Here is a 288,358-nt window from a genome sequence, read left to right as displayed (position 1 = left end):
CCTTTGACTTAGTTCAGTTTTTACAGGCTGATCTATGCATGATAGTGTAGTATTTTTAATTAGTTGAGTCTATATCTGGTGTACTATCAGATACTGTACTATCAGTTGAGATGTGTGTATTCGGTTCTACTGTATGCGTTTGTGTGCTTTCCTTTTCTTTTCTCTTGACTCTGTAATATAAGTAAACTCCATGTGGGCACATTTGATTGTGACACTTAAGGGTTCTCTATACGACATTCAGCAGCAAACAACTATTTGCTATATAAAGATATAGTGGAGTAATGTCTACCTGAGCTTCAGTGTGCTTTGTTAGCGAGTAGGTGACGGCGTTATGAGCAGTACCCGTCGTATGAGCACAGAAGCGTAGCACCCACGCTCCGTTTGCTCTATCTGCACTGTTGCCGTAGTTTGCACTGTTCATACCGTTAGCACCGTTATCTGCCTAGCCACTGGCTCAGCCGTCGCCATGTTGAGAGCCATGCGGAGGCAATCCCTCAATCATATGTATGCTCTGAATTCCGTACAGAGAACCTTTTTAAATAGAAATATTCATTCATTCCCTGCCACCACCTGATGTATGCTGTGTTTCTGTTGAAACAATTCAGCCATGGGCAATAGTCTGAGTTTTTAGTGCCACAGCAATCCCTGGCCTCATGTTTCATTTCACAAAAACGTACTTTAACGAGATCCATGTGGTGAGATATACAGATTTTAAATGCATGAAAAAGAGATATTGGGAGAGAAGTATTTGGGTCTGCGTGTCATCATCATTCACCATCTATATTGTTTGCTCACATAGACGAGTGTGGAAGATACGAAGAAGTAGTCCCTTCCGAAACATCAATACACCAACAAACGAATGGCTGCTCTCTGTACCCTTCTGTCTTTTAATTATATAGGTCTGATGATAAGTTAAAGCAGACTAATACAAACTAACATAGTGTGTTGAAAACCAGGAATCTAATAAATCCTGAGTCTGGTATAAACATAACAATCCAAGCAGACTTTTAAAAAAAAAGAGGTCAAAAAGATTAAGACTAATATTATATAAACTGGTTTACCACAAGCTCAAGTCTTTCAATTCTGGATAAAAACCAACGCTGCTCAAGCGTTTTCCTTGTGAGACAATAAGCATTATTAACAGACTCTGTGTGAGGTTGTCCTCCATGGCAGAAAGATCTGCAGTGTGGACTGCAGTGTCTTGGCAGAGCCCCACGTATTTTGGGAGAAGAAATGAAGAGACAGAAGAGAGGAGCTAAAAGAATCCCTTTTCAAACCGCAGCCAGTTTAATTTTTGACAGGCCTGCTTAATTCCCTTTTAGAGTCCCTTCAAAAGATTTTGTTCTGTGCTGCTCCTTTGTGCCTTTCCAGCAGGGAGTCTTGTGTTTGTGTTTTCCGGGCACACTTCAACCTATTTATGCGAGCTAATTTAAAGTATAAATGAGGCCGCATTTTTTGGTGAGCGCACAAGACAATTGCAAGTGGGAATAGAGTTTGCTGTTTATTTGTTCCACCTATAGTCAGTTCGGCGAGGATGCCGTGTCTCCCGTGGCTCCTTGAGAATGCAGTGCTGCATATAATTACAGAATTCAATGAAATCCATAAGTTGCATTATAGAAAGTGGAATTTGCTGTAACTGTATTACAGTAAACAATCGTGCGCTTTTACCCAAACCTGTCTTAATAAAATACAGTTGCGATCCCTTGAGGTTGGACCAGTTGGACGGTTTTCCGGGCACGTCCAACTGGTAAGAATCCCCGGGGTGAACCCAGAACCGTCGGAGGGATGGTATATATATATACATCGTCTGGCCTGGGAACGTTCCCCAGGAAGAGCTGGAAAACACTGGGGAGGTCTGGGATACCCTGCTAAGCCTGCTGCCCCGCGACCCAGCACAGAATGAGCAGGAAAGAAAATGTCTGGATGTTTGGCGTTTTAGGTTACATGAAGCAAACCAATCCCAGCATCAATCTGCTAATAACGCACATAAAATATGTAGAATACCATCAGAAAAACCCTGACATGAGACACAAGTCAATAAATGAGTCAGTTTACCAGTAAAGCTGACCTTTAAAGCTTGGGAAGGTAACATTGGAGGAACCAGTACCAACTGAAAAACCCAGCCCAGTGTTGCCAAATCTTTTCCAAAGAAAGTAGCTAGCCAACCAACTCCCCATAAAATGGTCATAATGATCTTAAACATATCACAATGAACGTAAACAATGAACATGGCTATTGTTAGCACTCAGCTGTAAAACTAGCAGCTTGTGAAAGTCACAGCTTGTGACACGCAATGAGTGCACAGGCAAAATACAGGCAGGTAGACGGGCAGGTAGACGTGTAGGTAGACGTGTAGGTAGACGTGTAGGTAGACGGGCAGGTTAGACGGGCAGGTAGCTCAGCCAATCATTACAGTCGGGCTGAGTGAAATGATTGAACAGGCTTGTTACAATCTTGCGACATCCACCAGATTTTTCTCTTCTTTTCTTTATTGTCAAAGCATTTGATTTGTTGATTGCTGGTGGAATCTAGAGAGAATTTCAACAAATATAACTAAATGTTCTAAAATCAATGTCCCACCTAAAGATAAACCAAAAGCTATTGACCTTTTTAAATATTAAACTGTAAAATGATTAAAGTCAGTATTAGTCAATCATTATTTTATTGTTTTTTAGTGAGATGTACAAACCGCATGAATAATGACTTTATAGTGATGTTAAGGAAACTCAGAACACTTGGTTAAGGTTAGGGAAAGATGATAGTGGCCTGGGATATATTCAGCAGCATAAATGTTGGTACGTTAATAACAACATGACATTATGGAAACATAAAGCTGGGGAGCATCATCTTTCTTCCAACATGTACTTTTGTATTGCAAGTTAGTTAAACATTAACCAAATTTCCATGAGCCTGGACTGAGTTGTCACAAATAAAAAAAACAGAAGTAGTTTTGATGTGAAAATGTCAGTTAGGTTTATTCTATAGTACAAATATGCATGCTAAACAAACCTGATAAAAATACACATTTGTCATCACAACAATTGAGATTTACTGCCAAAAAACGCCTTACTATGTATCATCACATATCAGAGCCACCGAAGAAACTGATTCATGTCTAAGTAACAGACTTTCCTTCACTGGTAACCTGCAGCTCACATGCAACCCGTTAGTGATAATGACTTCCTCCCTGAGCATGTCGGCGTGTTATCGCACCAACGGTGCGGGCGAGTGGGAAGAGCCTTGGGGTCGTCCATATGGTGCAGGTTTTGCAATGCGAGGCATGCGTTTGTGTTGGCGGCACATTGGCACATACTTATTCTATGGTTTATTCTTTTAACATGTTTATATGCCTCCCTGTATATTTCATTTCCATATTCTGCACCTTTCATCTAACTGACAATGAATAAAAGATGCTTCAGCTGTTCCCTGTGCCACTTAAATCTTCCAATAACGAGCACTACTAATCACATGGTGGATGCATTTCAAGCAAACACCGTCAAGTTAAATTGGATGCAGCTTTTAAATGAAAGACACCCAAACCTACCTGCTGTGGAGAGTGTTTTGGATGGATGCATAGCTGATGTGTGTTTCCTGCGTTCTTTCGTCTCCCCTTTACTTCTTGCTCACTTTGCCGCGCCCTTTTCATTCAGCCACATCACCACTTGAGTCGCTGTCAGTTTCCTCTCCAAAGTATCTAAATACTGCGCATAGCTCCTGCTCTCCGGTGTGAGAGAACCTGCACTCAGCTTATCTTACAAACCCACTCGGGGGGATTGATTAATTCATCACCGCGAGCTGTTTTTAATTACAGTGTCAAATGATCTGTTAATGGACAAAGTGAAATCTATTACATCATTCTATATATAAGTGAGCTTTTCTGTGTCTTGGCCAACAATCCCTGGTCTCCAGCGGCCGAGGTCATACAGGATTACTGATATATGAAACTGCATTCGGAGGCATAAGCAACTCTTAATTAGCTCCTGGCTGCTCACTTATCACCGTCTCAGTCTAATCCTGCAGCAGGGACAGGCTTTGACACCACTTTACAAAAAGGACATTTACTTTAATACCTCGAGTGCCAATCAGAGAGAGAGACATACAATCATAATACCAAACATTAAAGTGATGAAGATTAATGTTATCAAATAAAGGGTTGTTCATTTCTAGTAACAGACATTAGCGAGGGCAGGTGCTCAAGGTATGCAACCTTGACACTGTGGTGGAATAATTGCTGGTGTACTGTATAGCTGCCAGCCTGCGAGGCAAGCTCAAGGCCTCAAGGTTGAAAACTGCTTTCATTACGTTTGGCCCGAAACGATAGCACAGCACATATTATAATGGCATTCTACCTAACGTCAGGTGAATGTTGATATGTGCTGTGTTATCAGTTTCACAGAGACTCTTTGAAAGCTTTTCCTCGGCTTTGTACTCTATTCTGTAAATTAAAATGGAATCGCCAGATCAAGGACAGAGAGTCTCAATTATCTGTCTCTCCACAACATATGTCGAGACAATGTTTTGTTATTCCTCTTTTCTGTTTATCTCTTACTTTTTTCTTTTTTTGACTGATAAATCAGGCGAGGTGGGGCCGACATGACACATTCAATAAGAAAGATTTATGGATGCTATCTGACCCAGAAATGTGAGGAATCCTACAGCAGCTTTGCCTTGAAAACTCCACTCACAGGACCGAGAGTTTCTCTTTCATAAAATATGTCTTTGTGATCACCGGCACGTCAAGCAGCCTTAAAAATATTCAGGAAACCTGCCCGAGTTGTTGACATGAATTATGCTCTTAAACTATCACGGGCACATGCATAAGTAATCTAGACATCGGCTTGTGGTCCCTAAACACTTCTGAAATATTGTTTTATCACAGCGTTGAGACTTGCTGGTCCCACCAGCGTTGAGGTCGAGCTCATAAAATGCTTATTCCAAACCGCGCAAAACACCAAGTTCCACTATAAACACTTAACGCTGCATTGATGTACGGTAATGACTGCGCCAATCCCCTGAGCCAGGCTGCAACATTTATGACAACATATCAACAGAGGATAAGCACACGAGTTAGTGACATGGAAACATGTCATCTGAGGGGCATGGGACGAGTGATTTGTCAAACAACATGCTCTCAGAGAGAAATGCTGCTGCTGAGCTGTCACTCAGAGTGGCTTCTTAATGCTCAAACGGCGGGGGCTCCGGTGATGATCCAATAACCGCCGCTCATTACAATATTACTTTACACCGCACCACCAGAATGAACAACACTGTCCGTGCTGCCGGAGCTCACTTCCACTCTTTTCCTGTTGTATGCCCTCTATCCCTTTTAACAACACTTAACACTCTTTCCACTTAATGTTGCCCATATTCAGCGATCCCCTCCAGGGACACCACATGCATATATGTTGGGGGAGGGGGGGGGGGGGAGAGCGGGCTATTACACAAAAATTCAGGAGTCCACTTTGCCTCCAATCCGTGCACTACTCTCGCTAATTCCTCTAACCACTACTCTCGAAGCGCTTTCGGCATTAACGCCTGATCGGCTGGTGGCGGCGGCTGCAGAGAAGCACCACTTTAGACATGTGCTCTTAATGTAAGCCGCGGGATTAAACACAGCTCTGGGACACAGAATGGGTCATGCATTCGGGGAGGCCTGATTGGCCCAACAGATGGGTTTCAGTGAAAAAGAAAAGTTAAATCAATCCAGTTTGCACACAGATTTTGTAGTTGAGAGTAGGAAAGACAGAGCAGGAGGTTGGGCGATATTAAATAAATGTTCACATTCTTTAATTGATTTACGTATTTGTTGTTGTGTCAGGCTTTTTATTGACCGGAGATAACACAGTTAGCCCTGTTTGAATTCAGTCTGCAGTGAAACACAATAACTGCTATAAAGTCACTATTAATACATATATGAAGTAGACTGTGCCAGTTCAAAATGGCATCTGGGCCAGCATCTCTCTGGTGGCCTGAAGCCAATAGCACACAGTGCACATGTAGCAAGCAACAGCTGTGATCATTAAGTTACCAGTAACAGGGAGCCCTCGGGTCAGTGTACACTTGTCTACATGATGGGGGGGGGGGGGGGATGTTATTACCAGTCCAATGCGCAATTTATTTCTAACGCTGGTTACAAAATATGACAAACTGACCATTTGCTGTTTGTCCAATCATACTTAAACCATAACTAGCAGGTTTGTAAAGCTTTGGATTTCTCGACATGGAAAGGTGACTTTGTGAAGCTCAAAGTGGATGGCTCCAGCTGTCGCCATTTTGGCAGTGATGACCCAGCATAACTCAAAAATGGGGAAAGAGGTTGATCGTTGGTGGAGCTGAGGAGGGCCAGTCTGGCGCAACAGAGCAGACAGCGAGTAAGTGATCTTAGATAGCATCTACCTGCCAGCCTCAAGCTTTGTTGACATGGCCGGGCCGGCCACGCCCGAACGGCGAGGGAGGGGAGGGGGGGCGTACGGATCATGGATCGACAGTAGTCCGTTACACTACTGTTAATTATGGTTCCATTCAGAGTGAAACATACGATAAAGCAGGGTGTAGTGCTGGGCAGCATGACCAAAAATTTGTATCACGGTATTTTTTAAGATTCTGGTGGTTTCACGGTGTATCACGGTATTTATTTTTTTCCTTGACTGTGTTTTTATATAGGTTCGTAGTGGCTCACTCTACTGTCTGGAGTACATAGAGTATGAAAACATTTTAATGTCATCATGTATAAAGGCTTTGATTACTAGAGGGTTTGCTTGGCCCCACAAAATGTTACAATATATGAAGGAATCAGAATGCATGAAACGGTTAACAAATAAAACATTCCAAATTTTAATTTGCATTAATATTAGAAAAGTGGGCGACTGTACGTAGCTCCGCTTCCAGCTTGCTTCGGTGTTGTTCGTGTAATGTTGGGATAGCAGTTTGGCTGAAGTATTTTCTCCTGGGGGGGACATGAAGATGACAACCATCATAGTCCTTGTATTTTAACGAGATGCTTCGAGGAATGAAAACAGATCCTTCTATTTATACTGGAGGACCTGCGCATAATCCTGCATGACAATTTTCTCACTTATTCTAGAAGACGAAACATCTCAGATCAACACCTGAGTGAAGGGATTCAATGGTTCCCTCACTCACAAAGCTCAGAACTAGTTTCATATTTGTAACCATTATTAAAAGAAAAACCTGAGCCCTGACTTTGTTTTTGGTTTCTCTTTAATCAACCCTCCATCGCGTGACTAAAACATTCGTCGCAGTTTCACCACTTTGTTTTTCATCCAGGATTTATTTGGCCTGTGAGTGTGCATGTTAATACTGTCTTACAGCCTGTATGCTAAGTGGATTGTATAAACTTGCTAAGCATAATCTCAGAGGTGTAAGCATATGCACCGCAGCACGCTAACACACACACTCTCACTGCTAACAGATGCTAAACCTTCAGTTGATCCAGGAGCTTATTTACCAATTAGATGGTGTACTTCTTTCTTCTTTTTTTACTGGTTGCACATTAATAAAACTCTTTTTTTCAAAAGAGTGGGCATTACCTTACAATGTGTGTCCATAGAAATGTGTATGTGTATAAGCAAACTTGATTTAAGCAGGTCACAATGACAGTTATCAGAAAGAGGAAGGGAATCAGAGAGAGAAAAGAAGAAACGAGAAAACATGTTGCTCTATACCAATCATTTAGAATCAAATTTTGTCTCAACTTAAATTGATTTTAATGAACTAAAAACAATTGACATTGACCTTGAATGTAGTTGAATGTTTGTAGTTTTTTATTATAAAAAAAGTGTCAACATTTTTTCAATATGTTGGCAGATTTTTACTTTAAACTACACTTGAATTGTCTTTTTAAAAATATGTAAACTTCACTATGCAGAAGTCATGTGATGTTACATCATTTACAAATATGACCAGTGAGGGATCAATCTCCAAAAGGAAGACAAAGAGTTAAAAATGGAAACACAAAATGAACTCCTAGGGGGTTGCCCCATCTAATTTCTTATAGCCGATGTTATCATCTTTGTAAAAAAACAAAAGAAACAAAACTACACGATGCGGTTTAGCGGGATTATGTAACGGACTACTTCTTGACCCGGGTGCAGTAACTTCCTGGAGTCTCTGCATGGTTGCCTAGCAACCTCATGACTACCGGCAGTCACTGCTCTCACAAAAGAAATAGTCTGAAAAACAAACATGATGTAACGTGTTTAGCGGTGGTGTTAAGGCAGATTTTGTTACCTTTGGACAGAGCCAGGCTAGCTGTTTCCCCCTGTTTCCAGTCTTTGTGCTAAGCTAAGCTAACCATCTCCTGGCTGTACCTTTATATTTGCCTCACAGTTATGAGAGCGGCGTTATCAACATTCTCATCTAACATTCTGAAAGGAAGCCGCTGAGCATATTTCCATAAATGATGAACTAAACCTTTAACTTTAACAAAAGCCCATCTTTCCCTGTATAAAGCACTTGCTCACAGCTGTTACGTGGGCGAACAGGTAAAATCCACTAAGCCTCCTTTGTTTCAGCCAAATTTGTGATTTAGGCTGATATATGTGAATCACCCCCAGATTGCTTTAAAGGTTTTAAGACTCACATTAACACACTCGTAAAGACAAATACCTCTGACGAGACTACCTTGTAAAACAAGCCGTCACAGATTCCTGGCATGCTTACTGGTCATCTCTCACAAGTGGAGCTAAGTAGCGATCTGCTATTGACATCCTCCTGCATCCTGAGAGGCTTGACATACATATTGTGCCACGCTCTGTTATGCTGCAGACTGAAATGTGTCACCTAACAGGCAAACACAATATGCAAACAGGGCAGCAGCCCATATATTTGATATATACAGTATATTTATATATTTGATATCTATGATATATATATATATATATATATATATATATATATATGATATACTGTGTATATATAGATATAGATATGATATATTATATATATGATATGATATATCATATATATGAAAAAAATTAATTAATTTTACGCAATATTCATTCTCTCAGTTCCTCTTACCTTCTCTATGCTTCACCGCATTGTTGCAGCATACTGTATTTAAAAAAAAGTAACAGCATGCGAGCATACGTCTGATTTTGTGTTATTGTGGTTATATAAATGTAATTTATGGTGCTGTTAGATTGCTGCTAGACCACCCCGTTTATACAGATCAGTGCGATAGAGTAAACAGTTTTTGACCGCAGTGAAAATGTAGTTTTTGAAAGGCTAAACGCCAGCAAATATGGATTGACGCTGAATATTTTGGACGATAAAATCATAAATTTTGCAATTTGTTACTTATCTCTTATCAACAACTCTTGTCTTTGACTGAGGTAATTACAGAGACGAGATGAGCGTCTCATCACTCACTGTCTGTGTTTAAAGAGAGAGCACGCAATGTTTATGCAAGTTAATAAAAATATTAATTTGAATGCCAGCGTTATGAAAGAAGTTTTTGAACTATTTGGTACAGCTGAAGTTATTACCCAAGTAACCCTAACTCCAGCAAGAAAGAGGATCCTCTATGGTTAGCAAAAATAATGCAAGTGCCGTTATTTGGCGATTCTTTAGTTTTAAACAAAACTGAAAAGGAGAGCCAGAAGACTTGAACCAAGTGATTTGTAAGCTGTGTGATAAACAAGTCGGGACTAAAGATAAAACACCACAAATCTCCACTCCTATCTTAAAACTCACCATCCAACCGTATACAGTCAAGTATGCCACCGACTTTATCCACAAAGAGCCCGACCAACCAAGGTGAGCAATCAACCTTCAATCAATGGGATATTTGCAAAGGCACGTAATCATAAATGTGACAATCAACAGAGGTGAGACTGTACGATGGCAGCTACTACAGGTGTCTCCAGTCCATATATATTTATATCTATTTGTGTCTCTCTCTTCAGCCTTTTTTTTGGACGATCATTTTGTATATCGCTGTTTCTCAAAAAGCAATATCGTCAGTAGGGGTGTTTCAATATCTCCCAACCCTATAACGGGTACAGTGATGTTTAAAGGTGTGTACGTGGTGCAACATGTAGAGTACACAGAAAAGCAAAAGCTCAGGAGTTGCTAATTGATTTTCATAGCACCAGAGAAGAATGGAAGATAATGGCTGCCTGGAAAGGTTAAAAAAAAAAATACAATAAGACAATGTAACACTACAACGTGCACTTAAAAAGGGTCAGTAAAATTGTTAAGTATGCATTATCTGTTGATAAGACAAGAACGTTGATATTAGAGAGTTCTACAACACCCTGGATCACTCTGGTGACACTTTATTCTTTTACATTCAATATCAACGTTTGCATGGCAACTACAGTATTCTTACAGGACCGCAAATGTCTGCCTCGTGAAACAAAGGCGACGCTACTTCCTGCATTGGCACCGAACGTGTGCATTGAACACAGATCAAGAGGTGCAGATTTGTCTAATGTGGACAAACATCTTCATGACACCAGGATGAACACTGGTAGTCTTAAAGTCCTTCCATACAACATTTGGGTTTCTAAAAATAAACATTTTCAATAAGTGTTATTTAAAAAAAATGCACACTTGTGTTTGCATGTGATTGTTACCAGCAAACACAGACACAGACACGCACACATATGACTCAGACACACAGGATGGAAATCTGCAGCTTCAAACACGCAGGCATCTGGCGTGTGAAGACGACATCTTTCTAACACATCTACATCTGCCTCCTTCGCTCTCATCACACAAACATACAGACACAGAAAAACACACAAACACAGGTTGCACCAAAATGCACATACCGGGGACCGATTCACAGCTGTACAAGGACTGTATCAGATGAAGTCGGACATCTGTTGACCAGGGAGCCTGATTCTACATTCAAAATGGTGAATATTGATTTGTCTATTAGTGTCTGCATCTTTCTTTTCCCATCCATGTCACATTCAGTGGTCACTAAGCCCCCTCGCCTTGTCAATGTTGCTGTAGCTTATGCTGCATTTAAGTGAGTTGGGATCAATCTGTCTAACAACGTGACAGCTCAGAGCAGCGGGTTGGAAGAGGTGATGTATTCAAACCCTTAGTAGGGGATGTTTCCTGCAGATTTTTGTTTGTGTGTCTTTAGATTGAATTTCAGGTGAAATTGGGATTTTATGCATTTTACTAATCTGTTTCTCTTCTGTCTTCTCTTTGAATTGTTTTGATTATTCTCTTTACTAAGCTTAAGACATTGTTTGTATGGGCTATATCATTAAGATGCCATAATAATAAAAAACTTGTTCATGAGTAAAAAACAATTTCAACATCATCATAATTGCAAAAATTAATCTAAACGTACCTGCAAAATGTTAGGGGAGATCATGTTCTTGGTTTTAAAAAGTCAACATTGACTTGAGGTACTAGACACAATGCTCTGACTTTATTAATGTTTAACCAAAATCACAGTGTTTCCTTAACCTTAAAGCTGCAGTACATCATTTTTCGGTAACAGCAGAGCAAGCTGAAAAACACTTATCTGAAGTTGTGTATCTGCCCCCTGTAGCAAATGTAAGTCCAACATTCACTCTCCTTTTAGCTCTGGTTTTGTTTCTAATAGTCCGATTCACCGGACGTTGACTGTGGCTATAATCCTGCCATTGAACTGGAATGATGATTGATGGAGCCACACCTTTCTTTAGCGCTGTGGAGAAAGGTCTGGCAATGCCTGACTAGGTTTGCAACAGCTCCTGGGGGAAATATCTGGCTTTTTAGCCACTAAGTACTCCACTGTACCTGCTGCATTTGGAAACAATGCTGATGAGAGCAGTCAAAGTGAACCAGAACAGTAATGTTGTGTGCCAGAAAACCAAAACAATGAGCTGAAAGGAGATAAAACGCTCTATTGAGCTGAGGGGAACTACAGAGCTCGGCAATCTTTCTCTTGGGGTCCTTTGTTACTTGCAAAACCTTTCACATCACATGTCATTTGATCCATGGTAAATACATATTGCAATTTTAATCAAGTCTTTCAGTAGCTTAAACCTGATAAAACAAGAGGATGCAAACCCCAATCTCCGGAGTTAAAGTCATGTGCTTTGTATGGCCAACCATCCACCCAAACCCTCTGCTGGCATCGGACAAAACACTTCCAGAGGAGGCGATACAGACATCAACTACAGCTCCCTCCAAATGTATTGAGCAAAGATAATAAAAACGTAGAATAAAAATGTATTTTATAGTAAACAGGGTTTATAAACGGCATCGCTCTTCTGAATCAAACTGAACTATATCGTCTCATATTGCAGTCTCTTTCAGTCCCCGAGCTTCAAACACAGATGTCAGACGCAACGCACACATAAACATTCAGAAACCGTCATCACCCAAACATGCTCAGAAGTGACAAGACAAGTGGGCGGTGTTTGGAGCCCTGCTGGAGACAGTGTGAAGCCTCCTTACTTCACAGGTTAATGAATTGGCAAAAGCCCCCCGTGTCCTCTGCCAACCAGCAGAGAGTATCAACAATGCGGCCCTGGCATCTGTTTCTCAGCCAGGAGGGCGCATCCCTCTGTCATCCATTTCTGTGTTTTCCCCTTTTCTATTTATTCATCATCCCTTTTTCACGATCTTGTTTTTCTCCGGGAAGAGCGGCGTGTTTCTAATTACCTCAGGGCTATTTATTACGAATGACAACCTCCACATTGCACTGCAGAGGTATTGGGAGTGCAGAAGAAAATGGGGTTTGCCTTCACACAGTGTTCTTCTGTATTGATGAAAAGAGAGATAGAGGGGAGGAAAGCTTTTATCTTTTGACAAAATGCTATGCCGGGGCATGAATATCTGCTTTTATTGTCAGACTCTCTTCTGTGTGAAGAATCTCTTAAAGGGAGTTGGTCTTGCTTGAGAGAGCACAGAGAGAAAGTTTGATCTGCGGCGGTGAATCACCTGGAGAAGATATTCATGATACTAGTGACGTGAGAAAGATTAATTACGCCGTGCGAAGCATCAAACCCAGAGGAAGCATAACATCTACACCACCACAGTACAGCTTCTGCATTTCTATTGCTGCTGGTGCCACAGTTTGTAGGACAAACCATTTACCAACCTAACCTCATAGTAATGCTTTGTGGCAATAGTTGTGGTAATCAGACATCCGGCTGCCTGCCTGGCCAGAAATTCAATAAACATATTCAATCAGCCTGCAATGATGTGCAATATTTACCTCCTGCTGGTTAAGGCATAGCGAGTGCAGCTGTCGACAAGGCTAATATTGCAATCACACAATCAATAGCGCGATGTGATTGCTTTGTCCTGGCTGCTCTGAGAGCATTTTAATGTTTGTTGGTTCTATGTTAAGCAGAGCTGGACCAAAATGTATTTTCAAACTGTTGTTGGTTAGTCTAAATGTGTTTGCAGCAGAGTTCACTGTATTAAAACTCACACAAAGACAGAAATGCTGACAAGAAAAGATAACTGAATTCATTTCCCTGGAAAGACTTTCCGCAAGCATCGGTTTTGCATGTTTTAAAAGGTCAAAGGATGCAGGAGGAAAAAAGTGAAACAAGTCTAATGCTGCATTCACATGGAATCAGGCAGAATGACGACGGCAAACCGGATATTAAGTCAGTAGATGAGAGCAGAACGGTAAAATCCGGCGAGGCCGTCAGATAAGGCTGGGCAATGTATGGATATTACATCAATAATGTGATATGTCTTAGATTTTGGATATTGTAATATCGCTTAAGTGTTGTCTTCTCCTGGTTTTAAAGGCTACATTACAGTAAGGTGACAACATTTTCAGAACATACCAGAGTGTTCTAGCTGTTCTACTATTTGCCTTTACCCATATAGTCATTATATCCACATTACGAGGGATTATTTCTCAACAATCTCATTGTGAATGCATCAAGGGTCAATCATACAATATCATCACAATTCTGATATTGCGGTATCTGGTCAAACAATATCTTATTTGATTTTCTTCATATAACCCAGCCCCACCGGCAGAAAATACCGTCAACGGTAACAGTGAATGCCATTGCTGTCCAAAGGACAGTTCCGGGATGGAATTTACGACTGGATGTTACGTAGCTCCCTCACACGAGGAGACGGTTTATTAAGTTTGCAATGGAATACTAAGAAAAGGTTGCATTTTATAGGTATGCGCATTACTAGAATAATTGGATAACATAATAGACATTCTATTTCATCACCATAACAACAAATATCATCATGCATGTTTCGTTTTGCCACCCTGTCAAACTGTTATGTCCATCTGCAGTCTGCCGTCCGTCTGACTTTATGCAACTGCAGCATGAGTCTGCAGCCATGCTGATGGCTCTGCGGCACTGAACGCTGCCACAGCGGGGATTTGAGCTAAATGCTAACATCAGCATGCTAAGATGTTCAAAATGACAAAGCCAACATACTGATGTTAACCTCTTGAACACTAGCCCTATTTTTAGGCCTCTGCTCGAAAATTGCATACCCATACCAAAGAGAGTCTATTTCTGCAACTACAAGGTCTATTTTAATAATTTAAAATTGTATAATACAGGTAACACTTGTGAGATGTGCTGATATGTGTAAATATTGTGTATATGTTACTGGTTAATAACATATACACATATGGCACAGCTCAAATTGAAAAAGTTTCAGGTTCGCCTGAAAAAAAGCACTTGTGTCTAAAATATTACTTGAAATAATGCTTAAAAATGTCAATGGCATAGCCACAGTCATAGCACAACAGGTTTTACAGTCTCTAAAACAGATTTGACTTCGATTGAGTGAAGCAGGATTCACATGAGAATGTGGTGCAATCTGTGAGGAAGATGTTGAGATATTCCACCGGATAAATGACGCTAATGCCAGTAGGATTCATTCCCTGTTGACCATGAATATCTGTAAAAACAATTCATGGCAGTACTTCCAAAATACTGGACCAACAGACTGACATGCCAAGATCTACCCGCATGGCTTAAAACTACAAACTACCATTTTATTTCTGTTTCACTTTTCCTGAAATGACATCTGGTCCTCACAGCAGCTGAAGCATCATCATTGTTAAACACTATTTGCTCAGATTGCAGTTCAAGCCAATGAAGTTTGGGTTCAACAACTGTAACAAGTTTAACAATCTTTTTTAATATGTAGTACTGTGCATCACATCCAAACATTGCTAGCTCCACTTTTGTCCTGTTTACTTCATCCGAATAATCCTCCTTTCAACAACAAGCAGTGATTTTTAAAAAGCTACCGGTAATGCACAATGCGTCTATTGTCTCTGGGCTCATTGTCTGGTGGTTTGTTTTTCTTGTTTCCTGGCAAAATGTAAGTGACATGACATTTAGATATTTGCAGCTACAAACGAGTTTGATAGCAGAAAAGTTTAAATTATGTAACAATAATGTTAAATATCAGATTTACTGTGGTCACTTGCAATGAAAGAGAAAAAGCTTCTTCCTGGATTCACCAACACTTTACGGGCATATTAGTCCAGAATGCAGCACAAACACAAGCTATGTGGCGATTTGACTAAAGAGTGTGACTGTCGCTTGTTCTGGAATAGAAATGCACTGTTTCTATTCCCCTTATTATGCGATCACTTTTCTCTTTCTTAGCTGAAAAGGACTAGATCTGCTCCTGTTCCATGGCTCTTTCCTCAGATACGAAAGTATCAACTGGGCACTCTTGTCTTAAAAATCTCCTTAAAGCTCACACTGTGGATAAAAACATGGCAACATTTTGAAATGTCAGTCAAGTGCTGCATTTACATGGACTCTAAATCTTTAATTAGCTGATCTAAGGATGAACATCTGTTATGTGAAGACTCCCTCTGATAACTTTATGATCACTTCCATGCTGTCCACTAACTCAAAGACTTGGAGGACATGCCGCTTTCTCTTCCATTGATTGTAGTTGAAGAGTTTGAAGAAGCATATTTTTCTCAGTAAAACCTTTAAATGGGAGGCTTTTCTTAGTTCAGGGGAAATTAACTGGACTCCAGCCCATAAGAGTATAATCTGATTACAGTCTTGCTTCAGTACAAAAACACAGCAGTAAGTTTCCTAATAAAGTGCTTTATGCAAATGCTTATTTTTCAAATCTTTACTCTTGGCGGAGAGTTGAATGTTGTACCTGTTGTTGAGGTACAACATGTTGTTAATGCCACTGTTTCTGTGAAGCAAATAAACAAGCCACCGTTTGAAGCTTTGGGAAATGAGGAATTAGATGAGAAGATTGATGCCACTCTAATGTCTGAAGACTAAAACTGTAGTTACAGCCGAGTAAAGTGTAGCTCAGCGTAGCAGAAAGACTAGCCTAGCTCACTTCAAAGGTTGAAAAATGTGTCTACATGAACCTCTAAAGTTCACAAATTAATATGTTGGCTCTTGTTTATTTAATGCTTGCAGAAACCAAAACGATGTTGATGTTGATAGGTGTATTCGTTGAACCCTTGGACAGAGCCAGGTTAGCTATCCCTGCTTTCACTATTTATGCTAAGCTAAGCTAATCCCCTCTTGGCCCTGGCTTTATCTATCTTATCATCTTACTCTCTCTAGTTGTAAGCGTCTTCTAACTAACTATTCCTTTAACTGATTATTTCATTTAATGGACATGTAAGTATATTCATATAGGTATTATCAACTCAGTAAACTCTGAAGGAACAGCCAAAGACAACAAAGCTTGATATGTAAGTTGACATGTTTTCTTCAAAACACCTCAGCTTTATATAACTGATTTTACTTCAAAGTGTATTAATAGCTCGGAGAGACACACAACATCTGGATGGAGGTATTAGCTGAGCTTCAGGCTGCTAGATCCCTGGTCGAAGTGTATCAGCCACCTCGGAGTCGAGCACCAGGGAGCAGTAAACACACTCAAGCTGAGACCAGAGGGCCGTGTGCGGTGCCTCTCAGTAAAGGCGGGTGGGAGAAGCTGGAGGAGTGACACTCCAGAGGGCGCAAAGGGAGGCTGACAGAGCAAAGAGGGAGTGAAGAAGTATGCGAGGTGAGGCAGAAAATGAAGAACTTAACAGAGGCAGGAAGAGAGAGTCGGGGAGGAAGGCAGAAATATTTAGGGATGAAAGGATGCACATTTAAGAGAGAGGGAGAAGTCTGGGTGATGTGATGAATTTCAGAAACAGCAGAAGAGACACGTAGAGAGGATTGGGAAAAGTAAGAGATGGGAGAGTAAAAGAGAAAAGCAATGAAATGAGTGCAAGAGGAAGAAAAAACAGAAACGCAAGTATGCCACAAAGATCTGTAGCGACATATAGAACGAACAGTCGGAGCTCAATTATCCACATTTCCCGCTGCTTCCCTCTCCGTCTGTGATTGGACAGCAATAATATATCACCTCTCACAGCAAACTAATTAGTGTTTGTTTGGGGCGATCATTTCAAACAAAGTTTAATTTTGCATCATTATTACACAGAACATTCCAAGCTGTTAGTGCATTGTAAACATTTGATTAAAATTAATTGAGCAGTGGGGAGCGCCGTCAGAACACACGGCGGGACAAGAAATCTGATGTTTTGGAAGGATCGTTCTCAAACTCTCACGATTCCACGGAGAAACGATGCCATTACGGGCTAATAATAACAATAATTTAGCTCACTTTCTCAGCTGCCTGCGCTCGGCTCTCTGCTTGATTTTTCTTCAGTGTTTGCAAAGCCCGAGCAAACAAGAGGCTCGCACAAACACAAAGAAAAAACCACACACACGAGTTATATTGAAAAAGGCAGTGGAGAGATCTACTGCGTCTGAGGCTGACGGGGGCCAGATCAATAAAGCTTTTGGATATTTTAAGAAAATGACTGAGGAGGCAAGCAGACAGCCCAGAGCTGTGCCGCGGCTTCAGCGCTGTGCGTATTTAGAGAGCTATTCCTGAGGGGAAGGCAAAGAGCAGCAAAGCTCAAACAGAGCCACAGTGTCATTATTTTTAGTCCTGTTTGCTGTGGGCTCGTTCCAAACGCCCTCTCTCCTCCCCGGGAATAAAGAGCAGCAGCATGAGAAGAGAAATGGAACAGGCCTCGAGGAGAGCGCACACATCATTAAAAAAAAACAGATACAACCATAATTCAGGTTTTTTTGTTGTTTTGTTTTTTTACATTTGTGCTAAGTCGTTATGGTGCAATAGGTGCACGCTGGAAGTAGCTACAACAGGCAAGGAGCTGAAAGTCACGTGTCTGCGTGATCGCGTGGCGCACGTCTGACTAAAACATTTTCCACATCAAACTGCATTATACTTTGTCTCTTTGTGCTGGTGGACTTTTACAGGTCATTGGAGAGGAGGAAAGGTCTGACACTGTGGCGCTGTGCGATTTCAGGGCTCCTTTATCCGAGCTGGTCTGCTCTTCCCTGCGGGGAAGTGTGTCCGAATATACACACATAAATGAATCTGACGGTTTGCGTGTGTTTCTATGTCCCCGTACATGCATGCGTGCGCCGCCAAAGCACCAAAGACGGGAACTCATTCTGGTAGTATTAATACAGAACGCAGCTGAACCAGAGATGACATCTATGATCTATCACACTCAGCCACCTGCTTCCCAAAAAGAAGGCCATTTAAAGGCCACATCTGCTCCGGCGCGCCACCATCCGCCAACCGTAAAACACGGAAGAGCGCCAGAATTCAGCACTCGCAGAATATGTACGATCACACATACAGACTGCTCACACACAAGGGAAGAGCCAAGACCGAATCCGGACAAACCATCCAAAAATGAAATATATAACCAAATTTTTAGCTGCACAGTGCGCCACATGGAGCCAAATGATGCATGTGCAGCTGTCATGTGTTGTAGAAATGGCCGAGGATAACTTCAGAGGTCACCGCGGCTGCACACAATGAGGAACAAAAGCCCTTTGGTCACAGAGCAAAAATGACGTCCAACAAAATCTGACCAACTGCCTGCGTTTGGTTGGCTCACTGTGTGAACTGGGCTGCACCAGTGTGGACAAGAAACGAATGTGCTGTGCCGCTGTGTACCAGCAGGAAATGATGCAAGGCGTGGGCCGGTGAGCAGTCCAGCTGCGACTGACGACCACCAGTCTCACATTTTGGTCGTTTGTGGTTATGTGATGTTAGATGTAAATTGTGTTTTTGCTACTTTTTAATCTAAAAAAGAAAAACTATTTTCAATGAAATTTGATGAAAAGTTGGTAGGAAGAATATTTCAAATATATATATATTTTTTTTTTTCCACATTGTTGGACATTTCTGACATGTTAAACCATTTCCTCGTGTAAAGTTACGATTTCAAAAATCTCCGTTATATTCTCTTTGGCGGCACCTGTGCTTTGGGATGTTACTTCAAAGAGAAAATGTGCATGAGATGAGATGGAATACTACAAACGCAAAGGGCTTTCATCATCAGTGGGTCATAGGCTCAATCACCATCGTGTTACCTCATTTGGAAAAGAGATAGTGACTTAACAGACATTTATGTAAATGATTATTAAAGGAGATTATTACTTTGAATGAATAAACAAAGTCTGTCACATATTGTTGTTAAAGGAATAGTTCAAACAGTTTTGAAAATACATTTATTTGCCTTTTGCCGAGACAAAGATCACTTAGACAGAGAGACTATCACCACCACTCTCATAAAAGTATGAAGCTAAGCCAGTTAGCATTAGCTACCAGCACCTGCTCATAAATGAACTGTAAAGCACAAAAGTGTTAAAGTGACAAACTGCAGTTTAGTAAATGACTGTATTTCACAGAAAGTTTTTGCTTAATAAAAGCAAATGCATAAGCTCCTGTGCAGCCTTTGTGGAGGTACATATTATCTGAGTGATTTAGTTCATCAGGATCACATTTGAAAACTGAGCTGTGTTAATAGGCATGTTGGCATCTTATACTTAACTCTGTCTTGATGGTCAGAATTTTGTACACTGAATGCAACTGGAGGAAAGCCTTACTGTGTCTCTAAGTGTGTGTACAGTGTACAGTGTTAACATGCTCTTAAAGGAAAAACTGACATTGTTAAGACTGTAACAGCAGTCTATCTGAAGTTGTTTTGAGACTTTTACAGTGAACCCACTCACTCTCAGTCACTCCGCCTCGTCTATTAGTCCCTCAGTGAGTGCTATCTTCATGTAAGTGGACAGCGATCGTGATACGAGATGTAAGAAATGTTTCCAGGCGACATAAAGTGCGTTCATAGAGAGCAGCAGCATGCTGTGCCACTCTGAAAAGTTTAAGTGATAAAGATATCTACCAAAGAGGACGACATTGTTATATATGAATATATTACACCCACAACAGATCTACAAAGGCTTCACTGCATTATGGTACTGGAGTTACATTCACTGAAGATATAGATAGAGATATACAGTATATCTTCCCTTTTGCTTCCAGCTAGTCTGCAGTGTCTGAGATTCACAGAGATATTTTACTCAAGTTATTATCGCACATAAAAGGAATTTAACTCCGCATGGTTCGCTGTGCATGCACATGCAAAACAAACACAGTCTATATCGCTATTATAAAAAGGCACTGAGGTATAGAAATATAGACATAATAATAAAAATGAGCAAGACCGTGAGAGAAAATATGTTTTATTTAGTTCTACTGCAAGTTTTGCTCTCCGACTGAGGGACAATAACAATAACAGAAAGGGAAAATAATAAGTCAAATATAAAAGTAGAATACAAAGTTTTCAATTGAACCAATAACTTGTATCTCTGACAGCATTCACGTTTGGTTCTTTAAATCTTCTTAGTCATTTAATAAGCCAGAGGCATTTTGGAGAGGTGGTTTATTTCGCAGTCAGTCTGAAAAACTGTCACTGAGCATATAACTGGATACCTAAGACTTTGAATATGCTGCATACATTTGATCAACTTTACTGGATCACTAATCAACAACTTTTAGATGCTCTGTTCTCTTTTTCTTTTTTCTTTCATCTTCAAACATCTCTATTCGTTCCACACTACAGGCTGTCATTAACAGATGCAGAATGACAATTTTTGGGTGAAGTATTAGTAAGAAAAATAAATTCCAAATGTTGTATTTTTCTTTCTTCTGATTTTAAATATTTAAATATGAGTGCAGAAGTCTGTTTTGTTGAACATTGGTGCAAAATGGAGAATCTAGTTGTCTGATAACAAGGAAAGTCTACAATCAATCGCACAAATTTTACTCTGAACCCTAATATCTTGAGAAAAATAGTGTTTTTATTATTATTAACATAAACAGCAGAGCTTGATCTTTGCATGAATACAATTTGGTATAAATTAAATCAACTATAACTGAAATCAGGAAATGGTATGAGATATGACGTGACCTTGGCCAATTATCTGCGTAATTAGGCAGCAGCCAACGGCTTTTCTATTTGAGGCTTTTTCTTTTTCGGCGTTCGTTACTGCTGAACTGTGTGAGCGTGTGGTGAGATCACTTTCTGACCCTGTTTGTTTAGCATGGGAGGCTGGCTCCGGTTCAGGAGCCACAGAGGAGGCTGCGTGGGCTATTTTAATGAACTCCCTGCTTCAGAGTGATGAATAGGTGTGTCTGAGCTCAGTGTCTGTGCCACCCCTTCACAGGGCTCAACTACCAAGGTGCTCGTAAGCAGAGCCTCCTGCCTCCCACACACATACCTACACGCAGATATCCATGTGTATACAAATAATGAACGCATATGCACATGAAGAGATACCACACAATCAATGCAACAGTATGCTTGGAAACAAATCAAAAACTGAGATTCCTGGCAGATGAGAGATGTTGAAAGATGAAAGGGCAAATAAACGTCACCTTGAACCACATACAGCAACAGAAGACAATTACTGAAGAGAAGACAACCACTGTTCACTGCTGCTTAAAATAGAATTAATTATCGTACACAAAGGGCCTGGAAACATATTTTCCTAATCAACGTGGATGAGTGATTGGATTTTACATGAACATGCTTTTTTCTGTTAAAGTCAGAACAATATTTGTTATTTCACAGGACAAATGTATGGTTGTGGGAAGGACTCTCTTGGATTAAAATCCACCAAACCTATATACATGTATAACTATATTCCTAAATGTGCTCTTCTTCTTCTTACTTTAACTTTTAAAAGTTAAAGTTGCTTATTCAGTCATGAAAATGTGGCATCTTATCTTTTGTCGGTTTCGGTCAGTGATTCAAACAGGTCTGACGTTGTGTCCATTGGTTTAAGAAACGATCGACCAATCAGAGCTTTGTGGGAGGGATTACGAGTGGTGGCGTTTATAGATAGCTGGCTGAATAATGGCGATGTACAGGTTGTTTCAAATCGACTTATAGAAATTACAACTCTTAAATATATATATTTGTTTGATCTTTGAGAAAAACAAAAGTAATCCTTGCCACCTGCTACCACAGCTTCTGTGGAAATTACTTTGGCATCACAACAAAGATGGCTACCAAATAGAAAAGACAGCCAGCCACTGCAATAGTTGCTGAAAGTAGAACAAACAGGGCAGGAAACGTGAGCAGTAAAAGCTCCAAATTTAAGCATATTCAAAATATCAGAAGTGAGTTTGCAAAACCACACAAGTACATGGGTCAAAGACAGACCCGTTTTAATAAACCGTAGCTTCCCTTAAAGAGTATAGACTCACTATAATCACTTAATAGCCAAACATAAATATTATATTTTATAATTATGTTAATAAACAGGCCCTCAGGGTTCCTGTTGTGCTGTATAGTGATGTATAGCGGGAGGAAAAGGCTGAATGTATTAACCTTTATTTATCCATGGTAGACTTGATGTGCAGGTCATCTTATGTTTAGAGATGCTGCATACACCAAAATGCCTGGCAGGAAGGATGAACAAGAGACACAGACTACCATCACTGCAGTCTTTCTTTCTTTTTTTTCTGAACAGATGAAAGAGACAGCTTCTGTAACATATCACAGTTCATTAGCAGTGAGCCAGAACCGATTCATTTTCCTCCCTTTTCAGCTGAGATTTATTCTTCTCCTCACAGTGGTTAGGATGATGTTCTGTCAGATTCTTACAGTCGTGTCAGAGAACATGCTCTTTGGAAAGGACGTGCTCTATCTGTAGACCAGTCTTTCTCTGGCTTCGCTCCCGCACCGGGGAGGGGGAAATGCCTTCACAACCCTCGCTGTGCCGCAAACGTCGAAGTCCATGTCCAACTCTGTAGTCCCAGTGGTGGCAAAGAGGGCCTCTAGGGCAAGACGTGCCATATCTTAATACAGAACCACTGTCTGTCGAGTCTCACAACATTAATTCTGTGGAGGCTTCTCAAACTGTTAACTGTCAAGCTATCAACTCCCTCTCTTCAACCCTCTGTCTCTCCCTCGCTTCTTATAGACCTCATTTGCAGATAACAAGCCATAGAGGGAGAAAAGTGCCCTTTTTAATTATCCAGAGCATTATGAGGTTTGAGTTGTTCCCAAATGCTAATACATAGATCGCAGCTGTGCATATTTGCATAAGGAGGAGTATATTACCCCTCCATTTGGCCTCTGTTGCTGATGGCTTACAGCTGATCTTTGCACACCTCATTTGACGGGACAATAAGAGGCCAAAAAGCTCCGCATGAGAGATCAGTGAGCCAAAATGAACTTCAGAGATCCGATTAGGGAGTAAATGCCAGAACTCACACAGTTAATGGCATAAATGAAAGATGGAATCAAATCAGGAATTCATTTTCTATTAATAAAGGATACTGACAGGGATGATTTTATGGTAGTGAGTCAGACTCATATATCAAAACGTATACCTCATTTACATTATTTCTTTCGCAGATGGGTGCAGTTTCAGGACAATGCACATCACATTGTAGTTTCCAATAGACTTTTATATTGAAATAATCAACATTTGCATCTATTGTGCTCCTTTCTTCTGAGGTAAAGTTCAAACCCTCAGCAACTATGTAGAAGGAGCTTACAGGAATACTTTACCCACAAAAGAAGTCTTGATGGGGGGGGCACCATTTACCTCAATTTGTCAAGACCTTTCTCCATTTCTTATTCTTAAGCAACGTTCTCTTCAAGCATTCAAGGTAACAAAAGGTAAGTAACTGAAATACAAATCGTTATTTCGCTGGTGAAGTATTCCTTTAAACGTACACGAAAACTTTTACAAAAACAGGATGACTATGACAACTGAATCTATTTGCAACAGTACGGTCTTGACATTGAATAAACCTGCTGGGCATGAAGACAGATATTGTGCATGATTCATAAACCCAAAAGACCCAAAGCACTGACTCTACAGGCAACAGCATGATGGACACACAAATACACTCAACGACTTCAGTCTGGCTTGAACTTAAATTTGATGCTTTTCCGAGTCCTATCTTCCTATCTTCCAACCACGCACATGGTAAGATATCAGTAAGGGGTTTCAGGAAATCAACAACATTCACAGTGTCATTAATTACTGCTGCTTTGCAGTATACAGGATCTCAAATCACCCACATGTTCTATATACAGCCTCTAAGGCCCACAGGGGAGACTATGTATTTTATTCTCTTTAATTCTGTATTTTCTTCTTGGCCACGCTTAGCTGCTACTTGGTCAGCGAATGTGGGAGACAGAAATAATTGCCTCTATATTTCCTGAATTGATTTCTTGTACAGTTCTAATACAGTGGTCAAGCTGGCACCCAGGCACCCATGGCAGGCCCCTGTATGGCTTTGTATTTCAGCAGAAAAAAAGCACTCTATTTTATTTTCTACAGCTTGTTATCAAGGTCAAGCATTAGTAATCAAGTAACAGTTAAAATTACACTACATTAACCTAATAATGACATACAAAAACTATTTTATATGATTATATGACATACCAATGACTCCCAACCTGAGGGTCAGGACAGGAAATATGAAAAAACGAAACATCTCTGCTAAATACAATTGTTTATTTTCAAGTCTTTGCTTTATATATTGTGTTCATTCTTTCATATGTTGTGGTTTTTTTAATCTCTTCAGTCCCCTAAATTAATTGAATTTATTGAGTGGAAGTAAAACAAGTTATCCTTAATAATTCTTCCAACATATTAAACTGTAGGCTATATTAAGTTAATAACTTAATAAATCAGATTTACTGCATTTTTTCTCCAATAAATAAACATACACATTGGTAGGCATATTGTATCATGACAGTAACTGAAGAAATTAATGAATTATAGTGGATTTAAGTACTCGAGTCAACACGCGGAATAACTATTAACTATCACGGAACAACGTCATGCCGTCCCCGGGTGTGAACGGCACCACCAAGCTCTTATGTCCAAACCTTCCTCGGTGTAGCCTGACAAGAATTACATGGAGAATGTATCTAATGACACCACAAAGTCCTCCATACTCTGCTGCAGGGTAAACTTCTCTGCTCATTCACTGTAGAGTATAACATAACGAGTCCACTCAACATCTCTGTCCTGCTGCTCTCCCACATTCAAAAAAGTCTAAGCAGTCACGACTATGACAGAAACCTGCAGACAGGCGTCACACACATCACAGGAGGTAAAAGTTCCAAAGTTATTGAATAATCGCTGCTGGAGGATCCACCATGCATTCACATTCAACATGCATAGCCAGACCCAGCATGCTCTTGTTGGTCACACAATATGAAGGGAGTGTTTGATTTTTGTCACGTAGCATGCTGACTGGGTGGTGACCTATGAATCAGTAATAAATGAAGGTAGATGAAACCTTTCTTCAACAGTGCAATGATGCTAATCTTTACCATAACCCACAATGGTAAATGGACTGTACTTGTATAGCACACTCGCCTATCAGACTAACTCATTCACACACCGTAGGCAATTTTGGGGTTGCTCAAGGACACATCGTCATGCGAAAAGTGGAGCCGGGGATCGAACCGCCGATCCTCTAATTGAAGGACGACCCTGCTCTCCACTTACCCACAGTCGCCCAATGGTCCTTTATTTTACTGCATTGACACTGACACTCCAGTAAACAAACACACTATCAACATATATCTTTTCAGTGTTTCCACTCGTTTCTAATGGAATGCATTTTCTCCGACAAAAACTCCAAAAATGATGAGATAATGAAGTAGATCATAAACTCCTGTTTTGCATAAAAGCAAACTCCTCCTGCAGTCTACTCTCTTTAATGGGTAGAGAAGACAGACAGACTCTCTTGTATGATTTTGCAGTTCTTAATGACTTAACTTTTCCTCTTGTTTTAGTCTTCATGTTGTGTTCCCCGTGGTGAATCTTTACTTTAAGCTTCCCTTCTGGTGCAGAAGAGGTAACCGCCACCCCCATACTGAGCTGAACGATGGCGAATACGAGGCCCGGCTCCACAGAAACAAAACAAGGACAGAAGTTAAGAAATAGAAGGAACAGAAATAAAAGAGAAGTGTATGTTGTCCACTTACAGCAGTCTTGACTCCTGCGGCCTGACTATGAACGTTTTCCTTTGGATCTAACCACTTGTCTAACATAATTTTTCCTCTTAGCGGTCCATTGGTGTGAAGACACCCTTTGAACCTTTTAAGAATGCCTTCATGACATCACACTTTCTGCAAAGAAAAACTCACGCCGTCCGTGTGAGAGAGGGAAGAGACGGCATGCTGGATTAGCAGGGGGAGCAAGCAGAGAGTGAGAGTGCATTAGACCTCTGGCGTCAACTGAGGCATCAATTAATGAGCAGCCTGGGAATGTGTCCATCCAGACACACACTCTGCACCGGGGAGCCGCAGGAGGCCAGGCCAGAGCCACAGACAACTGGGGGACATGAATAATTGAGGTGTCTGTTTTAAATGTATAAATGAATAAGAACCTGGGGAAGAGGTGTTAAGAGATGTACAAGCGGGAGAGAGGGAATGGCATCCATTATGTCTCCAATCACGAAGCAGAGAAGTATTCAGTGTAAAGATGCTCTGATACAATTCTTTCCAGAACCAGATTCCGAGACCTGAACTTGCGATACCGAGTACCATTCAGATACCAGTGCGTTAAATACAAAAAATATTTATATTATAGTTGGTAACATTAATATCTTTATACATAGATTTCACCAAAAAACAAATATTAGCCCAATACTCATTTTTACTGAATATAGCTTGAACGCATCATAGTGTAACTCAGTGCAACCTCCGTACGTTAGCTCCGTTTTATAGCCAGTGGGGCTGTGCTGCCAGAGTTATTATGAATCCCACTGCTTGTCCTGGCAAGACCCGCCCTGTGCAGAAATTAAGCTCTATCGGCCAGGCGTCCAAGTTCCTAAGGTACTATAACCTAATTTGTTCAGGTCCTATGCCCTGACCAATGGGCTATCCGGACCCTAACTACTCAATGTCAATGCCGAACCGTTACCAATCGTTTTTGCCTCAACATGGCTTGGCATTGGCACTAATTCTCTGTGTGTTGTACAGCAAAGAAGTGACGATACTCAGTGAAACAGACCTATGAATGGCTAACTCTTTCTAATAAGCATCCACTATACATGCATCAGCTGGAATTAGCGGCCTAGTTGATATCGATGTTAACAAATCAAACACTAATGCTTTATATATCCTCCCTGAAAAACAATGTCTGTACAAGTCGTCAGTGCAGGCAGCTTATTACGACCCATGTTCACATCTATTGTTGGGCGGTGAGCTTTGGTGGCCATAATAATTATGACGGAAGCAAAGGAGGAATTCTAAGTGACTAAGTACTAAGTACAAAGAGCTACAAAGTCTGAGTGGGGAGGAGGTCAAACAAACAGGACATCAGCAGGAGACCGCTATTTGTGTACCATGTGACACCAAATGTCAACGTTGACTCATTTTAACTGCCATTACGTTCTTAACTTACTTCACCTAAGTCACGTAAGAGAAGTACTGACTCACTAATGTTTGTAACAACAGATTGAATAGTTTAAAAAGCGAGATACTCATGAGCATTTTTTAATTTACTAACATTTATAACTGAAGATTAGGTGACTTATCAGAAAGTAAGTAATGACCCTTTATTAATAACTTCCTAATATAAGCAGCTGCAGATTTGAGTGTCATGAGGTTAATGGGTTTCTGACTTTCTAATGCGACATCAAATCTGTTAAATAAATATAAAAAATATATGTTAGGAAGTCATTATTGAATGGATTTAGGTTCAGATGCTCTTCAGCCCTCTTCAAACTGTTTCCCTGAAGAACTAATAGCAGCTACAAATAAAAAGCACTTTGGAGGATAAAGACAAACCACAGAGATTTTTTTACGTTTTTTGGCATATTAATTGGATGCACGATGGTAGAGAGGCACACAGGACATGAGGAGAGCTTTAACCATTAAGCTAACGGGGCGTCCCAAAAGTTTTATTTATTAATGGCTTGTACAATAACTGATCTATATAACATTAGTAAATTCCGTTTTTATGGCATAGCCCCTTAATGTAAAATGATATAACTCTATATCTGTTGGTAGTATTGCTTTTCATTTGTTGCTTGCTTTTTTTCTTCTTTTAATATACACTATTCAGACAATACAGCTACAACATAAAGGTAAGCAAGCGGGCTGTGTGCAATAATGAAAATGAATAAAAGTACCTGTTACTTCATCAATGAGCTGGTGATGTAATAAATACAAAAACACAACACAATGTCGGCAAAATAAGCCTATATTGGAAATATTAGAAATGTGGCTGTTCAGCTCTTTTTCTTCTGAAACGCACTGAAGCGGTGGCGTATCCTGAATGCAACACGGCCGTATCCAGTGGACATCCAGGGTTAGAAAGTGGTACCAGACTAATGTCACTATTCTAAAGTCTGATGACTTCCTGTGGGGCATGTTTAGCTGCACAGACAGCAAATAAATGTTCCTGCTGACTAGCTGCCAAGATTTTCAACAATCTCAGTCACTCAATCAGGGGGAAAGCACCACCTCTGACCAAATTCTAGCTGTCGCTCCTTTTCTTTTCAGCTACTTTCCTTTCTTTGAACTACTTCCCTTTATTTGAGTCACTTCACTTTCAGTGAGAGAGACTTTTAAATATATATTTTGTTTGGTGATGAATCCACAATTGCAATTAGTTCCCTAAATGATTGTTAGGTCCAATACACCGTGGTTTTCTCAGCGTAAGCGAGCAAGTTAAATGTGTGACACTACAGCAGCTGATATTTGTACCAGCCAGTTGTCAGCGGGACACAGTGAGTAAACAAAGCCTCACTGATTGGCAGCCGTTCCGCTCAACAGAATCCAGCAAAGACGGCTCAAATTGGACACAAAAACAACACACTTAGATTTCTATTTCTCCTCCCAGATGGGAGCACCACGCACATTGCTTGTGATTCGTCTCGAGTACCTGAAACTGGGGAGTAAAGAATGATTGAACTGACACAGTTCCCAAAAGGCAACACGCATGCTGGGTGCTCTGGGCTTTAGGGGTGCAAGTGTCGAGATATCATGTCTTGTGATATTATATAGACTGTCAAAAACACTTTACATTTGTAATTGTTTACATGCAATGATTTGTGGCAGACAGTGGCACAGTATGCAGGGAAACTAGTGCTGTGATGTTAGACGTCTCCGGGAAAAGCAGATCCCACTGTTCTGCAAGAAAATCTAACTTTTTTTTTTTTACTAGATTTTATGCACATTGTGAGTTCTTTATAAAACGACAGATTAGATTTGAAAGAAATCCCAATTTATCCCCTGGCTAACAGTATCACAATATATTGAATCTCAACCCCTGCATCATGATACGCATCGTATCGTCAAATTCTTGCCAGCCTACTGGGCCCGCACTGGTTCCTGAAACAGGCAGGCGACCAACAGAATAAACGAGATAAGAGGTATCGGGCTCCTTGGATGTGGGCGGCTTCCTCCGAGCTGCCAGTGCATCACCGCTTCTCCTCTCTCTCTCTCTCTTTCATTTTCTCCTTAATTTTCACCCTCTCTCACACCGAAGTCCAAAGCCCAAGAGAAATTAGTCACCATGCACGCAGTGGGGAGGGAGTTGTGTGTGTGTGTGTGTGTGTGTGTGTGTGTGTGTGTGTGTGTGTGTGTGTGTGTTTGATCGTGGTGCGAGTGTGTTTGAAGGGAAGAGGGAGTGTGAGCAAGATGAAAGAGAACAGACAGAGAGAGAGAGAACAAAATTGTTTTCCATCCTAAGGCATATAATTCTGCTTTATATCTGAAAATTGATGCCGGTCTGAAAAAAGAACATCAATCTCAGCATCAGAAATGTGCTGCAGTAACAGGAAAAAGTCTCGCTGTGCCGTACGGATACAGCAGTGGCCTCAAGAGGAAGGACTGAGAATGATAAGAGAATCTACAAGAGCCTCTATGCTTAAAAGACACGGTCACACAGACTCATACAGGGCTGCACACAAAATGTCCCGTCGCTACAACTGTTAAGTTTTCCTGCTTTCTTTTTTTGCGGTTCTGTTAAACGCGACACTTCTTCCAAGAAGACACTTCCATTACACCCCCAAACTGCTCAAGTACAACACACATTTGAACGCGTCTAAATGACGCCCACGTACGTCCGCTCGTACGCGCAGCTTGGAGAAGCATAAATACATAAATACAGCTACAGCCAAAATACTAAATCCAAATGTTGGCTGCTGGTGAACTTGTATTGCTAATGCAATGTCTGTTTGCTCTGCCAAAGACGTCTTCTAGGGAGTGAAATGCCACAAAAGTTAGCAAGGATTGCTGGTTTTTAACTGTTAATAGAGACACAACAGATGAGTCTGTTGGTCAATAAAGATCATTTTCCAGCTCTGAACTTTGTAGCTAGCAGTAGAGCGCTGACGGCGAATGCTAGTAAGCTGCAACCAGTAGTGGGAATCCCTCAGGTATACTCTTTGTTATTTTAGTCACTTTAATCTCCTGACATTCACAGATGAGTGTGACTGTGATATTCTAACTTTTCATAACATGAATAACATTTAAGTTATCTTCCTTTACAGAGGAGCAATAGAAAGCATCCTGACTTCAAACATTACAAACTGGCATGGGATGTGTACGGCACAGGACAGGAGGGCTCTACAGCCCAGAACATCATTGGTATACCCATCTACTGATCATCAGCGATATTGGTGAGAAGAGGAGCCTGCGAAGAGCTAAAGGGATAAAAAGACTAAAGCCACCCCAGCCACAAGCTGTTCACTCTGCTGCCGTCTGGAAAGAGATACAGAAGCATCAGCTGCAGTGCAAACAGCTTCTTTCCTCCGTGAGACTCCTTAACTCATCCTCCACCCTCCATGTAGAATATACTTGGGTTTTTTGTTTTCTTTCCTATGAAGCAAATTGGGGCTACAATCTGAATTTCTTTGTGCAACCCTGTTGTACAGTGACAAATAAAAAGCCTTGTAACTTTGTGATGTTAGGGTTTGGCTTAGCTGTCAACAGGACCAATATACTGTCGACAAGATCGGATATCTTTAGCTCTAAATGTCACTAACCAGATGTTTTGTCATTATTACCATAAGTTGGGAAAACTACATAGCAGTCATTTTTGAATGTAATGATTAGAATAATGAAAAAGTAGCATAGGGCCAGCCAGCAATGCCTTAAATTTGTCAAATTTTCAAGTACAATACAGATTTGTACATTATAAAAGAGTATTTTCTCACCATATTTTTCATCCGTATGATGTTTTGTATTACCTTCTTATTTCTTCTCATATATTTAGTGTAATTTGGGGAAAATATCTAATAAAATATGAATACTATTATTTGCGTTCTATTTTAATATTATTTTACAGCATTCACTGGGTGTACAGCTTTTATTAACGCACCAAGACCAACTACCACACAACCCTGGCTCAAATTCAGCAAAACTGTATTCACCTAAATTATTACAAAAAGCACAGTTTACAAGAGCACAGTTGAAGCCTGTGCATCCCTCACACACACACACACACACACACACACACACACACACAATACTGAGCTTCATCAGCTCGTCACATTGAAATGTGACTTGACAAATCACACTGGAAAAGAATAATTAAAAGTGAAATGTTCTGTATGTATTTATAGTTCAGTGTGCCCATAATTGACTGATAGAGGAGGCGTGTTTAAACAGATGAAAGAGGAGCATGAACTGCAGCTAGCCTTGAGCTAATTCTATCATGGCGGAGAGATAAAACAAGCATCCACATTTCTGTTTCTCATTCTCATCGTGTACATTAGATCAAGACTCAGACGCTGGCTTCTGCACAATGCATTTAATGACATGGGCACATTTCTTTTGAAGTGTCCTCAGCTCTTCCACTGCTGGGATCTGATGATGGAGAAACCCGACCGGCCTCCCCGTTGGGTCACAGAATCCAACCCACCTTCTATTGTTTGTGTGATGAGAGGCAGAGGAAGGGCCCATCGAAATCATGTTAGCGCGCCACAGGGGTGAACAGTCCAACTTCCAGTATGAAAAAAGAGCATGAACATGAAGCAAATGGTAAGACCTTTGACATTAATTGCCAATTTCTCTGAGTCTAATTTGTTTAATTATAATCACAAAGAGATTGTCATTCTCCTGCTCTCTCGACAAAGAAATAACAAGCGTAGAAAATAACAGGCTCATTCTTAAACCCCTGTAATTGCAATGTTCTACTCAAATTGCAGTCTAATGATTGCACACATGAGGTGGAGCTTGACAACAACACCGGAAAAGAAGTATAGGAAAGGAAAAACATTTGCTAAGGATCCTTAGGCACTGCAGGAGAGGGAGAGAAAATCTGCCAACAGAAAATGAGAGCTCCCTAACTCCAATAGGAACCTGGGTTTAGAAGTAGGCTTCTAAAAATCTGCAATTCCCAGACCTTTTCACCGGGCCAATGGTTAAGGGCTTGGAGAATTGAGTTGCTCGCTGCTGTGCTGGAGAACGAGTTGATGGGAATTATCAAGAGTGAAAGCTGCCAAATGCTGACTACCTCAAGGAAAAGGAACAGCAGTAGATTGATGGAGAGAGAGAGACAGAGAGAGAGAGAAAGGGGGTTGGTTTTTAAAGCCTGAAAACCACCTCCATGGAAGAGTGGATTCCTGAGCTCTGCTGAGGCTCTTCTCCACTCAAACCTCATTGTCTTCAGTGTCCAGAGCACTTGAGGAGTCAGCTGGATAAATTCCCAGGCCGAGGCACGTGACTCCTCCACTGTGCACAGAGTTTGTTCAGGATGGACGGGAACATTTGGGCTGAGGAAATGTGAGTTTGCTTGCAGGAGTCATCACCTTCACGAAAAAAGTAAGCTGGGAATCCAGATGGAAACATTTCAAAAGAAAGAAGAATCATTTCCAAACCATCGTATTGTGATCTAAACCCAAATACACTCCTACGGTTTGTTTACATCAGCGGGTCCCAAGTTGGGGATCAGGATCACAAGGGGGGTCAAAAGACGATGAATAAGATAGGATATTTAAAGAGACATATTTATTTTATATTATTTGTTTTCTCAACACAATAATCTTTAACTCCCCACGATATTATCGTCACGCATAACAACAAATTTAAAGATTCTGTGATTGGATGTCTCTTACTGAAATGCATCTTGGGAGCTGTGGTTAAAGAGTAACTTATCACCCTCTTGTTTTTCTGCCATTGGTTTAACTCCTCACTTTGCTAGAATGATGTAAAGGTGTACTCCCGGACGCTGTGACATCATTCAACAGGGATGCTGGGTGTGGTTAAAGGGGTCAAAAGGCTTGAAACTAAAAAACATAGAGGGCAGCAAAACATGGCTTCTCAGCCTTGGGGTAAAGGTGCTCAACACCAAATTCATAGCGTATCTATTGCCTACACACGGCTCTCAACGGGGCGTTAGCGAACGGTGCTAACGGTGTTAACAGTGAAAACAACGGCAACAGTGCTGACAGAGCTAACAGTGTTTACCTGAAGGGGAACCGGAGGATGGGAGCTACGCTTCCAGGACAACGTTGTTGGTCGTGATGGCGTTATTGTCTATAACCCGCCACATGAGAGCAGTGCGGAGCAGCGAGCTAAACAGCGGGGTAGCTCACATGCACTGAAAGGCAAGCTCGGCTATGTAAACAAAGAACAACAAAGAACAGAGAAGCTTTGTACCGACGGTTCAGCCAAGACAATCTCATGACCATCCAAACGGTCCGTCACCTCGCACTGTCTAAAAGAAAAATGAATGGGACTTTTAATTCTGAAACCAGCGAGGCCCAGTATAGATCTTCCTACTTCAAACTCTATGAAATATTATTATGCAGAGAAATCAAACAAATACACCTTGAATGCATGCATGACATGAGCTGTTTACTTCGAGTTAGCACAACGTGTTTATGTGAACTTTACACGATCGAGCCCTGTAGGATCACTGTCTGAACTCCAGTCATGCACATTGAGCAAAACAGCAGAAGGAACTGATAGAATACAATGACATTACCACACACACACACACACACACACACACACACACACACACACACACACACACACACACAGCGTTAATAGAGCAGTAAGAGATACAGAAGCCTGCACATGCCTGATGTGCCCAAACAAATCATTCACACAAACACTCAGGAAGACACCCACTTTCAAAAACACTGTTGCACTTCGGATGTACACACACACACACACACACACACACACACTCTCATACACGTCCACAAGCAAACATACACAGCAAATCAGCATGAATAAATAAAATGTGGAGTTTTTGCATCACAGCCTAATCTCTGAGAAAAAACGAAAAAAAACAACTAGCCGCATTGACAAGGATCAGCCCGGGCGAGTTTGGGACACTGCTGGCTTCCAGGAAACCAATTTGTTTGTTTATTGTCTTGGTGTTTTGTCCGCGGTTACAGTTCATTGCATCCAGCCCATCTTGGGCATGCTCCTTTAAATGGCATCTATAAAACATGGGATGTCCTCCTCCTCCTCCTCCGTACATGACGGAGCTGCACACGAGCGGAACAATGCTGCATTTCGCTCACTACGGTGGGGCTTTGAATTTCCCTTTAAAAAACACCCGATGGATTCGCCCCAGCAGCTCGAGCTGGCGCTTTGAGAGGTGGAACAAACTGTGCTTTCTAAACACATTAGCCCATGAACGCCGCTGAGCAGCGAATCTCGGGGTGCCGAAATTGGGTGTAATCATGTAGATAGATGGTTGACTTTTTATTGTTCCACTAAGCCAAATCTGCAAAGGCTGGGGGTGAATACGGAGCTTCTGAAATGACGCAACACCCGGGGTTTTATGGTTAACTCGTGGTGCTGCAGTGCTATGTGTGCTATGTAGTGCTATGTTCTCTGTGAGACACATGCACATGTATATGCATCCTGCATGTATAATTGCAGCGATGCCGTCAGTCCCACATGGAGACAGCTGGGAGGGCTGTAGTCTCAACAGGCAATCTTATTAGCCACCACAGAGCTGTGAATACATACATAACTGGAGTGCAAAATAATCTGTATTGTTTTTTCTCATGCCCGCAAACGCGAGTCAGACTCTCATATGATGCCCTATTGATCTGACAGAGTGAGCAGGAAGCTTGCGGAGAACACAAATACTGCCTGGGGTGGCTCCTTAAAACTAGAGACAAGCCTCTTATCCGCGGTGCTCTCTTCCTCTGGAAATCACCTGGTGGCTCATGCATATCAAGTGCTCTCTCCGAGCCTCCGTCTGCGCTGAGCCTTCTGCGGGCGCTGCCGTTTGTTGCAATATCAGTGGGGACGGTGGCTTTTAAGAAGAAAAGCACGACCGACATTGCGGTCTAATCTGTCTAACCTCTGCATTCCTGATGTTTTTTTGCCGAGATGCAGTGCCACCAAAAAACGGCACGAGCAACCGTTTTTTGTTTCACCGCTTGTTCGGGAGCGTGCGTGCCACTAGTGCAGCACGGCGAGGTAATTGTGACGGGATGTTTACAGGTGCAGAAACAAGCTTATTCTTAAGCCTTTAGCTGTCCTGCGTAATTCCCACTTTTTACAACAATCACTGCAGAGAGCACACATCCTGTCCCAAGTTTCCAGGGTTACTATCAAATACAGTGGAACTGTCACAGGGATCCCATCTCCAGTACTCCCAGGGTGGCCTTTGCTCTGCCTGTCAGCAATACCAACCAATAACGCTGCACAATAAAACCCTCCAGAATAACAGTGGGCCGCAGGCAGCTTCAAGGGCTACTGACGGCGATCTATAAAACAATATAATGGGTTGCCTGTCAGTGAGTGTGAAAGGGAAGATCTACACCTCCTTTGACTCTCTGAGGGGACTTCAATTAATCACAGCTAAATTGTATCACCCTGCATTATGACTGTAAGGGTTATTACCGTCCTCATATTCCGCAGGATGAAATAGGATGATAGCACTAATTGAGGGGGTAAACAACAAATAAAGAAAAAAACAACAACAGCTGACCGCACTAGGCTTGTCAAGAGGATCCAGGGCTGATAAAAGAAGGGAGTGAGCAAGGAGATGGACTGAGATAGAAGAAGAAAAAAGTAAGAGAGGAAGTGGAAGGGGAGGGGTTGTAGAAAGAGAACTATTCACAGTGCGTGTAAGCATAATCATAAATATCTACAGTCTGAGTGCAGAGCAGCTGACAGCACACACAAGAGCCAGTTCTCATTGGGGACTCCACCCGTCTCTTCTCAACATAATCCAATAAGATAACAGCATTGTACTTTTCTTAAGTCACCAACAAGCCGCTTATAGCCGGAACTGATTTTTTATTTTTTTTTAATATTAGTATTATGTTGGAGTTGAGGGGGAATCACACGGATGGAGGACACAGCCCACGCTGTGAAGTCTGCTCCAGGTCCCATATCACTGGATAGAGGGCTATACTGTGGGGAGCCATGTTTAGGTTTGGGGGTTACCTTTACCAAGGTACAGGCGATGGAAACGATTAGATATGGAAATATTATGCAGCGTTTTCACATTAGATAGATAGATAGATAGATAGATAGATAGATAGATAGATGGATAGATAATGACAAAAATAGAAAGAGGGATGATTTCATGCCAGTTTTTCACAAGATTATCAATAAATCCAGAAAATTTAGATTCTATATTCTTCTTCTCTAAAGCCATGATCAGATAATAACTTGAGGGCATGCTGATGAGACCACACACACACAGACACACACACATTTGCCTTTCATATATTTCAAAAAAATGAACACATAGAAAAAACCGTTTCCTTTTGTCTTTGTTCAGTCAAAATGAGCAGCCAGATCCCTCTCTGGGGAAACATGATTTCTGTCTAATTTGAGCAGCCAACGCTGGTTTCATGTTGCCACACATATCTCATATTCTCTGAGTGATTTCCCCCCCAGCCTACAGCTACACCTGCACGTCTCCTGAAAGTCATTAGTTTCCAGTAGATCAGCCGGTGTATCTCAAGTTAATAAATATTCATCATAGTGGAAGCGATCAATAGTGGAAGCTATGAGTTTATTCGCAGGTTCGGCTGATTCGCAGTCACACGTGCGCTATTAAGGCTTTTTCAAAAGTCGCAGTATAAAATTGTTTGAAGTCTGTAATTCCATTGCGTAGTAAAAGCTACAAATTACACCAGTTTGACGTACAACATATATGACAGTAACATGTTCAGGGTTTGTCAACCTACCTGTCGTTGTGCTGCAGTCAATTAATCCCCTGAAACGTCCCTTTCATTTATTCTCCATTGTCAACCACAAAAACCAGAGACCTGCTCTTCACAGAAATGCCATTTCCTTGTCGCTTCAAGACGCCCTCGTCGACAACACATAACCTAAAGAACACTGGTTTAATGTCAAAGCTCTCCAGACGCGCACTCCCCGAGTAACAGAAGTCTAAACTGGGGCTGCTGACTACTTGCAGGCGGTGGATTTAAAAGTCTATAAAAGTTGCTGGTCCTCCGACTCTGACTCCAAACTTCTCCTCCGCCAGAGCGCCACGGCAGCTGGACAACACGCCGGACTGTCACTCATAGTTTCTGGATTCAAGCATTTCTTTTAATTATTATTTTTTTTACAATCCTCCCTCCAGGTTGCAGTTGGGTTTTGGCAACGTCTTCGTGCAGTCAGAGAAACGGATTTGAAGTATCCGAGGGATGAGAGAGAGCAGCCGGATTCATCATCAGCGTGAGCGTGGAGGCTGCTGGAGCTGCGCTGGTGTTTTAGCGCCACCCAGTGGAGGTCTGTGGTGGTGACAGGAAGGAGTGCAGACATTCATCTCACCCAGCTTTAGACGATGAGGACCGGATGGTTGTGCCCCCGTTGAAGACAGCAGCACACTATCCACGGCTAAATGTTATTAATGGCTTCACTGTAATTCACAGCATTATTTATGGGCTTTCAAAGTTGATTAACACATTTAATGTGATTAGTTATCAATTTCCTGCTCTTGTATTGAGGAAATGTATTGCAAACAAACCAAAGAAGCCAGTTTATGGTGTGATATGGATTTGGATAAAGTGCTTAAAGTTTGTCAGTGGGTATACAAAATATTAGGGACTGTATCACATTTATTTGGGTGGATGTTGTATTCTATTTTATTTTTAAAGGCACCGACCCACCATTATTCATATACATTTAAATATATATATTTTTTTTGGGATCCTTACCCGAATATATCAAAATAATATATTTATGACAAATATAAAATGGTCAAAATACAACTACTGTTTATTTGTTCTATAAAGAACTGCTAAATAAGTGCTTATTACAGCCACAAAATGAGTGAACTGCAAAGAAGTGACTGCTCTGTGCTGAAGGGATTGTGCACAGCAATATGTTCACACCAAAAACATCAGCATGAGGCAAAACATACCTCAGTGGTGCATATAAAAGTATACTTTTTGGTATAAATATTGTATGTCGTTTGTCTCCCCTAAAATAGTTAGATAACCCTCCCATCAGCAGAAATGAAAATGACAGTAACCTCTCCCTTTATTGACCACCCGTCCTCCCCTAATAATTTGCGTACAGTCCATTGCTCAGAAGAACTTGCGTGTTCTGACATGCATTAGGCTCCTGCCTGCTCGCCATGGTTATCATAATACATCTGTTTTTCTTTGACATTCAACTTCCTCTCTCCTCAAACATTACTGCTGGTGTACAAAGGCTTCCCCCCAGTAACTGCATTATCGTCTCTCCATTTCACATCTCCATGTCTCCTGCGTCTGGCCGTCCGAAAGGCAGGAATGGGTGAATAATCAATACCAACCTTTGAGATCGCCTGTGGAGATGCGAGGCAAGCATTTGGGTTTGGATTTGATTGATTTTGGACACCCTGAGAGAGTGTTATCATCATAAAGCCAAAGCCATCTACCTCATAGACAACTCTGCAAACACACACACACACACACACACGAGCAGAATCAAAGGGCAGAATACACAAATCCCCGGGGACTGAATATGAAAAAATGTCAGGCTATTATCATTGACCAGGCTGAGCTGTTACATTCCAAGCAGATATATAGACCAGAGTATATTTATGTCATTTATTGTATGAATCCCAAAGTCATCAAGTGTCATTCTTCCTCTCCTTCACACACACTCACACACACACACACACACACAGAGGAGATGACCTCATTAATCTTTAGTGCATTGTATAGACCTAACCTGTCAAACCCCTGACACTGTGGTTTGTGACACAGCGCTGCTCATTAAATCATATGACAGGATGAGGTCAGCCGTGAGGTAAGGTGTCTCAAGCTGTGTGAGAGCAGATAAAGCCGGCAGTATTAGCTTCTGTGAGAGAGCTCAACAACAAATGTACACGGCAGCTGAGGTGAGTCATGAGGTAATCCCGGTTAGTGAGCGCATGGCATCAAAATCGAACTAAAAAGAAGAATAAAGTCTGTTTTTTTGTCTCTTTGAGGTCACACAAAGGTGGGGAATGAGGAGCACACATCCGCTGAGTTTGAGGCAGCATGTGATTCGGCATCTCGCACTTAGGTCTCGTGTGTACATAGTTGTTGCTGGATGCATTTGCACTTTTTGTTTCTGTCACAGTAGTATAGAAGACAAATGAAGTGTTGTCTTTTCATTACATATCATTTTTTATAGTTTTGTTTGCATTTTTAATTGATCTATCATAGAGTGTTTTGTTCAGATCAAGGAATTTAAAGTCTTGGTTATGTTGTAACACTTAATCATGTTTTCATTTCCTGTTTGAATGTAAATGTACAATCTAATGTTTTGATTAGCAGGTTTGAACATGAAGCAATTGTTTCAGATATGCATTTATTCAAAGATTTGTTCTATTTTGTTTTTAATCCTATAAACCATCTTTCTTAATGCCTATTTGTGAAGTTTCAGCTAATTAAATGTCCCTTGTATTTCCTGATTAATGCGGGGTCAGGTTGGCTGCTTAGAGCTCCCAATTACCCTTAAGGCACCCAAATGCCAAACAGCGGCCCCGCTCTCGTTACTGTAGGTGGCACCTTGCGTAACACTCATCATGCCGTGCTTGTCATCCTGGGATAACTCTCACTTGACACAGGGAACAACACACACATTGATTGTGGTGGGTTCGGCTTAAAATAACAGCACCCTGCAGGGAGCAGTGCGAGCCCTCTGTCTGAACCCACACTCGCCTTCACTCACGGAAGTGTGTTTGAAGACAGTGGGACGTCTACCAGAAAATTGCAAGAGGAAAAATAGGAGGCATAATGGCCTCAGGAATGGAGCTGGCCATCAATAATGCAGAGGAAGCAGCAGTTAATGCCCCCTTTAATTCAACAGGTCGGCAGACACCGAGACAGTTATTCTTCCTCAGCTGCAGATGCTCGATGAGAGGCAGCTACATCAGGCTTTATGGCTTTGTGTGCGGTTGCACTGCCAGGTCTTTTCCCCGACCTCAATCCCGATTGCAGGGCCATTAATGGGTTTTCATCAGGGGCCCGCCCATAATGGAGTTTCCAACTTCACCATCTTGCTCGGATACCAGTGGGGAGCTGTAGCCACAGAGAAAGAAATAATGCCATCACAAAGTCAGAATGTATGAACCCAATTTAGTCTGAACAGCGAGAGTGCAGACAGCTTTAATGTACAAAAAAAAAAGAGCACAATCACAACAGCCAACGTTACACTGCAAAAATTACCATATAGAAGGTGTATTGTCCTGCAGGTCGTACATTCAAGTTTAACACAAGTGAATGAATCTGCCATCAAGATGAGACAAAAATACTTTTGTCAATTATGTTTTTATGAACATTGTCACCTACTGTATAAGATCATTCTCCATACATGTTAAAACAGATTGGGTCAAATAAAAAGCCAAACTGTAACTAATTCAAAGAAAGGAGGAGCAAGTCACACACTCACAACTCAGATGCAAACTTTGTATTCTCAGCAGTGATGAATGACTATTCAGATCCTTTAAGTAACAGTACCAATGCAATACCAAGAGTCCATTACAAGCATGAGTCCTACATTCAAAATCCTACGTACTAAGTAAAAGTACCATAGTATAATCAGCAAAATGTACTTACTGTAAAGTATCGAAAGTAAAAATATCTCGTTCTGCAAAAAACAAATGGCCCCTGTGAGTGTTAGATGATCACTTATGACATTATTAGATATAATACTGATATAATATCTATCTATCTTTAGTGGTTATTTGCATATTTATTTTTAGTGACAAAAAAAACTTGGCATTAGTAGCATTATTTATGCATTATCAGCTGCTTAGAGGTAGTGTTAGGAAATCACACATGTGATAACTCTTTCATCTTTTCTCGCCAAATGCTATAATATACAAGATTCATTTGAACACATCATGATAGCGTTATAATTTACCTTTTGTCAGTACTGATTTTTACTGAAAGCATTACTTGATCGCCTCATAATGTAACTCAATGAAACCTCCATACATTAGCGGTTAGCTCCGGTGCTGCTAACGTTACGTCAGTGGCGGGCTGTCAGGGCCTGCAAGGCCTTCTCTGCTGGCCTAAACAGAATCACAAAGTTATAGCTATTTTATAATTGAATAATTTTTCTTAAATACACTACTTCTTAAATACATTCCCATTATCTTATTTTCTTACTCAGACAGCGATTTTCTTACTCAGACAGCTACTGTGTTCCTCAGTTGCTCTGCTTCCAGTGCAGCTTGTTTTAAGTCGAGCTTTTATCCAATCAGATTTCACCTCTGAGTCTCTAGGTAAGAAGAGAGACCTCACAAGTGAATCCCTTTGCAGTTTCAGTGAATGGGGACGATATTGTTGATTGTCATATTCTTCAACCAATCAGATCTTTAGTTTGACATGTTGGGCGTATTCTTTGATGTGTCATAGCCTGCTAGCTGGCCTACAAGTACGTGATTGGTCAGTGGGCTAGCCTGACATGTTGGGCGGTGACAATCCCAATATCTGCTGCCTCTGCCAAGCAGACATTTTCAGCCCTCAAACGCATTAAAATGTATTCAAGAAATACAACTGGGGAGGCTCGACTGTCTTCACTGGCGTCCATGAATGGAGAAGGACTTCTTACTGGAATTAAAACGCACGGATGTACTGAACAACCGTGAGATTAAACTCTTTATTAACAAATAAAGGAGGATGCACTTTGTCTTTAAATAGTGAACGTTTGTTTCTACATTTGCAGTAGCTTTAATATGCTTGTTTATATATTATTATTTGTACAACTTGTTTTTATGAAGATTTAGTTTGGTTTTATATGTGAGAGGAACCATTGTTATGTCCAATGTTGCTCTGGGGACATATTTAGCCGGTGCCAGTGTTGGCAATTTGGCGACTTTCTCCCTAAATCTTGCGACTTTCCAAACCCTCATGGCGACTTTTTTTGTCAAAAGCTACTAGTGACAAATCTAGTGACTTGTTCTGGTGTTATCGGAGAATTTTCTGGTGTTTTGACGTTAAAGCACGTACGTTATGCAGCGGGTGCTGCCGTGAGCCCCTCCGCCAACGCCCACAGAAGCCTCGCGCTGCAGTCAGAGCAGAGAGGAGACGCACTCTCGGCAGATGGTGTATCTACAGGTGTTTGCTTCATTTTTACACGAAACAAATAATAACCGTAGCTGTATTCCAACATGTTGTAGCAATATCAGGGATTGGCAAATAGAAAGCATTAATGCCGACATCTCGATCGCATATTTTGTCTGAGTAACGGTCGACAACGCTCGTCATTGGTAACTGTGTAATTACTCTGTGATTCATCCATGTGTGGCACCCTGTACCATTTAATGGCTACAATTATTTGCACAGTTGTTATTGTATTAGTTGTGTCATTACCTTGCCCCCCTCGCTATTGTTTTCTGGTTGTTAGAATTTAAAACGCTTTGTGTGACTTTTAAACTCACCCACTTTCACCTAAAGTAGCTGCAGGGCGATACTCATTTTCGCCAATAGGTGGCAGTAGCGGGTTTTGGTTTGACTGGCGCTGTAATTCTTGTCTAAGATAAGCGAGCTAGACCAGAAAGGACACGAGATCACAGAAGCAGATATTCATCTGACACTCTCTTGTTGTTGTATTCACAGGTGAGAGAAGTACACAGGCGCCATATACATTTATATTAAGTTCGCTCGCTTTTGCGGTGCCATGTTTTGATGTTTATAAAGTGTTTAGTACTGAAACGTAGGGCGGCTAACTAAGGCTAGCATCATTAGCTAAAGGAGGCTATTCGCGCGCTAGCGGTTTAGCGCCATTGTAACGTCAGTAACCTGGCCTGATAATTGTATTGTTCCCATGTAAGGTTATATACAGATAAATGGTGTGTCCTGTAACAGATATAAGCAGTAGTTTGTTAGGCTGTATATTTCAAGTTGTGTGTTCACAATTCATGTAATTCCTGTCTAAGATAAGCGAGCTAAACCAGAAAGGACAGTCATCTGAGACTGTCTTGTTGTATTCACAGCACAATACATTAATCTGGAAAACTGAATGGACATCATCATCATTCAGTGTGTAACATTTGCACCAAATCAACGCAAGATAAAGTGTTTATAAAAACTCTTTCAGAACGTTGACGTAAATTGGCATTACCTATATCGTGGATCCGAAGACAAATGATGGTGGGACCTGATTTTAAAAGGGAGCACAGTTTGAAGACCACGAGATGACCAGCTTTGTAAAGTCAGGTAGGTCCAAAATCACCTACCTTCACTCACCTCATCTGAGGATTAGTAGTCATGCACATATAACCACCTGAACCTGTGTAAAGTTAGTATGTGTTTGTTTGTATGGAGGCGTGGGTTCAAATCTCACTTCTGACTGCCAGTGATTTTAATTCACTGCCGCTGTTATTCTGTAAACTGCCTCTGAACAGCAGATCAACCACTATACTAATTGATTCACAATTTTATGTATATATATAAATATATATATATATATATATATATACACAGTATATGATACCTAAGTTTTTAAATGTACGTATGTAAACATAAATGTATAAATAAACACTAATAAATAAATACATGAAATATACAAATAAATAAATACAGATACAAGGATCTGACTTTTTCCGTCCCTATACCGATAATGAAACCTGGGTTTTGTGTATCGGCCGATACAGAGTACCGATCTGATACCGGTGTTATTAATTAACTGTATGCCTCACTGTGTGGAAGTTCCTATGATCGTTATTTCATGTCTAAGGCAAAATCAGGCTTGACTTAAACATTGCTTTCCTAACTTTGAAAAACAAAATTAGACAAATAAATACATAGATAAAAATGTACTGAATTGTTATTTATTTAAATATTGGTATCAAATACCGGATCTGCATGTCGTCACCGATAGCTGATTCAGCTATTTGAGTCAGTTTTGGACTGATATCAGAAATATGTTTCGTATCGATGCATCTGAATAAATAAATAATATTAACGATAATTAATACTATACAAGCGTTGGCGCTCTGTGCAGCAGCGTGGGCGGGGCTTCGGGTCTCTTCAGACAGTTGATGATGTCGTCAGCGGGTCTTTACAGCCCTCTGCTCACTTCTGCTGCTGGATGCTGGATATATTAACCTTTCTAATGCATTTCCTTGCCATAAAACCTTGAATTGCAGCTGTGTTTGAAAGGTGCTGTGACATTAAATGAACCTTCTTGCCTTAAGTTCTCAAGCCACTTTAGACTCGTACTAAACCAGCAAAATGTTGCAGAAAGTAATGTTCAGGTGTTTTTAATTGAATTATTCTCTTTAGATGACCAACAGACTATAGACACTATATTTGGGCCAACATGTCAAATCAGTTGAGCCAACTTACTGTATATTTTCAGGCTGTTGGGTGCAAATGAGAACTCATCAGTGATTGTCCCTGAATTTATACATCAAAATGTATTTTTTACACATTAAAATATTAAACATGACCGTAGTACAACTTAGAATTTTCAACAACGGTTTACAAGCATGACATAATTAAAACACACATTCAATTCAATTCTTTTTAATTTTTTTTTATTTTATTTTTTTATTTAAATTTTTTTTAAATTTGCCTCAGAGGGTTTTACAATCTGTACACATACGACATCCTCTGTCCCAGAACCCTCGCATCGAAACAGGAAAAACTCCCCCCAAAAACCCCTTTAACGGGGAGAAAAGAGGAAGAAACCTGTGGGAAAGCAACAGAGGAGGGATCCCTCTCCCAGGATGGACAGAAGTGCAATGATGTCGTGTGTACAGAATGAACCCTAGGGGCGTGGGGTTATTTACTGCACGGGTACTTCTACTTTTGGTACTTTAAGTACACCTCGCTGATTATAACATACGTGACTAAGGTTTTGAATGCAGGACTTTTACTCGTCGTGGATTGTTTCATCAGTATGGTATTAGTACTTTTACTGTAGTGAAGGATCTGAATCATTTTTCATCCACTAATTACTTGTAAGTGATCCAAGTTTGGGAACTTACTTGGCAAACATTTAATATACAAACAGTGGTTGCTAACCCTGGCTCCAGATCCTTAATCCGGTCAAGGATCTGGAGCTAGTGTTAGGAACCACTGTTTGTATATTAACTGTTTGCCAAGTAAGGACTGACTGTTTGCCAAGTAAGGACTTACTTGGCAAACAGTTAATGTACAAACAGTGGTTCCGAACCCTGGCTCCAGATCCCTAATCCGGTCAAGGATCTGGAGCTAGTGTTAGGAACCACTGTTTGTATATTAACTGTTTGCCAAGTAAGTCAGTTAATATACAAACAGTGGTTCCTAACCCTGGCTCCAGATCCTTAATCCGGTCAAGGATCTGGAGCCAGGGTAAGAACCACTGTTTGTATATTAACTGTTTGCCAAACTCACTTACAAGTAATTAGTGGAGGAAAAATTATTCAGATCCTTCACTACAGTAAAAGTACTAATACCATACTGATGAAACAATCCACGACGAGTAAAAGTCCTGCATTCAAAACCTTAGTCAATTATGTTATATTCAGCAAGATGTACTTAAAGTACCAAAAGTAGAAGTACCCGTGCAGTAAAATGTACCCCGTCAGTGTTTTACTGTCTGATGTTTTGACAGTAGGCATTAGAAGAGTTTGAACCATTTTTTCTTCTTCTTCTGCATGTTGGTGATGTGGTTCTGAAGATCTTCTTCGGTGGCCTGAAGGATGTACTTCTCGTGCTGCCGAAGATAACGCTCAGCTCCTAACAGATCTTCTGTCTTTTTCTGGGCTGCTTTGATCCTGTTTATCTCCATTGTCTGCTCCACCAGCCGGGCTTTGGACGCCTGGTTTCTTTTGACCATCTGCGTAGCTTCCTCCAATGTTTGAAGAGTAGCTATGTTCTTCAGCTGGGCATGATCGAGGTCCCTGCAGGTTTTTTCCAGGTGTGCCGTGAGGGATGACTGTTCCTGGAAACGGAGACGCTCAGTCTCCAGCAGGTCCTGTGTTTCATTCAGAGCTGCTGCGATCCTGTTTGTCTCCGCTGTCTGTTTGTCCATCCGGGCTTTATAGAAAGTCTTGGCTTGACAGAAAGCCTTGGCATGATAGAGAGACTTCTCCTTTTGCCATTGTAGATGACCATTTTTCAGCTCCTGTTCGGCCTTATCAAGAGCCTCCTTGAGCTTACTGCTGACATCTAACTGTTCAACTGTAGCCTGACGCTCAGTGTCCAGCAGGTCCTGTGTTTCTTTCAGAGCTGCTGTGATCCTGTTCGTCTCCGCTCTCTGTTCGTCCATCTCGGCTTTATAGAAAGCCTGAGCTTTTTCCAGCTTCTGTTTTACTGCTTCCTGCTCTTGTGCTCGAATGGATGCGATGACCTGCACCTGGGAGTGAAAGTGGTCACAGTTCTTTTGCTGGCGTGCTTTGAGGGAGGACTTCTCCTCTTGCCATTGTAGTTGACCATTTTTCAGCTCCTGTTCGGCCTTATGAAGAGCCTCCTTGAGCTGACTGATGACATCTAAGTGTTTATCAACAGTAGCCTGACAGAGGTTCTTCGATACCTCCATCTCCCCCTCGGTGGACTTCGCGGTTTCGTTCTTTTCGTGGAGAACATCTAGAAACTGTTGAAGACAATCTTCATCAATGTCTAGGAGGACTCTGTCCTTTGTTGTTGTTTGGGTGAGCCTCGCCTCGCTGTCCAACAGTTCACATCTTACTTGTTCCTCCAGTGAACTGAGGTAAAAATTCATTGGAGGTTCAACCTCTTTGGAATTTAATTCCATCTTTGAACCAACTTGGTTTCTGGTGTGAAATACTGTACGAAAGTTTTCAATGCAATTGTCAAATGTGTTTCTGAACCAACTTGATAAGTGTTTTGAAAAACTACGGGAGTTTTCAATGCAATTGTCAAGTGTGTATCTGAAAGAATTTGATGAGTGCTTTAAAAAGCTGTACGAAAGTTTTCAATGCAATTGTCAAATGTGTTTCTGAACCAACTTAATAAGTGTTTTGAAAAACTACGGGAGTTTTCAATGCAATTGTCAAGTGTGTATCTGAAAGAATTTGATGAGTGCTTTAAAAAGATCTAAGAAAGTTTTCAATGTAATTGTCGTGTGTATGTTGATGTCCGCTCTCAAATGTGTGAGGGAATGTACAGGGATATATAGACTTCACATCAAAGCCACAGAATTCTAGCCATAGAATCCTGGACATTAAAGGCAGAGAATCTGTGATGTCATCATGAGACCATTCCATCCATGGAGTCCTCGATGGCATCGTTACTATGGATACCAGATTGAATGTTTATCTTTGAATTTATGAAGGTAATGATTTCTCATGATCCTTAAAATATGGCAAAGAAATTAAACTATATATATATATATATATATATATATATATATATATATCCTCTTAAAATACTGATATAAATGATCGTGTAATGTTTTATGTAGTGGGGCAGATAGTAGATTAATCGTGCAAATTATGATACAAGCATGAAATTTGGTGGAGTTGTTCTCCAGAGGTATCTGGTCAAACCGGCCTGATTGGCCATTCAAAAATCCAAGATGGCCGCTAATTGGGCCTCCCGAAAATTTGTATTTCCCCGATTTGAATGATCTTGGTGTCAATTTGTAGGTAATAAAAGATGCTTTAATAATTACCCACAACTATAACACTAGAATAATGAATGTGCTGATGTCATTGGACATTTAGTGGAAAAATTAACAAATATAACTGTCAATTAATAATTCAACTCTTTTATTAAAATCATTTCCTTCAACTATGTTCAAATTGAACATTACAAGAATATATCAAACTGGACAAAACAAACTGTATGGCACTGGACACTTAATTCATCTAACAATAATACATTTGATATTAAAGATGAATGTGTAACTTATAGCACATTCCCAGACTAGTCTAGTCAGTATGGACGGTACAAAAGTTGTAACTCATTCAATAAATGAAAGAACTGTACTTCACATTTTAAACATTGTAAAAGATGCTACATTTTCATATAAGATCTACAATATTATTCTAAACACGAAATCAAAGCAGCTAAATTCACATGTACAACATTATAAGACTAGTTGCTAGGATATATCCGCACCGTTGGAAAGTAGTTGAGATTCTTTATGGAGATTATAACTTTACATAACACATGAAACATTGCTAGACTAGTCAATCTGGACGGAAACTAATTATCTTACAGCACTAGATACTGAACTGATATGAAAATCAACAATTTTGCAGTTGCCATAAAGTGATTATAACCAATTGTAACATGAACATTTTTTTTTTGTTTTTATCGTTTTTCAGTTCTTTAAATGCAATTTTACTTACAATTGCTGAGAACTTGGCCTCAAACTAATATGTAGCACCAAATTTAGGTGCATTAATGTCAATGTCACTGTTCAGGGGGTATCATTCCGATCTGAATGTCTGCAGTAACTCCGCACAAAGGTACGGTCATCGGGCACATTCATCTTCCAACTGCTACTGCTCACATATGCAGCTGCAGAGTGCTGTACATGGAAGTCCCAACTGAAAGCACTTGCACCTCCCATGGCAACTTTTCTTACAGGAACACTTGGCCAGTTCCTGACAGCTGGCTGCGATGGGGGGTAACGTCGACCAACATACCTGCCATTTCTCTCCTTTCTGTGTCCACCCCCAATCAGTAGGACTGCCGATGTCTGGCCTGGAGATAGTTGTCTGGCCCCAGATGATCCCAGCCTGATAAGCAGCACGCTCGAGATGCAAGATGGCGCCACAGATGGCAGCCTCGGTACTGCGCTCTCTCGTACTTTTTCTGTTTTTGTGTGTTTGTCTTGTTTCCAGCTCTCCCTCTCTGATCGCATTCAGTAGAGAGGAACTCTTAAACATCGGTCTATCCACTGGCCAAACTTTTTCGCCACATTTCATAGAACCAGAAAGTTTTTCAGAGATTTTAGTTGGGGGAGCAGCAGCTCTACTCGGAATCTATCGGAGACGCCGACGAGGGAAGCGAGCAGGAGCGCTCGTTAATCTGCGCCGACGGGGACTCGGAACTGCGCTCCCGTCAATTCACCTGGCGAACGTCCGCTCTCTGGCCAACAAGATGGATGAGTTGCTGCTCCTCAACAAACAAAAAAAGGACTTTAGCAGATCCGCCGCCCTGTGCTTCACTGAAACCTGGCTCGGTGACCACATCCCGGACAGCGCACTACATCTGCCGGGCTTCCGACTCCTCCGAGCGGACCGCGTCACGGCGCTGTCGGGGAAAACGAGGGGAGGCGGAATCTGCTTCTACATTAACGAAGGTTGGTGTACAGATGTCACAGTGTCAAAGGAATCATGCAGCCCTCACTTGGAAACACTTTTCATAGACTGCAAACCTTTTTATTCACCACGGGAGTTTTCCTCATTCATCCTGGTCGGTGTTTACATCCCACCTCAGGCCTGTGTGAGTGAGGCTCTCCAACACCTGGCTGAGCAGATCATCAACATGGAGCACAAGCACCCAGACTCCCTGCTCATTGTTCTTGGGGACTTCAACAGAGCAAACCTCAGCAAAGAACTGCCTAAATACAGACAGCATATTAAGTGTAGCACCAGGGACAAAAACACACTGGACCACTGCTACACTGTCATAAAGGATGCATATCGCTCTGTCCCTCGTGCAGCTTTGGGACTCTCTGATCATTGTCTGGTCCATCTTCTCCCGACCTACAGGCAGAAATTAAAATCTGCAAAGCATGTGGTGAAGACTGAGGAGATGGACTAACGAGGCAAAGCTGGAGCTACAGTCCTGCTTTGCCTGCACTGATTGGAGTGTTTTTGAGGCTGCTGCTACAGACCTGGATGGGCTCACTGACACTGACATCATACATCAGTTTTTGTGAGGACATGTGTGCGCTGAAAAAAAAACTTCTGCACATTCAACAACAATAAACCATGGTTTACTGCAAGACTCAGGCAGCTTCGTCGGGCCAAGGGTGAGGCCTACAGAAGTGGGGACAGGATCCTGTACAACCAGGCCAGAAACACATTGACGAGGGAGATCAAGGTAGCTAAGAGGAGCTACACTGATGCCCTGTCCACATTACTCCGTTTTTACTTGGATGCAGATTTGTCAAATAGAAACGATCTCCGTCCACACGGGAGTTTCAGCATCATTCTCGAGTTGATCTGCATCCACACGGCAGCCTTCGAAGGTGGACAGCACGTGACCATTAACGTACACTGGGCATGCACGTGACGGTGTAAACAGGAAGTGGATTGCTTGCTTAGTTAAAAAAAAAAAATACGACAGAGTAATAAAGTAGTCTTTAATAATGAAAGGTTGTATTTGATACTTAAGATCTTCCTCTAAAATCTCCCTCTATAAACTCAAACAGACACAGTTCGTGGAAAGTTTTAGAAGTTTTAATTTTCAGACGTAGTTACAGCGCTGCGGGTCTATCTCTCTCACATCAAATTTACTTTAACATCAACACTTACACGTAAACGTTTACTAGATTATGGGTCCATAAATGTGGTCAACACACGTCTCTCACTCTATTCTGCTCTTGCTTCGTGCATAAAGCTTAGCAGATCGCTAACAGTAGATCCGTGAAATAAAGACCATGGAATCCATAGAAGAGTTTCAAGACTTCAGTGTGAATCTTTCTTATTTGTAAAACTATGGAAACACAATATGAAATATGGCTTTACAAACTGTCCATATACACATACATGAATACAAAACAACAATCCATGATATAGCCAGCATGTAACATGTCCGCCTAGCTAGCTTCTAAGCTCATTTTAACATTACCGCCAATGGAGAAATGCTAACCGCGATTAGCATTTAATACAACACAAATGTTATACTAAACACGTGAATAGAATATATCTACGTACATCTTTTCATACTTCATAAAGACATACTTACAGACTAAGGTCTCTCAAGGCTACCAAACGGAAGAAGTAAAACGTTAGTGCAACGTGTCTTCTCACTAGAATCTAAAAACAACGAGCTGCTCCATAGGGCTGATGCTGGTCACGCTGCTCACTAATCGCTCCAACAGCTGCTTCCTCCACAGAAATGCAGACTTTACTGCACAACAGCTGCTAGCTGTTGTGCTAGCAGCAACGCTTGAAATTAGTTATCCATGTTGAAATGAATTACTGGTCGCCCTGGCTGTTTGTTTTCTTCCGGGTACGGGTCACGTGATAGTGAGTGTGACGAATCAGGGACGGAGACGTCATGGCTGCTAATAACCAATAGCGAACACGGGTGTGGGCTCATTTTTTCTAACACACATCCGTATCCGACCGTCCACACGCAAACGCAACCCCGGAGTTTTCAAATACCTCCAACCTCTGGGGAGTTTTCAGACTCCTCCGTTTAGGGTGCTCCAAAACTCCGGCGTAGTGTGGCCGCTCAGTGTAAACGTAGCAAATATGGAGTAAAAACAGACTAGTATGGATATGGCCTGAAAAGCTGGAGAAAAAGTTTTCAGCCAATGACCCCTCGTCAGTTTGGAGAGGCCTGGAAGTACTCACCAACTACAGGAGACCCCCGCCCCACTGAGGCCAATCACCAACTGGCTGACAACCTGAATGTGTTTTACTGCAGGTTTGATAAGCCTACTCTCACACCCCCCACCTGCCCCATCATCATCAAACAACCATCTACACCCCCTGCCTCCTCCTCATCTCTCCCAACCGACCCCCCCTCCGGCACTGAGGATCTGCGAAGAGGATGTGAGTCGGCTCTTCCACAGACAGAAGATCAGGAAGGCACCAGGCCCAGACGGTGTGTCACCCTCGTGCCTGAACGTCTGTGCTGACCAGCTGGCCCCCATCTTCACACAGATCTTCAACCGATCACTGGAGCTGTGTGAAGTACCCTCATGCTTCAAACGCTCCACGATCATCCCGGTCCCCAAGAAATCCTCCATCACAGGATTAAATGACTACAGGCCCGTCGCCCTGACGTCTGTGGTCATGAAATCCTTTGAGAAACTGGTGTTGACCCACCTGAAGTACATCACAGGGCCCCTGCTGGACCCCCTGCAGTTTGCCTACCGTGCAAACAGGTTGGTGGATGATGCAGTCAACATGGGACTGCACTACATGCTGCAACACCTCGACTCCCCAGGGTCATATGCAAGGGTTCTGTTTGTGGACTTCAGCTCAGCGTTCAACACCATCATCCCAGCAATACTCCAACCCAAACTCTCCCAGCTCACTGTGCCAGCCTCCACCTGTCAGTGGATCACAAACTTCCTGACTGACAGGACGCAGCAGGTGAGGCTGGGAAAAATCACATCCAGCACCCGGACTATCAGCACTGGCGCCCCCCAGGGATGTGTGCTCTCCCCACTGCTCTTCTCCCTCTACACCAACGACTGCACCTCAGAGGACCCATCTGTTAAACTCCTGAAGTTCGCAGACGACACAACGGTCATCGGCCTCATCAGGGACGGTGATGAGTCTGCGTACAGGCGGGAGGTTGAACATCTGGTCCTCTGGTGTGGTCAGAACAACCTGGAGCTTAACAGGCTCAAAACTGTGGAGATGACGGTGGACTTCAGGAGGAGCCCCCCAACACTACCCCCCCCCCCCCCCCCCCTCACCATACTCAACAACACTGTGTCTGCTGTGGAGACCTTCAAGTTTCTGGGATCCACAATATCCCAGGACCTGAAGTGGGCTCCCAACATCAACACCATCCGGAAAAGGGCCCAGCAGAGGTTGTACTTCTTGCGCCAGCTCAGGAAGTTCAACCTACCTCAGGAGCTGCTGATCCTGTTTTACTCAGCCATCATCCAGTCTGTTCTCTGTTCTTCCATCACTGTGTGGTTTGGATCAGCCACCAAACAGGACAGAAACAGACTACAACGGATTGTCAGGTCTGCAGAGAGGATCATTGGTTCCAGCCTGCCCTCCATCCTGGACTTGTTCACCTCCAGAGTCAGGAAACGGGCTGGAAAGATCACTGCAGACCCTTCACACCCTGGACACAAGCTGTTCCAACTCCTCCCCTCTGGTAGGCGCTACAGAGCTCTGTACGCCAAAACCACCAGACACAGGAACAGCTTCTTTCCACTGGCCGTCACTCTCATGAACAATAAATAAGTCATATTGCACTACTACCTCTGTTTGCACTATTGTATCATATATACATATACTTTTTGTTTGGGATATATTTATACTTACATTGTACATAGCTGTTAAATGTCCTTGTTTTTCTTATATTTCTCTTGTTTATTGTATATATTTCATATGTGTGTATGTACGATGAGAGTAATGTGTAACCGGAGTCAAATTCCATGTATGCGCACACATACATGGCCAACAAAGCTGATTCTGATTCTGATTCTTTGCATGTTCTCTCAGGGCTGCCTGAGTTGGTGGAATCGAGTTGTGGGGCCTTCGTTTGTGGGCAAAGAGATCCAGTCTTGCTTCATCCACACCAGTAACTGCGCTTGATCTATCGTACATGAGGACAACAAATCTCTCTAACTGTTGCAGGTCCAGGTCACTTATTGATGTTGGATGCTGGCTGAGATTGGTGATGGTTTCAGAAACTTCATCACAAATGTTCCAAGTCTGCCATGCTGTCTTCTTCCCTTTCCCATGAAATGCAGATGCAATGTGTGATAGGAAATGTGGTTGTGCTAGTACATTTCTACTGTGATTTAGTTTATGTGCCTTACTCACTAACAAAACTACTGTATATATGTGACATATGATTGTAAACTAGGAGAGTGGTAACAGGACCATATGGGTTATCTCTGCCTTTGCTTTGATAAGGGGAAGTAACCAAATGGGGGTTGCAGTTTAAGAATGTTGAGGTGTGAAGATTCCCAGAGATAATCAAAGGTAATAAAGACACATGTCTTCATGTGACAAGGCTCAGAAGAGGAAGGGGATGACTGGAGGGGTCAATGGGGAGCTTGAAACTGCTGATCAATTGTTGTAATGCAGTGGCGGGCCGTGCATTTTATATCTGGGCCTTCACTGCCGTCTTACCACGAAATAACCTCATGATGGCGCCACAGCTACGGTTATTTGTTTCTAGGGGTGTAACATCACGTATTCGTTTTAAACCATTCGGTACGAGGCTTACAAACCGAACAATAATACTAGTGCATTTGGAAAATGCAGAAGCTCAAATTGTGGTAAATATAACGTTTTCGGTGGAGACACCGGTCTGTCTGTCTGTTTAGTTTCCGGGTCAGCGTTTGACCCCGGAAGCAAAACAAAACACAACTGAGGCGCGTATGTTCTGCGAGGCTAAACTAGCTCAGTAAGGAAAACAACAAGCACAAACTCGCGCTACATTCTCCCTGCAGCGTTTAGCTGTTCCCTACTGATTCAAACAGGGCTAAGCAATCGCCACACAATCCCCATTTCTCCAGACCAGAATTCTTGTTTGTAAAAGAAAACAGCCCAAACTGATTCAATTATCCGGACCCTAAACCCACGCAGGACGGGATGCTTCGTAATTAACGGACACTGCATATGGTCAAAATCGATGGAATTAACACAATGACGAGAGCGAACTCGCATATATTCACAACAAAGCATGACAAAACAATCCAGCAACGCACACACTGAAGAGCAAGTGCCATTCAAATATTATTTACATCAGGGAACGATATATCCATAAACGACACGATAGGCAAAATTAACACACTGCAGATGTAAAGAAAACAAAAGCAGTTTCACTTACCAAATGCTGTTCTATTTAAATACAAAGTTCATCCTCCTGTCTGTTTACAAAGAGTTCAATAACGCGGCTGTGCAGTACATCCGTGTGTTTCAGTTCCAGAAAGAGGTCCTTTTCAGTATTTCACTATTCTTCTTAACTTTTTCAATGTGGAGCTCCGTTTCCCTGCGAACTTGTTCGTTGATCTGGAGATCCACTCGGGTCCCTCCAAACGTTTTCAAGATCACCGTAGCTTGTACGTGTCCCGCCGTACTTTGGTGTCGCGTAGCAGCCTTGCTCAGGCAGCTCAGGTTACCAAATCCAGCATGGCTCCATACACCAAGACGTTCAGTTGCAAATAACAGGCATTCCCAGCAATACAATTTGCATCTCTTCTCCGACCCTGTCAGCAAGGAATACCGTTCATAGTTTGCTGACTGAAAGTGGCGCACAAATCCTTTTCCTGGCTGGGTCAGGGCTGCTAGCTGTGGGGTTGGCCGGCCATTTCTTACTATGTCCGGAAATGTCCTTTTTGAGAAAGGCGTTCCCAGTAACTCCGCCACTAAATCAGTTTCTCCTCCTCCTTCCGCCATTTGATGTTAAAAAAACAAAGCTAAGTAAAAAAAAAAACTAAAAATGCCATAATTTCTTCCATATCTTTCCACTTGAACTCTGACTGCTAACAACCTTAGCCAGTGAATGCTAGCAAGCATAAGTTTCACTTTAGTCACGTGCTCGCCCACTGACCAATCACAGCACACTCTGCACCTCGCGGCAGAGCTGCAACTGGACGTAATGCTGACGTAGCTATAGGCCGGCTAGCAGGCGCTGACACGTCAAACAATACGCCCAACATGTCAAACTAAAGATCTGATTGGTTGAAGAATATGACAATCAACAATATCGTCCCCATTCACTTAAACTGCAAAGGGATGCACTTGTGAGTCTGCAGGCCTCGAGCCTCTCTTCTTACAATGCATAAGTAGCATTTTACTGTTGAAGCTGGTTCAGGAAGAGCTTTCAACTACTATATTTAAATTGAGGTAGTCTAATCTAGTGGTTCCCAACCTAGAGGTCAGGCTCCCTCGATGTCCTCTGCAGTGGAGAAGATGTGATGACGTTCCATACAGGCTGCCCTACATGCTAGAAAACTTTCTGCGTGCTGGTGCTTCACCACATGCAGCCGTTTTTTATTTTTTTCTGCCCCTGCACCCCGGACAGCCTGATATCACCTATGATTCAGTGTTGCACTCATTTGTATGCAGGAAAAGAGAGAGAAATGGATGCGTGAAGAATGAAAATGGAAAACTGGAGAAAGAAGTTTAACTGCTGGTTACTTTCTCACCTGCACACAGCCAGTCATGGTGAGATTGTCGGTTTTTGGAAAGTTACAGCTCCTCCTTTCCTGACATCAGAAACGTTTCTGAAGCTTTTGGACCATCTGACAAGCAGTTCTGATGAAGCATGCTGGGGCCTTCAGGGGCCCCAACCAGACAGTGGTTCTTTGTAAGGGGTCACAAGCTAAAGGGGGGGGGGGGGCACCGGTTTAGTATGTAAAAATACATTGTTTTGTATTTGCTTGTCATATGCAGTTTTTTGTAAAATAGTAATCTGAAAAGTAGTAAATATATGTGTCAAATACATTCAATGGGGAGAAATGTTCAAATGTGTGAATTGTTGTGGAGAAAATTTAAATACTCCTGTAAAGTACAAGAACCTCAAAATAGCACTCAAGTACTGCATGTGTTGCATGTCTTGTTAGTACTTGACAATGTATAAGAGTGTCCTGAATGATCTTCCTACTTATATTAATATTCTCTCTTCTTTCCTTGTTTCTGCATGCTTTGTAAACAGTCAATATGGCATAACTTTGTAAATGTAATCTTATATTCTATTTTTAGGTTGATTTTGTAACATCTGCACTGGGACTACAGATGAAAAATATCCTCTTGGCTAACTCTAGCGCAGTTACAGGAATGTTTTATTAATATGCACTGTCCCTAACCACATAAACCATTAAAAATTATAATATTAAACAAGTAAAATTCTTTAGATCAACATTTCAGCACCTCTTGTCTTCCTTAAAGGTGCAAGGTCTGCGATTGGGAGCATTTCGATTGCCTCTCAGCGACTCTCAACATGTTGATGGCAACTTCATTCTCTGCTCGGGTATTATATCTTTACATAGACAACAGTTTGGTGGCCCATTTATTAGATACTTTACCTCCTTTAAAATTGATGTCATATATTCTTAGAATTTAATAACAAAAGATGACATTGTGTGTTTCTTTGATGACCACAGTACCGGTGAGCCAGCGTCACATTCAAAACAAAATATAATTCAAGATGAAAACCTTGTTAAAATGAATATTTTTGCAGTGTAGATCCGACTGCAGTGAAATATGAACTCCGGAGGTGTTCTTTTTCTTTTGCCTTGTTTTTCTCGCCTGATAATCTACTTATCGCATGACTTGCTGACGACCTACCAGAGATCCGGCCATCGTATCGTAGAAACAAATTATCCCATCGTTTCACTGTTTCCCTTGGATTCGGCCTCAGCAGCCTCTGACGGAGAAGCAGAGGGTCATTCATCAGGAGAGAGATTAGATCTTCCTCCACTGCTCCTGCACGTTGAGAGTTCGTCTTTGAGAGGGGGAATAAAAGTAGTTTTTTCATCCATCAAATGCAATAATTTAATTTCCTTTTATCACTCGCCAGCATGTAGAGTTGTTAGCAATAAAACAGCTGTTATTTTTTTTAAAGGGGATAAATGTGAAATAAATGTGTTAACGTTCCTGGTGAGCCATAGAATCACATTGTGCCTGTTATAACAAGCAAGAAGGTCAACTGACATGATGATGGGTTTGTATGAGCCTCTTCTGCTTCATTGTAACCCCCAATGTTTTCAAACTGCTCCTCGTCCTGTAATACTTTAGCTCCATCTTCTGGCAAACACACACAGGTGCAAACATCTGGCTGTCCTGAAAATAAAAATCAGTGCACACAACCACAGTACTGCATTAACGTTAACAGACTGACTGTGGTCTCTTTACTTCCCTTTGTTTCATGTTAGCATAGACAATTCTGTATAGAGAGCTATTACCTTGGTTAAAGTACTAATGCTATGTTTTAAAATACTGCTTAATTAAGTTTGAGTGTTGATAATTTCATCAATAACGCATCAATTTTTTACAAGCTCAAAACATGGTTTTGTATGTATGGTAATAAAAGTAGCACACCGTGAAAATACTCCATAACTCCAAGAAAGTAAAAGTATTATCAAGTACTATTAGCAAAATGCTTAAAGCATCAAAAGTAAAAGTACTTAACGCAGAAAAATGGTGTCTGAGACTTATACTATTATATTTAACTGAAAAGCATTTTACTGGTGTAGTTGGTTTAGTGGTTTGTATACTTTTGGGTGGTTTAATCCGTCCCAAAACATATTTCATAAATTCATCCTAAATGTGTGTAAAATCTTAATCTGGAATGTAAGTACAGCAGTCAAGTAATGCAGCGGAAAAGAAGTAGAAAGTAGAATGAAATGGAAATATTCAAGTAAAGTACAGGTACCTTAGCTTTGTATCTAAGTACTTGAGTAAATGTAGAGTAAAAGTATATAGTAGAATAAGTGCAAATACATCAAAAGTGTTAAGTTCCACTATTATACTGTTACAAAATACATAAGTACACAAACACACAGCAAGCAAAGACACAACTGCTCTGGTCCTGTAATGTGATCTTGTTCTGCTTTTACTAATTCTAAATATAGAATTACAATAAATGAACAAATACATGAATTAGAATTGAGTCCCAATGCAGATGACATGTAGCCCATAGAAACGGTGTCTTTCATAACAAACGTCAGTAAACAAACTGATTCTGTTTGTTAAACGGTAACAAAGACAAGAACACAAATAAAAGAGCAGTGTTGACAGTTGGAATAAGTAGGAATGGGACGAATTCTATTTAGAAAACAATCAATACTTGTGCATATAAATCACATCTCAGCGTCGGTCCTTAATTAAGCTGTCGGCTGAAAGATGAAATGTGACCTCAGATAAAAGTGATTATGTAACACAGGCTGCTCTTAACGTACCATTAGTGCTGCTCCTCTTTCGAAACAAGAACTCTATCTGATGTCACACATGAAATATGGTTACTGGGCCTTTTCTACTAACTAACTAACTACAGTACAAAGGTACAAGTGACTAGTCAGTACTCAAGCTCTGCTACAGTGGCATATAGTGAATGTGAAGATAAAAAGTTCTGAAAGCATGTGTCAGTTCATTATTGTCCTGTTTCTGAGAATCCTCCCAAAACCAGAAACTGTGTTTGAAAGATCTGTCATCGTGTGATCAGTTTGTTTGTCTCCAGGAGAATATTCACTTCTTTAAGAGGGCGCCCTTTATAGATATAAATACTGAATAATATTCCTAAAAGAGGAATATTATGGCAGATCTGTTGTGTTGGATTACATAAAATTGTACCTAATGACGTGGCAAGTGAGTGTAAATATAGTGAAGTAAATTGTACAATGAAATAAAAATTGTATTTGTGTATAGTACTTGAGAAAATGTAAATGAACTGTGGCCCTCCTAATTTATTATTGTTGTAGAAGACGTGATGGTTTATTGTAAGAAAGTGACACTCATGAACCTTTATCAATCTCTTGACAATCAATTACTCAACAAACGATGGACCTGTGTGTTACCCAATGCCTATCCCTTGTGGATGTTCACAACATGAGTTTCTGTCTCTTTTACGTGTTAAAGTGTGTAAATAAAACATGTTGAGTGTCCCTTAACAGCTGTCCAAATGAATGGTCATAATTACGCTACATAGGCTATATCATGGTATGGCTTCCTAAATCCGCTGACTTTCACATGAAAGATATAAGTTATGTTATTACTCGTGAATAAAGCAGCCAATACTTCTTGTAGCTGTTGGGCAATATGTTGGACGTGTGTGTGTGTGATGTGCTCAGGGCTGGCAGCACGTCTCTGTGAAGCCCTGCCTTCTGAGATGAGTTATCTGCCGGATTACAGCCTGCACAGCCAGTGAGAGCTTTCTGTTTGAATGAGGAAAACATCGAGTCTGCCTGCCTGAAAGCTGTCACATGGGGCCGAGGAGAGGGGGGGGGGGAACGCTTCCTGAAATGATCCTCGTCGCTGGCTTTGTATTGTTTTGGGGCTTCTTCTCTCTAACGTAACATCGCGTTTAATTCCCCGTCCGGATCTTTGTTTGCAGTCGGTGCCGATGATGATCAGCAAAGTCAAAAACGCCATGTCCACTCTCGTGGGAGGGATGATGCCGCACGGACACCACCACCACCACAACCATCACTCAGGTGGCGGCCAGACCTGCGGTCCGGACAGCCTGCCGCCGCGCTTCCCCTACGGCCGGCCGGATTTCTTGGACCTCACCCCGGAGCTCCTGCAGTACTCCACCGAGCACGCATCACGGCCGGTGCTCACGTTAAAGAGAGACAGCAGGCTTCACTGGCGGACGGGATACGCAGAGTGAGTGGCGTTCACGGACGAAATGTACCCCCCCCCCCCCGCTCCCCCCCAAAATGTTTTTTTATTATTATCACCAAATATGATGATTTTATTAGTCTCCTGTTGAGTGTCAGGCCTCTGTGTTGCTGCAGCCTCAGCTGCTGAGAGCACTGCAGCAGCCAAATGATGGCCAACATGGCCTTTTGTTGTGGTACAGTTCCTGAGCGGCTGTGAATGATATTTGGAGGAGAGAGAGAGTAACTACAGTCAAAACGCTCCACATCACGACACGGTGACATTTGTGTTCAAAGACATTTGACACGCAGGCTCGTCCTCTAGTCGATTTAAAGAGTTATGCTGGAACTGATACAAAAGTGAAAGCAGGAAATGTCTTCCTACTCATGTCACCAACCAGCCCTTCTGTGTGTTTCCTCACATGATCGTTTTGATGATCAATACCACTTTGAGAGACTGATTCCTGACAGGTTATTTGTGTTTTCCATTCACAGAGAGCCTTTGAGTCTGTGTTTGCGTGTAATAGGCTACTTCAAAAGGAAAACAAAGAAAAAGGGTTTAGTGACCATGACCGTTTGTGTGTGGATGCAGAACTGCTCATGTCTTTGTCTTTACTGCAGGTGCTCTTATACTCTAATACACCTGCAGTGCTCTCACAGGTAGGAACAAAGCAGCGCCATCTCATTCACACTATTGGCCAAGATTTGCTGTTGAGGTGATTCCCTGCTGAGGAAAATAAAATCAACCACTTCCAGACATTCCACTCTCCTAGAGGAGTGGGGGGGGTATGAAGGACTGAATAGATCCAGTCCTATAGTACAGTATATGGGCTACACCACCCCCTGCCTGTCCTGCTGCACCCAGTGTGGAAACAGAAAAAACAGGCTGACTCATGCAGAGATTCTCAAGGGGACGGGGACGAGATTCGTGACGACAAGCGTCTCAGAAGACTGAACGAGGGAGGTCAAATGAGGGTGGCTATAGTGTGGGGGAATGTGCACCGTCATCTGCATTCTGCTGCAAATGACTTCGATGTAAGTCGCCGAGACTGTAATCAGCGGCATTAGCAGTGCTGTTTACAACACAGTGTAATAGGCTGACCTGTTCATGCATCAGCTGTCAGTGCTGGAAAAATCTGAAAAGTCCACATCCGACCCGTCAGTGTTAAATTTACAAAGTGTGAGCGGACAGCACGAACAAAAAACAAACCCATAAATGAATGGAAACATCTGGAAATAAGGGCTCTGTCCTCTCTCCAAAGTGCAGCATTAATGCCAAATTACTGCTGTAATGGGGTTGTAATGGTTGAACACTCGGATGAATATACGGCTGTGTGTTTATTTTGGATTGATTGAAGAAGTTATTTACTTACTCACGCAGCTGATATGGCTCTGATAAGACTACTCGGAGCCATCAAAAGGTGTTAAATGAACTGTGATGTGCGTGGACTGATTGAAACACTGCATCACTGTAGATCAATGTGGCTGAAATAATAAATAAAACAACCTTGCAGAGCAGGATTTATCCATTGGAGCGTCTAACAGCGTCGCGCCTTTTGTCCGGTGCTGTTTACTCCCCTTGAAGAACGATGAAGGCCAAACTGTAGAGGTGGACGCTGTCCAGTTGGAGGCCGCCCTGCTGGCTTTCATTCAGACTCTCTGCAACTTCGCCACTTTGATACCGCTTAGTTAGAGTCATTAATGGTCATGAGAATTCATGCTCATTGATTTTTGGTATGTTTTCACTGGTCCTGATGAACCGTGTGTTGCACAAGATTATGGCAGTGAAAGCTTGGTTGTTGTCTCAGACGTCAGACGACACACACACACACACACATAGGGTCTAATTTCCTTCGTCAGCCTAAAATCTGTCTGCAGTTTAAGCAGCATGCAGGTTTATGCTCGATATAATGATTCTAATTGATGCCATAATGCTGCAGTACAACATCGTATCAGCATCAACACGTGAGTGCACTTAACGGTGAGCCACTCAAAGTTTCCCTTGTCGAATGGCTATTTAATACAATTTAATACAATTTGATACGGAGGCAAGCTTCCAGGCCCCGGCACTGAGATCATGAAAGAGAGTGCGGGGAGACACAGACTCATTGTGGAAATGTTTTCATGGATAGTATCTCTTTCTTCAAGCTAAGATACAAATGGGAACAGATTTAAATAACTCATACGGTATATAGCCTCTGCTGTATGACTCCATATATATTTGATTATCGTCCATGATATGATGACTCTATGTGTTTTTTTTAATAATGCATGAATAAACAGATGTGAGGCGAGCACAACGGTCCAGGAGAAAAAATAATTCCAAGCTCTCCGTGATCCTGAAGAGAATAAGCAGATATTAGAGAACGGATGAGTTCTTCACAGAATCATTTCATGTTGAGATGACTTGTGGTTACATCAGGATTTTCTCATTATTATGGAAAATAGTATTTTAACGAGGTACAAGCTGGTCTTTTCACTTGTATGACGATTGATTCAACATTATTAACTTAGAATATATTTATTCCAAATGCCACGATGTGAAATCCTCTTTGAGAAGAGAAACATTAGAAGACAAAACATTAGAAGAGGGATGATGGTGGCCATGGTTTCAGCTACCCTAACAGACTGTCGGCCTCCAATGGTTTATCCAATAACAGCAAACAAGAGACATAAAGTCTATATTTGGTGCGAAATGTCGGCTTGGCAGAAAGCTTAGATGACAATCTAATTACAAGATAATAACTCTACGTGATATGTTTAATAATGCATGAATAAACAGATGTGAGTCGAGCAGCACAGGAGGAACAAAGCTCTCTGTGATCCTGAAGTGAATAAGCAAATATAAGAGAACGACTTTTAAACACAATCATTTCATGCTGAAAACATTTGGATACATGATTCTCTCATGAGATTGGAAACAGTTCCTGTCAGACTTAGCATTGAATGTGCAGTACCTCTTTTGTTAAAGAGGCTATAATCAGTATTTTTTATAATAGCAATGTGTCAAATGACTTTGTGAAAACAATGTGTAACTTGAAATCTGCAGCTTCCCTTAGCTTTACAGAGTTTACAAAGAACTCATTGTTTAGTTGTCCGACCGCAACTTCACTGTTTTGGTTCACTCTGTGTCCTTTCACTGTACACTACCTCTGCTCAGCACCAAACAGCAGACAAAGGTAGCAAGTAGCTGGTGGACACAGTGGACCATTTAGCAGCTGAAGAGCAAAATGTTTCCCTCAGGAGTTGGTCGGAGAGAACAAACACAGAGCTAAAACAGAGAGAATATTGGACATAAATTCATCGGGTGGCCAGAAACACGAATCAAAATCATGATGATGTTGTTCCGTAACTCTTGGATGTGTAAATAAGCTAACAATTTTGCCATATCAACTTCTAAAAATATGTTGAAGTTGTGTTCATAACTTGTTTCTCCTGCCTCCAAGTAGTCAAAAAGATGTTCTTGTAGGTTTAGGTACATTGCTGATTGCTTTATTTCTTAATTGAGCACAATAGAAGTGATAAGTAAAGGAAAGTAGAGAATAAAAGCCTTTTAAAGCTTTGAGTGAGTTGAGGTAGATAGCTTCAAAGTAATCGTCTCTGATACTTTGAACCGTGTTTTGTTTCACATCTCACATGCTTGAACTGACACTATTCTGTGTCCAGATCCTGGCGTGACGGTGAGACACAGTTTACGAGTTGCCGTACGTTTTAATTACAGAACCTGCATTATGCTCTGAGCAATATTCAAGTTACTCCAGTACCTGTAGTCACTGTACTGGATATTTGTTTCTGTCAGCTCTCGCCTTTCATGTGTCAGTTAAGCATTGCACCATGTGTGTTGCAAAGATGACGAGCCACTTCCTCTCCCTGAAAAGGAATTCAGAATATGACGAGACTAATTCTTTCATGCTACAGATGAAGACTTTGTCCAGACATGCAGTGTTTGTTTAGCTGCTCCCCTCCACCTGATGTAACATAGTTCAGCAGCCCCCGGGGGATTCATCTTTTTCACATTCACTTGGTTAAAGACAGTCCACTCTTTTACTCTGACATGTGCCTGTGGTGTAAGCAAAAGGATCAGATACGCACCCACAGGCCTGACTGCTCAAACAGGTACTCAGAAACTCTACTTTAACCGCTGGCTATGCAAACAGCATCATGAACAAAGACGACATACTAACACACTTCACGGGCACAACAGTTACGCCCATGTTTCAGAAAGTTTAAATGTCTAGTGAGAAATAACCAGGAACACAAAATCTGGAAGGATAATCTCAGAGGAGTTACTGATCTGCCTCTGATCGAACCACACAACTTCCTGTCAGACTTTCCTGAGTTTCAGAGGTTGACGAGAGATCAGGTGATAGTTGGTACATTTCTTAGCCACAGCTCTACATGTTACAACAGAAGTAGTCTTTTTTTTTTCCAGCGAGAGAAAGAGTATCTAATAACAGCACAGACATTCTCATCACATTTATGACGTTAAAATGGTCCGACAGCCGCAATTACAGAATTCACTGGAACTCCCAACTTCCCCTTTTTGAACTGTCCTGACATGATATACTGTTCAGTGGGAGGGTTCAGACATAGTTTTAGCGAACACGACCAAAAACGGTTTTCAGTCACAAGTTGTGAAAACATATGACCGAAACACAGACATGCGAAAGAGTTAAGTCACATTATAGGAAGGCTTGAGCTCCTGGTTTTAGAGTCACATCCTCCCACGCCGCCGACATTATGTCCAATTTTAGATCATTGAGCACATGTGACTGCTTTGACAGAAGGTACTTTGCTGATTCTTTACTGTGGGAGAGGGGAAACGTCATTACACTGCAGAAATGTAGAAAGAAGACATTTATTATGTTGACAAGTGAAGTGATTCATGGTTAAATCAGGATTTTCAACAAGGAAAAACAAGTTTTATTCAACATTATTAACTTTATTAATACAAAAATATGTTTATTTAAAATGACACAATGTGAAATCGTCTTAGAGAAGAGTAACATTACAAGACAGAACGGTGTTTAAAGGTCTTATGGTGGGCCTTTTTAACACACTCTCAGCCTGCAATGGCTGAAGCATTCAATAAGAGCAAATAGAAAACATATTCTACATTTTTTTGTGACATCTTTTGCCCTTGGTGGAAAGTTAAGATGACAATCAGGCGACTCTAAATTCTTCCCTGTCATTGGCCTTAATGCAGGGAGCGAGTGCAGGACACCGTGGTGCCTGTCTCCTGCTTTCATCTGATTAGACAGTGAAAGGGCTTTTTATAATCCAGATCTGGGCAGCAGTTGCCTTTTATTTTTTGCCTCATTTCTGCTGCTCTCGGATATCAGAGCTTCAGGCCAGACATTTTCTGCAGAGATTGTAATCAACTAAACTATTTTGGAAAGCCAGAGGTCAAAGGTCTTATTTTGATGAGATTGTTACTCTGGCTTTCTCTCGTCTCCTTTGTTTGACTGTCCAGTTTTTTTTTCTCTTTCTCCCTCACTGCTCGTCTCATATTTATTTTTGGTCTCTTCCTCTTGATGATCCCAGCAGCAACTGATAAATTACTAATCCGTCCTCTGCAGAAGTTTCCGAGGGAATCTTATTGACAATACTTGAATGAGTAGAATTGCGCAATATAGGCATTATGCCGTATTATCCAGCTAATGGGAGATTTATCTATAATTGAAACTGAAAATGTTACATAATATGCCAGCATGAGCTCCAAACTGCAGCCTAATGTCGCAGCTTAAAGAACCATGCCAATGCATGTTTGTATGTTTTAGTCCATTTACTACAGATTGTAAATACTATACACAGCTCACCATTTTGCATTTTGTTTGTTTTAGACTTTGCATTTTTCCCACTGATCCAGGAAGCCATTACTTTCCATTGACTTCAATAAAGAATGAAAATCAGTCAGTAGATTCTTGAATGTGCTATCTGTAGATGGAGCTGAGAGCGTATCATTGTGTGGTAATGCAGTTAAAGCTGCACTTATCAATCATTTTACATTAACGATTACTAAAACTACTATAAATACCCTCTGGGCTGCCCCCAAGTGGTGAAAATGAATGCAGGTTTATGGTGCAGAATGATGAACAATTGATACTCTATCACTTTAATTCATAATGGATTACACAATTATATTTCAAGAACCTGCTAATTGATTTTCATAATGTACTGAAATGAACAGACCCCAAACGGTTGGAAAAATACATCCGGAAATCTAAAACTGTGTATCATGCACTTACAAATGTACATTATTTGTAGAGCTAGAACATGAAACAACCCTGGTATGGTCAAACTAAGTTGATGAGATTGTTTGAGCATGCACCAGTGGTCTGCACTGGTTCCTCCAGGGAACACTGCTGCAGTATGAACCAGTGCATTACTCTTAAGCTATTATCCTCCCCCAGCTCACAATAAAAACACTTAATCCCTCCTGCAAGTTCCCTCTGGGACATGACAGCATCCTGTTCCACTTTTTTCCTCACTCTTTCTCTCCCCCCACATTTTTCTGATGCTATTATATTTTCATGCGGTTAGAGGTAGCGAACACTATAAATCATCTGACTCCAGGCTCACCTTTCTTTCTCCATCAGGGTGATCAATGCGGGGAAGAGCATGCTGAACGAGGACCAGGCCTCCTGTGAGAAGGTGTTCGTAAAGAAGCCGAGTGGCAAACATCGTAACTCGTCTATGCTGGAGGACAACGGGGTGAGCAAACTCCCCGAACGTCAGCACAAATGCTTAGCTGAAGGCTGGCTGGTCCAGTAAACAATTAGTGATAATGATTTCAATCTGACGTCAGTGTTCTGTAAGTCCTGAAGGTGTGTGCGATTCTTGCTATGTAGCTTCAAACACACTGTAGTCTGAGCAGTATGTTGACATTAAAACGGTGTCATCGCATGCACTGTAGTTACACCCAGTGTGTCTTCGTATCCTGTTTGGTATTGATGGATTCACCTCCAGTCCCTGTGGGACCTCTCATCTTTCCCATGTTTGCTATCATCCAAATGTTTCTGATAAACTCAGTTTTAGTAGTTAGAAAATACACAAAATAAGCACTTTTAGTGTCTTCACCCTCAGGTTGCCACAAACACGATTCCAATTTGATGCTAATGTTGCTACAGTCAACTGATTGCTAATATGTTAGCTGTGTAAATGTCAATGTTTCGATAAAAATCAGTTATTGCAGGTTTAACGTGCCATATCTGGCTGAACATTGAGGTTTGTTTTTTTCTCTCTAAAATCTAGATAGTGCAGTCATTATAATAAAAAAATAAATGTGCACGCGCACACACACACACTACAGGTTTGCCCTGTTGAGCTGGTGTTTCATAGGTGACGGGGTTCCATAGAGCACAGGCCAAACACTAGTTTATCAGAGATTGTAGTCCTGTCATCTTTCTAAACACAATGAATGTTCAGGTCAATATATCTGTTTGAGACCTATTATGCCTGTACACACACACACACACACACACATTCTCGTCCTCCATTTGGTGTAAATTAATTACGTCATCTCTTGTTGCCCCCCCCCCCCCCCCCCCCCACTTGAGTGTAGCATCAGAGCGGTGAGCAGATGCCTCGTGCCTGTTTGTGTGTTAGTTAGTCAGTCAGGCCAACTGTGCCTGTAAATATGTCTTCAAACACAAAGGTGGCAATGCCTCTCCATCGCCCATTGCATCATCGCAGATCAGCAAAAAGCCCTGCGGTGAGATTTGTCCCGTAGTCCCTCCATATCAGAACAGTTTATTCTCACTGTAGGTTAATATTATATTATTGTGTTTTTGCACACTTTCTGTTCAATATTGTTTATGCCATATAGATCATTAAAAGTAGAGCAACAACATTTTGATGTCCTGCCAGCTTTCAAATAATATTATAATCTAGATTTGCTGCAGGGACCTGAACTGGAAGAAGCATATTGCTTAGCATTAAAATGTTACCAGCTGCAGACCCAGAGCCTGTAAACACTCACAAAGCTGTGCCTTCTGCTCAGAGTTGTAATCTCATGGGAGGTTTTTAAATTGTTACCATAGGCATTTTTACTTTTCTTTTTTTTTACAATACAACTACTAGTTTTTACTACATTTATTTTAAATGTTGTTATGCTCATATACATTTTTCAGGATGGTACAGGAATCCCTCTCCACTTTTGGGGCGTGTTTGACGGACATGCAGGTTCTGGAGCCGCCATCATGGCGTCCAAGCTTCTTCACCGCCTCATCAGAGACCGTTTGGGAGAAGTCTGTCACCTGCTGGAGAACCCCACCAGTGCACCTCCTATCTGCCTCGCCAAGAACGGCAGCCCGTACCAGGCGGACGCGAAGAAGGGGGCCGCACAGGAGACAGGGGACCCCGACGCTGTCACAGACGCCTCAGTGCGCTTTCACATGGAGAAGGTTGTCAGTTTGGAGAGCCTGGTGATGGGAGTCATAGAGACCGCCTTCACACAGATGGTGAGCAGATGATCACTAACAAGCTCTGTGAGAGAACAAGGCAACAGTACTTTGCATATTTCAAGCTGCACGAGGTATCTGTCCACATGTTTATCTTCAAACACAAACATTACTGAAGATTTTAATTTAAATTCACAGCAAACACTGCGGGTTCACCATCTTAGCTGTTCTGTTATGATTTGCACCAAAGGGAGAGAGGAGAAAGATCTTATTTTGGCAATCTAACTTCCATTGAAAGCTTTTGCTAGAGACGTGGCTCACGTGATGACAATGTTGGTCTGTTTCTTTGGTCCACGACTTTGGTCCAGGCTGAAATATCTCAACTATTGGATGGATGGCTGTGAAACTCATGTTCCCCTCAGAATGATTTGTGATCATTTTGGTGATCCCTGAACTTTTCATCTAGCACCATCATCAGATTCTACTTTGACTTTGTCCGGTCTCTTTTTATTAACATCTGCAAAGCGAATGACATTCCCATCAGCCTCGGCTGCTCTTTGTGTTTAGCGCTCATTAGAAGTTGTCAGCATGCTAACGTGCTAATCTCAGGTCGTGAACATGGTTATCTTTATACGTGCTAAACACCTGGTTAACATTGTCATTGTAAACATGTTAGTATGCTAATGTTAGCATTTCACTCAAAGCTCTGCCGTACCCAAGGGAGAAGAGCTGCAAGCATGGCTGCAGAGGGATTTTATTTCTTTATGCCTCCACGCTGGCGACAGCCATGGAGGCATAACGTCCGTCCGTCCGTCCAGTCCTTTATTGTGAAGGTGATGTCTCAGGAAAATCTGGAGGGACTTTCTTCGAATTCCACCTAGACTCTAGGATGAACTGATTAGATTTTTGATGTCAAAGGTCAAGGTCACTCAGGTTCCTTACGTTTAAGTAAACCGAATCCGCTCGGCCTCATGCAGTCAGGAAACTAAAAGTGATTCTCTGATGCAGCTACTGTCTGGTTTAGATGATACTGATAATCACCCACAGCCTATGTAATGTATTCACAAAGCCTGCTTGTTTCTCTCCTCTTCATCAGCACTGCTGTTTTGTCTTGAATATAAACATTTATGGAGAAAATAATGAGCCATTCAGGGCGCTGAGAGCTCATTAACCTGAGAGGTTCTTTCTCTTTGTATTTCAGGATGACCTGATTGAAAAGGAGAAAACATCATATGCCATCTCTGGTGGATGCTGTGCCTTAGCTGCCATGTATTTAATGGGGAAACTCTACGTAGCCAATGCTGGAGATAGCAGGTAAGAGAACTGAAAGAAGCTCTTTACTGCAGACCACAGGATCAAATCTGTGTGAATGTGTTCACTCTCCATTGTATTGTGTCTGGAGCTTCATGTGGGAGATCTTCTCAGAGACAGTAGTTTCTTGAGCCCCCTGGGGTTCACTTTGAGTACTGCAGCATCATTTAGCCTTCTCCTACCAACTATCTTTCTTACCAACCTGCTCATGTGAGAAAAAAAAAGGAAAATATAGTATTGTCTTTGTGAACCTTCTCACTTCGGTCCCCCCCTTCTTCTTTCCCTCTACAGGGCCATAATCATACGAAATAATGACGTGATTCCAATGACGAATGAATTCACACCGGAGTCAGAGAGACAGCGGCTACAGTATCTGGTAATCTTCTGTCTTCTACGTTTCAAATACAATTATTTTAAGAACACCCGACAAATAAACTAAATGTATAGAATCTGTTCAAGGGGATTTCATAATCTGGTAAGTACATAACAAGCTGTAAAAGGAGTATAAATATTAACAGTTGATCTTTACAGTCAAATGAGGTTTTACTAACAGAAAAGTTGAGCGTGATAAGCAGCCACCCTAAAGACGAGGGAGGAAATCCTGTCTCACGCAGAAATAATGTGACGTTCATGGGTTTTAGTTCTGAGTCACCGAGTGGGTGGATGATGCTTGCTGCTAAAACAGGGAGCTGTTTCGGTATACAGCATACGGTCCTGCAAGTCTTCTGTTACACATGCAATCTTATAGCTTCTCTTCAGAGGTGTGACAGACATTTACAAGTAAAGCGTTTCATTCTGTAGTTTGACGCGACCTGCCCCATTTTGTGTGTCACTCCAGGGCTTCCTGAGGCCAGAGCTCCTGGGTAATGAGTTCACTCACATTGAGTTCCCTCGTAGGATCCAGCACAGCGAGCTGGGGAAAAAGATGCTCTACAGAGACCACACCATGACTGGCTGGTAAACCCCAAGTTCCTTTTTGATCACACGTCTGACTGTTAATCACTTTACATGAACACTTTACTCTGTACTGGGTTCAAATTGCTTTTTGAAGTTTCAATCCCGAAATATACATTTTACAATGACACAAGAAACAGAGAAAAGAAGCAAAAATAATATTTGAAAAACTACAACCAATGAAAAAAATTACTTGAAGTGTGTAGGATCTGGCGGCATCTAGCAGAGAGGGTGCAGATTGCAACCAACTGAAACTTCTCCCGTGTAGCAAGAGTGTAGAGTGCCAACTATGGTGGTCAGCACGAAAATGTGAAAAAGGCAAACGGGCCTATCTAGAGCCAGTGACTGGTATGTCCGTTCTGGGCTACTGTAGAAACATGGTGGCTGGCTCCGTATGTAGATATAAACGTCTCATTCTAGGTAACGAAAACACAGCGATTTCTTTTTTCAGGTGGTTAAACATACTTATTAATATGATATTTCATTTCTTGCCAATGGATCCCCCTAAATGCTACACACTGTTCCTTTAAACATTACTTATCAAAGTTGCTGCTTGATAATTGTCCAGTGTTTCAGTAACTTACATCTTAGATCTGTTGGTTGTTTTCGTTTTAGGGCTTATAAGACGATTGTTGAAGATGATCTGAAATTCCCCCTGATATATGGAGAGGGTAAAAAGGTAAGAAACAGGGGGAACCCAATGCATGGTGCTCGACGAATTCTCTACAGCTGATACATTTATTGTGTGGTCTTTCAGTCTGTCTGTGCAGATTAATGAAATGATGTGGCATTTTTACATCTGTGTGTTTGTATACAGGCACGCGTCATGGCGACAATCGGAGTGACCCGTGGGCTGGGAGATCATGACCTGAAGGTGTACAACTCCAACATCTACATCAAGCCCTTCCTCTCATGCGTCCCTGAGGTGAGTGCCTCGTCGCTATAGCCACCTCGGAGCCTTTAGCATACATGTGAGCAGCTTTTGGGCCGAGTGGGGTTTACGTTTCTTACTGTATAGTCTTTATGTCCATATTGTGACATAAAGACAGGCGCTCCACATCTAAAATGTTGAGTTATAATTCATCATAAATCTGTTCATACATTATTTAAGTCCATTAGGTTCTGTTTAAAACCAGTGACATCCAGCAGAATTTTAGAGATCTTCTTATAATGACTTATTCTGTTATCAATCCAAGATAAAATATAAAAAAACAGAAATAAGTTAGTGCACACTGAGAAGGTTGTGTCTGTGCAAACAACTCTTTTCACCACAGGCTTCATCAGGCTGGCTCATACTCACTTGTGACTAAATGAATTGGTAAGCCCTGATAAAGTTTCGAGATGATTCTTGAATAAAATGCCTTTTTTTATATTCATCACATAATAATCCCTGACCTGTAGATATCTAAATATATCTTTGCTTTCATGATCAAATTCCTCCTTCAATTTATTGAAGCGTATAATGTGCACAGGGCTGCAGGGCTCAGGAATAGTTACACACACCCTATTTCAGCTTCTTGCCACTCATCACAGCACTTCTTATGTTTGTTTTATGGAGGTAAAAATACTCTCTGCCCTTCTTGATAGACTTTATTTCTCATTTCCTTTTCAAGCACTTCTCAGCTCAGCATTACAGGAATATCATCAGGCCTCTATTTGTTGAACTCATCTAATCCAACTACATCACTCGCTTGTTGTAAATCACTCTAAATAAGTGGTTCAACTTAATATGAAAAAAACATGCCCCATTTCCTGCAAGCATCTTCCAGCATAAACACACAAGAACAAACAGTTATCATGACAGCATGATCAATAGAACTTCATCAATAATATCTCTTATTGTCACAGGTGAAGGTTTATAACTTGGATGAAAACAAACACGGCCCAGACGACGTCTTGGTCATGGGCACAGATGGATTGTGGGACGTAACGACGGACAGGGAAGCGGCAGATGCTGTGTCAGCTTACTTGTCTGGCTGTGACCCCTCTGACCCCATGAGGTATGCCCTGTAATCCATTACATTAGTTTCAGAAAACCTGCGTAAAGCAGTTCTCAGTATGTCCACTCGGTGGTGACAAATACTCAGGTCTCCTGCAAAGTTGCACTTCATGTGAATGTGTAGTGGCTATACAGTAAACATTCTAGCTGGGTGATTTATGAACATGTATGCAGATGTCAGGACATTTTTAAGATTTTATTAATGTACACTATTTCTAGCCTAATATTTGATTTGATTTCAACTGTGTAATATTATATAGAGACATTAAAGTTGTTGACAACTACATCAAAAACCCTTTATAAGGCCTTATATCTGCTTACAATATTTACTATATTTTTATATACTGTTGGGAGGGGGGGGGGATAAAATGTTACCCAACTGACTAAGTCAGAAAGGCACCAAAATCATGTCTTTAGTGACCACAAAAAGCAAGCTTAATTTTGTCTGATATACTCAAGTGATTGAATATGAATCTGTATTTTGTATGTGTGTTTGTGCTCGTCTTAAATTACAGTGCATCTCACTACTGTAATTAGCATTTATTTCTGCCCTCTGTGTGTTACTCAGGTACACTCTGGCAGCCCAGGACCTGCTGATGAGGTCACGAGGCGTGCTGAAAGAGCGCGGCTGGCGGCTACCCAATGAAAGACTGGGCTCAGGCGATGACATCACTGTGTTTGTCATCCCACTGGCGAGGCAGGAGTCAGAGACATGACAAGGTGTCGCAGCGACCGCTGTGACAGGGATGACGCCTTCAGGGTACCTTCCCACGGTCCCTCCAAGCTCCCTAAACCCTCGACCGATGGGGCGGCGGGAGAAAAGAGCACCTTTGTCATAGGGGAGACTCGGATCTGATCAGCACCTTCATCAACCCAGACTGCACCCAGTCCAAGCCGCTTCACTTCAGCCCAACCCAGGATCATATCATTTGGTTGTTCTCAGACATGTAACAAAAGATTTTCGGTGACATTATAAGAGATGTCACCCTCTTCCTCCCAGACCTGCTGTTTGTGACCGTCGCCAGTGCGAATTAAACTCCTCGTAGTATTTTTGTTTCCTGTTATTGTTCATGGCTGGACCGCTCCTCAATCCTTTGAATGGATTGTTCATTTTCATGTCATACCCTGAATGTGACTCCCTTTTGTAAAAAAGAAAAAAGAAAAGCCTCCCTCGGTTTCACAATCATTTTAGGGGATTGCAGCAAAGAATGTGAAGAAACCAAAGAGATGTCATTAAGGCATAAGGTTGGAAATCTGTAAAAAATACAAAACATAAAACATAAACAAACAAACAAAAAATCATTAGATTCATGTCTGTACATTAAAGACACATGTAGGAAGTAAAAACAGTGGAATGGACCTTTTTGTAGCACTGGACTCAAACCGAATGAGTTGGGTCTGTATCGCCGTACTTCCTGTGTTAATGATGAATGAATGACGACACCTTGGCACTTGCAGACTGCTGCACATGCTCTGTGTTAGCCTGTTGGTTTGTGATAACCTTCCTCTTGAATGTGCTTATAAACGATTTGTTTTCTTTTTGTCTTTACATTAAAAAAGGTTCCACTTGTGTTTAGTGAAAAAAGAATATGAAAGAAAAGGATAATTTGTTTAATTGAACTACATGAGAAAGTAATCTGTTTTCAGTAAATGTCTCGGTATAGTAAGATGTGATAAACTTCACACATATGCCTTATTAAGAGATGAAGGGGTTTTTTCCCTTTATTTTGATCCTTTTAGAAGAACATTGTATGACCTGAAATGTAACGTATACCTATTTTTTTTATCATTATTGTTATGTTATTTAGATTAGCCATATATTTTTGAAGACAACATGGTTGTAAGCAGTATCAAAAGTTTTATTTTTATGTTTTCTATCCATTAACTGTGTGTTTAGAGAGATGGTGTGTCCTAGTATATGAGGTAGAGGGATAATGTGTACCAGCTTGGAAATAAATCAGAGTTTTCCCATTTGCTTTGAACTTGTTTATTTCCTCAGTCCATTACTCAGAAGGAAATGAACCTTTGGTGTGTTCAACTAATGAGTCAGAATAGTTCAGAGAGCCTGTCACTGATAATTACAGTTTGACTAAGAAGAAAGTTCAGTTACTAAATATTCACTTTTTCCTATACTGACTTGTGTAATATTCCACTACAACTAAAAGTCTTCCATCCGTAACTTTACTTGAGCAATAAAATATTCCCTGCAAAATCACTCAGAATGGACCCTTCCAGTGTTATGCTATTCTATATTATTTAGTTGATTACTGCGTTAACATGTAAGCAGCATTTTAATGTCTGTGGAGGTGGAACTCATTTTAACTGGTTGGAGAAGTTGAAGGCCTCCATTGTCCACCCACACAGGTGTTTTCACTTGTACCTGATTAGGCTTAATTCCTTTAGGACTGTGTTAGTGTACGTGACAAACAGAACAAGGACTCGCTGAAAGACAACAGCTCCATAGCACTACTCGACATCGAGAGCTCCACAGGTAACCTCTAATGTCATACTAAATGTTCTTTGTTCTCAGTTACAGTTCAATTCAACACAGCAGGGAAAATAGCCAATGCACAATCAATATACATACAGTATACAGCCATATAAAACAGGTATTCTAGGTAAACCAGATAACAATATAAATCTGTGTATCTCTTCAGAATTGATGGATTACAGGTCTGTGAAAAGAGATAAAAGCTCTAATCAACCTCAACCTGATCACCAACATTAACTGACAACACTGTGAGTGTGCAGGGCTTATAATCAATACGTTGATCGGTCGGTGCCTTTGTGTGTAAAATCTTTAATTGTAAAGAAACTAAGAACAATAGCTGAAAATGAATGTAGAGTACAAAAGTAGTTTACAACATTTCCCTCTGAAGGGTTGTGGAGTAGAGGCATACAAGTTAAGTACAAATACTGCAAAATTGTACTGAACTACAACACTTGAATGCATTTAGTACTTTCCACCACTGCTTTTTATTTTCTCAATCAAGAAAAGAAAGACAGACCATAATTCCGTTCAGATTATATTTGAGGTAAATCAAAGACGCACCTCGTAGCCTGCAGCAATTGAGTGTCTGTACAGATATGAAGTGAAGTATTTATTGTCCGAGGGAAACGCTGGTGAGATCCACACCCATCCCTCCTGTTGCACGAGACTTCTTGAACTACGGATGATGTCATCTTTGACCGGGGAGGGGAGGGGGGACCTGAGTGACTCGAGCGCCCGCAGCAGCTCCGTCAAATTAGTTAGAAGTAACCATAACAACACCGGAAGTACGAGCAGTAGCCTACAAAATAACAGTGTCAACTTTAATGTCGCTTCAGGGGACAATGGTGAAAGTAAGCTACGCATATTGGTGTACAAAATAATTAATATAAAATATTTAATATTGACGATATATCATAAATCAACTATGTCACAGCAGTTGATGGAAAACAATGGACAGAATATAAACTATACCAGAATCCAACCAATTGTCCTGTAGGCTTACTTGTCTGCCAAGTTGCTCCAGGTTTTCTGTGATTTGATGTAACACAATTGTATTTAGGAAAATGTACCATGTGAGCACAATATAAGGCCACAAGATGATGCAGTCTAATAATGGAGGACAGAGTTAATATTATACTTTAGTGGTACAAATGTATTAAAATCTATATTTATATTAATTTAAATTATCAAACGTAGAACTTTTGGGGGCCTGGGGCAATTAGTGATCTAACCTTGCACCAAATTCCCTTAGGCAATTTACTAAAAAGAAGAAAAAAACACAAATGTTAATGACTCTAAATATTGTGTGGTCCTATGTTTTTAAAGATTTCAACACTGTTGTATTTTCTAGAGAACTTTATATTATAGAAACAAACTAATATTTCATGTCACATTCCACATTCATATTTAATTATTTGTATGACTGGAGGCTCTGAACTAATCACCTGTGTGAAGACGACGGTGATGAATTCTAACCGTAATGGCCTAGCCCTTTTATTTTGAAGGTCCTAAACGGAACCGGTTGTCAGTTAGCTTCGCCAGCTTGTCGGTGGGAGGATCTTGCTCGCCTGCCCCGTTTCTCAGCACCTTCTCTATATAATAAGCGAATACTGCAGCAAGAAGTGACTGCGTGTGTCTGTGTGTACATGTGTGTGTGTCACGATCGAGACGAAAGCGGGGGATTCATATTCATAAAAACCTCTCATCTGGCTGCTGACAGGTAATTATGAAGCTGTAGTTTGACTTGACTGATTACATGGCTCACTTATTAGGTGAGAGAACAAGGTGGTGGCTTGTCCTTATACTGACATTCGCCTTTCTCCTGTTTAGGTGGTAGTTTAATCCCTGGCTGTAATGAAGTAGACAGTGTAGTTGTGTTTCTGTTACAACTGTTGATGGCCTCATTGTTGGTCGAGTTAAAGTCAACGCAGCAGATCATGTTCTTACAGTCTAACTGCTGCGACCTCAATAAGCACCAGCATGGCACATCTCCTAATGAGCTATTTCTATTCCTGGGAGCGTTTCATTTCCTCATTATTAAGACTCGCGTCTCTTAGAACAATGATTTGCAAACACAACAAGGTAAAATCTGATCACATCAATTTAATCTGATTGCAATAGGAAGGTCACATTCATAACTTCAAATTCACAATAAATTATGACGTATTGTCCTCGTCCTCCTGAATATTTTAGCTGTAATGGCAAATATATATTCTTAAACTCTTGCAGATAGATGTTGACCGCAAAACGAGTGCTAAAACAATTTAGTCAATTATCATTTTAAAATGTAATATTTTTGTGTTTTAATAGATGCTAAGCAATCAATACAACTGGATATGAGCAGGTTGAACTCCACACTTGTGCATTTTGTGTCTGCTAACTGTATTCTTGCTTTATATATGAGAGCTACATCAAACGATTGTTATTATCTATGAGTTTACCGATTATTTTTAAATCATTAATTTGGTCTTTTTGGTCTGTAAAATATCAAAGTAGTGAAAAATGTACATCAAAATTCTCATAGCTTGATTTGTCCAATAGACAAACATTTATTTGCCCTTTATAGAGTACTTTAGAGCTGCGTACAGCAAATCAGCATCACTTTTGATAATTGATTAATTGTTTAAATCATTTTGATTTAAGGCTTCATATTGAGCATCTTTCATAATAATATTTTTATGTTTACTCTGTAACTTCGTTTGCTGCTGCTACAAACAAATCCCCCCCTGATGAATAAAGTATATATCTATCTATGATGGTAAAGTGTGTCTTTGGCTTTGTCATTGCAGGTCAGACAAAACAAACCGTTTTATTATGTCACCTTGTTCTTGTGAAGTTGTCATGGTCATTTTAAACCATTTCCTTTCATTATAGACCAAATGATTATTGGATTAATTAAGAAAATAAACTGCAGATGAATTGCTAATGAACAGAACCGTGAGTTAAATCCTTTGCTGGTCCCTCGTGTGCACACTGACGAGATCTGGTTTGTCTTCTTGTGACCTCAGTTACTGAACAGACGTGAGTCGTGAGGTGCACATCCTCGGCCTCTTGTCTTTCAGTTTGGTCATAACATTTTGGGAAATATCTTTCGGCAAGAAAGCAAATGCATGTATTTACCAAAATATTTGTTGAACATAAAAATCGTATTTAACTTTTAATTTCCTTAATTATCTTTGTAGAGTCAGAGTTTTCTTTCGATGGGTAAAGAGGTTATTGTCCTCAAGGCGCCTTGATGGAGATGTCACACCTGGTTTTATTTTATGGGCTGGCTGACTTTGGGTACATTTGGTCATTTCCACGGGTGTACCAGTAAAGTTCTGGCTCGATGATACTTAAGGAGCTGATGTGCTTGTAACATACGCCCCTAATAATGTAAGAAGCTGTTGTGCAAGAGAGCTCAGCACTCGCATTTCAATTTTATTCACTTGAGTCATGCAGCTCATACTCGGGAATCTCCTCGTGTCCATAAATGCTTGATCCCAAACAGCCTGAAGCTTCCTTTGGAAGAGTTTTTGAGAAGTCACCTGCCATCTGATCCTGCATGTGTTCTGATGTCAGTGCCTCCTGTCAGATAAGATGCTTTTTACACCCAGTTAAAGGTGGTGTAGACAGCTGTTGTCTGCTCTGACTCAGCCACAACCTCAGTTTATGACCTTTGGCCCCTATCTCAGACAGACGGAGGTGAGGCTAATTATTGCGTTACCTTCTTATCTAAAAGTTTCTTTTTTTAAATGCGCCCTGTTTAGCTTGTGCCTCTTAGAGATAATTTAGTAGAAAATGTGTTTTAGTTGGAAAGCCAAAGACGCCAGAGGACATTCCTGTAAAAAGCACGTCCCTGAAGTACTTTAAAAGCCATTTTTTATTTTCTAGTAAAATACATTCTGCCTTCTTCCATATAGATTTAGGCTAGACTTGTAATCTGAGTGAATGCTTTATCTGCCAAACAGTCAAAATCCAGCCTTGGTTTTATTTCTCTGTTAGTTATGAAGTCTTCAATCTACAAGCAGAGTTTGGCTGAGCTCCTTGACAACTCCTGTGTAATGGCAACAACATCAAAAACCCAGGAAATAACTTTTCAGTGTTGCTATCAGCTGATCTGTAACGCCGCGCTTTCTGTGTCAAGTGTATAAAAGAAAGAGGAGTAGCCCTGAGAGGCCTGTTGGATGAGCAAAACAATTCTACACCGACTCATTTCCTGTAATACGTTGTTTACAGGACCTCGGAACAAAAAGGTCGTCATCTCATGAACAACAGGCCTTTTATTGGTTGGATGAGATGATGGTCTGCGTTCAGCATTATTGTTGATTTAAAAGTCATATGAGGATTCACTACCTCACTGGTTTAGGGTCACGCTCTGCTCTGTGCTAACTCTGCTCAGCTTGTTGCATAACTCCTGTTGGCCCCAATAAGCCTCAGGAAACCTCCTTGGGGAAAGAGAGAGGTGGTGTGTTCATTAACCCGGGGCATTGCTCAAATAGTTGTAGGAAGTGATGGCGCTTTGCTTTCCTTTGTGTTTGAGTGGCTCCTCATGTTGTGTTTGGATCAAGTTTAATGTGTGCATTCTACTGTCTCAGACTGTCTACTTTACAGTGGACAGATTCTTCCATTTGGAAGCTGGAACTGGCAAATGTGGCAGGAGTGCTTGATAAATTACTTAAAGGGTCGATAAATGATCAGAATGGTTGGTGGTTGAATTTCTGTTCATTGACTTACACACTTTTTTTTTTTTTTTTTTCTAAAACTTGGTGTTTAATTAGTGTGCTTTTATTTTGTTACCTTTTTGGAGAGAGCTACCGGTTTCCCCCTGTTTACAGTCTCTATGCTAAGCTAACCGGCTGCAGCGGGTAGCTACAATCCAGGAAGTCCAGTTTAAGTAACAGATGTGTGAATTTTCAAAGGCTTTCCAGAGGCCAATACATTACATTACATTACAGTCATTTAGCAGACGCTTTTATCCAAAGCGACTTACAATTCAGATTCTATCACATTTCTACACCGTAGGCACAACTACGGGAGCAGTTGTGCAATACACACTGCAGTGGTTTATAATGCTATGAGACTTTATTTTACACTATTTTATCTTTTACTGAGACGACCGTGAGGTAAACGCTGGCGCACGGCATTAGAACAAGCTTATTTCAAAGGGTCACAAACTGAGAATATTGGAACCACTGCTGGAAGATTGGAGGGAAGTGCGCTGATAACTTGTATAAATAACTCGTATCACTGCATGTGGGTTGCATATTTCTTCTTCAGCTGGTTTTATAACTTATGGAAGAGATAAATGACTTTATTCCAATAAATACATCTTCTAAAAGACCAGTTAACTAAAGTTAAGTATTCTGTGTTATTTAGTTACCTTTCCTCATAGTATGTCTCTGTGGTGTTTTAGCCTGTAAGTAACACTCCTGTTGCTGCTGTCTCAGTTATGGTTGGTCCTAAGTCAACGTCAGAATGATGGAAGACTTTATGAATATGTTCTAGCATACCTCTTTGCTCTGGTTGTGTTGTGTGGAGTCACAGCGACGGGTAAATGAACACGAATGCTGGTTACGTAGAGCCGACAGAATGATGTTGAGCCGTTCCTGCTCGCGTGACACCTTTGCCTCCATTAAGTAGCGTGGAGGTCAAAGGTCACACAGCTGATACTGGTTGCAGATAAGTGGTGCCCTTTCACATGTTGTGACTACATCAGGGTGACATCAGGCTTTGATATGAATGAGGAGCGGCTGAATGCTGGCTGAGACATGATGAACAGGCTCGATGTGGATGACGGATAGAGTGAAATCGGTTCCTGCTGGCAACCACTTAAACTTCCTCATTTGTTGAAGTCATTGGCGCCTAAATCGAGGACATTCGTCATGGACAGTACTGTGACTATGGGCCATTTTCACGCATAATTTATTTTTGCAAATGTGTCTAGGTGTTCCTTCATCGGTTTCCAATATCTCTGCCACAAAGGACGAGCTATCATTGTGCAGAGCCACTGTGTACATGTGCATGTATTTGTGTGAGTAAGCGTGCTTGCGTGTCTCTGGCAGCCCTCTCCGTGTCCCGGCTGTGCCGAGGCCTGTCCAAACACAACTGCAGCCAAAATCTCCTCCTGGGCTATACACAGAACAGGAAGTGGATTGTTGTGTTTCACAGAGTGAGCCTCTGAGGCCTCGGTGCTGCTGCTGTCGCCCACTCGTTTGGTTTTGGAACCTGCCATCTCTGGTCCAATTGACAATCTCTGGAAATCTAAAGGTATTGTGCGGTTTCTCTGGAATCAATAGTCACTAAAGTGGAAGCCGTCTCTGCTCTCATTAAATATTCTGTTTTTCTTGTTGAATATAATCTCATAATAGTTGAGGCATTTGCAACTATAGCGGAAGTCAATGACTCATCTTTGGTCATTATTGTACAGTATATGTTTAGTAGATTCGTTTACTTGTCTTTCAATATGAAACACGTGGAAACGACAGGAGTGAGCACACTACCAGTATTTTAATTCAAATTGAGTAACTGGCATCTTTTGGCCAAACCTGTGCAACTGTAACTCAACACACTGCACCAGAGGCAGTGGGTCTTTGGGCAAAAGGAAGAACATGTGAATAAACCATGACCAGAACTCCCATGAGAAGGAATAAACCCAAGAAGTTAAGGAAACCGTCAAATAAGCAAACGCACCCAATTTTTCCAGTATGGCTACTGGTTGTGCCAGTATCCATGGAAACAGGGCCACTAAGAATTTCTTTCTTGTTTTCACCTTTTAACTAATTTGCAAGTCTTTGTGCTTAGCTAAGCTAACTGGCTGCTGGCAACAACTTCATATTTACTGTACAGACATGAGTTGTATCAAGCTTATTGTTTAATTCTCTGCAAGAAGGCCAATGCGTATTTCCCGTGACTGTATTGTCTGGTTTAATTTTCTTCATGATGTAAATTCAGTTAGATTTGTTTAGTCTTTGCAAATGTTAATAGGTATTGGCTTTAAAATGTCAGACGACTGAGATATTCATTTTGCACAAAAGTGTGTGTGCCCTCGTGAGGAGGATCGCTGTCAAGACTGTCTGGCAGAAAGTGGATGACTTGAGGAGCCAAATGACTGTATGCACAGCTGCTCCCAGGCAGCAGGGCTCCAGCTCGTCCATCAGCTGCACTGCTAACTCATCCCTACGCAGCCTGCACCAACTCAACCAGTCCTCTCATCTGGGCCTAGAGCAGGAATGCTCCTTGGTTCTGTTGGTTTTATTGCATTTGGTGCACAGGAAACCAGCAAAGCTTCACACTTGGCAGGCCTGAAGCGTTGTTATGAAATGAAACCCTGCATCCATCTTTGCTTGACATGGTTTCGGTGGTAAATGCTTGCATGGTATTTATTTTTCGTCTGCAGTTTATACACATGTTCACAACTCCTTTAACCACTATGTAAGCAATTACAGCTCAACACTGGAACATGTGTGCAGCAGGTTTAGCTTTTGGCTCTTTAATGCAAAGTCATTTTGAGAGAATCAGGGTATTATCTACTACCTCCAGAGTATTTCTTAAGAAGCATCTGGAGAGATCGAAAGCAGGACAGTGTTTTTGTCTGCTTCAGGACACCAGTGAGTACTTTACCAGCTGCTCTGATTTCCTGTACGCTTTTCTTTTCCGCACACATTTCAGAGAGAAACAAACGGGGAGGAGCTATCAGGCCTGATGGCACATTCCTTCGTGCCCCAGTTTGTCTCAACAACCCCCCCCCCCCCTCCTCGTGGTGGCTTTGGAGCCACACAGCATGAGCAGATAAAGTTTTGAACAACATCGTGTTCTCGATTCATCTCGTGTTCCTGTGATCTTTAGAAATAATTGAAATATCTGCGTAGAATACACAAATGGGATGACAAAGTGTGACTATGTAGTTTGGCTTGTTCCTAGTGTGACAAGCAACATCTCCCATGATGGCAAAAAAGTTCCTTTTGTAGTACTGCTGATCATTTTGACACACCACCGTTTTTTTTTTTTTTGTATGTCTGTGTATGACAAATTCTCTTAAAAGCTCTCCTCTTGTTTCCAAACAGAGATGGCAGCCATTCGGAAGAAGCTGGTTATTGTCGGGGATGGAGCCTGTGGGAAAACATGTCTCCTCATTGTTTTCAGTAAAGACCAGTTTCCTGAAGTCTACGTTCCGACGGTGTTTGAGAACTACATCGCTGATATCGAGGTTGATGGAAAAAAGGTTTGTACATTTGACACTCGAGTAAAGCAGTCCAGAAGTGGTTGTTTCTGTAGCGTAGAAAGTCTTCCTGCCATAAACCAACACTGTCCTTAGAGTAGTAATATGAGTGACCTAAATGACCTTTTGCTTTATAAAGAGAATCTTGTAAAAGAGGTCATACGTGTGCACTTCATGGCTACATACATGGTATTGCACTACCGAGGCTAAGGCTGCTTGTCCTTTACCATTTGATGATCCGTGTAGAAGACATGGGAATACAGAAACGGCATTGTTGCAGTGCTAACTAGTCCGAGTATTAGTTTGACAAGGGAAAATGCATGATTATACTGTTTTATTCTACCATTGTTTGGCTGCTTAGCTTACATACTTGGACAAAAAGAGGTTGGATTAATACTTTATTGCTTGTATTTATTCAAATCTTGAAGTGCAAGTCCATGAGCACCTTATTAATGTGGAGAAATCCAGAGCTGGAACGACATTTCACTGATCCACTACTATCTATATACTATAAGAGAGGAGTTTACTATAGCGAGCAATCATTTCAGATTTGGGACACTTATTAATCATGGGCTTGTTGAGTCATCACTGAACTGTAATGTGGACACTTAAATGAAATGGTGGAGGGTAAATTAAGTGCATTAAATATTTAAATAGTAGGGCTGCGCAGTATATTTTTGTATCGCTATGTCAACTTGTGCAATAAATAATAAACAAGTGTTTGTTTTCAGGTCAATGCTCAATTTTTTAAGACAAGAATGTTGGAAATTTCTGTTTAAATCAACAAGCAATCTGTTGTATTTTAGCAGTATACTGAAAGCAGCAGAAAGGCAGAACTGAGTAAACTTTATTTGTTTATCACATGTTAGGTTTCCACTATATTCAACAAAGTAGTTGCATATTTTCCTCGTATTGTTCAGCCCTGGTAAATAGTTATTTCAGACACAGTTATGAAACCAACTACATCAAAGTCCTGCTCCCAAGTGTGCGTGATGTCCTGAATCTGACTCACAAGGAGTTGGTCAGCGAGGTTCGAGTCTGAGAAGCAGATGGCTTTGTTTTGTTCTCTTGAGCCGACCACTGCTGCAGGATCACCGCTTGCCAAAACAGGAAATGACTCTACTTCCCAGCTTCCTGTTCAGACGGGGGAACAGGGATGTCTCCTGGCAATCCCTCTCCGCTCGCCGGGACCCTCCTGCCCGATAAACGTCTCATTTCCTGTCCTGGTCGCATTTAAGATGGGGGGGCAAGGAGGGGTTAACTGTTGTGTTCTGGACAGGAAATAAAGAGTTAAGGATCCATGATGGAAATCGGTCTAAGGGGGATGATTTTGGTAAAGAAAAGTGTCTGCCCTTTAAGCTATCCTCCTCTAACTTTCAAGAGCATGGCATAACAAATAACCAATTAAACAACCAGTTGGATTAGGTTTGTGTTCTCAGCCCATAAATTTGACTCCTCCCGCCCCTCAAGGATAAAAACAGTTTCTATTTTGCACCTACGATGGATTGGGCAGCCTCTAAAAATAGCTGGGTTTTTCCCTCTTTTCTTTTCCTCCCCAAAGTCTGCAGCGTACAACAAGTCCAGGGCGAACATAACTCCGGTTGCTCATGCAGCCACCTCCTCCCACCCTCTGCCTCTGCAAACTTCTATTTTGGGACCGTTAACTGATGCTTGGGCTCTCTGTGAGCATACCACAATCCATTGTCATTCAGCAAAGTTACAGTATTTAGTTAGAGTTTTTTTCCCCCTTTTTAACACAACTAAACGTCAACTAAAGAGCGTCTGTTGAAGCCCGTACAGGGACAGAAGGTATCTGGTTTGATGCTTGCTAATCTCCCACTTTCCCTAATTGAATTAATCGGTGGTGTGATGGGAGGCCGTCCCTGAGTTCACTGAGAACGTAACAGACTTGTGAAGCTGATCAGGTCAGAGCTGTAGCGGTGATGAGAAGGAAATATCTAAACAAGAATTCCAGCTGGGGTAAAACATAAAAATGATTTACTTCACGGTATTTAAAGCATTGGCATTTTGGGGGAAAAAATGCTCTGGTGCACCACATGCCTCAAGGTTCATACGTCATACTCCAAATAGTCACGGCTCTTCGAGTATGAGAAAAGAAACTTCATTACTAATGATGTCTTGACTGGTTAAATCTTTGTGTAATCACTCGGAACAGTGAGCAACTTTATTTATTTTTAATGGTTAAAATTGGAGAATTTACAACATGTCGTCATTGAAACAAATCATGTAGAGAATCTAAAACCACCACCATCTACAGTGCATGTATTTTGTTCTTACTATGTTTTTTTTGTGTTATTTCTCTCAGGTGGAGTTAGCCCTGTGGGATACTGCAGGCCAAGAGGACTACGACAGGTTGAGGCCTCTCTCCTACCCCGACACAGATGTCATCCTCATGTGCTTCTCCATCGACAGCCCAGACAGTTTAGGTAAGGAACTGCTGACATGTGTTTTGTATATTCAAACAGGTTAGTCTGAATGGTATTAACCTGGTTGCGACAGAAAGATGACTCGTCTGTCAAAATTATAAGATGCCTGACTTGTTGTTAGCGTGTTTATCCTCACAGAATTGAGGCAGTTCATATGAGCGAAGCAAGCGGTTTGTTAAATGACTTGATGGGAAGTAGCGCAGCTAAAAGCATCTTTGCCTCAGGATGTCTGCAGAGCAATCCATCATGAGAAGTGTTGTGCGCCGTGACTCTGCACTACCTGTCCTTTCTTACAGCCCCCCCCCCCCCCACCCTCTCTCTCACGAGTGCTTCTGCTCACTTCTTGTCTCTCTCTCTCTCTCTCTCTCTCTCTCTCTCTCTCTCCCGGGACAGAAAACATCCCTGAAAAGTGGACGCCTGAGGTGAAGCACTTCTGTCCCAATGTCCCCATCATCCTGGTGGGGAACAAGAAGGACCTGAGGAATGATGAGCACACACGGATAGAGCTGGCCAAGATGAAGCAGGTACTAAAGCCTATAAAGGTCAATGAAGAAAAGAAAAGAAAGAAACTGTGGACTGAGGTAATCAGGGAGAAGTAGGCACTTCAATACTTGAGCACCAAAGGGCTGCTGATGGGTAGAAACCTTTCATTAAGGTTCAGTTTGAAGTCTCTATCTGAATAATTTATGTTCATATTCATGACAAATATTGCTTCACCGGGAGATAAAGGTGACAACAGCACGGCATTAAAAAGGGGCAAGGGGCTGCTTTGTTGACATGTTGCCTCCAGATACTAGTATGTATCAACATAAATAAAGTGCAAACATATGAAAACTATTGATTAGGGAAGACGTTGAGCAATTTTCTAAAATACCAATAGACAGATGGAACATATTTCTTTTTTTTTTTTTTACCTGAGAGTTAACTTCCCTCTGTGACAGCACTCTGAAAAGGCTGTTAGCCTGTCAGTCTTACTATATTATATATAACAGCAGCATATTGGTTTACTGGGTCACAGCATGCCACTGTGGCCCGTTCTGTGTCTGTCTCCAGGTCCACCTCATAATAGCAACATGTCGGCAAAGCTCTCCAGCTCTTTCAAACTCCATCATCAGCTTTTCCTTTCTGTGGCAATCAGGAGCCGTTTGACAAAGAGTAGCACCAAGTCATCAGTTCAAGCGTTTTGGATCGGACGTGGTCGCACACGGACATTGTTGGTCCGACATGTGTAAGCTATGATTTAGCTGGGAGGGTTAGTGAAGTAGTGTGTAGTCGAGTATCTGATCCCAAGTGTTAAACTGATACATTTGTCATCATTTAAAGACACAGGTGCATTAAATTCATCTTATGTGGTTTTATAAGGGCCCGGGCAAACAATATTGGGATGGGCAGGTGGACCGTACATGTTCAGGGCTGCTACAATTTATCAGTGTTTAAATTCCAAAGATATTCAAATTACTGTCATGTATGACAAAAACATCAGCTGAAACCAGAGACTCTTTGGCATTTTTGCTTGAAAAATAACTTGATTATCAAAATAATTTTCTGTTGATTGACTGATTAATTAATCAGTTAATTGTTGCAGCTGTAATCATGATCTCCTCAGCATTGTCAATATTTTTTTTTACTTTTTAAGCAATATGACACATTTACTACTGATCATTTTTGTACATTACCTCACATCAATTTCTGCTCTAACCATGCAGGAGCCAGTGAAGACAGAAGAAGTCAAAGACATGGCCAGCAGAATCAGTGCTTTTGGCTACTTGGAGTGCTCTGCCAAGACCAAGGATGGCGTGCGGGAAGTGTTCGAGATGGCCACTAGAGCGGCACTGCAGGTCCGCAAGCCCAAGAAGAGAGGGGGCTGCCTGCTGTTGTGAGCCGTCCAGACGCCATAAAATCAACTGACCAATAGGAGAAAAAAAGAAAACGCACAAGGACTGACCTTTTTCCAAATTAATCTCGCATTTCACAATAACGGCCAGGCAGTGAATCAAATGCAGACAAACTGAATACAGGAAATGAACTTTGTCTTTACAACAACCGTGCTTAGAAATTTATGTTTCAAGTTCCTTTTTAATTTCCAAAATACATCTTTACACAAGGAATGTTTTCCTACTTGTTTTTTCTTTATATCTGTAATGTAATGAGGCAGTAATAAATGCACATATTTGTATGCAATATTGTTCATCACGAGCTTGAGCAAGCAGCATCCTTCTTCGCGTGTATGAAGTCTTCATGAGTAAAGTCCAGACTGTCCTGTTAGCATCACTTCTGTTTATCAGGGTAGTCCTGCTCTTTTGACCATAAGAGCTAGTGCCTTTTTTCTTTTGTTTGTTTTTTAAGTTTATACTCGTCTATTTCTAATTTATCAGCTAACATTTCAGCTGAGGGTGAGAACAAGCCAATCGAGACGCAAGCCAATATGACTCAACTATGCACAATGTGTGTTGGGTCCAACAGCAGCTGAAACTGAAATGAAGGCCAAAGTCTGGTGAAACCTCCCTTGTTTTGTTCATTGAGGGTGACTCAGTTCAGCCTTTCTGCTACAACTCAAGGAATCCGGTCAGTCACGCCTGGCGTTGGAATCTGTGTGTTGGACCCATTAGCCCAGTCGTGGAAACCATGTCTTATTCGAGCTGTTGGCATTCGCGTGTGGATGTTTCCAGTCGGATGACATTCTTTACATGTTGTTGAGAGGACCTGTGTGTGAGGAGTTTGTTCTTTCCCCGGTGCCTTCTCTGTTGCGATGTGCCTTTTGGTTGTTCTCTCCCAGACCAGACAGACCACCTGCTCCACGCCAACCCGATATTGACCGACAAGGTCAAGAGTGACCTTTCTGACGTGTTTCACAAAGCTTGCTTATTTGAATTGCTCCAAACACAAGAAAAATGTCAGTTTTCTAAAATGTCAGACCTTATAACATAAATAAGATTTCATCCATTAATGCCTCATTATTATCTTGACCGGTAAAGCAGGTTACACTGATTTACATCACATACTTTTGCATCAAGAATGAATCATGGGAACATTCTCTTAAAACATATTTTCTACAACATCTCTGGAAAAACATGTCTGCAGCCATAAAGATTGTCTTTAAGAGTTTAAGAGTTAAGAATGTTTTTTTTTGCTGCCAAAAAAAGTTGGTACAACTGTGGAAAAATGGAAATGGGGTTTATTAGTCTGTCTTCATCCTGATCTATGTTAATCTTAAACTTCACTTCTTGGCGAGAAACATTTGTCTCACAGGCAGAATATCTTCAAGGGTCCACACTGAATATACTTAAAGCAGCTTTTGGAGACACGTCAGAGACCGTCAACTGCTCCTCTCAGAATACTCCATTTTGAACTTGAGCTGAAAATATAACAGCTTGACATACAATGGCTCAGTCTTCATGGCAATCCTTTTCTCCGCCTCTGTTGCTCACTGATGTACTGTACATGTCCCTTGGCTGCATGTTGTGGTCGGTCTACAAGGTCTACAAGGATGTTGAATAATGTAATATATTTTTTTTATTTTGCATGCAACTTCTTACAATGCCGGTAATGGCAACAAACCTAACCAAGTGGCAGGATCTGTATCTGTTATATAAAAGTAATGTCATCTGTAATGCAACTTGCCCTCTGCTGGCCAGGCACATATGCTTTCACTGGGTCGTCCAGTGGAGAAGATACAACTAGTTCTTTCCCCAGCTCAGATGAGGCGTTGCTTTTGATCACACACATGCACCATATTAATGTTACCTCAAATCTTTCTAGGGTGGATCTGGTGTTTTACTCTGGACTTTGTGCATCATTGTGGACGACAACGAGCACACAGACAAGGCGAGAGTAAACAGATCCTTATGCCTAAAAGGTTTATCAATGAAAACATGGGTCTTGAGTTATGCGTTTTCGTAGTTGTGGCATGATGTTCACGGGTCTCAACAAGCTCGATGCCAAGGAATTCTTTGGCATTAAAGGTTGGCAGAGACGGTCAAATAACCTTCGCAGCTGGAGGCAAAGCATGATGATGAAAGCATTCCCTCAGAACAGCAGAGGATCTAGTGTTGAACATTTCACCAAGAGCATGTATAATACTGCAGCTATTGTGTATACAGATAATGTTGCGCTATATCAAAAGTTGTCTTAATGTCGATGCATGCATGAGAAAAAACAATGGGTCTTGAACACACACACACACACACATCAATGGGAACAGCTTCTGCTCTGTGTAACTTATTTATTTCTTTCTCTGGAAGTATTTAAAATGATAACAGATACCAATTTACATAAAGGTTCATTGTTATAATGCTTTGTAATCAACTCGCTGTAGTGACTGTTTGATATGAAGTGAACATTGCTAATAAACTATTTTTGAGACAAGACTGACTCGCCCTCCCTGGTCAATTCTTCTCAAGTATGGTTTACTGTGCAAGATGCCATTAAAAGGTGACAATGAATCAAAAGGTCCTAACATGACAATGTGCCCCACAATATGGTTCAGACATGAGTTTATTTCTTCAGGCATCAACTATCAGGAAGAAGTAGATGAATTGAAAAGAGACCAACTTGTTAAGTGCAAACAGCAGTAAGACAAACGGTGATGTATTCCTGAGAAATTGAATCGTCTGCTACTTATTTTCTCACACAGAACTTTCATGTTAAGTGGCAGCTCTTTTTAAAAAGCCACTGAAGAGAGGAAGAGTCGAGATTTACTGAATCATGATTGTGGCCGAGCACCGATTGTTTGACTGCAGCAAAGTAAGAGAACTGCTCTTTGAAAAGTTGATTAAAAGGATATATTCTTAGACAGAAGGTGCCAATGTTATATTAAAAGCTCAGAATAGATACTTGCTATGCATCTTAATGTACGTGAATGTAGAAATCTTGGACGTCACTACAAATGGTTCTTCATTTTATGCAAGTCGTCTGAGGGAGATGTTAATGCTCATACTGCTGGAGGGCGCTCTCCTCTTCAACAGGATCTATGACAAATGCAAAAAGACACTTTAGTTTATTTCATGTCTGTCTGTTTTACAATTATTACTATTGCAGCTACAGCTAATAATGATATGACAAAGAATCACTTAAAGGCCATCTGTTTGAGTTTAACTGAGGTTATCGCTGTACTGACTGTCGGAATCCATGTTGATTTTCAGGGTTGCCAGTCTTGACACGATATCATCCTCTCCTTCCGCGTCTTCAAAGTCAAATCCAGTGTAACCCTTCTCCCTCACACAATAGCTGATGAACCTGCAGATGGGGAAAAAAAAAAAAAAAAAAAAAATTGTGCAGAAATGGATGAGGAATCCTTGTAGTGCTCAAGAAAGAAAAATTAAATTTGGACATCTAAAACTCCATGGCAACTGGGTAAACTTCCTCTTGCTGAGGAAAATGTGTGATAAGCTCCAGAACAGTTACTAAATAGACCTTGTGAGGAGTTTGTTTAGTCCACTACTGTTTCCATGGCCAAGAATGCACTTTAAACCTCAATAATCACATTGTCCATACAAGGCTCTAAACTCGGTCTGTAAAACTGAAAGAACGCTCCTGTTGTATCGCGTCTGGCCTTACTTCTCCCAGGTGGGGTCCTTGTTGAGGATCACGGGGTTCCCCACAACTATCAACAGGGACCTGGCTCTGGTCAGGGCCACGTTGAATCTCTGCAGTAGATGCGCACATATAAGAAGAGAAAGAGATGAATATATTAAAGATCCTGCTGGTTTCATTATATGAAGAAAGGAACATCTAACACACCTTTTCGTTTGACAGGAATCCAATGTTGAAGTCTTTGTCCATCCTGACGTAGTTGACGCTGCTGCGGACAGTAGAGACCATGATGATCTTCCTCTCTTGACCCTGAAACTCCTCCACGGACCCCACCTGATAGCGTGGAGTGAAACAGCCAAAGAACAAAATGTGATTTCAAATAATATAGTTGTGAATAAACACAATCCTTATTTATTTCCTTTTAACAGATGAACAACGTCTTTTAATGTCCCTGTCTTGATTCTGTGCAGAAGAGATGAGCATCCTTGTATTTCTTTCACCTTATAGACAAAGATGTGTTCAGAGCAGCATTGCTAACCTTGAGCTCTTTGAGATCACTCCATCGCCTCAGAGCTGAGACGGACTTCAGGGCCTTTTGGATTTTCTCGACCTGTAAGAAAAGTAAGCAGGTTACCAATGACGAGTTCAGACCGTTTATCCCCATCTCTAAAAGCACAAATGAACGCGAGGCAGACTCACTTGTTTCCTGTAAGGGGCGATTATGCCAATGTCTTTTGCGGAGAGTTTGGGGAGACCCTTCTTTCCTTGTGTTTCCATCAGCTTGGTGAGGTAGTCGACCAGAACTTCAATCTCGGACACGTTGAAGAAAGAAGGACTGTTGGCCTCTCTCTCGTCTTTTCCCATCACCCCATGGAAGATCAGGGGGAAACCCTGTAGTGATGAGAGCGTGAGCAGCTGTCAGCTATCCATGTTGTCCCCATGTGGTGTACATGATAGTTGGTGGTCTGTGTACTATATTTTAATTATGTCCTGTTTAGTTTTAGTTGTTTAATCTCTGCTCACTTTTGTTTCATGCTCGACTGTCCTCTTCAAATAGCCTTCTTTTTTATCCGACAGAGTTTTCTAGAATTTCATTTTTGCCCCACTTTGTTTCCAAATGAGACTTGTCTTTCAATAACAAGATCAGATTTGTTGCGTTGTCTTCTGTGGCAGTCTAAGGCTGGTTTCTGTATATAATATGGGCTATGACTCTGATAACAATTAAAAGGTACAATTCAGCAAATTAATATTGCACTTCCATAAAGATTGGGGACTTTCAAGAGACAGATTGGCAAATAAAATGGTCAAAATCAGTGAAGGAGAGGATGAAATATCCCGACTTAAAGTCCCTCTAATGGGTCAACCTTTAAAACCCCTGAAAGTTTAAAAAAATGAATAAACTCAATATCCTTGCAGCCACACCTTTTTGGGAAGGTGTTCCCAGTTGCAGTAGGTATCACGCTCCCACTGGTCAGCAAACACCTGCAGTTCATTCTCATAGAAGAGCTCATTGGGGATTTCCAGAATGGCAGCATGAGACCTGAGTAAAGAAAAGAATGAAAAACAAGAACGCTGAAGAGCTTTAATTAAAACTGTAACAAGCAAAATGGAGGTGAAAACTGGAAGACATACCTGTAGTTTCGCAGCAGTTTGGTGACAAAGCGGGTGTCAAAGTGCCCAGAGTCAGTGCTTTTCTGATATAAAGTGTTGTGTTTCATCAGTCTCTCAAGCAGAGAAAGCCCTGAAGAACATCATTGTCACAGCATTACATTTAAACCATTGAATCATGTGGTTAGGAGACCAATAACTACTATCAGAATGTGCTATAGAACACATTAAGACAAGATAAGTCTCACCGAGTCCATACTGCAGTGCAAAAGGTGATCGAAGGATCGGTCCCAGCTGCTTGGGATCTCCTGCCAGCACCAGCTGACCCTTCTCTGCACTGAGCAGACCTGTGACAACAAAGTCCAACCGATCAGGAGAAAGATGCATCACGTTCACCACTGGACAAACTCTCACAAACTCGGACCGGATACATTCGGACCTTTAATCATAAGACCACCTTGACTGAAACTGCGTAATGTGAAAGGACAGGCAGATGTGTTAGAGTTAATGCAGATCTACTGCTAGTCTGCCGTTTGGAGTCTGGAAGCAGTGAAAAGCTTCTCTCGGACGTCTGGACCACGCTTTTCCCAATCTTTATATATTTATGTGATCGGCCAATCCATGCATAGTTTCTGCAGCCACTGTCCAAGTGGTGAAAATGTACAGAGCTATAAATGGTTGTCTTCTACATTCCTACTGTCACTAGACGAATGAACTGTGCTGATTGCGCTGTGTTGGCAGCGATAAAGAAAGCTGTGTGCTTTCAGAGAGGAGGACAGGAGGAGTGCAACAGAAATCTGGATCCAGTTCTGAACAATAAACGAGGAGAAATCTGTTCAACTCTTCCCCGTTACAAGACCTTATTCTAAGCAAGTACACTCTTTCTTTACAGTGGAACAGAAATTATGACATTCATGTCTAGTATCCCCAACAGAAAAAATCATAATAAAAAGAGTCAGATTTGATCAATATTAGACCCACAGTAAGTAGGATATCACCTCATAAATCATGCCTTATGAATGGGAACACGTTTTGTGTACTGTATCAGTGTGTATGCATCTTAAAAATATGCCTCTGTTTTTAACTCTTTCATCAACGTTTCACCAAAAACGAAAGACGTGTTGTAGTTTACTGATAAGTCAGATAATCAGCATTTACCTGCAATAGCAATGACACACTCTGGCTCCACTGCCTGGCCTCCTTCATCCAAAAAGATATGGGTAAAATGGCCGACTGGCATTCCTCCAGACACCAGCCTAAATACAGAAGCACACATTTTTAATCATAATAAGAAGTGTAACAGGAAGTGTAACACAGCTCAAACTAAAAGGATGATGCCAAGGAGCCAACCAGTGCGGGATACTGAATAATTACTGTCGATGGAAGCAACTTACCTGCCGGCTGTGACCATAGTTGTAACTATGATCTTGTATTTCATCAGAATTTCTTTCACTGGAAACACAAAAGCATCTTGTGTCTGGTTCCAGTTGCAATTTTTCTACAAGAGACAAAAGATGAGACAATGTGTTAGGGCTGGGCGGTATACCGGTTGAACCGGTATACTGGTTTTAATTTCCCATAAGATATGAATTTTTCATATTCAGTCATACCGGTGCACAGCCGAAACAACTTCTGTTGCTCTTCAACAGGCAGCAGAATATATTGTTCGCCACTGGTAGCGCTACGGTCGGAGCTAGTTGCCTTAAGTATATTGAGAGGGAACCCTAGTCATGGTTATAACTTTATAATAACAATTAACAACCCACAACTAACGCTCTTTAACAGAGTAAAACACCACGACACAACAGTTTGTGACATAAACAATTTGTAACACTAATAATTGTACATTTATAAAATTTCACCGCCGAACTGCATGCTGGGTAGAGCTCGCTAACAACAGTCTGCTGACAGCTGGGAGAGGCTCTGTCGCTCCAGTAACGTTATATTAAAGAACAGAAAAGAGCGATGCAGGATGAACAAAGACTGAACAACAAAAGGTATTTAGGTCAGACACATATGCAACGCTGATTACCGTGTAATATGTGTGGTATTTGTTATGTTTTGGTACATAGAGGGTGATAAGAAGCTGTACTTGGAGGGACTTAGGACCCAGGGGAATGTAGGTGAAGGAAACAAGGAACAATTCTGTTCTTTACTTGGATACTCGAGACACATCTGAATCAACAAACATCAAGAATCGTTATGATCAAACTGGTAAACTCTGATATTAATCACCGCGATGAGGAAACTCGTTGAAATGCGGGACTACTTGCTTTAGTTACTGAGACACGTAAACTCTTTTTTCAATTTAGGTTTTACTTTGAAAATCAAAATGTTACGGGTCCAACATACATCTTAGTTAATTAGATGATTTGTGTTATAGGACATCCAAAGCTCAAATTTGTTTATGGACAATTCACCAGCAATCAGAGCTGGTTTATGGCCAGTAAGCAGATTATCCTGTGGATGTAGAAAGGTCAGCTGATGCTCACCAGCAGGTTCTTGGGGACGCTTCTTGGGTCTCGGCTGCTGGCGTACACGCGGTAAATCTGAGCAGCATCCGTGTGAACCATCAGTCTCTCACAGAGGAGGTCACATGCACTGTTTGAAGGTGCACAGGTGAGGATGCGGGCTGACGGGTCTGCTCTGCTGACCTGTCGATATAAGCAAAGGAAAATTCATCACTTTTATTACCCACACATTATTTTGATGCTTTGCTGTTTCATGCGGCTGCCTCTTCGTTTAACGATGAAAAGCTACCGACGAGTTTGAAAACATACTTTGTAATATTTTACTGAGATCAACAATCAAATCGAAAAACTGTTTAACACCTTATTATTGCCCCGTTGCAATATAGTGAGAGGCTGTTAATTCATTTTCAGACTGCAGACTAGCAATGTCACACCTTGAACACTTAATACCTGATGCATAGCTTCAACCAGAGTGATCGTCTTTCCAGTTCCAGGAGGTCCAAACACGAGATGAGGGGCGGGCTTTGATGATCCGGCCACAATGCGCTGGACCGCAGCGTGTTGCTCCGGGTTGTTCTCCAGCTGCTGGTTGAACATCCTGGAGAGTAACAATATGAGAATGGATCTTTACACACTGGTGAAACACTTTTAACACTGAAAAACATTCAAAATGTGGAGATGAAGACCGTATTTGTATCCATCTGTATGATGAGATGGTGAGTTTGTTACATTCAAGTCCAAGCAGTTAACAGAGCACTTTGTCTGGTACGTGTACTCAGCCAACATAATCCTCAATATTCTGCCCAAATCAACTCAAGGCAAGTTTATGGCATTTAACCAAAGAACAGCCTGTTCTTACGATATGGTGGATAAGTGCCCAGAGAGAGCTGAGGCGAAGGCTGTTGGGCACACGCGATCATCATACACTCTTATCACTAATGCCAGACAGTTTAATCTCCTTTGCACTACAAGTACACGAGATACAGACTTTAAGGTGGTTTAGTTTTGTGTGTTTGTAGATGATACTACATATTATGTTTTGGTGTTCTGTATGCGTGAACTTTATGTGTATAGGCACCACACCTGAGTTTAGGCATGGAGAGATTAGCCACTGCTGCACCAGACGGAAACAGCACCTCTTCAAGCTGATGCTTTGCCACCAAGTCCACCGCCCGATGTTGCAGCTTCAAGGAGTACCGGTTGATGGTAAACTCAACGTCAAACTTCATATTGCTGATAAAAATCTGCAACAACCTGAAGTGGGTGGAAAATGAGAGGAAGGTGCTTTAATCACCGTCTGAGATGTAGACCAGGTTTCGAACAGACAAGTATCCGTAGTCCAGCTCTTACCTCTTTGAGAAGCCCAGCTTCACACTATCCAGCTCCACTTTGTGAACATATCCGGTGTACACAGTGATCGGCTCCACCGTGTCTCCCGATTTGGACACCCTGAGACAATCTCCCCGTAGTACAGATGGACGATTCTCAGCAACACCAGGAACCTGTTGGAGAATAACAGCTGTGCTTGTTGTTCATGCCAAACACTGAGCTTTCTTCAAATCAGCACGCTTTCAGAGGACAACAACATCAACATCAAAAGAAGCAAAGGTTATGTAAAGCAGTAGATGTGTACTGTGAGGATTCATTTACTCTGAGTATGAGCAGTTTTTTGTTGCTTTGGTCTTGAGTCACGGTCTGATCGTGGAGGTCGTACTTCCGGACGTCCACCTCCATCTGGATCTCTTCCAGGTGTAGCAGGAGGTGAAATCGCTGAGCATACGTCTTCATCTTCAAGGAAGAGTTGAGGAGACCCCTGGGCATACATCACACACACACAAACATTGTGCTGATGAGGGAGTTAAGCCCAGAAAATACTAGATTAGCTGTAAATAATTAGGTCGGTTTCTCACTTTACTGAAGCCAGTTTCTGTCTAGCAGCCGGAGAGAGGTACTTAGAGTCCTCCATCCTTTGTTTAGCCAGTTCCTTTTGGTAATAAGGGTACTTATATTCTCCTAATTTCACTGTCGTCTTTGGAGGGACTCCAGACCTGCAGAGAACAAAACACAAACACATCATGCATGACCAAAATAAAATGTCTGTAACCGTTCTGGGTCCATTTGTTGATCAATTTCAATTACAACTGAAGATAATTGCTTCAACCAGCTCCCAAATCCAATATTTGTACTAAAATCTGTAAGAATGAATTTCCTGCTGCTGGTGAAAACGATCTGTACTCATTCTATTTGGAGAGATTAAGACGATAAGCTGCGTTTATCTGTTACACTCAGTACAACATTAATTCTTAAAGGTGCTCTCGTAAATTCTGTGTTGAGCAACTTTAACCTATGGGACCAACATGACTCTTTTTCTTTCAAAGAGTAACCAACCAATTGAGCATTGCACTCCTATAACATTGTAGGACTCACAACGGACAGTTCAAAAGTTAAGAATCAAATGGTAGAACCAGAGATAACATCTTTTCAATACATTTTTCTTGATCAAAACTTGGTGCTTGGAACTTGCAATGGAACTTGTGGAATTCTTGCGTGTTATGCTCGTAGCTAGCAGCCTCAAGCTGAGATGACAAGCAGGCTCCATGGGTTGAGTAAGCCCACTTCTTTCTAACTCCACAACCACACTTATGTTTTCACTTTCAAACTCGTAGTCTTTAGACCCCAACAATGCTCCATTTAATAGATTTCATGCTGCCCCCTTGGTCCCACAACGTGTCAAATCTGTGGAGTTTCTCTCTAACAATGGATAAAAGTGAGATTCTATTTTGAGTCTTGAACTGGTTTGCGATCCATGTTTTATAACTTACCCCTGAGGAGGTACTCCCTCCACTATCACAGTGTTGACAGGCTTGTATGTGACCACCTGAAATGGTTTGTAAGGAGCCACAGGCCCCAGCTCCACAGCCAGAGGGGTCCTGGCTACTGCTTCCATCTCCCTCACGATGCAAAAGGGCACGGATTCTGGCAGATCTGGGCAGAACTCAAAGTACATCGTGGCAGGGAAATATCCATAGTGGTTCAGCGTGTACCGAACCACAACCTCATAGCTTTCTCCTGTGAGAGAAAGAAGGCGGCAGAGGAGGAGCTGTGAGCGTTAGTTACCTCTCTTCAGTTGTTTTAATTTGATGAAAACAGAGCGGAGGAGCGTTAGCAGTCTCACCGGGACAGAGGAATAGCGGACAAGCCCGGTTCACTCTCCTCTCGTCCTCCAGAGTGAAACAGCGGATCTTGTGCAGAGCAGTGTAGAAGGTGAAGTGTACGCAGTTTGGGCCCGTGTTTAAAATGTGGAACTTGAGGATGAACACCTCCTTCAGACGATCCACAGTGAACTGAACCTTTCCACCGCTCGCCACGGGGTCTGAGGTGATCTCAATGCCCCCCTTGTCAGCGGTCAACTTTTTCCTGTAAGAGAGAGTGTCATGGTCAGGCTGCAGAGATTACAACTGTAACGCCTGTGACTGTAACATGGGTGTAAAAATACTGCTGATTGTAACTTTCCCAGTTCGATTCTGGCTGCGGAGCTATGTACGTCAACACTCCCATCCCCCCCCCCCCTCTTTAGCTTCATGTGTTTGTTGTCAATAGAGTCTGTTCAATATCAGATAAATGCTAAAAAATTACATTTCTTCAACATTTCATCTGGATCCCATTATTTCTCTTCAAGGGTTTTTTATTAAATTTTGATATAAAAGTGAATTGAGGGAAAGAGAGAGGGGGAATGAAAAGCTCCAAAGGGCCCCAGCAGGATCCCCACTGAGGACACAGTTCATGTTTGGTACATTCACCTCTAGTCCACCAATGCACCTCTAGACAGGTCACCAGTCTGTCACAGGACTGACACGTATAAACAGAGTCCGAAACAATTTAGCCTGCGTGTCTTTGGGGAAACCCGCACAGGCTCGTGGAGAACATGCAAACTCTGCACAGAAAAAAACGCCCCGGCTGACTGCCAGGTTTGAACCCAGAAAGCTTTTTTGACAATGCCAACCACTGCACCACCATGTACATCCTTATCATAAACAATACCCGTGACAGGTTCTTAATAACGTTTATGGAGGACCACAGTCCAGGACAGGAGGGCACATCAGCAGGTAATTAAAACTGCCCCAGAACATCTACCGAACATCAGTGATATTGGTGAAATGAGGGGCCTGCGCAGAGCCTTTACTTTATATACTTTGTTCCATTTTACTGCTTGTTTTATTCTATTCCAATTCAAAATATTTGAGTGTTAGTCATATTCTGTGTGTGGCAGGAGGGCGCTTCAACTGCATTTCATTGTGCAATCTTTTGTGACAATAAAGCTGAACCTTGAACCTTGACATTGACATTGAAATGCTGCAGCAATAGAACAAGCCGCTCACACACCTGTTGTCATGCAAGAATGCAAGAATCAGATTTAATGTCAGTGCACATGGAAGAGCTGACAATATAAATCGACTTTGCTTGAACCAACTTGTCAAAATGTCTCACTTGATATATTTTTAAAATGGCCCACACCGACCTGTCCACCTTCAACTTGTGAATGATTTCCGTAGCCAGCTTTTTCTTCGGGGTCAGCACAGGTTTCATCGGCGTTGAGGGGCCAGAGGAGGGTGAAGGTGTCTCATCCATCTTCGGAGAGCCAGAGCCTGGAGTGTTTGGGGCCTGAGGGGCCCGGGGCCTCCTCCATTGGTCACAATACACTCGAGCCTACAGTGGTGATTTAAAAGGAAAAAAAAACATGACGCTTCCTCATTTCTGTCCAGGCTTGTTCCCTCACAGCACAAGGGAAGGAACAGCTCATCCTACCCGAGGTTTGACATTTATGTAGATCTCCCCCTGTTTCATGTGGGCTTTGTTGCATCTCAGTAGAGCACGCAGGACACTGTGGAAGGTGGGGTCTTTTATTCCTTCTCTGTGGACATAAACACACACACAGAGGGAGTGGTATTATCCACAGACACGGCGCAGTCAAACCACTGCATGCGACGCGCGTTAACGTTACCTGCCCTTAAATTCAGAGTTGTAGATGTTCCGAAGTTCTTTCTTGCTGGTGGTGGATATTCTGTCTCCCAGAAATTCAATGAAGTCCAGTCCGGATTCCAGCGAGTCTTTAAGCGACATGATGGCGTGTCTCCTGGCTCAAATGAGGAAGTTCGCCGGCTGCCCAACTATCGCCGTCAATTTCCTCAAGTATCAAATGTAGCTGTTGCTGTGAATGCGCCGCACATTTCCACGTCACGTATTTTGCGCGTGTTGCGCAAGTTATCATCATACGGAAGTTAAACTTTGCCGTTGATTTATTTGTCAGAACCCATTACACGCATGTTGTCATAACACCGCCATTGATTTCTCATTATTATTATTATTTTTTATTATATACAAAATCACTATTTTGAACGACGGCCACGAAGGCTACCGGAAGGGAACGTCTGCAATTGTTTTATATACGGAAAGCGAAAACACCTCAGCGGCAGAACACAATACGGAGTTCAAACTAACAACTTCAGCGCAAAGTCTCGTGTCTTTATTTATCAAAGCTCAGCCGTTGAATTTCCCCACCAGACTATTATGACGAGTATAACACATCCTCAGACATGTCATTGCGGACACTCCCTGGGCTACATGTCAGCAGAGCAGAACGTGTGGAATCGTGTGAAATGGGCGTTTCCATCTGATACAAATGTATTATAATCATTAATACAGATAGCTTTATTAAACGATTCATTATAGCTAATAATGGATAATATTGACGACTGGAAAGCTTGGAAATTTCATGTCAAAAGATAAATAACGTAACGTTAATCTATTGATTTGTATTAATATGTTTTCATGGATTACTTAAAAGTGAGTTATTTGTAAATGTTTTTTGTCCAAAAACCCAAATATTTTTAATTTGCATTATAACGGTGAAAAGCAGTACATTTTCACATAATGAAGTTTGGGACCAGAGAACACTGGGGTTTTTGATTAATCAGAGTTAGGGCTGCAACTGACAATTACTTTAATTATTTTATCATCTAATATTTTCAATCAATCGTTTGGTCTATAATCATCAGAAAAGATCAACATTGTTGCTGTATATAGGGATAGATGTTTATAATATGTCCTAGCTCAATGCTGACACACAGAACCACTAGAATTATATTCTTCATTCTTAGTTATTGACATGTAACATGAAATATAAATACTGTATATTCTTCATTATAATGCAAACCTCAATGAAATTTGAAACACAGCTAATTTTATTTCAATTAATACCGTCTTTTGCCTAAAAAGCAGTCAAATTGAGTCTTAAAAAATAATGAAAACATGTTAGAGTGTAAAGTCCTCCTCAGGTCAATAACTGCCTCAAATTCGCAGAGCCCAGATGAAAACATCTGGTGTCCAGGCTCTCTAAAAGAAACTCCATACATGATGTAAAACACAAGCGATCACCATTGCTTGAAGATCATATTTTTATTTCATGAATAATAAATGTACTTACAGTTTGTATAAAAAAATATAGCAAAAGCTAAAGGCAAACAGCTTTTAGGAGGACACCAATACTGTATCAGCTCAGGGCGGTATAAAGGGATTATCACCAAAAATGTCTCTCAACAACAAGGAGAAGTGAAAGACCTTCAAGGAGGGAAGACAAAATATGGTCAGTGAATGGGAAAAAAATTAAGCTTTGGCTACAACCCTGGATCCAGAGGGATACATACGTCTAAACAGATGAGATCTTCAGATGCATAATTTGGTGCCTTAAAGTGCCGCTCAGTTAATATATCGAATTGCATACAGCATTTGCCCTCTGTTAATAAGAAACTATAGGAGGTATTGGAAGCTCTTGAAGAATATCAGTTATGTTATATAGAGTGTAAATTAGTTGCTACATGAAATTCAAGGGGTTTTGGGAGAATGTGTCCATTTTGAAGCACTGAGGGATCAGAAACTGAGTGTGTGTAACATGTGACTGAGAATTTGAATAGCAGGTAAACAACCAAACTTTCACAGTGTTACTAAAGGCATTATTTGTTTGTTTTTAAAAAAAAGTTATAGGTTTGCAAATGAGCGAGAGTAACATCACTCAACGTCTTTGTAAAATGAAGGCATCTCCTCGTAGTGCATAACGGAAGCTGTCATTCTCTGTTAAACCCCCTCGAACAAATGTCTGTTTTAGCAGGACATACAGCACGTTACGTTGAGTCACACATGTCTGCGCGAGCATCGGCTTCTCCCCGATTTGCGTGTCGTAACCCAATCAGCCTCTTTGTCCTCTAAGCATTCTGCATCTCTTTGCCAATCTTGTAGCTGAGGATCTTGTTCCAGTCGATCTTGGTGCGGGTGACTGGGAGCTGTCTGCGTAAGGCTTTGAACGTGGTGTCCGACATGGTCTGATAGTTCTCACTGATGGCCACCTGAAGGACAATCAAAGACGAGCACGTCAGGCATGAGTAACATTGACTTTTGTGGCAGTGTTTGTAAATATGTGAGCAGTATTCTGGATCTGGCTAACACGCATGTGTTGTGTCTTGTATACTATGTATGGCACAATAATAAAAACGTTTCATTGACATACGGGGGGGGGGGGGGGCAACTCTTGTTTTTCTTAACTCCCACATACCTGGTATTCATTCTCTGCATCCTCAATTATTTTCACAAGCTCTTTTGCAGTCTGGCTCTCATTCTGCCAGAACATACATTTGTGGGTTAATTAAACAACTCAAACACACATCAACATAAATCAAATGTAAAAATACTCAAATAATTCCATTCAATGATTTTCTACTTGATTCTGGATAATCAATACTTACCTTTGTCTGACCATGGTTAAACAAGAACCTTCAGCTTACTTATATCGCTCTTAAATAGAAAAACTATTAATATGTTAACATACTTACAGACACAGTCAGTGATTCCTGTACGTCTTTATGGCTGACCAGTTGCACATTTCCATCCTCGTAATAATGTACCTGGACATGAGGAAAGAGGAGATGCAAACAACAGTGAAACAAAGAGAACTTTACAGCGGAGTTCAAACTACCGTGTTAATTACTCAACATACCTGTATTTTCAAGACTCCGACCACTTGTGCTGTAGATTGCGAGACACTGAACTTCCATTCAGACCGGCAGCAACCGTTCCTGGAAACAGAAAAAGTAAAAGAGTACACTTGAAAAAACGATCCCGAAACACCACAACACACTGCCTCCATGCTGCAGCAACAGAATTGTCTTAGTGAATTTGATTAAAGAGTTTAAAATGAGATCATTGTCCTCTATCAAATTACCAGAAGTTTTTAGGCTCGAATTGATGGCCCTGGATACAAGCGATGATGGTCTGCTGGCCATCAATTGTTTTCCCATAAACCTGAAGCAGATCAAAAACACGATGGGCGGGTGATTCATTGCGTGTATTGCTGACTATGGCCGTGCAGACTAGGAGAGCCTTCTTACGGTGCAAACTCCACTGGGGTAGTGCTCCTTGACGTAGGCCCTCAGGGCAGAATCGCAGGCGTCTCTCCAAGACTTGAGAGCTGACCCGCCGTCGTGGGGCTGCGGGTCGCTGGCTTCCTTTCTCAGGTGGTCAAACTTGAAGGAGATCTTGTTGTGAGGGTCAAAGAAGCGACCGTTCCCCAGGTCTCCATGCTCCGTTATCAGGACCTTCAGGGGACAGACAAACCTGCCTGTTACTCGGGAATCGTCTTTATGACGTAGAATAATGATATTGACATTTTAGTGGGTTCAATGAGATAAAGCAATTCATTTTTTTTTTAAAGAAAAAGCTTGCCTGATCTTCATATCCATCAATCTTTGCAAGAATGAACTGATCCATGTTGTACTGGGCGAAGGCGCTATATCAGAAGAATAACACAACCACAATTTGCACGTACATCCAGAATATCATTTTTTTTTTTTACTACATATAAAAAAAAAAGAAAATTATGAAACTTACTGAGCCGCTCCCTCTCTGAGAAGGTTATCATTGTTGAGCAGTATTCGCACATCTGAAAAAGAGAAGAAGAGCATTAACAAATTGTTTCCATCCACATTAAAACGCAAGTAGTCCTAAAGACGTTACTCACAAACAGTGCTCACCATTGAAGACTTCATTGAACTCCCCTGGGGGAGAGTGCATCACAAAATTAGCTGCAATACGGACCTAGAAGTAAATAAAATATCTTGTCATAAAACTTAAAAGAGGAAACACATTATCACGATATACAGTGTGTAACTCATCGGTTCAGTTCCTCTCTCTTGCTTAAATAAACTGTGGTAGAGCAGACAATCAACAGTCTCCTCTCTTGCCAAAGCTGGTGCATGTTTTTTGGGAATATCCAGCTAATTTATTCTCCTTTGAGATATAGTAGGTTTATGTACAGGAGAAATGGGAAAAACTTGCAATTAGCCACTAGAGCGAAGCAGAGAGCAGTCTGCTATCTTCCTTGGCCACCGGGTTGTTAGCTCTATTTTGGCCACTCCTTAGATGGCAAACAGGGTATGTCGTCCAAGGGCTTTTATTAGCAGCCAGAATGCAAGTGTAAGCATGTGGTGTCAAAGCCGCAGGGTGAAGACATTGGTACTCGTGCGCTTAAATGGTACTACACAGTAAGGGCTGTTTAGTTACAGAGAAGTCGTCGTAACCCTTCATTCGCTTTTTCCTTCACTCATTTGTGACATCCTAATGTCACATTACAGTGAGGCCGTGCCGGTGATGCCGTCTGTCAAGCAGACAGTGTCATGTATTTGCCTCCAGGCTGCAGCTGGCATTGACCTACAATGGGCTGTCCGGCTGAAAGGGCACAACAATGAGTAGCCTAATGTGACCATGCTCCAGAAAAAGTTCCTCCATTCAGAGCCCAGGAATCCCTCCGGGGCTCAGACTCTCCGCCATGCAGCTCAACGATGTGAGCTCATGTCTGATAGAGATACTAGCAGAGGCAAATAGCTAATAAAAGGGTGAAATAGAGGCATTTCAATCCTTTCATTACACTGACTTGTTTACATATGTTTTAAAGGTGCATTGCAGTAATGCTTGACGGTGTAAGCTCCTGTCACACCATCAGCTTTAGGAATGTAAAGCATTACTTTACAACATGTCGCAGCATGAGGCAGGGGGAGCAACACCAAGCCCCAACAACACTGCGTTAAGATGAGTCTGAGTCAAAATGTTGCAGGCATACAAGCGAAACACTAAATACCTGCACACTCGTGTAACATGAGCGACTAACTTCAACTTCGGATGTGATACAGACGAGTATAAGCAGCTACATTGAGCTGTAGTAAACTGGGTGTGGGTGGTGTTACAGTGCCGAGGCACTGCCATTATCCTCACTGTAGATGCAGGAAGTACATCTACTTCCTTCCATTTAGCATCAACGTTAGCTCTTCATTTCCAACTATTCCAAACACGTTAAATCAGACATCAAGCTCAGCCGCGCACATATGTCATGTTTAATCAACAAAGGGGCGGACTCACATACATTAGCTAACTTATATTATGTGTTTGTGCACAGGAACACCATGCAAGTAACAGTTACAATAACTGTCAGATACACTGCCTTAGTTTTAGCCTCGCTAGCTCCACCAACAGACACCTTATACGGTCCGTTTGGCAATCCATGCGACATGGTAAGTGTTTCATAAAGCACTGTTATTGTTCACGGCACATGTTGAGGGTAATATAATAATCACAGTATGAATTTATAAAGCAATACCTTCTCTTCATCGCTGAGCTCTTCGAAATCTGCCATCTTGGCTCAATGAAGCGTTGACAAAGCGACTGTCGATGTTGCCAGGTATGCGTGACTCCTCCCCGCACGAACACGACCCAACCCGGAAGCCTGGCTGTGGTGGCGGAGCTCACTGTCCATGCTGAGTGTTCAATGTTCAATACATACGTTTACTGAAATAGAAACAACTTAGATCAATACATGTTCGAGTGAACGACAGCAAAAAAAAAATCTCCGATATGTTTTTAAATGACTGAATTGTCAACTAAATCAATGTGTTACATAATTATGTAATACATTATTTTTTAAGTGAAGCTCACAATGAATGTGTATTTATATTATCTATATAAATAAATGTATATTGGGTTAAGATACCAAATATTACTTGCACATACAAACTGAAGCTGATAAAATCCCAACCTGGCAACTACGACGCGTTCACGACATGTGGGATGGATGGGACAGACGACTGGTATCGATGTTTGTTTGGTTTTACGACACACACTGTTTTGATATAAATAGCTTATTTGGGAACTTTTAGAAATATGCTATTTACGTAGTTGTTATTGCGTCTTGGATGTTGCGAAACAAGCTATTTACACGATAGGCCTCCGAATTACGATAATTCCAATATGACATGAAAGCGGCATTAGCCCAGCCCATGGAGAAGTTATACGTCACGTGATTTAGTTCAATCTGAGACAGTCTGCTGATGTGTTAGGATGGTTTCGATAGTATCTTCTTATACACAGTATAAATAAATTTGCTGACGCAAATGTTCGCCCTTTTCCTTTTGTATTTGATAACAAATCTATTGACTCGATACAATCATGTATTACAGGTAATCTTGCCAAAAGTAGTCTAGTCATCTTTACATCAGGTCACTCACTCCGTAATGTTATACATCATCTGACGACAACAGCAACTCCTTTCTACACGGACAAATATATAATTTACCTCAATAAACGTTGTCGGATTTATTGATTTGATAAAGAGATACAAAAACGTACATTTAGAAAACATATACAACAGGCACATTGAACTGCAATAACAACAGAATGTAAAGGCCCATGCTTTAGAGTCATTAATCCTCTGAAAACTTAATTTATTGACGTCATCTTTCCTACAATAAGTGCCATGTGGCTGGGACGTTGGAGTCAATGTGCTGGTCAAGAAACATGTGACCAGACACAGGATATGTCAGTGAAGAATGTAATGTGCCACTCAGAGACTATGTTCACATTTATCTAATTTCTCTGTGTAGTCGTCCACACTTACAGCTTCATCAGTGTCTATGCCAACAGTCTCTGTTCGGTCAGTATCAGACCGATTGTCCACAAGACTGACATCTTTTTTAATCTGCTCCTTGGCTGTAAGGACTTGGTGAAAATACTGTGACTGTAAGACTGACTGTCGATGGTTTCTGTCTCAGACCCAAAGGCGTCCACAAGAGGGCCACCTGCATCAAGATTATTGTGATTATCTCCAATATTAGTGTCTGTACATCCATCCTCTGTGTCTCTGTGAATTATACCAGTTCTTGGAAGCAAACTTATCTTCACGTTTTCCATTTTCAGGTGAAATGAAAATGCAGTTTGTCTTCAGCAAACTTTCCGTACGCTCCATATCACCAGAGTCCTCGTCCTTCTTTTGGCCCGGCTCCGTGACTGCATCCTTCACTCCTCTCCAACAGCAGCGCCTTCCTCTCCACCCAGAACTCTTTTCAGACTCTGGGCTCTGTCTCTGTTTTCTAGGCACAGCTTAGCTGTGCAGCTGTGGTTGCCGTGGATCTCGGCCAGCTTCATGTACACCACATACAGAGCCTCGGGGTTAGCTTGGTCATCCAGGGCCGCTGCCAGAGCCAAATGGAAGTAGCCCACTGCGTCAAAAGAATCCTGGGGAGAGTGCACAGAGCAGAGGTCTCCTTTTAATTAAATATATAATCATTTAATCTTATTTGTAGGCTGGATTTTGATTGGTACCATATTCTGTGAAAAGGATACCAGATAAAGGTAAAGGCAACTGTTGCTCTGCCAAAATCTAAAGTCTCTTCTATTAAGACACTGGCTGGCTATTCACTTGTAGCCAGAGGAAACGTTTGTGTCAGTGTGTTATTATTGTGATAAAACAATTGCCAAACTTTGAGGAATGACATCAGTTTTTGACAGGTAAATTCATGATTTCCTTAAAAAGTTTTAAAAAATGAAAATAAAAGTGTATATGTCTTGTTGCGTTGAGAAAATGTATTCAGTCATTCGTTGTTTTCCGCATGTCATTTTACGCCAAGTTGTTAGAGTAAACCTGTTAGGTTTAGGCAAAAAAAACACTTATGGTCCGGAAAAACGTCACCATTGGGCTGAAAATAAGGATGTAAAATAAGTATAAATGTAAACAAGTTAACAGAAGTACAGAAAACACATCACAAACATCTCTTACGAAGCTCAAAATTACTCAGAATTAATTAATTTATTCATAATAATTCATATAATATGTATTAATTATATTTATTTCAGAAACATAATGTATATATTCTGCTTGCTCATGATGCAAACACAGAAATATAGTCGGCTTGTGTACCTTCAGTTTGTGAAGTTTAAGTTAAGTTAAGTTAAGTTATGTTATGTTAAATTAAGTTAAGTTAAGTTTAAGTAAGTAATCTTCTTCACAGCTGAAGAATCCTCTATTTGTTTGAGTTAGTGAATGCTGCATTTGTCAACAATCTTTTTATTCAGCTTCAGCCTCAACAGTTCCTGAAATCATCTTCCAGAACACAAACAGCGTCTGAAAACCAGTTAAAGCACCTTCCTCCACCCTCCACTTACACCTCCACCACCAGCCTACAAACAAACCATCCATCTTAACCTGCTGCCTCCGAAATGACTAACCCACCTCCACCTTCAGTCTCTGTCAGCAACCTGCAGGTGTCGCCTCCACCTGCAGATTCTGTCCAACAGTTTAGGTCAAGCCTCCACCTCTGTCATCTTAATCTCCACCTACAGTCTCTCCCAACAACAATCACCGCTGCCTCCACCTGCAGATCCTCGCAGACACCTGCCGCCTGAACCTTCACCTGTAGCCATCAACCTCGGCCTCCACCTGAAGACGCTGCCAAATGACTCTCCACCTGAAGCCTCCTCCATCAGCCTGCACCACTGCCTCCTCTCCTATTGCCATGTGAAGACCATAGAGGAACAGCAGGGACCAGAGACACACTCGTAAATATTACCTCTCAGATAAGAATCAGAAACAGCTGTGTCATAATAACATGTCTGGGCTGATGAAGTAAAGCTGCCTTTGTGTTTACATTCTGTTTACACCATCTCTTTCTCCTCACAGCTATTTCCACACGTTGACTGACTGTGATGCTGAACTTCATGGACCAGAGAGAGATCTTCTTTCTCCCACTCAACTCAAGGTAGAGTTGATCAGCCATATGTTCAGCAGTGTGAGATATTTGGTATAGTGTCTCAGTGTGTAGCCGTGCTTCATCAATTCATCTGGTTTCTTGGTGATGCGTGTTACTTCAATACAACACGTGTTCTTTGTGGTTTCCTCCAGACCCTGTTGGACTTCACAGACATCCAGATCTACCAGGAGCTGATCGAGAGCCGATGAGGACGATCCCTTCTACCAGTGATGCTCCTTTCTCCTCCACATCATGCACATTCGCCACCGACTCCTGCTGCTCCTCTCCCAAACTGAGAGCGGCCCTCCCTGTCTCAGTTCCACCACTGCCAGATTAGTGGAAGTCTGGAGGATGCAGACATGCTCCACCTGAGACTTTGCCTCACGTTTCCAGCCGTGCTGGCTAAAAAAATATGGCCAGTTAGCTCGCTCTGTTACTGTGTACGTGTAAACCTTTTCACTGTTGCTCAATAAATGCCCATCATTCTCTGCAGTCATCAGATCAGGGCCCAACCCACACCTTTTGTTTAACTGTTATTTGTATATAATCATGACCAGAAGAGTTATACAGCTTTGTTGTGAACTTCTGTCTCCACTGCGCAGTGAATAAAACTCATCTGAACCAGCCACAGAATTGGACCTGAAAGAAACTTTTCTTCTACAGTAGCTAGTGCTGGACAGTTTGGAAAAAGTTATATGAACTTAAATAACTTTATATATGGACTCTGATGACAATGTAAAAGAGAAGGAATATGGAGCTATTTGTGTTTGAATATTGGCTATATTTATTAATTGCTTTATTCAAAGCGATTAGGGGCTGGAATGTGAGAGACATATTTTTTGTTTTGATTACAAATCTAAAATAAATAGATTAGTGTGATCTAAATACATTCCTTTGACTTATGAATGATGTTGAATTCGTGTTCTGAATAATAATTTTTTTTTTGGGAACTATTGTTATTAATCTGATGAGGATCAGCTGTGATAAGAGGAAGGTTTCTTCCTTCGTGTAGAACGGGGGAATACTAACGGGGAAACCATTTAACAGGTTTTAAATTAAAACATTTTTTTAATGTACGGGTAAAAAAACAATACACCATAAAATCCTTCATAAACTGCAGCAGCACATGTTGTCTACATGCTGAAATGTTTGTTTGAAAAACTAAAATACCTTTTAAAGATTCCCATATCAGAACACAAAACAGCAATTGTCCCGGTTGTTGAACTAATTATTAAATGATAATTGTATTCCATGTTGATTATATAGGTTACTATGTGTGTTTGCCTTTTTGTTAGTCTGTCTGTTTTGGAAGTTTATGAGCAGAGTTTAGCTGCAAGCTGCTGGAAGATGCCACAGAATCCTGTTTTATTGTTTACGGTTCATTAGAGTGTCAACTATTTGAAATGTGGTTTAATACCACAAAGAGCTGGTTACACCATTTGGAGCAATGGCTCTCTTTATAAAAAACCACACTGAGTCTGCAGCAGTAATACAGACTGTAAGTGTACGTAGTAGTACTGATAATATAAAGTCGGTTTCTCGTAGAACAGGAAACATCATGCTATCTCAACTAGTGGGCGATGCCCGCGGTTTTTTTTCAGCGTCCGTTTCTGCATAAAGGCTGTGTGACTCGCAGACTGCAGTTAAAACATCCTGTGACACGAGATTTGAGAGATGGCAGGTAAGAGATCACGCTCTAAATGCACTTTACAAGTGACCATAACTTTGCTGTATGTTGGCGTCGATATGAGGGCGATCAGTCAGTCGACTCAAATCTATTCGAGCCCTATTTACTGTAAGTGGTCTGCGCAATGAGGGGTTAGAAATAAGATATTTTACAATTCCTTTGATTAACAATGTCTGTTAAAGGAAAATCTGGATCATTCTGCAGGTTTTTGTGTGTGCCACGTATTAGTTTCACTTTGCTGGCGCTCATGCCCGCCCGATTATGTTGATAAGTCCATATACAACTGTGGCATGTTTTACATGCATTCATAGCCCGCTCAATGTCGTTTCAAGAGTGTGTTCTGGCAAACTGTAAACGCGAGTTTATGGAGCTGAAATGTCCAAAGTAGCCTACACAGGTCAGCCAATAAAAGGGTCAGACGAAAAGTTAAATAGACTTCGGTTCACATTCCGATCACTGACGGTCTAATAATTAATATATGATGAAAATTTTTTCCAAAGTATATTTCAGTCTTCAGCACCTCAAGTGAAGTAAGAAAGCCTTCTTCTTCTCCACACCGTGGGGAGGAAGGGCACAAACCACAGTCAATCTTCCGCAATTACTCACAGTATACTATCGCGAAGTGTTGCATAACTATTTGAACACAAATGTAAATATTAAAAACGTATAGATGTATGGTTACACTGTACAACAAGGTTATAAACACACGCTGCAGTTATGCACCGTGATAATCTCATGCAGGATGTATCATGAATTCCTCTAACTCACTATTAATAAAGGACCAGGTTACTGTGAGTTTATATGATTAGTTAACACTTATTGGATCATCAATGATTCCTAACTCACACTAACTTAATTCACATAATTTGTACTTAGTTTTTTAAAACAATATTATACACTCAGATGCCAGTATAAAACGAACAGTCACGCAATAAATTAAACTTCATCAATGTTATAATGTTTAGTTTTTGTATAATTTTGAGATGATGTATTTTGTGGTGGTGGTGAATTGTATTAGGCTACCTTATAATCACAGGTGTCTCTGTTGTGTTCACCCCATTTATATCAACGAGGATACACTAAATAACATATATCCCTTATGTCTTATTCATGTTAGTATACCTCTGTTTAAATCAAAACTTTTGAGCTGTGTGTTTTCTTTTGCTTCCTATCACCTCTTCTAGGTCAGGAGCTTGCCAATGTGAGGATTAAGTTTGTGGAAAAGGCCAACAAAGTACTGATTAACCAGCTCCTGGACAACCTTTTACAAGATGGTGTCTTGAATGAGGGCGAGAGAGAATCCGTACTTGAGGAGAACCGTACCACAGCAAACAAAGCACGCAGTCTCATTGACATGGTGAGGAAGAAAGGAGACGATGCCAGCAGGAGGATGATCACTCACCTTCATAGCAGAAATATTTTCCTTTACTATGAACTGGGTCTGTCCTCTGATCAACCTGCTCAGCCGGGTAAGCTGACATATTTTAGCTATAGTGAGACCGTCACCCTATTTTCATTCAAACTAATATCATTCTTTGACCCTGTCATGAATAGAGGTGTATTACAGAGAAAGAAGAACACCGTTTTAAATGTTTTGCTGTTCACAGCTGCAGAGCCAGAGACGGAGCAGCAATGGTCAACCACAGTCATCCGTACCAGCGAGGCTTTCTGGAGGGAGAAACTGAATGATAGAGATGTGAGTCCTTCATAAAAGCCATATCATTAAATAGGTTCCTGTACATCTTAGTGTACTTGACCTTGTTAGAAAGGTGTTGTTTCACAAGTGGGAAAAATAGTTCTCTTAAGAAAGTCTACAATATTTACAGACAAATTTGAAATGATACATACATTTGTTATACTTCTGTTTTTCAGATTTACCCAGCGGCCAAACCTTCCATGAGCAATCGTGTGGCCCTGCTCATCACGAATATAAAGTTTACTGATGAGACATTAAACAGAAATGGAGCTGAGAAGGATGAGGCGAACATGGAGAAACTGCTCACAGCTCTGGGATACGAGGTGGTGAAACACACAAACCTCACAGGAAAGGTACTGTTATAAAAAGGGAAATAAAATATATTTTTTTGTGTCTGGTTGATTTAGTGATACTGATGTTTGTCTTTTTGTGTTGTCACAGGCAATAGATGATGCTCTAAATGAGTTCTCTAAACATCCCAAACTCAAAGAGACAGACAGTGTGTTGGTGGTTATCATGTCACACGGGAAACCAGAAGCTGTCCTCGGTGTCGACTGGAAAAAGGAGATATCTGATAATGAAAGAGATGAGTTCCCCATCAACAACATTTACAATCACTTGGGCCCACAGAAATGTCCAGCGCTGCTGAACAAACCCAAGATCATCATGATCCAGGCCTGCAGAGGAGGTGACTCTATTCTCACAGAGAGAACAAACATTAATATACATTAATGTAGGAGTCTGCTTATGTCTCCTTTGTTGTCTAAGTGCACTGTATTCAAAATATGCCACATGTGTTTCAGAGGAAGAAGGATCAGTGCTTGTTAGAGACGGTGCAAACGCAGCTTTCGTCTCTGATAATGCTGATGAAGAAAACATGGAGGATGATGGTTTGCGATCTGTACACAAAGAAAAAGACTTAATTTCTTTTCTTTCCTGCACCCCAGGTCAGTTCATTTAAATATTATTAGATTATTCTACACCTCATAACACATTGAAGATGAATATCAATCTTCAATGTGTTATGAGGTGTAGAATAATCTAATCTGCATTGAAATCAGCTAAGAATAGTTACTTTATGTAATAAAAACAAAACATATGACCTGTTTCTGTATGCTTTTCCTCCAGATACTGTCTCATATAGACATCCGGTTCATGGGTCTCTTTTCATCCAGTATATTGCTGAGGTGTTTAACACCCTCGCACATAAGTACGACATTGAGGAACTTTTCAGAAAAGTAAGTGGAAAGTAATATCAGTTGGTGAGGCAACAACACCACATAGAGAGCAGCAATGATGATGCTCTTGTTTCATTCGTCTCATGCTTAATTTCATACAATGTTTCTTTCAACCACACAGGTCATGCTACGCTTTGAAGAATTTCCCCATCAAAACATAAGACAGATGCCGACCAAAGACAGATGCACTCTGACAAAGCGCTTCTACTTCTTTCCAGGCCTCTGAGGCAGGATTCACTTCTGTTTAATAACACAGACTTGTAGCCACATTTTAAATGATGTGTGCAATTGAGATACTACTTTGTGAAAACTTATTAATGATTTACTGAATGGGCCTATCGGTCACAGGCCTGGGGACCGAAGGACAGAGAAAAGAGATGCAAAATAGTTTCAAAGAGATGTAAAATGACTTCAAAGAAACAACAAGGAGACGCAAATAGACAATAGAAAATACAAAGATACGTCTGCATCGTTCACAGTTGATTTGTGTCTCTTTTAGTCTTGGTGTTTTGACCTTTTGTTTGTAGCGGGGGGGGGGGGGGGGGGGGGGCTTGTCTGTGTCCAGGGGCCCTTTGTGTCATAATCCATCCATGATACAACTAATATGATCAAATACAATTACATTTTTTTATATATAAATAACAGTATGTAAGCCTTTGAATTAATGGAGCATTTTCATCAACTTGTATTCAACAGGTTGCTTCATGGACGTTATATAACTATTTAACAGCATATTGAATGTTTGCCTGCACCAGGCTTCCAGTTCTTCCACCACATTTTAAAACACACCTGCCTGGAAATGTATGAAATCCATTTTTTATTCTCTATATGGCCAAGGCAACATAAAATAAAATGTAAAATGTAATAATTGTGTTTTCTTTGGGAACTATTGTTATTAATCTGATGAGGATCAGCTGTGATAAGAGGAAGGGGTGGGACTGAGTCTCTGTTCTTTTCCTACTTGTAGAACGGGGCATCTGCACAGTCTTTGACCTCACGTTAGACTTATTATGTGTTTGTTAAGTTTGTTGAAAGTGAAAAGAAACTGATCAAATGACGGCAATGGAATCAACGTCTGCAGAGTTATCATTTGGACTGTTTAAGGTGTGAGTCGAGAAACGGAGCCCCGTAACGTGGCCCAGTATGTCAGAAGAACAAAGAACAGGCCACCACATGGACTATACTAACCTTTACACAATTTAAGATGACACTCAATGAATTCAAAGATGCTCATGTTGCTGTCCAAAGGCTTCTACCTGCTGAAATAAAGGAAAATGAGACAATGGACTGGTATTAACCCCAAATGGATCCCAGCCTAGATCAAGGTGTCCTGAAAGTCGCGGGAAGGATTAACAGATGCCAGTAAACGCTAAGAATCCCATAAACTTACCCAAAAAGTTTACGAATGCAGCCTGAAGTAGGAGAGCAAAAAATGGCAGATCTTCCACAGGACTGTGTGATGCCAGATTTTCCACCTTTCACTTCAGTTGGAATGGACTATTTTGGACCTTTTGAGATAAGGCGAGGTCAGACCAATGTAAAACGGTGGCGTGTGATCTTTACATTCCTTACTAGCCGTGCAATCCATCTTGAGGTGGCTAGTTTGGAAACTCCTGCATCAATGCAATACACAGATTTCTATGTCGCACCGGTACCGTAAAAACCATCAGATCAGATCACGGTACACATTTTGTTGGTGCACAAAAGGAGCTGGAACGCTCATTAAAATAACTAAATCATGACAAAATCCAAAGACATCTACTCCAAGAAGGAATAGAGTGGATATTCAACCCGGCAGCAGGTGCTCACCACGGAGGCATATGGGAGACTAATTAAGTCACTAAAGAAAGTTCTGTGATCTGTGGTAAAAGAACAAGTTCTGGATGATGAGGCCTTGTGAGGTGGAAGCTATAATGAATGATAGACCCATCACAACAATAACAAATGACTTGAATGATGTGGAACCTTTAACACCTAATAATTTGCTTCTACTTAAAACCAACCCTGTCATGCCTTCCGGAACGTTCAAGAAAGAGGACCTGGACTAGAAGGAGATGGAGACAGGTACAATATCTGGCTGACCTTTTCTGATCACAGACGGAAATACGACTGTGCATTTCTGTTTTTCCGTTTTTGGCTTAAAACGAAAAACCCATGGCATTTCTGTGTTTTCAGACTATCAAAACGTACACGGACCGATCAGTTGTTTGTGTTCACAAGAGTTCACATAAGTCAGACATAAGTTAGAAATGTTAGTAGTCAATAATAAACGGCGTTGAGTTTTTCAATTTCGCATGAGCCATCAATAAAAGCCTGTCAGTCAACCAGAATAATATTTAATACTTTATTAATAAAGAATTCTGTAACACATTATATGAAAGTCATATACTATATACATACTCCCTGAATGTGTCGTCCAGAGTGGAGGAAAGATAAATGATGCTTAGTGTTTATTAAAAATTAACCAAACGTCTCTATATTTTTCAATTGTCATTATTTATTGCTTCATGAACTACACATGCTCACTCTTCCATGACATGAAAATAACAAGTAAATACATAATGTGTACAACTAGGTTGCAAATTAACCCTAAACATCAAATATCCAATTAAATAACCTGCAATAAATAGATCTATATCAATAACATTGATAATTAACAAAGACACAGGTAAATATAACTAAATATTTTGGTGTAAATACACGTATACTGCCATCTACTGGTAGAAATGGTGAACACATTTATACTTCAGTCTATGCTCTGCGTTCACTCAAGCAATAGCACAATCAGTGGTGTATAAAGTACCCAAAAGCCATACTTGAGTAAAAGTAAAGATACCTTACTGGAAAACTACTCCAGTAAAAGTAAAAGTCACCTATTAGAATACTACTTGAGTAAAAGTCTTAAAGTATCTGATATTTATTGTACTTAAGTATCAAAAGTAATTTTCTGATATTAAATGTACTTAAGTATTGAAAGTAAAAGTACAAGTAAATGCTGTTAATAAAAAAGCAAAGGGTCAGAATTATGAAGTTTATTCTTTTAAGTGCTGTGGAACCATGAACAAGGAGCTGTGTTGACAATAATTGGGTTGGCTGTGATCCATCCAGGAGCAACAATGTTCAACATAATATATTGTACATAAGTATACTTTTGCAGCTACTATGAACTTATCATCACAATTCTCCGAAAAGCAATATGACACTATGAAGGAGTTGTAACAGTGCGTTTATAAGTATGCTCATTCCGACTAGAGGATGTAGAGGGCAAATGCATAATATTGTGTTCAGCAAAAAATATCCACTTGATGCATCAGGTCAGTGTTGTGAGAAAGGACACCTGCCTTGTAAACTCATATGGGCCTGATTTGAACACAATAGGCAAAGGTTTTGCTCAAGCTGAATCTGCAATTGGGCGACTGCTACCATCATAACTCCATCTGATCATCCACAAAATGACTCAAATATCAAAACATGATCAATACTAAAGCAGCACCGAAAGTAACAACCCAGTCATTACTTGAAACTGAAAAATGTCCTGTTCATCTTCAAAAGAAGTTAGTTTTCAAAATTGCGAGAATTCCGTCTCGCTCTTCTTGGACTGAAGACTAGTCCTGCGATGCTAAATAGCCTTTCACAGGCCGCTGAGGCAGGTAGAGGTGTGTTCAGCTTCACAGACAGCTTGCGCACAGCTGGGAAGGATTTCCCTAATGCTAACCTTAATGCTAACCCTAATGCTAACACTAATGCTAACCCTGATGCTGCGCTCTCGCGGCTCCTGTCAATCCCATGGTGTGGTGGCTAGCTATAGCTAACGTTAGCCAACTAGTGCTGCACAACTGTCAACACTTCCTCAGCTCACTAACTCGCTAGCGATCCACTGGTGTTGGTCTTCGTCACCACCGTCGTTTGTTGCGGGAGTAGCAGGTGCTTCCATTTCTGCTTCCATCATGAAATCAGTCATCGTAGAGTGGAATTCTACTCATGTAGTCGCTCGCTAGCTATAGCATATAGCATCACTGGGAATCAAAACACCGCGGCTTTGAGGGCACTTGTTTGCAATTGCGCATTAACGTGATTAACCAATGATTTAACTTGCAAGCTAGGACCACTGATTCACCAAACCTGCTTGCTTGCAGTCTCTGTTCCACCACAGTCCCCGACTTTGGTCTCATGATTCATTTTGTTTCTAAAGATAGATTTGATTTTGTAGCGAGTAACGAAGGTTTCAGGGGAAATGTATCGGAGTAAAAGTATCAGTTTTCTTTGCAAAATGTAGTGAAGTAAAAGTAAAAGTCAACAGAAATATAAGTAGTAAAGTAAAGTACAGATATCCAAAAAAACGACTTAAGTACAGTAACGAAGTATTTCTACTTCGTTACTGTACACCACTGAGCACAATACGGTGGAAAATTAAATATCAGTGCAAACAGCAACAACTGTGTGAACACAAAAATGACTGATTAAACTTACGAACTGTATTACATCAAACAATGCACCGTTTCATCGAAAACTTGATTGTTGCTGTGTACATGGATACATTTATATTAAAGCGCATGTAGTCACGTAGTATGTTGCTAACACACTCCCATCAGCCCACATTTATCTATTTACATGTATTTATTTCCCTCTATTGTTAACCTGGTATGTGCTTTTTGCGTCATAGACAAACACTTCTCTTGCATTCGCTCCTTGTATTACCTTGACTTTTATTTTGACATGTTCTTACTTCCGTAATACCTGTCGTGTTTTGCGTCTCTCTTCAAAAAAACAAAACAAAAGAGAGATTTGCAAAAAAACAAATCGGCTCGTTATTTGACTTTGGTTCTCTCGTATTTTTTCGATTAAACGATACAACAAACTATCAAAACGTACACGGACCCGGTCTATTTTACAAGTAACCAGTAGGGGGAAATTCAATGTACAATAATAGCCGTGGCCGCAGAAGAAGAAGAACAGGCAGCTACCAAGAAGAAGAAGAAGAAGAAGAAGAAAGAGCGGTTTTGTGAGAAGCTAGTGAAATTGCTAGGACCTGTGCGTAGCCTCGAGAGTCTGTAAACAGAGATTCACACTGAAGGTAGGCAAATAGTTGCTCTGCTGTCTGCAACACAGCGACATGCGCAGTGATATAGTTTACCTCCGTGTAGTCGGCCATGTAAATCCAACGCTACCCGTTTGCTTTTACGATAACCAGATAGCTATGCTAACGCTAAGTAGCTAGCCAACAGCCAACGCTGACCTGGCTGCGTGTAGATGCAACGTAATCACATCCACTGTAAACACACCAAGGTGTAAAGGTGAAGCGATGTTAATCTACTTACAAAAAATACATACATCCACCCAGCTGGCTGCTCTTATTGGATATTTTCTCACTAACCGGTGTCGTAGCGTATGGCCGCAGAGAACAGCATCCCCTCGTGGGGACCCGCTCAGTTAAGGCTTAAACCACCACACAGTGAGCATATGTCAGAGGAAAAATACTCTTTAAAATGTGACAGAGTGTCGCCTACGCGTCGGTAAAACTATTTAGATGTACAGATATCAAGAATTAAGGTTACAGTTTCGGCTGAGATGTCCCCTCTTACTCAAACCAGCTGAGACTTACATGAATGACATTCACTGCAGTTGCCAAAAATACGACCTGATGACCGCATTTGATTGCTATGAGTTGACCGGGTTGGGCACGTGATGACAATACTTAACGGTTGTGTTTTGGTTTGGGCTGCTTACAGATAGTGTTGTGATGCTATTGCTCGAGGTCGTGTCACAAAGTGTCTGTAATCCAGGAATACAAAGTTACAAACGTTAGTAATTGGTTTGATGGATTAATTAGCAATGCTGGGTTTAATTTAGACCATTACACGATAACGTTAAACTTTTTAAATGACATCTATACGCGTACATGTAGCATTGCTGTGTTCATGAATGTTAGTTCTTGTTTTTTTTATTTGAAAATAAGATTATTGTTTGGAATTTTGTTATGAATACTAATTTAAGGTTGTCCAAAAACTTTATTCACGACTTTAAATGAACATGACTCGATCACTCTTCTTCCTATCAGACAGTCAATCAATGTCGTATCAAGCTACTACCAACATCTCAAAGCACTATTGACACTTTAATAACATACTTGGTTTAACATACTACTTGTTTGTTTGTCATATTTTACTGTAAATCTTCATATTTTCTGGTTTTAAATTGTCTTTTACTATTGCTTATATGTTTATGGTCACGCACCCATCACCAAGCCAAGTTCCTTGCATGTGTAACATACTTGGCAATAAACGGTTTCTGTTTCTGATTGGAGCATTTCAGGTGATTTATTTCTTAATCTGTGTTACATTGCTATGACTTCTCTCTCCCTTTCAGACGCTCGGGGTTTTTTAAATTATGTGGACACAGAATCCGGTTCAAGGTTCAAATTAAGGTATGTAAAGGGTTGCTCCCTTAAAAACATTATGCAAATTAACTCCAACCATGAATGTAATGTAACACAAATGCAGTTTTGTAATGTATGTATTTTGGGACTTAAAAACCCTTTTTTCTTTTGCTGAAATCATTTTATACTCCGGCTTGTTGGCCGTTTAAAGATATAAACTGATCTTGAAGACATTTAAAATCATTTGTTTCATTGAAGAAGAAAAACAAAAACATTTGTACTTTGGCATTTTCGAGATGATCGTAAATCACAATTTCATTTCATCAATGCGATTTTCCTCAAGATGTTTGTACCAATTCCAGAGAAGAGGATAATTTGAACAAAATCTGTATTTCCATTTGTAGGAAACGCTGTTCGAGCGGTTGTCTGCGCTGCTAATTAGTGAAACCTTACAGACCCAATGGGGCAACGTTGGGATGAGCAATGTTGCCCCAAACTTAAAGGCAGAATGATTTTTCCGAAAACGCAATGTATAGACTCGCACAAAAATGATCCCTCTCAGTCATCACTTATGACGAAGAGTGTGGCGGTGTCTGTATCTGCAGAGACCCCCCCCCCCCCCCCCCCCCTGCCTGCATTTCCTCTTGTCTGTTAATTTCGTTGTGTTCGGCACATTTCTGGCCGTCAACCTCTCTAAAAACGTAGCGACCGGGTGCCAGATCATCAACACGCATCCAGAGGAAGCTATGAAAATGGTGGACACGGTGCCAAAACAACGCAAACACAGCGAGGCCGAACGCCGCGTGGAGCCAAAGCTCGTTCACACCAGAAGTGAATCTGGTGTTGGCGCTCACTGCCGGCGAGCACCGTAACCCTCGTTGAGCATGTTGTTAACAAACGCAACCAACAAAGCCTATTCATTGTGATTTAAATCGGCGTAACAATTTATTGCCACGAGTCCATTTTAAAGTAAGTGGAGGCAGAGTTCATCACACTGTACAGTTGCCACTCTGTGGGTATCTGTGCCATTTTGCTCCACTTTCTCTCACGACTGCGGTTTAACGGTGCGCTTTTCGTTTTGCGTGAAATGTGTTTCCACCATCGACTTAAAGCCATCCACTGTTACGACACCCACGGTGTCTTTACGTGGCTTTTTTTAAGCAAATGGAAGTGTGTTCTCTTTGGTTCAACATTTAAAGAGTCGGGGTGTATTTTATATAATGTCATTGTTAGATGTATGCTATACTGGGACAAATCATGTAGCTAATATACATGTTGGCACAGTCTCTACCACCTGAGACATTTCCACGCATCTCTAGCCAGAAAGCATCTTTTACGCTCCGTTTTTACGCCATTATTTCAGTCTGGGAGCCCAGAGAAGGCGGGAGGAAAAAAAAAAGCCTGTTGAGAGCTCAACAAGTGCACATTTATCCGATCAGGTGTAGGAACGACTCATGAAACAAGTCACAATGAGTGAAGTCAAATTGTGAAAGGTTAGACAAAGCGTTCGCATTCTTGCAAATCGCCAGTCCGTTGCGTCACTGAATTTGCGCAGCCGATTCACATTTGTTTGTGTTGCTCTGCTCGCCATTAATGCCGCCGTCCTTGTGCCGTAATTCAAGGCGAGCTCTCTCGTACGTAAAGGTCCAGTGAAGCGTTAAATCTAATAATGTCCTGCTGTGCATGGACCAAAGAAAAGTTGCACCCATTCATAAACTGCTTTTGGAAGAATTTGCGATTTAACTGGCACGATTTTGTTTCAAAATTTGCAGCATTTTGAACATTTATTTTCCACAGCATTTCCATTGTCTGATGTGATTTTTTTGATTTTCAACTTTTGCACTGCTGAAACTTTTCATCCCTCCCAAGAATTTTTATCTCTTCTCTTAACTCACTGACATGTTGCAGGATTTTGGACGGCAATTTAAAGACACGGATTAGCGAACAAACCAAACTTTTTCAAGCATTTGAGACGCACGAAGGAAAGAAAGAAGTTAAACCCCCTTTTCAACCAAGTCATGTCTCGCCGAAGAAGCCGCAGCCCGTCGCCGGGGCAGTTTTCACGCAACTGCAGCAGTAGTGACCCTAGAGATTTGGAGAGACGGATTTTCGTCGGGAATTTGCCGACCTCCGACATGGAGAAGAAGGATTTGGAAGAGCTGTTCAGCACTTATGGGAAGATAATCGGTCAGTAAAACACCATACAAGCAATAAATCTAATTCATGACATACTTTTACTCATGTCTGGTAGCATCAAGCGTCGTGTTTTTTCATGAAATGCAAGCATGTCAAATTCCAAAGGATGTCCTTACTGCTAACTTTTGAAAGTGGGTAGGTATTCACAATGATCTGTACCACTTTAAATGTCCCTCTTCCAGGCGTGTCCATGTTTCGTGGGTTCGGATTTGTACAATTTGAAGGTGTTGCGGAAGCGGAAGCTGCAAAGTCTGCCCAAAAGGGTCGCATATATAAAGGTTATAAAATAGGTAAGCCTTAACTGCAGTGGGTGTGATTGTCTGGCTACAGAGGACCGCTTTATGTTGGTGTACAGAGAGCAACTAAAGAAGTTAATGAAAGGCCAAGTTGTTGTTTTTGTGTGTGTGTGTGTGTGTGTGAAAACCTTCAATGAGTGGGCATGGTGTTTTTAAAGTGTTTATCCTGAAGAGAATCGTGAATATAAAATGCCAGCAAAGTAGCAATTAAAGTTTACAATTCCAGATTTATTTCTGAATTAAAAGGTTTTAAATGTAAGATAGAGATTAATAGTGATCGGCTAAAATGGATTTTCCTTTTTAACGCCATTTTAGTGATGCGATACGTTGCATCCAGTAAACATAATGCCCGTAACAATGATGATGCAAGTTGAGCACTATTCTTTCCCACAACTAACCTCAGTGTTGGTTCTGCGTGAGGGCGCTCCGATCAGGACTGTGGAAGCAGCATCTGCCGATACCGACCGCCGGGTTTATTTGAAGCCTTCTATTTATTGTTACATGATTTACTCAACCATTCTTAACCACATTGTGTATTAAAATGAAGAGATGTGTCATGCAACGTGTGCACACTAAGCCTCTTTTTACACAGAGACCCTGTAATTCTGCTGTAAAGACGCCTCTTAATGGCCCATTTGGGATTTTAGACTGCATGCCAGCTCGACGTGTAGCACTAAAGCATCCCGTGCGTGTCGTCCCTTTATGTCGGCCGGCCTTTTATACACCGACATCGATGCGGTTCTGTTGCCGGCAGCGGCAACGATGCAGACGGTTTTCTACAGAACAGTGAGGCGTGTAAAAGGGGCTTCAAGTAGCAACTCACAACTCTGGTGAAGACATTTTAGTCACGTGTAAATGAATTGTCCCGCAAGTTTTGCGTCATCTGATCGGCTTCCATATTGAAGTGGTCTGAACGAATTTTGGCAGATCTGCGGCTATTGATCGGAGCAACCTTAGTTTGATTTGATCTACAGCTCAACATTTAATAAATAAATAAAATATATATTTAGCCACGCAGAGTTTTCTACCTCCAATCTTTCTTTCTGTGACATGTTACATTATTGGCATACAAAGCAAATAAACAAAGGCATTATTAACTTCTGGCAACGCCTGAATCTCTGAAATCTCTTGTTTTATTTGCCAAACTGACAATTTTCTACAACATAGATTTTAATGCGTCACTCAAGTCGAGCACTTGCGTTTTTGGTTATTTCAAAATTTCAAGTTGAAAAAAGAATCTAATTTACACGTTGAAGCTTTGCTAGGGCCGAGCTCATCTTAAGTGCACAAAAGAACTCCAACAGATTTGGAAACTCGATTTGCTGCATTTTGACTCTCGTCCAGTTTGGATTTTCAAGCTCGTATTTTGGAGCTCAATTTCATTTGGATCGTGGACGTGTTGACGCGGCCACTCCGTTCTGCGTGAAAAGCAACTGATTAACATGTCACTGTTGTGTTCAACGTTTGGATTGATTTATTTTCAGATGTAAATATGGCAGTGGAGCGACGGCAAGCTAAACCTCAATCCCAGCAGAGCCCTCCACGAAGGTAAAGTAACGCGCAATTGGTGTGAAGAACTACAGTCACCTCTGAGGTGCCGGTAAAACAAAACAAACCAAAGCGTATAACATTTTCCTCAACTGTCATTCCCACCAGTGGTGAAGTCCGCCCAATGAAGATGGGTTTGTGACGGTTCATGCAACAAATATTTCACCCTAAATTACAATTTCCAGATATGTTGAAATAAAGAGAATAGTCGTAGGAAAGTGTCTTTGTCTCTAATGCTCGTGTTCATAGTGTGGCTTTGCACTGCAGTTCACCTTTATAGGTAGATTGTGCAACTTTCCCGCTGAATGAAACGTAGTGCGAGTCCCACCCGGCCTCATATCTCTTTAGCAGGTTCATGTCCCACAACAAGACCTTTAACTAATTAGCTTTGTAAAGGAAAACTGACACAACGGGCACAACACATTGAAGTATATTTCAGGCAGGTTTGGGGATGGGGTCGGGCATTCACACCCATAAGATCCCAGACCAGGGCAAACGATGTGTATGATGCTTATTCTAATATGACCCCGTTGCATATTGACGACATAAACTGTTGTGATGCACAGAACTCGCAAGGAAAATGTGGTGAAAGGAATTTATTGGTTTGTTGCATTTTTCTTTTAATTTGAAACCTTTCGTGCCTCACTTTTGAGTTGAGTGTCATGGAAGTTATTTAAACTCTCCTATAAATGTTGGAAGAAGTGAAGACAAATTGAGGGTTTAGCATCAACAGGCCCAGCCTATCTAACCCTAAAGGTAACCTCCATTTCTAAACACCAAGGGTTCAAAGGGCTCTAACCACTGCCTCCTGGAGACACCTCGGTCACTTTGCCTTTTTAGTCAAAATATTTTTGCTGTGTAGAAAATTTTCTACCCAATTCAGAATATTTTCCTTCTAGAAATGCATTGAATTACAAAAAAAAACAAAATGTTCTATTAGTTCTGTTTTTATAACCAGAGACCTGCAGCGTGGGAATGTGGCTTACCGGAGAACAAAACGCAAATCATCGCAAGCAAATGCTAAATGCGCAAAATACACACCGCCTGTTTCAAAAAGGTTAAATAGCCGTGGTACGCGTGTATCTGAAGAGCTGGGTTCATGGTCGGGGGAACCTCAAATGGTCGACAAATCAATCGTGTTGCGAACACGGATCACTGGACATTTTCAAAACCTCGCCGTCGACGCGTCTCGGGAACCACCTCCTGGATTGAATGCGTGCTCGGTCCCCTTTACGAGTCACGGACAGAAGTTTGTAGTGTTTCATAGGCAGACTGAACTCTAACCGTCCTTGCACTAACTGATACCTTTTCTCTCAGGGCCACCACCACGTATGGCAGCTACGCGGATGGCAAAGAGCCCCGGCCTCGCTCACGCTCACCCGCTTATGTGCGCGAGCCTCGGGAGAGCCGTGACGGGAGGGAGTCTCGGGAGAGCCGTGACGGGAGGGAGTCTCGGGAGAGCCGTGACGGGAGGGAGTCTCGGGAGAGCCGTGACGGGAGGGAGTCCGCTAGAGAGTCGAGGCCGGCCGGCCACTCTCGTGACCACGACTACCGGTACCGGAGCACAGAGACCAGAGACAAAGACCCCAGGGAGCCTGCATTCAGGTGACCACTCGGCTCATTCGTCGGAAGTTCAGCATTAAGTTGTTGTATTTTTTTTGTCTGAACCTGAAATGTTTCCATGCAGCAGCAGAGACGACTATGACCGGTTCTACCGCAGTGCCAGTGGTGCAGAAGACTATTACCGGAGGAAGGATGAGCCCTACAGGGACCCTTACAGAGATCCCTGGAACGGACGCCGGGAGCCAGAGGGTACGTGTACTCCAGTGTATATATCTAATGTCTTGTTTAATTGCTCTTAGTTGATGAGCGCACGTGACCACCTTAGAATAAGTTTGTGTTTATTTGTGATAAGTTGGATTTTCCTGATTTTGTATGGAATTTAAAAACGTGACCAGTATTTTATCTGACATCCATCCCACAGGTTGTTTTTTTGTCGCTCTGGATATCATTTTTACTGCATTTTGCTAACACGTCTTTTAACAACTGCAATATTTATAATATTAAGCAATACGAATTGATGTCAGAGTAGCACCAGACTGAGGCCGTTTTGCTTTAAAGACGATTTAGAGCCGTGTTCAACTTGTGAAACTTTAACTGACATTTCCCTGTCCAGCCCCCTCCACCCTCACTTCAGCAGTAGATGATCGCGCTCGACCAGAAGAGCGCCGCCGCAATGAATTGTATCGACAGTACTACGAGGAGCTGCAGCGGCGCTACGACACCGACCGCCCCGTCGACTGCTCCGTGATCGTCGTCAACAAGGCGCAGAAGTATGTCCACTCTCTTGTTCTGTACCGAAAATGAAAAACCTGAAACGTCTTTGTAAATGTTCCACCAGTACATGGCGTGTTTTTATTTCATATGGCTCCTGTGTGTGTGTGTGTGTGTGTGTGTGTGTCTGTTTGTGTGCCTGTGTGTCTGTACTATTGCTTCACAAACAACTGTAGGGAGTATGCGGAGACGGTCGGACGGAAGGTTCGTGATTTGGGCATGGTGGTGGATCTGATCTTCCTCAACACAGAAGTGTCACTAACTCAGGCGCTCGAGGATGTAGGCAGGGCCCGCACTCCCTTTGCCATCATCATTACCCAGCAGCACCAGGTCCACCGGTCCTGCACCGTCAACATCTTGTTCGGCACGCCACAAGGTAACGCAAGGCGACAGCGGGCACATGTTGTTTGGTCGGTGGGGTCAATTTTATTCCCTCCTAAAGCAAAGAGCGCAGTGTTTGACGTGTCTTTTGTTGTTTTGTTTACACGTAGAGCATCGGAACATGCCGATGCAGGATGCCATGATGCTGGTTGCCCACAATTATGACACCTACAAAGTTGAAAACCGTGAAAAAGAACGCGAGGAGATTGCCAGAAAGGCTGCCAAGATGGCGGACGACGTGCTACTCAGGGAGCCTGACAGAGAGGGCCACCCCATTTCTGTGCTCACCTCCATCACACTGCTGTCTGAAAACAGGTACCCGGTCTGAAATGTTGTTTCGTGAACAAGTCTTCAATGAGCAATTGAAAATTGGCGCAGTGGAGAATGTAACATTTTGTTTTCTGTGATGCCTCAATTACAGTTTTCAGTTTGTCAGCCTTTGAATCTCACACATTATATAAAATCTCACCTTCTTCTAATTTCTTTTGTTTTCCCTTCGTGGTTGCCGGGTAGATTTGTAACCCCAGATGAAATGGATGGTCTCATTGCCTACCTGAAGGACAAAAGAGCTCGACTGCTACGAAGCGCTGCAGACCCTCTCACCGGTAGGAGGAACACGTTTTAAAGTCTCATTTTAAAGGACTGGTTCAACAGTCCACTTACTCTCTCTGATTGGTGAAACCTCAAGAACTTCAGCTAAATTTCACAATGTATTTTTATACAGAATGAAAACTCTACATTGCCATTGTTAGTTTATTTATATATTTTTTTATCTCTGCCACTATGGAGAAGAGGAACAATTACAGCAACCAATAACGTATTTAATGTGTTAACTGCCTTAAAACATGTGCTGAGATAGTTTAGTCTTGTTTTTCAAAACAAGTTCTTTGTCCGTTAAATGTTATAGTCTGCAGAACTGCACATTCTAACTGAACCTTTCACATCACAGCTGGAGTCCATGGAGCAGCTCCCGCAGCAGTACACCATGACGTTTCAACCTCCGCTGCAGGACTGCCTCCTCCATCCCACTCTGCTCCATCCCACTCTGCTCCATCCCACTCTGCTCTATCCCACTCTGCTCTATCCCACTCTGCTCTATCCCACTCTGCTCTATCCCACTCTGCTCTATCCCACTCTGCCCTATCCCACTCTGCCCTATCCCACTCTGCTCTATCCCACTCTGCCCTATCCCACTCTGCCCTATCCCACTCTGCCCTATCCCACTCTGCCCTATCCCACTCTACTCTCACGCCTCCACAGTCCAGCCACCTCGGCCTATCGGCTGCTTCGAGCGCCTCGGCGAACCCCAGCCACCAGCAGGAGCTGCAAGCTAAGATCCTCAGCCTGTTCAACAGCGGCAGCGGGGTCCCGGCAGGCGCAGGAGGCCCGCCCTCCATCTCCCAGACGAAGGCGTACGGCTCCCTTGGCCCACCCCCTTCCCAGAACCAGCCCCGCCCCACCATGACGGGCCCCCCTGCGGGTGGAACCCTGGGTTATGGCACCCCACCGGGACGCATGCAGGTCACACCAGGTGGTCAAAGACTCCCCTCGTCGGCTTCAGGTATCAACTTTGACAACCCGAGTGTACAGAAAGCGCTGGACACCCTCATTCAGAGCGGACCGTCTCTCAACCACCTGGTGAGCCCCGCCGCCGCTCAGCAGCCCCCCCCCAGCATGGGCCAGGTCCCGCCGATGTCCATGTACCCCCGACATTACTGATGCAACAACTTCTCCTAATGCGAGTTCCCCTCTCCCTGTGACACAAGTAGACACCACATCAATTCTCTGTGCAGTGAATGTACCAGCTGTGTAATATAGGTAGGTTGGATGTTTTGTAAAAGCTTTTAATCTTTTTTTTTTTTTTTTTTTTTTTTTATTCCAAGTATTGTGTTCAGTTGATTAAATGGTTATTAAATTTGGTTTGATGACTTGTCCGGACTAACCGTCTGTATTTTCGATTATTAGCCAGAAGTTAATTATTCATTCGTTCTTCTTACGTGTGAGGTAAACTGAGGTAAAGTTGCATGTGTGAAGTACGGTGTGTTTTGGTTTATGATGGATTCCTTTGTTCTTTTCCAAACATGATTGTGTTTTATAGTTTTGCACATAGTGTCTTTTTAATTTGTAACATTTTCATTGTCAAAACAAGACATGATTAAAAACTCCAGACACAATTGCTGTAATAAAATGGTATTGGTTTATTGCATTTTGTGCTGACAAATCTATAAAATGGAACGGGTATCGCCAGAAGCCATAGATATATAAGCATTTGAAATGTAAGATAAAACTACTTTTTCTTCTTTTTTTTTAAATGTACCATGAAACACAATAGAGAATAATACGTTCTTTTTTTAAACTTTATAATATTTAGCTTACACTGACACAAAAAAAACACCTCCACACTAACTGTATTTGATTTATTTACATGTAGCCCCCTCCCACCCCCGCCCCCAGCAGTTACAAGTGCACATGTACACACATACACACTCCCACAAAACTTAAAGGAACACACTACGGCTTTACCATAAGACTAGGTACAGTATCAAGGAAGAGTAATGAACAGTTTGGAATGAAAAAAGCATTTTCATATTACTGAAATTTGATACAGGTGTGTCTTTGTGTGTATGCTGTATATATATCATCTACATCCATTACATTGTCAGGCATTCATACGAAATGTTTCCCACAACTCCGGCGAATTAGACTCAAACCTGGACAGTGACGGGATTACTCTGGAGGGAAGAACTCATTAAATGAAGTTCTGTACTTTTCAAAAGCAATTAAGTAGGAATGTGTTTATTCCCGAGAGTTGAATGAGAAGATCGATAACGTTGCCGGTAGCCGGCTAACTTAGCTTAGCACAAAGACTGGAAATGGGTGGAAACAGCTAGCCTGGCTTTGTCCAAAGATGAGATCTGATACCAGCACATCTAAAGCTCAATAACTAACACGCTTATTTAAGTCACACAAAAGTCCAAATGTAAAAAGGATAAATTGCCGTGAACACATTTTATTTAAATTTTGGCACAAATGTCTACTTGCGCTCAAGGCAGAACTCATTCAAATTTGGGGGTCAAAGGTCAAAGTGACCTCACAAAATGTTTTTGGCCGTATCTCAAGAATTCATATTTTCATTATGACAATTTCACACAAATGTCTAATAGGATCAAATGAAGTGACTGCAACAAAAATAGTTACACTTTGTTTTTGTTTGTCCAAACAAACCGGAGACGAGATGTTAATTAATGAGCGTGAGAGATGCTGATTGGTCGACTTTATCGTTGGACAGGCCGACTGTTTCCCAGCTTTCGGTCTTTGTGCCAACTCTCGCCGAGTAAGCGAATAAGTGCATCAAGTTTTTTACCACATTTGTAATTATTATACTTCAATACACACTAAATATAACCAGTTATTTAGTAAAAAAGTAGGTAAATGTAGTTTTGGACAGGCTGCCCCCAAAGTGTGGTTTTGCAGGTACCTCCTCCACCACTTTGGCACTTTCAGAGTCTCATCCAATTGAAACAACCTGTTAACTGAAAACTGTCACATTTTATTTTGAAGGAAAGAAAACAGTGTTTACTCGTCTGCGTCTAATTCACCGGAGCACACATTTGCACACCATCATGTATGTAGTTAACTGAAATATATACTTTGGTAATCAGTTTATCTGCAGATAATATTTGACACAATGAGAAGACCTTGTCAACAAATCTACCATAAAAAATAGAATCTCGTACTATAATAATAATAATATTCATCTTGAATACATTGGCCAGTCCTAAGGAAAGAGGAAAAAAAAGAGTCATACGACTAGAAAGAAAATGTTTCTAACTGATATAAACAAAAATACTTTTATACCACAAACACCCAATATATTTTCAATACACCTTGTTCAGGGTAATTGCATGCATGCACTGAGATACACAACATGTCTGGGACCTGGCTCTGCTTGCACTGCATGGACAGCCACTTGAGTTCTTCTCTTAAACTCCCAGAGAGGTCGACTGTCTGACACCTCCAACGTCAGGCACGTCTGTCTGATGCCTCTGTGAAGATATACTGAAGGATGCGATCTTATCTCAGCTACAGACTGCGGGGGTTTTTGGGCCCTCTCTGCCATAATCTGGGGCTGGTTTTGTGTTTTCTCTGTTGGTGTCTTAACAGGACAGCCTCCTCAACCCGGTAACAGATGTGTTTCAGAGCCCTTAATATCCATTTAAGGACGGAGACTGAGTAATGATCACCGGCAAGTTTGTCTCATGCTACAGTTGTGCAGGCGAAGTTTCTGATCTACATCGTGGATCAGGTGTGGGGAGAGGGGGCGTGCTGGTTTCTAAGTAGACTATCTTGTGTCGTCCAAACAGAGCCAGTGCCAGAATTGGAAGCGCGAGTTTTATATTCTTTGATCATTTTTCAGAATTATACTGCAATCACATTTAAAATACAGAGCTGGGGTGGATTTAGTGGCTGGGATGGGGGAGGCCAGGGATTTGCGGGCAGATGGGGGGAGGAGCGCGGGAAGGGGGGGGGGGGGGGGGGGGGGGGGGGGGTTGGGGTGGGGGTGGAGGAGGGATTCTGGGAAGGCTCACCTCACAGATTGAGTGACAAGCACTATAAATTTAACAGTTAATATTCTTCTTTTTTTTTTTTTTTTTTGGCAAGAGAAAGGAAAGAATGTGATGCATGCTAAAATGTCCAAGAAAATGCTGAAACGCTAAGATGTAAACATAATCAGCAGGTAGGTTTCTGCATTAGTGCAGTTCATAACTGCTGCAGGACGGTGGGAGTTAATCTGATCTTTTAGTCTGAGCTGTCAGACCGCCACGACTGGGCTGTAATACACTCGTGTGCCACCAGAGGTCACTGTGGGATAGAGTCTGTTCAGAGCGGGCTGGCTCTTGTTCGACGCCCCCACTCCTGCAGACTGATCCCGTCACAGAGAACCCCCCTCAGTGTAAAGTGCTTTGCTGTCTCAGCCACATTTGGGATGAACACTGTCGATCTTTGTCTGTAAGACCTGGTGACAAACATTCTGATGAAATAAGCGACACCTCCAGTTTGTTTAAAGAAAACAAATAAGTGTGACCAAATGAAAAATAACCAATGTGAGAACAATATTGCACATAATCTTACAAAACTCTAAGACTTTGTCCACAGTGATAGAACAGTGTACAACGAAAGACAACACTAGTCAGTTACAGTGTCTCTGACTTAAGTGATATATATTTACAAAGGTGAAATGACCAGTTCTAAGGCCCATCCATTCGCTAACTCAAAATCTATTAAGACTATTTGAGCAAGGTTGAAATATAACAAGTAACAATATAGTGAACTCATACTTTATTTATTTTTATTTTTTTGCAAAAGACTTGTTTTCAAGGTCTAGCCATGTCGCAAACACTCCAGAGTTCTCAAATGTGTAACTGGATGAGAACATTTGACAACCTTTTACCCGACTCTGGCCCTTAAACATGTAAGTCATCACTATAGAAACCACTAAAACAAATATTGCCACATAGTACCATGCAAACAGCAATTATAAAACATTTATAATTCCATAAATAAACTCATTTTCCAAGAAACATCAGATATCTTTTCTTTCGAATCAATTTAAAAGGCTCAGTTGATGCAGGCAATGTTGTGGAGACAATCCCAAAATAGCCGTGTTCTTCGGAAAAACGTATGTGAGCGTTAAACGACCCCTTTGTCAGAGTTAATTAAGTGTGGCAAGCATATTAAAGAAAATCTTCATGACTCGGCACCCTAAAATCTTTGAAAACTAGGAGTGGCTGCTTCTTAAAGTGTCACAGGTGTCGAAGGTAGGTGTGTTCAAAATTTTGCAAGAAGTAACGTTTAGAAGATAAATATATATTCATCATTTTAACATATTTTGGTGATTCCTGTAAATTTCTCGGAAGTAAATGAATAATCTGTTCCATTAAAATGGGTTCACTTTACTTATGGGATTAAAGATGGGGAATAATCAGGAGAGCTTTTCTTTTTAAAAGAGAATAAAAAGGTGGAGGATTTACCCTCGGTTGTAATATTGCATCAAGGTCTTCAGAATAGTTTTCTAATAAAACAGAAAGCTAACCCTGTCCAGAGCTCTCAGGCCAAATGTTTACAGGTACCACTGATATGTATGTCTATACCCTTTTTCACTTGATCTTTAATGTTGCTTTAGTCATCTCTATTTACAGTACAAATAAATCTATTGATACTAGCAGCATTCACAACATATGGTCCGACATTCAGGCAACACTAAAAACATTTAATACTGTTTGTAAATACTTCTAGAAACTAATTTCTTTTGCTTCCCTATATTGTATATACTGTTTATATATACGTATTTATTTATATTCATATTTCTACTACAAGTGCAAATGACCAAAAACGGTTTCTTCAAGAAAAGAAACTGAAATAACGTAAAGTGACAGCTGTCCTTGGTCAAAGTGAGATGATTCTGGATTTTTTTTTTTAAAGACTTACGAAATCTACATATACAAAATATATGTGTAAAAAAATAAATAACATGATCACATGAGTCCGGATTTCAACTATTGCACATTCCTTCCAAGATGCACTTTTTGAACCTAAATATGATTTGCTCACCAGTCATTCAGTCAAGGACATGTGTGGCTCAAATCTCAGCCAATCTAGAGGATATAAAATCTCACGGGAGAGTCTACTGCATAGAGTTCAGTCTTATGGACAGCGTGGGTTTCCTAGCTACAGAAGCCTTCGTCCTCTCTATTTATTCAGACTTGACCCGGTAAAAAATCAATCGTCAAGATGTTCAGAATCTCACCTCGCTAACAGCTGATACGCTTCAAATCTGAGCGTCTGAACATCCGCCCTTTAATCATCATCTACAGGGTGACTTTCAGACTACAGTGTCATTACCGTACGAGTTTCACGTAGACACCTCCAATTTTACTTTTCACACTTTGTTCTCTCGAATCCAATCAATAGAATTTTTATTCACTATTTCTCTTTGAAAAATACTTTGATATGGCACATTTAATGTATCTAAATTAGGCAAAAAAAACAACAACAACAATATATATTTGAGTGACAATCAAAATGACATAAAACTATTTCATCAATATGTGTAACTCTGGTCTATAAACATAAATACCTATTTCTTCTCTAGATGAAAAAATAACATTTTGTATTTTTTGTGTGTAATTGAATGAATTCATTAAAAGTTCACTTGTTGCACAGTGGCGGACAGTGCAGGTGCAGTGCTTGTCGAGGTTACAATGACAGTTACCATAGTGACAGGAGCCTATGCCATCCAATAAATAAATAAATAAATAGATACATACATACATTTTTAAAACAGCGTTTTTGATCTGTCCCTCTCAGCGAAGGAGCGTTTTTCTCTCCACTAGAAGCTTTTTAGTATGTCACAAAAATACTACACTCATACTGAACAACGCGTCAGAGCTTGTACATTATTTACAGAGATCCACACGAGGGTTGAGGGGTGCTGGCAATGATAATCTCCTCGGGGTGTTTGTGCCGTCTCCCCACCGTTACACCAGCCTTCTGGTAGGAGACGCACAATTCACAGTTTTAATTACGTGTCAATCTCTACAAACTAAGCTAGCCTTGTTGTATTTCTTCTTTTTTTTTTTTTGGCACTAACAGTGGCCACGGGGATGAACAGCCACTAAGAAATGAGTTGATAGGAGGACAGGTAGAAAGACGGTGATGGCGGTAACGGAACGAGTATAAACACACACAGGTATAAGGACGCCATGCTAACGAGTGATCGGGTTAAAGATGGCGCTTGCAGCTTTGATCCACGTGCCTTTTCAGTCTTCTTTAAATACCAATGTGAATTTCACAGTTCATGCTTCGCGACTACTCTCCTTCCAGCTGGTGGTCCTGACCGTGGGTAGCAGTGTCTTTTTGCCTTGAGAGATTAATCACATCGAAGACAACAGGCTGGTGCGCTGTGGGAGGTGTCCGATCCCCACGAGGGAGCTAAACAGACAATCCTACACCCAGCTCACGTCAGCTGGCAGAAACCGCTGCTATGCCAACACTCGTATTTGGAAAAAAAAAAACAACATCAATAAGAATCGGCAGAGATTTAAACAAAGACGGACACAAACATGCATGTGCACTCACACCTCACACCCAACACCACCACCTCCTCCTTACCGAGTCACGCAGACTCAACGCCAGTTACTACAGCAGATTACAGACAGTGTCTTTAGGAACAAATCTAGGCAGCATCTAAATGAGTCTACAGCCGGCAATAGTTATAGTAGCTTACTGGACTGGAGTGAAGGGTGTAGTAGCTGAGCATGTGACTCTGCTCGTCGGTCTGCTGGGGATGGAGCGGAGGGAGAGGTGCTGAAGCTGAGCTATCGGTTGGGTGTGAGAGGACTATCTTACAGAAATAAACGGTAAGAGCGACAGAACGAAGCAGCGTCGATGAGAGTGGGAGCAAAAGGTGGGGGGGGGGGGGTGATAGTGGGGTGGGGGGGGCTGCTCTTTCAGGAGTAGATAGTGATGACCTCGCGGCCGCCTCCGCGGACCAGGAGGACCCGGTTGAGACCGTCAGTGAGGACCTCGAGGAACTCCATGTCTTGGAGAGAAGTGTTAAAGAAACTAGAAGAAGCACGTAAGACATAAAAATAAACTGCAAGTCAACAAAACGAAGAATCAATAGTGTGGCGTTTTGGCGAAACTCATTCACTTTCTTGCTTAAGAGTTCGATGAGAAGACGTCATGACTGTACGATAACTATGAAGTTAGAGCCAGGAGACAGTTAGCTTAGCTTAGCATTAAGACTGTCAACAGGAAAACAAACTCTTTATCCAAAAGTAACAAAATATTAAAGCTCACTATTATCATGTTAAACCGTGTTTTTTTAATCCGTACTAACAACCAAAGTCGTGGTTTTACTGGAGGTAAATGTGCCAAAACTATTTGAAGTCTCTCTGGCTGTAGCCTTCTACTGATCGGACAGATGTGCGTTGGATTGATCTTCTCATCTGTCGGCAAGAAAGCGTGTTGGGAAAAACGTCAAACTATTGCTTTAAGACGTTCTGTTTGCATTTACCTGTAGAAGATGAATAAATATTGATTAGCCCAGCGGTAAATTGCTAACAATACCAGATAAACTCTTAATATATTCTCCCACCGACAGGACATCATATTAAAATGATTAAAAAGACTGCTACAAAATGAGGACAGTCAGGAAAATATTTCATAATTAGTTTTATAGAATCAACAACTGATATCAAAAAGCTTTGCAAGGGGCTGAAAGAGTAATTAAAAAGAATCAAACTCAAACATTACCTGCAAATGTTACTGAAAAGGTTCATCTTCTGCTTGCAATGGCACTGTCTGCTTATGAATCATAATTAGTTATTTGCCTCCTTGCCATCTCGCACAAATTTTCTGATAACAAATCACAGTGCCAAGTCAATTAACTTACCGTTTATTGCTCAAAATACAAAATGTAATCTTATTCCTGGAGTAGGAAAGTGCCTCGAGGCTTAAACTGATTTTGTGTCTGTAGAGCTCTACTTAAAGTTTGTGTTTTTCACACCACCTGAATGTCAATTCATTTATTTCATTCATACTTACGTAGGTCAGTGATTCAACGGCACATGGACTGGGTGTTGTGTTAGACCATCCCTTCTGTTCTTGTAAGTCCTGAGGACAGCTTTCAGATAAAAACATCCCGCTGCATTTTAAGCCTCTAGCTTTGTCCGGAGATACCTGCTCAGTGTCGGAGGTTTCTGGATCTGCCAGTGTGGCATCGTGATATTTGAGAGTTAGGAGGCTTTCACTTCAGCGACCCCAGGCCCCGATCAGAGTACACTTGACCCCAAAGTCTAGTTCGTAGATCGACTTCAAAAGGTGGTCTCGATTACGGTTCACATCAGGTGTGAAAAGAAGAACTGTATCATTGATAAATAAACATGTAAGTGGACTGCTATTTAACGCAGCTAGCAGTCAGCGAGTAGTTTTGAAAGGGCAGGTCGTTTTCAACGAAAGGCGGTTATCAGAGGTTTGATATTGTCTCCAAAATATAAACTATTGTAAGCATAACGCAAAGGTTGACTTGTATGGGCTTGGGATCTTGTTATTGGGTAGCGTTTTTCTACACGGTAGCGACAACATTAACAAATGTCACGTAGATGACGCAAGTGTACTCTGGTATGGAACAACGGGACTAAAGTGAAAGCTGAGCGGCGGGGTACAAATCAATCGTACCTAATATGGAAATGGGACAGAAACAATAGTCAGGGTACGAGTGACTCTACAGAGTCGAAGCTTACCACTTGTGTTATGAGAGCAGTGCATTCTGTCTCTAACATACCGGCGTTAAGAACTCCTCTCAGTAAGCCTACTTCTGTCCCGCTGAAGGATACAGTTCTCGTCACCTGTCCGGTTCCTGGGTGGCCCGGGCATGTTGAGGAGGACCAGCTTGGCCTCGGAGGACTTTTTGATGATGACTTCATTCAGCCGGAGCGCTGTGTGCATACGTCGCACGTTGGACTGGTTCCTGAGTGAAGACAAGGCCGCAGAAAATGAGGTCGAACTGTTTCAGAGTATTGTTACGAAGCATTTTGTGACACTAAGCTGGTCGAGGTGGAAGATGCTCATTCACACGCAACACACATCTTGGTCACTATGGGATGTAAATGAACTGAATGAGGTTCATAAGGACTTAAATACTTACAGGTTCTCCCACTCGCTGCAGCATGGCAAGAAGAGAAACACACACAATCATCACTACTAAGCTGTGAACGTATTATTTAGTGTTCCTACTCCTTTAACAGCACTCAGGCAGACCTTTTTTGGTGCGACATTGAACAGATACAAAAAGACTCGAAGGTTCTTTTTGTCAGGAACAAGAAGGCAATTCACCTTTACGACAGGTAAAAGGCTCAATGAGCATTTCAAAGCACTCACGGCTTCATGTTGAAGAAGTCTTTGATGCCCTCTGGTGTGGCTGCACCAGGCGGCTTGGCTGGTTCGCCGTCACACTTCTCAGTCCAGGTCATCTGGACCTGCTCCCCGGGGCTCTTAGCCCCCTCTGTGGGGGTCAGCGGGGTGGCCGGGGTGGCGGGGCTGGCTGGGGTGGTGCTGTCGTGGATGAGCTGGACCTGGGCGGGGGGGGACACAGGGGAAGAGGCCGACTTTGACTATGAGACGAGAGGAAGAGAGGACGGATGTGGATTCACACGTACATTACAGACGGAAGGTTGAAAGTGTCACGGTTGAGGTGGAAATGTAGGAATGCAGGTCAAAGTCACAGAGAGCCACAAGTGTTTGAGAGAGGGGGGGAGGGAGAGAAGTGAGATTAGGGAGCCTTACATTGCTCAGTCTGCATTTTATGAAGCTTCTTTTGCAGTAACATGGGCTGTGATTGAGGCAGGACAAAAGTGAATCGCTATCACATTACCTTGAAATCAGTTCAACAACCAAGCCCGGGCTGAATGTACCTTCTACTACCATTCTGTAGTACTGCTGTACCCTCTTCAGTTCATCTCCCAACATGTCTAACTATTCTTTAAATCATGTAAAGTTGTAGTATTTCTCTTACACCAAACTTCTACTTATAGTTTTCCTTTACTTTGTGTTTTGTTCTTCTACGTTATCCAGTTTTTGTTTGTCATGAAATCCCCCGGGTGGCTGGTTTTATCCCATCGCTCCCTTTGTTCCCTTCTTGCTCTGTGTTAAATCACCAACACGTGAGCACAAACTTTACACTTCGAACTGATCCCGGCCGTGCTCTACCTCTTCCTCAGGCTTCTCCTCCTTGCTGGCTTCCGGCGGGTCCTCGGTCACACTCAGCTGGGTGGTCACAGCGGCCGGGTTCTTACGGCGGATCGACCCGCGGGATGAATCGGTGATGCTCTGGATCTGTGAAGACACAGATGAAGCCAAACGAGGAGGGAGAGAGATATGAGAGGAGATTCAGAAATGTGTTTTTTTACATTTATTTATTTGATATCACCGCAATGACGTATAAAATAAAAGTTAAGTAAAAGTGAGACTTCTTCCTTTGCACTTATCAAATTGACTGACGTGGAGAACCAGGCAATCTTAAAGTTCAACAAAGAACTCGGAGGAGCTAATAATAGTACAACACTGAGATCAATATCTTTTGTTTTCCACATCTGTCAAAACGCCAACATGCTGTGATTCACAAAAGCAAAGCGGTTGCTGCTGTAGTCAACACGGACAGAGAGGGGAAATATGGTGTCCCACTGCTCCGGTTTAACCGTCGATATGCTTTTGTCCAGAGGGGTTTATGTGTCACGTCCGGTCAAATCATGTCAGCCATGCCAAGTCGGCCCGTCAAGTCTTGTCAAGTCTCTGTGTGCATCTTTGAGCGCATTTCAAAAACAACAAAACTTTCCTACCTCTCTCTCACGCTCATTCTTGGTCATTTTGATCTGTTTCAGCATCTGCGACCGTTGTTCCATCACCAGGGTCTTCTCGTAGGTGTAGGCTGAGATGTCACTGTCATGCTGAGATGAAAGAAATGGACGTTACATTTTCTTTCACTATTCCTGTTTCATACTCATTCACCAGTAGTTGTCTCTCTGTCCCTGCTGAATCCTGGATCAGATGTGCTTTGAACACAAGCATCAACTAGCCAACCGACGAGTCGACCGACCACGTCTCAAAGCTAATGTGTTTATGTCTGTTATTATTGGCCGCACCAGAAGGCAGGGTGAAAACCTGTCTTTACAGAGGAGGAGCGAGACGGGATGCATCGTACAAATGGGGATAACAGAGCACACTTTCAGGCAATCTTTCCTCGAAGGCATTGATTGTGTTGGGCTTGGTTGGTTGTACGCACAAAAAATGACAAAATAATTGTGTGAAAACTGGAGAAAAAGTGTCGAGTAAAGTGAGTGTGAATGTCTTAATGTTGATTTGTTGGACACATTCCCAATTCCAACGTCTGTAAGATGAGGGAGGGGGGGTGCGACGTTTTTCAGATTCTCGTTTGACCATCCAACTAGCACTTTGGTTTTACCGATGGCTTAACACACTAGTTCATGCTGAACCTCGCAACAGTGCAGTTTCCAGGGCAGTAATGCTTCCGCATCGCTGGGTTCTCTTATTATGTAACCAGCTGAGCTCCACTGAGATATAGATGTACTTATTTTTCAGTGGTTACAGAAATGTAAAAAGTCAGTCTAGTCTTGAGAAAACTCACCATTTCTACAACTTCCACCATGGCTTCAATACGGAGATGATAGAGGAATGTGGTCAGGTCTTTTTTCATCTGGATGCTGTTGTCGTCCAACTGGGCCACAGTGAAGATGCGCATCTTGCACTTCCTCCAAACCTGAGCAGCAGAAACAACCCTGCTGACATACTCGTACAGAATTGTTCTGTGACTCCTTTATGTTGCTTTTTTTATCATTAGTAAATCTTGTTTTATATGATTTGATTTGGCAAATTAGAACATGAAACCTCGCCACACAATACTACAGAAACTATTTCTGAGCCGCATCTCAGAGTATTAAAACTGCAAACTGTAAGAATTTAGACCATGCTTTGCTTGTTTGTACTATACTTGAAATATGTACTTTGTTTTGTAATATTAACTGACGGCACGGTACCTTGTGCTGGCGGAGAAGGAAGGGCAGCAGCATCAGCATGCCTCCATCATGGACGATCCACCATACGTCAATGTGACCCTCAGTGAAGCGCTCTCCGTTGGACGGGAAGGCCGAGATGTTCTTCGGGACGAGCATAGCCAGGTCAGCGGCGGTGGTTTCTCTGACCAACTCTGCAGAACGGACACATACAGAGAGCCAAAGTATTAGCGATACTACTTCTGTTATTGTTACAGTTATTTGATTATGATGACTATTCACATTTTTAAGGTGTGTTGGATTTTGTTTTGCATGGCTTTCTTGTAGTTAATTTGCTGTGCTTGACCTCAATGGGAAGCTTTGACATCAGCTACTCTTTTTATTAGAGAGATTTTCATTTCACCTCCACCCTCAAACAGAGAGGCTAATAGCTGGATGAGCTGCATCGGCAGAGCCAACGCTTTGACAGGATGGGTTTATTGGTTTATTTGCTTTCCCAATGACCCACCAACAAAGTTCCTCCAGGCCTGGTGCTCGTCTCCCTGCCTCCAGTTGCGTGGCCAGGACACCAGCACAGCGTTATGTTTCAGGCCTCCTAGCCCACTGGCCTGGAGGAGGTGGGAGGTGGCGTCGCGCAGGTTCGAGGACACGGTCACCTGACAGAAGCCCTTCACCTTCTCAGTCTCCATCAGTTTACGCAGCGCCTAGAAAGACGAGACAGAGAATAAATGTTACCACGGTTCAGAGAACAGGTAACAGCCAGAGGCTAGCTTAGTGTTAGCCTCTGGCTCGCAGGGTTGTTTTGCCCGAGAAACTCACCAATAAAACATCCGAGAACCAAACCATTGTAAATGATCCAGTATTTAAAGACACCTGCCTTTTGCACTTTTGACTTTGATGTGATACTCACAGAACTATTTATATATATATATATATATATATATATATATATATATATATATATATATATAAAAAGAAAGTTGTGAATAGATTTTTGTATGACATGAGTTTAGATTCCAGGTCCAGTGAGGACTGCAGGTAAGTCGCAATGGAAAATAAAATCAAGTAATTAAAAAACATAAATATTAGTACTGGGCAAAAATTACAATTTTTTATCGCGATTAATCGCATGATTTTCTGCGATTAACCGCGATTAACCACATTGTTATGCGCAAAATTCAATAATGAATTCAAAAGTAGTGTATTGCGCACTTTTATTTTGAAAGTACTGCTATATGAACAAAAGTGCAAAAACATTTGGTTTGTAAACACTTTAAACACATCAGGTGCTTTTTAACAGCAGTATTCCCTTTACACAGCAGCAGTTAAAATATTTCTTGTAAATCTCAACTTAAACATTATTGTAATCAAATCAAATATAAAACCAAAGCTATTTGCCACTGCCAGGGCATTAACGCGTTATCTAGTTTGTTATAGAAAAACAAGTTACCCTCAGAGTCCAGGGCCACGATCATAACATTATAACAGGCAACAGCAAGTTAACATTTATAAATCTGTTTTCTTTTTTTTTCTGAACAGGTACCAGCAGAAACATTTTTCTTTTATCAGGGTTAGGGTTAGACAGTCTATGTTCAGTAGCAGGTGTGTTAGAGTAAGGTGAAGTGGTCGAGCACAAACAAAAGTACACAGCTGGGATTCACTGTGCAGGGGACTTTTTAGTCTGTGAAGTCCAAAGAAAACACTTTCAGTGATGCAGGTTGGGTAGTTACACAATGACTAAATGAACTGCATTCATCCATTCCTCCCACCCCAAATGCTCTCATTGGTTGAGACGAGTGATGACGCCCAACCCAAGCCAATACTGATCAACATCCCGCCCCTCCTGTGACCCATGGTTTGTCTGTCCGTGTATTCAGAGCCAGTGAGCAACGGACTTTCAAAATAATAATAATAATAATAAATAAAAAACTGCATTACATAACTGCGTTAATTAATTATTGGGTTAACGCGATAATAACGCGTTAACTTGCCCAGCCCTAATAAATACCAATATATATATACACACATTTGTACAAACACTTAACAGAACACAGGTATCCATGTTTGACACATTTTAGTCATAAGTATGTCTATTTTCAAGTATGTCTTTTTGGCAGCTGTCGAGGCATAGTTTGCTTATCTGTGATCAAATTTAATAAAATACATTTTCTTCCACAGAAGAACAGATTTTGAAAGTGCTTCCGTCTTAAGATTTTAAAGAGTTTTAGGGCTCCCTACCTGCTCTGCACGCTGGGTCTGTTCGTGGTTCTCCAGGAAGGTTCCCACTAGAGCTGTTCCAACAATGGTCAGACCTTTGCCTGCCTTGAGCTGGTTGGTCAGAGAGAGCAGACGAGGCTGTTCCACGTTTTGCTCTGCATCTGTACTAACTAGCGTCAACAACTGGGGCCTGCAGAGAGGGGAGAGAAAGTGAAAACACCAGGCAGAAAAAAGTCGAGGGAAAGAAATGCAGAAAAGGGAGAGCAACGAAGAATCAAATAGATGCGTGGGGAAAGAAATGGCAGGGTGGGACAAGTATAAGTCCTAGTTGGCAAGGAGAGACAGAGAAAAACAGCATGGAAGGTTGATGCGTTAATATGAGTTCACAAACACTTCTCAATGTTTGACAGCTTTGATGAGGAGAGTCACATTAACGGAGAGACTCGTTCATTTCTATGTTAATTAGAACCAGGATAAAACATCACAATGTGTGACTTTGTGTTGGTGCGTTATACCTCCAGTTCTTGGTGTGCGGTGGACCTTCTTCCAGCCGCATGAGAGCGTAACGTGCCGCGCTCAGAGACAGACCTCGTATCCCATCTCCCCACTCTTTCTCCGCACTGTGACACAAACAAGCGCCAATCAATATTCCTCAATCAGAACATGAACAAAAGTTCAGCAGCTTCGTTCTAAATATAAAACCTGACAGTGATACAGTCGACTTCTAGACGACAGTTTGACATAATGCAGTGTGATTAAGGATTAGGCACCACTGTTAAATGTCAAGTTAACATGATGTCACTCACCACAGGGAATTATAGCGCTTAAATACTCAGTGTGCATTGCTTGGTACAACTCCATCATAAGCATGGATGGATTACTGAGAGGGCACAGGCCACTATTTTAAGACAGAATCATCATCTCACGCTTTCTTTGCTGGCCTCCTATGTGCACTTGTGTTTAGTATAATATATGGTTCAGTGAGGATCTACTGTGGCAGAAAGCTTTAGACACGAGTCCGACAGCCACTCTATCTCCAGTGTGAACTAAATACTGAAGTTCAGGTGCCGTTTCTGAACCAACGGCAGCACCTTACAGGTCTGCTTCACCTGGAAAATGTCATTGAAATAGACGCAAAGTAATTACAGACAACACAGCTACTGTATAGTTTTTAAATATTTACATACATCGTTTGTAATTACTTTGTGTCTCTTTGAGTCTGGGGGATTTGCTCCGATATAGGAGGGGTGAGGGGGCGTTTCACGTGCCCAGTTGTCTAATAATCCACCCATAATGATAAGGAGGAGATTATGTGTAACACATGGTATTTACATGTTTCCTACAGTATAATAAGTGTTTTGCGAGGACATCAGCACTCTCACATGAGGAACAGGAGCCAAAACAAACAGAAGTACTAAAACCCAAAACACCAATTTCCCTTTAAACCCCTAAACAAAAAAATATTGATGGTGTGGATTTAGAAGCTCTCAAAATACAGCACACAGACTCAGACTCACACTCACACACACACACACACACACACACACACACACACACACACACACACACACACACACACACACACACACACACACACACACAAGCTAAACCCAAAGGCAGCCAGCGAATCCAATCTCTCCTGGGGTTGTGCTCCACTCACCCTGCGAACTCGATATACTTGTAGATAGAGCCAGCAATAACCATGGCGACGATGGCGTAGTACCAGGAGCAGATGAACATGAGAGTGAGACACAAGCTCATCCCCAGGAAGGACAGAGCCCTGTGGAGAGACACAGAGAGTGAGGTAGAGGCCCAGAGAGACACATGTAGAATTAACTTAATATACAACGGACCAGTGGTAGAACTTGAAGCGGGGTCTCCAGTTTGGAGTTCTCAGTAGCGTCTGCAGAGCACAGGCCAAGTTCACAAACATGTAGCACATCAGGAAAAACCTGCAGGACACACACACAGACACTCAGTTTAAAAACAAAGCCCTTCTTATGTCCTTTGACATAATCGAGTGATTTCACCCTGATTGCAGTCCAAGAAGTGTGTTGTCTTAATATCCGTCACATTCGCTGGTATTTATATGTATTAGTAGAGCAGAAAAGCGTTTTGCCCTTTGTGTGATGAGCTAAATCTTGAGCCCATAAAATTTAGCATTTGCATCGTTTAAGGAATAGCGGCGGACTTCCTGCTCTGAAGTCTCCCACTGTTGGTTCTTCAGAAACGGCAGTTAATTAGAGAGTTCAGTGCTCACATGGAGAGGATGGGAGCTACCGCATCCAGGGAAGCAATGAGGATGCCGCTCTCGCAGATACAAGCTGTCAGCAGGAGGGACCATGTGGGTTCTCCGTTGGCCTTTGCATGGCCGAAGATCTGTGGAGACAACACAGATACATTAACTGTCTGCTAGGTGTGCTGTTTGTCCCAGTATGTAAAATCATTGGAAAAGGCAAGGAAAATGATGACGTTGTAAATACGTAGACAGACTGACCCGGAGGGCGGGCACGATGCCGTCCTTGGCGATGGCTTGCATGAGACGAGGCGCTCCTGTCAGACTCTGCAGCCCCGCCCCGCAGGTGGAGAAGAAGGAGCCAATCACGATCACCCATGGTGACGGCCAAGCCAACGTGCCAATCACCAAATTCCCGTGGACTCCCTCTCCGAACCTTAAGGAGATGGGGAAAGGTTGTTTGCACTATTAATAGCAAGCATAGTATGGAAAGAATCATCAGTTGTTTACAGGGTTTGTCTGTCTCAGCTAACAAAGGATTGACTTACTTGTCCCTGAGGACCACACCCTCGATGCAGGCACCAAACAGAATCACACTGGACATGTCTAAGCAGTTATGCATCAGGAAAGTAAAAGTATTTCACAGACGGGTGTCATTAATGCTCTTTAGATGAGACCTGTTTAGTGACGGACGGGACTTGATTAATAAAGACATCATCAACCTTTCCCTTTGAAGATGCACTGAATAATCTGATAAACCAATAAACTGTGTTTGCTGAGAAAAGACAATCAATCGATTTTGTTTAGGATAATATCTCAGAGATCAATGCCAATGTAACTAATATCCTTCTGCTTTATTAACTTGTGATTGCATGGGCAGCCCACTGATGCGATTAGACGTCCTAATCAAATTTGTTTGGACTCCAAGCTGATTACTCCGAGATACATGGAGGACAATCAAGATGGCTGCTTCGGAGTTAGAGGCCTGTTTGTTGAAGTACAGCCAAATGACGTGTCACACGGCTCTTTTTTATGCTCAAGAATCTTTAGTGTTACATTATTGTGCATCTTTTACTTCTGCTTCATCATTTTACAGCAGAAGACATTTTATATAAAATAAAACATGAACATGTTGGAGAACTCAAATGTATTTGATAGAATCTGAATTGTAAGTCGCTTTGGATAAAAGCGTCTGCTAAATGACTGTAATGTAATGTGATGTCATTTGAGTGAAAAACAAACTAGCTGATATTGGACTGACTCAGTAGCAATGCCACCATGAATTAAGAAAAAGAGAGTCAACGTCATCTCCCATGAACGATACAGGCCTACTTCAGAAAAACGATGCAATGGCCCCAATCAAAATCAGACTGGTATTGTCGCAGTAATGACCTTTCACAAATCAAAATGTTGACCTTTAATTATGGCGCTCCCTGCACGCTAATCAGTGTGTTTTTGTTACAGTGGAGCAAAGCGACCACAGTGCGTCGTCGCTTCAAGTCCCGTCAACATCGGACCAGTGGTGTGTGACGTATCATCGCTGAGCTTAAAATACTATTTGAGTGGATATCTGGCTGGAATACTTCTATTACTTTTAGATGTCTAGTATTCCTACTGTAACTGCGGCACATGTTTCATATTGCCCATACTGTATATATATAGTGTATTTATACCTCTTACTGTTTATTCCACATTCTATTTATTCTGTATTCTGCATTTCAGTGTCTCAGTATTTATACATTGTGCAATGACAATAAAGTTGAAAATAATCTAAACAAGGTCATAATTAGGATTTGTGTAACATTAACAATCCTGTAAAGTATATTTGACTTGTAATGTCTTCTCTGGGATACAATATTTGATATATGGCATCATTTTAAATATCAAAATTGTATGGAAAACTAAAATATTTTTGAAATTGGTCTGTGCAGCGACCCTTGCTATCCTGTAGGGGGCAGTAGTGGGAGGATACAGACAAAGGAGGTGGTGGTGATGGCTGCAATGGTTCCAATGGGGATGGACTTCTGGGCATCCTTCAGGTCTCCAGAGCGGTTGGAGCCAGCCATGATCCCTGAACACATAGTCGAGAAGCAAACATTAACAAGATCAAGGAGATTCACACACGTACAAACACAGGGCGAGTTGGCAGAAGCAGAATATCAATAATCCAGATCTTCACCTGTCACAGAAGGGAAGTAGATGCCGACCAGCAACGTAAAGAAGCTGGCGATGTCGGCCAACACGTAGCGGTTTGCGTTGGTCAGAGGGTCGTCCGGGTCCTCCACTGAGTCCATGTTATTTCTGGCAATCAGATCCCCTTTCTCATAGTAGATCGGAAACATGTTCTCTGGACGGGCGAGAGGGTCGTGGAGAAGAATTGAGTGGAGAGAATCTAAGACCACCTGAATTACTTAAGGTATGCAGTTAAAAGTGATTTATACTTTTACATCGTTACTTTGATGCTCTGTATTTGTTTTACAATAAACACAAACAAAATGCATTCCAGGAGTTATTTCGTAGGGATTTTAAGCAACACTAGGCTCCAAAAGGCCTGGACTTAAAATCAAGTCGAAGTATGGTCGTCTCCCACCTAAACCTGCTGTGGTGCTCCAACTGTGACTTTTAAGAGCTAGCCCCAAAAACAAATACACGGTAATCAGATCACTGGTATAAACCACCGTTTGATTGATTACATTGCTGTCATAAAGCAGCGTCTTCTAAACATACAGTGCCTATAAAAAGCACTGAATCAAAGAGGATTTAATGTGACTTTTTTACACTAATCAACAGAAAAAATATGTTTATGGAAAAACACATTACATACTAACAATTACAAATAAAAACAAAGTATTCACCCCCTTTAATAGGTGACAGGTGAAGCCATTTGGTTGTAGAAGTCTCTGACTAGCTGCCATTAAAGGGTTTTTGTTAAAACATTCATAGAGGGTGAATTATTTTTATAGACATATTAACAAGGCTTTGATTTTTTTAAACGTGGATCCTTAACACGGGGCTTACTGTTAGCCCTGTGATAACGAAGAGAGAGAGAGAAACGAGGTTAAGCTAGCTCTGGGCTTTCCATAGCCTCGGGTTTCTGGTCGCCCACGGCTGACAAACGTAAGCGCTGCTGCAGTCAGGGTCCCTTACTTCATCATTTTCCACATTTCCAGGAAAGACTTTCAGACTCTGATATTTATTTCTATATCACAGACATTCAAAAAAATCTATTCTAATCCAATTTAGCAAGTTCAGTGAATCTATTATTTATCAGTGACAGCCTTCCTTAATGATTTAATTATTCCTTATTTATGCTTAATGCCCCTTATTGTTTTTCCTATTTGACTACAGATGTTTGTACAACAGAAAATCACTCAGAAATACAAAGCTCACAGCTTTAACCTGCTTTAAGACATCTGTTCCACAATATTTCAGTTTAACAAAACCCTTTTCCTTTTTGTGTTTGTGTGGACATGCAGATCCAAACTGGATAAACCAACCTGCCAGGATTCCACTGGTGATCCCTGGGATGCCCTGTATCTTGGTCACATTGTTGGATGTGAAGTACCTGTCGCAGGTAGCATTGAGTAAAGGTGAGTCACAGAACATGCGCCACAGCTGGGTGGTGACGGTCCCGTTAGCTGTCTCAACGGTCTTGGCACACACATCGAAGTTCTTCGAAACCAACGTGCGGTTGCCCAAGAGACACACACTGGAGAGAGGAAAAGCACAAAATTTGTTTTTGACGTCTTGCATAATACAAATAATAATATAAAGCATTAATACAAATAACAACATAAGCAATAATTATAATAGAAACATTTTATAAAAACAATAATCATTATTATAAGAATTTGAATATTTATAACATCAGAATAATAACAATAATAACACATTTAATTACAAAATGCCAAATTTGAAAATCAAAGAATCTCATTTGTTTGAAATTTCAAAGACAACACTAACAACACTATTCTCACCAGGAAGCACTGATTTAGTGATTTTTGACGTCCAGACGTCCGAGCTAAAATGTGTTAAAGTGTGTTGAAAAGTAGACGTCTAGGTTACATGTAACTGTTGATTCATCAGCATCTTAACAACTATACTTCAGTGTGTAGCAGATTTAGCTCCAACTTAACCTACAAGTCTAAAGGTCTTGGAGCTGGTCAGTATGAACTGTAGTGTTATTGGCACACGGGGGAAATAAAGCTGAAGGAACAGAAACGTGTCAAAGCAAGTGGAGTATTTCAATGAAAACAAAACAAATACTTTGTTCATTTAAGAGCTTTCAAATCAACTCAGATGGCTATGTAGCATCCAGTCAATGTAGTGACATGTTGCTACACACCTAGCGCGTGTTGTGTGCTTGTGTTTATACATTAGGTGTGTTTCTCCGCCTGGATGGGGGGGGGGGGGGGGGGGTCATGGTTATGTTTTGAAGGCTAAGCTTGTATTCTTTTGGACCGTCTTGGTCGTCACTGCTTACGGGAAATCCGGAGCATCGATGCCGGTCTTGATGACGCCGGCGTAGACGGCCAGGATGGAGAGAATGACACAGGCCAGAAACACCAGGGCCAGCTTGTTGACGTACTTCACGCCGACAAACACCACCGTGGCCATGGAGGTCAACAGGATGGTCCCGTACACGCGCATGTTGTTCAGCAGGGCGGCCTCTGCCTCGGCGCCCTCCAGGCCCTCCAGGGGAAAGATTGCCGCCTGGGGCACTATGTAGATCTGAAGCAGAAGGTTGTGTTATTATTGTTTTTTGTATATATATATCCAGGGATATCACACCGGCAACTTTTCTCATAAAACTTCCATACAATCTCATTGTTGCTCAAGGGCATCATGGTGGTAGATGTTCAGGGAGTGTTACTCATCCACTTTCCCTCCTCACTTTTCTACCAGCCTGTCTGGGGATTTAAACTCGCAGTTCACTGTTTACTGCTGAATTTAATAAATTTCACCCTCGGTAAAAAAAAAGAAAAGAAAGAAAGGATAGCCGAAACATAATAAAAGAGAGGTGAGAAAGGCTTGAGGTGAGTGAGGAGGACAACTCTGTGACGTGTGAAAACATGTGACGCTCACATTAACAGTCCTTGACTGGAGCTTGAAGCCTAAAACTGCTCTGCTATTTTAATTCAGCTTAATTAAAGAACTCAAGCGTGGTATTAATATTCAAAATGAACGGCCTTTATTACACTTTTACTACGGGTCAATCCAAGAATAGTACCATCATATATAAAAATGGTAAACCCCTAATTAGCCCGTCAGTATCTGTCATCAGCTTTAGATGATTCATGCCGAAGCGCTTACATAACCATGGGAATGTCTCTTTTTTTTTTTTTCAAGTAATCATTTGGTTTCCACCCAAAACAGTTGAATCACCATAAAGAGGAAATCAAATTGAGAAGTACAGGCAGGGAGTCGTGGTTCATTTTGGCCATTTGGCTGAAGAAAGTGATCTGGTGCTAAGAGCAGCATTATCACTAGGCAAACAAATCTCCTGCTTCGCTGTGAACTGTTCGTGCTTCCTAAAATAGCAGCATCAGTTTGTGTTCTTGGCTTGGGTGGAAGGATGAAACGTATTCAAATCAGCCCTCTCCAGATCCGCTCCTTACAATTCTGCAGGGATTGTTATTTTACAATGGAAACTAAGCCAGCTTTGACCCAGAAGACAGAATTAACCTCCGGGCATGATCAAACTCTGCATATCCATTAGAGGCAACCAGAAGGAGAATAATGGAAGAATACAAAAATAAAAAACACACTCCGGTAGGTTGATAACAGTGGACCAAAGTGATGAGAGCTGTTTCAAGGAATTGCCAGTGTCTTGATCGCTCGCTAATGCAGTATTTGCATAATTACCCAACAGAGGGGGACTGCAGTGGAAGGAGTGTAGAATAAAAGGCAGAGGAGGAGGAGGAGGAGGAGGAGGAGGAATGAAGATCGAGATGAAAGATCCCTGCATTTCGTCAACTGATGAGAATTCACGTTGAAGAACACTCAGCTTGAGAAAAAAATAGCTTCAAAGCGCTTTGAGGAGGAAAATAAACTGAAGGAGAGCTGTGTTTTTCAAAGGCATGAGTGATGCACTGCTAGGTGTCATTTTTATTGGGAGCACAAGTCTTTTTTTTCCACATTTGCCAATTCTCCATTATTTTTTACTTTTAATGCACTGACGTGTCACCAGTCCACAGCAATCAAGCTGCACTGCATTCTGCTGACAGGGGTACAGTGACATCAAACATTCTTCCTGGATTATATTCCACTCATTTAGACTTTGATTAAAAACCTTTTAAATACACAGTGAAGCAAAAAAATACATTTTCCAAGTTCTAATCCTGTCTTTTTAAAAAAAAATATGTCAAAAAAAATTGGAACATTTTTGGTCAAAGTGTTTAAATTGTACATATCTTAAACATATATTTCTATGATTGTCATGACAATAGTTAAAGGAAAAGCTCGCCATTTTGGTAAGTCCTACTTTTAGTCAAGTCATGCTGGTTAGCTTAGCTTAGCATAAAGACTGGAAACAGGAAGAAACAGATAGCTTAGCTCTGTCTAAAGCTCATTAATTACCACGTAATATGTTGATTGTTTAACCCATGTCTGAATTTTTGAAGCTACTAACTGGCGGCTGGCTGTTGCTTCATACTGAACGCACGGACATGAGATTGGTCTTAATCTTCACATCTAACTTGGCAAGAAAGTGTATGTCAAACTATTCATTTAATCGAATTGCTCCGAGAAACTGCTTCTGCTATACGACTGCTATGCAAAAATGGTCTTTCAGTCGGATTAGTCTAAGACATTTTAATATCAAAGATACCTTTTTTAGAAAAGAGAAAGAAAGTGTTCCCATATTCTCAGTAGACATCAGTGGTTGGTTTCCTGAATGCCTCTTTGCTGCTGCTTGTGTTTTGGCTCCTCGCCTCATATAATTGAACCATTTCCAATATTGGCACACGTTTTGGGCCGGAGCAACATGGAACCAAATCTTTCATGTATCACCAACATAATTGAATCTAAGGGTTTATATTCAATCATGGCAATTCTGAACTCAGTGCTCAATCATATCACCTTCCTCTCTCTAGCGCTAGCTTTTGTGAGTGTTCACTATGGCAAAATTGTCAAAAGTATGATGTTGCAGAGTTTACTGCTGGGAAGGAAAAGCTGTGCTTTGAGTGGTCATCCCCCACTAACCTCGCAAAGTGATCCCATTATTTTCCCTTTCACTCATTGCGGTCTGGCAACACTGCATGAATTGACTTGAAATGGATGTCGTTTCAAGTAGGTTGCACAAAAGAGTGTTCTCCGTCTCTCACGTCGACATGAACCCACTTACTGGGCCGTCAGTGGTCTTTGCTTCAAATTTCTGGTCTGAGAAAACATGGCAGCTGTTCCCAGAATAAATCTGAGGTTTGCATTACTGTCTAACAAACATTCATATGACTTGGATTTATATTTGATTAATGTTTATACTTTAGCCCTCAATTTCAACTTGCACTATTTTATGTCTTAGATTCAGCTTTTACTTTCCTTTTAGATTTTCTTCTTTTTTTAAACATATTTACTGAGCATTGTTGAAAAAAGACAGAGATCCAAGATTATCATTGCCAACTGTAACTGTTGTGCATTTGATAATAAAGAGCATGAAACTTGAAATCTTGTTGCTAGCGTTGAGCTAGTTCTGCTTTGTGTTTGTTTTCACCGGGTTAGTATGGCAGCTTTTAATATGGAGGAGTTTGTGGCTAATCCTTCTCTCACTCAGTTCGTGATTTGTGGGAGATAGCAATGTATTATATCCCTGTTTCGAGTCCACTTTCAAAAGGGGAACTCAAAGCAGTTATTCTTAATAGTTTGTGTAGTAAGGGTGTCCGGTAGAGTCTCCTGGCTTAGAGGCCGCGGCAGTGGCAGCGGTATCTCCGGGTGACGGGAGCTCTGATCCTCCAGGGTGGAAGGCGACCAAGCAGCAGCCGGTTAGTTTCACACCGGCTGTGCAGAGCGGTAGGGCGGAAGCGAAGCCGCACACTTTGCCCCAGTTTGATCCCTTTTCTGAGGAGTCAACTCCTGGTTCTATGTTTGATGCTCGGTTAAAGGTGTGCCTTGCTCGTCTTCAATTAAAAAGGAAGAGCAAGAGTTTGAGCTCCGGAGGGAGTTAGAGTTAGAGACCGCTTTTAGGATCTTATCTACAATGCCTTATTTGAATAGTTGTTAAGAAAGTACTTTTTAGACACACTCTTCCAAGTGACATCTCAACTGTTGTCACTCACCTCTCGCCACAAAACCACTGAGTCCACTGGTGGGCTCACGCTGCAAATATTGTGACTGGCACAAAAAATGTAATCCTTAAAAATGTAAATGATAAAGCAGGTGAGGACTGTAACAGAAAAACAGAGAGGATATTTCTCACCAAAAGGAGCTCAATGGCCCCCAGGATGTACATGGCTCCAGCGTAGGTGGTCCCCAGATAGAAACAGATCCCCACTGCTCCCCCAAACTCAGGGCCCAGCGAACGGGATATCATGTAGTAGGCACCTCCAGCTGCACACACACACAACAGTGTTAACAGAAAATGTTTGTATGTAAATAAATGAAATGCAATGAATAGAGATGCACCGATACTGATATTGGATATCTGTTCGATTCTGACTCAAATATCTGGATCTATTATCGGATGCCACTATTTCAATAAATAACAATTCACAACATTTCCATCTATGTATATGGATTTGTTACATTTTGTCATACAAAGTCAAGAAATCACTGTTTAAAGCTACTACAAGGGACTTTAATTTTGTGTTGATTTTGTCAGTCCCTGTGAACAAAAGTGGTCGTGAATCCGAGCACCAGAGTCCCTGAGGAAAACCTCTAATTTCACTTCGGCAGGGTCCGACAGTCTGCTCCGCTCAGTACTGGTTCTAATTCTCTTGTGCCTCCCTTCCCTCCGGGGGGGCCAGTAATACGGGCTTCGCCTCCAGCAGCGTGGGGTCGGTGTCTCCCAGCCATGTATTCAACCCAAAGTATTCAATTTATAATAAAGAAAAGTAGGAAATTGCCAAGTTTGTGAAACTATAACAGGTTAATGTTTGCAATTTTTATTTAAAAAGTTATTAATTGATTGTCACACCAGGAATTGATCATATTTTTAAAGACTTAGTTTTTATGTAATTGTAAAGCTGTGCTCTCAAATAGTCGTCATTTTGGTTCTGCCATTTCTGTCATCATTGTGTTTTTACCACAGTGCTTCTATTTCCTAACAGTGTGCAAATAAAGTAACCAAGCATAAATAAATAGAGCTTAATCAGCACTTTGCAGCAGCATAAAGGCTGGTACCAGTTATAACAGACACAGTTATAATTGGTGTACAGTTCCACACATTTCCACAAGCCTGTAATTTGCTGACCCCTGCTGTATGCACTCCGACTGGTAAGACGCAGGCCATCATTACTGTGTAAACTCACATTATAAAATATAGTTATACTGCATAATGTGTCTGCATACAGATACAAATACTACATACCTTCAGTTTTACGTTTCAAGCATTTGGCTGACGTTGTATTTTGTGTAAATTACATTGTGTGACGACAAGTTAAAGTGCACAAGACCCCAGACTAAAGCTTTCAATGTTTTTGGGGATATCAAGCTGCGCTGGGCGTAATGCGCCAAAAGCAATCAGTGAAAAAGAAGATTTTAGAAGCGGACAGGCTCAAACAGGGATGACTGTGTGGTGCCAGCGTCTGCTCACCCACCTGGCACTACTCCATTGGTAGCGATGGCACTCATCGAGATGGCAGTCAGCATGGTCTGCACAGAGAGGGAGGGGGAACGACAGAGGAGCAGAAAGAAGAACATTACATCATATTCAGCAAATTCTGCCTATTCTGTGAAGAGCTGATTCCTGAGTTTCTCATCCTCTACTCCTTTAAAAAGTAGAATTTGTTGTTTTCTTTAATAAACTGTTAATTAAACCCAATTGTACTGAATGACAAATAATTGGTTTTCATCTGCAGTTGTAACAAAGTTCATGATCAATATATCTCAACAAAACTTCGGGTCAACAGCAATGATACTCAACTGACGAGCCACAGAAGGTGCCAGGCGGCCCGCCGACCCTTTTTAAATTATTAACAATGAAAATGAATTCATTGGGAGTTTTTGTACTCTTAATGCTAGAGTGCATAAAAAAAGCATCAAAACAGACTAATGGAGCTGGTTTATAAAAATCCCCCAAATGTTCTTAAATGAATTCACAACTAAAATGCAGTTGAAGTTATTAAATGAGGTAAAATATCTGATTCATCTGTCATATAAGTGCTAAAGGAAGGAAAAGTCAAGATCAACAACAATCTATCCAATAGTTGTTGAGATATTTCAGTCAATGGGCCGAGTTACACTGTTTCAATTTTATGTCATCCCTCATTTAGTATAAATCACTTCCGCTTTTCTGTCAGACAACAACTTTCAGAAGTGAAATCATACTTTCATTTCCTCCCAGTGATGCCCATGATATCAGCGTCAGGCCTGTGGTATATAACAGCAACATCACCTGTGAGATTACGTAAGGACAACACCAATTTACGGCAATGCAGAAGCTGACCGGTTGTTGATTAGATAAACAATAATGCCACCAGGCCTGTCAACAACTGTCAGAGCACATTCAGACAGCCAGTGACAACTCTAATGTAACTCTGGTGCTGAGAGAAAAACAACGGCAGAAATGTAAGGGCATGCTCGGATGGAGTTCTGCAGAGGAAGGGAGAGAGAGAGAGAGAGAGAGAGAGAGAGAGAGAGAGAGAAATGCAGGCAGCGAGTGGAAGAATGGGCCAGAAAAATAACAAATGACAAAGTGAGAAAGAGAGAGGGTAGTGTGTGTGTGTGTGTGTGTGTGTGTGTGTGTGTGTGTGTGTGACAGAACAAAGACAGCGTTAAGATTTCATCATTCTTTTTTCAAACGCTATTGTTGAATTTCTGAGTGTCTTTTTACATTTTCTGCACATGAAAGAGAGCGACGGAGACATAAAGAGAAGCATGAGGAGACGTGAGGGCAGGCTGCTTAAATCAGTGCCATCTCTCCACTGCTGTAATACTTTTCCATTTTTATTGCTATTGCAGTTTTTGTTTTAGTCATAGTTTCAATGTTTCAAAATATGCCCTTTTACAGTCTAAGATATCTTCACACAGCTGTTACTGCTTCACTTTATCAAAGCTGACCCACTTTGTGAAAGCTTTCACATTTGCAAAAAACTGTTGATGTACATATTCAGTATGAGATGGGTCTTTACCTCTTTGTAACATATGTTACAGCAGCACATCAGTGGTACAGAAAACAACCTGGCTAATCCAAATGTCAACAATGACAGCCATCTACTCCGTTATCTACAGAAACTGACTGCACAATAGGGAAAAATTGACCAAACTACTTTTGATCTGACGGATTATGAATCAGAGCCCGACAGATGCATCAAATGATTTGAGCTAATCACAGGAATATAGTTATCGGTATATGCGTCAGCTGATAAGTAACGAGCAATCGCAGCACAGAAATAAGTCTGAGTTTGAATGTTTATTATAGTTAAAGATCCCCTCCAGACATATAATAAAACATTAAAAAAAAATTTCAGCTTGGAATAATACTTTATGTCTGATATGTCTATATGATAAGTAGCCTGTTCAAAATTCTGTTAAATCTTCATATTGGACCAATGATTGACTTCCAGACTAGTTTTCATTGGTACATGTCTTCAACTGAGATTGAAGGTGATCACAGAGAAACATACCTGAGCGCACGATGGGGGACCTTTAAGTATCTTACAGAGTTTTAGCTGTGACCAGCAGCTCTATAGCTCACAGTTTCTCCATCCTTTGGCGGCCACAGTTTTCGCACTCGGAGGCTGAAATTTGGCATGGAGTTCAGTGTTTAGGTGTTTGTGTTCATTGACGAAAAAAGGTTGTGTGGCAGCGAGAGGACTATAACACAAAGGGGCAAAACTGCTTCTGTGTCAATGCATGCATGCCTGCGGTCGCAGCTATAGCTGAATGTGGGCTTGTTTAGTGGTAAAGAACTGCATTTCCATTTATTTGGGGCTCATTTTTTAGCTCAACTTTAATACATTTTTGTTATGAATGTTGTTTAAAGTTGTTTTAGACAGATTTTGTTTCCAGTAAAGGTAAGGTTATAAATTGACATTTAGTCAATTTATAACTTTAAAAGACACATGCCAGTATAGATGTTAATTGCAATTCTTTAATACCCCAAAATGTTGATGTAAAACCAGATATTGTCTGACAAATTGTTTTAGTTTTTTAAACTCTGAAATATCAATATCAGTATATAAAAACAAACAAAAAAAAAAAAACAATAATAATAATATGACTCCAGTATGAATTCAATGTTGTAATGGGTTTTACTTTTGATATCCTCTTTGCGAAATGCTTTACTTTCGGAAAATGCTTCACCCATAAATGTGATTACAAAGTATAAAAAACAACATTGAATAGTATTTTTTTCATTCATTATCACTCAGAAGTCATTGTAGTTTTCCTGCCCTGCAGTCCCTGAAGATGAAGACACAACATTGGTAACTTGGACCAGCAATAAAGAGTGAGACTTATAATGGAAGAAAGGCCTGGCGAGTCCCAGCCGGTTATGTTATACTATCATTACGTCCGTCTCTGTGAAGACTGTAATGTGGTTAGTGTCACCTGAGGGCCCGGTGGACTGACGATCAGGAGTGAAGAATGAGTGGGACTGGGCTCTGTTTCTCTCTCTAATCTAGTCGTAATGAGGCCACCAGCTCTTCTCACACCACAGCAGATAAGACAGTAATTGTTTAAGTGTTTTATCTGATGTGGGCAGCAGCCACGCAGAGGTAGTCCGTCGCATACTGAGTCTCTGAATCACCGCACAACTGGACAGGACAGCCACCAACAGAATGATATGATTTAGACGGACTAGTACAGTCAAACATGGCTGATGTACATTAGAGGTGATACTTGACATTTCAGTAATGGTAAGGGTAAAAGGCAATAAGATAAGAAAGGAGTCGCTAAAGTAAACGTTCAAACAAGGTTATGTGATTTTTACATTTTTCCTCATCATACCCTGCTGGGTGTAGGACTCATCACCTCCAACCTGCTTTCAATGTCTTCTGCAATGAGCATCAGCTGGTGAGGATGCAGACTTTTCACCCAGGACACGCTTCAGTCTAATAGCACAGTATCATTTATGAAGCCATCGAGTGCACATTGTAGGTCTTTTCACAGGCTTCTCATTTCAAAACGAGTCAACCAATGATCATGTAGCTAACGATAATTACCTAGCTAGATAGCTACAGCTGGTAAAGTATGCTAGTGCATTCGATTTATAGGAATCTACTCATACAATGTAAGTATTTTGGGGAACATTTGTGTAGCTCGATATATGAAATTGGTTCCCAATGTAGAGTAAATTGGTGTTTGGCCTTCATGCCTTCCTATTGAACAGGAGGTCTGAAATGTGAGGATGCGCTCCTTATTTAAGATAGCTATTCATGTGCGGGATTTTGTTTGCAAATGTTAAAAGTCCGCAAGACATTAATATGGTCCAGACATAACAAGCTACAGACAGGATACAGGAACTCGATCAAGCATTTAGTCTCTGCAGAGATCGGTTATTTCACTTCTATCCGCTGGTTAATTCCTGATGGTCTGTCATGTTCGTGACATGCAGATAGCAGATGATTTATTTAGTTTTTATGAAATCCTATTTGGTCAGCTTCCTTTTACTTTTAAAAGTGCCCTACTTTTATATCACACAACTCCTCTGGGCGTCACTGCAGACAGGGTTATTTAACAAATGATATCAATCAGCTGCTGTCACAAACACTGAGCATCACTCTGACGGTCCCGCACCGTTTGCACTGATCTCAGACGCTCACACAGGAAAATGAATCTGATCTGAAGTGTAAAAGAACTTGACATGTAGATGAACTATCTCAAATTCAAAACTAATATTTTTCCTCTTTTTATCTTGTATATTTCACCTGGTCACATGATTGATGGCCAAAGAGCCCAACTACTTTACCTGATGACCTCATGTGTGAATCAGCACCTGATTGGTGGACTGCTCTGGAGGCAGCAGTGCTCTGTTGTAGTAGGCAGGTTGTGCTGCATCCTTTTCCCCACTGACCCAGAGCCCGTTTTATCGTCCCACTCTCAGGCTGTGCAGGGCCTAAAACTCTGACGTTAGAGACTTTCTTTAATAGAGTATACGCCGTACTCGTCTGGTTCACTAAAACCATCTTTCTCTATGAAGCCTGGAGTCAGCAACTGTACCTCCAAAGTCGCCATGCACCCACACGCCCTCTGGCCTCTAAGCGTGCCCGTAGACGGCGTCAGATTATACCGCCTCTCCATCTGTCTTGTTCATATGGTTACATATCTGTTAAAAAGGACGATATCCTTCCAAGGCAGTGTGAATGCTGGTGAAGCTAGAATTATTGCTAAGCCGCCATGATTACGTCTGAGCCTGAGGAATGCATTTGGCGAAGGAACTAATTTAAATTTTTAAGAAAGGTCTGCTGATATAGCCGTGACGCTGACAGCAAAGGACACTTAAAGTCTGTTTCTTCCCAGAGCTACAGTCAAACTCTGATTTGGCCTTTAGTCGACCTCGGACTTCAGCAGCAATTAGTTTTGACAGGAATGGAGTTTCCACACTGCCCTGAGAGCGTGCTTCATTAGCATGCTTCATTATACAAATGCAGAAGTTTTGTCAAGTACAACTTCATCAATTCACATACAAAGGTACAGTAGAAGTCTATTTCCAGTGTGCTGTTCATCACTTGAAGTGTACCTGTGGATGGTATACTGCAGAAGGCAAAAGTGTCAGGTGAAGGAGAAGAAGGTGTTTTTTTTACTTTCAGACTGACATCGGGGGGGAAGGAGACAGAGCACAAGAGGACGAGATGCAGCTGCTTGAGCGAGGCGGAGGAGAGAGGTGGCGAAGCAGCACAAAAATTGGATGGTAGGTGAAAAGAGAGGCAGAGGAAGCAGACGGGAGGGGAGGGGGGGGGGGGGGGGGAGAGGAAATAATGAGACAGTAAAATAAAAAAAAGGGTTAGAGAAATTGAGATGAGAGTGAAAAATGAAAGGGATGAAGGAAGAAAAGCATCCTTAGCATTTAAATGAGTCACGACAGAGGGCAGACCACCCTTCCCCTCGCAGCATTTGGATTCAAGACCTGGAAGTAATGAGGAAGGCGAAACAACAGATGACTCTCCATCTAGAATATTAAACCTCATTTTATCTTGGTGACAAGCCTGCATTCATTATCTGGGCAATAAATACACACATGCAGCGCTATGTTTGAATGTATCAGCTTAGAGAACATCGTCTGCGGTCATACACTGGCTATTAAAATGGTTGTGTGTATAATTTCATAGTTAATGGTTTGTAATGTGTCAATGCTGTTACATCCTTCATATAATGACGACTCCCACAATGATCGTTAATGTTCCGTCACAATGTTGCGCGACGGAGAAATAACGGTGTAAGTGTTCGACAGTTGCAAATACGTGTCGCTGTGATTGATCATCTAATGAAAAGTGCTCCGTCACTGATATCCCATCACGCATTCATGTGAATAAAACATGGGCTGTATTTCATCAAGCTTTACAGCATGCCTTATCCCTTCCCACTTCAAGTCCTGTGGATTTCACCAAAAGGTGGGGATGGCTGCGTACATGTATGTACACACAGACACACACACACACACACACACACACACTCCTGCGATGTGTTGCTGGCAACCCCTGGAGGGCTGGGTGGTTATGTGTTATGTAAGGAGCTCAGGAGGAGAGAGGTGGGGGTTTCTCACACACCGTTCACGCTCAGGCTTATCGCCCCGGGGCTCTGCAATGAGCTCGGTGTGACTGATAAGAAAAAATGTGTGTGTGTGTGTGTGTGTATGTGAAGGATAGAAATGGTGAGAAAAAAATGAAGAGGGGAACCAAATGTACGTTTAATGGATTAAATATCCCTCAGTATGTGACATGTAAAGAAATGTCTGTGTGTGTGTGTGTGAGTAAGCATGAGACGTTTTCGCATAGAATCTGCGTTTCAAACTGAGTCTGAGCTTTTGATCTTGGAGTATTTTTTTACAATTTGACGCTATGTTTAGTATAAAAGAGACTTCCATGGAATATCTTTTCCTGTTTTAGAAAATAGATGTATCAACAATTACACTGGGATAAAATTAGTGTTCGCACATTCACCAACGAAACACGATTTTAAATATGATATACGATACCTAATTAGCAGCCATTTTACAGTTTTTAATATCCATGGAAATGATGAACATATTTCTTTGAAAAATGGTTCCGTTTTCAAATGAGTACAACAATTAAATAAAACCAGTCAAAGAAAAAAGATACTGCTTTCCCTCAGTACGCCATTTCAAAGCCCTCTCTTCACTGTCACAGAGAAACATGATTGGGAAGCATATTGCCTGTGTGTCTGTGCAGGCAACTTTGCTATGGTTGGGATTTGAGGGGGTTGTTCTATAAATACACTCTGTGCTAGAGGAGAATCTAGGCTGCACAAACACACAGACATGCCAACATACAGTCCTGCCACATCGCACGCCGCAAACAGAACGACACACAGCGCTGACAGCTGATACACAGCACAGTGTGATTAAACCGCCTTGTACGAGAACTTAAGAAGGGTTTTGTTGCAGTATATATTAAATAGCTGACATAGGATGTTGTAAAATGCATTCACCTGCTTCCTCCTGAATAGACGTTGGGCATTCAGTGAGGAGGCACATTATATGTTCCCTGACAATAAAATGCATCAAACAAGTCAAACACAATCAGAGTGGAACAGCCACTCAGATCACTGACAGCAGCGCCGTCGATCCTGTGGGACTGTGTTTTGTAATTTGCGTCCCATGGCCACGACTGGGTGTCTGTCCAACACCAAAGTCACTCTGACACATGACACCCTCTGACATTAATGGGAACCAGGGAACATCACAGTGTGTCATAATCCATTTTGTTCTTTTTACAGATCGAATGTGCGGCGTCTTTACAACTGAAGCGACGAAAGAGGGGCACCTTCCTTCTTTCTGCCTACCACAATGGCAACCTTGTTAAGTACAACACAATTGAAAATAGTCTTCATAGCTACTGTCATGGGACTGCAGTTCCAGCATCATTAAACTCCCCCAATGGGCAGTATGATCGAAGACTAAAATAAGATACAACTTCCTCCCATAAACTGCTGCCTTAACAAGGATTTGCTGGGTTTGAAGCAGAGTCAATATTTCCACTTTAGCAAAGAAAGATAGTTATTCTTTCTCTCTTATGTTATTGTGTGTGTCAAGAGGCAACACTGCTACTCACAGGTTGGTCCACATGTCAGGCAGTGATAAGGGACATTATGTATAACTATATTTGTATAATTACTGGTAGAAAACAGCATTCCTTCGTTGCCATGAAGACGGGCTCTGAAGTCTATAGCGAGTTGATCCCACATACACCATTCTGCTGCTGTAAATACTCACTCGCAGCTGGATATAGGCTGCAACAAATGCACCATTTACTCCTGTTCAGTAGCATTGGCTGAAAACTATAATACCCAGGTTTAAGAAATTACTCAGACTTTTCTTAAAAAAAGAAAAAAAAGAATACATCATCAGGGCCAATTCTTCTAGATTTAGGTCTTCAGTGGAAGTGGGAAGGTAACAGTGAATATAAAGTCTAACTAATCTAACAAAGGCTTTGCAGAGCCCAAATTGACTTTCCCTACTGAGGAGACCAACATTATTCAGAGACTTTGTCCCTCCCTGCAGTTGTCTGCAGGACAGCTTCAGCTTCAGACAGGAAGATGATGGTCAAACTAAAAGTACTGTAAACTTTGTGCTATGGTGTTTAGATGGGGGAGGAGAGGATTATGGCCCTGATATGGACCACATTTCATGATATAGCTAATTTTCCTGTTAAAGAACTGAGGAACCATTTACGTATAAAATAACCAGATGTTTTTGGCGAATCCAGTGAATACCTGACAAATCAAGGTACTTCATCATATTCAAGCAAAAGTCATATAAAAAGGCTGCATTGGCCTAAACCACTCACAGATACAGTATTAAAGTGATAGCCGTTTTATAAATAGTAAACAAAATTTCCCTTGAGAGACAAATTGATATTATCTGATGTTATAATAGTGAACATCTGGTATCGTTTCGTACTGCACAGCTCATTAGACACCCGTACACTATCTGCTGCCACGGCTGCGCTAATATGCTGCTCTTCAGTTTAAGGTCACTTGTTAATGAGACTTTTATGTGCTGCAACAGAGGGCTAAAATAAAAGCAGGCAACACACTCACCGTGGTACAGCACATGAAGACGATGATGAAGGTCCCGACGACACCTCCGATTCCCACCAACCAGGTCATCCTGAGGAACAGGATCACTCCGAAGATGTTCTGGATGCACGGCATGTAGACACCCATCAGAGTGCCGAGCTGGGGGGCCTGAAGGAGGGACGAGGGCAGAAGTTATTGTTTATAAAATGCCAAATAAGGTTAATTTATAAGCTTTATTTGCAACATGATTGATCAGTGGTCATATCCCCAGACATGACTCGTCAGTCGGCCTGCAGTGACACAGTTTTTTATGTAAGTTTGATGAAGATTAAATTCCAGTAATTGAAATTTAGAATCTCAGACTACAGACGGTGAATGTGAAAACTGTCTGTTGCGTATTTGCTAAAAGCCTGACCCACCAGATTTGCAGGACTCACCGAATGACTCCTGCTTCACTTTGGGCGTCAGTAAGAATCAATGAAAGTCAACACACCAGCCGTGCATGCTGGGAATCACAGTGTGCACATTTGCTATAGTTACCATGTCTATTTGTTTTTCTTCTCTCCGAAGGTCACATGCAAAGAAAACACACTACAGATGGTCATTCTGTCATTAAAGCAAAACACATATTTGACTTAACCGTGTAGGACTTCACAGATTGCTTTCAAAGACCCAATTTGTAATCGTAATAGTCCCCTTTTCTGTTCGTAAACATGGTGGCATATGTTTGTGGGCGGAGCATATAGGACACGTTAGTTAACCCTGGCTAGCAAGTTTTGTTGGCTTGTTTTTTTCTTACAATGGCTTTGAGTTTCTCTCAAAATGTACAGTCACTAACCAGGACGATGAGTGTTACTGGTTGTTAACGCCGCTGATAGTCTGTTTTGCGATGGGAAAAGCAGACTGGAGCTCCGTAGAGGGCGGCTGGCTAGTTGGTTAGTTAGCTAGCTTGTCCATCTCTAGAGCGGGCAAGTTAGCTAGCTAGTTTCCGTCTCTCCTGGCGAGGTCGTCTCCTAGCAGTGAGGAGTGAGGCAGAGAGGTTGCAGAGGAAGAGCCCATAAGAGGTCCATCTCTCAATCTCTCCAACAGTTTAGCCTCTTAGCAACATTTTCTCTCCGACTCTGAAACACTTGGCCAATATTAAAGCTCGCTAGAGCCTTGAATCACAGTTTATCTTAAAGATATGCAATATCGATTCTAGCACTAAACAACACAGCAAGATGACATTTTGTATGACGTTTGCGCTATACTCTAAGGTGATTTGTGTTTGCCTTAGTCTTTATTTTGTTGATATAATCAAGACGTCAGCTGTAAAAGGGTCTGTATGGTGCTTTGAGTTGCGATCGCTGCTGTTGCCACATTAGTCTCATAAGTCATTAGTCTCACATTAGTTCATTTTTATTTATTGCATACACAATTTCCATTAAATCAATATTACCGGACTCTTTCTTTTACTCTTCCATGTTACGGTTGCAGCTTAACATGCATTTTAAACTCTAATGATTGCTAGTTATTTAAGCATGTCAAAGCTTTCACATGTTAGTTGCCGCTTTTTCAATTTAAGGATTTTCCCCACTGCTTTCTGTAAATCCTTTGTTGATTTCCAGAACAATAATTACTTTGAGACCAGGAAACAAAGAAAACTTTGAGATCAGGAGGCAGCAGGGGACCAATCCGTTCATTGGATGGATGGATTATTATTTTATTTCTTTACAGTCTCCTTTATTGCAGTGGATTTCTTCTGGTTGGTTTTGCTGCAGTGCTGTCCCTGGTGTGGATCAGTGGACAAAGAGAGAGCTGCTCTGTACAGTACGTCCTTATACGGCACAAGAATCAGTTTCAAGGCTGCTCCATTGAAAGCAATTACTGACACATGGAGACTGAAGGTGTATGTTGTTGCACGTCAGATTGATTAATGAGAGGTTTCTTTTCCTGATGGTTTTTGGGATGTTCTTGATGTGTGTGTGTGTGTATGTTTGTATGAAGCCATTTGTTTGTGTATTAATGTCCTGTGTGTGCGTGTATGTGTATGTGTGTGTGTGTGTGTGTTTGTGTGTGCCTGCACCAACGTAATGGCATGTATTAAATCTGAAGGACACATCGGATGACCCTGTACATAATAGAAAAATATTCATTTCCTGCTCAAGGACAGCCCGGCCAATGAAGGGTAATTATAGTGATAGCCAGCCATGACCCATTTTACCAAGTGAGAGTGCAGACCTTAACTGTCACATCATTACATCGCGGATAACATGGACAAACCTTTTCTGCTGCATCTCTACACTTAAATACAGACAAACAGGATGAATGGAGGGATGATTAGCTGTGGTTTATGTCAGTAAAGATGTTTTTGTTACGCAGGAATTTGTCACAAAATATGTGCACATTCCTCAGATTGGAAGCAAACTGAAGCTGGGGGATAATCATTCATCTCACATGAGCAGTATCAGCAAAATAGGGATTACAAGCTCTATTAGACCACAAACACTTGAGAGCTTAACGAATCTGTTTGTTTTTGTTCTGTCTCCAAATACTATTTTTTTAGATTCAAAATGAACTACTAAATAATATGTGTTAAGATTGTTTTAGTTGTGTCTTTACATGAATATAATATAATCCCAAAAGTAGACATACATTTCAGAAAAATGGGTTTGTTATAAAACTCTATCCCTCAGTCAAATAATGCTTTACCAAATCAGAACATATAGTTATTGATGCAAAACATCCAAAAACAGACCCAGCCAGTCCAATCCTATCACAGAGCCAGAAGTGTGAGTAACAACAACAGCAGCAGTTTATGATTACAAATGCAGATGAGTACAAGAAAGTAGTAGTATGTGTTTTTCTCCCTGAGTGGGTGAAGTGAGGATGATGATAACCACTATAATAGGAAAAGCTGTCACACTTTTTGCAAGAGAAACGTTAAGAAAATGTAATGATGTTATCTTGGCAAACATTCATTGAAAATAATTATGGTATACACTCTATTAAAAGTTACGCTGTGGAGTTTTTGACCACTGCAGCGCTATGGAGAAATGGCTGTGTCCAAAATCACTCCCTTTTTACTATACTAGCGTGTTTTAAATGTTTAAATGTTTATTTGAGTGTCCAAACAGCACATAAATATTCTCTGCTAACGATTTTGTGTTTTGTGCAGTTGTGTTGTGTTTTTTCCTTACCTAAAAAAAGACGAATATTTCATTATCATTTTTTTAAAACATCTGTCAACATCAACCTCAAAGTCCAGTATCGGTCGGGCTGTAATTCCAAAATGCATCATGAAATATTGATGTCCTTTGGAAAGTACATTGAACACTGATTGGTTGTCAGTGATGGTCCCTAATATATTTCTTCAAAAGTGGTTATTACATTTGTTGTAACAAGATGAAGGATTTACACACAAATAAAACCTGCACTGGGAAGAGACAGCAGATGTGAATTTATAATCCAGACTTTTAATCAAATCATCCTGACAAGTGGCTGACATCAAATGAATAATGTGTCTGATGCTCCACAGTATGCGATTTGTTTGGAGAGGCTCGCTTCCAAGCATAAATAATATACTGTTTGCAGAGAGAGAGCAAGAGCAGGAGAGAGAAGCAGAGAGAGCAAGTCCAAACAGGTCTTGCAAATGTAATTAACTTCTAATTTCCTTGAGATAAACAACAGAGCAAGAACTCACACTCAAAACTGTAATTAGCTGGCTTATCACGCTGCAAACCCTTGATCTGGATGTGAAGAGACGCAAATGGCTTATAAACATGTTGAATCCTATCCTATCACATATCCTATCATGTGTCAGATCAGATCAGATCCTAATATCTCACATCATATGTGTTATGTGCACATATTCTTCATCACGTAGTTGTATCACCTCATATGTGACGTTACATTAACATAGTGTGACATGTCGTCAGTGGTGGAAGAAGTACTCCGATCTTTTGCTTCAGTAAAAGTAACAATACCACAGTGTAAAAATACTCAGTTACAAGTAAAAGTCCTTCATTTCATATTTCACTTCAGTAAAAGTACAAAGGTATTGCATCAAAATATACTTTAAGTTATAAAAGTAAAAAGTACTCATGCAGAATGGCTCGTTCAGCACAATGTAATATCATCACTGATTGTATATGTAATGACTTTATATGTGTGCAGCTTAATCTATAGTGATATATATGATTGTATTTGTTGATAGTATTCTGTACTAATGATCTGAATTTGTAAAGTAACTAGAAACTACATTCAGCAAATACATGTAATGAGTAAAAAGAACAATATTTCCGGAGTATGTATAAAGCAGCAGAAAATGGAAATACTCAGGTGAAGTACCTCAAAACTGTACTCAACATATAGTGCTTGTACTTAAATGTATTTAGCCACTTTCCACCTTTGCATACACATATATGCACTACTGTAGTTTATATAATCCTTATGTTAGCATTTAAATAAGATCGGCACCGTTAAACTACTCGAGACATTTTTCTTGAAATTATTTCCACATTCTCAAACCACTGTTGTTAATGACGAGTAGTGGAAACTGTCGAGCGCTATAAGCACAGTGTACTGTGGTAATGAAGGTGCCCTGTCCGTTTACATTCAGTGTCCCCTGTATGCATGTTCTCTGTATGCGTGCACAAGGTCAAACACAACGGGGACTCACACAGAAAGACATTCCTTCAGAGCGCTTCTAAAGGTCAAAAACTCCACAGGGAAGCTTGAACAAGAAACGGGGACACAGCCGATATGTTCTGTAGAAGTGTGAATGCTTGTAATTTTATGTTAACCCCATTGGTATTGTTGCACTTTACTTTTTTAATATGGTATTACCATTTTATGTCTATAATTTATTTTATTTTTTTTTTACGATGCTTTACTGCAAAAAACAATAAAGACATGAACTGAAGTGTTCTGTGTTGCTATCGTTTTGTAGGTTCTATTCAGCTACATATTTTTTGCATTTGTCACGTGTCAATAGTTCCTCCTCCGTAGAGCTTACAATCTTGCCCTCTTATACAACTAAATCCTTGCAGCAGGGAATCTCTCAACCTTCAGCCTCATTGTGCTTTAATCAAAGATGCACATCAAGGCCTCCACAGGTGCTGGAGGGAGCAGCGGAGAGACAACCTCGTTCATCTCTGTCGCCTCCCCCACTATATGATAATGATTCGCACAGTTTGAGTGTTGTCTGAGCTAATGCAAATCAGATCGTGACTCACTGTGATTGTGCCCTTCAGTGTGAGGCGGAGAGGATTTTTCATCACCTGCTTGTCGAGGGTTTTAATAAAGTTTTCTTTATGAATGCAAAAACCTGAAATGGGTTCTATTTGAAACTACACAAGTATTATGTAAGCAAAGTACATTAAGCAGCATCGTTTTGCTTAATTTACCACGTGAAGAGGCTGTTTAGGCTACTGGTCAGATGAAACAGTCCAGTGTCGCTGTGTTTCAATTAATCTATGGTTAAATTGTAAAATGAAACAAAACCAGTCAGATCTGCTGGGTTTCGAACTTTAAGGATAAAATAACAGAAAACATGGATCATTTCCAAACTCGCTGCTAAATCTTTTCACCTCTAAATTCCTTTTCTCTTCATGACTCTCTCTAGCACAGCTGTAATTAAAGGACTGAATTTCCATCGACAGGTTCTTCTGGGACTTGGTGTGTAACGTACATTAGCAGTCAGGTGTTGCAGACAGAAAGGTAAGCCTGCCATCAGCACTTTGTTGTTAGACTAAAACTGCTGCTGCTGCAGAAAGTGGTGCGAGGTCAGTTTGTAATAACGGGTAGGTTATTAGAGAAAAACCTGTGAGCATTTACAACAGCAGACACAACACTCTGAAGAGGTCGACGGCTCTGAAGTCCTTTCAAGGTGGGTGATTGTAATTTAAAAGGATCTCTAAAACTACAATGACAAACAGCCTCTTTTATTGGGAAAATAATTCACAGTATTCACTTCAAACAGATCAAAACAGAGACAAATATGTCTCAGAGATAGTCGCAGCCAACGATAATAACTTCCAGGAATGTTGATTTTATCAGAAATAGATAAGAAAGAAAAAAGTATGGCTTTGTAAACTCAAAACGGCACATTGAGGTTAGACTGAGGGATCCAAAAAAGATAACATCTTGGCAGAATAGTTTGTCAGAAAAGTTTTTACAGTGCAGTGAAAGAATTAAGTGAGATATTCTTATCCTAATGTTTTTCATTAATATCTGCAAAAAATACTTCATAATCTGTCCTAAAAAGGTGTGTAAAACTATTCAGTATTAGAACACAAAGGTTTATGTCTCACAACACTCCACAGGAGAGTAACATCAGCAAAAGTAGGCAATAACCCTCTCCAGACTGCTAAATGTCATTTTCCCCGCCTGCTCTCCCACACAATGGAGAACCATAATCAAGCAGACCTCGTACGTTGGCCCGCTGCATGAGAGTCTGCGGCAGCTGAGTGATAAATTATAATCCTCGTTCAACAAAAGGCGGGCTTTGAAAAACAGTGCGTGTCTGCTAGAAATCCTGGGTGTTACATAAGATGTACAGACACAGATAATAGATAACGAGCGGGCTTACACCGAGTCTGAGAACCTGAACATGATGGAAAACCTCTGTGGGTTTGGTAAACAGCCACCGAAACAAAACAAAAATCTGGTGAACTAATGGATGCTTCTAATGACTTTATATTGACAAATAGCCTGGAACAGATGACACAATTGTGCACGCATTGAATCAATGACACTGTTGGGAGAAAAAGGCTGGACGTTTATTGATTGCAGTCCTGACCAGCGACACACACACACACACACACACACACACACACACACACACACACGCACACGCACACACACACACACACACACAGAATGAGTGTCTGTTTAATGGGCTGGGAGCCAGCAGAGGGATGATTTCCCTGGAGATCGGGCCACCGTGAGCAAAGGCAACACTGACTGCTGCAGAGCCACAGGTAGGCCAGCGTGGCACCACTGAACTAGGAATGAACAGCTGCCCACCGACCCCCTGGGAAGCGAAGTGAACCCACTGAATGGATGGCTCAGGTGTGTTAGACGCACAACAGGACCTTTCAATACATCTGCCGGGGCACCTACTTCAGATTCCCTGCCTCCTGCTGCCCTACCACTTACAACTAGCTCTCACCAGGCTGGACCTCGCTCTCTCTCTGCCTCTCTACATCTATCACAAGCACTTTGTTCACACGATCCACCGAGCCCTGAAGCCCACTGAAGCAATAATCAAACACCGTGTCATTGCTTTTAAAATAAATGCTCTGTGTGCTTCTTCATTTTGACGCTGCCTTCATCAGTAAAACAACAGCACTCATTATCTCTTTAAACATTAAAAACAAAAAACAGTTCAAGCGTTACTGGTATGCAACCTCTTTCAGTTGTGGGAGTAATTACTGTCCTCTCAAAGAAGCAAATGTGGCGCTGTTGTAATGTGGCAGAACCTATTAGGAAGGAGGTTGTGGTGGATGGTTGGGTCGACGAAGCATGTGAGTGTGATATGAGGGGAGGTTATTGTTAGATTTTTGTTATGGCAAATAAGATAAAGGTAAGGGCTCAGCCTCATTTATACTTCTGCATTAAAGGGTTATATACCATATATATATAAGTAATTATATATAGTTATATAAGTATTGCTTTATACAATATATGTGCATGGAAACCACGGTGTAGTTAAGTCTAGGGAAGATCCTGGTTACAGTATATATATATATATATACTGTATATGGTTAGCCAACTAAAACACAAGAAAGCTTGTGGTTATGGTTTCACTAAAACACAATAGTTAATTGCGGGTCATTGACGGGATGCAAACTCCAGTCTCCTGCATGAATGCCAGACGGACCACACACATCCACCACCCAACCGCTACATTAAGTGTGCGCTGCTTCCTGTGATAGCTATGAACATAAAAGGTGCAAAATCAAGACACAAAATTCTGCAACATTGCTTTCTTTTAACATTTACAGCAATAGTTTTCTAACTTTAACCAATTAGTTTTAGTAAACCTAACTTAACCACAGAGGTGGCAGATCAGAAAACACTACGAGTCGTATTTGGAACAACACAACCAACCTGTACTGTAGTTTGGTTGTGTTGCATGTACTGAATTAATTAATATGTCTTTCCTACTCTTCCCTCCATCTTCTTCGTACCCCCTACAGCCTTGTTTCAACCCTCCTATGGACATCTCCTGAATTGCTGAGGCCAGCAAAGGTAGCCCCTTCTCTCTAGAATTTAAGAGGATGGAGAAGACAAGAGTTGAAAAGGGAAGGTGAAAGCAGCTTCACATCCTTGGCTAGCTGCAGGGGATAGAAAAAGAAAAAAGGGGAAGAGGAGTAGGGGGAGGAATGTGGGGAGACATGCATTCGACAAGAGTTACAGGAGAGAGGAGAGGAAAAGTCCAGGCCCTCGGGCTCTGGGATACCCTGCCAACCTGCTTAGGCTGCAAAACCAGCGTCATCATTTAAATCACTTCTTACAGCATTTCTTTATGTTCGCCAGCAGGACCAGAATCTGCTGCACGTAGAGCCGAATAAATCTGTGGTCAAATGTTTATTAATTCCTAATCAGAGCTGCATATTTCCGATCCAACTTTTTCACTCTTAATATAATACTGATACCTGGGCTTTGCATGTCTGCCAATACCGAGTGATGATTCGATATTAATAAGCTGTATGCCTCACTGTGTGGAAGTGACTGTGATTTATGTGTAAGGCAACATCAGAACTTTACTTAAACATTGCTAAAATAGTAAATCGTACACCAGCAATTTTGTAGAAAATCTTCAAAATAAACAGAAATTACAAATCAAATCAACGAATTGGTCAAAACTTCAAACAGGAATTAAAATTCCAGTATATAATGTGTATAGTATATATGGAATTGAATTAAATAGATTGGCCCACGATACCCAAGCCAGCTAATTGAGACAGTATTAACTGGATATCCAATATCGGTATATCCCTGTTTCTATGCAGGCCAGCTGAGGCTGCTGTAGCACCACATCATCGAATTCAACGTCATGAATTATTTGTCCTTATTTTCAACTGTAGATCAAATGAATTCCACCGATACGTTATCAATGCATATGATAGTTCATTTGTTAGATGTTACACATTGGTGTTGGATTTTTCTGACAGATTGGGCAAGAACTTAAGAGAGAGTGACGGCATCTAGGAGGAAAGACAAAGGAGAGGAGACAACAGGAAAGGAAGGCAGAGGATAGGTAGGTAGGGTTGAGGAGAGGAGGAGGAGGAAACAAAAGGAAAGGAATAAACAGGAGGGGAGGGAATTGGAGAAGAGGAAGCAAGAGAGTTGGGGAGGAAGAGGAGGAAGAAAGGAGAGAGGAGAGCATGCACACTAGTTGTGTTACTGTGGAGGCATGAAGTGGAGCGTTGGAGGGAGAGGGGGAGGCTAATGACAGGGAGGGAGACAGACTGGGAGCTTGTAACGCCATCTCCACGCTCTGCTGGCCAAACAGGAGCTGATAGGGCAAATGTGTTTCTGCTCAGGTGTGCTGAATTATTAAATAGACAGCAAGAGGAGAGGCCAGGGAACATCAGCCTCCCTGACCGGCTGTGGATGAACCAGTCACTTAGCGGTCAATGTGTGTGTGTGTGTGTGTGTGTGTGTGGGTGTGTGTGTGTGCGTGCGAGCATGTATGTGTAAAAGCATTATCCATCTGACACCGACTGCTGTAGCTAAACGTGCTCTGTGGTGCTGAAGGCTCACCACCATGAAATAGCGGTTACATGTGTTACTAGAATATTCTAGGTTAAAAGACTCCACACAGCCTCATGTGTTTCCACCAGTGGTGAAGCCTCTACTTAGCCGCACTATCACCTTCAAGACTAAAAGTCTCCTTATCCACTAATGCACATGTGCTTCTGAACAGTAGGTACACGCTGAAAATCAGGTCATCAGTAACCTGGCTCGGATAAGAGCAGGACACTTGAGTTGAAAATAGATTCTGCACTGTAAAAACTCGCCCACAAATAAGCAAAATAATGTTGAATCTCGAGGAATTTGAAAGTATCAAAAGAAGACATCTGCCAAATAATACCTTAAAACTAACAATTCAAATTCAGGATAAAAGTTCCGAAAGACAAATTATTTGTTCTTTAATTCAGCTCAATCAAGTTTGACAATTTAATGCAAATGATGCTTGACTCAAATCTTTTAAATTGAATTTAAGAACCTGAAATAAGATATAATGACATTCTTTAATAGTCCGTGGTTAGTTGATTAATCCATGAGTTGGACAGAAAAATAACAAATAATGAATACTATTAACAATTATAATAAATAATAATTTACTTTTCAAGCAGAAAATTCGAGAATTTTCCAGCTCCTCCGTGAGATGATTTGTTGCTTTTCTGCATGACTGTGAATTGAATATCTTTAGTTCAGTTAATAAAAGAAAAATTATGAAAATAATAACTGCAACCCTACACAGTAGAACAAAAACTGTGCTTAGCTCATTAGCCTGGTGTCTTAACTCAATGGACAAAATGTAAGGTGTGAAATCTCCGTTGAGCTCCGCTGTGAACTGAAGTGTATATGCTGCTGTAATGTGTAACATCCTACAGGGGGGTGACGATGGGAATACTGATACGATGCACCGGTCTAATGAGGGAGGGAGAGAGAGAGATAAGAGCAGGGGTCATAAAACACCGAGAAGGGAGACAACATTTATGTGAAGGAACATTATGCTGTAAAAAAAAGAAAGAAAAGAAAAAGGGACAGAGAGCGTATCGAATAATGTTCCTGTAATTCTTGGCATGAGCACTCGTCTAGAAAATAACATGAATAAAAGTAGCTTTGAATAGGTTCATGATTTGTATTGTATTGAATTTGGTTCATACACAAGACTTTATAGAGCAAATACTAAAGGCCAAGTACGAAATCTTGTCATTTCATAAAGACATTTAAAGTTCAGCACTGATGTCACGGTGATGACTAAATCAGGCTATTTATCATCTGAAGTTGCAAGAATTAGAGGTCTCATGTCCAGATGAGATTTAGAGAAGCTACTTTGCATCTCCAGCCAGATGTACAACTGAAAAAGGTTTCTTGTCCTCCCATAAAAATCACGAGACAACAGCAACATATTGTGGAAGACGCTGCAAGATTTCCACTTTCTATAAGGCGACTGAACGTATTTCTCCTGTTGATAAATCTTCCTCACTAGCTTCCATTTAGTTATGGATCATACTTTAAAAAGTGCTGCTCTCTTCACATATCACTACGAATCAGGAGCAAAATAAAGTTCTGATAATTAAGAACATAAGTAGGAACCCTCTGAAACAAACACGAGTCATTTAGCTACCGTCCCGCAACTTCTTTATCTATTTTTTTTTTTACATTTGAGAAACTTAAATGTAACTGCACTGAAACTGTACATCGTATATTATTTTTTGTACTATGTGCTGTTTGTGTTTTATTTGACTTCATCTTATTCTAAAAGATTTAATTGTCCAATTCACTGTGTTCCTTAACCTGCCTTTACTACCCACTTGGGTAGGGCAGCGCTACAAGCTGTAAAACTGACCTAAACTGTCCCTGCCATATTGTTTCCTTGTCAAGCTGATGTACTGCGTTTGCCTATTTGTTCATCCAGCAGCTTCAGAGCAACATTAGCATTCATTTGGAGTATTTGGCCACCTGTTGAGTATAAGTCCACAATTCACTCTTTTGGTCTCTAGGGAAATATCTGGTTCTTTACTCTGCTAAATGCTCCAATATGTCCACAGGCTAGTTGCAAATTCTGTGTGTCTGCTGTTTGGTGCTTTGCAGAAACAGCAGAGAGGGGGTTTTAGGAGTTTTTGATGAGAGCGGTAACAGTGACCCAAAACAGTGAAGTTGCAGACCAGGGTTGGGGTTAGGGTTAACCCTGTGTTTGAAAGATGCAAATCAAATAAACTTGCCTTGTTGTGTTAGGTTTCAAAAGGAAGAGAGTGAGGAAAAGAGAAAATTGCCAGCAGATTAGCTGTGACTGGTTTCCATTTGAACCTGTGTGACTTTCGGGACTGCTCACTCATGTCACACGCCAACCAAATCTCCAATCTGGGCTTTTACACTGCGACAAAGAAAGGCCGCTGCCTCCATCTCCCTCGCTCACAACTCCCTAACTCGAGGGACCGATGGTGAAGGAGATGGAGAGAGGGGACGAGGGAGAGGGAAGGCGAGAAAGAGAGAGAGAGAGAGAGAGAGAGAGAGAGAGGGAGAGAGAGAGGGCTGTGTGAGCGATAAAACGCCACAGGCTGCCTTAATGAAAAGCCTCTCATGGCGATGGAGAGATTGCCTGTGGAATAGGCTGCTGATTGGAGAAGCAGCAGCTTGGTGTAGCGTGCAGACTAATTAAAGTATTGAAGGGTTTGGGGTGACAGGGGGAAGATTAGACCTGCTCCCAGGGTTAGCCGAGCTGAGGGGAACCAGACAAATTCACCTTACATCTGGGACAACTGGGATAATGGGGGAATATACCGACAAACAGTGAAGACTTTGTGAACCGATGCAACTCCCATGTGGACACTGTTGTTTTCTAAAGCTGCTGCCTGCTATATTTGTATGATCAGGACGGATGGTAGTTTTAAAACCTGTTTCAAAGGTTAGGTCACCCAAATTACAATCTTATTATAAACAGTCTTTTCATGAGGACTAGTTCTTCTATAGAAAGTAGTTCCAGTGAGGTCTGTGGATTATCTTGATGAACTGAGAAAAGAGTGTTTCTGGAAGAGAGAGGTTGACGTTTTTAAATGAAATTAACAGCCATACAGCGTGCGGCTCATGTGTGTGTCATCATGGCAAAATGTGTTCCTAGAGACGCCTACTGTTCTGAACTACCGCAGAAGGGCTTTTGATTACTTGATATGTCTGTCTGTGGACCGATTTTGTCAACGCGGTAGCGTTACAACCATGCAACATGCAGTCATGAAACTTTACAGGTGTGTTGTTGAGACCAAAATGAAGGCTGAGTTCGAAGACGGGAGCGGTCCGAACGACACCAGACGTAGGGGGTTGGAAGTGATGAAAGATGCCACCAAAACGGTCACACTCTCGAGCCCTGAATCAAATTTTATGGAAATCAATCCAATTATTGTGGAGACATTTCACTCAAAGCCACATATGTCAACCTGTTGGTGGCGCTGTGCAAAAAGTTGGAGGATCACCGAAGTCAGGGGGCTTTATCCTCTGGGGACCATGACTGTCTGCACAAAATGTCCAAATTGATCCATCAAATAGTCGATGAGATATTTTAGTCTGGACTAAAGCGGTTAACGAGAGCAGCTACTCAGGTCATGTGATAACTACTAAACAATCTCACTGCTAATGAGAAAGCCAGCCGCTGATGAGATGTGGCGGAAATCTCTGCAACAATTAAGTGGAATGTGGGATGAAAACTATTCTCCATTTCTATGCACTTTAGCAGTCTGTTTGTTCATGCTGTTTTTATCACTATACTTTGTGAAAGAAAGACACACATGCAGAAATCAATACCGTCATGAGGTCGATTGTACCTAGAAAGCTCATCTCCGTTGTCGGTTTGAAATGTGTTTCCTCTGAGGATCGACTGTATATCTACGGGACTCATCTGGATTCACAGCGGGTAAACCAGACAGTATATCAGATAGGTACACTGGCATTCGAGGTCATCTTCAGTAATTTGCTTCACGGTGAGAACAAATAAGAAAAACCTCGCTCACGAGGAAAAGAATGGAAAACTGACCGACACACGTGAGGAGAAAAGCACAAATATCAGGCTGATTGGGCACCTGGGAAGACAGACTGGGTCAAAGGTCATAGAAAAGCTGTCACTGCTGTGGCCACTCAATGTCTAAACTTCATGTGTTTCACCTCACATGTGGTTACAGTCTCATGATAAAGCCTGCCTCCTCTGGGACGACGTCTTTCATTATTTGCATTATCGTCATCATTATCAGCATCTCTTCTCATCTCAGCATTGCAATGTCACATCTCGCCTTGCTGCTAAAACCACCATTTCCCACAGGATTAATAATGTAGCTGCCTGCCTGTCATTCAAGTGCTGAGAAGTAAACTCCTTTCTGCTGGCATCTCAACACCCAACAGCAGAAAATACCAGGGGATGATGTGGAAGGAACTCATTAGTGAGTGGCATTTAAGATGCAATCCAGTAACACGAACAGGGGATTTATAAAATCAACAGAGAATGATTGACAGCTTCTAAACTGGTGGAGTTTTTCCTTTCTCTCCAGTGACTGTGTTAGCCAAACAACCATAAACTCTGCTCTGAGGGATTAATGATGTAACGGATATTACAAATCTATATTTGGTGACACTTAATGACCATCTCCTGGCAACAGGCACAAGAACCCCTTAGGTGAACAAGTTGTCCAGGGTGCGCAGTAAACAATATTATAGCAAATGTACATCCACAGCAAAGAGATGTGAGGTGCCTTGCAGAAGTATTCACACCCCTTTTCCCTATTTTGTTGCATTACAACCTGGAATTAAAATAGATTTTTTTGGGGGGGGATTTACTGTGATGGACCGACACAAAATAGTCAAAATTGGTAAAGTGAAATGAAAAACTTCGCTACGAAAGCCCCTAAATAGGATCTGGTGCTACAATTATCTTCAGAAGTCACATAATTATTTAAATAAAGTTATCCTGTGTGCAATCTAAGTTTCACATGATCTAACGGATTAATGTTACAAAATGTAACATTAATCAGAGACCAAAGACAACCCTGAAGCTCCACAGGGGAGATTAGAGGATCTGTATATAGGACCACTTTAGGAGGGTGGCTTTATGGAGGAGTGGCCAGAAAGAAAAAAAAAAGACATTGCTTGAAGAAGAAAAAATAAGAAAACTTGTTTGGAGTCTCCGCCATGCATGTTTTTACACTAGATGGCACACATTGCCTGATAGAAAACACTACACCTGTTCTTATTTAACTCATTGATCTCAGAAAACCCATTAGTGCTTTTCTTATTACTGCAGCACACTTTTAAGCTCATCTCTTGCAGTTCTTATTGATTTCCAGTAGAAATACAAGGATTTATTAGAAGGAGCAGGCCATTTTCACCTGACGTTTATCCAGATTGTTCATCCTCATGTATCAGGTATCGTTGTGTTTGCTGCTATAGAAGACAAAGATCAGCATAGTTTACAGTACATTTGGTCCTCCTCTGGTCAGCTCAGAATAGGATTTGCAAGATAAATATTGATAATGTATATTCATTGAAAAAAACGTGAAGTGGCTTTGCCAGAGTTTTGTATTTCTATAGGTATTTGAAAGTTAAAACTTAAATCCCTTGACGTTTTTGTAAAATAAAACAAAAAAATCCCCCATTTTTCAGAACAGAGATTCATTTTTCAAGTATCCAATCATTCCTGTGAGTTACCGATTTTAGGATTGAAATTACAATTACAATAAAAACCCATTACTACAGCTCAATGTAAGATACTATATTACATTGACAGCTCTCTGTGGTAGTTCTTGTGGCTAGACGATCACTTCACTGCTGTTTCTATTTTGTTTTGTTTTGTATTAATATTTTTAGTCTTTATTTTTGTTGTGTATTGGTGTCGTTTAAGCAACTGGATGCCCAAATTTCCTTTGGGATGAATAAAGTTATCTATCCATCTATCAAACTGTTATCTCCACAACATAGGATGAGGGCTGCCGCGATTATTTGGAGTAATCGATGACGCTGATGCTGAAAATGCCTCAAAATCAATATTTTAAATCGACGCACGTTTTGGTTTTCTTTAAAATATGTTTTTTTGTCCTTGCAGCTGCTACATACGTCCATAAAGCTGAAAAGTTGTCCATCTGCTACCTCGGAAATTCCACTGAATGCGTGTTTAAAGGGAAACTTTGCAGGTCTTCTTCCATGCTGCAGCACACATAGATCCACCCTGCTCACCCGCTCAGAACACACGCACCGACAAAGTCCAATCATTACGTTAGGGGGCCCAATTAAGAAGGATTTGATTCATTGTCAGAACAAAAATATCAAAAATGTTTTTGAAGATTATTACCAACCCTGCAAGCATACATGTATGTACTGTCTCGTATTGTATGTATTCGTGGATTTTGTCAAATACCTTGACGGGTTTCTTGCGCGATGACTCAGCCTCGTTGTTCTCGGCCTCCTCGTGCTCCTTGCTACCTTGGGGCAGGTTGGAGTAGTTGGCCAGGCTGCTGAGAAGAGACGACACCATGGGGCTGGTGTCCATCTCCTCCTGCAGAGAGAGACACACACACACACACACACACACACACACACACACACACACACACACACACACACACACACACGCACACACGAGGGCTGGAGTCAGTGTTTTCATCAGGCTTTTGAAGGAAATGCAATGCATCTCAGCCACTGTAACATTTATTCATTCTTACCTGTATTGATATTAAGTGTTCTTAAGTGTTACTATTTCAGGTACTGTGCTACACTGATTTTGCAAATTCAAACCCATCTGGAAAAAAAGTGCTGACACAATAAATAGTTTACCTTCTGATTTCTTTTACTTTTTTCATGTTTAATCAAAAAATCCCAGTGAGAGCACAATGTCAATTTGAGCAGAGCTGTGGCAAATTGCCCCGCTGAAGTTCTTTCCTGTAGCAGTGGGATATTTGCTCCAACATGCCCTTCACTCAGTAATTACCCTCATTAATAGATGTCAGAGCCCCTATTTAATCACTGAATTATGAGACAGAGAGTGGAACCTGCTTCTTATGATCAGGCCTGATTGTGTGTGTTAACAAATCAACGTGTGTGTGTGTGTGTGTGTGTAGAACAGTGGACTGTACCTCAAACAAGGCCATGTTCTTGCCGTCATACTGCTGGCTCTTCTCTGCGGCAGCATCACTGCTGTTGATGAAGGGGCTGCTCTCCTTGGGAATACTGTCACCTGGAAGCAGAAATACACACACACACACACATACACACCACTTTTAGACTGGACTGAAATAGAGAAAACCAGCAGAGCGCCTAATGCACAAACCAGACATGAGCTTCTTCGTGTCAAAATAACACTTTCAACTCATTGTCGAAGCAAAGAAATACACACGGACAGAAAGCTCCAACTGGAGGAGGTCTGCCAGGAGAGGAGGGGAGGCTTTTTGTCTCCACAAAGCGCCCACAGTCAGGAAAGCAGAGGAACAGAACCATAACTAATGGAGTGTGCATTCACAATATGTGCAGCGCTATATATTCCATATGGCCAGAGGAAGAACACAAACTGGAACATCTCAATCAGTTCTTCGCGACACTGACAAACAACTAGATCACAAGTTTGAACACTAACGCAGAGAAATGACAAGAAATGTCTTTTCACCCTAGAAAACACAGAACAGTGGAAACAGTGTGATGTTATTTCGGTGACCGCTTGCTGCAGGCGTCATGACTCCATCCAGAAACATCCGTCCCACAAGTTCACAGTATCAGGCACGAGGCACATCTCCAAAACAAACGAGATGGGAAGGACTGCCTCTGACTCCTGGGAGAGAACATTGACAAGCTCATTGATTTCCAATTGAGGTTTGAAAATTGACCACAAACGTCTCACAGGGTGACTGCTCCACTACTACTAATAGGAGCAAGTAAAGCAGTTTATTGTGAAGAAGCCACAGGAATTCACAAGTAGTCCTCGCTTTATTAGTTAAGGTTGATAGATGTTGGGCCATAGAACTATTGGACCTTTTAAACAGGTATTTGTTTAGCTTAACTAATGAGTTAGGACTTCAGGTGTTTCTTGTTATATACATCATTTAGGTAAGAAACATATTTGCCTGTGCTGCTGATAGAATTACAACCGCATAATTGTGGTTCTACATTAGACACCTGTAGAAAAATATCTCAAGGTTGAATCTCTACAGAACAGTTTCTTTTTTGTTTTGCCACATATTGAAGGGTCGGTGGTTCTGAAACAAATATGAAGGACATTTACAGCATATTGAACCACGAATGGGCTTCATTCATTAATTCCCTGTGTTACTAAATAAACTTAACTGCCAAAGTGATGAAAATATAGGAAATTGTATTTCAACAACTAGCTTACTAGCATGACCCAAATTAACCAAATGATCTTTCACAGCTCCGATGCATAGCAGAAACAGGAATTGTGGTGGGTAACAACGCTAATAACCGGTATTTAACAAAGCTATGATATTTACCTCCATAGTAAGCTTACGTGCACATAACTAATTAGTAACCGTACCTCACCGTACAGCGCATGATGGTGGTTCAGTGCAATAACACTGATTACTAACAAACCCATCAGGATTTAGACCCAATTGAAAGCTTACAACAGACCGTTTTCACCTAAATTGGTAGTGAACTACTTCTCCATCTCATGTCCAACACACAGACCATTTATTACTCACTTTCTTGTCCGCACACAATCAACAGCCAGACATTCAAGTGCCAAAGTCAAACCATTAAGATTCGTTCTCTCTGTGTACCGTGTCACCTTGGCTGCACATGATTGGTGGAGCAAACGTCGATCAATAAAATAACCAATCAGAGACACAGAGACATAAAACCGCGCTGCCTTCAGATACCGTGTCCTTTTTAACACCAATTATGGCTCTGGGCAGGTAGAGGAATGTGGGCGCTAATAGGAGAGCCACAGCGTCATGGGGGACATGGACGCTGGGCTCGATTGTCAGCGGGTGCATTTGATTATTGTGGAGACAACATGGAGCAGGTTGAAGAGAAGCTATATAAAATGTCAGGAAAAAGTGAGGGTCTTCAGTATTTAGTTTTGTCCAAACAGCAGTTCAGAACCTGCAGATACTATAATATAATAGTTACTATAATATGAAACAACAAATCATCATCACATACGCATACCTGGAAATTATACATATTCAGATTTGCAAACTCTGCCTAAATGCATTCATATGGTCTTATTCATTAAGTGTTTAACACGTGTAGATGTTCTCAGTAGCACGTGCATAAAACGAAGTTGTGATTCATCAGACGTACGTGTCTTTCAAAATGGCTGGTTTACCTGTTCAAGACGATATCAGATGATGTGGAAATGGCAGTAAAAATGGTCAGAAACGTTCATTTATGTACAAATTCACTCTTCCCATAATTTATAGCTAAGGCCTATTGTGAATTGGGACGCGATGATTTGTCATTTTTGGATGCGACGATGCACCAAGACAGAGATGGAGAACAATGGTTCAACGTCTGCAGACGTCTGTGTTGATTGTAGACCTGTGTTTGGTTATTCTACACCTCACTGTTGTGTGCATTAAGCTTTAATAAGTCTTCGTACTTGAACTGCTTCCCGACCAGACGTTTGCTCGACTTGAAAATAATTGAATTCAGAATCCCTTTGTTCCCCAAGTACAATGAAGGTCTTGGTGGCAAAAGGCAGCACAAAGTAAGCTGTCTTATTTGCACCGTCCCCTTCGAGCGTCTCTTGAGGGAGACAGCAGATTGCTCTCCCTCTGGCTCTCCGTCCCGTCTTGGACCGAGCACACCAAGACCGAGTTATTTATAGCCGGGTTGCTGCAGCCATGTGCCATGACGTCGGGGCACCGCTAACAGCCGGCGCGCTGTTCTATGGAGACACAGCGATAGGGCCACTCAGACGGGGACACTGAGACAAGGGGGGGGGGGGCGTGTACAGAGACACAAGCACGAAAAGAGCACGAAGACAGAAGCTGGCAGAGGAGAGGTTGATACAAAGACATGGAGAGCAAGAGAATGAGGGTGCGGATGAGAAGATGGAAAGAGACACAGATAGATGGGGCGAGAGCGAATAGTGACAGGGAGAGAGATATGGGCTCAGACAGACAAAGACGAGGCGGCCAGACCTGAAATGGGAACCCGCAGAGGGAGAGAGGGAAGAGAGAGGCACACTGTAAAATGTAAAAGCTTCTGCAGCACTTAAGGTTGAGCTCACTTTGACCTGCAGGTTAAAACGTACACAGGCGGTAAAAGGGAAGCTCCTGCAGAGGGTTTTCAGAACACACGTATTATTTAGTTGCTTGTTTAAAACTATTTTTACCTCTTCAGACCATGTGAGGATCGTACGCCTCTACGATAGTGCTACATGCATTCAGTGGGAATTAGTATCAGGCTTGCTGTGCAGGGGAGAGGTGATAAACGTCCATGAGCACAGAGGGAGGTGTACAGTATGCGATAATGTATACGCCTTTAAACACACACGACACTGAAACCACTCGCTAGAGGCTGCTTCGTTACTATATTTATCCCCTCGTCCTACTTCAAAGCACTTCATCAGGTTTACATCAACTTAATGCAGTGCAGTACTACGTCGATAACTTGGAATATTGCTCGACAGTAGATAACGGATTCACATACGGTACATCTAGCTCTTCCAAGATGGGGGGGGGGGGGGGGGGGGTTTGGGCAGTTGGTCGCAGAAAACGAGCAATTTCAAGGTGTAACCTCTTAAGAATTGTAGACATTTTAAAGACTAAATGATAAATGAATGCATTTATCAAGCAATTCACAGATGAATCCATAATGTTATTGTTTGTGCAGCCTGACATGTATGCAGTCCACCTTAGTACAAATGAGCAATCATGACACTGGATCGCAGGATACATGAGCTTTGAATGTTCCTCATACCAACTCTGTTTCCGTTACTATGCACTGTACGACTGGAATAAACAAATACAATTTCACTGATATTTTTTGCATTTGTGATTGTTTAACAAAGCGAGGTTGTGTGTGATGATTGTTTCATGAGACCAACTTGTCTTGTGTGTTGTCTTCTTAAATCTCTGTAAGAAAAGAGATCTCAATAAGGAATACAGTTGAACTAACTAACTAAGGAACAAATACAGATACCTTTGCATCAAGTAATTTATCATTTACATCAAATGGTTATATCATTAAATCTGAGGTGGTGGTGGGAGTTGTGACTGCAAAATATGTTGGCATGAATCAGCAGACTAACAGTAAAATGTGACCGGTTAAAATGGCCGTGTTGTACACCTGCATGGATCTGATTGGACGTTACTAGTCAGCTGATAGTCAAACAGCTGACGGATGTGGTGAAGCTTCAGTGAAACAGCTGACACTGAACTTCAACTACGCTCCGCTATCATATTAGTCAGATTTGTAAAACAACACTTGGAGTGAATAGTGTTTCAAGGATCACACAGACACTGTTGTACATCTGAAGGGCTAATGCCCAGAGACAACTTCTCTATCCCATCACTTATCTCGCCACGGCCCATTTCTCCTCACCGGCTAATAATTAAAACTCCACCATCAAAGGAATGATAGATAACCCCCGTTTTGGAAAAATGACAGTGCCGAAAAGAGTTTTGCTCGGACCGCATCGCCCAAGCAGCTTATCCTCCTTCAATCTGATGGGATCCGTCCAACAATGGCTCTCGCTATCAAAGCTTCTCCCTATCTATGGTCAACATCCAGAGCTTTACCGCTCACTGAGCATGCCATCGTCTTCCAAATCCTCGGCAAAACAAAAACACACTTCTCTCATCCTCTTGGACTTTTTACAGTTTGTTGTGAATATGCTGAAACTCATACTCGATGCACTTTATAACCTCGTTGATCAAATGAAAGGATGTGCTCTACTACATGGCTTTGTTTATAGTACCTGTGCACACTGGATTTTATACTCAAAGTGAATTGCAAAGAGGCCTTGTTTGTAGCGTGGGAGGGAAAATGCATGTCGATCATTATTTTCAATGCCGTCACTGTGACGTTCAGCGCAGTCGTACGAGCTACAGCAGCACACACTGCGCTGATTGCATGACAGAAAAGACCAACCAGCATTGACAGTTATTCTATTGAATTAATTTGAACACTTTTGATAATCGATTGATCATTTTTCAGGAAAAGAAAGCCAAACGTTTTGTGGCTCAAGGCTGCAATCTATAGATCTGACCTCGGGCTCATGGAAATATTGATGGGCAATTGGGCATCTTTCACCATTATGACACCGTATTGACTAAATGTTTAATTGATTACTCGCCAAATAGCCAACAAACAATTATTTTCATTATGGATAAACCTATTGAATTTCTTCTAGATAAATTGTTTGGTTAATAAAATGTCGGAAAACAGTAAAAGGTGCCATCTTCAAATATTTAGTTCTATCCGGTGACCGACACTCAAACGTCATACGATATTTACCATCACATTAGACAAAGTGAGTGGTTGGAAATACACAAACACAAATATACAGTATATATATTGATTTACATGATAGGTTCAGATGAATTTTCTGTCAATTAATTGTTTCAGCTCTAATCAATAAAAAAACAGAGGTTATGATGGCTGCTTATTTAGTGCAACTTTGAATTCCCTTAGTTATGCGACTACTCTTCTATCGTCAGAGTGACTTCAGAGGGAGGATTGGAAAACGAAATTCAATATATAAATGTGATAAATATATTTAAAGAATATAGTTGCTATTGTTTAGATTCTGGTGTAATTAATAGCCTCATAGTCAGGTGTATTTGCAGCATTTAATGCTTTTTGTTACCATGCACAATATGAAATATTTAATATATTTAGTCATTTGGTGTGAAAACATTTGCAAGAATTATATTTCATAAATGGGTAAAACACTTCAGTATGGTCCTACATTGTGCTTGATGTGTCATCCCACAAGTCTATTTCTCACATGTTCTGTATTCCACATAAATGATCTGCTTTCTATTATCTGTGAGTTTGAGCTACAACCAGGAGTCACGACACTTCCAGTGTCTGAGAGTAAATATAACTTCTACTACAAATGAGTGGAGGTCCGGTCCGCTGCTCCCACTTGGACAATTCACAGTTTTCCAGCAGATCTTTGAACAGAGCCACCGAGGATTAGCTGGTGAGAGCTATACGACTTTGTTTTATTGATCCGCCTTGTGCGACGGTTTGGGTGGCGACAGGCACAGTTATATTGCTCTCTCTCTCTTTGCACTTACAGACTGTTGTGCTCTGTGTCGCGCTGCCATACTGCTCTTTCCCTCAGCGAACGAACTTCAAGGGGAAAAGCCATAGCGCTAGATGTTGATTCTTGAGGGGGACCACTTGTTGATTTGGCGTGTGTGTGTTTATAGCTACATGTGATGGTGCATATGCTTGGCCCAGACCTTGCTGACGGTGTTGTGCAGCAGCAGAAAAACAAACGTGGCCTTATTCTGGGCAGAGACGGCTGGATTTCAGCCATTTCATGTACAAATAGGGACAAATTAAATATAACTGAAAAAAATTTGTCTTTTTATACACATCCAAAATGTATTCACAGCTACTTCATGTATGAAAGTAAATATAGACGATCCTCTTGGCTGCTAGTCAGACTCACAGTGGAGTAAACAGTGAGTACATGTGCTTGCAGAGACATTCATTTGTATCCAGAGAGAAATGCTTCATCTGGTGGAAGAGTGAGGAATTTAAATGGAATTGGTGGGCTGGAAACAAACAATTAAGAAAAGACAGAGTTGGATTTTCTGGCTGCGTTCCCCGCCATTGTTCCTTGGTGCATCGCCAAATCCGAGCAGGTCATGAGTTCATTTACTGATTCTCTCGTCTCCTCCGAACGTCACCACAGTAACACATTAATTCATGTCTGGCAATCAATAGCAGAGGTGTCTCTCCCCCCCCCCCCCCCCCCCTCTCTCTCTGCTGATAGCACGGGGATGTTGGGTGGAGTCAGGTGAAGGATTAAGGTCAGTTTAATCTAAATTCCAGACAAATCAGGATTGACGGTGATTTAATATGTACCCAAACATATCCATGTGCAATTCTGCCTAAAATTGACCTACATGTAACAGCTTTCCGTTACAAGACTTTATATTATAAAAATAAATGTATGACGTAACAATATAGGGCTGGGCGATATATGCTTAAAATCTAATAATAAGATTTACCAAATTTAAACTGATAAATCAACTTTCTGTTCTCCTCATTTTAATTGTGAATATATTGTCTCACTGCTCTTTAATATTTAATATGTATTCAGTCTTCATGCTACATCTGTAGTAGATGTTCATAATTTATCCAAGTTTTAAAGTAACATCTGTTCATGTATTTCTGCTGCTGTGGTAAAACTCATCATATCTTATTTTAAACAGTCGACGTGTGCAGCTTTTTCTTAACTATTCAATTATTGTTCAACACATTTTCACAAAATGGGTTAAACATGCTCATCAGACATTCCAGAAGCCCAAGATAACGTCTTCAAATATTTTGTTTTGTCCAACCAAGAGTCGGATTCTCAAAAATATCAAATGTACAATGATACAAAAATAAATAAAAGAGTTTTTTGTGCATTTTTGCTTGATAAGTGACTAAAACAAATAATTGATGATCAAAAGAGTTGCTGCTGAATTGTAGTTTAGTTTACTTTTGAATCACAATTTTCTCCGATTTCTTCCTGGACTACAAACATTTGTCAAATGATGACAAGATGTGATCATAACATTACGGTTCAATAAAGGTCAAAGATGATAAATGATCATAAAACAAATAATTATATTATTGCCCAGCCATAGACCTATAAATTAGTTTAACCTTTCCAATTGATTGAAACCAAGTGCACTGCCTCCATCATCAAAGTCAGACAAATTGTTTAACAATACCACTTTAGCCAGGTTTATGTCACAAGCATTGATCATGTCCTCCATCAGCTGTAGACGTCTATTTATAACGAGGTAGAAGAAGTGAGAAAGTACCTGCTTTTAAAAATACTGCCTTTACAAGAGATTTACACGCTTTCAAAAGCACAAACATAATGTGGAGAGGAAAATATAGCAACAGCATATGGTTACATGCCCACATCTGCCCCCACACACTGTCATAAATAGATATTCTCTCACTCTCTCTCTCTCCTTCCTATCATGGCTCCAGCACCACATCAGAGACACAACAGCCTTGTATAACGGGATCTCATGCTCTGTATTTTCTCTCTCGTTCTCCCACTCTACCCAATCTCACTCTCTTTATTCTTCTCCTCTGCAGCTCTCATATGATGTGTTTTTATGGTTATATTTATGTGGGGGACACATAAAAAAATGCCCTTTTTCCCCCTCGCTGGTGCTGCAGGACAGGACCGGCGCCCTGATCAGTATTCAGGCTGGTGCTTTAGCTCGATATGAATTTTAATGCAGCCTTGCTTCACAGTGTACGACTTTGAGACAGTCCCTTCTCTTCAGCCCCTCGACGTCTGCAGGAGGATGCCCGTGCACGCACATGAGAGTGCATAGCAAGCTCTTAGCATGTTGACCGGGCCTCCACACATGTCACGGTCTGATGATGAATGTGTAGGTTTGGACCAATTTCCCCTCGCTGCCACTGCCTCGCCTCTAGCTGTGCACGTCAGGATTAATTTTTGTTTAATGGCAGGCCCCTGCTACGTCTTCCCAGCAGCACACTCTCTATCTGGCATCAGGCGTTGGAGGTAATTGTGCACAGGAGGAGACTGACAGGCAAATAAAACTAAGCCATCCCTCCCCTCTTTATTTGTCTATCTGTGCAACAACCGGCTGACCGGAGGAATATCGTGAAGACACGCAGACGTCGCTGGATGGGGACAACTGCCAGACTACGAAAAGACGCAGAGAAAAGGCAGATTGAGAATTGTATTCACTGTAAATCATAAGGACCCTTTCTTTCATGAGGTCTTATCGTTCTATGACAGAATTCAATTTATTCCCCTGCTTCTGTTTTCACATTATCACGGAATACCGTCCAATAAACTTGAGCGCTAATATTTGATAGATAAGAATCTTTTTTCCATTTGACACGAAAACACAGATTACAAAACATATTAGTGTCCATGTTAAAGAGTCTTGAATTTCTATACATCAGATAAGAAGGAATAGAGAGCCGGCAGGCATATAGACAGTCTCTGCTAGACTGTAAAAAAATCATTTTAGATAATAGAACTGCCCTTAAAGATAAACTTTTATCTGTTGCACCAAGGGGCGTAATTTCCACTTTTCAGAATCATACATTTACTTTACAGTTCGTTTCTTTCTCTAAATCATTTACAAACATCTTTCTTTTTCTGTCCATCTGCCAACATCGAGACGAGAGGCGCTCTAAACGTTCATATGCTCATCGAGGTCTTTATTACGGAATTAAATTAAAAGAAGTTATTATTTAGAGATAATTCTCCTTAACAAATGCTAGATCTGATCATCACTCAAGGATAATACAGTCAGTGGTCTTTGTTGCAAATATGGACATTTAACATTGTTTGTTAAGTTCAAAGGTTCATTGTTGACTTTGGAAACAGTTTTTTAAAAATATTATAAGTTATAAATGCTTACAGGGTTAGTACATTGATAATGCAGCAATTTACAGTTGGGACACAACTAACAATTATTTTCATTATTGATTGATCTGTCAATTATTCCCTCAATTAATTGATGAGTTGTCACAGTGTTCCAGAGTCAAATATGACGTCTTCAAATATCTTTTCCAAAACCAAAAAAAACATACAAAAGCAGCAAATCCCCACATTGTAAAAGCTGGAACGGGAAAATGTTTGGCTTTTATAATGATGAATTGATTACCAAAATAGTTTCGATCGTCTGATCGATTCAGCTCTACTTTACAGAGCTTCTGAAACCAAACCGAAGCTCTCGTGCTGCATTCAGAGAAAACAACCAAAGAACACACATAATTACTCTCCTCTCAAAGCTCCTATGTCTCCATTTCACACTCAAACGTACTTACACGCTGGCACATCAACGTTTAAACTGTTAAAACCAAAATGAGTCTCCGCAGACATACCTTGGCAAGTTCGCCTGTCCACAAAGCCTTTCAGCAAGTTTACTGGGAAAAGCAAAAGTGCAAGGCAGCCAGGAGGCCGCCTGGTATGTGCTGCAGCGAATGGCTAGCCATGTAAAGCCAGTAACACTGAGCCCCGGTGGAGCCTGGCTATCAGCCTCCCTCAGGTGGTGGGCTGGCTATGGGAGAACACCCTGTGTCATGTCAGTCAGCTGCATGCCTCCTGCATGCATGGAGACTGCCTGTGGGAGTTAGTGTAGCTCGCTGCCTATACTGCTGCCGTAATTGGTGAGCCATGGAGCCTAACAGGGCTGGAGGGATAAAGGGAGGAGATGAAAAAAAATAAAATAAAGAATCGCGTGGGTGGAGGTGAGGGAGTGCGAGCGGTGGGGAGGGAAAAGGATTGAGTGGGAAGAGAGGTAAGACCGGGTAGGATTATACACTGGTGAGGTAATTGGTAGAGGAGCAAAGGTGTCCCACACCTGCTATCTTTTACTTTTTCAAGAACAGCGTATAGCCAGAAGAAAGACACAGGGGCAAGAAGCAGGGGGGGACAGGGAGAGGGAGCGAGGTGACGGGATGGGAGAAACGATAGCAGCTGGGGGATTGACATATTTCCACGAGGTCGTGGATTAAAAATTCACCCCAACTTATCACATGCCAGGAAACCAATTTAACTCGGAAACATAATTTCCTTCGCGGGGCTCCGGTGCCAGGTCCGGACGAGGAGCCAAGCGCTATCACACTTTTATTACATTTGGCACATTTTTTTGGACAAGAGGCTCCTGTAAGAGGGTTCAGCAGTGTGTGACAGGACGACGACAGAGGTATCATGTTTGGGTCAGAATTTGAGAGAGAGAGAGAGAGAGGATGTTGGGCGATCCAATTGCCTGCAGCAACATCTTATACTAGATGGCAGGGAGGGTTGATGCGATCCATAGGTCTGATGGTATAGGTGACAGGGCTATCATCTCGACAGGTCTGCAGCTTTCTGGCTGTGATGGAATGCCGGGGGTGTGATTCGAGGTGCAAATTAACACTTGAGTGTCTTCTCTGCTGACCGACCCCCTCCCCCAGGCTGTGGCCCTGTTCTCCATCCTTCCACACCTCGACTTCAACAAGTCAGAGAGAAAGCAATCTAGCCAAAGCCCAGAGGACAACAGTCATCCTCTCCTCTCTCAGAACCTTTCCCCATTTAGTTAATTCTCGCGTCTCCTCCTCTAAGGTGTGATACCACATCCTCGTGGTCCGTTGCCTCCCACGCGTCTCTCCTCTTTCTCCTTCCCACTTCTTTCCTTTCCGCCCTTATTCTCACCCCTGGAGTCCTTTACCCTCCAGAAAAACAACTAAGTCAGGCAGTCTGGCAGGCAGGCAGGCAGGCAGGCAGGCAGGCAGGGCCGTGGACACAGAAAACCAATCTAACACACCGAGTTGAATCGTCGCTCAACTAAGCGATCAAATTAAATGAACTCATGTGTGAAATGATGACAAAAACAAGATCAAATGAAAGGAAACTTGTTAATTATAATGACAAATAAATTAGCAAAAAAAAAAAACCAATCACTCTTTTTTCCCCATTCTCACATTGTCTTAACCGAACAAAAAATGTCACATTTCAGTAACTTGGGCATTGAAGGAATTCCTTATTATATATTCAAGTGCATCTAGTTCAGGTGAGAGGAAGTTGTAATATCTGAGATTTCTTAAAAGGGGCATAACACGAGATTAGGAGCATTTTAAATTGCCTCCAAATGGCTCTCACCGTAAAGAAGGCTGAGCCGCTAGTGAACAGCTATCAGTTCTAACGATGCTAACAGCTTTTACCGGAGGGGGAACCGGAGGGTGGGTGCTACACTTCTGCAAAGACGCCGTTGGTCAGGACGGCGTTATCGACTTCAACCGCCGAATGAGAGCAGTGCAGAGCAGCGTCTGTGAGGTAGCCAGTGGGGCACGCTCACATGCACAAAAAGCACACCCTTACACAACAAAGTAAGGAGAAGTTCGGACAACAACGAACACAGAGAGAGAGAGAGTGACTTCCTCCTCTGCTCAGGTAGACATTACTCCACTATATCTTTACACAGCAAATAGTTGTCTGCTGCTTCTCCAATGCTCTGAATCCCGTATATTGCACCTTTAAAAGCAGCACAATGTTAATTTGTCAGGTCAACGCTGTTTGTTTATGCATAACATAATCACCGAGCTGGCTGATTAATCGAATGCAAATCCGCCGAACAGCATGAGATTGTTGTATGTGTTGACTGGACCCACTTCTGGTTCACAGGTCGGCTCGCCTACTGGGAAAACTTCCACAACCCCAGATGGTTTGTGTGCCTCCGCTGGCCTGGTAAAGCCTTTCCAACTGCCCAAACAAAATGAAAGCAAACAGCACTCGGGCACACAGTTATTGTACCGCAGACGTCTCTCACAGTAGCTCTTTAGAATAGTTTTGTAAGGTGTTTGACCGACGGCTGCCGCCGGAGCTAAAACATCCTTAAATATCTCTGCGACACGCCACAACTACTTCGGTCCTGACCTGTCTGCCAAGTGTGCAGCATCATACATACCACTTCATGTGAAGAGACAGAAAGAGAGAGAGAGTTATTATGTAACGTGGCCAAAAATAACTTCAGTGAAACAGATCACCATCATCTCTGAAAGTCGAGGGCAGGCTGGCATGGTGGGGCGAAAGGCTGGGGGGGGGGGGGGGGGGGAATACATCTACATCCTAATTTGCAAAGGAACTAACAGCATACATTCAGATGATTTGCAAGGCAACAACATAAGCGAGCAGAGTGGTTCATAAAACTCACACAACCAAATGAATCTCAGGCCCGTTCAGGCGTGTGATGAGGAACAGTTTCAACAAGGACCATCACAGTATGTATCACATTTACTTGTGGGCGACAGATGTTTTTTTTTATTACTTTACATATGTTACTTCTTTTTTTTTAAGTTGCCAAGAAGATTGTCTATCATCCATTGAGTTTGTATGTTAAATATGTTTCCTGTCATGTTGTCATGAATGAATGCATGTGTTTGTAGTGTAAAGGTCCTGGATCAGGGAAAACAAAGCAGTAAAGTTACGAAGGGTAAAACCAAAACATCGCAAAATCGCTCAGAGCGACGGGAACTTCCGAATGGAGTGATAATTCCCTGTGGGTTTGTCACTACATGTGACGCCTTTCATACTACGCCCATGGTTATATATAAAAATATTGATTAGCGCTGCAGCGTTATGCTCAACTACTACGTGTGAGGCTGCATCAGCACCAAAGACTTGACATTTTAAAGGAAATAAAAAGCGAGGGAGCAGGAGGGAGTGAGGGATCACCCGTAATGAGGAGAGTTTATAGCCTATCAACTTCAATGGGCAAAAGTAATGGAGTCAGGAAAGACAGACTGCAGACTGAAGCACTGCAGCAAGCGGGCAGAGAGACCGACACAAACAGGCAGACGGAGGCGCGCACCAAAAGATTAGAGCCTTGTTCTCCAATCTGGCCCGGGCAGATAAGACTACAGCGTTCTGGGATTTATCAGGTGCCTCCGTAGAGGTGCATTACCTGGACAGCTGAGCGCAGTCCAAGTCATTTACTGATAGTGTACAGTATACTTGCCTCAGTGTGTGTGTGTGCATCTCAGCTTCTAACACTTTTATTTGTGAGTGCGTTTGCGTTTGTTTGTGTGTGTGTGCGTGTGAGCGCTCTGCCCAGAGACCCACCGCAAGGCCGAGGCTCATCTTGTCAAAGCCCGGCAGATCTTAGCGGATATTTCTGGTCTCTGGCAGATAAATAAATAATGGAACACTGGTTTGGATTTAGACAGAGATGGAAGCTTTAAGAGCTGAGCTTTTCACAGCTGTGCCCTGAGAGAGAGAGAGAGAAAACATGGCACGACCACGCAAACATACATTAGGGCACACACGCTCATCCAGAGGGGCTGCCTCTTTAAAGTGCACACCTTGAATCATTCCATGGTATTATGTCAATGCTAAATATGGCTCTCTCTTTTTTTTTATTCTCATGTGTGCTAGTCATCTGCATTTTATGAAATATTAATGCAGCCCAAAAAAACACTTTTTAAAAAAAAACTCCCTCTCTTTGGATGCATTCTGTAGAAAATGTACAGAGGAAAGAGAGGGGGGGGGGGACAAATGAAACAGGAAGTTATATCCAGTGAGCTGGGGGAGTTTATCTCCACTCTGCTGTCTCTTTTGGGAGAGGAAGTTGTAAGAGCAGGCCTCTAGGCAGAGGAGGGAAGTGAAGGGGCTGTTTGAAAAATCATCCGCTTCTCCTCTTATTCACCTCCTTTTTCTCTCTCGGTTACCCTCTGTAGACTACTGCCTGGCTGGTAGGAAGCGCTGTTCACTTGAATAGATTTGCTGTGTGTGTGTGTGTGTGTGTGTGTGTGTGTGTGTGTGTGCGTCCTGGTGGGCCCACAGACTCAAAGACTGTGGCTTTTGTCTGCCTTTGATTACTCCTATGAATTATGCATCCTGCACCTCTCTGCTTGTGTGTCCATGTGTCTTTGAGTGTGTGTGTGTGTGTGTGTGCGTGTGTGTGGAACCGAGCCAGAGACTGCAGTGTTTAGTGACAGTGACTGATACTGCGTTGTCCTTCTCAGACTCTCCCTCACAAGCACACACACACACACACACATATAATCATGCATACTCACGCAGACACACACTAACACATTGTTACACGCGTGGAAACTCAGTTAGTGTGACTGATATTTGTCCTTGTCTCCTCGTTACGCTCTCATCTCTCATTGGCCGTCAGAGATCTGAGCCAGAACTTCTGAACACTGTGAAGGTCAGAAAAGCTGTAATTAAGTCAAAGGGTGTAGCGCGAGTCTGTGGTACATTCTGTTACAGGGACGTTTCATTGTTTTAAAAGAGAGAGGGGATATTGATAGCCAGACATGGACTGTTCAGTCTACAGATCCTGCGGTCGGAAATAATCTCGGTGAGCTGCCAGCTTGTCAGACAGAAACGGAGCATCAAATTTAACTGCTCAAAAAAAAACTGCAAACCAAAACAAAGCACTCAATTAAGGTTTTATCCATCCACAACATGATTTGGTGTGTGTGTGTGTGTGTGTGTGTGATGCTTGTTTCTGTTCTCAGACCAGTTTGTGTTAAGGACCTTTTTTTTTTAACAATATGGTTACATTATAGTGAGAGTTGTTGCATTCTGTTGCGGTGCTTTGTTTACTTAGCCGACCATATGTGCCTTTTATTGCATGTGAGCGTGCACCACTGGCTAACTCACGGCCGCCACTCTGCACGGCAACAGTGTTGTCGAAGCCACCTACCCTCCGGTTCCCCTTCAGGTACACACTGTTGGCTCTGCCAGCGCTGTTGCCGAGGTTTGCACTGTTAAAGCTGTTACCACCGCTAGCTGCGAGCCGCCGCCATGTTGAGAGCCGTAGGATATGCTCTCAAGTCCTCCTTTCAAAAGTCAGCAACATGTTAAGTTCGCAAATGTTAGCTAACATTTAGTGTAACATCCCTGTGTACTGAAAGAATGTGTTATTTCATCATCATGCAAAACACAAACCTCCTCTACGCTCCATCAGCACTGTAAGATCATTAATTAAAACCTGTGTCACACAATGAAGAGCGCTACTAATTGCCATTAGTAGTTGTTCTAAGGGGAGAGCGCAAACAACAAGCAAGTCCCAGAGATTGTCTTTCATTCATGGGTTTCTCCTGGACCACATCAGACCAGGTAAAAACCAAATAGAGTGCAACACTGCGGCACTTTTAAAAAGCAAACTTGTGCTGAATAAAACAGTTATATCACAACATCCATCCATCATGCACGTCTCATATCGCTTCTCTCAGGCCCAGAGGAGTCCTTCTCTGCTGAACAGCAAATTAGGGAGAGTCTGGAACCACCCCACATTCATGGCCAAGGAAATCCCTCAAGACTGCGTGTGCTGTGCATATAGACGAATGGAGAAGGCTGGGTGTTTTGAAATATGCAGCGGTTTACGCCGAAGCTGAACAATCATGCTTCTTACTGACAAGATAGCAGGTGATGCATTCAGCCATCTGTTGTTTGTCCTCATTGTCATCTGACTCTCTGCCTTCCTTTTCTAGAGTATGTCTGTGGCCATGGAGGGATATTCAGCGAGGAGAGATGGGGGAAAAAGTACAAAAAAAAAGGGGAAAGGATTATTGGGGATAAAGAAAAAAAAAAGAGAGATCGAAAGGTTGGAGGAGTGACTGATGCGTTGTTACATTTGTGGAGGACGGATTCGAGCTTAGCGGGGGAAGCCAGTACAGAGGTAGAAATTGAGGAAGAGATCAACAAAAGGGAATCCATTGGTTTTCAGCTGCTATCTGGAGCCATCCATCTCAGACACAATGCACCACATTTACACTGAATAAAAGATACAGTGCTTAAGATATAGAGCCGCGAGGCATCCCAGCAGCTCAGCAGGGGCACAGCACACACAATGCTACGCTGTTATGGGTTTGAGCATCCTCCCTGCACCTGTCCCCGCTCTCACCGTCTCCCATGGCTCACATTTTCCAGTCTCAACAGGAAGGAGAACAGGGTATAGATAAGCAACTTGAAACTTTTTTTGGTACAATTTCTGCACGTATCGCAATGTTAACCTAGATTTAAAACATTTCCGGTAGACTTTTTTTTTGCGAGAGATCAAATTGGTTTTTGAGCTTAATTTACCGTATGACAGCAGTAACAACACAAACAAGAAAACCTACGAAACACACAATTCCTCAGTATTTACAAACACACAGGCCGAAGTAAATGAAGCACAAGCAGGGCCACATATGTGGTTACCACAAGCACTGAGGCGGAAGAGATTCAGAGAGCTCGGTGAACACACCTTTCCTGCTGATTCTGCCATTGAAATGCTGCTCCGCACGGTTACAGAAATCATTTGATAAACGCTGAGCTGGGGACGAGACAAGTTGAATCCTGTGAGGGTTAAATGTTACATAACTTAAAAACTCTATTTGTGATGTATTTGAGCCTTTCATGCGTGCAGGAGCAGACCATCTGTATCTACGCTATTTGGTCTCTTGAAAGAAAGAAAATAACGTCTGCTAGTTTCGCACTCAACACAAACAGAAGGTTTAGTTTCATTATAACTGAATTATGGTTGTACTGTCTTTTAACTTAAAGGTTAAAAACTGTACAGCTTGCCTTCGCACACCTGCCAGCTTAATGTGACCTGTGTATGCTGGTTCCTGTGCCGGGTATGTCTGTGCTGTTTACTTTCTCATAACATCACCACAGAGTCATCTTGTCCATTTTCTGTTCTCTTATTACTGATCAGGTCGACCTTTAGATTCTTCTTTGGTTGCTTTTATGGCTCCTCCAGGTGTAATGATACAGTAAGTACGCTGAGTTGTTCAAAACATCAACAACACAGTTAAGCCTGTAAGTTCAGTCTTCACCTTGGAAACAGTCATTTAAAAGAATAATCTCTAGGCCCAGTCACTAGTTTCTCCAGAGCTTTCAACTGCATTCAAGTCTTTATCAGCAGAGGGAATTCGTTCAGGTTGCTGAAAGCTTCTGAAGAGGCTACTTGACCTCCAGTTAATTTTATTAAAGGGTAAGCTTTCCAATTGCTTGTAATAACAACGCAATAATAACAATATTATGAAAACAATTTGACAATGTGAAAGGGTTCACTCATAGTGGTGAACTTAAAAGAATTATGACCCGATTCTGCAGCTTACCTGGGCTTTACAGCAAGTTTCAGCTCATTGTTCAGCTGGTCGACCCGACTCTCTTTACGTCAGAGACTGTATGGCAGAAGTGGACATAGTCGTCGTGATGTCATCCATTGGTTTGTGGCCTGCAGCTTTGAAGCCTTGAGTTCGACATTTTGGTATCGGCAGCTTGGTTTATGGCTGTAGGCATTTCGTTTTTTTGCAACCAGTGAATGGAAGTTACCATATTTGGACTGTGGAGTGACGCCGTGGTACAGACCTGTCAATCACAAGGTAGCCACACCCTAAAGCTTACACTGATTTATGGTACATTTTACTCTAAATGGGGCCATAATTTACTAAATCAACATCTTGCTTTATTGACTTAGACTTGAAACTAGCGGTTGAGACCATAAACTCACATTGTTTACTGAAGTAATAAATCAAGTGAGAAGTCATAGACTTTTATACAGTCAGACTTCTATTTGCAACGAGAGGAGTCGTCCCCCGGTGGCCATTAGAAAGAATGCAAGTTTAAGGTACTTCCGCATTGCCTTCACTTTTCAGAACTGGAGGATGTCGCCTGGTTTTGGTTCACTCTCACCGCTCTCAAAGCATCGTTTTTAGCTGCATCTGATTTCAGAGAAAATGTCTAAAAGCACCAAACAGCACACAGACACAGTTAGCAACTCGCTGGTGAACACAGCGGAACATTTACCGGCTGAACAGACAGATACAAGAGAGTGAATATTGGATTTACTACATTCATTCGGTGGCCAGAAACAGACTCCAAATTAATAATAATGTTGCTCCGCAACTGCTGGATGTGTAAATAATAACAACATATCAACTTGTAAGGTGATATGTCAGTGTTGTGTTCACAACTAGTTCCCGCTGCATCAAAGTGGCCAAGAAATCAGTTTTGGCAGGTTTTAATTTCCCGACTGGTGCATGTGTCCCTACATAAAAAAACACAGCAGCATCACATACAGTATTTTATTAAACTCAAAAATAGCTAAAATACAGACTCAAATGTGTCTCCTTCCAGTTAAATACAAGAACCATTTTACTGCACAAGTTAAAGACCACGTCGCCCTCCCTTACAGCCTCCACACACACACAACCAGTCCAGAACTGAACAGAGCAGAACATCACCGTACATCAAAGTACCTCAAGACCTTCATACTAATTGAAGGCAACAGAAAACTAAACAATGTACAGCTTGATCTTCAGGTGACATTGCTGTTGATGTTAGATTGAAATGTAAAGATACAAAAGGCCAAAACAAGAAAAGACAAAAACAGGCCCGAAGTCGTTTCTTCTCGGCTGCCAGAGTGACTGATGTTCCTCCGGCTGCAGCAGCAGCATCAACACGAAGCAGCCAGCGGGCTGCTAATCTCTCCCTGTCCTCCCTGGTTGTGTGTATTGTCTAGTGTTTGACAAGCCACCTCTGCCAGCCTCCAGCCTCCAGCCTCAGGACTGGCACAGTCGCCCGTGAGCCTCCCTCAAAGGGACTGAATGGACTCCAACCAAGAGGCAGTTAACCAGGCCGCCATTTTGGATAGTCCTTGTCGTTTCTGGGAGTCGCTGACAGGCCAGTTACTCTACCAACAATCAACGTTTTTACATGGCCAATTATGACACAGCTTGACTGAAGCTGATAGCAGACAGGAGGAGGAAGCTTTCGAGATGTTATCAATGCAGCTTTTTGTCACCAACTTACTGGTTGGTGGTGGGATTTTCCTGGTAAAAACATAAACGTTGATTACTGGAATGAGCCTGTCGTTCAGTATTTCATTGGGACTGTTTTGGAGGTAGCACAGCACGCTCAGTAAATGCCCTAAAATGAAGAGGAGCTGTGAGTGAGCTTGAAATGAGTCGGGTCTGCTCATAACGATCGTAATGTTTAATTAGGGAACCTTGGCTGTGATTTCGGTGTTGTGGTTGTCAGTCATGTCTCCATTTTGCCACATTCTCCCCCATCTGTAAGGCGGTGGGCTTGTGTGATGAATTTAGCTTGTCAGTGATTTGTCGTAACTGCAGAGTTCTTTCGCATCCCTCTGCTGCGTGCCTTATGAATACTGAGCATCCAACTGTGTGTGTGTGTGTGTGTGTGTGTGTGTGTGTGTGTGTGTGCACGCGTCTGGGGTTGTATTTTGAGTGCTGAGTGTTTCACAAACTGTACTGATATGAGTGTGTGAGTGTGTTGAGAGCAGAGTTTCTGCCTCTGTGTGTGTCCTTGAGTTGGATTGTGCATGCATGCGAGTGCTTGCGTGTGGATTAAGTTAGGTGGTGACTGATGAAATGTCCATGCTTGGCTATCCACAGCACATCTTCTTAGCCTGTCTGAGTGACGGGAGGGCGACACACTCCAGCTGAATAAAACATGAATTCAGACACGCTGTCAGCAGACGCAAGCCTCCGCCGGATGATGAGACGGTTGTGCGTGAGACAAGAACAGCTCCTTCATAAGTTTACATTGACATATTTATCATTCATGAGTTTGTGCTAAACAGAAAAGAAAAGTTGCAAACCAGTTTTCAATGTAACAATGATACTTTGGATTCTATACAGAATAGCTAATGAAACTAATTTTGAGTTTGTGCATCTAATAAGGCAGACTGGGAAAGGGAGTGAACATAGGTTTATGAACATCAAGGCTCACTTAATTCAATTCTTTCCGCAACCGCATCGCCTCAGGGACGAGAAATGCATTCGCAGCCAAACAAAAGAATATGTAAACCCTTTATTAGACATAGAAGATCTCGTCCGCCAGAGGTAAACATCTTGCACAGCTGAGTCATTTATGACTAACGTGTGGAATGCAATGTTCTGTCTCTCAGCCTCGCTCAGCTTAACCTTGTCACATCCATGAGACAACATCATCTCTCCGATGTGTTTCTGAGTCTAACGTCCTATGTTCCCTCTTCTTTAATTCTCCTCCCGCCTCCCTGCGTCCTCACCCCTATAGCCTAGTTTTCTTTCTCACGTTCCTCATGTCATTCTCCTCATCCCCCTGTCCAGCTTTCTGGCTCCCATAAACAGCTGTTGGCCTCTCTGTCGGTGGATTCTCACTGAGCCTTGGCAGATGTGCTGCTGGTGTTAAGTACACTCCTTGTAAGTACACTCCAGCTTCACTTAAGTACACATCTGACATCTGAAGCCTTGAAAGTGCAGGTTGACCGGGCCAACTGATTACTGTAAGGGCACTGACACCAGATCAGACTGGCTGCTCAACAAAAACAAGTTGCATGCATTAACCGAGCTATCAAGCATTGTTCTAACTTGAATCGAAAAGACAATGGGCAACATGAAATATTTTGTTATCAAATTGTTGGGGATGGAAGATATTTTGTGTAATCTCATATTTAATTTTAGCATAATTAAAGAATGGTTTAAGGATAAACCTGGTATTGCAGTATTCTTTATCTGTCTCACTGTCAACAAATCCTATTAAAAAAAAGATGAAAACCAACAATGTATTTGTGCATCTCTCGATACTTTCCAACTTCCCCTCCCTGTCCGAGCCCATTCGCTACTGAAAATGTAAATCTATTCAAACAAACATCCTCTAAACTAAAAAAAGACAAAAAAAAAAATAATAATCTCAATAGTTGGCAACTTACTTTTCCATCGATTGATTTATCTATTAATTGCTCTCAATAAATGATATTAATACACGCGTATAAAATATGATATAGTGCAGAATCTCTTCTGTTGAATGACCTCAGCGCACTGAACATTTAACCTCAGCAGCTTTTTAAACTGCGACATTAGACCTCTCCGCGGAGGACAGGAGCCCTCTTTTGATATGAACGTGTGTGTGTGTGTGATGCTCCTTGCGTTCTCCCCTGGCTTTGAAGATGGATGCCGGTGAAATGCTAATTACCCCGGGCCACGAGGCCGAACGCGTGTCCAGTTCAAAGGCTGGGCCGGGTGCAGTCGAACCTCAAAGCGCCGGGGTGAATCTGTTCCGCTCCGAAGCTCTTCGACTACCAAAGGCGGATGCCTCGGCGGAGACACCCTTTCTACTCCTTTCACCGCCTCCAGAGTGTGTGGGTATGAGTGTGTGTGTGTGTGTGTGTGTGTGGGGGGGGGGGCTCTGTATGCATATGCTTACTGTCTGTACATGGTGTTCTTTTTTTAAAGCAGTATCTCTAACAAATCAGAAAGAAAACATCCAGCAGGAAATCTGGGAAGTGAACTGTAAAAGGTTTTTGTTTTTTTTTGTTCCCTCCCGAATCTCTTCCTAAAGTGTCGTCTTACTTGTTGTTTCGGAGAAATCCCTCTGGTTTTCAGCTTGCGACGTGTGCACAACTGGAATAAATAGCAATGAATTGATGCTGCATTGCGCTGCAGTGACTGTTTGTGTGTGTGTATGTTGGGGGAGGTAACGGTGTATGACAAGTAAATAGAGGTCACTTCCTGAAGAAGGATAACAGAGGAGAAGGACACAAGCAACACACTACACACACACACACACACACACACACCAACTCTGCCTCCTCAGGTGATTTATGAAACATGTCGGCTTTGCAAGTGTTTGCATTTGAGGGGGGTTTTGATGTATCACCCTTGAATGCCCAGTGCCAACAAGTTACTGCTCGACACATTTTGACTCTTGACAAAACGCTTGTGTGTGTGTGTGTGTGTGTGTGTTGACTACATAGCATAAGGGCGTGTAGTAGGGGACTCTCATCATTAGATGCAGCTCGCCGTGTCATCAATCATTTCCAGAGAATAATTGCACCAGTTTGCTGCTACTGACAGTTTACTGTCTAACTATTTAGGAAAGTCACAAACACACAACACACACACACACACACACACACACACACACACACACACACACACACACACACACACACACACACACACACACACACACACACACACACACACACACACACACACACACACACACACACACACACACGCATGTCTGCGGAAAGGACACGCCCGCAACCAAAAAGACACACAAGTTAAACTTTAAAGTGTGGTAGAAAAGACTTGACTGGGCTATTTTTGGCTGTCCCAGTTTTGGAGTCTGTGACTGAAGCAATAAGTGAACAAGACATCATTTCTCGTTTCATCCGCGAGCTTCGTCCCATCCAGCAGACAGGCTCTGTCTTCAACAGAGCTCTGAATGAATATTTCATCGTTCTACATTTTTTAGGTACCTGTGTCAAACGACCACTCTCTAATTAAAAAGAAATGAACCAACATGTCATCTTTACTTTCCAAACTGGAAAGGTACATTGTGTGACACTCGAAGGTTTTCTGTTTTGTAACTGCAGGAGCTTGGCAACAGCAGGAGGCCTGCGTATTTTATTTATCTACAAGCCCCTTTACACTCTGCTGCATCTGACCAAGACAGAGTCAAGTCAGGTCAAGCCGAGTAAATTACTCCCATCTGTCCGTCACTTTGACTATCAGAGGAAACATGCTACAGGTCGCCATGAAACTATATCCAAGTTAATGTGGTAAGAACAAGGTTAGGGAAAAGGATGATAGAGGATAAAGTAAACAGCCTGTTTTAGCTAGGGGGACACAAGTGTCTTTATCTGCCTCTTCATCACTGGATGAAGGCCTGCTCGGACGGGAAACTGTCATCTTCCTCTTGTTACGGACCTAATGAAGGTTAAAAGCTATGGCCACTCTGGAGGGCCAAAGGAACAGGGCTGGCCCCGTCTGCTGGTTTATCCTTTCCATCTGTCCAGCAACTTTTGTTGAGAGAACTCATCTGCAGAATAGAGCCTACTTGGCCTACTAGACGATTGGATGATTAAATATTCCAGATTCTTATGGTTGTTCCACAGCCAAAAACTGCTGCGCAGCCCCATCTAACCTCTAAAGATTATTTTTATTTTCAGTTCTTGGGCTGAGCTTTGAGACAAGACAGCTGCTTCCCCCAAATCAGAAGTGCCAGCTTCAACAAGGAGCTGGTGGGCTGAATCAGAATGAGGGCTGCAGGTAAACGAGTGTGAAGGCTTGCTTCGTCTTGGACGGCCACTTAACAAGGAATAGAGTAAGGTAAAAGCGAGATGCAGCTGAAGTTACTGTACGTGAGACACGAAGGTAACAGGGAAGGTGGTGGTTGACCTCTGTATGCCGGTGCTGCCTGGACTGTTCAGCCCCTTCCTCTTATTCATGATCTCTCAGGCAGCTGTCAGTCCAGATGGTTAGGGCAATGACAGAATCCTGATCTATGGGTGACTCATGGGAGGCTGTTCACGGTCTCTTTTACGGGCTTTGTTGCCAGCCTTCTCCTTGAACGCTATCACGGCGGTACTAAGCGTCGTGGAGAGAAGAGGTGTTCCACCGCTGCGGTGTACGGGAGCACAACAGTTCTTCGCTCGTCACCGTCGTTGGCGGAGATTCAACGGGCTCAAGGCCAGAGATTAATCAGATGCACTAAAGACAGAAGAGAAGGGAAGTGAGGAGGACGGAGCAGCTGTTGCCATGACATTTTAAAGACGTTGATAGATCACTGATTTGAGTTTTGTGATATAGCACTGTATATTTCAATGGTGACTTTAAAAAATGAAAAGGTAAGACAGCCGCACAGCATTTAGTCACCATTGCGGGGTACCCTCTCCAATCCCTACTACGTCTGCGGAATGTGTCAGAGCGCTTTTTCACCTGGTCTTTTCCTCTCTTCCTGCCCTCGTCACTCTCTCCCCATCCTCCCCCTGCCGCTAGCTGAGCGGGAGGGCTGGAGGACGACTGCACACCCTCTGCATGGCAAACAGTTGAAGGAGAGGGAGGAGGTGAGATGCAGCACTGATGTGAGTGATTCTATTAAAGGGCGTTGACACTGGCATTAGAGGCTATTGACACGGCCACAGGTATTAATAACATAATGAGGGTGTTAGACTGTCACAGTGTGCTTGGTTAACACGGTGTGTGTGTGTGTGTGTGTGTGTGTGGATTTGTGTGTGTGTGTGTGTGCTCCCAAAAGCTCTGTCCTGTGCAAGACTCGGTGAAGACGCCCCGAACAGATATGGTGCAAGAAATGCAGAAGTAAAGGAGAGAACTGATGTTGTTTAGTGATAATGGATGAGAGGTAGAGGGTGTTCACCAGAAAAGAAAAAATGTCTCTGTTCTTATCAGACCTCACAGCTGTTAGCTGAGCTACAGTAAGATCACTGTTACAGAGTATCACCATCAGTCTTTACGTACAAATAAATGTCAATATTAGCTTTAAAACTGAAATCTATGACTGATCTTTTTTAATACACCATTGATGTGGAGACAGTATCAGGACACCATTTCACTAACTGATATATTCACATTTGTTGGTCATCCACATTTTTACTGCAAAACGATTAGTCGATCAACTGAAAATTTGCCTGCAATCATTTGGATGATCACTTAACAAGCAGCAGCCTGAATATGGGCCAGAAGGGTGTTTGTTACCTTCTTTGGAAAGCATCCCATTGAATGCTCACTCAACCTCGACAAACTATACGTTGTTTGGAAACACAACGGTGAAATTAAACGAGATCCATTGTGCATTAAAACAGAACAGCAACATGAAAAATAAAATAAACTACTTAAATGAAATATTTGTCTTTTTTACCAGGTTTGTGCCTTCAGTGACACTTAAAGTCTGACTTTGTGATAAAACTTTAAAGAAACGGAAGAAAGGGGTGCTTCGTAAGGTTAATCATGTAAATCAGTTTTAAGTAAAAATGGTAAAAGATCCTTTTCTGTTTATATTTGCTGGCTTTCTAATCCCACTGAAATAGTAAACTAAATATCTTTGGGATTTGGACTGTTGGTCAGAGAAAACAAGCTATTTAAATATATTAACTGAAGGTCTCTGAAATTGTCGTGGTTATTATTGTTGCCGATAAACCAAAACAATGGTTTTATAGAACAAATGAATCGATTATTGAGAAAATAATCTGCAGATAAATCTGTAATGACTAACTGCTAGTCGCAGCCCCTAAACACAATGAAACAATTTATAAAATGCAACGCTACAAACTATGTCTCGTTTGTTGTTTTCAACAAGCTCGTATTTCAAATATAGGGATTAAAGCTCTCACATGACTAGTTTAAAGGTTACAGTGACAGATCGTGGATCTATTTTATGTGTGCATTGCTTGGTAAAGCCACAGAGTTAGAACAGATGACTGACTGACTTGTGCTGTGTGCTTTTGACGCAGTCTGAGCTGGCGAGGGAAATCACGGTAATCCTCGTCTCCAAAATTGCATGCAATCTGTGAGCTCTCAGCAGAAATTGATGCACAATACACCGTCACAGAAATGAGGCCCTAATACTTCAAGTACAGAAAACTGTAAACACTTAAGTTCGTGAATAAACACGAAGTTACTCTCACATCTTTCATTCGATAATAATTTCAAGCATAAAAGGGAATGTTTTGGAAATGAACATTGCAGCAATGACTGCACCACAGTGTCTTGATGTGGCTGCGTGCTCTCATTCAACGGCTCGGCTGCACACAAGGAACACTCTCTAAGACTGCACGCTGTTTGCTGAACAAACAGAAGTGGAATAACAGTACGGCCTTTTTGGACGAGAGCCTCTGCACGACGCGACTGTCGCGTCGGTGCAGATTGGGTGTACGTGTGCAAGATTTCCTTTCATCTGCCTCACCATCACCTCCTACCATGTTCACCGTGCGCCTCGTCAACTCTCAACCTTCGCTCCCTCCGTGCTGCAATATTGAATCATCGTTGCTTTAAAAAAAAATAAAGATCCACATCTAGAAATCAGTTCCTCTCCTTTTCATGACTCCTCTGCCTCGTTTCCGGTTTGCTGCCGTCCCTCCTCAGTCACTCCTATCGGTTCCCTCTCCTGATCTTCTGGCTCCTCCCTCCTCTTCCTCATTCCTTTATCTTCAGCATCCTCCTCTCTCCTCCTCTTTTTGCCTCCCTCTCCATCTCTCTTTTGTATCTTTCTTCTCTCCCTCTCTCTCCCTGTCTTTCTCTCTCCTCCTTCACTAGCTGGGGAGCCAGTGTGACTGCAGTGTGACCTACTTAGCTGTGCTGCTGCTGCTGACTGGCATGGTTGGGAGTTTGCATAGAGATGTAGGCACCAGAGAGGCTCCCGTGATGGGCACTGCCAACAGAAACTCTCTAAGCACCAAGAGACACAGAAAAATAAATAGTTGTCCAACTGCTCACCCTGCATCTGTCCGTCTCCTGACCTGGCTGTGGTTACAAAATTGCATATCAACCATTCTCGATGTTATTTTCAGAGAAATTATTGCATATAAGAAAAAGAAAAATACTGAGTCTGAAATACCTAGAATGCTTCATTGCAGGTGAATTTGATTCTTCATTCGTGTCTATTTTGGAGATGTTTTCCTGTGTAATTCACAACTCATTATATGTCGCCTGGTTTCCTAATAAGGTAAGTCATTTACTGAAATGAGATTGTTTCATTTCGTTTCACATATTGTTAGATTCTGAAAATGGCAATCTGCTAGACCCATTTGTACGTCCATCTGTAGGTAGCGATTGTCATCGTCTGTTCAATCAGCCTGGCTATCACTGCTAATGCTAACTGCAAATGTCCTTTTTCTATTCCAAACAAAGCCTCGGTGCTGACAAACTCTTGATAATGAGGAAAAGAAGGTATATTTGAAACTGGGTGCTTGGGACTGAAAATGTAAAAGTTGTCATAAAGTGAGTATGAGCTGAATCAACTTTTACAGCTCTGAAGATCTCGCCCATGCTTGTCACTATTATTTGTTGTTATTTTTTCATGAATGTAGATAATGTAGCTAATTAAGAAGCTCACCAACCACCTAACTTCCTTAACAAATTAAGGATGTGGGCGGGCTTATCTTTAACTTGTTAATGGTTTTGGACTAAAATCCTTTACATTACGGTTATTTTCTCTGGCCTGCTTGAAGAACCAGATCAATGATGTCCCAGTATTCGGACCTTATTTTTTAGTAACTTTCTGGAACAAACTGTTTGGCATCAAATATTTGACCAAATATTTTGGCCAATTTTTGACCCATGCCTGTTTGTTTCTCTCAGTTCGCACAAACCACAGCAGGAAGTGAGGGTTCATCGGGAAAAGGAAAAACAAATGACTATTCAAATGTTCTCCCAGTAGGATGTATCTCCTTTATCGCTCCAGATATATAAGCATATGTAAACACCTGTTAAACCCACAGGGAGATTAATGAATAACGCTCTATAAACACAAACACACTGCGCGATTCTGCCTTATTACCCAAATCATTCTGGGGAACCCAGGTGCTGTATATAAAGGACAAAGGAGACGTGGCTGAGCTGTGTTGCTGCACTGTACCTGCACTTGTCGGTCACGGTCCAACGTGTATCAACAATCGAGAGTTGATAGAGCCAGAGTAAACTGCAGACAGATTGTGTAAGACTGCTTATGTATGTGGTGACACATACAGCTCCCGTGTGATAGGCGAGGGTGCGTTTTCCCGCAATTTCCTCTGTTTGCTTTTTGGCAGGATTGTGTGACCTACTCCAGATGTTGTGCTAATGAGCTGGGAGATTAGTGCCACCTTGTCATATTATGTACATTAATTCAAGGAACAAACCTCTTTTTTTTGTTTGCTTTTCCTCCCTGTAACCACACAGAATTTGTATGATGTCATCTCTCTCCCTTTTCTTAATTTTTGAAAACCATATTCATATTTTTTTTTCCCCATTTCTGCCTTCCCTCCCTCTGTAAATGGTTCACCTCTACGCACAGTCCTGTGTAGCCCAATATAGTCGAAGGGAACAATACTTAAGACGATCCAATTATACGTCGACATGGCCAAGTCATCGGAGACGTTTCATGAAGACAGCCGCAGATCGTTCCTCCATTATGCTGCATTTTAATGATGCGCTGTTCTGCGGACACCGACATGTGCATTAGAGGAGTAGAAGGCACTTGCATGATTGCACTGAGCAGGGTGGAGGAGGATGGGAATGAGTGCATTTCATTTCACAAATCTGCACGAGTGTTTGTGTGAGAAAGAGAAGAATTTACATGTTCTTGTGCATGTTTTTATCAGATAAATCAATATGGACTTGCTACTGTTCTCCACTGCTATAGGTGCATGTGGATGTACACAAACATTAGTCATTGTGTGCAGCTATTTAATATGAACAGAGCTATAAGCAGATATCACGGAGTGGAAATGCACTTTTACGTGAGAGCCATGTAGTCACGCCTCAGTGCCTTCAGCTCAGGCTTTACTCCCTACATGCATGGTTTCCTCCTGCAGGACTGACTGTCACTATGCATCTATATACCCATTACGCAAGACCCCGCACAGAGCTCTTGTTTTCATGTGCCTGATTAAAGACAGTCTAATTAGCACGATACCTCTCTGGAAAAACAAGGTTCAAAATGATGGAAGCAGTGACACATACGCTAGTTCGAACACATAATAAAGGGTGTATGTATGGCAGGTACCTCTGGCTACACAATTTTGTTATCCTTACTCAGAGAGGAAAGGAAGCCCTCTGACTCTAATGAAGCTCTGGTTAGGTTCTGTCAAACACCTCTGTAATTTGTCAATAAGGCCATGATGGACTGTGCTGCAGCCGAGGAGGTCCAGGGACACGCCAGAGACTCCTGGCTCCTGATGAATCATTAGCTTGGGGCGTGATTGGCTCTGTGGGAGCGGTGTTTGCACACAAACAGAGCGCTCTAGTCAGCGTTAGTGGGGATATGTTGATGGTGAAGCACAATGTGGCTCCTATTTCCCCATAAGGACTCAGAGTTGGGACACACTAAATGAGGATGAGGACAGTGTACGCCATGATTGCAGTCAGGCTATATGAATTGCCATAAGGGAGGCTGATATTACAGGTAGTAGAGCGAACATGGCAGTAGTCCTCTATGAAACAGTGGAGGTAAATCAGTCGCTGTGGCGAGGCATTTCAGGACAAAGGAAGGTTGGCGAGGGAGAGGCAAGAGTGAGAATTGATCAAAAACGGCAGGTGAAAAGGAATGCAAAGTCATGTTGCTATAGCAACTAGCCATGCAGAGAGTCTCGCTCTCTCTCTCTCTCATCTCACAAAGATGAGCAGAGCCGCTGCTTGACCATCTGAGCAGCTTCCGTATGCTCTCGGTGGACAGATAACACGTCATGTATACTGTCCATCTGACTGTGTCATTTCACATTTACTCATGAGAGTTGGGGGGGGCGGGGGGGAGCACTTTAATCTCGCTACAGTGTTTTTCTTGTTGCCAAAGCCAGAGAGAGCAATCCAATCCAGGATGGATCACATGCTAACCTTCCCATTTGTATGCATGAGACAGTGTTGCTGCCTATATCATTTCTAGAGGCTAGTGCCTGCGTTGTTGAATAATGGAGCCAGGAAGACTGCTGGTTGCTACAGCAGCAGTGGTGCTCAGGAAAATATCTTCACTGCGTCAATATGTGATGATATGTGTGACAGTTAATGCTAACACTGATACTAATAATAATTGTTTGTTCTTAGGATAAAAGAGGCAAGAGCCTTTCTTTTTTTAGTATATGAGCCTTGAAAGATGTTGGTGCCTTCCACAAGTCAAACATTTAGATTTAGTAACCCTGGAGGCTGCAGAAATGTTTGTGTAACAATTTTGTTTGATGCCATCTGTGTCCATATTTATGAGTTGAAAGAGGAGCAGCCGCATAAGCAGTGAGGCTGCAGTAATGACCGAGGCTGTGGGCCTCCTAATGAACAAGTATATGTTCACAGAGTCGACACTTAGCTGACGGTCACCACAGCATGAACGTGTTAATCTATAGCCTCCTGCACCAAAACCCCTAATATGAACATAATGGCCTCATTCAGTCAGCTATGGTTTGGCCCCCCATGTACCATTAGGCCTGTCAGGCATTCAGACCCAAACCATATCAAGCACAGATGATTATTCCCTGTTGCTTCCTGCTTTGAAACAGAGGATGACAGCTGCCAAAGAGGCAAAAAAAAGCCATGGGCATGCTTTTTTTTTAAACTCTTTTTCTTTATCTCTGTCTGGGGAGTAAACTCAGGAGGGGGAAGTCACTAACTCACAACAAATACCCTTCACTTCCCTCCGTGTGATCAGAAGATACTTCAATCAATTCAAATCAAATATGCTCTAATTTAAAAAGCTCAGATGAAGTTCAAAGATCGTGAAAAAACAGCTGCCTGCTGCATAAAAAAAACGACGCTGTGCACGGACCAGAGCGTGCCGAGTTAACACCAACCTGTTCTTATTACCGAGGTAATGGACTAAGCTGACCTGGCAGCCATCTTGTTTAGAGACATCTGCTGAGGAATCCTTTGATGTGCCCGAGCAGTGATGGCAGCCCCCCCCACCCATCCCGTGCGCCCCACTGTGTCTTTCTTCCTGCACATTGTGCCTCCCAAATATCAAAGGCTCCTTTCGCTCCCTCCCTCTGCACCATCAACCTAATGAAATTAACTGAATGTGTGACGAGCTGCAGCGGTCGCATCCTGGAGGAGTCCGAACAATGCTCGGGACACGGGGATGAGAAGGTTAGAGGAAGAGGGAAGACGGTTAGAACGAGTGGTGAAAAAGGGAAGAAGAAGAGTTTGTTCATTGCACCAATCTCACAATCAGCACAATCATTAGCAACTCAAAAGATCTAAAACTACCATTACTGTTAGTCGACTGGGCAGCAGAGGGATCTTGAGGCTAGGCCCAGATATGAGAAAGAGCTGCTGAGTCGAGGTCCTGGGCTGCGCTCAGCTAAAAAAGAAAGTACCGGTCTGATGACCAATCTGGGGAGGCAGCTGCGTAGTCGGAGGATGAGAGGATTAGAACGTGTCGGCCTTAATAATCTAGACATCCTGGACGAAGATGACAGGGTTGGAAAGGAAGAAGACGATAGATAGCAAATGAGGAGGGATCAGCAGAGTGTAAGTAGAGGTCCAAGGATTACGGGATGGAGGTCACGGAAAGCTCTCGCTCTCACAGACGGGAGCATACATGTAGAAATCTCTTTCTTAGAGACGTACATGAGACTTCACTTGACAGCCCTGGAAAAATGAAAATATTATAAAATGTGAAGCACCGCTGGTGATGGATTTCTGTTTTAAGCATTCATAGAATATATGAGGCTTGAAAGATCATGAATTATAAGGCAAAATAGGAGAACATAAGGGCTTCTATTTTAAGAAGCTGAGGGCTTTTATGTCCCTTAGCAGAAGCCTAAAGCTGCATTATTGAATAACAAAGACCATAAGACCAGAATAAATGCATTCATTAGGGGAGTCACAGTGGTGGAAAGCGTCACTACCATCACTCGAATGGGAGCAGAGTGAACATGTATTAGAAAAGACAGCATCCATTCAAATCAGTCTCGGAGAACAGATGAGAGTATAGCTGGAACTCTAAATCAAGTCAGAAGAATGATCCGAAAAACCATCTTCCGATTATAACTAATGCTCACCTCAGTGAGTTTGTTTGGATTAAACACATTTCTACATGGATTTTCATCAACATTTCAGCTACAGTACAAGAAGTTCTTGGGACTTTTTGGGGTCATGTGACAGAGTGTCAAAACACATTTTGTTGAAGCAACCACAGTGGATTTTCTTTGGTGGCTTGGGGGCGGGAGAACAAGCTGCAAACACAACATTGGCATTTTATCATCATCCTGTAGAGATGTTATGACAAACGTGTTAGCAGCAAACAGCTGCCAAGTGACACGTCCAGCAGAAACGAGTTGTGAACGCAGCGACATTAGCATTCATTTTGAGACGTCCACCTGGTCAAAGAAAAGAAGAATATTTTGTTGTTTTCATTTTTATTTCTTATGTCCACCAAGGTAAACATCTGGCTCTCTAGCTGCCAAAAGCTCCACTGTGTTCACCAGCTACATGCTAACTTTGTCTGACAGCTGTTTGATGCTGGGCAGGTGGCCTAGAGACAGCTTTAAGAGCATTTTTTGCGGGCGGCTGCAGCTGAAAACCAGGTTGATGAGCCGTCAGAGTGAACCTGAACAGTAAAGTAGTGGGCTGTTAAACCAGAACAATGAGCTGACAGATGATAAGCTATGTAGAGCTGAAGGACACTACAGAGTCAGGTGATGAATCTCTCGAGGCTCACCACTAGTGAGCAGAGAGTGAGCCCTTTTACATCACGCATACACAGTCATTGGACCCATTGTTAGGATTTGGTGGCATCTCGCAGCGTAGTTACAGATGGAACCAACCCAATACCCCTCCGCTCACTCCTCCCTTTCCAAGACTGCGGTAACGTGAGCCAGCGAGAGTAAAACCATGGTAACGGAGTTTGCCTTGCTCAGAGGCCATCCCGACCATAATAACTTTACTCTGCTTCAAGAGCAACGGAAGTCCGATGGTGTCTGGCGGTGCAGTGGTTTTGTGCACTCTGCGGTTCACGCTAACGCACTGAAGTGTGTCGGAGAACTACGGTGGCCTTCAGGTTATGTAGTAATGCAAATGTCTCTCAATAGAGCCAGTGTTTGGTTTGTCCACTCTGGGCTACAGGAGAAACATGTCAGTGATACACAGCAGACTCCGTGAAGAGGACCTACTTCCTATGTAAATATGAATGGCTTATTCTAAGATAACTAAAACACAAGGTGGTTATACACTGATGAAAACACATAAATATATATATTCCATATCTGCTAAAAGATCTGCCTACATGCTACATACTGGCCCTTTAACATAAAACATTGATTAGGTTATTACTTTAACAAAACATTACCTCCATACAAAACATCAACTGACAGCCTTAAGTGTCAATTGTTAACGCAAATCAGGGGCAAAAATGTGAAAAATAGTCAAATTTGATCTTTTCAAGTACCTAAAATTGAATATAATTTCTGAAAATAGGGAATCACTAGAGACACAATATCCTCTAATCCTGCTTGCTGAACATAAAACATTAAACGCTGAGAGCGCCTTGAGAAATCTTCTGTATTTACGCTGCAGCACACACCACACCAATCCCGGAGCTCTGCAGTTAAGTTGCTCCATTTCCTGTGTGACAATAGCTAAATGGGTTCCTATTGAGGGCCGAGATGGGACACGGGGCAAGTGGCACGGCTCTCCGCCGCCTGTGGAGCGGCCCGGCTGACAGATGGTTTATTTCCATTTGCTGAGGATGCTGATAGGCTCTCTGGGCCGTGGCAAAATGGGAAATACTATTCATACAGGCATATCAGCCCCAGACACTCGGCTGAGTAATGCAGACATGTCAACTAAGCTGTCGTCAAAGAGAAAGAGAGACCGATAGACAGGGAGGGACACAGAGAGAGGCGACGAGCCAAAGGCCACACTATACTCAGGGGAACAGTGCATGAAATTCATAGCTAGATACATAAATATTTGATTGTGAGATTATACTTTACATCTATATGTCCACTTAGCTGGGCTGTGTTTAAGTGGTGGGCGGCTGAAAGGCAATGATTGAATCAGATAATGAGTGCTTGCTGTGGGGCGGGCGAGTGGCATTTGATTGCTTTCTGCGAGAGAGACGAATTATGTAAAATGTTTAGAGATGCACCTGAAATATGAATGTAAGTGGTTATAGGTATCGTCAATTATTAAATGAGCTGGAATGATATGTATCGGGCTGAAATATTTGTGTTGGTCCATGTGTGCTGCTGCTCCCATGACAAGACATAGAGCAGCGTGAGTGTGTGTGTGTGTGTGTGTGTTAAATTCAGGCAATAATCATGAAGGCTATTAGCTGATAAAAGCAGTATCAATCACAGCCTGTCTACCTCTGCACGTCTCTTCTATCTTCTCTGTCATGTCTGTTTGATCCCGAACAAAAGACACCATCAAATGGCATTATGACATAAAGAAGGCCACAGCTGTAAAGACATCAAAGAGCTCTATAGGCTAGGAGAAGTAATCTGGCGTCACACACCAAAGTCGTGGCTCCGTATGGTCAGAAACACCGGTGAAACACCGGTTAAACACACTCTGGTTTAAGGGAAAAAAACACTTTACCGTTTGGCAAGACTGGCAGTTGCCTGGGGCCCCCAACTATAAGGGCCAAAAACAGCTCTCAATTTATTTGTTGACGTTTAGATATGAAAAATAATGAATTATGTTACTATTCTAACTGATTGTACCCCAACATAACTTCCAAAAGGTCCCCGCAGCACTTAAGAAATATGTATACTGTATACTACTTACTGTGTACTTCTACATTGTAGTACTACAATTCCTTGGCAGACACATTACTGGTTATGTTGCAGATTTCACTCACAACATATAACAATAAATATATGCATTATTATTCATTCAACCTTCCAGCTATTATATTCTATTAGAACTATGAAGCCACACATTGATCAGAGTACATGTAAGTACATTGTGCTGATGATGCCTTTCTTTATTTGAAGTAACAATTTGAACGCAGAACTTCACTATACAGCATTAATAGTTTTACTTTTAGACCAATAGTTAATAGATTAACTTCAGGAAAAAAGTTTTAGGTAGGTCTACTTCTTCTACCACTGCCAATAAAAACGTTCCCAGTCAGAGGGAGGGTGAAGAGTAAAGCCAGAAGGCGTGTGCCTGGGGCCCCCAAATCTCTAAATCTGGCCCTGGAAAACAAATGTGGTTACTTGCATTAAATTGGCGGAGTGTTTTGCTGGCGGTAACTTTACTAGTGTTATGAGTTAGTATTACTCCAGGGGTTACAAACACCAGTAAAATACAATCTGGTTGTATTATCAACTCGGGAGTTCTTCTTCTTTTCTTAAGTCATATTGACAGTGTCCACTCAAATTGATCCCATTCATGACATAGTCCAATATATGGCCCAGTCTCAATTGCTATTCTTCTTTGCTCTCCTCCTCACAGCCATTGACCTTACCTCGTCTCCCACATCTTGTGACTCTCCATTCTGAAGGGACATGTCAATGTTCCTGACAGCAGAAACATTGGAGAGGAGCCCACTCGTATGACCTCACCCTGTACCACACACATTCTCATGGTACACTCCCTCCGGCAATTTCTCTTCAAAAGTCAAACACACCAGATTACTTATCCCCTTGTCCTTATCTTTTCAGTCTCGGTCACCTACAAACACCTGCAATAACACAAAATGACTTGGCTTTTACTGTGTGCTTGTTTATTTAAAGTGTATTAATATTGTGTTGCGTGTCCAAATTGCACCAAATGCACCATGGCACTCCCTTGGGTCCCCAGCAATACATCCGCCAAGTGTTTTTTGAGACGTGGAAAGGACATACCCACATAGATACATACCCACATACATACCCACATAGATACATACAGCGGTTCCTTGCTTTATCTTAGCTGTTGCCAGTTTGTTATGGCAAACGAGGGAATAAAGTGTCCCCTTTCTACAATGAATGACTATTTTCCCAAACAGCTCAACTGATAGCCCCATCATTGAATATGTTCAATTATAGTGTTGCTCTTTGTGTTCCTGACATAATGGCCCTGATCCAGTAACGTCCTTGTACATGTATCTGACACTTAAAGCAATGTATGAAGGGGAGGCAGGATAAAGGGGTATGTTACCTGCTAACAAAACAGTATTTGACTACATATAGAATCTATATTATAGATGAACACTGGGATTCACCCGTTTCATTATATTTACGAATCATCAATAATTTCATTGTTTGGCACGATAATAAAGAACATAATGGTTCCTCTTGAGAAAGCCGGCCTCAAATCACCCTGTGGATGTTTGAAATGAAGTTAGAAACAAGCCGAGGCTCCCCATTATAAGCCTTGGAAAGAGACGTTTCATTATGCCAAACCATTTCCACTAAAAAACCTTAATATCCTCTAATGACGCTCTGGGTACCCTAATGGACAGGAACTAACAGGAAAACTGGAAAGACGGGAACCGCTAAAACTTCATCACCAGTTCTGGCTATTTCATCTTTAAAGACAAAATTTCAAACGGGCCATTGGTTTGTAATGGGGTCAATCATGCAAATGAGGAGATTTATACTCAATGTCGGCCTTTATAGGACGGTGGCATCTGGGCAGCAGATTGTGGCAATGAACAAATGAGAGGCACTGTGTCTTTAACAAATCAGTGGAAACATCCCGATCACATACCCGATACTCCTAGAGGTGGTAAAGGTACAGCCACCACAATATAAACAGCATCATCACGTTTTCTTATCAATTAATAGATTCGTTGACAGAAAATGATTTCCCAAAATTTCAATTATCAGATTATTGTAGAATTTGTCTTAATTTAGGGATATACTGCTTTTCTCCGTTTTTGTATAGTTTTTAGTTGAATATTTATATATTAAATATTGAATATCGAGTTTTGGACTGTTGGTCGGACAAAATTAAACATTATAAAATGTGGGACTTTCAGACCCTGTGATGGGCATTTAAAAAAAACTAAAATATTTATTTAGTATCTCATTGTCGAAATGAGTAATTGATTAACTCTCTTTTTTTTTATTAATTAAAATATAATCGTATGTTGCAGCCCCAATGCTGTACCTCCCACCCCTTGCTTAGCTTGTTAGCATTAAAAGTCCATAAACTCTGTGCACTTTAAAAGATATATTTAAGTGTGGACATGACCAACACCGGATACTTTCTTCACTGATGAAGAAAAACTAGTTTCAATGTCTGAATCTAAGATGAAGGGAGGAGAAAATCAGTTGAATTTGCCGTTATTTCTTCCTCCTCCAACGTGTCCCTGCGTTTCTCTGTGCTCCCTCTGCTTTTAAGAGTTGCCTCATTACTTTCACTTGTTCATTCCACTGCGTCAGTAATTTATCAGGGGTAACGTTTTCACCATCAAAGCTGTAGCATTTGCATGATCTGAACATCAATATGTGCACTGAAGTTCTTATGCAAACGCATGATGTTGGTGCCGTGCCCATCTGCCTCATTAGCAATTCCAGTCCATCCCAAACATTATGTGTGTGTGTGTGTGTGTGTGTATAGCGAGTCCACTGCTGGCCAGAATTAGTGTCCTGGCGATGAACCAGACTGTGAGGGATTGATCCCTCTCTGTGCCCCTCCCTCGCACCCCTACACTGCCCAATTACAAGACTGTGTGTTTGAATTTCGTCCAGGCGCTGTTTCTCGGTTCTACAGAAACCTCCACCGCTGGCCTCGCGGTCGCCTTGCAGTCCCTCTGCCCACTCATACCCTCCAATTAAGCCGCTTTCTAGTTTAAAGACACAGCAATCCCACAATGCCATGCTGTACAACAGAGGATCCTCCCACCCACCCACACACACACACACACACACTGGGGTTTCAACAGCTGAAAATGTATGTCCACGTCGCACAACCCCACACACACAATAACTGACTTCAACACCAACGGGTTTTCTTCTACAGGTCCACCTGTTTTTATTTGTTGTGCCAATATTAGCATGCACATACATTAAAAGAGATCACGCGCTTATGTATGAGAGTCACAGTACACACACACACACATGCTCAGGGCCAAGTACACACATGACGGCAAAGCGCATACTGCATAACAACTACCATCAAGATGAAAGAAGAAGAAAAAACTGTTTTTCAGTTGGCTGGTGGTTACCTAGGCAATTAAAGATGGAGCTGAGAGGATTGTTTAGCCTTCCTCGGAGAGACGGAGACGGAGAGAGTGCCGAGGTAGCATGTGAGCTTGAAAAGAAGGCAACGTGACTTCTCTCTTCGCTTTGCGAAATGCAAATGATTTATCCACCAGGGAAAGTCCCCAACTTAAATACCTTAAATACATGCCATGAATCTACCACATCAGTGATTCACCTGCAGAAACAAATGAACGGCAGAAGAGAAGCAGCCCTGCTGTATCGTGTTTGTCATGTTTAACCTCAGTAGAAAGGGTTCATATTTAGCAAATATATGGAACTTTTCCAACAGAACAGACTGTAACCATGGTAATCCACATCACTTACTTGGTTATTTTTCTCTCCTGAGCCAATGGAAAACAGCTTGATATAATGGGATGTAACCAGGCTCTGACACACACACACACACACACACACACACACACACACACACACACACACACACACACACACACACACACACACACACACACACACACACACACACACACACACACACACACACAAACGTAGTAACAAAGGTTCTTTAACTCTTATTTTCTCTCAAGTGACAGACCATAAAGTCTTTGTGTACAGAGTTGATGCGACTGATTGTCGTGTTACACAGCCGAGCGGGTATCACGGTTCTGAGGCCGGTCTCAACCGCACACCAGCTAAATCAACACAAATAGGTATATGAGTGAGAGCAAATCAATACGGGGCTTTTCATTATGGTTCCATCTCCCGGTACAGGTGGGTTCACAGCAATGTCAGATAAAGTGGAAATTGGAAGACTCATCAAGGACTTCGGTCTCTTCAATAACGAGCCGCAGGAAGGCGAGGATGTGTCACCGGTGCGGAGTGTGAGCCGTCAGCTCCACTGGACTGGTTTTGATTTACTTTATCTGCTGTGTGCAGATTCACACACGGAGCTGCACCTGAACCGAACGGATTCCTCTTGATAAGAAGCTGCAAGCATTCAGCGACAGCTCACATCTTTAAGATAAAGTGTTGAATTGTCAGTTTATAGTGCTGTAACGTATGCAATGCATTCGAAAGAGTTGTGTTTTGATGTTGTAATCTACTTTAGCTGTTTTGAGCTGCATGTTGACGATTATATTTCTGCCTCCTCTTTCATGGATTTATGAGTACTAGAAGGGTAATGGGTGAACTTGGAGAAAAAGGCCTAAAAGTACTTAAACTTGACGCCAAAGGCTTCTGTTTAACACTGATATTATTGTGACCCATTGGCTCCGCAATAACAACTAGCTGCACTAAAATGATGAAACACAATATCAACAAACAAAATGGTACAAAAACAACATGGCAAATAACGAGCCCAGGTTTAAAGACTGATGAAGGTCGTCAGTTGTAGATAGAGTAGCTACACCGTGGTCCGAGAAAATACTTGTGCTACTATACTTACATGTGCAGCTGCTGTCTGTTGGCACATTACTCTCAATACTTTAAAATACCTTGCCTTTGTTTATGGGCCATGCTATGAGCAATAATACATTGAGGGTGTCCTGTAATATAATGAAGATGGACTACAATGAACTAGAAAGTAAATTGTTCTTTAATTATTCAGGTATTCAATTATGTGTTGATGATACAAGATCATTTAAGAGCTTCTTTTCTTTCTGCTATTTTCTTTGAAGATTATATACGTACTTTTACAATTATATGTAAACCCACTGCACCAGAACACTATTACAACTGGTTTGTTTGTAAAGTCATCTGCTGTTTTTACCATTTGCTTATTCCTTTGCTTATTCTCTTTTTCACTGTAAAAGGATATTACATACAGTACATGTATTTTCTATTATTAATGAATATATTCTTTATCAAAATTGTCATGTTTCATACTATATAACTGTCTTGTATTCATTATTCTGCCTTTATGAATACAGTCTCACTCTATTCTTATGTGTTGAAACTGTTGAAACAGTTTGACCTGTGTGGTTGTCTCATACAGTAATGATGCAGAAACAACCACGGAGTTCCAGTACATTGTTCTAAAAGAGAGAGATGACGTTGGTTCCTGTGTTCAGCTTGGTTGAGCTTCTTCTGGCATGATTCATCACTTTCTTTCCCTTCCACTGACCTCCATAAAACCAGCCATCTATTTCTCTCCGAGACCATCCATCCATTTGAAATCTTTTACCTCAGAAACCCTTTAGCGGCCATATGCTTCCACCGCTGGTTTTATAGCTGTGCACAGAACTAACGTAATCAACGTATTTATGTGTTCCAGATGAAAGGCAGTGATTCTGCTTTCGTCTTTGAGTCTAAAATGCAATTAAACTACATTTTTATAAATGACATTGTGCATAAAATACTTAAAAAAGGAAAACATGTAGTAAGACAGAAAGCGTATGACTAATGGTGGTCTCTTGAACATGTGTGTTTTTGTGTGTGCATGAGGCCCCTGCTTTTCATCAGAACAGTGTGAGTCAAGCTTTGGGGAAGCAGAGCCCTTCACTGCTGATTATACACTCTCCTGCTTTTTAATTGACAAAACAAATGAATGAATACCCGTCTATTATGTATGGACACCCACTTCTGATGGTAACCATACTCTAATTAGCAAGAAAACCAATTAATCTGCCCCATCGTTACGTAAGCCATTGTATCCATGTTTCATTCATATCTACCTTTATTCAATTCAATTAAGTATATGTAATTAGAATCTACATTTGGACTTCAGGAGCCATTTGTACACTGGCGGTTGGTACACTGATGAAAAATAGCTCTGACTCATAAGCAGGTGGTTCTTGTGGCCATGGTATCGGGCTAGAAATAGAGCAAAAAAATGTAGCTAGAATAGCTAGAGCATCTAATACAGGAAAAACTGTAATGCAGTGGACATCATTGTCCTGCTACACCATTAAACTGGGTTGATTTTGAGAATGACATTTTATTATTTTTTAACAATAATAAAAACTAAATTATGTTGCTAAAATATGAATATGATGGGCATAACTGTGAGTAAATTTCATATAACCAAATACCAAATGAAATAAAAACATCAAATAAATTACAATTAAATGTATAAAATAAGAGCGGTGGGGGTTGTAACAATGCCTTTAAACGCACACATTAATCTTAGAAAGATGCATTTTACGCATATATGTACATTATTACTAACACACTATGATTCAGACAATTTTCTGGTTGACACAGCAATAACATTATTGAACTTGACCTACACAGTGCTGTACTGCAGGCTACAACAGGCCTATGTGTCTGGCTACTCATGTGGAGATGATACACTTTAGCGCTAAGCTACTGAAAATGCATTTTTTTTGTGTGCAGCCAGAGAGCTACCTTCCCAAGTAACAAGTGCCTGTGGTTCTGTATTAGCCAACAATCTCTCTCACTTACAGTGCATTTCTGCTCTCTCTCTCTCCATTCACAGTGGATAAGTCGCAGAGCGGGTAGACAGAGAATAATGACGTTGAGCATGCACAACAACTGCCTCCCTAGGAGAGGGCCCCGGGGAGCATTTTGCTGTATTATGCAGTCAGCCCTAACTAAAACATCATTACAACCATATTCACAGCCTTGACCAAGAGTACAGGCTGTCTGGAGAGAGGGGATGGATGGATGGATGAAAGGATGGGTGGAGGGATGGATGGATGGATGAAGGGATGAGTGAATGGATGGAGGAGTGGATGGATGGATGAGTGGATGGATGGATGGATGGATGAGTGAATGGATGTAGGAGTGGATGGATGGATGGATGAGTGAATGGATGTAGGAGTGGATGGATGGATGGTTGGATGGATGTATGAGTGGATGGATGGATAGTTGGATAGAGGGATGAGTGGATGGATGGATGGTTGGATAGATGGGTGGATGGATGGATGGAGGGAGGGAGGGATGGATGAGTGGATGAATGATTGAATGGGTGAATGGGTGGATGAATTGATGGATGGAGGGCTGCGACTAATAAGTATTTTCATTATCAAATAATCTGCTGGCTATATTCTCAATTTCATCTGTAAATCATTTGGTCTATAAAATGTCTGAAATCAGTGAACAATGATCGTTATCATTTCCCACCGCCCAATGAGATGTATTCAAATTGCTTGTTGTTTTTCAAGTTGCTCGTTGTTTATTTGACCAGCAATACAAAACCCCAAAACATTCTGTTAAATGTCATATAAAACAAATGAAAACACACATAATTTACCCGATGAGAGGTTGGAACTAGACTAAATGACTAAAACAATAGTTACAGATTATGTTTTTATGGTTGCATCTCTAGATGGATGGATGGATTGGTTATTCTGTAGATGGAATGACGCCATGGTTTATTAATGTAATGAACACAAACTTCTGCAAATTCAGTTTGGTTCGACATCATGCACTTCACATATGTTAACATTCATTGCATTTACCTGCAGGCCATTGCCTTCATGTTTCTTACTCCGGTACGAAATCCAGTCCTAAATACATAAACGAGCAATGTAAAGCTCCCAATGGGGCTTAAACACGACTACTGACACTGATTAAACACAAATCTAACAGTAAGCGAAGGGAAAGTTATTAAACAGTGGGACAAAGAAACAAAATCTGGCCACGATCAGTCAAGCCTTTTGTATTTACGGTAATAATCTATTTTTTTAAATTAAATTTGTATACTATGTATGGTTGGGATCTTGTCAGCAATAGCCATTCCATGTGTTAATATTGTTAGTGGCGGAGTCCTCCATTCCCGTGTCGTATTCAAATTGCTTTCAAACACACGAGGGATTCACAGGAAATGAGGTGTGTATGTAATCCAGATTTACCGCTTGTAATTTCATCTCACTGATATCGGCCTCACTGTTCACCCTTCTAACGCCGTAGCACAGCTGTGTAAAGTAGCTGCTAATGCAAACCGGACATTTCCTACTGTTGCTGCTTCACATTAAAAGTGGTCAACTGGCGAAACACAGGTGCCTTTTTATTGTGAAACAATCACAGGAAACGCAATGTATTCGTTACATTTAACGTGATCTTTAATCTAAAGAGGTGTCTATAAAATAAGGATTTGGGCTTTTTTCTTTTGTCCGTTTGGAATATTCTAGCGATCAGCCACAGTAAGCTGCTAGAGGAGGAGCTGCAGGTGGACGATGTTCTCTGCTGTTAGAAAACTACTCGTTCCAGGTGCAGCATGGAATTAAATTGCGGTTGCCCTTCTTGACCGACTTCTTTATCTAAGTTTGTTTGGCTGCACTTCAGTTGCTTGTGTATTGTATTTCTGACAAGCCGTAGGTGTGCTCGCTGTACTGATAACCAGCACTTGCTATTACCACAGTAACATTAGGTGTCGCCAAATAAATCAGGAATTAATTTTTACGAATTACAACTTTTATTTTTCATTGCAACTTTAATGTCTCCTCACTTACTGTATATAAGTACTTTAGTCTCACTACCCTTTACAGTTAATATTTACGTTTCTATTTACATATAGTAATATGCATTTTTGTTTGCGTATAGCAGATGTTGATCGTTTTTAAGTTATCTGTACTATACATTTGTTCTTGTACTTATACTACTGTGACAGTTCCCTTTCTCTGCATGGGATCAATAAAACGTAATCTGATCCAACAGAGGCAATAATCTTTGAAATGTTTTCTAAATAAGACTCCAGACGGGGCGACCGTGGCTCACTGGTGTGGCTCACTGGTGTGGCTCACTGGGCGACCGTGGCTCACTGGCTTAAGAGGGTTGTCTGGTAACCGCAGGGTCAACGGTTCGATCCTCGACTGGGACGTGTCACGTGTCGTAGTGTCCCTGAGCAAGACGCTGAACCCCCGGCTCCCCGGGCGCCTGTCATTGGCAGCCCACTGCTCCCTATATACAGGGATGGGTCAAATGCAAAAGTCAAATTTCGTGTATATGAAAATAAAAAGGGTTTCTAGACTGTGATCTATCAGCAGCTCGGCTGACCTGCTGAGCTAGAGGCCGTCCAGGCAGAACTCATGAGCAATACTTAATTATGCACATGTTATGAAAAACTACTCACTCATTAAACTGGAACGAATAAACTGAACTGACACGGTAATGAGCAACTGAATACATAAATGAAAAACTGCAGACAGCGACAAACATTTGGAGAAGTAGCATGAAATCACTTCAGCTTGCTAACAAGAACCCAGAACAGCTCCTCTTAATGCTGCGTTATGAACAATGAGTGCTCCGACTGTCCGGGCAAACGCTGTTGACACTGTAGCTCATTGCAACGACGACAGGATCAAAATCTACACGATTCAGAAGATGTAGCAAATTTGTTACAATATGAAAATGTAAAAAAAATGCTACTCTCCACATTTAAACACCAAAAGAAAGAGAGAACCTATGACTCTCTCATCACAATGTGACCTAAAAAAAAAATGAGCCGCAACATCCATCATTCTAGACCTGTCAAGGAAACAACTCTTCACTTTAGGTGTCCATCATCCTGCATCACAACACCTTTCAGACAGTAACAGCTTCCCGGTTTGTGCTTGTAAGAAACAAGACATCAAAACCCCGTCTGTGCAGCAAATGGTTCACGAAAACTTCGCCTTCCCTTCAACTCGTGATTGCAACCCACGTCCTTGCACCGCTGGCTAATCTGCAGATAATTAACAATATGGTGGGCGAACAACATGACAACAATATGTAAATCTGGCCTTGACTCAACATGCATCCGCTTCTTGCCTTACAACCTTTTTTGAAATTTATCTGAGAATTATACCTTTCATCTTTGCATGCTCGTAAAAAAAAAATAAAAAAATAAAAAAAAGGTGCGCAGTGCGAAAACACCCCTCTACAAACACGCACAAACATCTCCACCCTGAATGCTGTGTGTAACTCTCTGCTTTCCTCTCCCGGGCTGTGACCCAGCCGTGTAATGAAGGCTATAAATCAGCACCTTGGACAGCGCTAGGCAGCCCTCAGCTCCTGGATGTACACACTACTGGAGTCAGGCGCGGGAGTGAGTGGGGGGAGCCGCTTTTCAGCACCGGGGGAGAGCGGACAGCGACAGCCTCTGACATTCCTACTGTAAAGAGGCGAGAAGCCTGCACACTACTGATGACTAGTTATTCAGGTTGTTGCACAGCTAGCTTACCAGGCCTGCGATTCAGATGAAAGGGATGAGGGGGATGGATGTGTGTGTGTGTGTGTGTGTGAATGAGGTCCTATCCTGAGAGATGCTGCTACTGCAGAGTGACAAAAAGAGAGAGGTAGGGAGAGAGTGACAAGAGGAACAGAGAGACGTGTTGGAAGCGGGAGGAGGTGGTGGTGGTGGTGGTGGTGGTGAGCACTTATCCGCCTCTCTTGAGGGTCCCAACACGGCCTTTTGCACGTTACATGCAAAGGTTACATCTATGGAAAAGATAAAAAGTGACAGCGTGACGAATGAAAGAGTCATCGACATAAAGGAGGACGAGAGGCGATGAGCTACGACCACACACACACCTGTCTCACACACGATAGCGTGTGTCTCAGTATGCACACGCATGGATGCACACACGTATATGTAAATGGGGACGGTAAGTTCGACAGCACTAACAGGTAGAAGCTCATACAGAGACGGTATTCTACGTAATCTTGTTAGCTTAATGCTTCCTCATGCTCCGTTGTGTGGCTTTATGTCATGCTCGGTAACCTGCCCTTGATGGTTTCAATTCGTCGTAGTTATAATCGGGGTCATGCTTCAACCCTGTTGCCGACCTCTTACAACCGATGTCCGTGCTCTTAGCGCTCCATTGTAATCCCCCCCCCCCCCCCCCCCAAACACACACACACACACACACAAAAAAAAGAAAAAGAGATGCCCGCATTAAGTTAAATATTCATGTTCCCAGCACTGGTCTATTTTTATCATTAAGCCCTCACAGGTAGGAGAAGCAGCATAGTGACTGTTCTCTCATCCGCAACCTGTCTCTCCAGTGCATCCCTGAGAGTCCTGACAACAGCAAGGAGATTTGTACCATAGCGCAGAACAGGAGACATGAAAGAGAGAGAAAAGCTGAGACGAATGTAGAGAGCACAGGGAAGAAAACGAGGGCAGTGAACGAGAGAGCTTGGCCTTGAGAGAGAGTGAGAGTGAGAGAGAAAGAGAGAGAGAGAGAGAGAGAGAGATGTGTGTAGAGCAACAACAATCCTCAACATATAGCAGAGAGGAAAATAAAATACTGCTGGTGTGCAGCTCCTGAAGAATTATCCTCGGTTCAAAGGAGCTGATGGGTTTTAGAAAGGTTGCCAAATCAAACATATATGTGGGACTTTAACGGCATTCATGACTTCATGAATATTGTTCCAAAAATGTGCAGTGCCTCTCCCTTGCACTTAAAAGAACAGGTTCAATTTCCGTCTGGGCCTGAGAAGGTATGCACTCTCTGGTGAACAGCCGGTATACTGTAAGAGCACTCCCGACACAGCTCTGCACAAACCAGCAACCCACAGGTTTTCTCCAGAAAGCCTGCAGAGACCGGGCTGATGATGGCGATTGGATGGAGGGCTGATTTTGACAGCTGGGGGCGATGGGATTAACAGCAATGGTGGCTCGGTATCTGTAATTCTGAGTGGCTGTGTGTGCATGCTAGTGTGTGTGTGTGTGTGTGTGTGTGTGTGTGTGAGAGCATGCACATGCCCATACTGCCTGTCCACCGAGTGCCATATGTGGTGGGAACATTTATGTTTGCCGGGAAGAAGAAATGAACCATCGGACGGCTGCGCAGGAAAACGTTCCGTATTGTGCGGGCACGTATGCATATTTGATTGTATGTCTCTGTTTGTGTGTGCGTGTATTAGTGTGTGTGTCTGTGTGTGTGTGTGTGTGCTGGGCAAAGCTGTAATGCCTTTACACTAACCATCCACCGTATGGAGTGAGCCCATTACTATTCTTGTCACAACAGCCTTGCAGTAGGAGCAGCAGCAGAGGAAGCAAGCAGGCAGACCACTGTACAGTGCTATAACACTCACACGCACACACACACACACACATACACATACACACACACACACACTTCCCCTTCCAATGACTTGCTCACTCCCATCAGTGTAAACCCAAATTGTGCACAGTGTGTGTGCTTTACGAGGCATTTCATGTGCTACATTTATTTATTCTCCCTCTGTGCGTGGGCAGATGTACAGTATCTATGTGCCTTGCGTTGCCATATGAATGCCCCTGTTTCTGCATATCTGCTCATATGTGCGCGTGACTGCGTGACACATCCCATCACTCACCCTGGCTTTGCGCTCCCCCGTCTCCCTCCTCTGTGTCGGTCAGGTTGTTAAGCATCCCGGCTCCTCTACGGTACTCTTCTTCTACTGCGGAGCGGTGTCACCGATCGAGCTCTCGGCGGCTCTCCCTGCCCACTGTGATACGGCCGCAGAAATCGCGGGGAAGCAGCGTAGAAAATATGCCAGCCGGATCCTCCTCGCTCCGCGCTGCCCGTAGGATGCACGAAGAGAGGCAGCAGAAGAGAGAGAAGGATTTTTTTTTTTTCTCCCTCTGTAGATCCTCCTCTTGACGTCTCTTCTTCGCTGGCTTGTAAGCGTGACTCTCTCTCTCTCTCTCTGTTGCTGCCCCCCCTTCTCTCTCTGTTGCTCTCTCTCGCTACATGAGGAGGATGAGGATGAGGAGGAGGGAAGAGGGAAGCTGCAGGAGTTTGGTGATGATGGAACGCCTCAAAGCTGCACACTTGCTCTCTCCCTCCTTCCCTCTTTTCCTTCTCTAGGTCTCTTTTTTCTTTCCTTTTTCACTCCTGATCTCGATCTCTCCCACTCACAGATACAGAAAAACACTCACTCTCCCCTGGTCAGAGAATGATGCTCAGTCACTGTAGCTGCCAAAGTGATTGCACATTCAAGCAGTAGTGTGATTACTTCTATATCTATCTCTGCCCTCCCTCTCTTCATCGCGGCTGTCAGACACAGAGGTGATTGGGGAAGTGCTTGATGTTGTTAAAGAGAGAGCCGGCGTTAGCCTCGCCGCTCTTTCTGTCCACACAGGTGCATTATGCATCGGCTTTTTCTCCTGTCAGCTTTGTAATAAGCCGCCGCGCTCTCTCCCTACTTTAATGTCAGATGCAAATAGAGCCTCTGTTTCCTTCAAGGGGTGAACGAGCACTATCGACATCATCTGTATGCAGTTATGATATATAACATGGAGAGCCATGTACTCAGACACACTTCTAAAAGACACGCCGTATCAGCAATACGGCCATCAGTTTGGTTTTGTATATGCACAAGTGCAAAACAGAGCATGAGTCTTTATCTTTTTACATTTGTCTTTTAATCCGCCCTTTAGAGTGTAAAGATGTTTCGTTTGCAACCGAGCTGCTGTATGGCGTCGGCACAGCATTGAAGCCTCACTGTCAATTAGGCCGGTCTCATATTGATGCACGCAGATTCATTTTGATCTGGTACACTGTGTACCGTGTGGAGTGTGGAGACGCCCTGCGTGCGTGTGATTCTATGTGTGTCCCGGCGGTTGTGATCCCACACCAGAGATATGAAAGCAATTAATCTTGGTTTTAGTCATGGTAGCGCTGATGCACAGAATAGATTCCCACAAAAAGAGAAGGAGGAAAAATATAACCGATGTCTCAAACAAAACTGGTTTTGTCAAGGTACAATTACCTTGACAGAGAAGAACCAATACCTTGACGCTTGGCGATACGTTTCTCTGCTGAGCTGTGTGCACAGATACATTTCTCTCTCTTCGTTCATTAGTACTCACATCAGAGCCAGCAGTTTGTTTGTAACAACAACAGACAAGCACAAATTAAATTATCCACGAGGGACGAGCCTTTACATTCAGTTGAGTTGTGTCCTGAATAGTCTGCTTATCACTGCCTGATGTTCATTATACTCAGCGTAGTTTCAAGCAAGCAATCTGATTGGTCCGATGTGCATGAGCATGACATGACATCATGCTCATAAATTCTCCTGGTTCACCGGCTACACGGGGAAACAGATTTCTTTCTTGTTTTTTTTTATAGGTAAACAACTTTGAATTACAGTGAAATGTTAATTATTTACAACTGCATGGATGTGAATGTGCCTCACACACTGAGCTCTCATGGTAATGTACCCACAATCCAGGTAATGAGCATTGCAAACTAGCTTTGGGTATAAATGCTGTGGTGTGTGGTACGTTTCCCTAAAATTACATTTTGTTCCCAATTTGGACCTGGCATTCCCAGTTTGAATTGGCAACATGGTTGGCTCATATATTTAGGTTTATGCACAAGAGGTCTATTGACATTGTTTCTCTTGAAATTAATGTACCTAGAATTTTTCTATATTTGTTTTCGAAAAAGTGTGGGCCTGTGCTTTTTTTCGGCAGCCAAGTTCACATCGTCCATATTCCAGATAACTGTACAACTCACAATGCCACTCAGTCTGTGTTAAACTTGATGAACAAATGATGAAAAAGCTATTTAATCTGACAACAACTGAGCAAAACCGACCCATGACTGCTGACACACGCCTTTTTTTAAATCAGGTGATCTATTCAAGCTTTCAATGCACAGGTCACTCCACTGGTCTGCCTCAGGTGCTGCTGCGACACTACAACACCGCATCACAGCTGCCGCTGCCTGCATTTAATCAGCCTACATCCATTACAGCATCCAACTGTAGACTCAAATGTCCCCCAAAAGAGTGGTGGAGTGAGGTTAGCATCATTACCAATCTCTCTCTCTCTCTCTCTCTCTCGCTCTCTTTGAGCAGGTTTAGCCTGAATGTCACAGCCTGGACACCCAAATCAACTGTGCAGACTCTGAACTCACATATTGAAGCAGCTGTTCTATGTGAGCCGGCTGAACGAAATGAAAAAACATATTTTTCCTCACATCCAAACCAGCTGACGTTAGCTAACACACTGCCAAATCACTGCAATATTTTGATTAAGGGGGTCGGCAAGGAGCCAACTGCAAATTTGTGTAATTCTTACATTGTTGAGCAATGTAATGTTTTGTTTGACAACACAGACCTTGAAATAGGGCTCCTTTATAACGTAGTGCGCGAATTAGGATTTTCTAAATGAATAATACTTGAAGGGCTGATGCATACCGCCCATGTAACTAAATAAATCCTCTGCTGATTCACTTACGATGCCATCATATAATGCCGGAGCGTTGTATGAAACTATCTTTTATGTGATGAGTTGTTGAAATGGTCCCCGTGCTGAGCTTTATGGAGGAGAAGAAGGGAGAGGACGGGGACAAGGTGGTCGATGTATCACCTAAATAGAACAAGGGACAGGTGAGAGCGTGTACCCATCAGGCAGATGGTGTGGCAACGACATGCATTCAATTCGCAACGTCTGCTCACCATTTCGAGAAAGTGGTGTATTGCATTCATCTGCCAGTCACCACCGCCTTTACACCAGTCGGCTGGATTTTCAAGAAACAGCCAATACAAAACCGTGACAGAGTACATTATGGTATCTGAAATAGAGCAAGGGTTTGGACCCAAAATGGGATGATTTGACATCAAAATAGCTTTGTCTTTGCGCCATTCATGTCTTCATATGTTGGGTAACGAGAATACATCGTGCTTTCAAGGCAATGACAAAGAGGGATGTACGAGGAGGACGGCGGACAAGCATCGAGTGCACTGGAGCAGAGGGACCTGTTGGCACAGCAGCTGTTTTCCAATAGACAGCAAGAACAAACAGAAGGCCCGCCTCTCAAAACCAAAGGAAATGCACTGATAAGACTGGATGGAGTTATAACAGAGAACACTTATAAAAGTCGATGTTAGAATGCATTCTTATGGTGCGTTCACACCAAACACGAATGTGAACGCAGCATTAGATATAATGTTTGAGAAAGTTATAAAAAAAGTTACTTCAAGCTACAGCAGTTAAAACTTCGACACGCAACGTGATTTGAAATGTTTTCCATCCTGGGATTTACAAACAGAAACATATTTAATCAAGTAGAGGTGAGGTGGCTGGCTTAAAGAGTGCTTCAAATAAAATAACATTTAACTATATTATCCAAAGAAGGAAATTCATTGGGCAGAAGTACAAGGCGATGTTATTATGCTGTACAGTGCGGCGAGAGTGGTCTGTTTCAAGTGGCTCACCGGGTAGAGAGGGTCGTCCGAACCGCAAGGTCGGCGGTTCGATCCTTGGCTGCTGTGTCCTGTGTTGAAGTGTCCCTGAGCAAGACACTGAACCCCTAACTGCTCCCCGGGCACCTGTAATGGGCAGCCCACTGCTCCCTATATACAGGGACGGGGCAGAGACCAGTTTCCCCTTCTGGGATGAATATAGTATAATAAAAATAAAATGAAAAAGTCATATACATTCCTTATTTGGCTCAATCCAAGCCATCAGAGTATAATGAATACCATTCGAATTGTTCTGTGGGCACTATTCTGTGCATGCACTTCTGACTCACTCAGGCATCTGCAGCCTTGCTGACAACTTAACAGTGTCTTGTCTACAAACAGAGCCCTGTTATTGGATTAGCACAAACCCTTACACCACTCAGACACTGCCAAAAGCAACTCTTCTACAGGATGGGAGGTTGAGGCAGTGAAGACTGCAACCATAGGAGATGCATGTCATTTTACAATGATACTAAAATTGGGACCTTTCTCCCGAGTGCCTGTGTTTTTGAGAGAAAGCGTAAAAATAAATGCACATGAGCCTAGGGGCGTTGTCAAAAGCCAGAGTCGATGAAAAAAATATATATAATCTGGTGTAGATACTACAAGGTTGTGGGTTTTGGCAGCGTGTGACCGATAAGATGAGGAGACACAGACGGAAAGAGAGCCTGTCAGAGGGACAAATAAGAGAATATTGTACATGAAGTACATGAAGTTGTACATGTTATCTGTGCCTGATTACATGCGTGTGAGCCGGCATTCATGTGTCAACATAGTTGTGTGCAATTTCATCTGCGTGTTGCGTTTTCCTCGGAGGACTACTTCTACTACCAATTAATCACCGATGAGAGAACAATTTTCAAAAGGTTTTGTCGAAACAGAAAGGCTACATTTACATTTTCAAGGGGTTCGATTGCAGGCTTATTTAAATGTCATGAACTCGGAGCCGGAACGGGGAAATCTTTGTTGAGTAATGTTTTACTAAATGGAACCATGCTAAGGTCATATTGACCCGGTCCGCTCTCCTCGAGAGCCTACTAATGAAGCAGGACAACGTACACACTCCAAATACTTTTAATGATGACAGGCCATGGTTAAAAAGATATTCAATTACGGGCCTGAGCAGGGCTTGCTGACCTCTCGTGACCTGGGGATGGGAGAGAGATGAAGGAAGGGTGCTGACCTTCAAGAGAAAACGGATGTGAGCTCGGTTATAAAACGAAGACAAGATGCAAAGCTCACGTAGGATTTTGGGCAAAAACTGTAAGTTCTCCATCTGACTCAGTGAATCAATGAGAAGGAATCAGTGTGCGATGGTGCAACGCATCTGAGATGATGCTAAAATAGACAGTACCGTCCACTAAATCTTAAACCGTGTAATAAAGTAATGCAGGAATGAGTCTTAAAACCCCCAAATGATCATTAGCATTTTTGTCTCAAAGACGATGTTCTTTATGCATGTTATTTTGTTTGTTAGATGGCCAAAATGAGGACTGTGGTTAACACAAGAAATTTCAAAGTTTTGTTCTACGACATAATATATGTCAGTAAATACCCCTCTCATGATTTTTTAAGCTTTTACGCATCTTAAAAAAAGGGGGTGGCTAACAAGTGGTTAAATGAGACTACAAAACGTCATCACGCCGACTCGTCTTGTTGTGTTTACTCGTGCTCATTGGACCGCTGTGTAGTTCGTTAATAGTCTAACATTAGCGTTTTACTTCTGCTGATTACATTCCCGCTTCAAAAATCCTAAAAGTGGTGTCCATTTCTGAAGACTATCTTGCTGAACAAAATGTGTAACATTGTTTTCTGCATTAATCCAATGGAAACATCCCATTGGCTTTTTGTCGAGGGAACCAGTGCAATACTAACTTCCGGGCTTACAAGAACTACAAAACTTCCTAGCACCCTTATATAGAGTACAGCACAAGCTGAAGCTAAATAAACACAGGATATTGATGGAAACTGATACCACTCTGTCTGTACGTTAAATTTGAAGCTAATGCTAGCCGCCGGTTAGCTTAGCTTAGCATAAAGACTCGAAATGAGGAGAAACAGCTAGCCTGGCTCCGTTCAAAACTAACTCTAAATCTCACTAGCTAACACAGTATATGTCGTGTAATAGTCTCAAAATGTCATGTTGTGTCTTACGTGCCAAATATCTTTTCCAAAAAATATTTCCTGAAGTCTCCACTGGATCCTGGTGACAAGTCCAAACTTTGCTCCCTTGTTAGACAGAGAATACCTTTGCATGAACAATTATTTTCTAGTGATTTTGTTACTGTTTTTCCTCAATGTGTCCAGTGTTAGCCATGTCAAAGACACATTTCCAATGCCTTGTGATGAACAATACAGTTTTTTACTGATTGTTATGATAACACATCATGTACACATACATACACATCATGCAAGGATGCTTACAGGATGTAAGTGGAAATGCAAAGGTCCAAACTTGGCTTTACAGTTATTAATTACAGGAATCTCTTAATAAATCCCAAGATCTTATACATTTTGGAGCAGGTCCAGGTTGTTTTTCAGGACCAAACTGTGACATATAGAGGTTATGTTACAGCGGTACTCAAGGAGCCTGGGTTGTTAAAGGATGAGATAGATGAAGAGGACAACCACTTCCAACCTACAGTATCAGTAGCAGAGACTCGTCTCCTCGTGTGTTGCGGATTCTTGGACCGCTGCCAGATCATTATGGTCTGTCTGAGCACCTCCAAACGTTGACAAGGGCATGCAGCATTTTACAGCCTCCAGCAGCCACAGAAAAACTAAAGCCCTGGCCTGCACACAGAGTTAAACTTCAACAGGACAACAAACGATACAAAGACAAGACTAAAGATGAACTAAAATCCTCAGGAAGTTTAAAGAAGGTGGTTATTTGCGACTGATCTAAGTGTAAGGCGAAAGGAGCGTCAGAAAAGCTTTGAAATGAAACGGCATCTTTAATATTCTGTCTGAATTCCCTCAGTGTCTGGAATCAAAAATATGTTGAGTGAGAGGAGGCACTTCCACTTAAATAATGCAACACACCGGATTTCTTGATCTGTCAAAAAAAAAAGTCACAGTCAGAAAAAGGCTCAGTCAGCATTAGACACATCTAAGCCACCAATTTGATCCCAAAAATGTCGACGTTCACAACAGGTTGTGTTCCCTTCACACAAACACAGCACTGGGTTAACTTAGACACTTAAAGAATCCTGCTACATGTGTAGCTTCTATATCATCTGCTCAAAATATCCCTCGTAAGTCAAATCTTTATTCTGCTGCGATGCATCTAATTGAAGCTGCATTGTGATAAATAATGTATTTTGGTTTCCTGTCTCAGCCATATCGGGGATGAAATATGCAAACATGAAAATGACTTCCACAAACATAAAGGGAGGCTGATGTGCAAGACAGTGTTATTGCAGAGCGCATGGTGAAACAATTTGAGAATGCAGTTTGTTAGCACAATACCCAAGCACTGCTGTTGATGAGTTCAGCTCGATTGTATCTCCCATGTGTCTTATTCTCTCTTCCTCTCAACTGTAGATGTGATCAGGCTCTGCTCAAAGAACTGCCTAATATCCTCCTACGGCAAGCCTGAGGACAAACGCATACATGCACGCATGCACACATGCTAAAGGATACAGTTGTTGGTTTATTTTTATGAAATTGTGTTGGGATGGGCTCAAGACAATGACATGGCAACTATATGAATGTAGCCCCGGTCTCCTGAGGGGTAATTTACAGCAGGCTGTGGACAATAATGGATGTTATTCGGGAGAGGCCGGGTGGATTCCATCTACTGCTGTCCATCAGTTAACCTGACGCTGCTAAATTAAATAAGTTTACACCCAGTGTGTTCATTCTCTTTATTGAATCGACCCGCTTTTCTGAAATTTGTCCTTCAGAAGACTAATCTAATCACATAGCTTCGTCCGTTGGGAAAGGCTGATTTTTGCAATATGAACGAACGTTCTCTGGCCGTCATTAACAAACGTGAGTGGGAAACGTGATGGAGGGACGAAGGGAAAAAGAGAGAGGGGTAGAAATCAAGTCAGCACAATTGCGTAAAACTTTCTAAAAGCTCAAAATCTGTCCCCAGACCTGGTTAGCCCGGGCTGATTGGATACTGTTACAACAACATAAGATATTGTTCATCGGAGCAGAGAGTCTACTGCATGTGTTTGGTGTCAGAGATTTGTTAAGTGTTAAAACCTGCACGGCTGGCAGAACCTCTCGGCCCTCAGAGGGGCTGTTGAGTAATTAGTCTGAGAATAGCCGGGGCAGTCCTGGGAAACGAGCCCCCTCCACTGACGGGGCTTTGATTCCGAGACAGGCATCTGAAGATGTGAGGCAGATTCTTGTAGCCTCTTCAGTAAAGAGCGAGGAGATCAAAGTGGTCTGGCCCTGTTCCGACGCAGCAGAGCCGGGCTTTTGTTTGCTCTAAACATGTTTTATCTGATGAGGCCTGCTGGCCAATCGCAGAGCGTTGTCTTCCCAATCGCCTAATCTTTCCACAGCAGCTGCTGCCTCTCAGAAAAAAAACAAATACTGAGGTCATGTACTCTCACTACATGCTGAGTGTGTTAAAAGGTAGTGTATATGTGTACTGTAGGCATAGACAGATGTGTTCATGTATATGTCGAGGGCAGTTACATTTAATACCAAAGAAATCAGACGAAAGTAAAAGCAGCACAAAGCTGCAGGCAATTAGAACTTGTTATATAAGGGACAGAGTCGGCTGCAGTGCTGATAGTGATAGACTTATGGCAAAACCGTAGTAGTGCTACTGTATAGTATTTGTGTTCAATCAGTCATTTGGTGCATTAGTCAGAGAAAACACTGTTACGCTCCTACAGTATCCCCATATCGTTTGAATGTCCCACAATACATTCCTGGAGATAATTTGGTGAAATGACCTTCGCAATCAAAGCCAATATTGTGATCATGAAGACATAAAAGTTAGCAGCCGCAGACCAATCAATCAACGAGTGTCGACTCGAGGTGAAGGAATGTTCCCATCTCTCATTTAACTTGAAATTTGGCTCGTTTAGAGTGTTTTTCATTTCCAAAGTGGTTTCATTCAATCACTCTAATATCCTTATGCAGAAGAGACGTTAATTACAAAAGTGAAATCATTACATTTGTTGAAATTCATTATATTATCATATTATATACCGTATTTTCCGCACTATAAAGCGCACCGGAGGCGCACCTTCAATGAATGGCCTATTTTAGAACTGTTTTTATATATAGGGCGCACCGGATTATAAGGCGCATAGAATAGAATAGCGTCGTAAGCGTGTCTCTTGAAAGGTGCCATTTTGGGGTCTTTATACACACAAGTGGTGTTGGACTAGGAGTAAGCACAGTACCGGTGTTTACCGCGGTGCGGCTTTGTAGTTTACCAGTCGTACTGAAACATTTTGACAGAGCGCCGTGTACAACCAGTATGGATCAACCAATTAACCAATTGATCCATATATAAGGCGCTCCGGATTACAAGGCGCACTGTCGTTTTTTGAGAAAATTAAAGGCTTTTAAGTGCGCCTTATAGTGCGGAAAATACGGTACATTAATGGGACACTTTGACATTTTTAAACCCGGACCCTATTTGCCCATGTTTTTGTGATTAAGTGACTAATGGGGACACCTACTTTGTCAAAATGAGCTAAATATTGAGCCATGACATCGAAAATCTTTTTGATAAACACTAAGCTACGTTTTCTGTACTCCCACAAAACAAACTCTCTCTCACGTTTCAACCATTGTTTTCCAGCAACAAATCACCTCTCGTAAAACTTCAGGACGAGACTTCTACAGACAGATCGGATCAAGTAAAAAGGTAAGAAAACCATAATGTTGTCAGACACTTATCATAACAATCTGACCCTGTCAGCAGCAAAAATAAGCCCTTTTAGTGAACTTACATTGACTGTGAGGAATTGCACCCAGGGCTTACATTGCAGCCCGTTTAGCAGCTGCTGGCTGCAGCGTTATCGCTCAATACTGGACCAATTTAATAAAAAATGAAAATGGTGTCCCCATTAGTCACTTGGTAACATAAAGGTCGAAATATGACGGTTTCCTTTTAAAAATCAAATATGATTTAATAGGTTAAAATCTACATCAAGTCTACAGGATGGTGAACATATTTATTTAGGTTTTACACTGGAACGTTCAATACTTGGTAGTAATTTGTTATGCTAATTATTTTTGATAAACTTAAATTAGTAAAAGAGTATCACGGATGCTGTATTTGAAAAACAAGGTCTCTGTTCTTTGCTTACAACATAATGCATTTCACAAAACTGCATGTGTTGGAGAACTGTTGTGTAGCTAACTATCGTAGAAAGATCACTCATCATCATCAATTATTGCAAATACATATCTAATGCTGTAAACGTTGGCCCATAAGCAACAATAAATCGTGCTACAGAAATGCCATATTGCAGTATGTGACTGCTAGTAATTTAGAAACAGCGTCAACGTTACATCGTTTGTTCACCAGAGAGCTCTGATTATTCAGGTGCAGAGTCCCGCTCACTGCTTCAGTCACAATAACAATAAAAAAAGGATTCATCATCAAAAATGTCTGTGTTATACTGTATGGTTACTATATGGTATTTAAGAGTTTATAAAGTCTGGTGATGATATATCGATACGAGTATCAGCCTCAAAACTCCAGTATTGGTCGGACTACAATGTATTGTGTCGTCATTGTCATCGTGTGCAACACACAGTATCGTGATCGTGTAGTCTCGTATTGTTGGCTATCTTCCTTGATCTTACAGCGTAAGTGTGTAGCTTATCTGAGTGTGTGTGTGTGTGTGTGTGTGTGTGTGTGTGTTTGTGAGGGGAGGGAGACTCTGACATCTTCCCACATTAAAAAGGTGAACCTGACAGAGCTATTGAGCTGTGGCGGCAGGCAGTCCAGGCTGAAATGTTAGATAAAGACGTAGCAGGAAGAAAAGCACCAGCGTGATGCACCTTGTACGAGAAAGAAAGAAAGAAGACTCACACTGGTGGATGAGATGCACTGAGAGGGGAGAGATATGTTTCAAGTGCCTTTGGATTGAGTGTTGCAACGTGCGAGTCTATGTGTGCACAGCAGGTGTGTGTGTGTGTGTGTGTGTGACCATTCCTATACTGCTTCCCATACATCCACCAGCGCTGCATTAATTCACCCTTTTTTCTAATTTTTCCATTTACGCCACTGAGAGGAGGAAGGAGGGAAGATATGACCCAGTTTTATTTCCTCCAAAGAAAACAGACGGAGCGACAGAGGGGAAAAAAATGAAGTGAGAGAAGAAGAGGAGCGGGGAGCATCGCCCTGAATGAGAACAGAAAGTAATGAGGGCTCATTTCCATACATGGACCTACATCTCCTGGCTCGCTCGCAATGATCACCACCCCACTTCGGTCAAACCAGAACAATATCAAGGCAAGCTCCTCTGAAAACGGTTTGCACACAAGACTCACAGGGCAGGATTTACTGAGGCCTTTACGTCTGGTTTTCATGTTGCTCCTTACACGCTATTCCAAACAAATAGTGAAGAAAATATTATCATTAAACACAATGTCTGAAAACATGGACAAATAGGAGAACGATGCTGTGGTTTCTGATCATCAATGATGTGAAATCACGAGAGACGAACGAAACAATTTGATTTTGTTCAGACACATAGGAGTGAGTGTTAGATTGAATTAACCAGTACTAACTTCCATATCAACACCACCTCCACCTGCTGGACTCTCTCTCTCCGTCTCTCTTTTGCTCCGTCTCCAAATCTCATTTAGTTTCTCTCTCAACATTAATTCATTTTAATATGCTTAAATCTCTCTCTCTCTCTCTCTCTCTCTCTCTCTCTCTCTCTCTCTCTCTCTCTCTCTCTCTCTCTCTCTCTCTCTCTCTCTCTCTCTCTCTCTCTCTCTCTCTCTCTCTCTCTCTCTCTCTCTCTCTCTCATGTTTACCTGGAACACAGTGATGTACAAATATAGATATGTACACACTTGACCTGAATTGGTGACCATCTATACCAGTAAACCTAATAATACAAGAGTACACATGTATAAATTTTATAATAAGGAGCACTCCAACATCCCTCAAACAGTGCACCGATGAGCCGGTACATGATGTACTGTAGGCAGCTCCTTCCTTGGAGCAACATACGGGCTGCTCATGTAAGCTGCTTTAGAGCACAGAACATCTGTTTACGTCAGAAAGGAGACACTTGACTGAGATGGAAAGGGGGCGATTTATCCAGTGTAACACAAATCAATGTTTGGTTCAGGCTTCACAGAAACATGATCAGAGGGATTATCTTAGTAAGGAGCTGGCAGCCATATTTAGTAAATTGTGTTGAAATGAAATGCAGTGGATGTTTAGTTAAAAATAACAAAGTTTGGGTTTTTTTCTGTTTGAATTTGGTTCTGTTGTATAACATTTAACAATATTCCGCCTGCAGTACTAAAGCAAGAAGGTTGTACAGGGTTACTGTGAAAATGTGTGGGCTGTGAGGTTTTTATAGACGTTCTACTGCTGCTGACGCTAATTTTGTACACACACCTACAAACACAGAACCTGTCTTGAGCAGAGAGCCTTTTCTTGGCTGTGGCTTTAATGTTCTAATTTTATGGTCCTGATGCTTAGTATTGTGAGATGGACTGAGACAGATAGTCTAAATAAAACAAGAAGAGTCCAGTTAGTCTATTGAATCCCTTTAATGCTTATTAGTCACCATTTGTTTTTAAGTGGGGTCTGTCTTCATATAGTAAACATTGGTCAGAAATGTTAAATATACACAGATAAAAGATGAATTACTTCCAATGTACTTTGGCAGAGATAGTCAAACAGGTGTGACTTAATAATAACTGTGTTCCATTTAGGTGTGCCAGGGCCAGGTCCCTGCTAATGTGCATGCTGGCCTACTGGCACACCTAAATGGAATGAAGCCAGAGGCCTAAACGTTATGCGTTACACCTGCGTTTCTCCATCTTAAACAAGTCAAATGTCTGCAATGAAAATGCTCGATTAGGGGAGTTTCTAAAGAACAGCCTAATTTAGTTACTAAATCCTGAACATGGGACTTGTCAACTTAATGCAATGACGTAGAAGTGTACTCCAGGGTGTGTAAGTACATTTTGAGCTTTCAACCAGCCTGAAATGAAAAAATTTTAACTCCAATTTTATTGACAGATTGTTTTTCTATAATTTAGGGATGGTGGGAACATGGATATATCAATATATTGATATTAATATTGATTAAAATAAAATTAACTGTCATGTGAAGCTGCTAATTATTCAAAAAATTCTAGGGAATTAACACCCAATTCTGCAGCTTTTTTCTTCTTTTAGTTTATGGTTTGATCTGTTCACATCAATGTTTGTTTTCTTTGATGAACAGCCTTTATCTGCATTGTGCATCCCTACTGTGTACGCTACCTGCCCAGGTTGTTTTAGTTTGTCTTTGGTAATAATAATAATCTAAACAAAATGATGGGTGAGTCCACCATAAATAAAAGACACATTTTCATCATGGGAGTTGTTTTTGTATCAGAAAATTTATATTTAGTTGAAGAACACAACATCAAAAAGTGCAACAAACGGAATATATAACTGCAAGGCTATCCAACCGTGCATATTTAATGGCCAGGTGTGATCTCTGCTTGGTTTGTAACGCACTATTTCTCATAAAAGGGCCACAGGATATGAGGTCCAGACGTGGCGTGCCATCGTTTATCTGCTTCGCTCCTGTGCAGCGGTACAAATTTATGAGGCATGCACAAACAGGTCAGCGATTATGAGACCAGAACTACGTAAAAAAGTGGCAAATGCAACAAAATACAATTGAACCTCTTTTATTGTGAGCAAAACTAAAACATGCAACAATTCTAAAAAATACGTAATAGATGAAATAACGCCTCACTCGTGTTTTTAAAAGGTCTTACTTAGTATTGTTCATATCTGAGAAACCTTTTCTTTTTTTTCACCTCATTACTGCTCTCACATTAAGCAATCTGATTTAATTTTATGCCACATTGACCTTTGTTTCTATTTTTGTCTGTTCTGCAACAGTGTACCTATAGGCTAGCCCCTCGCTAAGCTGACATTTCCACCACAAATACTACACACTGCACTCAGGAGGGGGAGGGGCACTCAGACATCGATGGGGTAGTTAGTAGAGTACACCATGTTGTGCATTTAAGCCAGTTACAAACTCACAAGCAATTTGATTTTATTTTCCACCAGACCTTTATGACCAGTGTGGCCACGTCTCCACATGATGTTGATTACTCGACTGGTACTCAGCCACTGTTCCGGCTGCTTCCAGTAAATCATGTGCAGCCGAATGGCTGGTGAATGGCTCAACACTGGGTACAGCATTGACGGACAGCAAATACTTAACGTCCCCCAACAACCCTTCTCCGTGGGACAGAAATTGGGTGTCGACACGAGTAAAGCCAACACTGTTTAGTGTCTGTGTTAGTGCGACATTGTCCCAAAATAAACACATCAATGTGAGACTGAAATATCCCTTTGAATTGTGTTACTTTTATATCTTTCTCAATGTGAATTCAAGTACAGAGCAAGTTGAGCAAGTATATCAAAGAGCAGGGCAGGTGACATTCGGTAAGCTTTCTTTTCCTTTAATATCACATTTATATTCCCCGTTCCTATTATTTTGGGCTAATTTACTTTGTGTTTTTCTTATTTATACACCACGATGCAAGGGAGAATTATTACACAATGAAAAGATCCCCTACAAGATAGAAGGTGTGTCTGTTCACGGCTGATATTTTTAGCTGCTTTGGTCTCCAGTTTTCAGCCAAAGCATTTGAACCACTGAGCCACAGTTGCAGAAACAAAGCGTATGTCTGCATGTGGCTGTTTTTTGTGGTTTCTGTGTTTTCCACTTGGACGATATCTCAGGATGACAGGAAATCAAATGCTCCTTATTTGCACATGGATGTTTTGTCATTTATTCTTTCTGTTGGAAAAAAACGAGCATCGATGATGATTTGTACTTTTTTTTTGTGGTCAAAATCAAACAGCCAATTGGCAAGACATGGCTGATCAATAAGGAAAGAGTAATGCACTCTATTTGAAGCTCACCACAATACCTTGTGGGATTCCTTCGTCATTTGTCCTTTGGTGGCTTTTCCATCACACCCAGCGCTTAATGTGGCTCAATATTTTTATAATTACAATGCATCAAATGACAATGTGAAAACCATTTGACGATATAAAAGGGGTCAATTGAATCCGAAGTTCTCCTCAGCTTTACTGATATAGAGTTGCAGCTCATCGTTTAGTTGTTCGGGAGCAACTTATAACTGTTTTGGTTCACTTTCACCGCTCTCAAAGCATCCTTTTTGGTCGCAGCAGGCAGCTGTTTTAATAGAAAAGTTCTACAAATCCATTGTACACTATAGCTGCTCAGCACCAAACAGCAGACAGACTCAGTCAACAACTAGCTGGTGAACATAGTGGAGCCATTAGCTGCTTAAGAGACAGATATTTCCCTTCAGAGTTGGTTGAGACCAAAACAGAGCTAAAATAGTAAATGTTGGACCTATGTTCATCGGGTGGACACAAACACGACTCAAAATAAATGATAATGCTGCTCTGTAACTGCTGGAGGTGTAGATAAGCAAGCTTTCACCGTATCAATGTAAAAGGTGACGACATGTCAATGTCCAGAAACAGTTTTCAGCTGCCGAAAGATCAAGATTTCTTTCTCATAATTGTGTCCATTCTGATTTCGGGTCATGTGACTTCCCACTGGTCAAATATCAAATAACAAATATCCTGGCAAGCAGCACGAGCCCCCAACTAAACATATATTTGACATAAATCCAGGCAAATGAAAGTAAACACAGAAAGTGGTCCCCTGGATTTGCTATTGTTGTTGAATGTACAGGGATCTACTAAGTGCCACGATAACAAAAAACAAGACCCAGGTTGAAAAAAGCTGAAATGGCCCTTGAAGGCTTTTTGCAAAAGGACATATTGTGTAAGATCACAGAGGTTCATTATCTCTTGGCCGAGTACAATGTTTTAACTGTTTTAACTGTAAATCAAGTGAAAGACTTCGGAACAAGGCTGAGCTTTATAATCTATTAATAAATACACTCATGGATTCCCTGGTAGTCGCAGTGTAGCAGCTGCTGCTTACGTCTGAAAGTCACTGGGCAAGAAGTAAAATGACTCAACCTCCACAGGGGTCACACGTTGTTGAGCTGTGGAACAACATGCAGTACAGCCACAGACCAGCAGGCGGCACTAGCTGGTCCCACGGAGGTAAATTGTCTCGTCTTCTCTATAATTAACTGGCGATGGGAGTGGCCCGCATCACTGCAGGGACAATCTGATTGGATCAATTGACACCTCTGGCTTGTGATAGGTGATAATGTCCTATTCTGAGTGGATAATGCAGAGGTAATCTGCCCTGTGGAGATCCTCATCGCTGCCGAGCCCCCACCCAACCCCAACTCTGTTAACAACAGATAATAAGATTACAGCTCGGCCTGTGGCTGATAGAATTAAGACTATATCAGGGCGGTAGATCATTTAGAGCTATAGAGTCACACATTGACAGTGCGTTGCCTTACCTTCTCTGTAATGGACATGGATCCTGGATCGTGACATTGTGTCATTCAACCTCTATCATTAAAGACTGAAACGTGTTTTTCACGATACTGTGTAATATAAGTGTACTGGGATGAAACTCATTAATACTGGTGTTGATATTGACATTTCTTACCAAATTTATGAAAATCTGCATTTCCTGGCTGAAAATGGCTCAAAACACCGTCTACTGTTTTAAAACAGCCATAATCTTAAAAGGCCAATTTAAAGATAGAGTGCCAGTTTGGGACTAATCTACATTATAAAATAAGAGAAAGTTAACGCCCTCCCTCCTCACAGCGTCTACCTTGTCTAACTAGAGACCAAAAACGTACCAGGCTGTAAACATGTTCATTTCGGCTGTAAAGTTGGGTATTTCAACATGGCGGTCTATGGAGATTGACTCGCTTTTGGAGCCAGCCTCAAGTGGCTATTTGAGGAACTGCAGCTTCTGGCACTTCTCCGTTAACTTCATTTTTCAGCACCAGAATTTGCCCCCTGGGCTGAACATGCACAATGGGGTTTTGTTAAGTTTTCTGTAGCCACAAAAACTTAGTCAATACAGTTGCTACGTAAGCAGCAGCCACACACACACACACACACACACACACACACACACACACACACACACACACACACACACACACACACACACACACACACACACACACACACACACACACACACACACACACACACACACACACACACAGAAGTGAAACTACAGTCAGACACTGAAGAAATCCCAGCAAGCCTTTATTGCATCCACAAATAAAAGAAAAAAACGGCAGCAGCATGTTGTTGATATAGTGCTGCTCAAGTTTTAACGGGTGCAGTGAAGACTTAGTCAGCTTGAAGTGATAGAATGTCTTCTGAATCCAAATGCTATAATCTTATATGCCCACTGGTGCAGGAAACGGAGAGGCACTAAATTCCCGTGTGGTGATTGGCTCTGGCATCTTGGGAAGAGCCTCACTGTCACAAACACACACACTCATTGGACATCCAGAACGAAGGAGTTTCTCTGGTTCTACTCCTCCGACTTTGAAATTTAGAGTGAACATTACCAGATAAAAAAAAGAAAAGAAAAGAAAGGCAGTGCTGTATCTGGGGAAGCTATCATCTGCCTGATGAAGCTTGTTTTGCTGGCTGGCTTGCCAACTTAACTGGCCGTGTTCAAAGCTGGCACATGTGTCTTTACTTTCTAATTTACACCGGCTGACATCACAAGAACAGCTAAGAATTGAAATTAGACTCTTCTCATGTATTTCATTGATTGTATCTTCTACATGCATCCACTGATAGTATAAACACAAGTTTTATCTTGATCTATTTTTAGATCTAGGGACTTTTCTATGCCCAAAGGTAAGATCAGTATTCATTTTACACATCAAAGTCTGTTTATAGGTCTCGGGGAATACTACTGCAGATGTGGAAAAAGTTATATACAGCCTTTTGTGGCACAACAGAGAGCTGTGAAGTCTGATAAATCTACTCAAGTGATGTCACTTGGGTCAGCGTTGTTTGGGGCTGAAAACTACAAATGTGAAAATGGAAAAATCAATGTGGAGTCAGAAAGCAGTGAGCTTACCAGACCTCTGTAGCTCCTCAAGCGTCACCAGGACACAGCAGCCGCTGCTAGCGTAACGCCGACAACACTAATGTGTCGTTCTGGATGGCAAATACAAAGAAATGATGTATTTTGTCTTTTAATTTGGAGGACTCGTTATCATCCTTGGCCACAGCTTGTTGAGAATATGAGTCAAACAATATTGCCTGCTGTGAACTTATTTGGTTATTGGTTTCAACTTCTCAGTTTTTAGGAAACTGAAGCCGCGGACACAGAAATCTTCAGTAAGCGCACATCACCTATTATCCAGAATGACTGGAGGCAAACGACAAGCTTTACTTTGGTGAGTCAAAACAGTTTGATGCGGCTGCTATAAACCTTTGTGGAGCAGTGACATGAGGTACGTAGTGAAAGTACAGCGTCTACTGGCTCAATTTGAGGATTTCTTCAGACGATTTTCAGTCCATCTATATTTACACATAAAAAATGTTGGATTTCAGTGAAATCTTGATGAAAGTAAGGCCGTGTGCCACGGAGAAGGAAATTATTTTTATTTAAAAAACAATAACCAAGGTGCAGATTGACAATTAGTTTTCTTAAAATTGCGAGACAATTACATTTTCCTCTACATTTTGGCCATTTTCTACTGCACTTGCTTAAATAATAGATTAAAAAAAACCTGGCACATGAATCTCAGTATTGTTTATCATGGTGCGTATTAGGGTCAGATCCAGATTAAAACTTTTCCCGACTGTTTAATTACAAACACAGCTTTTGGCTTTCTTGGCTGCTGTCTTTCTGAGAATGACAACATGAATAATTGATCCCTCCTCAGTTATCCTAGGAGGTTGATGTATCAACAAAATTTCACAACAAATGCAATATTTAGGGAGGATGAATGTTTCATGAGAGGAGGTGAATATAATGTAATGCTAATGTCAATATTACGGCATTCTGTCTTACATGCTGCCTCGCTTTGCTTGTTAGCACTTACTCTGTCACACTGCATTATCTACGTGTGTGTGTGTGTGTGTGTGTGTGTGTGTGTGTGTGTGTGTGTAATTTGTCAAAATAGCACCGTGAATAGCTGCTACATTTCAAAGGGTTCGGTAGGTAAAAGGGAGAGGTCAAGACAAGACGGACAGAAAGACCAAAAAGACTTTTCTACAGCTTCTAGGAATTTATAAATTCCAAATCCTCTCATTTGAGAAGTTGTTAATAACGCTGTTGGACTGTTTTTGTCTAAATTGCTGATAATAAAGTGCACAACAGGAATACATATTTGTAGTCTTATTTGTTAGAAGACAATATGTTTTTGAGCTACTAAACGTTGGACTACAAAAGCTCCAGTAATCTGAGGATTATACTACCTGAGGATTACACATGAATTGAAGAAAACTGATATACAGTAAGTCTCACAGTGAGTGCCAGCATTTCCTGCCTCTAGCCAGCTTCTCCCAGAGTCCCATGCAGCTCACACAGGCTTGAAGAAGCCTCAAGGAGAGAGGGCAGCATCTCCAAACAAACTTGAAGTGAGGTGGAGCGAAAGTGACACAGTGAGGTCAACCTGCACCCTGCGGCGTCACCTGTTCCCACCTGACACACGCAAACTGGTACAACCTCAGAAACCAGCTGCTGACTCAGCAGTGAGGGGAGGTGGGGGGTTCGACGGAGCGGGCCGAGGTGACAGAATGAGTGACTGAGCCAAACGGAGAGGAGGTAAGTTAACGTGAAGTGTGTTGGGTAGAAAGGACATTGAGGACGGGGGGAGACTGAGAAAAGGGGGCAAGACAGAGAAGTGGAGGGTAGCAGCTCAATGACGGATGCTAAAGAGAAGTGGTAGCACTTTATGTGCAGGGCTGTCTAGTTGTTTTGGTGCACAGTGCAGCAGTCATAGACATTCATAAAAACCCCTGCATGCTCATGACAGGTCTCATGTCAGTCTGTAGCACACCTCTTCAAATAAAGTGTTACCAGAGAAGTTAATGTCAAGTGGACACGATAGGGTGACAGAGGCTGAGGGAGCAGAGGAAGAAAAAAAGAAAAGAGCATCAAGGAAAAGAAGATGATGTAACCTAGTAAGTGTTAAGAGGCAAAACCACATCAGCCACAAGAGCCTTTACCTTGTTGTGTTAGCGTCTGTCACATATAGGAGGGTGTTTGTACCAAGAATCATGCAAAGGTGTGATGTAATTAAAAACGTAAGCTAAAAATTAAGCTCAGGGGTAACTTTGTTGGCGAGTGGAGCCTCCTGGGCAGACCTTCTTCTCAGACGGTGTACTGATCCTGCCTCCTTTGCAGACCCGAATTCTAAGCTTCTTCCCAACTCCGACCCTCGACAGTGAATCCACCTTTTTTGAGTTAGTATAAAACAATATATGTACAGTCACTTCGAGTTCTGGTCCCAGTCTATAGCATTTTTCTACCCTGTAAAGCAAATAAAAAAATCTGCAAAATAATCTATGCCGTTGCCTTGTAGTCCACACCCACAAAGCATGAATGGGTCCAACAAACAGCGACCGTTCAGCCAGGAGAGCGCAGTCCAAGTCATTGTTGATGTTTTTGTCACGTAACTTGTGTCGTATGCACGTAACGAGCGTAATTTGACACCTGTTGTCTAGCTGTATTCACAGCAGAGGAACAAGTCTATCAAGTTTATCTTTGACCATTTACTTATGTGTATATTTGTGTGTTTATGTGTTCGAATCGAGGGGCGACGAGCTATTCTGTCTATTTAGAAATAAAAGTCTTTCCCACTTTTAAATTGCATACAGGATTTCCTGCTGTAGCTGTAGCTGCCTCCCTAGATAGACGTTCCAACAAGTCTGGTTAAGAACCACCATCTCAGCCATCGCTGACGGTGGGGACGCTCAGGGAGACGCTTCCGGTCAAGCAAATAAAATGCAGGCCAGTATGTGACCGGGGAAGACATGAAAACAAGAATGACTAAAGAACTACGATGAATTCTGGATGACCACCACATTATTTAACATGGCTTAAGCATGTATGCTGTGCAGCCATAGGAGAGATGGATGGATCCTGGCACGATCTGGCAGAGATATGAGGGTGTTACGTAAAAAAATGAGAGGGCATCAAAATAAAAAATATTAAATTTATTTTTATGAATATGAAGAATGACAATATTATTCTACTATATCCACTTATCCCTCCTCTGTTGCTCTCCCTGAGGATTCTTCCTTTTTTTTCTCCCCGTTAAAGGTTTTTTTGGGGGGGGGGGGGGTTCGATGTGAGGGTCCCGGGACAGAGGATGTGTAGAGATTGTAGCCCTCTGAGGCAAATTAGTGATTTGTGATTTTGGGCTATACAAAATAAATATAATTGAAGTGAATCTTTATTGTTTTCTTATTTTTTCTCAATGGCTTACAAAAGCATCATGATTTGCAGAGCAGATATTTGTCCTGTAGCAGACAGAAAATATGCAATTTAGTAGATGTTGGATTTTGAGAGTTTCATATGGTGCTCACACTTTGTGCACGTCTTTCCTCTCCAAAGCAATTACTTTTTTCTGAAACTATAATAATATAGTATTGATATGTTTTGTCACATCACGAAATGTAAGGAACCATATAAAAGAGAAAATAGTGCAAACTAGTTTGCAGGTGGGCAGATCAATGGACATTTTTGTCAATCAATGTTATTTAGTTGGAGGCACAATAGATCAAGGGTCGTGTCAGCCTCTTTTTAGGGTGGTAGTTCACTTGTTCACAAGAGAATATATGTTGTAATTCAAGACCAATAAAGACCAAGGTGACTATTCAGCATCTTCTATCAATCTTAGCCTCAGATTTGCAAGATGCTGCCATTTTCTGATTAAAAAGCAAACACTACTTTTCTCTGTTTAGTAATCCCAGCTCTTTATCGGCTCAGTGTGCACGATATCATACACCTCCATTAGTCTTTAGTGCACGTAGCATCCAACTGAATACATTCACAAAGTAGAGAAAAACAAGATGACAACAGGTCGTGTTCTGCAGAGGCTCAGAAATAGCACAAAAAAGTCTGCCAGAGATTGTTTGGAGCTCTTGTGGACGTGCACTACCTCAAGATGATGTCAGCTCGTGGCTCTTATGAAATATTAACTTTGCTACCTTGAGGGGAAATGGGCTTAAATGAGAAATAAAGAAAGGTGTTACAATAGCCTGGAACTCTGCAGAGAGAAAGTGTTTTCTGAGACTATAACCAGCAGTAATGAGCAGGGGGCTGTTTATTTGACGAGGGAGAGGGATAGAGGGAACTCATTGGAAATGAAATGGCATCGTGCCCTAGCATTGCTTTTATGTAAAAATGTCCTGAAGGACTATCACTGGGGCTGCATGAATCCAGGATTTCAGGAATTTCCCTCCGTTTCCTCACTAAAATAAACGAAATAGTTTTAATTCTAAAGAAATATTACAAAATAAAATGTCAGTTTTGCTGTACTAACATTTTGCATATATGTCCTGTCAATTAACTTTGGTCAAATTTAACCGAAGTTAGCTTGATCAACTTGAAGATGAATGGACAATCTGTGTTGTTTGTATGATGGTAAATAGCCTGCATGTGGGAATACAGCATCCTGCACAAAAACAAGTGACTCTCTGAACTCTAATTATATACAGAAGAAGTGAGTTCATTAGTCCCCGAGTAAACAAGAGGAGGAGAGGGGGAGACATAAGGACATGCATGCCCTCGTTTGAAGGAGCCACCTCAACAAAGGAAAATATTATCATATATTATTATTATTTTGACACCCCATTTTGTTTCCCTAGCTTCAAGGCTCTAAAGCTCAGCTAGTCCAAACACACCCTGGACCCATCAACGTGATATTGATGTTCTCATCCGACTGTGAATACAGCAAATAAACATATTTCACAAACTGTACGATTTTTTCCTCCTTTGGTTTTGTAGCCTGTGCACGACTCACGAGAAGAGAGCCAAACAAGGACCATTTGTTTGTGCCCTTGCAATTCCCTGTTGGAAACCTGGTTATTGTTCTTCAAAAAAGAGAGAAAAAAAAGAGTCAGTAAAGCCAACAGTCCTGCTTGAGGGCACAGCATGTTTTAGAGAGAGAGAGGCTCTATTGCTGTTACAAAAAACAGAAAACCACCTTTTATCAAATGATGCATCTCAACCTCTTCATTTTCTTGTCTTTAGAATATTGTCATTCAGTGGTCAATGTGTGTGTTTATTATAGCAGTGAAGTGCTTTCCCATCATGTCTAAGCCTACACACCCGTGCACCTTCTACAACTCTCCTCTTTGAATGGGGGATGAACAACTACAATGAATTCAGACAAAGAAGTTTGAGCATTTTGTTTTTTATCTACATGTTGAACTACCAAGTATGAATCATCATCTCCAAATGATACTAAACCTAAACATATAGCTTTTCATAAAACCCAAAATGAATAAGTTTATAAACTAAAAACTCATATCATGAGGGTTTTTTTTTTCATACAGTTGGGATTAAGTCTGTACAAATTCACGGCTGGAGGTAATTGTAAACGTCATGTCAACATGGCAGGATTTCACTGTAAACAAAGAAACCGTGTGACTGATGTGTGTTCTGTGGACGTCAGCCACGCTGTTACACTACAGCTCAGCGGTCCATGAAGGCGCTCTGAAGAGATGTGTAGTGAGTATTCACAGGGGACTGGGAACACTAATATGAATGATTGAAAGACATAAGTAAGAGGAGAGGAGAGCAGGGGGGGGGGGGTAGGTTAGTGGAGTGGTGAAGAAACAGGAGTGGGGATAAAACAGGAGATGGAGGGATGTTAAGAGAGAGAAGGTCGGGGGGGGGGGGGGGGGGGGCTCGGAGGTACCAGGAGTAGGAGAAAGGGTAGAAAATGAGGGATGTAATCCATGATCCAGATGGAGGGAGGCTTGCTGCTGCGAGCAGCAGGGGATTGGGGCTCTCAGTTAATGTGACGGACATGCTGGGTAAAAATAGCCCGGGGAAGCAGGGCAGGAGTCCTCTATGATGAATAATACACAGAGGAGGAGTGGGGTACTGGTTCACTTAGATAATAATTTAATTAATTACAGGAAGTCTGCTTTCTCATTACCAATCTAGTCTCTAAAATGACAGGGACAGTTGATGCCGGGTCTTTTTTTTTTGTAAACACTTGTTTTCATTTTTTTTAAAAAGTCAATATTTGAGGGTTGAGGATGAGTCAAAAACATGCCACAACTCTTGTGAGACCAGAGAACAGCGAGCGTTACAAAACCATTTGGGTCTTAGAGGAGTGAGAGGAGAAACGTGGGGCTTTTATCCCCACTGTATCCACAGAGACACAGGGTTTGCAGTAAGCTCTTTCTTTCTATCAAATATTTACACAGGGGAGAAATGCATTGTATAACACAGATCCCCCCAGATCTGTCTAAGACACTTTGTACTGTGCATCAGAACAGGTTGATTTTGTTCTATAAGTTCAACAGGGGGCACCCACATTAGTTCAATTTTCTGTCAATGAAAAGCTTTCAGTGGCTCTGTGTGCATTACCAAACAATAACCAAGCGGTCATAATACAGACATCAATGTTCCAGACGAAAAAATATAAACAAAGACAGCGTCAGTCTGTTAGCTACACAAACCTGAACAACACACCATTTCTAGTCTTGTTCTTGAGTTATTTGAACAAAGATAACACTGCAGGGTTTCCAGCAGTATGCCTGGTGGCCCGCCGGGCCTAAATTGACCCCCCCTCTGGGTCAAAGCAGAGGGGGGGTCACTTCCGCCATAAAACTCAGGCCCGGGGTTAAACCTCCTACAACCTTTGCTCAATGAATGGATGTGTCTGGTCACACTCCACCCACTTCATCGCAGAGCAGAAAATATCACTCCAGCAACATGGGAAACCTAATCCATGTCAATTTCAACAATGACAGTGTGTTTCAGCCAGAGCTCCTTATTGAATGCTAGCAGCAGCAGCAGCAGCAGCAGCTGCTGCGGCGCATTGTTTGAGTTTTACTTGTGAAAAATTGATTGCCACGAGCATTATGTTGCTGAATGAGTTTGTTTACCCTGCTCAGTTTACAAAAAATGATGGGGGAGATGTTGCAGCCACTCAGTTCTAAACTAATCACCCTGTCTGTTGATAAGACAACAAAACAATGAGTTTGTCTCAGTGAAGAAAGGTAGAGAAATCATGCTGCCTGTTTGACTCTTTCACAAATTAACCATAATGCCTTGCTAATTGCCAATATAGCTTTTACAACCATAATGCATCTATGAAAATAGCACACAGTAATCGTAATGTTTTTAATAAAACTATTGTGTTTGTATGTTGGTCTCTTGTGGTGCTTTTGAGTGAATGGGTCTTTGAATGCATCTTCTTGACTGAGACTATGAGAAAGAAGAGAAAGAATCTATTTATGGTTAAGTTGGCTGCTTTAATCCGCACCCGGTCATTGCTAAATCATCATATTCTTCTTCTTCTTCCTTATTCCTAATTATTTTCGGGAACATTTTGTGGCGTATAGACTTCAAAGACTTGGATAAAATCTTTTCTGCAGGTCTATAGTATGTACGTGTGTGTGTGTGTGTGTGTGTGTGTGTGTGTGTGTGTGTGTGTGTGTGTGTGTGTGTGTGTGTGTGTGTGTGTGTCCTAGTGTACAGTATACACACGTGAGTAAGGGGGAAGGGAAAGTGTGTGGTGAAGGATGTGGAAGTGCAGATCTACAACCAGAGGCTAAAAATGGACTAAAAGTGCTTGCCATCCTCTTTTCCTGCTGGAAGTGAAACCGACATTCAAATATTTAAATGACAATGCTGGTGTGACATTGAACCCTTTTAGCAGATTTATCAACTCAAGTAGAAAGAATGACAGGATCCAAAGTGAAAAGTTGAAACCCGTGAATAAAAGGGGGAGAGAGAGAGAGAGAGAGATAGAAGAGTGTTTGCTTTGAAATTTAAAAAGCTATTTATTTGAAGTTCTGTTTAGTGGAGCATGCCCAGCACAGAAAAACATCATTACACAAATTTATGAAGCTTGTTTATCAAATCGCAAAAGGCTCCCAGACGATGCCGTGAAGCTCTGCAGTTGCTTTTGTGGGCACAGCGGGAAGTGGCTTCAAAATACTTCGTTGTTTTTTTTTCCTAAATGGGTGTTTGGGTTTATTCGTGACTTAACAAAAACCTACATGACGTACCCTAACCATGAAATATCTGTTTTCAATCTGATCTTTCTGTCTGCTTTGTGATCACTCAGAGAGGCATGTAGGGGAGGGAGAACAGATGTTTGGTGAAGGAAGCCCATTCAGCCGTGTGCAACAAAATAAAAGATATTGTCAATATCTTGCAGTATAGTAAAGCATAATGTTGGTGTTACTAAATTGTATTTTTCTCATTGTAAAAGAGAGAACAAAACCAACAATGGGTTAGTCCGTTAATACTTTGATACCATGTCCTGTATGTGCCAGTCGGTCCTGAGTCCTTTTAGTAAATAAACTACGTAACTTCCTAAAACAGCTGGGCACCGTAGCTTTCACCAAGTAACCAAACAGGAGTAAATGATGCCTTTGTTGCGGACTATTTTCAGCTGTGGATTAAAACACATTTGGTGCGCAACAGAGTATCTATGGTGTACTGTATATGCGCAGTTCACACTGAATAAACTACCATGCCCATGTTCATGGTAATGATGGAACATGTTACCCAGTGTCACAGTGTGGACCAGAGGCACAGAGGAAAAAAGATTGGATTTAGTCTTCTAACGTTATTAATTGATAGAAAAAGAGAAACATGGAATATCACCAGCCTTATCCTCTACTTTGTTGGGTTTCCCAGTACAGCTCTTGAATATCATACATTCATACAGCAAAGGGTTTGCAGGGTTTAATGCATCATATCATGTATGGTGCGGTGGTTAGCACTCACACAGCAAGAGTTCCTTCTGTGTGTTTGCACATTCTGCCCGTGTCTGCTTCCTCCCACAGTCCAAAAAATACATGCATGTTAGATTAATTGGCGACTCTAAATTGCCTGTAAGCGTAAATGCGAGCATCAATGTGTCTCCATGTGTCAGCCCTGTGATTAACTGGCGACCAGAGTTCCCCCCGCGCCTCTCGCAGAATGTCATCTGGGAACGCCTCCAGCCACGGCGCGACCCTCTGGGGATAACGGATAATGGGATGGATAATGTTAAAGAGCAGAAGTCAATCTGTGATCAATATTGGACAAGCCAATTCAAATGACATTTAAGTGAGCCGCATCAGTGTCCCTAAATTGGAGGAATAGTATTTGGAGTTGAACTTTCAGGTGGGTGAAGAAGCTTCAGAAACCAAGCTTCTACAGCTCTGAGGGTTCGGCTTCTGCATCTGGAATCACTCCGGTGAATACATCAAATCACAACATGTAGCGATGGCGTGTCTCCCCCATCTGTTCATTGTCGAAGTAAACATCTCTTCTTTTCACACAGCAGCCCAGGTACACACACACATTCAAAAAACATCACAGACACTCACTCTCTTTTTTTTTTTTTGCCCTAAAATGGATGGTGAATAACATTGTGATACACCATGTTCTATCCAACACGGCAACATCTACAGAGAAGTTCCTCTTTTCTTCAAGTTTTAAAATCGATGGGCACGCCTCACTGTACCTCATCTCGTCTCAGCATGACCCTCTGTGGCAAAAAAAGCTGTCATATTTTATTACTTAAACACTAAACACGAGCCACCGCTGTCTCCGAAAGGTGACGATAAACATACAAAATCCCGAGGCCTCACATCAGTGAAAACATTATATTGACAAATATGTAACAGCCAACTGTATTTCTGCTGCTTTCATTCATATGCAGCCTGACCTTGAACAAAGACTGGACAAGAAGAAAAACAAAACACTTTCACAGAGCCAATGATGAGTGCTACCCTGAAACTAACACATGCTCTGTTTACGTCCGCCAGTCCCGACATTGTACTTGGCGGCACAAACATCTGTCGGGATGAAGGGAACCGTCGGTTAATCTGGCACTCGGTGAGAGATGTTGACGCCGGTGGCTTCGGGTGCCAGCCGCTGGGTCCCAAAACAAGGGATCGCCAGCGCGGTGTAAAAGCCAGCAAAAAGGAGTGATTGTAGCGCCATATTAGCTGACCCCAGATGTGTACTGAACATCAAATCCTCTGCAGTAATTCCCCCCGTTGCTCCAAATACCGATTGAGGGCTGCCGGTTGCCATGGCAACGGCACTCCTGTCCAATATGTAGCAAGCAGTGGGTCTGCCGTCCTTCCCTCTGTACCGCTCCTTCCCTCTCTTTTTCCTTTCTCTCGCCGTCTCGTCCCCCTCGCTGTGTTGTATCTTTGTGTGTCGCATGTGTAAATACCACAGCATGGATTTGCTGCAATGTTTGCTTTTTTTTGTTTTGTGCCCGTTGAACGATTGGCCTCATGCTGAGAGCCTGTATTTATGGGCCGTGTCTTTAATGTAGTGTAGGTAGGGGGTGAGGGAGACACCAGTGAGTCCTGCTGGCTCTGATCCTGTTTGATGTGAGCCGACAAGATGAAACGTTAGCGTTTGACTTTCAATCCGAATTTGCGAGACTAGATTCGTGAGTAATCTGTCCACAGCCCTTTACACCAAGTAGGATCGGCTTTTATTCTGGGCAGCAATGTGGGTTCAGCTTCACTTTTGGTATAAAATACTCACTGATGATTATTGGAAATGTTTATGGATCATTGACCAAATACGATCCGACTGCATTTACACACAGAATGTTTGTGGTTTTGCACTAATGATGATTTGTTCCACTATTTCTATCTCTTAGGACGATCCTCCTTTATATATATATATATATATATATATATATATATATATATATATATATTACATTATATTATGTATTTGTGTTGGTGCCTTCTCGAATCAATCCACCACACATCACTGCTCAGTCCCACATTCACCAGACTGCCCTTTTCCACTTGGCTGCTCATGTGCCAGACTGCGGTGCCCACTGCCAGAGCTCTGCCCTCTTCCAGTCCACTACCCCTCCTCAGCCTGACGCAGCCTTCACCAGGCATGCTGCTCTCACCTCGCCTGGCTGACAGTCCACTCTGTGATAAAGCTGCTCACAAGAAAAGGTCGGCTACAGCCAAATGGAAATGATAGAGGCACCTGTTAGTCTTTGTTGGTTGTCACAATAGCAAAATTGTGACTTCGGTACAACACCCTGCCTAAATATCTCGATACTGATACTGAAATGATGCCACGGCAATAATCTAAAAACGTCACGAAAAGCTGTGGAATAATAGATGACAGTACATGGAACTTTAAATAATTGTTTCTATTAATTAAAAATGTATTAATTTAAAAATGTACATAAGCAGTAATCCTGTCCCCTTTACGTGAGTTTAAGTGATAACTTCATTATTGCAAGATATCACATTAAACAGCGTTTAAAAATAATTTCTTCTTTTTGGTAAAACAGCTGCTGATACAGACACCCCAGCAGGGTATTGCGATACCTTTCTAGTATCGGTATATCGTGCAGCACTAGTTCGTTGTAAAAGTCTTATACCCATCAGTCTGCTTCAGATGCATCATGATATAGAGACTATTTGAACAACAACCTGTTCTTGTTCATGATGTTGGTTAAGATTTAGCTGATTTGTGTCCAGGCCTATTGCAATTTTCCACGATTATACAGTATGACTGAATAAGTCTTGTAATTAGATGCTAAGCACTTCATGTTTACAGATGCACAGTAACCGGAGAAAATACTTTTAATATATTTAATATATTATATTTTAAATAGGTTGTCACAGAGCATGATGAGGACTCAAACGCAGACAGTCAGGTGTAGTGAAAAAGGTTTTAATGATAACCAAAAACAAACAGGGAATCCAGGGACAAGACAAAAGACGAGGGGGAAAATCCGGCAGGAAAAGGCAGAACAGGCAGACTGGAAAACCGGGAACAGGACGAGCAAAACGGGCGGGTAGGTCGGAAAACAAACAATGACCTGGCAGTGGGTGTGTGTGCGGCAGGGGTTTAAATGGTGAAGGAGGCAGAGTGAGCAGGTGAGAGTAATGAGCTGAGTGTGACTGGCAGGTGCACTGAATGAACTGATTAGGTGAGTGAGGAGCTACAGAAAGAAACAAAGACACAGAACACACAGGGCAAAGCCTGATCGTGACATAGGTGCACTCTTTGATTTCTAAAAGGTGTCATTTTACACATGCCTGTAATGCCCCCTCTCCTACGCCCTCACATGCATCGGGGGTGAAAAGCGGCTCACACTTCCTGTGCATTGTTACCATGTGCAGACAATATCAGCCGGATTACTGTGATACTGAAGAAAACGTCTGATGATTAGGAGGCAATATCTAAAGTTAGGAGTGCCTTTTCCCCTGAAATGAATAACAACGGTAACATGAGCAATGCTTATATTTTTCATACTACATTTGATTGAACATCAGCCTTAGGTCATGCTTAAACACAACAGCACTGGACAGATGTTTCAAAAGCTCCTGCTTAGATCACCCGGGCCACTGGGAATATCTGGCCAAGAAAACAGAGCCATGTCTTAATCTGCTTTCACAGCTAAGCATATTTAGCCAACAGGATTACAAGCATGACCATCACAGCGCGCACGTGTCAGCGGAGAAGATCAAATCAATGTTTGGCAAATGCATAAGCCGCTTATACATTCACAAGGGGGAAGCACAAACCAAATTATTTTGAGGTGTGAGGACTAGTGTCCGAGTCGGACGAACACACTTTTCAGAGATTTTAACAGCTCACTAATTAGCGCGGCTTATTGTTCTTTCATTAATTAACTTTGCGTTTGTTCAGGGGTGATAAACACAGCCCGAAGAAGGGCGCTGGTGGAAGGTCTGAGGCATGAAATCTACGGTACTGTAACTGTACAGTGGGGCACCAAATAATGATGCGAGTACTAATTGCAACATGCAATAATCTTGAGCAGCAGCTGAGGGCACAAAATTAGGAGGCGGTAAGGAAAAGATAATGAACCTAAGGACTGACAAAAACACTTTTCTTCTGGTGGATAAATACCATCTTTAATAATGAAAATTTAAAAAAGCATTATCTGATATAAAGTTGCAACCTCAAATAAAACAAATGTGCCCATTTTAATCTTCCACTTTAAAAGCTTGACATTACTCCACTAGCTCTACACAGACACAATCACTAAATATCAGACTTGCTCTCAGAGGGTGACGTTGGAGCCGGGATCCTACTCACAGGATGAGAGTAGGCTAGTTTGTGTACTGCTGCTCGATGACTGAGATACAGATACCTCAGTAGTGAGATGAATCACTCTGTAATTCTCCCACATGGCAGTCGTTGCCAAGGAGAAGCCAAATCAGACCGGCGAAAGTCAGAGGCAGAAGGAACTCCACTGAATCGGGCTCTAACGAAATCTTCAAGAGCCCTCGTGAAGTCATTTTCGTCTTTTGACCGGTTTAAATATCGAGGGAACAACGCTTATTAAATTCATCTTTTACATGCACCACTCCGCTCAGTCCCACTCGGAGCACGCAGAAAGCTTCGTCTGCAAAAGAAAGAGAAATAAACATCTATTTTAAATGGTTTCCTTGACTACACGGCATCCTAGGCACATCCATTTATAGCACACTGTGACGTGGACGCTGGTTTCCTTCTCTGAATAATGGGTGAGAGAAGCAGAGAGGGAGAGAATGTGAACACCTCGCTACAGGGATTTCTTTTTTTATTGTATTGTCCTCTGCCAAAGTCTCCCACAGGAACGAGGAAACAAAATGTTTGCCCGCTATTGGGATTCAACTGTCCGATCCATAACACGGGGCTGTGTAGGAGATGAGGACTGACAAGACCTTTAGCCGTGAAGAAGGAGAGGGTTTGTGTTGAGCTCGCTGAGGCGTCGGGGTGCAAAGCCATCAATGGCGACACAGCTCGAGTGGCAGAAACCCACGGTACCGATTCTGTGTTGACCTGCCTCAGGGACACCTGGTATGAGGAAGAGCAAGTGGCTTTCCTTTCAGCGCGGCAGGGAAAGAGATAAACACACTCACCTCACACATCTGACTCAATAGAAAGCAGATTGGGGGGTTCAATTGCTTCTGATTCAATTCAATTAGAGGTGTACACAAAGAGCCGGGACAATTGCACTCGGACAATCTGAGCCTAATACCGAAGGACAAGCCTCCGCGCACTTCAACGCCTCGTCACTACTTTCTCACTTGAAGAGAGAGAAAAAAGAAAAAGAAAGAAGAAGCAATTTTCCACTGATACACACCTACACAGACGGTGAATAGTCGCACTATAAAGAGAGAGTGAGGGATATGGAGAGGCAGGGGAGAGAGGTAATAAAACGAGAGCGGTGAAGGGAACGGTTAAAGCTGAAATAATGGCTTCATTAGATGTTTACACAGCAAGTGAGGCAGACGAAATGCCATAAATGAGTGGCAATGAACATAAAATGCAACAGTCGTCGCTTCCTGAAGGATGCGTCCGGTGCTCTAACATGAATCGGTGTGCGTTTTTCTGCCGAGACGTCTTCTGTCATAAGAGCAGGTTAACAAGAGAGGCTTTGTTTTGTACAATTCTAGACCGATGGGCCCTCAAACACCATTAAGGACCCAATGGGAGATTTGCAGGCAGCTATACGCGACATTGCCTATCCATTACATCAGCTTCCTTCGCTGGAGACAAAATCAATTTAAATTAAAACCCAACACCTGCCAAGACAGGCCCCCACTTCTGGGCTGAGAGACGGGCGGAAATAGCGAACGACTGCTTCAACATAAGCTGCTGACAAGCACGCGGGTATTCATTTGACCGAGAAGTTAGAAGCAGATGAGCACTTGGACCTGCTGCACGGCGGAACAGCTTCCACGATTCATTGATCAAAGCTTACATAATCCATTTCCTCATGGCTGACCTTTTGAGGTCTGTCTTGAATTCTTTTTTTTTTTTTAAATCACGTCATTTTTCATTGGTTTTGACTCAAGTCAGTAAACGCACACACCATCCATAGAGGTAACAAGAGAGGGGGGGCTTTTATTTTCTGACTTGATCTGATTTTTAGAAGAAACGTGAGCACTAGGAAGGAACAGACAAAAGACAAGCGTATGACGTGTGTTCTGAATGTGTGTTTGACATGCGATGGACACAGTGGGCTTCACACTCTTATTTGTTGACTTTGAACTTCCAAAGTCATTTTTTCTTGATAATTTTCAAGCATGTAAAGTCAAAAAGATTCCTTGAAAAACTCGAGTAACACTGCTTCTTAACTTGGGCCAAACTTTTTCCGGGTTTGAAGACAAACTATAACTGTGAGCCTCTTTAATGTATCCTCCTTGGCGACTGGCTGAAAGATACCCAAGTGTAACCCAGAAGACAGAATTATCAATTTCAATTTCAGACTCTGAACTTCTACCCAAAACTACTTATCGACTGGGCTTTTAATCACAGTAATTGCATCACTCCAAAATGAATTGTACTGTTATTATTTTGAATTGTGGACCATTGTAGTGTACAATTATCTGAGAGGGAGTGACACATGCCCCGAATAAGTTCTAAGACTGCATGCACACACAAGAGACAACATTATCCAACCCTCCAAAAAAACTCAAAAAAACACAGCTTTACTCTGCAACCTTGGATTGCAGTTCCACCAGAAAACACGAGTGATGTCATATTTTACTTTGAGAATTTTAAACTTCAACAAGACGGCATGTCTGAATAATTCACGAGAAGAAACAGGACAACAACACTTAGTGTACAGCAGCACAATCCTACTGTGTCGTCTACAATAGTGAACAACAACTCTTCGTTATTAGTCTCCACTTGGCTTGTTGAGCTTTTCAGTCAGCGCACATAACATGTCACATATGTCAGCTGGTATGAGTGGGTAACCCGTGCAAACTGTGACGGGCCATTATACGGTCTTCGGGGAAGACAAGCCCTGACCTATGGTCGTGGGCGGCCATGTTGTCATGCTGCTCATGTCAAGTGCACAGGAATCCCCCCAATCTCCTCCCACACACACACACACACACACACACACACACACACACACACACACACACACACACACACACACACACACACACACACACACACACACACACACACACACACACGTGAGCAGATACAGACACACATTCAGTACACTTGCTGCCCACAGAAGCATGCACACACAGATACGACAAACTATTGTTCACTGATGCAAATACACACACACACACAGACAACCAACCCCCCAATCATGCAATCCCTTTCATTAATAAACTATGCCTGTGCCTGGAGAGGAGTTCGAGCATGAAAGACAAAAGCATTACATAACGCATGCATGGAATTCTAAATCACAGGCTCGGCTTTGGGTTTTTTACAAGTGGGAGTGTTATCCTTAAATAGCTCGGATTATAACGAGGGATTTGCCTCATCCAGTCCTGCATGCCTGTGTGGCAGAGATGGGCAAATGTGCCGCTGACCGCCTTAAGAACGTGACAAATAAACTGATTCTAGATCAGAATAAACATCATGAGCCTGTTTCTTGTCTGTTCTTAAAGGTACGGCGTGCAGCATTTACAGGGGATCTATTGGCAGAAATAGAATATTAATAAGTTTGTTTTCTTTGGTGTGTATTAACCTGAAATTAGGATTCGTTGCGTTTTTGTTACACACGAGGCGGATCGTCTTCGCGGAGCCAGCCGCCATTTTTCTACAGTAGCCCAGAACAGACAAACCAAACACTGGCCCCAGATAGGACCCTTTGCATTTCCGCATCGTTGTTCCTCCACACGCTTGGCAGTCGGGAGAAGTTTCAGTTGGTTTCAATATGCAGCCTCACCACTAGATGTCGCCAAATTGTACACACTGACCCTTTATAGGATAGGGCTGGCAATATGGTATATGTAGATGCTTGCGAAGCCAAAGCCTAATATAACTTATTCCTCTGTGCAATAGACCTCCATTATATCAGTGAGCTACACTGCTGCACCGTCTGACATGTCCGTTGATTATGATGAATGAACACAACCACTGTAGTTTATTCGGAACTGATCCCAAATACACCGTCCTGCTGCTGTAAATAATCCCCAGAGCACCAAATGTGTATTAATCCACGGCTGGAAATAATCCTCAACAAATACACTATTTATTCCTGTTTGACTTTGACGGTTTACTGAATTTACATTTCCTCCTGTGTGGTTTTGTATGGACTTTAAAAGACTAATCAATACAGGAAATGCTTACACCGAAATTCAGTGCATGAGTGTAGTCAATGATACAGTACTTAATAATCACTACTATACAACATTATGTGTCTCTAATATATTATACATTCACTGCTTGTCTTGATCAGTAGATTTGCACACCGCACTTTCAAATCCTGGTTGTAAGTTTATTTTGTTATGGAACAAGTAATTCAGTGACACAAACTTGGTGGAAAACAGTTAAATGTTTTTCTTAAAAACAACAAATCCTCTTAATAAGCCCAAGAAGGTATTAGGTATTACATAATGTTGACTTGGTATAAAAAAGAATGGACAGGAAAAGTAGGTTGACTTTTATGGTATTTGTTTGTTTTATGTGTGTAGAAGGTATTGTACTGTAGTTGTAATATGTTTCGCAAATAAACGTATTAACTACAGAGCATCTAGCAACGCCAGATGCCGAGACGCCAAATCGGGCCAGGGACGTTTAGTGGGGGGGCAATGTTCTCCTAACCCCCCCTTAGTCGGACCACGCCCATCTTCAAGATCTCAACGTCGCGTCTGTAAAGTTTCATTACTGTATCTTGCACGGCCCCAAAGTCTGTCCACAGACAGACAGACAGAAATGTAAACACCTGGCAAAGTACTCAAAACCGCCTCTGTGGTAGTTCCCACAGAAGCAGGTGTCTCCAGGACCACATCTTGCCATGATGACACACACAGACTCCCAAGGTGAAAACGATACCAGAGTTGCCATCACGGTTGGTAAAGAAAAGACACATGAAGACCTGTTGCAGCATCATCTGAAGGTTTTTCACAGATTTTCTGAGTAGAGACATATGAAATAACACAGAGGCACTGAAAGATGTGAGATCATTATACTGCGAGCATGATACTGAAATCCTTTTGTTATTTTGTTGGTATATCCAGCTGAGAATACATGATACTGGAGAAGAATCCCTCATCAAATGTATGTTCAATCAGTGCTGACAGATGGGGAACGACAGAGAGCGGAGCTGGATTGATGCTTTGAGAGTCCCCTCCTACAGTGCGGTGCCCCACGCCTGGTAGTCTATTCAGGTGTGATAGATGACACAAACAGAGAATCTTACAAAGTCTTTGTCCGCTCAAGATCTAAGAAGTGTCTTTATCCCGCCAGAACAGAGCAATCCATTATATGAAAACTGAAGAGGTGGTTGCCTTGCAACTGTTTGAGAAGCACGGGGCTTCTGAAGGCTGTGGTGTGTGCATATAGAAATCTGCAAGTCTTCCTAGCAAGAATGAGGGCAAAGGATTGGGTTTGTGGCTTTTATTTCAAATCTTGCGCAGCTTTTTGATATGGAAATGGTTGAGGTTACTGTTCCGCTCATTCTCCAGGCTTTGTCTCTCGCTCTCGATAAGCCTTGAGAGAGAGTACGAAAGTGAAAGAGATGGGAAATTGGGGCTAAAACAAGAGAATAGAAAGTAGAAAGTGTGTGTGAGTGTGTGAGGAAGAGAGAGTGAGGGAGAGAGGGAGAGAGAGAGAGACCTCGTTTGCCAAGGCTGTTGTGTCTCCAATGTGGTGGTGGAGCCACTGCAATGCACCAAAACCAAGGGGAGAGAGGGTGTAAGAGTGAGGGGGTGGGTAGAGACAGAGAGAGAAGAAAAGATAGAGAGGAGAGGAAAGAGAGGGAGTCAAAAATACAGAGAGGGGGGTAACAGCAAAAGGCAAAAAGAGACTTTATCAAGAGGGAGAAAGAGAACAAGAAAGATGGCAGAGAGGCGGATGGGAGAGTGTGTGTGTGTGTGTGTGTGTGTGTGTGTGTGTGTGTGTGTGTGTGTGTGAGAGGCACAACAAAACCTACTTGACATCCATCTAGCTTTAGCTCACGCTGCTCACAATTGGGGGGCGGGTGGGGGAGGGGGAGGTGGTAATGGCTAAAATCCAAGATGTCAGTTTTTCACTTTCACCTTTTCTTTTTATTCACAAAGACAATCCTGATCCCTGCCGCTGTGAGCAACACACATCTGCACGCGTCTTTGACTGCACTCACAAAATGCGGGCAGAGCAGACCTACCTATCATCCTCTCTCCACACACCATTAACAAAGCAAGCCAACCAAACACCCATTCACACACTGGTGATTTTTGCCATCCATTCAGCGAGCCAGACAGGCAAAGTGGCCCCGAGCTCAATGAACATACCACGAGCAGAAAGAAAAAGAGGGAGGGAGGGGGTGAGAGAGAGAGAAAGAGAGAGGTGCGGGCTAGAAAAGACAGAGTATTTGGATGCAGGTGAAATTCGTAGCTAAAAGTGATTGAGGGTGGGCGTTAAACACACATCAAGTGGACAAATGATAAAGATATGTCAGGCATGCACCAGGCAGAGCTGTCTGCGGCGGCTTACCTGGCCGACAACAAGCACATGGTGCGGAAACAAATGACTGCGGAGACAGAGGATCATAATGTGCATTCTTCAAATACTCCACGTTTAAAGCAACTCCGAAAGCACTCAGCTTTTTGGCAGGCAGATGAGGGGAAGGTCACAGTGACATGAAAAGGGAAGGTGAGAAAGAGTGCAAGCGACAGGGAGGGAAAGAAAGGGAAAGGATTAATGGGCTGGCATGACTCAATCCACTCTGATTCCCAAAGAGGATCGTGGCCATGTGTCTAAATAAACTTGGTGCACTGGAGATGAATAGATGAGTGGAAGGCAGGGCAGAATAAGCATCGTAATGATTATTTAAAAAGCACTAGTGAAAACGGAAAACGACAATATGAAGTCATTAGGAACAAAATGAATAAACAGATCAAATAAGGCGCCTGTGAGATATGACAAAGAGTTTACCTCTGGGGTCTGAGGAGGACCAGATGGTAGAATGAAGGTTAGGGGACCATTATAAGAAACTAATCAGCAGCTATTTAGAGAACAATCTCTTTAGTGTTTCAGTCACTTTTCAAGCAAAATGGCAAAAGATGTCAGCTTCTTAAAATGTGATTTGCTGCTTCTGTGTGTGTATATATCACTCTGAATGTATTGTGTTTGTGTTACGGACGGTTGATCGGACAAAACAAAGAGTCTCAGCGTGTCATCTTGGCATATACGAGAAGTGGCAATCGCTATTTTTCACTACTTTTTGATAATTTGGTCAATAAAATGTCAGAAAATTCAAAAAAAAAGTCTTGTTTGTTTTTTTAACCGACAGTCAAAACCCCGAAGGTATCCACTTTATTGGTATAGTAGACTAAGAAAACAAGAACATATTGACATTTAAGATGTTTAAGTTATGTTTTGGTGCATTTTTGCATTTAAAAACTGATGACCAAAATTGTTGCTGACTCTGATTAATCAACTGATGGTTTCAGCTCTAACACCACGCATGGTCTGCCTGTTGACCAGTGATTCGCTACGTGCCCCTTTCAGTCGGCCATGATGGTGGAAACAGTGATTGTGTGTGCTGCATCTATTTCTTTGAGATCTGTTCTCAGCTTCTAAACAGTTTTGCACTCACAGCTTTAATCCAACTTGTCACTTTGTACTGTAACTCCGCTCACCTTGAATTACACGTCTCACCATCTTGCATTAATGCATCATTGAGGACAACCTGGCCCGTCTTCAAAACGCTCTTGGAAATATCATAATTACAGTACAAGCTGAGCACACATGAACAACCCACCAAAGTGGTGAACACATGAGGGACGGCAAAGCTTCTTCGTTGCTGAGATTTGACATTTATGGAGTGTATAGACAATTAATGGTAAATGCGATCAAATATTATAATTGGCATATTTATCATTCATGTGTCTTTCATTGCTTTGGCATCCTACACAGTTTGATGTTATGGGTTTATATTGCCACGAGCTGACACATATGAAGGCTGTATGTTATTTAAAACAGCCACCATAGCACCAGATGTTATCCTCCGTCCACTTTACTCTGGTGACACAAAATCAAGAAGCCTGGTGCTGCTGCAATCTAAAAGAAAAGCATTATTTTCACCCAAAAGCCGAAGGCATGTCAAGTCACATTAACATCTTTCTAACTCAGATGTTGAAGTTTACAGCGCATTTGAAGGCAGCAGACACTGTGGGCCAAGTAACAGAACAAAAGTGCTTCATCGGAAAACAAAAGTAAAAGCTTGCTAGACGTCATTGATGCTGAAAGGTTTTATAAGAACTGAGGTTCCTTAAAAAAGAAAACAGATAAATATAAAGTTTTCAAAGGCTCACAGTAGTTGATTCACACCATGAAACCCCCACTAACTTCCTAAACTTTAACCAGAAGTTAAAAATCTAGTATGCAATGTATCTGTCAATTAGTTTTGGAGGGATACTGAAATTAACAATTACCGTATTTTCCGCACTATAAGGCGCACTTAAAAGCCTTTAATTTTCTCAAAAAACGACAGTGCGCCTTGTAATCCGGAGCGCCTTATATATGGATCAATTGGTTAATTGGTTGATCCATACTGGTTGTACACGGCGCTCTGTCAAAATGTTTCAGTACGACTGGTAAACTACAAAGCCGCACCGCGGTAAACACCGGTACTGTGCTTACTCCTAGTCCAACACCACTTGTGTGTATAAAGACCCCAAAATGGCACCTTTCAAGAGACACGCTTACGACGCTATTCTATTCTATGCGCCTTATAATCCGGTGCGCCCTATATATAAAAACAGTTCTAAAATAGGCCATTCATTGAAGGTGCGCCTTATAATCCGGTGCGCTTTATAGTGCGGAAAATACGGTAAATAGGTCAAAAAATATTGTTTTGATAGAAAAAAAACATCTTACGGGTGCACTTTCACTAACTTACAAGTAAAATTAAAAGCATTGTGAATCATAAAATTACTGTTAAGAGAAACTATTATATATATATATATATATATATATATATATATGATGGCTAAAAGCTAAAGGTGAGCAGAGCAGAGCTACATTGGATTAAGTCCACTGGCAGAAGAAAGCTCTCCAGAATACCATCCACCAACTGTGTTTATCCATCTATACAAGTGTATTCTGGACTTAAAGTAAACAATGTATGCAATGTTATATGTGTGCAATTCCACATTTTTTTTAACCATTATTAGTATCATCATTGTATCTGTAACAACATGCATGCTAATGATATTTTTTTGTATTCCGTGAAGCCTAATTTGAATAAAATGAACACATGAATAAATAAAAGCCCACTATAACAAACACTATATAATAATGTCTTGCTTAAGTAGATTACTGAAATCAAACTCAGAACTTAAAGTGATTAAATTAATTGGAGACGCAGCAGAAGACGTATGAAGCTCATTAGTGTTTTGCAACCATAGTGTGCAATACAACCTACTTCTTTAATATGAAAATGTTCAATAATTATGAAAGTTGTGCACGGCAGCAAACGTCAGATTCTGATGTTGAGTGGAGTCAAATGTGTCTGCATCAATGTACTGCAAATAAAGAAATATATTCTATGTACTGCAGCGGACTATTAGACACTAAACTATTTAACATTTTCATTTAGAGGTGTTTTTGATATCATCGTTTAAACAAAGGACTTCCCGTACTGCGGAACCCACGATGAATCAACATCGTAGTCAAACACAACAGTGTTGGACCAACAACACCAAAACGTGCCAGTTCAAGTTTAGGTGAGGCAACACAAGCCAGATGTACACTATAGATCAAATAGGATAGGCCTTGATCCCCGTAGGTACATTTAGCTTGAAATCATTTATTCCTACGTCAGACAAAACAATAGCGATGTGATCGTCATCGTGATACAATTTGACTGAAGGTGAATAAATGTTAATACTGAATCATTGTCGAGCCCAACTATAGAAGGAAGAATAACTTCATTATATTTATGTTATATTAAACCATTCTAAAAAAATACAGAGTGAAATGATTAAAGTAGCAGCCGTACTGTCTACTTTTGCTGCTGTAACTACTTTGCCTATAAGAGGCGCATGTTAACATGACCAGAACTGCAGGTCTGAATCTGAACATACTCCCAATGTCAAGTACTATTCCAAATACTATTAACAAATACAACCTGAAACTAGTTAATCTATTTAGAGTACCAGGCTAGGTATTGCTGTGTGGTCATAAAGGCATACAACTGATTTTTGAAAGATATTAATTGCTAAGATCTCCTTTTCTGTACATAATCGACGTATGTACTCTAAGACAATTACAAGTAATCGGAAATCCTCTTGAGCCGGATCTGCTCTGTAGTCACCCTCTTGACATTGCGCCACAGCAGTGGCATGCATGGTAATGGTGATGGAGAGTGTAACCCCAACTGAGCGCGACGAGCTGACAGAACCTGTGGACTGTGGAGAGACCTGGGCGGCGGAACGAGTCCAGTGAGGCACATACACACACACACACACACACACACATGGGGCCGAGGCCCATCCGTCTGTCTGCTGCACTATGGCACCTTGCCTGCTCACCAGCCAGCCAAAAACAGGACTGAAACTCACAACACAAAACTCAAATTGAAGGCACATACTTAAAATGAATTTAGCTGGTGGCACAACTCTTATATCATATAATCTTCCTTTACAGTTCGCCTTTTCAAAAGCAAATCTGTGCTCCCACCTCAGCCCCAAATTGTTTCCCAGCCAGAGAGAGAGAGAGCGAGAGAGCGAGAGAGCGAGAGAGAGCAAGAGCGAGCAGTGGTCCTGGGGGACAGGAAGGCCTGCTGTAATTCCTGAATACCAGCCCAGGCCCATGGGGATCCATGACCTGCATCTCTGGACCTCTGCTCTCTGCCTCCATCGCCTCAGTAGATGGAGCATGTTCTGCTCTCAAAAACAGACCGAAATAACACACACACACACACACACCAACACTACATCTCTTACATTTAGGTTTCATTTAGTATCTCCCTAAATATAGCTAATATAAGCAGATTTTTTGGTGTGAAATATTAGGACAAACTTTGCTACACAACAGTGTTTAGTTCAGCTGTTAAATGTGAGCAGAATAGTCCTGAGGGACTTCACTGCCCACAGTATCCGGACGGTGTTGAGCTGAGTAAAGGCGGATCCCACGGCACTAATAAATATATTGAGAATGATGAAACTAACTGCAACGCCGTGATATGCCGACTGTGACACATGCAAAAGCCAAAACGTACAATAAAGACAAGTCACTGAGAGGCGATGGGAAAAGGAGGAGGGATTATTTTATTTTAGTTACCAATTTGTTTTGACTAAGACTAAAAACACAGCAAATATTCACATTTTATTTGCTGGAGCTGGCGACATTTTTGCTTATGAAACTTGTCGACTGACTAATCAATTAAAGCGACTAATTGTTTCAGCTCTAGATATAATGCTAAACATGCAATATGCAGGACATAGTTACTCTGTAAAACAATGCCAGGAAACACCCGCACCCCTTTTACTGTAGGAATGAAACAGAGAATACACACGAAATGCACCTTGAGAACATTTCTGTAAAAGACCTGTGAAGGCATTCACGGCCGTTTCTCACAGAATGCTGTAAAGCAGCCTGACGGGCCGATTGGATGTGGGATGTTAATGCTACTGGCACTGTGAGAACGCAGACACGATAGAAATCTCCAGTGTAAAGGTTTGACGATCAGGCCGTGTGCGCCTGCACAACGAGCTGGATCTGTGGACCTGCGATGGATGCGTCATCATCCGAGTTGCGTGGTCGAGGAGAAGTGCTCTACCTCTCCCTGCCGAGGTTTCCTCTCCTCCTCTCTCTCCCCCCCCCCCCCCTCCTTCGTCCCATGTTAGTATCACTGAGGTCTGCCCTGCAGCCTGCCTGCATGTGAGGAGGATTTTGTCACTTTCTATCAATTGGTCCCAATCCCCCACCGTGCACACACACACACACACACACACACACACACACACACACACACACACACACACACACACACACACACACACACACACACACACACACACACACACACACACACACACACACACACACACACACACACACACACACCTCCCCCCCGTTTCCAGACACAGTTACATAACGGCACGAGGATTTCTGGGCTAAGGGAGGTTTACTCCCCCTCTTGAGCTGTTACCTTTTTCTCTCTCTTACTTCTTATTCCTCCTATCCTCACACACACACACAAGATCACACCCACACACACACACACACACTCTGAGCTCACTTGCCATATGCTTAACACGCACCTTTGGTCACACACACACACAACAGAGACTGTTGCGTAATTCGCTGGGTTCCTGATCCCCTTTCTGGTAGCAGGTCTTTCTACCCCACGGTTCTGACTGAAGGGAATATACTGAGCTGCTGGCCGTGTTGATTAGGACACGACTACCCCCTGTTGTCTCAGCGGAGAAACACACTCGTCTGGGTCACTGCAGAGCAATTCATTTGTCACATTCAGCCTTCCAATTCACATGTACTTCAACACATTCTGCACGTTCAAGAAGCAGCTGTTAAAACAACATATGTCTGTTGTATATTATCATATCATATGTTAAAAGGATTTCTCAAGCGCGCTACAGAACCCACACACACATACACACATTAGTCAAAACATTAAGCTGGCTGCCCTCTGCTGTCTGGTCAATGTCACCACACCTCCCTGTGTCGTGCCGAAGACGCCTCTAATCACTTGATTCAATTTAACAGATAATTAGACAGGGACTGGACGTACATAGGTAATGGTGTATGAGTTGTATTGATCCACACTTTATTGCTGGTCCCCTCTTTGGCAGAAAAAAAAAAAGGAATAACAGGGTGAATGATGGCGGAGAAGCCGTGGCATTTAATGGCTCGCTAGATTACAAATCAATGGCTCGTCTGAGGGAGATTTTAAGTCAATAAATGGCATCACAGCAGGACAGATGGGCAAAAAGACAAAGAAAGGTTTCAGTGGAAGGTTCAAGAGGTTTACTGGATCCAGAGAAAAGAATGTCATTTAAACAGTTCAGATTTACAGGTGTATTTTTCTGGCAGGTAATGTAAAAGAAACCAAGTTGATTTTTATCTTTTTGATTTAAATCACCTTTTAAAAATGTAGAGCTTTAATTATTGTTTTTTCAAGATGTTCTTTTAATTGTGTCAACAAAAAAGTATCTTATCTTCTGCCATTTCATTTTCATTGTGCATTGCATTGTCGTGTCACAAAGTGCAGTATATACACACATACCTAGATACACTCAGTGTTGTATTGGGACACAGGTGTTAGTCAACAACAGGATACTAGCGAAAATGAGAAACCAGGTGCTCTGAAAACAAGCCAATTGCCTCCAAATCCCCCTCCGCCTATCAGCCCAGCTTTGATAATGTGGTTGGGAAGGATTCAAGACAAGAGCGTGGCACTATGAATCTCAAGCAGGGCCATGCTGAGCACAAAGAGCACCTTAAAGTCTCCAAGATGACCTAAGGTAAAGCAATCTTCATCATTTAAATCCCATTAAACGGCTACGAACCCCGAGGTTTTGACGTATTACCTTTTACCATTAGGTCTACTCTTTTGCACACGGGAGGTACGCTTGTTCCTCTATGTGCACAAAACAACAGGAGGCAGACTAAATATCATAACACTTCATAATAAAGGACTTTGCACGAACAACCACTGCAGACACGGTTACAAAAGGTGGCTCATGTTAGACTGAATGCCAAACTAATTAGCATTAATTGTCATTTGGAAAGAAAAGCTTTTTGATGTGTGTATTTTCAAAGCTACAGCTAACAAGAGTCCAAATAACCAGGACCTATCACAGGTGTGTTATGCGTGTGTGTAGGGGGGGTTTGCCAAACAAACTGTACCGACAAACTGGTAAACTGGTCTCGAGTTAACACTAATAAACAAGGATCTTGTAGCAGGGTTTGTCACTTCCGTTTCCATGCGACGTTGACATTATCTTTGTAGCCTCCATACATTTCAAAGACGAGAGGAATTTTGCTTTTATCCAAACAAAACCTCCCGTCTCAAACCTAATCTCTTTTCTGTGTGAACAGATGGCCAACATCAACAAATGCAATGTTTTAGTACCACATTTCTCCCTTCATGACAAGAAAAGCTGTGATTACACGAGGCTTTCCGGGTGTTGATAAATAATCCATAAAAATCCTAATCAGGTGTCCACACTCTTCCCAGCGGTGACTATAAACAGCCGCCCCACTATATTAATCCTACAATAGGAGTCATCCACAACGGCCCTTTGTGACTCAATATCTGTGTTCACCGTCCGACCGCACCTCTATATCAAAGAGGTTCTCTATTATTTACACGGCCTTCATTACAGCACGGGGGCAGAAATGCCTGAATAAACACACAAACAATCCTCTGTCTGGCCGGCCGACAGCCCATTATCATGGGAGCACAATCGCTGGCAGCCGCTGCTGGATACGGATTTCAGCCGACTTACTGATGACAACAATATGTGGAGAATAGTCCCTCACAAATACCGCGTTTAATCCGGATTTATTAATATTAGCTAAAAAGTAAGACATGGATATTTATGACCGCTTTTTTTAAGATCTGCATCTTGAGTAGGACCCAGTGGGCTTAATTTAACTAGGAAGTCATATTGGGACTAGAACATTTTTTACAAGTGCGACATAGAACGTCAGTGTTTGGTTTTGTTGACAATAGAAAAATAAATGACAGAAGATCTCCAGCTTTAGCCTTTAATAACGGTCCGCTCTGGGTTTGGTGTTGAAAGGCCAGCATACACAAGGTGATACCACAGCAAACACATAGTAATACATTGTTTAAATTAGAGTGAGAGGACGGGCACTGGGAATCGCACACTCCTGTTAATGCTCTAAATCCATTTGTTACCTCCACGTACACACACACACACACACACACACACACACACACACACATTTAGTATACATTTTAGAAATTGACCTATAGTAAGTGCAAGACACAAATGCACACATTCATTTTCCGCCCCAAACTAAATCTGCTCATGAGCTTATTAGGTGGTGCTGCTGTGGTTGTTGTCGCTGTGCTCCCACGCTGTGTCATTGTCTGCTGGACCGCATTCGCTTGCAAGGAAACAGAACATCCTGACACGGATCCTGAACCTCAGCCAAGTCGGCCTCTCTGCTCGTGAACCAAACCTCCGGGGACAAACTGGGTAAGGGTTATTAACCGAGCCCTTCTGCTTCTGCTAGTTACTGTTGATACATGAATAACACTACACCACGAGTACATATATACACACACACACACACTCAGGCTCTTACACGAATTTAGAAACTGTTGGAGCAGTCGCAGCTTGACTGAAAACCGCGGGAGTCGAGGCATGCAAGGAGTGCATCCATAATAGATGGAGTTATAAAAAAAGAGACTACCTTAATTCACCTAAAAGAGTTCAGACATATGGAGGTGTGCTCACGCATGTATTTAATACAGTAGTTACAGTGAGAATCCAAAGGGTTTGAGCAGCATACACTCTTATCTTAAAGCTGCTCTAATCAATATTTTTGTATTACAAATGGATTTAAAACACTGTTTAATGTGTGACCCACATATCGTTATCAGGTGACTCCGCTTCACAGTACTTTTTAACCATCTTTCAGCTAATTGTGTTGGTTTTCCAGCACACAACTGTGATCCGCTTTGTTTGAGTTAGCTCCTATAGCTGGTGAACACAGCTGAGCTTTTAGCAGCTGAACCGCCTGATATTTCCCTCAGGAGATGATGGCGACCAAACAGAGCTAGAGGTAAATCAAACCAGGTGGATCCACAACTCATAATGAATGTTTACACTTACACTCACCATATTAACTTTAGAAACGTGATAATATGCGATATGTCAAAGCACACAGTCTCTGTCAGACACATACTATGACTAGGTTGGGTTTACAGCTCGCTGTGCTCAATCCAAGTGGTAAAAAAAGCCAACGACTGCAGGTTTAAATGATAAATATGTTTGGGATTATAAGATTTCTGAATGACATGGAATTTGCAACGCCTCACTATTTTGCCAACTGCCACACCCAGCCCCTTGTGAACCCAATATGAAGCCCGTCCCACTGAGCCCGACCGATCTAACCGAGATATATCCCGCTACACCACCGCAAGGTCAAGGGCAGAGAGGCCACTTGGCAGCCAGATGAGGATCTTCTTCCTCGCTGCTGTCAGTCATCATCAACCACATTGGCTGGCTGAGCACACACCTCCCTCTGGATCAATAGAAACAGGATCACGGGTCCAGGCCGAGGGGGAAGGATTTAGAGATTGCTCTGGTACCGCCAGTTAAGATAAGAACTGGACTGAATGGGGGGGGGGGGGGGGGGCATAATTACAGAGATATTCAGACTTTAACATGTTCGCAGTCTTATTCCACACACCGCTGCAAGTATGAATTATGTTTACACCAGACGTCGGTGTCAGCTGAACTAACTCACACCGATACTGCTATATCCATCATTAGGCACTATAGAACGGCAAAGATAAGTCAATTAATCGCTAGTCAATCAACAACAAAATATGATTTTGATAAAAGGATCAATCATTTGAGTCATTTTAGATAAAATGCCAAATATTCTCTGGTTTCAGTTTCTCAAATGTCAAGATTTTTGTGTCTCTTTGTCTTTTTATGACTGAATGTATTTGCATTTAATCACATAAAATGAGTTATTTTAATATGTCACCTTTAGTTCTTGTGAACATTTTACAAACAAAACAATTCGTAAAGAAAGTAACAACAGATGAATCCATAATGAAAATGACTGTTATACTCTATATCTTCATCTATATAGATCATCTTTTTGTTCTATTACAAAAAGCAGGAGAGAAAATACCGCAGCACACGCAGCAGGAGATTGATTTCATGACGGCACTCTCTTGATCTGAAGCGTTTCCTCTTTGGACCACTGTGACACAACTCTGCTGAAACTCTGTCACTATGGCAACCGGCAGAGTGGATGCAGAGACGGCGGTCTCCACAAGGCTGCAGCTCAGCAGGAACACACAGCATACTGTACACGAGGGGAAGTCCTTCAGCAGAGTGTTCCCCATCTCTCAAGGGGAACATGAGGAGATGGTGAGGTCTGTTCCTACAGCCATCGTTTACGTCCAGAGGAATAATTGATACACGCTGGGGCTTTCAAGTGGAGAAAAGCTGAGGAGGCGTATGTTATGTTATGTTCACCTACAAGGCATGTTTTGAACCGGCAAGGCTTTCTGTAGCAATGAAGGGGAGTGCTGGACTGGTAATTAAAAGCTTTCATTAATAGTAGGAAGGACATCTGTCAGCACTGCTTAACGTTGGCCCAGCAAGAAGGACAAGACAAGGGGATGACATATATCCAGTGAGAGGGGCAAGTATATACCATGAAGCTATAACGGTAGTCATATAAATCCAGAAAAGACCTGTTCTGATCAAATATGGAACTGTTTGCCTTCAGAGCAAAGCACAGAAACTAAGGAGCAGCCAATCTAGAGCTGCAATAAGTATTCATGGGAATCTAGGGAGCCGGACCAATTCATCTGAAATGTCATTAATGTGGCAGCCTTCATAAGTTAAAACTGCACAAATGCATTGATTCAGTTGCAGCTAAATCTGTATTTGCACTTGAGTGGAACTGAATGATTGCACTTTTTCTACTGCTAATCATTGGTAATGGTAATGGCTTCCATTTGTTTTTGGCCTGATGGGAATTTCTGCCATTCTACCATTAGTTCTGCACTGCTGCATTCAATTCAGCGAATGACTGACAGGCCAGTGATTAATTCACTCTGGTGAGTTGGCCACAGGATGGCACAACAATGGCTCTGGTTCCCAGTGGACGGGGTTGGGATTACTAACTTAACTGTAGAGATGAAGGCTGTGTTTTTATTCTCCCTTCGAATCAAATGCATTCTTATGGTGAGCACAGGAATAGTCCTGTGTGCACTAACCCGGGACACAGTTCAGACAGATAACACACTCTGCAAGCCACCCCCTGTGCAATCGAGTAGTCTCCCTGCCCACACGCAGTGGTTGCAAGTGGCATGTGAAAGCATGTGGAGAGGGTGAAATCATGACTGCTTCAATTTAGGAAAGTATACATGCATCCTATGAATCAGGTGGCGAGATGAAGAGCATTGTGGGCTACTGTCTGACTACTGAGGGGTAAGGAAAATAACCCTTGATGCCCTTCAAAGTGACCACTGATGATGTGTGCAGTAAAAATAAACACATGTTTGAATGTACAACAATTAACATAATATTTGAAATCACATAAAAACAAACCCTCGTTTTGTTTATAGACACCAAACAGTAACAATGCAAATATTGTATAGGGGGGGAAGGCAAAACGTGAGCCCTTTGCAGCGCCTCTGTTGTTGGCCGTGACAGTGCCCTTTGTGAACATTACAGATTCAAGTCACACACACACACACACACATCTGTACACAGACAATGTGGTGTCACCGTTCAGGAGTCAGGCATCATGACTGCTAGCATGCAGCTTATAGCTAACAAACGGCGTTGGGCTGAATGAAGACGGCTTAAGTGTCTCCCTACCTTTCAGCACCACCACCACCTCGGTACCGGCTGCATCCTCCCCCTCCGCTCCGCCTCTGCTGGTCGGGGGCTCGTCTCCCTCAAACAGCTGGTTCACCTCCCCCTGGATGTCTGAGGGGCGCCGGGCGCCGGCGCTCTTGCAGACGGTGAATCTCTGGCTCATGGTTGTCGCCGGTGAGACCAGCGACGGGTCCTCTTGCCACGGTGACTGGGTGATGGACAAAGGCAGCAGGGAAAAGCGCTCTCTTCTCTCGTTGCTGCAGGTCCACCTTCACCGTCTGATAAGTTTTCCTCAGACTGCAAGGAGCGAACAGCCGCTCTTTGTCGGGTAATTGACGTTAGATGTGTGATACCGACTGGACCGTCTCATCAACCGGTGGCTGGTGCTGCCGCTGCTCCTGGGTCCTAGAGCCGACGGGTTTCTGGCGCCGCTTTGAGGAAAACGTAAACACACAAAAATCACACTTTGTTATACTTAAGCTACACCGTAGCATATACAGTAATCAAAATAAAGCTCCACCTTTACCCGCACAAGTGATGTAGCTACATAATGCAACAGTAATAATAACCTAGTAATATGATTGAAATAGCCACTCTGACTCTACATACTTCTGCATATATTTTTTTTGTAAACATCTGAATACTTCTTCCACCTCTGACAACCAGACAGGACCCTCCCACCCCATAAATCTGAGGGCACTATTCTTATGTTGTGTCAGCTGTTTTATGCTAATTTAATTAAACATCAGTCGGGCCCAATGGCTGATTTTGCCCCAGTGCCACCAGGTTAATCAAGTCCTAGTTTCAGTGGTTTGCATCAAAGGTAGTGTGGTGTTAAGCTTTGAACATGAAGGAGTTGGCCGATCACTGAAAAGAAACAATCCGACTTGATTCATTTCATTTCACTTTGATTCATTTATTCTATTTGAATTGCTGGAAAAATCTGAGCTGAGGGAGTGTTGCTCTTTCACATTCCCCATCCAAACAAGGCTCTTCCAAACAGACACTTTGATTTGTCAGAAAAGGAAAAGTTCATTAACATTAACAATGACTCTGCTCTATCCAAGTGTCCCAGTAAACCATGACAGTGAGCCGGCAGCTTGCAACAGCTGGACCCAAAAACCCTAAATTGGTCATTCATTATTGTTTTTCTTACTGTGGCATGTACACATGTCCTCCTGATGGTAAAGCCTAATTTTGTTTGGTCCAGAATCAAACCAGCTCCCGTCACAAGCAAGCATCTCACCGGGAAACATGACGTGATATGTCTGAAGCACATAACAGTTTTTGAATAATTATCATTTAGCCAGATTTAGTTTTGTCTTTCTTACAGTGATGCAAAATTACACAGTAGATTCAGACAATGAAAAGACATTGTTCTTATTTCTGTCAACCGTGTACAGATTTAGTTATGAAGGGGTTCAACTCTGTAACATTATTTTATTGTGGATGAACATCAAATATAAGACCATGGGGAAGGGCATACCCTGATTTAAATTCATTGTATAGCTGTTTAGCAAAACATAATGTATTCCAATGTCACAGATCTGCAATAACTCTTTCACAAAGCTTATTAGAATCTTTTTTTTCTTGCTGTGTCATAGTGACGTGAATCCTATTCAAGGGTGTAATGAAGGCTGTGTTTGTGATTTCCAATTGTATTACTCAATATTAAAAGTGTTTCCATTATTTTGACTCCATGTATGTCAGTGATCCCATACATGGGGATTGACAGGTTCATATTAACTGAAGTGTGTACATGGCCGCTTGTCATATAGCAGGCAGTCCTCAAGTGTAGCATTAACAACTTTATTAGCCTTACCGTGTCAGTAAATTGTGTTAGTGAGCCAGCTTGCACAGTAACATTGCTCTAAAACTGCAACTAAATAGGGAACTGAACCAGGACTTCATAGGATGATGCCAGCGGAACCGCCTCCAGATTAACTCTGGTAAAACCAAAGAGCTGGTGGTGGACTTCCGCCGTGGGTAAACGCTCTCCTCCGGTACCAGTCAACATCCAGGGAACGGACATTGAGATTGTGAGATCTTATAAGTACCTGGGTGTTCAGTTGAACAATAAACTGGACTGGACTAACCACATACACGCACTCTATAAAAAGGGTCAGAGCAGACTCTATCTGCTGAGGAGACTGAGGTCTTTTGGAGTGCAGGGAGCACTCCTGAGGACCTTCTTTGACTCCGTGGTGGCATCAGCCATTTTTTATGGAGTGGTCTGCTGGGGCAGCAGCATCTCGACAGCCGACTAGAAGAGACTGAACAAACTCGTCAAGAAGGCCAGCAGTGTGCTGGGGTGTCCACTGGATACAGTGGAGGTGGTGGGAGACAGGAGGATGATGGCTAAGCTATCATCCCTGATGAACAACACCTCTCACCCCATGCGGGATGCCCTGGCAGCTCTGTGCAGCTCCTTCAGCCACCGGCTGATTCACCCCCGGTGTGTGAAGGAGAGGTACCGCAGGTCCTTCCTTCCTGCCGCTGTCAGGCTGCAGCTGTGCTCCCAGTAGACCACACAACAAACACTAACAACACTATAAAAATCGGTACAATAATTACACTGCGCAATAAAAAAAATACTCTGTCTGTATATATAATATTTTTATTTCATTTTATTTTATTTTTAGTTATATTTAGTTATTGTGGATTTTTGTACTTGTTTTTTTATTTACTTAGTTGATATTCTTTACTGTTTATTACTTATTTATAATACTTGCTGCTTTTGTTTCTTTTTTCTTTTTTTACCATGTACCTTGTGTGCACTGTCCACTTTGCTGCTGTGATCCTGTAAATTTCCCCACTGCGGGACTAATAAAGGATTATCTTATCTTATCTTATCTTAATAAGAGATCCCACTAACCAGCACTGTGCCATGCCTTTGAGCTAATATTACACCTGTACTTTCAGGTTGTCAAGAACTATTTAATTGCAATCCGATCACTCAAAACACATTTTAAATCAAAGTGTAAAGGGTTAAACTCTTTTTAACTTTAATTTTGATTCATCATTAAACACAAGTCTTGATCCAAAACACTTTAGCACAAATACAAATAACCACACATCGGCGAGTTCATTTGTAGACACATCTCATATTATTTGATGTGAATCAGAGAAACATTTGTTATTTTCACCACAACTGGGAAGTCTAAAAATGTGTTTCAGATCCATGAGCAGGCTGAGTTTAAATATGTCTTTATAAAACTCTCTGTCTGTATTGCACAAGTCTGTCACACTTTACTAATCATTTATTCATTAAAAATGGAAAAGAAAAGGGACAAAAGAAATCAATGTTACAATGAATAAACCTTATTCATTAGTATATCCGGTATTATTGATGATGCTGAATTGTCTAAAAGAGAGAATATACTGTCTTTGCTGTAAAAAGCATCATAGAGTAAAAACCTAAATCAAGGAAAAAGGGGTTTGAGGGTGTATTAACAGAAAATCAAGCTGTAATAATTCCCTTCAAAATGAAAAAAAGTCAGACCAATTTTGCTGAGTCCACTGGAGGGTAGCGTCGGGGAAAGAATAAAAAGTCTCTGTGAGACACTTGAGTTGCAAAGTATATGTGTTTTTGATTCTTTCAAAGATCAAGGATAATAATCTTGACGCATCGTCATCATCTTCAACTGACAGGCAGTTTTTATAATCTGTGAATGGAGCAAAAAAGAAAATAAGAAAAAGTACTGACAACATCAATAAAACCATATTATATTGAATTCTCTAATGTACATGGCAATTTATAACAACCCCACAATACATTTTTATAAATCCATGAATTGCATATTACATATGGCACTGCAGAGAATACTATTAATAATAATATTTATGATAATAATAATAATAATTATTATAATAATAGGTTTGTATCACAATCATGGTTTAGCGCCACACTCCCTCTCTTTTCAAATACTGACTGCAAAGACATCAAAGTACTCTTTCTTCATGTCTCACCGTGATCAGAGTCAAAGACCTGTGGTTTGGACCAGCCGAGACAATCTGCCTGTGACTCAAACTCCTTCAGCTCAGCATCAGTGACATTCTGTCTCCTACCTGTTAAAGAGGGGACACATTGGAGGGGAAAGCCTCGTCTACACCAGTAACATCTCACTCAGTGCGTGTTTAAAGTGCATGCTATTAAAGGCCTGTTAGAGATGAAAACGAAATACAGTAATATTAGTGAGCAATACTTTCAGGATGTTAAGGTCTGTTTGTCAGTGGGTTCACCACTTCCAGACTGAAATATCTCAACTACTATCAGATGGATTGCCTTCCAGTTTTGTACAGACATTCATGTTCTCCTCTCGGTGAATTGTAATAACTCGGCAATCCCTTCATTTCTCCTCTAGAGCCTTCATCAGATTTCTCCTATTATTTGGTTCATTACCAAATACTACATTCCAATCAGTCTGAGATATGCATGTGCTTAGTGCTAAGTAGCACCTAAGATGGTGAACATGGGAAACATTATACAAGCTTAACATCAGCATGTTAGCATGCTGGCATTAGCATTTAGCTCAGCTGTTCTGTCACAATTTAGTCTTATTCCTATCGGCTAGCTTAATATTACTGTATATCCCCATAGTTGGAAATATGATCACATATTTTCATATTTTATCCCTCTGTTCTCCTTACTGAAGAGAAATAAAATGCCTTCATCGTCCTTTACAACGAAGCAGTCAGGACAGCCACTCTGCAGCAGCACATCTGGTTGACCCTTTGGAGTATCTGTTGGAAAAATGTGGATATTAATAAAACATGAAATGAGTTAAGGTAAAACTATAACATCCAAATCATATTCACACGATATCTGTATCAAAATGTAAAAAATACAAATACAAGATTTTTAAAAATGATAAAAGAAATTACTTTCGAGAATATAACAAGATTGAGAAATATCACAAAAACGTGTGCAACATATCTATTTCAGTGTCCTACAAATCATTTCAAAGCCTATCAGAGGGTTCAAACGTATTTGCACTATGAATTATTATTATTATTGTATTATTATTATTATTATTATTATTATTATTATCATTAGTAGTAGTAGTAGTAGTAGTGGTAGTAGTAGTGGTAGTAGTAGTAGTAGTAGTAGTAGTAGTAGTAGTAGTAGTAGTGGTCTGCACTGTAAAAAATTAACATAGTGAGAAGACGCAGAGACAAAGACACAATTTAACAAAACTCTTACTGTTGATGTTGACATCAAACAAGGTGTTGTTCTCATACAAATAATCGTCTGAATCGGTATCGCAATATCCATGACTGCAAAGAATTTATTAAATATATAACAACTGAAAATACAACTTTACAGGACACGGTGATGTGTGTACAAATACTCAACAAGGTGAAAGATTGCTCACATTTTATACTTAAATTCAGCAGTGTAGATGTCCGCCGTGTCTTTGGAGGTAACGTTCACTTCAATACTTGACCAAAGAACAGAACTCATTATCGTTGAAACCCAACAATTTTGCGAGGAAATGGCGATGAAGTACCAACTCCCACGCAACTGAAATAACAAAAGAAGGGACTCTTGTTAATTTATTAATTATTAATAGTTAATTTGTAAATGTTCACGTTGGGTTCAGTTGACTATCATTTAATAAAGCAGTTTGGAAAATACAAAGTTGGTAATAAATGTGGAACTTACATCTGGAGCTTTGTCCACTGGCTTGAGCAGCTTCTCACAGGCCAGCGACGCAGCCTGGCACACTGAGGTGAGACTCAGCACAACAACAGCAGCGACACACAAAGTCTTCATGGTGGCTCTGACACCTGTTTGTCTCTCTGAGGTCGGTCTTATGGAGAGACCTGAGATATCACTGACCAATTATTTTTGTGCCTCATCTGCTCACCCCTGCCCTAGTGAGTACCACCCCCAACTGACCGGAATGTTAGCATTTTCAGTAAGCCTTCATGTTTACTTATCAAACTGGCATGGAAACACTGCCGTTACCAAACTGGGGAAAAGGGACCGGGGGTCTGTGAGGGTTGGGGTTTCATGTTTTTCAGTTCTATGACAGTATGGTGCGTGTGCACCAACACTTTCAGGATCAATTCTTTGACATTTTGTCAAACACGACCAACAGTGTGTCCCAAATCCATGCTACACACTGAGATTTTGATGCTGGCTCACATGTACTAACATGCAATAAAAGCATGCACAGCCGGCCCGACTATGTCAACAAAGCATTTTAGTGCAGAAGATCAGATGACAACACACACAGGGAGGAAGAGAGACTTTGTTCTCTGTTCAGTTAGTCATTACTCCACTATATCTTTAAGCAAAATTGTGTTTGCTGCCATATCAATGTTCAGAATGTTAAATACAGATTCTTTAAGAATAATATTTAGATTTTCTGTTTGGGACGTTTAAGTGTGACCTTCCAGAGAAGCAGTGTGGTTAACGCTGCACAGTTAAGGTTGTTGCAAAGTTCAAAGTTCTGGACAAGTTATACGTAACTGCAATGTTTTAACTCTAGTTGCCCAAACAGGAGAGCAGGTGTCTGAAAGAACATTGGACCTCAGATTTAGGAATAAAGGGGTTAGGGTTACCAACAGCCTTAGCAACCGGTCCACCTTTGTGAGACCCCATGTCAAAAACCTTGTTGTGATATTTGATTCCTCCTTTTAAGTTTGACAAGCAAGTCAATGCAGTAGTTAAAGCTACTTTTCTTTTCCAGCTTCGCACTATTGCCAAAATGAAGCGGTTTCTTTCGTCCAAAGATGTTGAGAAATTCATCCTCGGACTACTGCAACTCCCTGTGTACTGGGATTAAACAGTTGTCCCTGCCCCGCCTTCAACTGGTCCAAAATGCAGCAGCCAGGCACCTGACAGGTACAGAGGGAACATATCACTATGGCGTCCCCCGATTTAAACTCAAGCTCAGGACTGACCGCGCAGTTGCAGCTCCACTGTGGAGCAGCATCCCCCTCCCACTCAGATCTGCCCCCTCATTGACTCTTTTAAGTCCAGGCTCAAACCGCACATTTTAAAGTGTGTTCACACCTTTAGTCTTCCTGATGTGGCTAATTTAATACTTTTTTTTATTTTTTTTAACTTGTGGTTATGTGATGTTTATTTGGGAGCTCTGTGCATTGATGTTTAGGTCAGTGTTTCTTTTATGTGTGATTTTAGCTACCTGCTCTGGTCTGTACATCACTTTGGGCAACATGGGTTGTTTTTAAATGTGCTTTATAGATACAATTGATTGATTGATGCACCTTGATGCCATATCAGGAATCCTTAATTAATGAAGTTATCAGTGCAAAACGTTAAGACGTCTTTTATGATTAGGATTTTTGGGTCCAGATTCTCTGAAACTTTTTTAAAAAGCGGAAACGTTCATTTGTTAGGTCTTCTTGTTGATTTTAATCTAAAAAGACGAAGCAAGTGTCATTCTGGAGGAGAGTTAACACCAGTCAGAGAGATTTTTTGAATCAACCGGGAAACACAAAAACACATTGACAAAGCCTTGACAAAGCCTTGCATTGGAAACAAGACGTAGTAAGCGGAAAAAGAGTTTTATGCCAGAATGTGCAATGAGCCACTTGGTCTGCATAAACACAACATAGGCTGCACCAGCTTTCAGTGCAAGCGGCTCTGTTTGGATGTTTAGCGAGCTGTATCTTGAGTCAAGGATGTGGCTTTGTGGCTTTGTGGCTTACTTGGCCAGATAGCTTGTTCTTTAAAGACCCATATACCTGAAACTGCAGTTAGATTATTGTCAAGCCTGTAGAAATGTGGTATGTATGGTCTATTATAAAAAATAAAAAAAACACTGCTAAAAAGCTCAGGACTTCCTCACAGGTTTCACAAGAGAATATATGCTCAGACTCACTGAGCACCATTCACTATCAAACATCCACCAGAGAGGAAGCACAATGGATGTGGGAGCATTGATCTACACGTTGTTGGAGGTGCTCATCGCTGTCAGCTGCTGTCTTGGTAATGTGCTGGTTGTTTTGGCGCTGTGGACCAGTAAAAGCCTTCAACAGCCCACCTTCTGCCTCATTGTCTGTCTGGCTGTGGTCGACTTCATGGTTGGCTGTGTGGCCATACCGCTGGCTGTGATGGCGAACGGACGAGTGACGACTTCGTTCCACGGCTGTCTCTTCATCAGCTGCGTGGTCGTCCTGTTGACCCTCGTCTCAGTATTGTGTCTCACGGCTATTGCAGTGGACCGCTTCCTCCGGGTGTATGTCCCGCTCAGGTGAGACTATTCAGATGTACTAACGCTTCCTGAATGCAGAGGGAATTAAAATGGCACTGCCAGTGTCTTCTGCTAAAACGACATGCAGTCATTGTACTATGAGGTGTTTTAGATAATGAAAAAGGCTTTATGTTTGCATAACTACAATGACAAGATGTTATATGTTAAACATTTTTATACTTCTTTGAATTCTTCCTTTTGGTCAGAACACTCAAATACATCAATATTTGTTGAGGATACCAACCATTACTTCTTTTCTTTTTAGGTACAAAAGGACAGTAACACAGAGGCATTCTCGGCTTGTGGTAGCAGCGTGTTGGCTTGTTGCAATACCACTGAGTTTTGCTCCCATGTTCGGATGGTATAACCACGAAACCTTGTCCAATTCAGTCAACTCTACTATTGTCTGCCAGTTTACAGCTGTGATCCCCATGTCATACCTGGTTTACTTCAACTTCTTTCTCTGCACCCTCACACCGCTGTTGGTGATGACTGTATTCTACGGCTACATTTTTTGCACCATACGAGGAAACCTTCGAGAGAAACCAGGCAACGGTCCCCAAAAACTGTCTCAGAACTACCTGAAGAAAGAGAAGCAGCTGGCCGGGTCTCTGTCTCTGGTCTTGGCTCTGTTTGCGCTGTCCTGGCTCCCTCTCCACATTATGAACTGCATCGTTTACTTTGTTGGGCCGAACGATGTACCAGAAATAGCTTTCTATGTTGGCATCCTGCTTTCTCACGCTAACTCGGCTGTAAACCCAGTCGTGTATGCGTTCAAAATACAAAAGATCAAGACGGCGTACCTGAAGCTCTGGAGGGAGTTTATCGCATGTGGAGAAGAAAAACAAGGAACTCAGACAAGCCAGATGACAGACAACAGCAACGTGAACAGCGTGGCCAAAAATGAGATGAAAGCCTATCCATTATATTTGACTCATCATCCATTATATTTGACTCATCAGAATGTATTTTATTTAGCTGACGCATGTTTTTATTGTAGAAATGTTTGATTCACAGTATCAGTTTTGTTATCAGTTACAATGTATTCTTATAGGTTTGTGGTTAGCCGTTTTTTTTTCTTTAGCTATATTTTGTTCTGCATTTTGTTCTGTACATATATTTTGTGAGTCTTTATTTTTTTATGAATATTTACTTCTTGTCTGCTATCAACAAATAATGTGTAAAGTTTCCACTGCTGTCAGTCTTTAAGCAGAGCTGGGCTGAGAACTCTCCTCATACTCTACTATGTCTGTGTTGGACGCACAAGGTCCTCAATATATTTCATCTGACTCTGAGTTAAACTGCAAACAAGTGTACTTCCCATATCTTGTTCTATTAAAGACGTAGTTTCACGCCTAACAGGAAGTGAGAATCATCTGTAACATTTATCTGATGGACAAAAATACTGAAGCGCTGCTCCATTAGACTTTGTTGTTGTAGTCATCAATTATATTAAAAGTACTACTTTATGTTATTACAACTGATTTATTATCACTTTCCATTTAAAACACCTGATAGTATATATGAAAATAGTAGAAAGATATTATGACAACATGTATTTTAGTATGTACTTCTTTCATAAGAACACCTCTTTCATTCACTGGTGCACTGTAAAGCAAATCTCCATGCAGCTTGCAACCAGCCTACA

General features: G+C 41.7%; 8 protein-coding genes and 1 long non-coding RNA gene across 18 annotated transcripts; 6 read left to right on the top strand and 3 right to left on the bottom strand.

Annotated features, from left to right (window-relative positions):
* The first annotated feature begins 60,480 nt into the window (after positions 1 to 60,480).
* On the top strand, positions 60,481 to 75,517 carry ppm1j (protein phosphatase, Mg2+/Mn2+ dependent, 1J). The gene is made up of 10 exons (XM_076096963.1): positions 60,481 to 60,884; positions 67,477 to 67,591; positions 69,010 to 69,339; positions 70,481 to 70,593; positions 70,882 to 70,966; positions 71,429 to 71,547; positions 72,160 to 72,223; positions 72,362 to 72,469; positions 73,393 to 73,544; positions 74,112 to 75,517. Exons 1-10 carry the CDS (start codon positions 60,622 to 60,624, stop codon positions 74,257 to 74,259), a joined length of 1,497 nt encoding a protein of 498 aa, XP_075953078.1. The 5' UTR covers positions 60,481 to 60,621; the 3' UTR covers positions 74,260 to 75,517.
* A 2,080-nt stretch (positions 75,518 to 77,597) lies between these two features.
* On the top strand, positions 77,598 to 91,052 carry LOC142955422 (rho-related GTP-binding protein RhoA-D-like). Of its 3 annotated transcripts, none has more exons than XM_076096928.1 (5): positions 77,598 to 77,754; positions 84,080 to 84,237; positions 86,561 to 86,681; positions 87,075 to 87,262; positions 88,388 to 91,052. In XM_076096928.1, exons 2-5 carry the CDS (start codon positions 84,082 to 84,084, stop codon positions 88,559 to 88,561), a joined length of 639 nt encoding a protein of 212 aa, XP_075953043.1. In that variant the 5' UTR covers positions 77,598 to 77,754; positions 84,080 to 84,081; the 3' UTR covers positions 88,562 to 91,052. The 3 variants fall into 3 exon arrangements, with proteins under 3 accessions (XP_075953043.1, XP_075953045.1, XP_075953044.1); XM_076096930.1 differs by having other exon boundaries at positions 77,599 to 77,754; positions 87,075 to 87,205; XM_076096929.1 differs by lacking the exon at positions 77,598 to 77,754 and adding an exon at positions 82,127 to 82,283.
* mov10a (Mov10 RNA helicase a) lies at positions 90,874 to 101,789 on the bottom strand. Its single transcript, XM_076096924.1, has 22 exons — positions 101,295 to 101,789; positions 101,099 to 101,204; positions 100,812 to 100,999; positions 99,468 to 99,709; positions 99,115 to 99,361; positions 98,203 to 98,340; positions 97,943 to 98,105; positions 97,643 to 97,794; positions 97,376 to 97,546; positions 96,743 to 96,890; positions 96,314 to 96,475; positions 95,216 to 95,319; positions 94,980 to 95,077; positions 94,070 to 94,168; positions 93,846 to 93,954; positions 93,636 to 93,753; positions 92,913 to 93,104; positions 92,752 to 92,823; positions 92,421 to 92,546; positions 92,238 to 92,326; positions 91,798 to 91,916; positions 90,874 to 91,648 (listed from the first exon to the last, which is right to left on the bottom strand). The coding sequence occupies exons 1-22, from the start codon at positions 101,411 to 101,413 to the stop codon at positions 91,605 to 91,607; spliced, it is 3,006 nt and encodes a 1,001-aa protein (XP_075953039.1). The 5' UTR covers positions 101,414 to 101,789; the 3' UTR covers positions 90,874 to 91,604.
* Positions 101,790 to 102,733: 944 nt separating this feature from the next.
* On the bottom strand, positions 102,734 to 107,088 carry LOC142955421 (F-actin-capping protein subunit alpha-1-like). The gene is made up of 10 exons (XM_076096925.1): positions 106,992 to 107,088; positions 105,373 to 105,436; positions 105,230 to 105,281; positions 105,065 to 105,128; positions 104,731 to 104,937; positions 104,565 to 104,644; positions 104,340 to 104,418; positions 104,176 to 104,247; positions 103,899 to 103,961; positions 102,734 to 103,692 (listed from the first exon to the last, which is right to left on the bottom strand). Exons 1-10 carry the CDS (start codon positions 107,025 to 107,027, stop codon positions 103,552 to 103,554), a joined length of 858 nt encoding a protein of 285 aa, XP_075953040.1. The 5' UTR covers positions 107,028 to 107,088; the 3' UTR covers positions 102,734 to 103,551.
* Positions 107,089 to 109,669: 2,581 nt separating this feature from the next.
* Positions 109,670 to 111,607, top strand: LOC142955438 (uncharacterized). Its single transcript, XR_012955856.1, has 3 exons — positions 109,670 to 110,221; positions 110,343 to 110,421; positions 110,565 to 111,607. It is a non-coding gene; the product is annotated as an uncharacterized LOC142955438 (long non-coding RNA).
* Positions 111,608 to 112,014: 407 nt separating this feature from the next.
* Positions 112,015 to 115,576, top strand: LOC142955306 (caspase a-like). The gene is made up of 8 exons (XM_076096780.1): positions 112,015 to 112,093; positions 113,284 to 113,568; positions 113,707 to 113,795; positions 113,972 to 114,148; positions 114,237 to 114,483; positions 114,599 to 114,742; positions 114,924 to 115,033; positions 115,155 to 115,576. The coding sequence occupies exons 1-8, from the start codon at positions 112,087 to 112,089 to the stop codon at positions 115,257 to 115,259; spliced, it is 1,164 nt and encodes a 387-aa protein (XP_075952895.1). The 5' UTR covers positions 112,015 to 112,086; the 3' UTR covers positions 115,260 to 115,576.
* A 4,250-nt stretch (positions 115,577 to 119,826) lies between these two features.
* On the top strand, positions 119,827 to 130,338 carry ncoa5 (nuclear receptor coactivator 5). Of its 5 annotated transcripts, none has more exons than XM_076096774.1 (12): positions 119,827 to 120,107; positions 121,400 to 121,457; positions 123,318 to 123,596; positions 123,788 to 123,895; positions 125,386 to 125,449; positions 126,767 to 127,054; positions 127,140 to 127,261; positions 127,626 to 127,782; positions 127,942 to 128,159; positions 128,275 to 128,479; positions 128,678 to 128,769; positions 129,114 to 130,338. In XM_076096774.1, exons 3-12 carry the CDS (start codon positions 123,428 to 123,430, stop codon positions 129,881 to 129,883), a joined length of 2,193 nt encoding a protein of 730 aa, XP_075952889.1. In that variant the 5' UTR covers positions 119,827 to 120,107; positions 121,400 to 121,457; positions 123,318 to 123,427; the 3' UTR covers positions 129,884 to 130,338. The 5 variants fall into 5 exon arrangements, with proteins under 5 accessions (XP_075952889.1, XP_075952893.1, XP_075952888.1 ...); XM_076096778.1 differs by having other exon boundaries at positions 119,828 to 120,107; positions 127,957 to 128,159; XM_076096773.1 differs by having other exon boundaries at positions 119,828 to 120,107; positions 127,137 to 127,261.
* Positions 130,339 to 136,674: 6,336 nt separating this feature from the next.
* slc12a5a (solute carrier family 12 member 5a) lies at positions 136,675 to 278,645 on the bottom strand. 4 transcript variants are annotated; one of them, XM_076096834.1, is made up of 26 exons: positions 278,483 to 278,645; positions 181,396 to 181,496; positions 180,681 to 180,818; positions 164,585 to 164,731; positions 155,962 to 156,016; positions 154,623 to 154,753; positions 150,693 to 150,940; positions 149,707 to 149,918; positions 148,389 to 148,556; positions 148,182 to 148,280; positions 146,758 to 146,815; positions 146,471 to 146,645; positions 146,234 to 146,352; positions 145,827 to 145,925; positions 145,634 to 145,753; positions 144,489 to 144,593; positions 143,995 to 144,163; positions 142,265 to 142,460; positions 141,781 to 141,950; positions 141,372 to 141,503; positions 140,566 to 140,673; positions 139,937 to 140,062; positions 139,109 to 139,341; positions 138,876 to 138,890; positions 138,565 to 138,698; positions 136,675 to 136,766 (listed from the first exon to the last, which is right to left on the bottom strand). In XM_076096834.1, the coding sequence occupies exons 1-26, from the start codon at positions 278,643 to 278,645 to the stop codon at positions 136,675 to 136,677; spliced, it is 3,513 nt and encodes a 1,170-aa protein (XP_075952949.1). The 4 variants fall into 4 exon arrangements, with proteins under 4 accessions (XP_075952949.1, XP_075952950.1, XP_075952951.1 ...); XM_076096835.1 differs by having other exon boundaries at positions 139,109 to 139,302; XM_076096836.1 differs by lacking the exon at positions 138,876 to 138,890 and having other exon boundaries at positions 139,109 to 139,302.
* A 6,721-nt stretch (positions 278,646 to 285,366) lies between these two features.
* On the top strand, positions 285,367 to 287,776 carry LOC142955235 (adenosine receptor A1-like). Its single transcript, XM_076096705.1, has 3 exons — positions 285,367 to 286,710; positions 286,976 to 287,624; positions 287,765 to 287,776. Exons 1-3 carry the CDS (start codon positions 286,325 to 286,327, stop codon positions 287,774 to 287,776), a joined length of 1,047 nt encoding a protein of 348 aa, XP_075952820.1. The 5' UTR covers positions 285,367 to 286,324.
* The last annotated feature ends 582 nt before the right edge of the window (positions 287,777 to 288,358 follow it).

The sequence above is a fragment of the Anarhichas minor genome, unplaced genomic scaffold (genome assembly GCF_050575085.1).
Source record: "Anarhichas minor isolate MPS153535 unplaced genomic scaffold, ASM5057508v1 ptg000023l, whole genome shotgun sequence".
Lineage (NCBI taxonomy): Eukaryota > Metazoa > Chordata > Actinopteri > Perciformes > Anarhichadidae > Anarhichas > Anarhichas minor.
The sequence above is the reverse complement of the archived record's forward strand: the minus strand, read 5'-3'. Positions and strand labels throughout refer to the sequence as shown.

What these genes read in the sequence shown, in the direction of transcription:
- ppm1j (XM_076096963.1), top strand. Translation starts at nt 60,622, where the DNA reads ATGATGATCAGCAAAGTCAAAAACGCCATGTCCACTCTCGTGGGAGGG. An exon ending in CTATGCTGGAGGACAACGGG is followed by an intron (nt 67,592 to 69,009) that starts GTGAGCAAACTC and finishes TACATTTTTCAG; the next exon opens with GATGGTACAGGAATCCCTCT. An exon ending in GACAGCGGCTACAGTATCTG is followed by an intron (nt 70,967 to 71,428) that starts GTAATCTTCTGT and finishes GTGTCACTCCAG; the next exon opens with GGCTTCCTGAGGCCAGAGCT.
- LOC142955422 (XM_076096928.1), top strand. Translation starts at nt 84,082, where the DNA reads ATGGCAGCCATTCGGAAGAAGCTGGTTATTGTCGGGGATGGAGCCTGT. An exon ending in TCGAGGTTGATGGAAAAAAG is followed by an intron (nt 84,238 to 86,560) that starts GTTTGTACATTT and finishes TATTTCTCTCAG; the next exon opens with GTGGAGTTAGCCCTGTGGGA. An exon ending in CGACAGCCCAGACAGTTTAG is followed by an intron (nt 86,682 to 87,074) that starts GTAAGGAACTGC and finishes CTCCCGGGACAG; the next exon opens with AAAACATCCCTGAAAAGTGG.
- mov10a (XM_076096924.1), bottom strand. Translation starts at nt 101,413, where the DNA reads ATGTCGCTTAAAGACTCGCTGGAATCCGGACTGGACTTCATTGAATTT. An exon ending in ACATAAATGTCAAACCTCGG is followed by an intron (nt 101,000 to 101,098) that starts GTAGGATGAGCT and finishes TCACCACTGTAG; the next exon opens with GCTCGAGTGTATTGTGACCA. An exon ending in AAGCTGGGCTTCTCAAAGAG is followed by an intron (nt 97,547 to 97,642) that starts GTAAGAGCTGGA and finishes CACCCACTTCAG; the next exon opens with GTTGTTGCAGATTTTTATCA.
- LOC142955421 (XM_076096925.1), bottom strand. Translation starts at nt 107,027, where the DNA reads ATGGCAGATTTCGAAGAGCTCAGCGATGAAGAGAAG. An exon ending in AGGAATCACTGACTGTGTCT is followed by an intron (nt 103,962 to 104,175) that starts GTAAGTATGTTA and finishes ATGTTCTGGCAG; the next exon opens with AATGAGAGCCAGACTGCAAA. An exon ending in ATGCAGAGAATGAATACCAG is followed by an intron (nt 103,693 to 103,898) that starts GTATGTGGGAGT and finishes ATTGTCCTTCAG; the next exon opens with GTGGCCATCAGTGAGAACTA.
- LOC142955306 (XM_076096780.1), top strand. An exon ending in TTTTCTTTCCTGCACCCCAG is followed by an intron (nt 114,743 to 114,923) that starts GTCAGTTCATTT and finishes CTTTTCCTCCAG; the next exon opens with ATACTGTCTCATATAGACAT. An exon ending in TTGAGGAACTTTTCAGAAAA is followed by an intron (nt 115,034 to 115,154) that starts GTAAGTGGAAAG and finishes TCAACCACACAG; the next exon opens with GTCATGCTACGCTTTGAAGA.
- ncoa5 (XM_076096773.1), top strand. Translation starts at nt 123,428, where the DNA reads ATGTCTCGCCGAAGAAGCCGCAGCCCGTCGCCGGGGCAGTTTTCACGC. An exon ending in CACTTATGGGAAGATAATCG is followed by an intron (nt 123,597 to 123,787) that starts GTCAGTAAAACA and finishes TCCCTCTTCCAG; the next exon opens with GCGTGTCCATGTTTCGTGGG. An exon ending in ACACTGCTGTCTGAAAACAG is followed by an intron (nt 128,480 to 128,677) that starts GTACCCGGTCTG and finishes GTTGCCGGGTAG; the next exon opens with ATTTGTAACCCCAGATGAAA.
- slc12a5a (XM_076096834.1), bottom strand. Translation starts at nt 278,645, where the DNA reads ATGAGCCAGAGATTCACCGTCTGCAAGAGCGCCGGCGCCCGGCGCCCC. An exon ending in GGGCCATTGAGCTCCTTTTG is followed by an intron (nt 150,941 to 154,622) that starts GTGAGAAATATC and finishes CTTCTGCTTCAG; the next exon opens with ATCTACATAGTGCCCCAGGC. An exon ending in AGAATGAGCGTGAGAGAGAG is followed by an intron (nt 140,063 to 140,565) that starts GTAGGAAAGTTT and finishes GTGTCTTCACAG; the next exon opens with ATCCAGAGCATCACCGATTC.
- LOC142955235 (XM_076096705.1), top strand. Translation starts at nt 286,325, where the DNA reads ATGCTCAGACTCACTGAGCACCATTCACTATCAAACATCCACCAGAGA. An exon ending in CGGGTGTATGTCCCGCTCAG is followed by an intron (nt 286,711 to 286,975) that starts GTGAGACTATTC and finishes TTTTCTTTTTAG; the next exon opens with GTACAAAAGGACAGTAACAC.